We start from the raw sequence: 288,358 nt of genomic DNA on the forward strand, positions 1-288,358 counted from the left end.
AAGTCACCTTTGAGAGTCGCTCTAGTACTAGGAGAGAAACTTCAGGGATCTGATAAAACAACTGCTGCTGTACGAGAAATCAGCAGACTGTAGTTAGAGCTTCTTAGGACTCTTAAGCCATCTCTTCCTTCTACTGCTCCTTTCCCCCCCACCCCGCTCCTTCTTTCTCTCCTCTCTTTTCCCCACAATTCAAACAAGAACATAAAATATCCATCGCTTGCTACAGAAATCAGTGACTGATAAAAATTTGAAATTTTACGAATGAGAGACCCAAAGTTTAATGAAACATAGTGAAGTATCCGAATGATGGAGAGGTAGGTCCCCGTCAAGTAATAGGATTGCCGGTTTTTCTGTCAATGTGTACTGAATGTTTTACAGGAAAATATATTTGCGTTGAGCCAAGTGAGCGTTTGCAAAGTTTTACGGAAATGGAAGGCTATCAAATATTGTGCTCGCTGATTCCCCCATTGGAATGTCCCAAGAATAAATTAGAATTTAAGTATGCACATTTCTATGAATGGGAATATGTTAATTTGGACCTGTATATATATGACGTGAAAACATATATGTGTAAACACACATTGGAAACGGGTTGAGTTTTAGTTTTGTTAGGAAACCCTGAACGATCTTGAAAGTTTTGTTCTGGCACATTTAATGCTTAGTTTTAAGTAGGAATCTTAGCGGAAAACAACATTGCTTCAGAAGAGCCAAATTTTCCAAAGGTAGTGACCTCGAATATCTGCTGATGGCTTCTAGTATGCTTTATGTATCTTGGATGCATTTACGTGTGCCTTCAACGCTTGTCTCCGCCCTTTGAAGGCACAGGATAAAAAGAATGTATCTTCGGAACAAGTACTTTGCCTTGTCTTTAGCCAGTGAAAAATTGCAGCCACCAGGAGCGGCTTAGTGTGTCTCCCCTACAGAGTTGCTTGTTGTGCTCCCTTGCTACACTTCAGCTCGCTACGGAGGGTAAAAACTCTCCTCGTTTGCCGCTGGGGTGCCTCCAGAGACAGACGTATGAATTTCTTGTCTTCAGGCAAACTGCAGAAGACAAAAAAAGGCGAAAAGCAGCCAAAGCTCTACCTCCCTCTACTCCCCACCCCCTACCGAAAGCTAAGGACAAAGTTGTGAAACACAATGCCCATGTGCTCCTGCCTGGCAGCAGGTTTTCCCTTTCTAGACAGGTGGTGTCGGTGCCCAGAGGGGCTTCCTCTTGCTTTCCAGGCAGCGGTTAGGGAACAGAGGTGTAAGCCAGGATTTCGCCTGGCTGCAAGCAGAACAGCTCTGCTGGGTGCGGGGGCGGCAAGGGGCGGCTGAGGCTGAGGTAGTGAGCTCCTGGCGCTCTCACGCGCACTTGCGTGCTTGGAATATGGGGAAGGGAGAGAGAGGACACACCAAAAACATATGCTCCAAGGGGATGGGGTGGAACAGTGTGTGTGTGTAGTGTGATAATGCAGCAGCACAATCTTGGAGGATTAAGGTGTTATTGGTAAGTGTGCAAAGGTTTTCGTGAAGGTGGGAACTCTTTTTGGTATCCATCAGGTTGTAGAGGAGCGAGATAGTACTTGCTTGGTAATAGTAACGAGGTTTGTGTAGGTCGACGAGGAGGTGCGGTGCAATGTGCGTGGGGGCTCTTTGTATTGGGATCTAGGCTCAACTTTGTATGAGCTGTGGGTGCTCCAGGAATGTGCAGAGGTGGAGATTCACATTTTTCCTCTTTTTCTTTTGCTTCCTCTTTCTCCCCTCTCCCCTCCTTATGGATTGTTCGTGCCTGCGTGTGTGTGACTCTAAGTTCTTGTCATTCTCCCTCTGAACGTTCTGATACTAAAACAGTTCTTTCAGTATGTCTAGAGAAAACTTGACAAAGCTAAGTTAAGTCTTCTAGTGGGACCCGCTCTCAGATCCAAGACAAATTGGGAATAGTGAAATTAACATGAAATTAAATATCATCGCAGTGGACTGCGAATTCCAAGAAACTGTGATGGAAGGGTAACTTGGAAGAGGTCTTGAAAAGTAGGGTCCCGTGTCCTGCCCAGAGATGAGTATATAATCAACATATTCACACATAGATCTCAAATGTAGACTCTGTCTCTTCGGGTCCTACTGGGTTTACGTTTGCATTGTAGAGCTTAGTGTTTCACGAGTGGCCCCCTACTCAGCATATTTTCTTGCTGTGGTTTCCCCTAACTCCCAGTTTCCCTCTTTCTCCGAATTAAATATGATGGTATAGAGCCAAAGCACCTTTGTGAAAATGTGTGTGTGTGGGGGCGACAGAAGACTGGGAAAGCCATCGAAGCTCTGAACCTAGAGCGCCCAGTGGCGAGAAGGGTTTCCAGTTGCCTTTGGGAGATTGAAAAAGACACAAGGCACTCTGCGTGCACAGACAGTTAGTTAATGGAAACCTTATAAATCGGCTTAAAGTGCACCCAGGACTGGGGGAGGGATCAAAGAGGAAAAGAAGGGAGGACAAAAAGGGAGGGGGGGTGGGGGGGGATGTAAGTGAAGAAGGGACCTATACTCATGATCTTTTGGTGAGTCTCATCCTTGATGTTTTGAAAATGGGGTTTGATTGAGTTTTTCTATTGTTCTTGATTTTGAAATAAATAAATAAAAGAAAATCACTTGGCCAGGGAAACCTGATCTCACCGCTCCCCAGCCTGGCCCTGGAAGCGGAGGAATTGCACAGCTCCCCTTGGCAGGCCCGTCGGGCGGCTGCTGTCCCCCTTCTCCTCCTCCCCCCTCCCGTCAGCCCGGGCACTGCTACTACGGCGATCGCCACCTCATGCAGAAGGAATGTCGAAAAGTATGCGCAAGTTTCCAAAAGGAGACCTCCTTCACTGCTGGAGGAGCATATATCAGCCCGTGGCAGCCGTCCACCTTCTCAGGCGTTTCGTAACTGAGTAAACTGAGAGTTGGGAACAGCCCTCTATTAAGTAGCAGACCAGGGAGAGTTCTTCCCACTTGGAGCCGGCAAGCCGTCCCAGACAGACCCTCGTCCTGGAAGCTCTAGAAACCGCGGGGCACTCATTTCTTCTCCTCCCAGCTCCGGCTGCCGCTCCTCCTCCTCCTCCTCCTCACACTCCTCCGCCTCCTCCTTTTTGCTCCGCAGTCGCTGCTACTGCTGAATCTGCGGAGAGCTGCTCCACCACCAGGTGCCACCGGAGCTCAACCTCTTGCTTCTGCCTGCTCTCACATCCCAACTCCAGGGCATCCACGGAGCCCTCAACAGCTAGAGCATCTCTTGTACATCAGCATAGAAGACCCTGCTGCTCTTGCTGCTGCCAGCACAGGTCTGTTTATCTCCATTCCTCTCATCCCTCTTCCCATCAGCCCCACTTTTTTTCTCCCCTTTGCGGCTTCCAGTCCCGGAGCAATTTCCTCGGTGAAACAAATGGTTAGAGTGCGCGCACGCCTTTGAACTTTAGGGTGAGATTGTGGAATTTGTAGGGCTGTATTCCGATATGAAATATTGAATCGATTTTTTTTAATTTTGAGGGAAAGAATAATATATAATGTACATATATATATATATATATATATTTGTTGTTGCAAGATCTGTTATCTGGCTGTGTGTGCGCGCGCGTGCTTGATTAGGGACACTATCCCCCATATTTTAAATAATAATTAAAAAAAAACCCTAGAGGGGAGTATTTTCAAGAGTAATTAAGAGTAGTGAGTGGTCTTAGTCCTGAGACATTCATAGTATGCTTCCGAGTGATTTGGATTTCAGCCTCGAAATTTTATCACCAGACTAAACTGTTCCCGAGAATTTGTGCGTAGTCGAAAAAGACAGTGGTGGAGAGAAAACTTTCACAAAGTAGAGTGATACTTTAGAAGTGAGGCTCTATTATCTACCACTTCTCATCCATCCGCAGTTCAAGAAATGGTGTGAAGTTCACTAAAGGAGTAAACCCCACCTGCTTTTCAGAAGATAGTTAAGATTGTGGATTCAGTATAACAGTAGGTATTCAGCTTGAGAGGGAAATGTTTTCCACATTGTCTGGAGAAAGGAATTTCCTTTAGTTTTCCTATCCCTGTTTCTCTGGAGAAAATTGTGAAAGGTATGTGTCGTTGGTTCCTCCTTGGCTTTTTCACAGGAGCGGACCTCATAGTTCTGTGAAAACCCTATTAAAGAGATTTCCACTTCAGCCTTTCTGCCAGCTGTAATACAGCTGGCAGAAAAAGAAGGGGGATAAGATCTTTCTGGGAGTCAGCCCTACTCCTAGGCTCCTAGTTAGGATCTTCTGGAGAAAAGGGCAGGTGAGGCTGTGTATAAGTGCTGGAGGGAACCTCCTCTTTGAGGGAGTTGGATCTGTTCGAGTTGACGCCAGAATTAAAGAATTTGCTCCTAGATGGGGGGCGGGGGAGAAGGAAGAGGGGAAAGATCTTTCTCCCTCTGCTTCTCTCTCTTCCCTGTTCCTTCCGCCCCCAACAGACACCATTCCTATTAATTTTCATTCATGAAAGCATAGTTGTGAGACATTGACTATCCTTTGTAGTCGACTAGAGACGTTTTATTTAAAAAGGCTGAATGAAGGGTTGCTAGGCAGCCAAGCAAATGTTTTGGCTCGGTTTTTTTTTTAAGGTTTTATTTTTGGAAAGATGTATACGGAATGCCAAGAAGGCAGTGACTAGACTATATATTTGTGCGCGCGTTACTTCAGATATCCCAGGCGGAATGATTCCTAGTGCTTCGAAAAAGTAGCCAATAGAGGGCGAGCTAAGGCAAGGGAAAAGATTTGACGACCACCTTTTCAAAAATTGTAATCTTCACAAACTGCATAATGATTTTAGGAGTTCCACTTATACGTTGTTGTTTTTCTTCGAACCCAGCAACCAAAGGAGTTAAAGAACATTATAACAACTAAAAGCCACATGATAGATTGGGTGAGGGGAGAAAAAGAAAGGCTAGGTTTGTATTTTGTGATTTTCACATACTGAGGCAAAGTTGAGAAACGACAGTATCATTACATAAAATAATCGTTTTATTATTTTCTTGACTTTAGAAAAAAGGAGCGTCTAGGAATTTTATATTTATCAGGTCTTTTAAATAGTATAGGAAGGCTAGAGGATACTCTTCAACCAACACACACATAACAAAAACCCACCAAGTTAAGGAAAACATTCTTAGGGGATATGCCAATAATTTGAAAAGATATTGTTAGATCTTGTCAACTTATTTTCTTAATTAAAGAGAGCTTGATTTTTAGTTCCTTTTCTGGATTACAAACTAGTGTTCCCTAAAATAAGAGTCTCTCCGGAAACCACTCAAGGAGAAAAAACCTTTGCGGTGTTTCCTGGATAGAAGTTCCTTTGAATTTCCTATGGGATTGTCCTTTAAGTCTTTCAATAATTTCTGTACTGTATCATCTTCTCCCTCCCTCCCTCCCTCCCTCCTTCTATCTTTCCCTCTTTCTCTATTTCTCTTCTTCTTCTTTTCTCCTCTTCTTCTCTTTTTCTTTTCTTCTTCTCTTTTTTTGTTCTTCTCTCCTCCTCCTCCTCCTCCTTCCCCCCCCCCCCCCCCACTGGCACTTTCCCAATCACATAAATTACTGGGGAATTTTTATTTGAAGTAGACCTCATTGTGTTTCCCTTAAAAATCAGTGTAGCTTTCTTCACTTGATAGCGTAAATTAGAAGAGATAATTTCTCTATTTGACCATAGCTAAATTAGACTCCGTTAATGAAGTCTTTAAATGAAGACTTTAAATGAAGAGTTAAAGCTAACCAATTGTTGCTGATAACTAGAACTGCAAAAATTTTATTTTGAGGAAAAAAAGGATCTCTGGAAAACAGGCAAGATCTTTGCCTTTCCAATTGCTTGGCCTTGTCTTCTTTTTAGAGCTATTTTCCTCTCAGCTTGTATAAACGAATGATCAGATGTGAAAACAACACTGCTGGAGGAATGTGTCAAGTTTCAAGCTTTGCCTTACATTCTTCTGTATAATCTATTTCAGGCCTTAAAGAGTCACAGATTTGCAAGCACAACAAATAAGTGGGGGAGTAGATTTTTTAAAATTACATTTTCCAAATTATCCTAAAATCACTAAAGTACAGTTAAACTAGGAACTAGAAGCTGACTAGAATCCCCAGATGGAAGATACATTTAGCTGATGGAGGGATAAAATGACCTCTGAATTAGCCATCATACTGCAGGATGAAGTCATGCATAGTCTTCCAAGGTCTTTAACCCGGGGCTAATAAGTAGGATGAATCTTCAGGAAAACAGGACGGGCTTTAACTTGAATTATTCCTCAGTACCAAGATTAACCGCTTGTCTGATGAACTCGATTTCCATTGCTTAGGTCACAATGAGTGCATTCTTTATTTGCTGGACTAGACCACAGTGCTAGATTCATGCATAGAGATAGATGTGTTTTTGTGTTAAATTGACTTCCAAGTCTGGCAGTTTTAACCTGCCCCCTTAGGAGGTGCGTGTTTCGGAGGAGGAGGAGGTGGGGAAAGGAGGAAAGTAGAGATGTTCAGGGCTACAGCAAACCCAGAGGTCTGAGGAGATCCTCAGCCTTTTGATATGTACTAATACTTTTCACTTTCTCCAACGCAGATCCATTCATGTGGTTGTGACTGGAGAGGGCCACCATGAAGATTCGGCTACATTCAGCATTTGCTGCTATATGTGCAGCCTTCCTCTTATCTTCGATAGAGGCAGAAGGTAATGACCCCCTTTGTTGCTTGTCTTCTTTTTATTTCTTGAAATGGTGATTCAGAATTTGAGAAAGGGGAAAAAAAGAATCGATCCATATCTTGTCGTATTTGCTTGCTCTTCGTTCCTGGTGTGTTTGCTTTTTTCTATTGTGACTTCTGTCCTTAAGACAAACGTCTCTCTTTTCTTAAGGTTTATTTCCCTGCTATCCAGGGCCGGCCAGCTCCTTTGTCTTGCTTGTTTAACTTTGCACCCTCCTTTGTGGGTTTCTCGCTCGCTCGTGTCTCTCTGGTGTGCTGTCCACACCACCTTTCCACTACAGCCTCCTCCGAAGGAATGGACCCATTGCGCTAGTGCCCAGATGAAGCTGTTATTCTTCTCCTGGCTCCTCGGCCCGACTTTGCAGCTAGCTCTCAAGGAGAAGGCGCCTGTGCAAACACGAAGCCTCCGATTAATAATCAGGCGCCCCAGAGCGCTGGCACTAGCTCTCGCGCGACTGTTAATTACCTGGCTGAGTGCTGCGAACTCAGTCACATTACACAATAAAATACTCCAACAGAGCCTGGCTCCATGTGTCTGTGTGTTTTGCTGAGAGTCGAGTGCTTCGGCTGGCCAGTCCTGGAGAGTGAGTCACGGATGCAAAGGCCACAGGGGAGAGTGGGGGTGGAGAGGAAGGGGATGCCAAGCTCGGGGCTCTAGCTGCAAGTCTTCCAAAGCCAGCCCCGCAGGGGAGCTCCCTAGCTGCTGTGCCCAGGGGCTTCCCCTGCTCTGAAACACGTGGGTCTCTGCCCCGGGGAGGAGCCTCAGGCTCTCCGGGATAACCCAGCCTCAGTCTAGCCAAGGCAGTTCGCCGGCAGCTTTAGGGCACTTTATACTACGCGTCAGGATCCGCCTCCAGCTTCAGTCTCAGCTGGTGAGGGTGGCTCAAGTGTTGGTTCGGAATCGAGGCGAAATGAAGGGATCTAACGTCTCTTTCATTTCCCAGTTGGGGAACGCAAGCACTTGAACAGAAAGGAGAGGATAGAGTCCTGTTGATTTGATTAAATCACTAGACGCAGCCTTTTCTGTTCCTGCCCTTCAGGAGAGCCTAGGTTTTCTCCCTGCCCAACAGGTTTTCTGTTTCAATTTTCTGTGCACCCAATGTCTATATTTGCACCAGGAAGCCAACTTTGCTGAAGGTACGGGGAGGGGAAGAGGAGAGAAGAGGGTGAGAAATCATTAGTATCTTTAAAACCCAAGTCTTCATTATGGAATTTACTCTAGGAGGTTCCCCATTCTTCCCAAACTCTTGGAAAAATGAATGGGACTTGATGGGTAGCCTTGAAGAACAAATTCCAGTCTTTGATTGAGTTTCACAAGGTAGGACTCAGGTGGGTAAATTCTGCAGACCGAAAAAACTCGTCCAAGTGTCTTGTCATTTGAAAACTTCTTTTAATGAGTTTGCCAGAACATTAGAATTTTAGACTGAAAAGGGACCTTAAGGGATTATCTAAATTTTATTTTGATTTGCGTGCCTCAACCTATTAAATTGATGTCATCACAAGAAAACAAAATAACCAGCTAACACAGAAAAATGAATTTCAGGTTTTTTTTTTTTTTTTTGTCCTACTTAATCCTTTCTCCCTCTTGTGCTCCCTTCTTAGTAAAACTGAAATTTGACTAGATCTGTGAAATGAGGAGAGTTGGATTAGATGATCCCTAAAGTCTCTTTTAGTTCTTATGAGTTCTCCTTTTATGTATATGCCACCCAGGTGACACAAGGAAAATGGTGGATGCAACATAAGGAATATGTTTGAAGTTATTGTTATATCTGTAGGGAGTCTTTAAATGAAATAGGGAGAAAACCAATTTCTGACCTTGTTTCTTGAGAATGTAACAAGGAAGACGACTTAAAAAGTTGCCTTAGAAGTGGCTAAATGAAAATTTATTATTTATGCTACATATATTACATTCTTAAGCTAAACAAACAGAAGAGAGGTCATCTAACAGTATGTGGCACTATTTTGTATAACCAAATGCAGTCATTCAACATCTTTGCAAATTAGGTATTATTTAACAGAATTCTGCATAGTCCAGAGCCATATGATACTCTAGTAATTTAGGGTTCCCTAACTCCAAAAGCATACTAAGAATGTGTGGAAGAATCTAATGAATTTAGGCCAATGACTCGATTTAACACCAAATGACCTCCCTTCCATTTACTACCTACTAACCTTTGATTAAGAAGCCACCTATGGAACCTCCATTTCTTTATCTGTAAAATGAAAGTTAAACTAGATGACTTGATACCTAGGTAGGTACCTCTAATGTTTTCATCTTTTAAGTGAAGATTTTTTTTCCATAGTCAAAAGTGATTGAATGAAAGAAGAACACTTTGGCATATTAAACATTGGAGCAATATTAGAGGATGTGTTGGAGTTGTCTTAGGTTAGAATTCATGGGAAATTAAAGCCCTTTCTAACACTTTAGATCTCCTTGATAACCATGCAGTTGAGAAAATTTTCAGTTCTTATTTCAAAGATTTGGATATAAAAGAAAGTTATGGAAACAGTTATTCATTCTCCAGAATCTTTTATATGAGTTATTTTTTTAACTTTTAAAATTTTTTCAGAAGTGATGGAAATCTCTTAGATCCTATTTTGTGAATATTTTAGTGAATTCAGGTGAGTTCATGATGACTGTTTTGCACAGTAGTCTTTTGAATTATTTTTTAGTTGAACTTGTCAGGACAACAGAGAGAATCGTAAGGGATAGATAAAAATGAGTATGAGCAAATAGAGTATGAGTAGGAAAATTATTATAGATGTTTGTAGCAGGAAGTCAAGGATTTAACTATTATTTCTTGAAATCTCTCTTAAATATCTTTACATAATTCATTGAAGGAGCTAATGGATTATCACAAGTGTTGAGTATTAGAAAAAATGGAGAATTCTTAGGAAAATAGATTGGGAATAATGTAAAGAACATAATCAGAATTGGATGAGATGATGGGTGGTCTGTAAAGAGTAGCTAACTTTGCTACTCATTTTCTTCAAAATTCTCTTTATACCAACTATCTCTAATAGTTAAAGAATTTGCCATATCTTTGTCTTCACTGGGAGAAAGGGCATTTCATCCTACTAATTGTTTCTCAGTTACATCTTTTCTATCTTTGGTGTTTTGGGCAGGGCTAATTTGTTGTTGGAATTGTCATTCTTCATTTTGGGGTGCTGTTATGGGTGGTGAAGTAGATAGAGTGCCAGGCTTGGAATTAAGAATTAGGAAGATTTATTTTCCTCAGTTCAAATTTGGCCTCATACTACTACCTATTAGTTATGTGATCCTGGGCAAATCACTTAACCCAACCTGCTTGCCTCAGTTTCCTCATATGTAAAACGAATTGGAAAAGGATATGGCAAACCACTCCTAGTATCTCTGCCAAGAAATGAGTTCACAAGAGTTTGAAATGACTCAACAACAATAACAGTCATAATTGTACTCTTAGATAGCTCAGAAATAATAGGATGCTCCAAGATGTTTAGTCAGGAAACATTTTTTTAGGCAATGGAGTGGATTGGTGTCTGTCAGGATGTTAGTTGGGCACTTTTCATTAGAATATAAGCTCAATATGAACTAGCTATTATTTAAGGAGATAGTGGTTTTTGCTTTTTATTTGTATCATCAGATCTTAGCAGTGGTCCTTGCACACACTAAACTCAAAATAAATGCTTGTTGATTGATTACTTAAATTTCAGGCTTAAATTTACTTCTACCTTCTACTGTGTTATCATAATCTTGGGATTAAAATGGGACTAAAATATCTCATTCACTCATCATTGCTTTTATCCATTCTCTTTCTATGTGTGTTCCATCTGTGTCTACTTATGGGTATGTTTTATTTCTGTTATCATCATTGATCTTCATTGTTGGATTGTTGTCCACACTTCATTTTTTTCTGTCCACTTGATTTTCCCATTTATATAGAAGTTTCTCTTTTCTTCAAATATTCTTCTAGGACACATTTTAGACTTCAAGTATTCCATAGAAATGAAAGTTTGATTTATTACTTTTCATTTTAATGGACCACTTGTATTTCAGTTTACCCTTATGATAGTACTTTCTTTGAATTACATGGAGTGACTTTTGCATTTCTAGTATACATTTTGCTATTTAGATAGGAATTTTAAAGCTCATTGGTCAGTTTTTTTCCTGAGGATATTATTTCCTTGTTACTTGAGATCTCCAGGAGAATTAAATTGATCTAGAAGTTGAGATGAATTAAATATTGCTGTAATTAAAATGTTATTTTAATCATTGACTACTTTATAATATTCTTCTTTGATAATTCATTGGCTTTTCTCTTGTCAGTGTAGATAGTCTATACAGTAATGTAGAATTCAAACTATCAGTGCCCATTCTGTGTGATGCTAACCAATATCTTCTCATATACTATTGAACAATGTAGAAGGCATTTCTGTTTTACAGTACAGGGCTGACTGGCTCATTCTCTTGCTTAACAAACTTAAGTATGCCCCTATGATCATTTATATCAAATACATACTCCTCTGGAATTTAAAGTTATTTGCAACTTGGCTCCAAGCTACTTTTCTGGTCTTATTATAGATTATTTCTCTTTGTGTAATCTACAATTCAGCCAAACTGACTTGAAAACTATTTCTCAACTGTGATATTTCATCTGATGTCATCATCTTTTGTGTAGATTTTCAACATGCCTGGACTTAATGTCTCACCTCACCTTTGCTTCATGAAATCCCTCCTTTCCTTCAATGTTCAACTCAAAGCCATTTCTTATTTCATGTACCTATCCCGATGTTCTTCAGCTGCTAATATTTCTCCACTCTTGCCATTGTTACCTTGAATCTGATTTGCATGCATTTTGTAATACTTCTATACTAATGTTATAATAATATCATTTCCTCTCTTCCTCTCATTCCCATTTGTCATGTAGCATAAACTACTTGAGTGCAAAAATTTCATTTTTGTCTTTGTAGCCCTAGAACCTAGCATAAGGCCTAACACAAAATTGGAACCTAATAAAATATTTATTGATTAATTCATCAAATAACTATCTTAATTTCCTTGTTTAATGATCAGTTATTTAGGAAGAACAAAGCTGATATGCATTTTACATAAGCCTTTGACTATCTAATCTCTAACATCAAAATTTAGAATCGGAAGGAACCTTAGAGATATCTCTCTTCCTTTCACATATCAGAAAATGAAGTCGTAGAGATTAAGAAACTGGCCCAACATCATACAAACTAGTATTTGGAAAAATCAGGATTAGATCATAGGTTTTTTGTTCAATAATTCATTGTTTATCATGCAGTTTCCTAGATTGAATTAGACATGAGGTCAATTTAACAATGAAGTGAACAAAGTTATACTGATTGGGAACATAGAAACAAAATAACTGGTTTGTTAGATTAATGTTTTTAATTTTTGATTAATTATTTTGCTGCCTTATTTATCTAGCCTAAATTTATTTCTTAGTTTAATATTTCATTGACCTTTAAATGGAAAATACAGCAAATTTTAAATGAGTATTTGTTGAATATAATTCTTATAATAAAAAATATCTATACATATTCAACATTTTCAGGAATATGTTGAAATGCAAATAATGATTTTTTTTCCCTTTGTGTATAATAATGGATTGGAAAGAATTTCATCATTGAGATAATGCCCCTTTCAGTTTTGTTGCCATGGAAATGAAAAGAAGTTTCCCCCCAAAAAATTAAGGAAAAAAATTCTCATACAATACTAATACTGAAGTAGTGTTTCAGCTTCCTCTAGCCCTCCACCTCCTTTTTAGTTTGTTAACATAACTATGATGTTTCTAGCCCTGACTAGAAATTCTCCTTTTCCTTTTTTGGATACATCTTATTCAAAACTAGTATGCTGGACATCTCCTTTTTCTATAGATTTAGGATTCCTTTGATCTTTGTGGTAGCCAAGATAGAAGAAATATTTATACTTTTACCTTTTCTTTTTCTCTTGGCAAATATTCAGTCAGACACAATAGTGGCCAAGTATTGTTGACCATAAGTATGACTTTTATTATGATGGAGTTGGTTAAATGAGAAATGCAAATTCAAATACAAACTCATTTGAATTTTCTGGAACAACACTTCATGACTGAATTGAAAATATTTGTTTACCAACAATGTAATTAGACATAATTTAAATTAATTTATGAATCCTTTAATATAAATATCAGTTTAAATACAATGAAAGGATGTATGTTTTGTTACATAAAACAATCATATCTAAAACTATGAAAAATAATGGTTTCTAAAGTTATTGTTTGAACAAAGTATTTTTCAGCAAGGGCAGTATATCTTAGATGATAGTACTGGAAGTCTGGAAGGCATTACTTTGAATCCTGACTCTGACACTGATTGTGTAACCCTGTTCAAGAGACTTAACTATTATGTTCCTCAGACAACTCTCCAATAATCAACTAAGTTACAGAGAATTGCAATTGTTTTTAAATCATTTAGGCTACCTAATTTGTTGGTAATAATAAAGCTCTGAATTTCTAAAAAAGAAGTCTTAGATACTATAAATAGTTTATTACATAAAATTAGTATAAACTTCATTCATATTTCAGAATATGTTCTGTACTAGAATAATTGATCAGTGAGTGAAATGCCTAGTAGTTTAAACAATGATATTAGAGAATTTTATTTTCATTAATTCTTAACATTCAAATCAGTAAATGGATATTTAATTACTGTCAATTCCCTGTACTTCTCCTTTTTCAGCTCATAACTATAATTCTTTTATGTTAAGTAGTTTTGGATGAAAATTAGAGATGGCTTGCAAATTAGATAATTAATATTTCCTGGAATTCCAGCACTGATAGGTTTGTTTGGTTTTTAACCTTCTTATGAGAATAAGTGTGGTGTAGGAGAGAGTAGAGCCTAAAAACTGCTTGTGATACAGGTTAGGTAAGTCATTTAATTTTTTCAGTGTTCTAACCTACACTCTAAGCTCATAAATTGCACAGAAAGTGCCAAGCACTGGCAGAGTTCCCTATATCTAGTAGGTCTAGTTCCTATCTCTCATTCTTTTAGAGAAAATGACATGGTAGCTGTTATTTTCTTATGGGTATATCTCATAAGAGTTTCATAATGTTAAACTTTTACTCTTCTTCAACTTGACTTGTCATTCTCACATGCCAACACCAACAATTTTTTAAACCTGAAACATAAGTTGATGACAATATATAATCAATGCCAGGTCTAGATGATTATGAACGAATAAAAAGTTCTTGGCAGAAAAGGGGATTCACTGTGTCCATCCTTCTTGTCTCATACTTTTCATTGGGGGTTACCATATCTGAATTTTTATGAACAAGTTAAAAGCCTTTGAAATGTTAAAGACTTTTCCCTACAGTCATTTTTTTTTCAAGTTGATCTGGAATCTCGTCATTTGGATATCAAGTTGGGCTGCTGCCCTTCAGCACTTTTACCCTAATGTCTCTGCTGCATCAGGTCAATTTTCTTCCAAGGTTGGTGGTACTGTTTTTCCATGTACTGATTTTTTTCAAAGCATGCTCAGGCCAATTCTGTCTGCCTTTGCATTAAATTTGTCCTGAGCCATTGCTATTGGAACAATATTTTATAATGATATTCTTAATGTGTGTATACTGTACTATTAACATCTGTTGCATGCTCATAGAACTAAATGATGATCAACTATTTTGTTTTAGCAATTTCATTACAGTAAATAGAATGTTGAATTATTAAACTTTGCATGTAGATTAATAGTCTAATCTCACTGCCTGTGTATGGATAGTAGGAAAAATAACATTCATTCCAGCACTAGTATATCAAAATAAATGTAAAATTTATTTTATCCTGGAGTTGGAAGGGAGAGTTCATTAAAAGAAGTGTCTGCTTAATTCGTTCTATTTTCATTAAGCCATGTTATTAATATTGCATAAAACCTAACAGCAATTAAATTAAATGATTTATGTCTTAAAGCCACTATTGTATTTCAATTGACCTCTATTTACATCTAAAAATGATGATCATCGTACATGGAAAAAATAAACAAGACCTCATTCACAAGGAATGTGAGGTTTTCAGTCAGCTTGGAGCATAGACAGACTGAGCATAGTATGACTGAAATCCACTTGACTTTGAGGACGTGTTCAAAGAGTCATATTTAATATACTTACCATGCACTGACAGTGAGTCAGTAAATATACTGCATGATGAGGCATGAACATTTTAGAGAGAATATCATTATAAAATATTTCTGGAACGTCTTTGTGTAATGACCATTGTACATGGAGGCTTTTGTTCATTGTAGGACACTAAAAACAAGTCAACATTTCATTTACACATGCATGATGCTGCAAAATGGTGTATGTAAACTTTTTCTTTCTGTACTTTTTGGTTATTCCTGTCATCAACTCCTACAAGTTTTTTTATTTGCAATCATTTGTTCAGATCACTGATGGCTTCTTTACTGTTTTCTTTAAATTCTGTAAATAAATGTCCTTAAATATACATTGATGTTGTCTTTTCATGATTAACCAATGTTTTGTAAAGGTCCATACTGGCATTTTAAGCTAAAATGCCACATCTAGTATGGGGTACACCTGCTGCAAAGTGGAAATAATAGTGTTTACACCATGGAAATCATACTGAAAGTTGGTGTACACTGGTAGAATATTTGTGTTATGAATGTTTGTATCATAATGTTGACATGATTATAAATTATGCTAAAATTGGAAATCCTTTATTTTGGAATTAAAAAACTGCAAATAAATGAGTATTCCTATACATTTCAAATACATATTTCCTTATGAAATATAGCATTACTAAACAAATATTTGATAATTCCCAAGATTCTTCTGTAGTAACAAAATTAATTCTGTCATCTCTGCCATGGTTTCAGATTTCTTGAAACACAAACAATAAAAATAAAATAATGCAGAGAGGCAATTAAAAAAAAAACCAATCAATTATTTTATCCCTTTTGGAAGAAGAGTATTGTATTAGCATTCTAAATTATCTTCTGGTATTGTAAGCAGGTTGTGATTTGGCATGCTTGTTCCAGTTGCACTCAGCATGTATCAAAAGTCCCTTAATTGTTACGTGAAATGTTTGCATATGTGGTTATTATCTGTGACTTCATTGTACATGTATTCAATTATGTTTTCCATCATGCTTGAACTTGCTGGTCATTCTTGAATGACTTAGCAACTCAAGAAACATATGTTCTGTGCTGTCTTCTGTGATATGTATACTCTCTGATGTTTTGTCATATTTTGTCAGCTTTTATTTTATTCTTTTCCAACAAGATATGTTCATATTTGTTGGAAACAAATTTATGCAAAGACAATCTTAGTAAGCTTTGCTGAACACAATTTTCATTAACATTTTAATTTTCTGACATTCAAAATTAACTAATACCCAATTTCTTTTCCAGTTGAACCACCTTCAGACTTGAATTTTAAAATTATAGATGAAAATACTGTTCACATGTCATGGGCAAGACCAATTGATCCCATAGTGGGTTACAGAGTAACAGTGGATCCTACAACTGGTAAGTTACAGAGATAATAATAGTATATTATGAAATCTCAGGGCAAGAAAAACTTTATAGATCACGTAATCCAACCACCATTTTTTCAAGATTTTGAAACTAAGGCTCAGAAAAGTTCAGTAAATTGGATAAAGTTATATAAGTAATGAAGGGTAGAGAAAGAAGTAGCTAGCACTTAGATCTCCTGATTTCTCAGTCAGCATTTGAAGTTCCAGCATTCCTTGAGCCTGTAGTTTTTTTTTTCTTTTTTAGACACAGCTTATCTTATTGAAAACTGATATATAGGAGTGTGTGTGTGTGTGTGTGTGTGTGTGTGTGTGTGTGTGTGCTGATTGTTATATTGGAGCAATACTAATAGTCTTTAATTGCTTTTTAAATATTCAAACTTTTTGACGTTCTTCATTTATTATCCAATCCTTTAGCAATTTAAAGGCTGAAGGCAGCTAGGTGCTACAGTACGTAGAATGTTGGACTTGGAATCAGAAAGATTTGTATTTGAATCCTGTTTCAGACATGTAGCTGTGGTTCTCTGGGCAAATATGTTAATTTACCTCAGTTTCTTCATCTGTAAAATAGGGATAATAATAGCAGTTACCTCACAGGGTTGTTCTGATAACTTGGAGAACACATGTAAAATACTTTGCAAAACTTAAAATTTGCTAAGAAAAACAGAAAGAAACTTGAATTGTAATACCCTGTACCTCCAGAACCTAGGAATCATTATTACACAATGATGGCAGTGACTGTTACAGTACCAAAAAATGAGGAGCATTATGTTTCTGTAGGTCGATTTGGGTATAGTGTTGATTGGAGGCAATGAAATAGCCATGGTGATCTTTATAGACTTTATATTGAGATTTTTTTAAAGGAAAAAAAATCCATCCTTCTTAATTATTTTTTAAAAAAATTGTTTGTAGGGTTAATGACATCACTTAAGTATAGAGGATTATTTTTAGTTGCTCCATTTTTATATCCAAAAACAATTGGGAAAGTATCCACTTCCATTGACATTGGCTGGTTGATAGGGATATTGATGGCTTGAGTGAGTGTGTTAAAGGCTGGGGTAAAAAAGCATTTATCATATAAACTGTGTTTGTGTATTTTTATGGTCTTAAAAATACCAAGAGATTAAAATAACATTTTATGAAGAAATTTAGGAAATATTCTTTCTTCTTATCAGATTTATGAACTTGAAAGGAAATGGAGTGTCATTTTTTTCTGTCCTTTTTGTTTTCCTTCTATCCCATCTCAATCCTTTCCCTGACCAAATTTTCCCTTTCCCACCAATAGCCCAGTCACAAAAATGCAGTTGAAGTTACCCAATTCATTCATACCAAAGTATTACTGCCATTGGAAAGGAGAACATTTTAGTTTCCAAGAGAGGTTGGAAACATTTGACACTGTGTACTGCCAGATTTTGACTCTAGATGGTAGACTCCTGGCATGATAGTACCACATTTCAGTTTTCTCTGCTCTTTGGGGAAAACATGAAGTAAAATAATTGATAAAAAGTGTAATAAAATACTTTGAAAATGGGGGGTTTTATACTTTGTAATTATAGTGAGAATCATCAAATGAATTGCAAGGACCTCACAAGTATATATGTTGGACAAACTATATTTGCATTTAGAGAGTGAGAAGAGCCAATTGCTCTTCACATAAGAGTTTTATCTTTTGATACTTGAATATGACCACGGATTCCATTTTCCTTATTTTCCTTTATTATATATTTCAGTTTTGAAATAAGTTCTTTCACTTGATTTGATATCTGATATGAAAATTATTTTATAACCACCAATATTTAAAAATAAATTGCACCAAAAGAACAATTATATGTAGGGGAGGTCAGTACTCAGAATCAGGAAAAGTTGGGTTCGTCCTACTTCTGACACATACTGGTTATGTGACTCTGGAAAGATCATTTGTGTATCCCCTCAATGTTTGAGGCAACTCTAAGAATGTAAATTACATAGATGTTGCTAATCTCTGTTGGTAGAAAGAGTTTCTTCATGGCAAACTCTGCATATCAATGAAATCATAGATTACCATAAATTTAGAGCTGAAAGGGATACTAGAGATTGTCTCATCTAACTTCATGTGATAGATGAGGCACCTAGAGAGGTTTGTGACATAGTAAATGTCTAAGAAGGATTTCAAGCCAAGTCTTCTTGATTTCAATTCCTTATCTACAATGCCATGTTGCCTCTCATCACTATCTCTTGTTCCTCCTCTCCCCCTTCATCCCCAAAGAAGAGCTATGTTTTTTCCAATTAGACCTTTAATTATTATAATATTTAAGTTTCTGGATGTTGAATGTGAGCATAGCTAAGTAACTATGTTGAATATCTTCATGTAATTAGAAGTTTTAATTTTGAAAGACAAATAGAAACCACCTTTGGATGCCTGAAAAATTATGTTTCAGATTTTGTTTAAATTTAACAAGGGATTTTATTTTTCTGTTTATTTGCTGGACATAGTTTGATATATATGGATATAAATATTTATGTTGAAATTGAGGATTTTTACTTCTAACCTGTTTTTTTTTCAGATGGGCCTACTAAAGAATTTACTCTTTCTGCTAGTACTACCGAAACTTTATTGTCAGACCTTATACCTGAGATAGAATATGTTGTGACAATAACTTCTTATGATGAAGTGGAAGAAAGTGTACCAGTTATAGGCCAATTGACAAGTAAGTATTTGACTTGACAGTTTTTACCCTATGTTTTCCTTTTATTTTGATAAAACTATCCAGGTCTTTTCTTTTTCGTCTTATAATTACAGTGGTGAATTTATTACTTACTTTGTAGAATTAATGAAGGAGGATTTTTTTTCAATTCAAAGACCTTGTGTAGTAGCTAATATTCACAAACTGACAGATTTAGATTTATGAATAAGCATATGGCTGTAAATTTCATGTTATAATAATCAATAAGAATAATTCCCCTTGGCAATCAAATGTGGATCTTGTAGAGATTGTACAAAATGAAATCTAGCTTTATTGTATAGATAACTCGGACAAAATTTTCAAAAAAAGGAAAATGATAGGTATTTGGCTTCAAGTTTATGGTTGGGCAGGTTTCCCAAAATGACAGCCATTTGGAAATGGGGCTTTGTGAGTGGGGAATACAATACTAAACAGAATAATAATTAAATGATTGAATGAATAAAGAAGTAGACACTACATTTCTTAATCAGCAGTGTAGTTAGAAATCCTATGTCCCCAAGTGAAAATTTTAAAAGGGACATCTTTTATTCAAATTTTCCAGCCTCTGTATAAATCAGTGTATTTGGGTAGTAATGGTATATATGGAGACTGTAAAAAGAGGCAACCCACAAAGGCTGGTTTTCTTGCATGACCACACTTTTCTCTCCTTTGTTTTTGCAATGTCTCATGCTGTCCAGAATCTCATGAAGAATTAATTCTTAATAAAATGAACTATAGTTGCCTACTATAAGTTTTAAATGTTGAACTGAGGTGAATGTATTTCATTGTTCAGTGGGTCTTTATAAAGATCTTGGATAACATTTCATCAATCCCATTTGATACATAAAAACCTAGTTAACTTTGAATTGTGCCTTGGTCTCCATGTTCTTAAGAGATTGCTTAGTTAGATGATGTAGTACAATGGTACCAAGGCTCCTACAGTCACATATTGATTTAGAAAACTACAACATTAGTATTATTAATGTTGTATTGTATTTTGATTTATTTTGTTAAACATTTGCTCATTACACTTTAATCTTATTCTACTTTTAGGAGTTTTAATGGCAAAGGGTCCTGAATTTGAAACTTCTAGTATAATTTATATGGAGGCAGCTAGGTGGTGCAGTGGTTAGAGTTTTGGACTTGAAGTTAGGAAGAGCAGCACTCAAATCCAACCTCAGACATTTTTGACCTGTGTGACCATAAGCAAATCATTTAGCCCTATGTTTACCTTAATCCACTGGAGAAGGAACTAGCAAACTACTCCACCCTACAGATGGTATGGTCTACAGAGTCACAAAGAGTTGGACATGACTCATTAGCAGCAACAACAACAGCAGCAACAATAACAATAGTCTAATGTAGTGTTCTTCTCTAAAATATAAAGTTCTCTGGGAGCAGGTTGCTTGGGGGTTTCTGGGAGCAGCCTTAGTTTCAGCTCAAAGTAATAATCACCCCATATGCAGCCCCGAGTTAAAGTCCAGATCCTTTATTGTTTCCTTCAAAATCACCCAGTTAGCTTTCTTAGAGGCCTATCTCACTCCTTGGTTCCAAGAGCTCTTCCTGCAAGACCTTTGTCTCTTCAGCTTCAGCCTCCAGCCAGCACAAAGGTGGAAAATGGAATGAATCTGACTCTGCCTCCGAGAGTGGGCTTGTGGTCTTCCTCTTTAGTGGGCTTGAGAGCTCCTCCTTATATATGCTCTCTTTAAAGGTGTGAATCTTGTGGAACTCTAATAAGTACTAAGTATATCTAGAGAATTGTTAAGTACCCTGACTTAGCACCTTGTAAGAATTCTAACAGTCTAATATATAGAGGGCTGGTTTCAGAGTCAGGAAGCCCTGGATTCCAGTTCTATATCATGTCACATACCAGCTGTAGGAATTTGGACAAATTAATTAACCTTTCAGCGGCCCAGAAAACACTTTAAGATTTGAAAACTGTCTATCTGAATCAGTAGAAGGTAGCATACACATCAGAAATTCCCTTTACAGACAAAAATCACAACCTCCCCCATATGTATGTCTATCATATACATATACATATATATACACAATAATTATATATAAACATCATATAGAACATGTGATATTTAAATTTTATTATGATCAAATGAGTATTGTACAAGATGTTCCCAAAATCTTAGGGCAGTTTGAATTATTAAAGGTTAAAATTGCCCCAAGACTTTTGGGACAATCTATATAGGTAAATATGCGTCATTCTATCAGGAATACACACATACACAGACATACATGTGTATGTATAATTAATTCATTCACAATTTATAACCACAATGTCTGATAATGCTGCCATTGTTGAAAACATTAGCCTACTTAGTTCTTACTATCTGGATATACACCTTAAGTTGGAGAAATACTGCTACTTCATTGCCATTAAGTCCTTGTGAATGCAAGTCTGTTATTCTTTTTGGTAACTGTGCTTTTCTTGGTATGCTTTGATTCAGTTCAAACAGGTGGTCCAGGAAAGCAAGGGGAGAAGAAACCAGGACAAAGTGAGATACAAAGTGAGTTGTTGCTAATCCTTTTGCTTGATTAGGTAGCAATAATGAATTAAGCATGTATGGAGTTTTCCTAATTCCTCTCACTATTGAATATTACTTGACTTTATATAATGTAAATTATTCAATTAGCCCAAAGAATTTGTTATCATTAATTCAGAAACTTTAATCAAATTATAGTGTTCTGACTTTTTTAATCCTTCCCTCCCATTTTACTCCTAATTTTAACAATACAAGGTCTCTTCCCTAAACATGTTTTGTTTTGATGCTGAGTTTTCTCATATCAGCCTTAATTTTTTTCAATATCAGCAGACAGATTTTTAATTCATTAGTGGCATCTTTTGGATGTTAATAGTAAGTGAAAAAGTAAACTCCTAGAAGGACTTGATTTTTGTCTCAAGATAAGGCAAGTTGAAAAATCTCATGTAAATGTTTGGAGAATTAAAAAAAAAACTTAGGTATATTTAAAAGTAAGCTATATGAATGAAGAAATGAATATATAAGGAGTAGGAAATTGGAGCAGCTAAAATAAAAGCAAAATTTCTTTTCTTCCAAATATATGCATGTACCCAAGCTCTTTTTTTGATATTTCCAGCATTACTATTTTTAAAGCTGTTCTTAATTTCAGATTTGGCCTCCTTTCTACCAAGTTGGTACATTTGTAATCAAATCGAAAAAATTTTATTTCAGTTCAGGTTTTGGCATTATTAGTCTCCTTGTATTAAGGAGTATTGTATTAAATCTCCTCACTTAATGGGTAAACCAAAATAGAGGGGATTCTTCGATTGCTAATTTTGTCACCCTATAAAAGTTGAATTTATGAACCAGGATGTTAATAAAAATCTTATAAAAACAAAGGTCTTTTTATCTGGAGATTTTCTCCTTACAGATCCCTGTTTATCATTCTTTCTGAGGTCTATTAATCCCAATTGAAATTTAGAGGGAATGCAGTTACTATAGTAATATTTTCCCTAAGTCAATATTTTATCTAAATCAAAGCATTACATTAATCACTGTATTTCTCATAGTTTTAAATGTCAGTCAAATCTTTTGCAAATATACACATAAACACTATTCCCACCATCCCCTTTTCCTCAACCTAGACATAAATTTAGTCTTTGAAACTTTCCAATATGCCTTCCCTCTTCTTACTCATAAACTCTATTTTCTACTCCCCATCTCAGTGAACTAAGAATATAGAAGCATCTGAAGAGATATATTCAGTGCTTTCTTACAAAAGCCAATTCTCATCAAATTCAAACAGAATCGAATAAGGAAAGAGTGAAAATATTTCATTGTTATCCAGTGAATTATTTTTGATAAGTCTGTTGCCTAATTGCCTTTAGACTAGCTTTGAGTCCTTCTGTTTTAGAGATTTTTAGGATCATTTTATTGCATTTTAACAATAATAAAGGAGAGAAATTTGACTATTCACATTTTTAAATTAATATTATTTATTTCTCCTTGATACTCTGAAAATATCATCCATTAGAAATTCATTAAAAGGGTATATAAGTTACCTAGTATAAGTGAATTGAAAATTGAAATGATAAGATCCTTGATATTTGGGTATAATTTATTAAGGTATAATACACATATAAAGTGATTTTTTTTAAAGCAACCTTATGCTTAGCAGATACCAAGGAAAGGGCTAAGATAATTAAGACTTAGTTTATCCTCTTAAGCTTTCAATTTCGTCAATAACTTTATTATAAAAATGAGAGAACTATTAATACTATATAAAATATTAAATTGCATTTGTTAAGATGACCAAAATTTAGCTTGCAACTTTAATTTTTCCCTTGCCCTTCCTTTTTCTTTCTTCCCATGAATTTTCATCATGATGCTGAAAATGCTTTGTTCTTGATGGATTTCTACTATATATTCCTAGTGTGAGAACACAATTGTATATGGACATATCCCCTATATAACCTATGCATACTACTTCCAAAAATGAAAGAGTTTAAGTACAAAAATTTTTAAACTGACTTGTGTTAGGGTCTATGTACTACTGGTAGTTGGATTTATAAAAGTATTTTAAAAAGCGACACCTTCTATGTATTTCAGAATGCTCTCTCAGTGCCTGGACAGATTTAGTTTTCCTAGTCGATGGCTCATGGAGTGTGGGGAGAAATAATTTCAAATACATCTTAGACTTCATTGCTGCCCTTGTATCTGCTTTTGACATTGGGGAAGGAAAGACAAGAGTTGGTGTTGTCCAATACAGTTCTGATACCAGGACAGAATTTAACTTAAATCAGTATTACCAAAGGAAAGATCTTCTTGCTGCTATTAAAAAAATACCATACAAAGGTGGAAATACAATGACAGGTATGATTAAGAATTTATTTTAATTTTTAATTTTAATTTTTTAAAAGTCTAGGGCTTTTTTTGGGGGGGGGGAGGTGCTGGAGAAATTGAATATATTCAGGAGAAAGTAACCAGAGTAGTGAAGGGAATCAAAACATGTGCTATGAGGATTGGCTGATGAAAATGGGGTTGGTTAGCCTTTAGAAGAGATGACTTAAGGAGAAGGTAGGAACTGACTTAAGGTATATGAAGGTCTGTCACAGGGAAGTGAAATTAGGCTTTATTCTTCTTGGTCCCAGAAAGAAGTAGGTGTAAATGAGTAGAAGTTATAGAAAAGGAGATTTTAGCTTTATATATATATATTTCTTAACAATTAGGGCTGTCCCAAAATGGAATGGGATGTCTTGGGTAATATTAAGTATCTTGTTTCTGGAATTTTTGTCGCAGCAGCTAAACAACTCTCTATAGGAAATAAATGCAAAAGAGATTTGAGCAGAAGTTGGACAGATAATTTTATACTTTCTAACTCAATCTTTGATTTTTTAAAAAAAGCCAATAATATATTGTCCATTTACTTATATGACAAAGGGATTAAATTCATAATGATTTCTTTGTCCTAAAAATATTCCTAAAATATATCAAGTCATATGTTTCTTTCCACTTTAGGAGATGCTATTGATTATTTAATTAAAAATACTTTTACGGAATCAGCTGGAGCAAGGGCTGGCTTCCCTAAAGTAGCAATTATTATCACGGATGGAAAATCTCAGGATGAAGTGGAAATTCCAGCAAGAGAACTTCGGAATATTGGTGTTGAAGTTTTCTCATTGGGTAAGTTGTATTGTTCCTTGATATCAGTTTATTAGTATGTTAATCAATGGAATGTGGATGAAAATTAAGGCTTTTTACAGGAAGAATTGCTATTCAAAGAGTAGAGTGCATTTTCTTATAATGAGTAAGAGATTTTGAAATAGAAATTGAACTTTCCCACTCCTCTCCTATGCTTAATATACAAAACAATTATGATTTAATGCTCATTTTCTATTATAGACTTTGACTTTTTAATGGTCACTAGTTTTAATATTTGTAATATTACTAAAGGTAATCATTATACATTTTTCTTGTTTCATATATAATACATGAAGAATACAAGAATTCAATTAAGATGTATCTTAATTTATGCCCTAAAGAGATTTAGAGAGGTGGTCTTGTCTTTATAGAAAAAATGATGTAACAGTTAGGATGAAAGTTAAGCCTGTTTTACCAATATTCTTTTTTTGGTTATTGATTGAGTATATTACACAAAGCTATGTTGTTATTGTTGTTGTTTTTTTGGTTCACCAACAAATATTTTATTCAGCAAGTATTAGTTACTCAGCACTGTGTAACAAACTTTGGAAGATATCTGGAATGACCAAGCCATGGTCCAAGCTGTGAAGGAGCCATAAAATACATTGGTAATGTGAATACTTATAAAATGATTATGAAACAAAGCCTTTTCTACTTTGGATCTGAGCAATATGGAAATACATGTCTCTAGTGCACACAACTCACACAAGATAGGGCCATTTAGCTTTTTCATGGACTCCTGTCTTCATTTCCATTTGTCTCTCTTTTTCTCTCTCTCTTTAAGGTATCAAAGCTGCAGATGCAAAAGAACTCAGACAAATTGCATCCCCACCTTCACTTAAACATGTTTTCAATGTGGCTAACTTTGATGCAATTGTAGATATTCAGAATGAAATAATTTCTCAGGTGTGCTCAGGTGTTGATGAACAGTTGGGTGAATTGGTCAGTGGAGAAGAAGGTGAGTTGATGAGAACTTTGTGAAAACACCTTAATTTCTTATTTGCTTTGTTTTTTGATTTTTAAAGATATAGACAGGGCTGACAGCTTGTTTTTGTTGGGGAAGCAAATGAGATGGGAATCTGAACACACTAGGGGAAGCTTCTTCCACCAATGCAAAATGGTTTGTAATTTGTAGTAGAGAATTACCTGCGTCATCAAGAGGTTAAGGATATATGTTTTGTACACTACATACTATATATATATATATATATATATATATATATATACTATAGTATACTATGACTATATTATATTAACCAACCCATTACCTAAAGATTTAGATATAAAATGGCAGCACAGTAAATTTAATTAACACAATATCCTTAACTCAGTCCTTTTGGACAAATTTTGAATTACTCTTTCCTTCTAGAGTCTTTTTCTTACTTGGCATTTGTATTCACAGATTACTATGGATAGTATATGTATTTCAAAGGAAATAATTTATTCTTAATAGTTGTTATTTATAAAACATTTCATATATATTATTTTTTTGATCTTTAAAATAATCCTCTGATGTTGGTATTTGTATGTATTATTATTATCACCATTATACAAATGGAGAACTTGAGGTGCCAAGAGCTGAATTGACTTTCCCAAATATAGTTGTAAGTTTAAGCCTAGAACGGTTCCCAGGTCATCTTTGTGCTTCCTCCAGTCTAATATTGTCAGATGAGACATATATATATATATATATATATATATATATATGTATGAATATTATTTTTATAGATCTTAAAGGAAAAGAACTTTCCAATTACAATACTCCCCCGTACTTTTTCAAATATTAGAGGATTTTTAGAGTCTCTGAAAGATAAGTGAATTTCACATATATATATATCTGGGAATTTTCCTTATTTAAAAAACTTCTTTCAATTCATGTCTTCTAATGCATGGAAGAAAGACAAGGCACTTGAAAGGATGTTAAAATATCTGACTGTCAACCTTTTGTGCAGTCTTGATAATTTTCCCTGAAAGTTTTTTTCCTCATCTTCTGCATTCAAATGGAATTCTAAAGCACATTCTAAATAGATGAGTACCAATCTCAAAAACTCCTTTATTACTGAAATTGCAAGTTTTTGGCTTTCTTTTGGCAAATTTTTATGGGCTTTAGTTCTGTCATTTAGAATCTTGCCTTATAACTTCATTTGTCAAGATTTTAAAATTCTTATTTCATTGTAAATGAAATAATTAGTCTACTTCTGCTTCCCACCTCTTGTAATTTAGAATAATAAAATTATTGTATTTGGTAGTTGGAAAGAACCTTAGTTTATTTAGTCTGGTCTCCTTATTTGTTCCCATTGTCCATTCGTTTTCTTTTTTCCCCCGCCTTTCCAGCTTTCCCCTTTCCCTCTGTTTCTCTTCCTCTTACCCGCCTTATCTTCTTCCACTCTCTGCAGCTCTGCCCCCCTTCTCCTTTTCTTCACCTTTTTTCTTCTTTCACTCTTCTCCTCTCCTTCTTAATCCCTTAATTCTTCTGCTTAAATCCTCCACTTTATCTTTGGACTGCTTTGACTTTATGTTTGGTTTATTCAGAGACTTACAGCTTAGTCTTCTTGAATACAATTTCATCCTTTCCTCTCAGATCACTCATTTTCATTAATAAATTCTTTTTTCTCTTAGGTTTCACGTTTTTGCTTTTAGGTTTTCCTATTTTTTCTTGGCTCTATCCTGACACACTGTTGTTATTGCTGCCTAAATACTCTTACAATTGTAAGATACAGTCTTACAATATGCTTTGTCCCCTTTTCACTTTTCTCATACTTTTCACTTCTTTTACATATAATATGTACTAGCTTTACTTTAGTAACAAATTAGAGTTATGTAATGTTCTTAGATTTCCTGTAGTTTGTCTTATAGGGCCAGGATGAAGCAGAATTATCCCAAGGGTTTGGTTACATAGAAAAGCAGAATACAGGGGATTTATCTTGACATACATAAAATACGTTGTTACTATTATGTAGTATATATATTTCTGGGATTAAAAATTTATTAATCTTTTTTCATAGATGCATAGATTTTAAATATTATTTAGTCCATGTTGAGTTTGTGAACATTTAATTTCAATTTTTTTCAGTTTGATATTAGTGGAGGTGAAATTATTTATACTCTATTTGGAAGAGCATTACATTACAACTGAGAATAGATTAAAAAAACCTGAGTCTCTTTTTGGGTGTGTATGTTATTTTTACCATATTATTAAAAGGGGGGAAGATTCTTTTCATGAAAGCATGCTTTCATTATCATATTAAAAATTAAAATAGTTAAAGTATTCTTTACACAATTTAAAACAACATAATTTGTGTTTATTTTCTCCTAGTCCATTAGAGGATTAGGACTAGTATCAATTTCTATTGGATTAGGAATTACACTATTTGGTTCTTTTCTTGGTAGTTCCTTGTCTTTAGCATTGACTTCTTATAGTCATGATAACCATTTAAATTAATAACTAACATAATGATTTATCATATTTTAATTTGATATATCAAAAAAGAGCTACCTACATCAGTTACCTTTGGTTGATTCAGGAATCATCCTATATGAATCTATTAATGTACAAGTTGTCTTCTCCATTAAAATGTAAGCTTTTGAGGGCAAGGGCTATTTTTGTCTGATTTTCTATCTCCAATACTTAGCATGGTATTTGGTGCATACTTTGTGTTTAGTAAATGTTTATTAATTCATGTTATACATTAGTAAGTGTTATATGGAACTGTATGGAACCTGAAATTGATGACTCCACTTTGGGAGGATTAGTATATTAGATGTGTCAGGTGTGTGCATGTATGCCATGCTAAATTTTCTCCCCAAAGCAAACCTCCTTTCCTTTCAACAGAATTGGGTCTTTTAAATTAGACAGGAAGATTTTAGTTATTAACTTTTCTTGATGTATCGATCTTTAATTTGATAAAGACAAAAACACAGGTATTCTAATTTGATTTATAGTGATTTGTATCTTATTAGAGTGCATGTTCCTTGAAGAAAGGAAAAGTTTCATCAGTCTTTGTCCAAAAGCCAAAAAAAAGGTTATTTTATTTTTGTATTCCTAACACTTACCAAAAGACTTGTACTTAATCATTGCTTATTGAAAACTTGAGTCAAAAAGATCTATTATAGAATATAGTAAAGTTTATTTGAATAATTGTATCACTCTGTTTTAACTCTTGTTTTGTCTCAAATTTTCAGTTGTCGAATCTCCTTCAAATCTGATTGCCACTGATGTATCATCAAAATATGTTAAGCTCAGTTGGGATCCATCTCCTAGTCCTATAACAGGCTATAAAGTACTTCTCACACCAATGATACCAGGAAGTAAGCAACAAGCTTTAAGTGTGGGTCCTCAGACTACCTCTCTGAATGTAAGAGACCTTTCTGCAGATACAGAATACCAGATTAGTGTCTATGCAATGAAAGGACTGACATCCAGTGAACCCATTTCAATAATGGAAAAGACCCAGCCAATGAAAGTTCAAGTGGGTAAGTAATTCGATTTGTACTGCTTGAAAATTTATCAAGTAGTTTGCTTTAATTTTCCACACATTATTTTTTTTCCAAACATGTTTAATGGATATCACTTGACTTTAAATCCCTTTTTCAAATATGTCCTTCCTCTACTCTTCAGAACACCATCCCTTATAAAACTTTTTTTTTTCAGAGGGAGAAAAACACACTTTATAAAAGCTAATCAACACATTAATCAAATTTGATGATATATGCAATATTCCATAGCCATAATTATTTACGTTGGTAAAGAAATTAGGTGCAATTTCTCTTTTATTCCTTAAAACTAAATTTAATTAGTATAATTACACAATATTCAGAGTTTTTCTGTTGCTGTTGTTGTTCTTTCCACTTACATTAGTAATAGTTATCCACAAGTTAATTTGTCAAGTAAAAGAGGAGTGACAGATGATTTTTTAAAACCACATTGGCAACCAGGAGTATAGATTCATTGTGAAACTTGAATTAATTGGAATTTTTTTTTCTTACAGAATGCTCCCGTGGTGTGGATATAAAAGCTGATATTGTGTTTTTAGTTGATGGCTCCTATAGCATTGGAATTGCCAACTTTGTTAAAGTTAGAGCCTTTTTGGAAGTCCTTGTGAAAAGCTTTGAAATTTCACCCAACAGGGTACAGATCAGTCTTGTCCAATATAGCCGGGATCCCCATACTGAGTTTACTTTGAAAAAATTTACCAGAGTTGAAGACATTATTGATGCTATCAACACATTTCCCTACCGAGGTGGATCTACAAATACTGGCAAAGCCATGACTTATGTGAGAGAAAAAATATTTGTGGCTAGTAAAGGATCTCGGAGCAATGTGCCAAAGGTCATGATTCTTATTACTGATGGGAAATCATCAGATGCCTTTAGAGACCCTGCTATAAAACTCAGGAATTCAGATGTTGAGATTTTTGCAGTTGGTGTCAAGGATGCAGTTCGTTCTGAATTGGAAGCTATTGCCTCCCCACCTCCTGAAACTCATGTGTTCACAGTAGAAGATTTTGATGCCTTCCAGAGGATATCATTTGAACTTACTCAGTCTATCTGCCTTAGAATTGAACAAGAACTGAAAGTTATAAAGAAAAAGTGTAAGCCATTCTTGTGATATAGAAAAAGTATTATTCATATATAGTTTTTTTGGTGTTTTCATACCATAAATTGGGATTTCTTTAGTGCAAAGGGACTTCCTTACCTTTTAAAAAAGAATATTAATAATTCTATTATTTAACTCTAATTTCTGACTCCCTTATGAAGGGGAAATTTTTATTTTCTGTCATAGGAAATTTGTCCTTATAAGAAAGATGCTTTTATGCTTATAGAGATAATATAATGGACAAATAATGAACTTTGGAGTCAGTGGACCTGAGTTCAAGCCCTATCTCTATCACTTAACTACTTATAGAACTTTGGGCAAGTCACTTAATAATATAGCTAGATGATATTGCATTGAATATTTGCCTTAGGGTAAGGAAAATCTGAATTCACATACTGACTAAGATATTTACTACTTTTGTGACTGGGAAAATAATTTAAATTTTCTCAGTCTCAATTCATCACATGTAAACTGAGGTTGTATTTGGTGGACTCTAAGGTTCCTTACAACTCTAAAACTATAATATTAAGATTAAGATATTAATTGATTGATTAATTAATTAAGGCCATGGCTATCTCTGGTGAGAAATGGGTCCATGTTAGTCTTCCTAGAACAATGATTTCTTTATGTCAGTGCCAGGTTCAGCTTAATATTTTGTTGCCTTTAGCCAAATGCTTTTTTTTTATTCCTTCCTGTTTAGAACCCTTCACTGGCACCTAATTGCCTTCTGAACAAAATTTAGATTTCTGTATTGCATTCAACATCTAGTCCTAATCTACCTCTCCAGTTTTATCTTCTACATTACAGATTATCTTTTCCACCTTAATGCCTTCTTAATGTTTATCTCTTTGTTTTGTTTTTGTTTTTTGCTTTTGTACCTAGTTTATACTTTCTTCCATATGGAATTCTTTTCTCTTCTCTGCCTGTCCAAATTTTACCTTGAATTAGGTCAAGTCTTTCTCTCACCACCATGTCTTTGGAGATAATTTTCTTTCACAAACTTCTATGGCATCTATCTATCTATCAGTCTATCCATGCATCCATCTATCCATCTATCTATCTATCTATCTATCTAGATCTTAAATTATTGGATTTTTTTTACTCAGAAATAATTCCATGGCTAATACTTTTACAAAAACAAATATTTATTCAATTTAAATGAACACCCTCTGTCCTAGGTAAATTTTATCTAACATTCTCAAATATATAAGAACTAAGGTAGAAAATGTTTTTCAAGTTCTTTCTAAGCTTGCTGACATTTACATTTTGTGGTAAGGATGTGTTCCCCTCCTTAACTACCCTTTGTTAAATACTCAAAAGAAATAGCCAAATTCAATTTTAATTTGGTATAAAAAGATCATAATCTTCTATTGTAATTATCCAAGCCACAATTTCAATCAGACTCCCATATCCTCTTAATTTTTCCTCTACTTCTCTAGCTTTCTTCAAATTTCAACAAAAATCCCACTTCTCTCCTTTCCTTTCCCTTCCTCTCTTTTTTTGGAGAGACAATTAGGCTTAAGTAACTTGCAACTAGTCATGCAACTAGTTAGTTTCTGAAGCATGATTTTAACTCAGGTGCTCTTGACTTTATGCCAGTGTTCTATCCATTGTGCCACTTAACCTGCCTTCCCATTTTTTTTTTCTAGAAGCCTTTCCTCATCCCACTTTATCCTTCTCAAGATACCTCCTGCATATACTGTGTTTATACATAGACTTTTTTTGGGAGGGCTTGTTGTCTCCTTAATTAAATTGTAATATTCTTGAGAGTAGCAACTTTTTTTTTCTTTCTTTGTATTCTTGCTACTTAGCACACTGCCTGCCCCACAGAGATTGTTTAATAAATTGTTATTGAAGATTTCTTAGGTAGGAGCTAGACTCTGGGCTCTTCTGCAATCATAGGATCATAGATTTAGAACTATAAGGGATCTTAGAGGCCATTATGTACTAGCCCTCATTTTATAGATGAGGAAACTGAGTCCCAGAAGGGTTCTACAGTGTTTGACCTGGGATTCAAACTCAGGTTTTTCTGATTTCCAGCTCAGTGCTCTAGCCATCCTACCATAATGCCTTTTGATTCAAGGATCATTTGTGAGTATTGAATGTTGGTCATGTAATATAATGGTAACTACTTTTCAATTATACACAGCATTAAGAAATATGAAAAAATTCAGACAATGCAGTGCACCAATGTTCTACAGGTTCTGTTCATTAAAAATAATTCCTTCCTTTCTTTCTTTTTCAAATAGCTTATGTGCCTCCCAGGAATATGAAATTTTCTGATTTGACTTCAAACAGTTTCAAAGTGAACTGGTCTCCAGCAGGAGAGCATGTTTTTACATATCACATTACATACAAGGAAGCTGCTGATGGTGAAGCTCTCACTGTTGTAGAGCCTGCTTCTAGTACCAGTGTTGTCCTAGACCATTTAAAGCCAGAAACATTGTACTTGGTCAATGTAACAGCAGAATATGAGGATGGTTTCAGTGATCCCTTAACTGGAGAAGAAACAACTTTGGAAGGTATATTGCAGTTTTGCTAACATTTTTTTCTTTTAAAGAATACAGTTTATAATATTGCTTTAGCTTATTAGGTATATTGGCAACATATTATCTTCTGCCTCTTCCAGAATTTTGTACTTGCAATCAGTTTCTGTGAACTTTAACAATGTCTAAATTTCAATATCTTAAAGTATATGAATATGTAGTTCATAAATTCAAAGAAGAGGAGGAAAATATATAAAAACACATTTACTTGAATGTCTTAGTTTATGATTAGGTTAAATAATTATTGAATTAACTTATGAAATGCTGCACTAGAAGTTTTTTTCTGCACCTTATTTCAATAATAGCTACATTTTCATATCTTTTTGTAGTTGCTTTAACATTCTCCATTACTCCAATGATAGAGCTGTTATAAAGCATAAATCTTGCATATTGATTATTTGCACAAGAATCCAGATGTTGAATGCATTTAACTCTATTCAGCAAAGTTTTAAGTGGATGAAGAAAGGGTAGGAGAAGGAAGATACTTGTTAGGGATAGAGGTTCCTGGTAGCTCAGCTTCTATTTTATGATTTCTTTAAGAAATCTTTACAAATGTGAAAACTAGCTAGGTGCAGATGCACTTGATTTTAACTTGATTATAACTATCCGTATAGAAGCAAAAGTAAAAATTGCAGGAGTTAGGGAATGAACCTTGAAGAATGGCTATACTCAAATAAGGATAACTAGCTATATTTAAAAGATACTCTTCATTAATGAATTTTCCTCTGCTGGAAAACAAAACTGTGATATGTCCTATTGGCCTATTTTGTTGCATCAAATCTGTATTCATAGTGAAGAAGAGGAAGTGAAGGGTTAGTTCTAGGAACAGTACAGGTTAGATGAGATGGCCTTTGAGGTACCTTCCAACTTGGAAATTCTATGATTCTAAGACATACAAGGAATTTGCAAATATGTACAGAGTCACAGTGAATATAACAGCTATTCTTCATTTCTGTTGAGAGCTAGAAGAAGAGGAAACAGACTAAGACAAGAGTATGAAGAATTTAGAGTCTTTATAGAGAAGAATTTGCTGATAATATTTTTAGATACTGGAAGTTTTTGCTTGTGGAAGCCTGTGAAATCCCTTTCTCTGGTCAGCTTTAAAAATAAAATTGATTTGCATCATTGGAATGATTTAGATATATTTTTGCCAAATTATTGAAGAAACAGCTACTTAAGATAGGTCTGTTCCTAGCTTAGGATTTTATGACTGTGATTTAAAGATTCCTTTTAACTTTTAGTATCAATAATTAGACACATATCTTTGATAACCTCTTTTGACTTGGGTAATATAAAAGATGGAGTATGGACTTTAATTGTATGAAGTGCTGTTTTCTTCTAAGGCTGTGATCTTTGCTTATGCCTAGATAAGCCCCAAACCTTGACAGTTGTACTTTGTCTTATAAATGGAAAGCAGTCCTAAAACATAACTTTATTATAGTGTAGGATAGTAGAGGATAGATATAGATAGCATATATTGTAGTATAGGTATGGTATGATATGATATGGTATGATATAATGTAGTATAGCATAGCTTATTATTATTATCCAGAAACATTATGATTTTATAAGAGTAAAGAACTCTCAGTTATGGAAATTCTCTTTCCTCATGCACATTGGTACTCCCACTGTAAATTGTACTCTTGAGTTGTCTGGAGTTACTGATTAGTTAAGTGACTTGCCCATAGCCACATAACTATGTGTTAGAGATGTGTCTTGAGCCCAGATTTTCCTCACTCTACTATGTATCCATTATACCAAATTGCTGCCAATTTGCTAGTGAAGCAAAGTCTTTTCCTTGTTCCTAAGAGGCAGAAAGCAAAACAGTAAAATTCTATTTCTAATTATGTAGCTATAATGAAGTCTGGGAGTCAAACTCCACCCCATCAAATATATAAAATTGTGATTATCTTCCTCTCATCCTGAGTAATTGAGTTTCTCCTGGCTACCAGAACTAAATCACATAAAGTAGTTGAAAACTATCATAAAAGCTTTTTTCAGCCCTTCAACCTCCATTCCTCTAAGGAACTCCTATACAATGATGTATTCTATTCTAAATAGCTTCAAATCTTTATTTAAAATTTATTAAATTCACAGTGACTGTGTGCTACTAGTAGCTTATTTTAATAGGTCTATAAGACAGAGAAGACAATGGCCTTTACCTTCCATTTACTGTCAAATGTTTTTCAGATCAATGAGCACTCAGAAGAAATTAAGTTAGGAGTTAAGTAGGAGTGAAAAAGTCACATGGCTTTTGAAATGGACTCATCTAACTCAATGTGGTCATTTACAGATGATGAAATTGAGGGAAAGAGTAGAGATATACTGTAATTGGGTACATTGTAACTTGTATTTATGGTCCATAATCCTCATTTATTTATCTAATGAGTATTTGATATAATTTCTCTGTTCCAGTGCTGATAATAAAATGATTTTTTCCCCTTGAGCAAAAATTTTGAAATGTTTTCTTTCTTTCAGTGAAAGGTATACCACGCAACTTAAAAGTGACAGATGAAACTACTGATAGCTTTAAAATTACATGGACTCAAGCCCCAGGGAAAGTTTTAAGATATCGAATTGTGTACAGATCACTTCCAAGTGGAGCAAGACAAGAAGTCACGGTTCCAGCAAACGAACGAAGAAAGACACTTGAGAACTTGACCCCAGATACAAAATATGAAGTGTCTGTTATCCCTGAGTACTTTTCTGGACCTGGGTTCCCACTGATTGGAAATGCAGCTACTGAAGAAGGTAAGTCAAGTTCAGATAGCCGCTGCTAATACAAAATGAAACAGTCTTGTGGCTATCATCCAACTGATTTAATATCCAACATCTATTAAAAAAGAAAATGAAATAGCACTTCTGTCCTGTTTATATTCTTTTAAACTTTACATTCTTAGACTACTTTTCTACTTTCACTTTCATGTGTCTGCTGAACCTGAAATATCAAGACCAAATGTTCCTTTATGAATTTCTATGATCATATATACTTGCATCTTAACACATGGAAATGGTGAAGGAGGATTATTCAAGTTTTTTCCTCTCAGTAAGCTGTATGACTCACTTGAAACAGATCCTACTTAATAGGCTATATATATATTTAAAAGAGGATTTATTTTTAAGGGCTACTTGTAGAAAGGCTTCCAGTATTGAGAGATCTAATGTTTGATGTACATAGAAACAGGGGTAAGGATTTTATGAAGCATTGGGTGAGAGATGATTGTTAGGCTATAATTCTAGCAATCTGTTAACTATGCTGGTCTATAATTCAGGCAGCTGAATTGAATGTACATAGTTTGTAACTTGATAACTAAAGTGGCAATAGTGAAATAGGTACTTTATAGATTACTGATTGGTTCAACAAAAACTGAACTCATCTCAATAATTGATACAACGTTTTTGTATTCTTCCTTTTTCTAGAATGAAATGATCTGGAATGCTTTATACTTTTTCAAGGGTGCCAAAGAGTTGTAATCCATCCAATTTTTTTTATTCTTCCTTTTTTTTTCTGGAATGAAATGAGCTGAAATGCTTTGAAAGTATTGAATTGCCACAGAGATCCCTGATGAATTAATGTCCACTCTATTAGAAAATTTCTAAGCTAATGGGAATGTAAGAACTATTGTCATTTAATAGCTATTTGATTCAATTTTTTCATCTGTACAATGGGTAGAATAATAATATCTATTTCTTAGGGTTATTGTTAGGCTCAATTAAGATAATAATTGTGAAGAGCTTAACACAGTTCTTGGTACATTATAGGCACACTAAAATTAGCTATTACTATTATGATGGTTATTGCATAATTTTCATTATGTGATATGTGATATGATTATAGGCTAATTCAAAATCATCTGGTGGTCCTCATCTATCAATGTTCATAGCAATAAAAATTTTTTTCCACTGATGATTTCATAGAAAAATCAAAATCCAATTTGGGATGACAAATCAACTTACATATTTTTTGTATATCTTTAATCTAATTTTTGACAATTCATTGTGATTGAAACAAGAACCTTTGGCATGTATAAATATAGAAAAAGGATTCATTACTTTTATTGATATACTTTAACTTTGACACATAGGATTACATTTGTCATTTCTGTGACACTGTTGGCTAATTGGCATTCTTTGCTGTATGTACCATAAGTTCAACTAAGTATGAAAATTTGTCTAAAACTATGTATGCAAATTTGATTTAACACACAAATAATTTAAAAGAGTTTGTCCTGAGCCACTTCTATTTAATAATGTGTTTTCGTTTTTTCTTTATTTCATAAAGTTCGAGGAAATCCAAGAGATTTAAGAGTTTCTGACCCTACAACATCATCTATGAAGTTATTTTGGAGTGCAGCACCAGGAAAAGTCAAACAATACCTTGTAACATATACTCCACTGGCAGGAGGTGAAACTCAAGAGGCAACCTTGAGGGGTGATACAACCAGCACCCAACTGAAGGGCTTAGAGCCAGGTACAAGATACTCCTTGTCAGTGACTGCGTTGTATGCTTCTGGAGCTGGAGATGCCCTTTCTGGAGAAGGAACAACCCTGGAAGGTAATTAATTTTTTTCCCTTTATGAGAGGCATTTAAAATATTTTTGACTTTGAGTCCTGAAACTTAAATTTCCTGGAATCTATATCCCTCTATATCAAAATATTTATGTTGAAAAGCAACTTTCTATTCAGATATACATTTTAGTCAAGGAGAATAGTAGTAGCTAACTACTTACTAAGTTGTATTAAACCTAGTAAGCTAGCACTTGCTATGTTCCAGGTACTGTACTAAGTACTTTACAATTATTATCTCATTTTCTTCTCTAAATAGCTCTGGAAGGTAGCTGCTATTAGTTTTTCATTATGAGAAAATAGAGGTTAAGTGACTTGCTAACTTACAGTTAGCAAATATCTGAAGTTGGATTTAAACTCAGATTATCCTAATTTACAGCATGATATTTGATTTACTCTTCTGTTTGAGATGTTAACTGTTTTTAAAAGCAAGATAATTCAGAAAAGGCAAATATACTTGGAGATCATTTTTATTATGAGAGAAAGTTTGAGAAGAAAAATGTATTCATTGAAGACAAATAAACTGTTGAAGAAAATGAGATCCCTTAGTTATCTAGTCAATTTTTTTAAATTAAAAATTTTTTTTTACAGATGAGGAAACTGAGGTTTAGGGAGATTTTTTTCATTCTTTGTATCTGTGTGCCAGTGCCTATGTGACAAATACGACAGTATTTGTCACATAATAGCATAGAATACATATTTAATAACTGATTAACTGATTTCTGGAATTAGAGCTGGGTATTCAGATTTCTAGTCAAGTGATTTTTTCATTATTCCGTGCAAACAATGATCATAAAAGTTTTTAAAATTATTGGAAAATTTTTCACAATATATGGTTGGATTTCTATGCTTGTCTTCTTTGGAAAAAACCTAATTGGTTTGTGCTAAAACTGTAAGCTCTGATAGAGGAAATTATCACCCAAAAAGCAAGTTGTTAGAACTGCTACCACTTTCTTCTGGTGATATTACAGTGTTATTGAAAATACAAGTTAGAGTTTCTAGTTCCTTAACAGTGGAATGAAAAAGGATAGTGTGCTTAATATGATCAGTTTTTGAAGAATTTTTCACAGTGCTCTAGACCCGTTTTCCAAAGTAAGGCCATCAAAGAACCTTTGGTGGGGAAAGGGAGATTTGGTTTGTTTTCCAAATAATGTGTGTTCAAGTGGTAGGAAATGAGAAGATGAGATAAAATCCAACCTCTTCCTTGTATAGTCAGTTATAGCTTTGTCTTTAACATAGCCACCCCACTCCCTTGAGTTCTTCTCTACTCTGTCCTTTCTTATCACTGACTTTTTGGGAATGTGCTGGGCTGGTGTTATAACACATCAACTTTGAACCCCACTGTAGCAAGGGAAAGCAAAATTTACCTTGGCATCCTCCCACCCATGTTTTCCTCTTACCTTTACCTTCTTGTTGTAGCAGGCATACCTTAGTGACAGACTGTGCTTTGCAGTAATAGCTGATGATTAAGCCCCCAACACATTTTTTAGTTAGTGAGAAAGAGGGAGCTGCTTGGGATGAGCAGTCATGAGAATGGGTTGTGATGATTATGTATCATTCTTCTTAAACAAAACCTCCTTCCAAACTTCTCTGTTTCTGTTTGAGGCTATCACTATCCTTGCATTCACAGAACAACTTTAAGTATTATTAAGATTAACCTTAATATTATTCTTGATTCTGCACTCTTCCTTATTCCAGTTATATAACTGGTTGCCAAAGTTTGTACAACACTCTCTCTCACAATTATTTTCTTTCATCCATTCACAAAATTCCACCATTCTAGTTCAGTCCCTCCTTATCTTTCACCTGGACTATTGAATAGTCTTCTAATTTGCCACTCTGTCTCAAGTATCTTTATTCCAATCCATTTTCTACTTAGCTTTTATAGGGATTTTTCCCAAGCTAGAATCTCTTTATGTTACTTCCTTGCTCAATAAACATCAATGGCTCCCTATTGACTCTGAAATTAAGATATTATTTCATCTTTATCCCATTCAGTTTTTTTTAACTTTATGTTGTTTTGAAACATATATATTAGTATAGTAGCATTTATGTATAATTTATAAGTGAATAGATATTGGGGTTACATGTTAATTATTTTTTTATTGATGGGGATGTATTTTCTAGAAAATTTGGAAACCACTGTCCTAGACAAATGTAAGAGATTCTTAATTATTATATATCTTGGCCAGTCATGACATCTAACAAACATCTGTGTAACCTTGAAAAAATCATTTTATTTCTCTGGATCTCAGTTTCCTCATTTGTAAAATGAAAAAGTTGGACAAGATGACCTCTGAATTCTCTTCTACTTCTAGATTTATGAATATACAAACTAAATATACAGTACAAGATGGTTTAGAATTAAATGTTTGTTCATTTTACCTAAGACAGAGAGGTCTTCAAGAAGTGATTGTAACATTTTAAAGGTATACTTTTTTGTTGACAATTGCCTCCTACTTCCATCTAACTGTGAAAATCACTGTGCATAATGGTTACAGCCTTGCAAAACCTGAGTTCAAGCCTTGTCTCTGATACATACTAGCTATATATAGCCATAGACAAATCAGTTGATCTCAGCATACCAGAGATTGTCCAAGATTTATCAATGGAGGAAATTTCCATACTAGAAGTTCTCCATACAGATGAAATTATAGTCCAGACCTCTCCTTTTCCGATTTCAAAAATAGAAGTGATTCAAATTAAATCTAAAATGTAACTCTTGTTAATATCTAGAGTAAATATCTAGAATATTACATGACTTCATGAAGTTGACAAGATTGTCAGAGATGAAACCATCAAGAATTAAATATTCAATAATACTCGGAAAATTCTAGTTAAAGATAGGGATAAAAAGAAAAGAGATATAGCTGTTTTTTCCAATATCCCAAGAAATCAGATTTGAAATTGATACAGAATCCTTTTTGTTTGGATTGGCATAACTCAAGCTAATTTAAAAATTCTATTATCATGATTGTGGAGATACTTTCTTAGATTCATATAGTTTGATTAAACTTATTTTTTATATGGGCCAAGCCCTGTACTGGGGATACAAAGGCAGAAATGAAATGTGCCTGCCAGGGAGCTTACACATTACTAGAGTGCAATTTTTAGCCTTTCAAAAAATAATGATTATAAAGGTGGTTTGTAACATAGAGTGGAAATGAATTGTTGACTCAAACTATCTTTTTAAGGATATAGCCATGGTGGTGAAGAACACTTAGAAGTGTTCCTGTGATTTCTGAATGCATATTTTAAAAGGTAGAAAATCTTTAAGGTAAATGAACTAAAATTGGCCCAGGCCACAGTGACCCCATCAAAACATTAAAAGCATGCAAACTCTACATCTGCAACAACATATGGTATTTTATGGGGATTTGCCTTTTTCCTTGTGATTTATTGCCTTTCCCTTTGTCCCCATACTTTCCACTGACTTTCTGTATATTTAATCACGTGCAACAATTTGCAGGGAGTACACGTTTAACCTTTATTCTTTTTAGAATGATTATGAGCTTCATTTTGAGTTGTGAAATGTCACCTCCATAATGTCTTGAAAAGCAAAACAATTACACTTCTAAAAGACTTTTTATTTCCCATAGTTGAAAAAAAAATGGCTATCTTCTTAGTCAGAAGGTCTTTTAAATAACTGCATGATCTCAGGAGCAACATTTTTGCATAGCCCAACTAACTGCTCTAGATTTAATCACTTTCTGCAAAGGCTCTTGTAAACCTAGACATGGCTTATACTTTTCTTACTTCAGAAGATTCCAGACAATAATGTGGCTATCCTTTCAAGTAATGAAATTGTGTAACTTCATTCATAAGAGAAGACACTATGATTAAGAACCACTGGGGAAGCTTCCTATAGAAAGTAGGATTTTACTTGAGACTTAAAAGAAACCAGGGAAGTCAGTAGTCAGAGCGTGTGTGTGTGTATATACATACATACATACTCACATGATTATACACCTATGTGTGTGTGTGTGTATATATATATATATATATATATACATATATATATAGCATATATATGTATACAGATATGTATATATATATATACAGCCATACATATATAGCATATATATGTATACAGATATGTATATATGTGCATGTATGTATATTTACACATATCCTTTTAAAAAAATACTTCTCTAAAGAGAGAGACAATAACATAAATCAAGTAAGTATTTACACCATACAATGGCCAGGAGGAAACATTTGCAAAGTGACTTTAAAGAATAATAAATTTATATGCCTGAGACTGTGAGGAATATGTGTAATTCACAACTAGTCTTTCACATAGGAAAAGGAAAGCATTAGTAAATATTTGTTGAATTGAATTAATACATAAACTTATTAGAATTAAATTTTGAGCTCTCAAAACTTGGGAGGAAAAAAGAATTTCAATTAAAAATCTCTGTTTTACCCTCTTGAATTATATATGGTAAAACTTGACAAATATGTGAAAACCTAGTTGTAACTAATTAAAATGAGAAGTTTTTTTTTAAACTTCTGGTTATTCCATTTAGTTTTATTATATTAGTTTAGCCAAACTCACATACCATATATGAGAAATAGGATATGATGATAAATACAGCAAATGGAAAGCCCACAGAAAGAGAAACATTGAGCTCTTTTTGAGAGCTACTGTTTTTCTAATCTGTTTTCTCTTGGGAGAGGAGGTGGTAAGAACAGAGCTGGCAAGAATCTTGCTTTGACTCAGAGGCATAAAATCAGATGGCAAGAATATAATAGACGTTGGTAGTTTTATAGATTAGTTGAAGTTCACAAAGGTTTTTATTTAAAGAGATAAATGAAACTTTCATTCTTTGCTATAGACAGTATAATATTTTTCCTAGGATTTTTTATTTTTATTTTTTGAAATGTGAACATATATCAGGTGATTGTCTTGTAGCTTCTAAGGATTTATTAGCACTTGCATTGCTGGCTTCAGTGTATTAGAATGACAAAAGCAGAGTTCATTACCATTTCAGATACTAACTCTAGAGGAATTTAACCACAAAGCATTCATATTGGTTTTGCAGACATAGATTTTAAAAAGTGGAACAGCCTATTCTAATGAACAAAACACTGTTGCACATTGAAATGAATTATAAATCTTCATAGAATCTAGGGCTGGCACTATTGTTGGTGCTTAGGCAGAAAGTAACCTGTTTTTACATTTAAATAAACACAATAACCACTTTTTTTTTGTTCCAAGAAATTAATCCAATTTAATGAAACTTCCAATTTGGGATAACATAGATGTATGCATATTTTAAAGAGTGCTGATTTTCACCAGGGAAAGAAGTAGCTTTGCATAATTTCTTCTCTGCTCCCCTTCTGTTGTCAAAGCAACATTAAAATGTTCTAGAAATGAATGGCCTCCTACAGTTCAAATTGAGCTAACTCAATTGACATTTCATTACAATGAAGTTTTTAGCATGTCACGGGAACTCTGCATCATGTTGAATTACATACTGCTTCTCTGAGTTAGACTAAAACAAGGACTCAGTGTTTTTTAAAAGATTTAGTGTTGTCTCATATTTTTAAAGTTATATGTTTGTAATATTCCAATTCTGGCATTTCTAAGGAAATTTGGATATTTATCAAATGATAATTGATAATTTCTCTTCTATGGACTAATATCATCCAAAAAAATTAGAAAAATTAGAGAGAAAATTAGAAAATTAGAAACTTTAAACAAAATTCTCCCTTCCTTAATAGTAAATGGTAACTTTAATGTCAGTTATATCTAGGATAGGGTGATTAGAATTTTACTCTTAGCTGTCAACATTTAGAGTGTGCCAGTTAAATTTTCTTAAGTTGCATTTTCCCCCCAGAGCTGCTACACTCAAGCTATATTCCTGTTATGTAGCCTCCATGTTCAATTTTCTGGTTAAAATTTTAATTGTCATGGAGATTTTTTTTTAAAAGTATGACTGTGTCTTGTCTGTCATATATTTGCTTGCCTATATGTTTAATATGGGTAACATCAGAGTTTGATCTTTGAAACAAAGATTTCAATTCAGCAGATGTTAATCAAGTCCATTCCAACATAAGTTTCTTTAGGAATAGATCTTCAGTTACTTCTGAAGTGGAAAGTTGGAGGCTTCGAGAACTGCATTCTAGCAGAAAGAACAAATTAGTTTTGGAGAGGGCTTACTTTAACATCTATTGGTGAAAGTGGTACTTGAAATTCAATGAAAGCTACTTGGAAATGTATATAAGGTACAATAGATTTCATTGCCTCAACTACCTGTGTTTTCATTGGTGTGGATATTCTTTGCACTGGAACAGATGGCAATGGCCTTAGACCAGTTACTGTGGCCAAAATAATTGAGCCAATCTTGGATCATAAGATCATAAGACTTAAGAACCATAAAGGGACCTCTCCCAATTCTTCCCTCCCCCAACTAACTTTGCAGTTGAGGAAACAGAAGGGTCATAAATATATAGCAGGGTTAGGATTTATATTATGCTTTAGCTAGGTTAGTCCTTGGAGGATAGACCCAGACCTTTCGAGTTTGCTAAAATTTGCCACAAATTAGGTTCCACTTTCAAAGCCTTTTAGAACCTAGAATCACCTCCATTCCATGATGAAGTACTAACATAACAATTTAGTGGAAGAGGAGAAAAAACATTTGTTCAAGTCTGACTGACGTTTAAATTGCCTTCATGGGTTAATCCAGATAGTATTGATAACTGCACTAGAAAGATCAAATGATACTTGGGCCCAGGGTGCCATCCTCTGGATGGCTGACCTCTCCTACTATAGTCCTTATACTCCTCATAGAAAATTAGAATTTATTAAATACCTCTTGTTTGCCAAGTGCAGTGTTAAGCTCTGAGGATACAAAGAAAGACAAAAAACAATCCCTGCTCTCAAGGAGTTCAGAGTTTAATGGAGAAGACAGCAAGCCCATACTTTTGTGCAAAGAAGATATCTACTCACTCATCTACCCACCTATCTATCTATTTTTCTGTTTGTCTATTTATCTGTTACCTATCTACTTATTTATCATCTATCAATCATCTCCCTCTCTCTAATACAGATAGATTATATTTATATAATTTATCTGATAAATTGGGCATAATCCCAGAGGGAAGGCATTAAGATTGAATAGGACTTGGAAAGACTTATTATATAAGGTGGGACTTTAGTTGAGACTTGATGGAAGCCAGGGAAGCTAGGAAATGAGATGAGGAAGGAATGAGTTCCAGTCATGGAAGACAGCCAATGAAAATCCTCAGAGTTTTAACAGCAAAGAGGCCAGGGTTACTCGATCACAGATTATGTGGAAGTAAGTGTAAGAAGACTGAAAAGGTCGGGAGGGGCGATATTATGTAGAATTTTAAAAACCAAAGGAAGGATTTATATTTGATCTTAGAGGTAATAGATACACTGGACGAGGGGGTGAAAGGGTCAGATTTGTGTTTGAGGAAGATCAGTTTGACAGTTATGGAGTTTGAATGGTGTGGGCACCACAAGGGACCTATCCCTTTTCCGGGTCATCATACTTATTGCTTCCTGCCTGCTAATTTTTCCCAGGAGTTGCCTGGTATATTGTTATTGTTGTTGATTTATTTCAGTTTTTTGGGCAAAGATACTGGAGAGGTTTGCCATTTCCTCCTCTAGATAATTTTTTAAAATGAGGAAACCCAGACAAACAGAGTTAATATGGCTCAGGGTCACATAGCCAGTAAGTGTTCAAGGCCAGGTCTGCTTAATATGTCTGCATAATAAAGATCCTTCCCCTTTCCTGGTTTTCCATATCCTATCCCACAGCAGTCTTCTTTCTGGGGGTTATTCAAAATGACTGGGACCAATCAGAGGGACTTTTTTTGTACCTTTGACTTTTCCCTTCACCTCCTTCTGGAGGTTTGCTCAGCACAATTTCATTGCTTTCAGTGGTAGACTCATCACCTACTTCCCCTCTCTTTTGTGCCTAGCCTGCCAACTTTGCCCTAGCTGCCAGACTTACTAGTTATAGCTCTTCTTGAACTCTGCAATAATTTGGTTTTTAGACTGTGTAACGGAAAGGGTTATGATATATAGGAAAGTTACTTAAATGTGATATTAATTGTTTGGCTTGGTATATGGAAAAAAGTGATGTAGAAATTAAACACTTGGAGACATTCAGAGCAGTAAAAAACCACCTGTCTAAATTACCCTGTAGAGCACCCAGCACAGTGATACAAACACTTAATAAATAGTTTTTGATGATATTTTATGCACATTGGAAAATCAGGTAAAGTTTTCCAGCATCAACATTTCTAAAGATGTATCAGATTTTGGCAAGCATGAAATAGTGAGAAAGTTGGGTCATTATTCTTTATCCTTGGTCTCTTTCCTGCAGGAGAGTAAATAGACTCTTTGTTGTAAAGCATAAATTCTCTGAGTTGGAAGGAGCCTCAGTCCATCTAGGCTAACTCATATCAGAATGAGAATCCCTAGTACACTTGCCATCATATACCTTTTACTTGAAGATCTTTCGTGATAGGCAGCTCACTACCTCTGAGGCAATACATTTTGCTTTTGGACAGCTTAGTTAAAAAGGTTTTTCCTTACATCAATCCCAGATCAGCCTTGTTATGCTTCCTTCCAGTTGTGTTCTGTTACTAAAGAGAACAAGTTGAATCCCTTTTCTATATGAGAGTCCTTCACATATTTGAAGATGACATTCTACTTCTTAGGTAGGCACACCTCTGAAGATGAGGTAAAGAAAAACTACAAACTTTATTGTCAGAAAGCTACATTTCAGAGGGAAAAGGAACATAAGCACAGGCATATAATGCAGGATATCAAAATAAACAGCTTGATTGTATACTATCTTAAAATCGTCATATTCATGAAGAACTTCAAAATTGTGTTTATTTGCAACTGTGCCCAGATTATTTTGGAATCTTGGTGAAGCAGAGAAAAAGATTACCGTTAGGATGCCAATCTGTAGTTGGAAAGGGAAGAAAGAGCAGAGATAAAATCTCATAGTAGGCATAAGGCCCTTGCTGAGGTAGATCTTGGAAGAAGCCAGTAGTGATAGGATACAAGCTTCTCTGTGGACTGTCTTCTGTTTTCTCATCTTTCTCATCACCTAAGAATGACAAAATAAAATCATAAACTTAGACCTGGAAAGGACCTATGGTCTAGTATAACTGATACCTATTGCAGATGAGGTAACAAATGAATGCCTATCCTGGGAGTTATGGAAAGGCTAAAAGAAAGCTTAGAAAACATTTGAGTAGTAGGCATTTTTTTGGGGAAGGGGAAAGGGGAGAATCCAGACCAAACAAGACTCCCTTATATACTTCCTTTGTTTTTGGATGACATATTTGTGTCAATGATGCCAAGTTCTGGAACGCTACTACATGAAGTTAGTGATCTCTCAAAAGAGTTTGAGGTGTGTATCCACAAATGGGTGAAGAATATAACTCATATGCAGATGAATGGAGAGACTCTGTTAAGTTATTTCAATCATGTCTAAATCTCTGTGACCCCATATGGAGTGTTCTTGGCAAAGATACTGGAATGGTTTAAGTCTAAGTGACTTGCCTAGAGTTACATAACTAGTTAATATTTGAGGCTAGATTTGAACTCAGGTCCTCCAGACCTGGCACTTTATCCACTGTGCCACCTACATGCTCAGATAGATTCTAGAGCTTGTGTATCAATGCATGAATCTTTGACAAGCATTGTAGATAGATGATATTGGTCCCAGAATAAAACAGGAGGAAGAAGGTGTGATAGATTACTTTTCGAAAACTGTGTAATACTTTTAATGACCTCTTTCTGAAACAAAAATCTATCTTTCTAGAATTAATGTTCTTCTGGTGAAACTGTATAATAATAAATCATAACCTCAAATTAGAGAGATAGGAAGAAAAGAGAAGAGAAAATAGGTAAAGCCTTGAAGTGCACTCCACAGACAGTGAATGTCACATAATTAAAGAAAAAAATATTAGGAGTTGTCACAAAGATAGGTAGAAAAAAGGAGAGTGCAGTAACATGGAAACCTGGAGAGGAGAGCATCCAGATAGAGACAGTTAACAGTGTCAAAGTTTGCAAGTATGATCCAGAATGATGAAGATTAAGAAGAGGCCATTCCTCTCATTTTACTCATGATAACATTTTTCCAGAAAGATTGTAACTACCTGACTTCATATAGCTAGATGAGGGCTAGCTCAATGGACTTTAAATATCATGTTTCCATTTCTCCATTTCTTTATTTTTTCATATAATTTAGGTTGTAAAAACAGGAAATATTGGACTCCATGGGGGATATTAGTGTTTACTAAGAATCAGATTTTTTTAGAAAAAGTACACTGGTATGGTAATATACCCACCATGAAATGATTAGGTTGAAGAAGAAACTGAAATGGCTTTGGAAAGGGGCAAAAGTCATCAGTGAGAATTGCTTCACAAATGTAGGTGCTCAGTATTTATAAATTAGAAGTCACTAAATTTTGTTGTTTGTTTATTTTTAACCTTGATGAGGTTCCTATTAACTTAATCAATTTTTCTTTGAGTGACTGTAATAAGGAGAAAGACTGGAAGGAAAAAAATCCTTAAAATGGATTATGTATTATTTTTTTCTAACTTAACAAATACTGTTTCAGTAAGTCATAACTGAATTTTAGAACTGATGTTCATCAACAGTTTGATGAAACTTTTCATTTTTAGTCTATTCCTTGATGAAGGAGGGATTTGAAGGATTATATTTTAAAAAAGAACTTTCTATTATCTTTTCTTTTTAAAATTAGTGACTATTAAACATTCATTTATTTTATAAAGATCTTTCATTAGTTTTATTTTGGTTTTTGCTTTTTGACAGGAACTTTGATTTCATCAGTGTAGGGAATTCCTGGGACAGAATTTCCTTTCCCAAGCTGGGCTAGCACATTCTCTACTACTTGGTCTTAAAAAGTTGGCCTAGATAAGTAAGGAATTAAGTGACTTGCCCAGGATCACATAGCCAGAATGTGGTAGATACTAGATTTGAATATGTCTTCTTGACTCAGAGGCAACATTTTAAAATGAACTAAGAATAGTAAATGAAAAAAAAACCTGAGAAAAATTCCCTTACTTGGCTAGTAAATGTCTAGACCCATTTTTCAGTGAGTTCAGCTCTTTTTTTGAGATTGTATTTTCTTTACAATCTCCCTCCTGGCCACCTACTTGTTCTCAAAATGAAATCATTAGACTATGTTTGTGACACTGAAGTCTGTTGTCATGGGAATGAGTATTATGTCACAAACAGCAAATAGGAATGAAAATAGTTTGAGAGGCAAATCTTTGAAGGAAAATAAGTACAAGTTTTAAGTTTGGAAGTACTAATGTCTTTTGTTCCCCATTCCCAAACCATCCCAGAATTAAATGTGAAAACAAAACAAAACAAAACAACAAAACAGCACAACATTGGAAGCAACTTCAGTTTCAAAGTCATGGTTTTTGTGTTTCACTAATATTTCTGAGTTGATTTTTAGTAGAGGTAGGATGGGGAGGGAGGTTCTAGGGAGAGAATATCTTTGGGAACAATTCCTTACTGTGTCTTATGGACACAAGACATTAATTCAGCAATAATGGAGGAAGTATTTTCTGTAACATAAATAACTCTAAAAGGAATTATAAAATGGTGGATAAGCAAAATATGTGCATATTATTCACATATTTGTGCATAACATTCCCCCTCTCCCCAAAGTAGAATATAAGCTCCTTGAAGACAAAGACTATTTTATTTTTGTCTCAGAATTTAAACATTTAATAAATTTTGTTGAATGGAATTGAACTGAATGGAGTTCAGATGACTTGGAACAACTTTGCCTTGCCATAATTCAGAAAACCCTCCCATTCTCTAATGTTACTCAAAGATCTCAGGACAATGGTTTAATAGTTTTGTCTATCAATTGCTTTGCTGTTTGGGTTTGAAATTTGTCTAGAATCTACATTAAACACAAATTGGAATTCTTGACTTTATGGGCAGTTTGTAATCTTTCCAGAAGTAAATAGCAATTTAGCAGATGAATGGAGATAGAAGATTAGAGAGGTGAAAGTTGAAAGATGTCAAAGAGAGGGATGATTGGGGAAGTGGCAGTGAAGCTAATTTTGGGGGCAACAGATAGGCAATAGATTCACTCAAGTTTTTGGGTTGAGGCTGAATCACCACTTCTGGTATATGTTGTTGAGGAGATTCTATGTAAAGATAACAAATTACATGGTCACAGAGGCCCTGCTGACTCAGACTCAGAGATACTATGATTCTGTGCTTCTGTATCCATAATACTGCACATATCAAATCCAGAATTCTATTGTCTGAATAACATTTAGTGCAAAGATGTTCTTATTACACTGTCCTTCTATTTTGTTCCATTCAAAGAAGACATATGACTTGTGGTCATTTTTATACTTTAAAACACAAGCAGCTATCCTTTCCCCATCTTATATGAAACAGTCATAAACTTAGAAAAAAATAAATTACGATGATTTTGGAAATGCTTTTCTGATTGTTGTGAAATGCATGTTTAATCTTCTTCCTTCCTGCCATCCCCACCCCCAAGTACAGATAAGATATTCTGTCAGCTGCTTACCTCTTTTACAACTTCCCACTCGGACTTGAGGTTTCAGAAAAAAAATCTTTTCATTGAATATATATATATATATATATATATATATATATATATGTATATTTTGGTTAAGTGTGATTTTTCTTTCTTTTAATGTTAGCTTTTTCTGTTCAAGTTCTGGAAATTTATTGCATATAACTGCAAAGCATGCATTATTCCCCCCCCCCCCCCTGTTTTTATGGCCATGATAGTTGAAATTCTTACAGTGGCTTTTTGTATCACTTGCTTGAACACCCAGCAATTGCTAAAAATTATGCTGGGAAAGCAGATAGTTTTATATTGATGTCATATTGTGGCAGAAATTCTATTTGAAGTAGCCAATATAAAGTGACTTGTATATTTATATTACATTAAAATATGGAAAGAGTAGCTGTTTTATTGGAAGAAAGCTGTGACTCCTATTAAGTTTGGGTTTTCTTATTTTTCCATTTGGATTATATTCATGTTTTTTTTTTTTTTATTAAACGAAAAGGTTTGAATTTAGGAGCAGAAATTTTCAGTTGTTTTCTTCCCCCTGTTCTAGAGTATATCCCCTTTTAATAACTAATAATTTTTCAGTGTTATAGAAGAATGAGTGTTTTTTCTAGTTTCATTGAAAGGTTACCCTTTCATATTTATAACTCTATAAAAGCTAACAACAAGGAATGGATATTTGGAACTAGTTTTATCATTGGAATGAGGTCATGTTTTAGAGTTTTAGTGAACCACACATTAGAACTAGGGATTTGTTTAAATTAGGTTGGTAGAAAGCACAGAGCAGTGGAAAAAACCCTGGGCTTTGTATGAATGAAGAGACTCTGGGGGCTCAGTTCCTGAACTTTCTGCCATTACATAACTGTGAGATGGTCAATAAGTTCATTGTGAATTACCCTACCCTTTCATTAAAAGAGGAAGGGTGGGCTACGTGATCTGGATTATTGTTTCCAGTTTTAAACAAATGTTAAAAAAAATAGAATTATAGAAATGAACATTTGAGGACAATGGTCCATGCCTCAAGATAACTGAGGCATAAAAGGGGATAAAGTTCTTGGGAAAATCTTGAAGACCTAAGTTAAGAATGTATTTTTTTTTTTTTTTAGAAAAAATAGAAGAGAGGTATCATGATGATATTTGAGCCAATAGAAAAGAAATTGGAGCTGCACTATTCTATTTAGGGCAATGAACAATTATGTAATACCTTATATTATACTTGGCAGTAAGGATAAAACTATATAAAAAGGATAAAATATAAAATATTAAAAAGGCCATCTAGTCCAATTTCCTCATCTTACAAGTGAGGAAACTGAGTCTGAGAGAGGATAAGTGACTAAACTGAGAGCATATGAGGTAGCAAGTTTCATAGATTTAGAGTTGAAAGGGAAATCAAAATTCACCTAATCTAATTCCCTAATTTTACAGATGATGAAAGAGAGTATATGTGAGGTATATGGGAGATAAAATTGGAAAGATCGACTGAGGAAGGGCCCTTTGTGACTGCTCAAGATTATCATTTATTTAAAGTCATGTTAACAAATATTTAAGTGTCTCCAATGGGTCAGGCATTGTTCGAAGAACTGAGAATGCAAAAAAAAAAAAAAAAGCAAAGAAACAGTCCCTGCTTTAAGAAGGTCACAGTGTAGTGGGGGAGACAACATGAAAACAAGTGTGTACAAACAAGATATATGCAGGATAAATTGGGGTAACCTCAAAGAAACTAACACTAAGGGGGACTGGGAAAGGCTTGTACAAAGTGGGATTTGAGATGTAATCTAAAAGAAGCCAGGGAATCTAGAAGTCAGAGATGAGGAAGGAGAAAGTTTCAAGAATGGGGGATAGTCAAATGAAAATGCATGGAACTGAGAAAGAGTATATCTTGTATGACAAACAGTAAAGAGGCCAAATTTTTAGTTAGGCTTATCAGCTGATCAGGCTTTTAAAAATGATTAATTATATAATTTGAATAATAGAAAGAAAGGGGAATTTTTTTTTGAAAAAGAATCTTTTACATTTATGTTAGAAAAACTTGGTTTGAAATGATGGCAGTGGATATGAATAAGAAAGGATGGATATGAGAAACATTGTTAAAGAAGAAGTGGCAGGAGCAGATGACTTATTTGATATGGGGAACAAGAAAGAGGAAAGAATCAAAAGATGATTTTTGAAGTTTCTAACCTGGCAGAATGAGAATAAAGTTGCTTTTGGTAGAAACAGGAGGAGTTCATTGTTGGTAGTTTATGATTTCAATTTTAGATAGATTTTGATGTACTGGAAGGAATTCTGAACTTCAAAGATAAATCTGGTATAATTGATGATTTCATCAAGTGTTGGGTATTCTTGGTTTGGAAACTCACTCCACTGATTCAGATGCAACCTGTCTATGACTTAATAGATAAGTCTTAGGGAGTTATGTGCTGATGGAGTGCCTAGGAGTCATCCAGTGAGTAAGGATCAGAGAAGAAATTTGAAGTCAAGTCTTTCTGAGATCAAGCTCAACATACTATTCTCTATGAGTTGAATATAAATTTGAAAAAAAAAAAGAGGGAGCACATTTGGGTTAGATGCTTATATGCATGGTACATATTCTTTCACTGATTCCTTTTTTTTTTTTTTTTTTAAATTTTCTTCTATAGAACGAGGTTCTGCTCGAGACTTGATTACTAAAGACATCACTGACACTTCTATTGGAGCATACTGGACATCTGCTCCAGGGATGGTTCGTGGTTACAGAGTTACATGGAGATCACTTTATGATGATATTGAGGCTGGAGAGAAGAATGTTCCTGGAGATGAAATTCACACTGTGATAGAAAATCTACAGCCAGAGACCAAATATAAGATTTCAATATTTGCCACCTACACCAGTGGGGAGGGGAATCCTTTGAATGGAGAAGCTACAACCGAACGTAGGTGACATTTTACATTGTAAGCTTTGGATTATAATCAGTATATATTAGTAGATGTTCAAAAGTGTGAATATGTATAGGTAATTCTCCATTCTACATATATTTGCTTTACATTAAAACTTAAGAGTTAGTGGTAGGAAGCATAGAAAGGATCATAGATTTGGAGTTTTAAGGTACTTTAAAGGTCAGTGGGTCCAACCTTCCTTCTCATTTTGCATGTGAGGAAACTAGAACTTGTCTAAGGCAAGATTTTTAAATTAAGTTCAATTGATTCCAAGTCCAGTCCTCCATTTGCTAAGAGATGCTGTTTATTTCAGGTAAATTTAGTACCTATAAGTACTGAAAGAGGAAGGACCAAAGATCCAAAAAATATTATTCCCTTACTTGCAAAGAAGGGAAAGTAAACTCATAAAACCTCTTCCCATTACTTACTTTTAGTCTAGTTAATAGTTATATTCTTGTTAAAGTAGCTTTCTCTTCAACCTCCCTTAAGTATTTTAATGCTCTTTTAAAAGTAAACATTATACATTCTTTATTCTAGGTTCAATGCCACATCTTTGGACTTGTAGAAGTGTTGGGGAAGAAGGGGAAATGTTATGAAGTTAAGGAGGTCCAACTTTTTAACATAAAAAAGTTGCTTCCTTAACCCAATCACATGACTCATTGTTCCCCATTTTTCTGAGAAATATTATACTTTCTAAAGCTGAGGCAGGGAGTTCTGAGTGCGATAACAACGTTTTGAATGATTATTAAATAATTATCAAGGACAATTAATTAGGTTGACTCCAAACAATACTTGATTGATCTTGTGCTCAAGTTACTGGAATTGTTTCTAGCCTGGGATTTCTGTATCTTCCCTCTGTAAGGTTTTAGGGGAGGGGAATTGAACAATTGTTAGTGAGAGGGCATGCATCTTTATGATGTTTTATTAGAAAGAAAAGGTTGAATTGGTCAGTGGCCATTCTTTCAAGTCTAGAGGGGAATTGAGGTATGCAGTGACTGACGTTACTGATTTTTTTCCCCCTTTCAAAAAATTTTTTTTTTTCAGAGAAAAATCTCAAGGGCTGAACCAAAAATTGAGTTAGTGTAAATTAACATTCTCAGACAAAGAAATCTGGTCTTGGCTTTTGTCAAACATAACCAGATTCTCTATAGTTCTATGTAATTTAGCAGAGAATTAAATATTTCAGAAAAATGTATTGACATGATTGGTTTCCATGGTAAATTTAATATTGTATATGCAAAGTATTGGCTGATGTTTAAGGATGTGTATTTTGACTAGATTTTGGCGGAAGTTTAGTTGATGTAAAATTAAGTAATGTGTACTAAGTTAAGATAACATGTGAGTGAACATTACAATTAATTTCTTTGATCATTTAAAGCATTCCTCTATTTAAAAAAAAATTAAAAATGTAGAAGTTTAAAGATTGACAAATATTGCATATGCCAAAAATCATGTACTATTATGATATCTCCTTGAAGATGTTTATCTTCTGATAAATTATTATGAATGGAAATCTTGATTAAACATGTGCTAGTACCAAAAATATGCGGGATGCTAGAAATCTTAAATTGCCTCTATCATTAGCAGCTGAATCTTAGTGCTTTCTCTATATATACTTTGACAGATTGATTTTATTGCTAGTGAATTTGCCTCCTCTGGACAAAGCAGAACCTGAATAGTATGGAACTCCTTTGTAGGCTGAGGGTCAACTACTTTAAAAGTTGAAGTTAGAGAACTAGGTGAAGGTAAAGTGAAAGGGAAAAGAAATTAATTTGTTCTACTAGCCATCTCTAAGTTTTTAAAATTTTTGAACTTTGGCTGTGAAAGATAAAACAATTCAGAAAATATTGTTGAAAAGTTGTGATAGGTAAGGGGCAGCAGGGTGTCTAGGACATTTATATTTGTAGCACAGATGGGGCTTACAAGATATTTGATTTCAAAGGTATAAAAAGTTTCATACTTATTTCTCTGCGTCTAGTAGGGAATATTTTGTTGAGTGATTTCAAAATAACTTTCAGCTAAGCAACCCTGAAAATATTGCAAGATCCAGGAATATGGTGGGATTCTTTTATGATTCTGAATTGGAATTGTGCACAAGATGTCACTAGATGAAGAACTAATGGGTGGGTGTGTATTTATGTGTATATGTACAATATGTCTATGTACACATACATGTGCATATGTGTGGATGTGGATGCATATATATGTGTATATATACACATTTTCCTAGTTTAATCATATTACTACCTGGAGACATCCCCTGGAGGAGACAAGTCGGTAACATGAGGTGGAAGGGAGGGGGAAAAAAGAGGGTGTTGCAGCAGTTCATAGCACAACTCATTCATATTACTTTTGTGGTATGTATAGGGGTGGGGTGGGGTGGAGAGGTGAGCCAAATTTGTTGGCTTTCCAAAAGCCTGGGGGTTAGTTAATAATTATTAGCATGAGATGTATAGAAATTTGCAAAAGTTTCCTTCTGTTATTTTTTGTAGTTTATTATAAAGAAAGGAAATAATTAAGAAGCTTGCAAGGTTTCACAGTATGAAGCATGAAATGCAAAAGTCTGGTTTGAACATATTTAGATTTTTAAGTATTTGCACAGCCTGGGAATCTTAGCACTGGTGTCAGGGGAGTGGTAACAGATTTTTGGAGCACTGGTTGCTATTCATGACAGCACCCAAGGATTTTTTGTGTGATCATATTACCTTTTTTTGAACTTTGAAGATCAGTGAAATTAAACTGGGCATCTTGTGTAAGAGAAAGAGATTTGATATTCTGAAGAAATTTTTTTTCTTTTTGTATTGCACCACATGTGTATATGAGGGTGAGTTGTGACAATGTGCTAAATTTGAAGTTAGGATACTTGGATTCAAATTCCTTCCTATGCTTACTACTTGGGTTAACTTAAGTGATTCATTTAATCATTCTGGGCTTTATTATCTTATTTATAAAATGAAGGCATTTTGTTGTTGGGGTTTTGGATACCTTTCAAAGTCTAAATAGGGGATTTTTAACCCTGAGTCCATAGATTTCCAAGGGATGGATCATTTATATATTTCAGGGGATCTTTGAACTAATGTGAAAAAAAAAATCTTAATTTTTTAAACCTTTATCTGAAATCTGACATTTCCTGCTATTATGAATTAAAGCAACATTTTTGTTGTTTTAGCAACAACCACAATAAACCCTCGGAATTCTTCTGAGAAGAAGTCTGTAAATTTCATCATACTGTCAAAGTTCTCTAAGTCATAAAAAGGTTAAGAACTCTTGCTCAAAGTATATGACCTATGATTAAGCCTCTCCTAGTACAGCTCCAGACACACTATATTTTAACCCACCTTTATGGTAGTTGATAATACTCAGAATCCTGAATCAGTGGTCATCTCAATAAATATTGACATCAACTTTTTTCAAGAACTCAAGCAAGCCATATAAATTTTTTTTTAATGGGAAAACTTTTAGTTAGTTTCTTTTCACTAAAACTAGCTCATTTTCACCTAATAATATGTAATAATAGAAAACTGTGAGTTGGGTTATTCTGAATACATTTTAGATGAAGACATCCTAGATTTGTTATTTATATATTATTTGTAATATATATATTTATTTTATTATACTATAATATATATTGTTATATATAATTTTTATATTTATTATAATATATATTATTCTATTTTCTTCATATACATCATTACTGGACATAGTAAGGGGGTATCACTTCACTGAATATCCAAGTTTAAGATTTAGTATTGATTTTTAAAAGATTAATATTTAATGGCAATTTTTTATTTTTTTTATTTTTATTTTTTTTAGTTTTTTGGCCCTCCACGATCCCTTAATACAAAGGCCTTTAACCCAAGATCTGTGAACTTGTTTAAAAAACATTTTGGTAATAGTATATCACTATAGTTAGCTAATTTTATAATTCTATACATTTCATTTCATGCATTTTTGCAAAATTGTCTCTTTCCCTTCCCCCTTCCCCCTTCTCCTTCTCCTTTTCCCTTTCCTCCCCTTCCCTCCCTCTCTTCCCCTTCCCTTCCTTTCCTTTCCTTTCCTCCCCTCCCCTCCCTCTCCTCCCCTCTTCTCCCTTTCTTTCCCTCCCTCCCCCTTCCTTCCTTCCCTTTCTTTTCTCTTCCCTTCCCTTTCCTTTCCTTTCCTTTCCTTTCCTTTCCTTCCCTTCCCTTCCCTTCCCTACCCTTCTCTTCTCTACCCTTCTCTTTCTTCTCCTTTTTCTTTCTCTACTCTTCTCTTCCTTTCCTTACCCTTCCTTCCATCCCTTTTTCCTCCTTACTTCCCATACCTCTTCTCTCTCAAATAGTGAGGGGAAATTCTCAATCATTTTCCTTAGGAGCTTACAGTCTATTCCTACATAAACTGATTCTAACCTTTTGAGGTATCTAATCCCCGAATAAATAAAATAAAATGCTAACAGTATTGGCTGAATATAAACATCACACTGGCATAGTAAAGAAGTTACTTGATCTGTTTAGATATTTAATTGCCCTTTCATTAAACAAAAATCACTTATATATCAGAGAAAGGTAATTTTTGTCAGTGATGTTTATTTTACTTTGAGCAAACACTTCCCATATGAAGGATCCTTACAGGCTTAATTTTTACAAATCCAATTTTAAAACTACTGAGACATTTTGTAATGGCTTATCTCTTTATATCCCTCTACTTTACATTTTCTAGGGAGAGAACTCAAGAAATTTCATTAATAACCTTCATTCAGGATGAAGTAATTTTCTTGTTCTCCTTGCAATGGCCCCTGTCAAAATTCCCTTGCGAGCAAACAGCTGCAAAATTCCTCAATCCATTTGGTTTTAAGGAAATTCTTTACAGATGGGAGTAGGATAAAATTTCTAAAACCTTGTCCCATGAAAAGCATGTTTTCTTTTCTAAATTTTCTAACACTCAACTAGGAAATCCCTAAGATCTAGTGTTCTCCTTTTCAGGGGAGGGGCAAGAAAGGTCTCTTAGGATCCTTTATTATTCCCACTTAAAAGTAGATTACAACTATGAACTATGAAACACCATGATTCTTGACATTTGTATAGAGTTTTAAGATTTGGAAAACATTCTACAAAGATTGTCTCATTGGAACTTCACAAGAACCCTGTGAGGTGACTACTAAAGTATTATTATTATCTCCATTTTATAGATGAGAAAATTAAGGTCCAGAGAAGTTGTGACTTGCTAATAAGTCAAACAGTTAGCAAATGTCAAAGTGTAGGATTTGATTTCAAATCCTAATCTGCTAGGCTATTCTGTCTTTCTTAGAATATTTAAATATCAGAGAACAAACAATTACTCTTTGCTTAAATCATATTTTATTACTCTGTGACTCGATTTATTTTTTATTGACATGTATTTTAATCTGGTTTTGCATTCCACAGTGTCTCAAAATGCTAGGACTCTGAGGGTTGATGATGAGACTGAAACAACAATGAGAGTCACATGGCAACCAGCACCTGGAAAAGTTGTGCACTATCGTGTTGTGTATCGGCCTCGTGGAGGAGGAAGACAAATGGTGGCCAAAGTGCCACCCACAGTCACATCAACTGTGTTAAAACGACTTCAACCTCAAACTACATATGATATTACAGTGCTTCCAATTTACAAATCAGGAGAAGGAAAGCACAGGCAAGGATCAGGAACCACATGTATGTATAATTTTAAAGATGCTTTTTTAAGCTCTTGGAATCCTAGAAATCCAGAGATTTCTAGGACCTAAGAGACTTACTAGTTTAATCCATATCTAAATAAAAATCTCTATAGTAGGTGTATACATGTATACAATAGGTGGTCTTTCAGCCCTTGCTTAGAACCTATCTTAGATAGAATCAGCCATGTTCTAGGGTCCATTCTATTTTTGGATAACTGTTAGAAGATTTTTCCTTATATTAGTTCTAAATCTGCTTTTCTTTTTCTTTCTTTCTTTCTTTCTTTTTTCTTTTTGCAGTTCCCATTAGATTGTGGGTTCTGAATTCTGAAGTCAAGAACAAGTCTTTTAAATACTTCAGAGGCTACTAGTGTACCCACCCTATCCATCCTTTTCCCTTCCAAAAAGCTTTCTTTCTTCCAGAGTAAATACTGACAGTGGCTTGAAATCATCCTCCACAGAATAATTCAAAGTCCTGAATCATTCTAGTTGTTCTCTTTTGCATGTTATTTATCTTATCTATATTTTTCCTAAATGGTTATACCCAGTCTGACCAGGATGAGATATAATGTGACTATTATAATGTAGGCACTCTACCTCTCATGAGGTAGTCCAAGATTTCATTATCTATTCTGACTATATCCATTGTTAACTCATATTAAACTTATGGTTTATTGAAACTGATGAGGGAAGAAAATGCAATTTAATTTGGTATATGAGCATTTATAAGAAATGTTGGCTCCGATTTTCTTATCTCTCATCCTAACACTTTAATTTTTCTTTTTCCTCCTTTGGTGGTTATTTTTCTTCTCCCTGACCCCTAAGAATAAGCATCCTTTTTTTCCTTTCTCTCTCTACACTCTTTCCCGCGGTGATTTTATGTTATTCCTTGGCCTCAGTCATTGCTTCTATGCAGATCACATTAAAATGTCTACCTCCAATTTCAGCTGTTCTTCTGAACCCCAGTTCCAAATGCCTAACTACTTATTAGATATCTATTCCTAGATGTCTTCCTGACATCTTGAATCCAACATGTTTAAAGCTGAGCTTATCATCTTCCCTTCAAAATCAGCATCCCTTCCTGACTTTTTTTGGGACTCAAATTCCTAATAACCCACACTTGAATTTGAGAATTTTCCTTTGATTCTCCTCTGTTCACCTTGTTCAATCTCCAGTCATTTGCCAAATGCAGTTGATTTTATGTCTGAAGTATTTCTTAATCTATCTTTTTCTTTCTTCTTATACAACACATTGAAAGTCTCATTGCTTTTAACCTCCTTAGTTGTAATGGTTTCCTCAACTATTCTCCCTGATTGATGACATCTTCAAATCTGAATGGAGTGCTACATTCATTAAAATAAAAATAATAGATCACTGTACTTCTGGTGTTTTCCCCTCTCCAATTTATCCTTTACATTGCTGAGAAAGTAATCATTCTAGGATTCAGTTCAGGTCTGATTATATGCCACTTTAGAGGCAACATGGCATGATGGGTACATTGCTGGATCTAGATATAGAAAAGTCTGGATTTGGTTCCTGACATTTGATTACTGTGTGACTATAAACAAATCACAACCTTTCTTGTTCTCATTTCCTCTTGTTTTGAATGAGGGAACTGGATTAGATGGCTTCTAAGGTCCTTTCCAGCTCTAAATATAAGATCTTGGGAAAAAAAAACACATTTTAAAAGTGATTACTCATTTTATGGGGGGGGGTTGAAACACAGTTCAGAGTTCTTGGTCTCACATTCAAAACCTTCCATAATCTGCCTCCAGCATATCTTTCTGGTCTCATTTCTTCTCCATGGACTCTATTACAGCCAAATTGAACTGAGCTATTTCTTGATCTCAGCCCATCTTCTATTTCTGCACTGCTTTTCAGGCCATCATTAATGCCTGGAATGAATTTATTCCACATTTCTGTCTTCTTCTAAGCTTTTTCTTCCTTCAAAGACTAGTGTAAATGCCACCTGTTTTGTGAAGCCTTTTCCTGGTCCTTCACTTAGAAACCTAGAAATGATTTATCTTCTTCAAAATCTCTTATTCCTTCTGTGGTATTTCTAGGTATTTATTCTATTCCAATTTATAGTTCTTTTCTATTTCAACTTACAATTATTGATTTGACTATCTTATCTAGCAATTTGCTGCTAGATTGTAAATTCCTTGAAAGCAGGGACTATTTTATATTTTGTCTTTATATCTCTAATGGTTGGGACAGTGCCTAGAACATAGCAGGCATTTTAGTAAATGCTTATTAAATTGAATGGAATGGAAATGAAAGGAAGGAGATTGAGTTCCTTAAAGGCAAAGACTTTTCATTTGTGTTTTTGAATCCCTAGCACTGAGCATAGTAACTGGCCCATAGCTTAATAGATACTTGTTGATTGATTTTTTCATCCTTCTGTTTCCATGCTATGAGTCAGTATGGCATAGTGGATAAAGAACTGACTTCTCATACCATACCTGGATTCAAATCCTAACTGTGTGATGTTGGGCAAGTCACTCAGTCTCTACATACTCTAGACAGCTGTCTGCCTATATAAAGGATGAGCTGACTTGCTTTGGTAGAGAGAATTTCTTCCCTTGGGAGTTTACTATACCAATGAAATTCCAGATCCATTTTCTGTCCCTACTGCTTAACATAAGGTATCTGCCCATAGCAGGTACATAATGTGTATTTATTGAATACAGCTGAGTTGAGTTCAGTACTGCTGTTGACCAAGGTTTAGTATCCATTAAAAATTTGTATTTCAGATAATAATTATTCTTATTTTTTTTCTCTTTTCAGTATCCAAATTCAAATCACCCAGGAACCTCAAAACATCTGACTCAACCATGTCAAGCTTCCGAGTCACTTGGGAGCCAGCCCCAGGAGAAGTAAAAGGCTACAAGGTCACTTTCCATCCTACAGGAGATGATCAGAGGCTTGGGGAATTAGTTGTTGGTCCCTATGACAATACTGTTGTTTTGGAGGAACTTAGGTATAAAATAATTTTATTCTTTTTTTGTTGCTATTTTAAACAACTTATTGAAATCAGTGAGATCTAAATTGGAAGACATTTTTGGTTTTCACTATATTCTCCAGGGAAGGGGTTTATAAAAACTGTTAGATAATGAAGATGGAAGCTACTTTCCTAAGGCATGGTGTGGCTTCAGTTGGATTTCTGTGAACAATTCATACAAGTAATTTTGGAAATTATCAAGCCCAAGAGGCTTTCAGTAATTTTTTGTTACATTTTACAACTTAGTAGGAGTGGCTTCTTTCATCAGCAATAACCATGCTTCTAGTCTGAAGTATTTATTTTGCCAACCGTAGTCCCTACTCAGGGTGTTGTCATCATGTGATAGAAAACCTTCCCCAAATGTGGAGATTACTATTCCTTCTGAAAATGCCCAGAAGAGTCATTCTGAAATCCCAAGTGAGAGTTTTCTTCCAATTTGAGACATGAGAGAAGGCAAGAGTGTGTTTTGAGCCGGTGGGGTAGAATGGGGAAGGGTGGATTGATTAAAAAGCCTTGCTCCAGGCTTTGCAATGGAAAACAAGGAGGTTTAAGAATGAATGGAGGGTGACCATTTATTATAATGAGGATAATAAGCTATTGTGCTCTTGATGACTTTATTTATACTTGATCTGTTACTAGCCCATGCTACTTCTCCTGGTGTAGGAAAGAGACGTTGATATTTGAAATAGGATGGATTCAAGCCTTACCTCTGACTCTGTCCACAGATGAATTACTTAATCTCTAAGTGCCCCTAAGGAGTTCATTAGTTTTCTAAGTTTCAGAATTGCTGAAGATCATCACTGATAAAGAGAGAGAGAGTTTCCGCACTTGGAATTCCTTTCATCAAGGAACTCATAAATATGCTCTAAAACTACAACAAATATTATAGTTTATCTTAGCATTCAATGCTTATTTGTTTATTCAAGAATTCTTTAAAAGTTTCTTCATTTGTATAATAATATGAAAATTTGAACAAATACTTCTCTGATTTTAAAGATCTTCATAGAGTAAGAAAGTCATTCTTCTTGTTTTAAAGCATATTATTTAATAAAAGTTATCAAGTTGTGAGCCAAATTCTCCTATTATTATTAGTGCTGAGGCAATTGAAGTTAAGTGGTTTGCCCAGAGTCACAAAGATAAAAAATGTTAAGTGCCTGAGATTAGATTTGAACTCCCATGCTCCGGACTTCAGGGCTGATGCTCTATCCTCTGCACCACCTAGCTGCCCAATTCTTCTGCTATTATGCTCAATCTAAAAGCCAGTGTTCCTCAGAGATTCTGGGTAGCTGCCCAGACAATGTAGTTAACCCAAGAGGGAAACAGAGAAGGAATTTGTGGGTGTGTGGCTATCTCTGATGTTCTTTGAGGCATGATTTCTGGTTGCCTTATATACCTGCTTACACCTGAATTTTCAGGTAATTGCTCAGGGCAGAGTTGTTAGGTGGTATCTGGCAATTTCCCATTGTATTATAAGGTAAACACGAGAATGCAAAGGTGAATTTTCATCCTAATCTCCATATTTTCACATGCTTACCATCTCAAAGGGGAAGATCTCAATGACTCTTAATAAAATGGAAAATAAAGAATAAAGTTCTTTATTTGGATAGTTAAAACAATTCCTTTTTAGCTAACCTATATATCTATATCTCCAATTTTTAATATTGCAGGGCAGGCACAACCTATAAAGTAAATGTTTTTGGAATGTTTGATGGAGGAGAAAGTTCACCACTAATTGGACAGGAAATGACAACTCTTTCAGATACAACTGTCATGCCAATTTTATCTTCAGGTGAGCAGCTTATGAAAATTTAAATTAATTTAGATGTTTTAAATTTAGGGAGTTTGTCTAATTGCTTTATGGAAAAAAATTTTAAAATAATATTTAAAACTAAATGTTGACATTTTCAACAAAAGTTTAAAGAACTATAGGTTTATTTACGTACTATATAAATGTATAACTATGTATTTGTTCCAGTCCAGATGACTAGTCCTTTTGAAAAAAATGAGATAACATTAATTGCTTTGAAATTCTTTAAATGGTATATATATATATATATATATTACCTATTATCATGTAGGTAGAGTACTTGGCAAACTCCAATATACTCTATACATGTCAGTTGTTTCTCTTGTTATTATCAGAAGTCTAATTTGGCATTCACTTTATTGAAACCAAAATTACTTTTTGTCTCTGAAGCCTTCATCATCATCATTATTATATTCTACTATGTAGTACTTCACTACAAATATATCATTATATAGCATGATATTTTTTATTAAGCTAATAGAGCTAATGCAAATGTATCATTTCTGTGATCCCCTCTCCTCTTCCCATTTCTGAAATATGCTTTTGTAAAGATGTATGGAAAATGTCAGGCTTAGTTTTTTACAAGATAGTCGTAGCTGCCAGAATTTATTTAGTAGTTGAGATGGGAAAAAAATGAATGTATTTTAAATGTAGGATCTCAGGCTATCAAATCTTAGGATCTGGAGAGATTTACTTAATGTGTTTGTCACCCTGTGTCAGGGTCATTAGCAAGATAACACTAGTTAAGAAGATGAGAAATGAGAATTTTGTAGGTCACATAGATGTGCAGAAATCTTTGATTTTTTTTTTGTGTGGCTATTATCATATTCATTCCATCAATATTATACATAAAGCAATAAAACATTATGAATAGAGGATAGATCTTGAAGAGAAGAAGCTCTGGATTCAAATCCTTCTACTTGACTTATTATAATTTCTGACTTTTAACCTTTTAGTGCTTCTGGCAAGGTTGTAATTTAAAGATGAAATGCCGTTCTGCATCACTGGAAGGAGTTTTTACACTGAATGCTCCCCATATCATTGAAATCATAGGACTAATCTTTTTTTCTCCTCCTCCATTACCCAAAATATATGTAAAACCAGTTTTATTGCTTTATACACAAAATTACATTTAAACAATTTCCCTGATCTGTGTTATGTTGAAAAAGATTGGATTTGTATTTTCTATGTATGAGGATCATGATTTTTAACCAACAGATACTTGGAATAATTAATTATTTATGATCCTTTAGTATTGGATTGCTTAGATAGAACCTTAATGGAATCACAGTATCTTTTAAGCATGATGGATATGATGGTTTTTCTCAATATAATTTCTTCCATATAAAGATTAGATGTAATCAGGGCAAGAAGCCAGAAAATAAACAATTGGTAACACAATTTCTAGAACAACAGAGGGCAGTTTTTAGATGACTAATATTAAACTTAATTAAGGAATTAAGTCTGTTTTATAGAAATGTTCTATTATTTAAATTATGATGATATTAACCAAATCATATTTTTGTTCCCTAGCTTGTGAACTGAGGAGATCTGAAATGATTCTCTTTCCATAGCATTCCAGCCTTGCATAAATGTTTGTGCTTGTGTTTGTACATCTCCTCACTTGTGTATTTGTTTGCATCCCTCCCAAACTATGTTCCTTCTTTTTCATTTTTTTAAATGTGCACATTCCTCTGCCATCTATATTTATCTAATTGCATTACAAAGTAAAGAACAGTGTTTACAGACTGGTAACTATGAAATGTTTGCATGGTAAATAAGATGAAATATTGGTATAGGACATTAATTGGGCATTTCTAGTTGAATGGGTTTGCATTTAAATAATCTTGTACTTGATGTTAATAATTACCTCCCAGTTTGGTGTAACAAATTTTTAAAAAAAGTTTTTTGTCTACAGAAGCAATTTCTAGCCCATGCATTTTCATCTGCCCATTCTGTACTTTTTAACTATTTTGTGGTGATATGACTGCAACCAACAATCAGATGTTATTCCAGAGAAATATCATCTTAAAGCTTTAGGTCATATTTGAATTTTTACAAAAGTTTTTAGTTTCCTCTAGTAAAATACTTTTAAAAATAAGACTAATTTTTTTTCAGGCTTGCAAGCCCATTCTCATTTATCTTGCTCATTTGATAAACCAAACATTAGAAGACTAATTTCTGTGTCTGAGGCTAAAGTGAAGAACTACAATTAAAAAAAAAAAGGAAAGATACTTAATTGACAGTGGAAGCTACAAGGACTTGAAATGGTCATTGAATGAATGACCAATTCTTATCAATATGACCTGAGATTCATGAATGGGATGGTGATGTGTGTTTCATGGGTATATTTTCAGTGATATCCTAATATCTGCTAATGCCATAGTGGTTAAAGTAGAGAAATCATAGAGCAAACAAGTGTTAGTAGAGGGAGGAGAAATAGAAATACAGGAAAATTAAACACTACTTAATGTTTTTCTTATTCACGTGTGCCTTTTGATTATTGCTGTATCAGGCATGGAGTGTTTCACCAGAGCAGAAGCTGACATCGTGCTACTGGTAGATGGTTCTTGGAGTATTGGTCGGGCTAATTTTAAAACTGTCAGGAGTTTTATTTCACGTATTGTTGAAGTCTTCGAGATTGGCCCCAAAAGAGTACAAATTGGTAGGCTCCGCTAATATTAAAGAGTTTTAAACATTTGTTTCTATGCTCTTTTCAATAAACTAATGATAATTGCATTATTTAAGCCCTTGCTCAGTATAGTGGGGATCCCAGAACAGAATGGCAGTTAAATGCTCATAAAGACAGAAAAAGCCTATTGGAGGCAGTGGCCAACCTACCATACAAGGGAGGCAATACACTGACAGGTAAATTCTGAACTTTTGTTATTCTTTAAGCCTTTTTTTTTTTTAAAGATATATTTATGTAATAATCATTATATATCTTTTTCAAATTACATCAGGGATGGCTTTGAATTTTATTTGGCAAAATAACTTTAGGCCACAGGCTGGCATGAGACCCAGAGCTCGCAAAATTGGTGTTCTCATAACTGATGGGAAATCACAGGATGATGTAGAAGCACCTTCAAAGAGACTAAAGGATGGAGGAGTGGAACTTTTTGCTATTGGTGAGTACCAGAAAGAATGGTAGCAACCCAATGCTCTTAAAATTTCAAGGATGTATGATTTTGTGAGTGTAATGACTGGGCTAGCTTTCTGGAGGATCTCTGGATGGGCCTTGGTCTTTAGGTGGAGAGAGGGCCACCATGAGGCTGGTCAAAAATGTAGTCTCCTGTCTGGAGTCTGGAGCCTGGAGCCTTCTCAGTGTCTGTGTTTGAGACTTAAAGTTCCCAGCCCTCTCAGCCCTTAAATACTTCAGTATGATTACATCATTACAACAACTAAGCATGTGCCAACTGTCCATTACATCACCATCACATTAAGTATATGTTTAACTAGAGAACCATTATCTCTTCAATCACACTGAATTGGTGCTTAACTATAAGCACTCTGCTGTCCTTGATTCAAGTATACCTTTTCAGAGTTCCTGCCCTCTACATGTGAGCAAAGCTAATCCATCTACTGACATAATGAAGCCCTTTTATATATCTGACTAGATGATCTTTGCAGGTCACTGTAATCAAAAACATTCATGACTTGGTGATAATTTTTTGGTGAGGAATTTCTCTGAACTTTTGGTCCATCTTGGGCTTGTATTTGAAGTCTTTACAACTTAGTAGGACCTGAAAGAGTCTGTGTTTTGCTGGCATAATCTTTATACAACATTGAAATATTGCGGGAAAGGAGAAAGGGAAGGGAGAAAAAACCAGTTATATATAGGACTTGCAATGTGCCAGACATTGAATTAAGTGCTTTATAAGTATTATTTTATTTGATCCTCATAACATGCTGTTATTCCTATTTCACAATTGGAAACTGAGGCAAAAAGAAGGTAAATGCTTTCCCAAGGACCATGTACATAGTAAGTGTCTGAGGCCACATTCAATCATATCTTTCTGACTCCAAGTCCAGTTCACTGTGTCACAAACCTGTCTCTACTTATTGGAGTAGATCTTTTTGATGTACGTGGAAATACAATTTTTTTTTGGCTTTAAAAGCACATAGACATAAAGATAACAGTTTGCCAGTGTTTAGCATATATTAGTCTCCCAGATAGAATGGACGCTCCTTGATTGGCATTCTATTCCATTTTACTTTTGGTTTTGTGTCTTCAGTGTTTATCTCATTTGAGTTCCTGAAATACAGCAAATGCTCAATAAATGCTGGTTGAGACATAAGGCAGGAGACATGATTTTAGATCTTTATATACACAATCAACTTTGTCCATTAACCAATTTGAACTTTTCAATTTGTTCAATTTATCTTCTGATGAAACAGAAAAATTTTTACATCATTAAAAAGGACAACAGTACTATAAATATTAGGCATTACCAAAATTTGGAAAATATCCTGTTGAGATTTCCTTCCTCATTTCTTCTCTCCCTTCTCCTCCCAATTCCAGTAATCAAATTACCACTTGATTTCTGGAAAGGGCAAAATCTCAAGTTAATTAATTTCCTCATGGCTTAGTTTAAAATCTCTTTGATTATATCTATTTATCTTTGTTCCTTAACCCATCTCCACCCCTTCCCCCAACAATATGCACAGTCTTTCCCATTAAAAAGTAAACTCTTTGAGGGCAGGGACTATTTTACTTTTTGTAATTGTATTTTCAGTGCTCAGCACAGTTCCTCATGCATAGAAAACACTAAATGCTTTTTAATTCATTAATTTTTCCATCATTCATTCATTTTATTCATTCATTTAATGACTTTAGTTAGTTATTGATTTGTCTAAGGCATTACTTTTTGTTCTTAGAAGCACTTAAATTTTAGAATATTTTCCTTCTTTCAAGTTCTTTTGATATCTTATTATGATTCATAGTATTATAGTTATTAGACAGTCTTTTTAAAATAAAATCACATACACATATATTTGTGTTGTCATGCATTGGAACATTGGAATATTGCTTCTAATATATTTTGTTAAATTATATGTTAAACTTTATTAAACACTTTTTTCTGATTAATGTTGCTAATTTGTATTTTTTTTAATAAAGGTATTAAAAATGCAGATGAGACTGAATTAAAGATGATTGCAACTGACCCAGATGATACTCATGCCTACAATGTGGCTGACTTTGACTCACTTTCTAGGATTGTGGATGACCTCACTGTTAACTTGTGCAATAGTGTCAAAGGTCCAGGTATGCTATTATTATAACTACCACCTTATTCATCATTAATCAACTTTCAATGTTCTTTTTTTGACTTAACTGATTATAATTTTAATTAAAATTTATTTCCATGCCTGTGCTTCTTCAAATTTTCTATGAATTTCTTTAATACCTAATGAGTGATTCTTTTCCTTCCAAAGTACTTGTTCACTGGCAATTACCATTTTGAAGAGATAATTTTTTTTTTTTACTTCACACTTTCACTTTAGGTATTCTCAGTATACTTTACCCTTATTCTTTTAGTTTGGTTAGGAATAAATCTCTTTCCTGGATTAGAGCCTGAAGATTGTATCACACTAATTATTACATAGACATATATAAATAGCCAAATATTCTTAACTTTATTCTCATTTCACCTCCATTCCTGAGACCAATAAGCTGTTTTCCATAATTGAATAATGTCAATAAATATTTCAATACTTTAGAAATTTGCAACTTTACTGACAATGGTATTCCCATCAATGCTCTAGATCTTGACCATTTTATAACTTTCTCAATCACCTTGGAGTTTCCATGGACTAAAAAATTATGACCTCATATCTAATGTGGTCATAAGCTTCTATGAACTTATCTAGGCTAGTCTTGGACAATATAACGTAGCAAATTGTTAGGACTATACCTATAGTATTTCTTGGAAGAAACTGGCAGAGCTTGTGTCTTGCTGCTCTAGCCTTTGAGAATGTAAGATGACCACTATTATTCTGAAACATCAGGATAGGACTTTAGTGGAGTCAGTTAATAAAAGGATTAAAATCATGATTATTTTGGAGTTTAGAATAATTCCTTTTTGAATATTATAGAAAATTGTAAGGATTATTCTTTATATGTTTTTATTAGTCATGTGGAAATTGGAATGAGAGGCCAGCAAGGACACCAGTGAACATGATTCAGCTACCTTGGATTTTAGGAATATATTTTTATGAATTTTTCTTTTCCAGTTTCTGACCAATCCTTTAAAAACTTTCTTTTGGGATTTAGCCAACTGATTATACTTTTTTTTTTTTCTGGAGAAATAGGCCATCTGTATAGTTAGCATTTGCAAGTTTCTAGTTCTCAATTTTAGTTCAGAAATTTGTAGTTTTATTCCCTTGGAGAGAACTTAGAATAGATGAAAGCATCTTTTATCTATTTTCTTTTCCGTTTTATCAACCATAAAATCATTGTATTTATGCCAGTTTCCCAGACCATAAAACTGCTTGATAATTTTGTAGACTTGATTATTATCCAAGTATAATAAAGGTTAAAGAATTAAAAATGAAATTTTTTTGTTTTATCAAGTTTTGGCTTGCAAACAACTCAAAAGATAATGGTTGCATTATATTTTGAACTTACTAGATTAATTTCTTTATTTTCAAACTTTAATTTGGGTGTTTTTTCATCTTTCCATGTTCTCTCCCTACCACTGAATAGTATTTTATTTTTTCCAATTACATGTAAAGATAGTTTTCAACAATTATTTTTATAAGATTTTAGGTTCCAAATTCCTCCTCACAACCTTATCCCTCCCCCAAAAGGAATGCAATTTGACATAAATTATACATGTATAATAATACTAAACATATTTACACATTAGTCATGTGGTATAAAAAGAATCAGAACAAAAGGAAAAAATGAGAAAGAAAAGTGAAAATTATTTGCTTTGATGTGCATTCAGACTTCACATTCTTTCTCTGAATGTGGATAGCATTTTCCATCATGAGTCTTTTGGAGTTGTCCTAGATCATTATATATATGTATATATATCAACAGATCATTGCACAGTGTTGTTGTTACTGTGTACAGTGTTCTCCTTGTTCTGCTTACTTTACTCAATATGAGTCCATGCAATTCTTTCCAGGTTTTCCTGAAACCTGCCTGTTCACCATTTCTTATAGCACAAAAATACTCCATTACATTCATATACCACAACTTGTTCAGCCATTCCCCAATTCATGGCCGTCCCCTTAATTTCCAATTCTTAATATTATTGTAAATATTGTAAATATTATTGTAAACTTACAGAGACATATCCAGAGGATTTTAATTAAAAAAGTTCAAATTAAATTAAGAAACACTGTTAAAAATTCCAAATCCCATGGAATAAAATGAATAATTTTTAGAAAAACTGTCCCTAGATGAATCATCATAGTTTTATTTTCATAAAAGTTACTTAATATGTAAAAAGGGTTGCTTAGAATTCTTCTGATAACAAAAGTTTATACTTATATATAATACTTAGGATTGAAATGCTTTGTATTACTTATCTCATTTGATCCTTACAACTATGTGAGATGTATATAGTGTGATTTTCTTATAGCTAATAATATATGGGGGAGAAAACTCAACCCCAGAGAGACTAAGGGACTTACTAAGATTTAACAGTTAATTAGTGATAGTTAAGGATGTGAATTTAGATCTTCTGAATCTGAGTGTGTTGCTTTTCCTATTCTATCACATTGCCTGGTAAATATTAGGATTTTTCATTCTAATTTTAATCTTTTTTTCATATTGATTAATTGATGAACTTTTTTTATATTTTATTTCCCTTGCATAGGAGACTTGGAAGCACCTTCCAATCTAGTTATATCTGAGAGAACCCATCGTTCCTTTAGAGTGAGCTGGACACCCCCATCGGACAGTATAGACAGATACAAGGTGGAATACTATCCAGTTTCTGGAGGGAAACGCCAAGAAGTGAGTAAATAATATTGTTTTCTCCCTCTGCCATCCCTTACTGTTTTCACAAGTTCCTCAATACAGATTTTATATATAGAATGTCAAATGAGGAGTCAGCATTCATTGTGAGAGGCTAAGATCAAGTGTCTGTTACAGCACATAGTATGCCTATGCTGCTTGAGTCTGTCTAATTATGCTCTTACTCTTGATTGTCATTAAAGTTGAAAAAATATTTGCTAAACTCTTGTGGTCCTTAAATATCATGGCATGATAGTGGTATGATATTTTTACTTTCTAAATAGATGGCATATTTATTCTTGCCATTACTCTCTGCTTCCTTGCTGACCTAATAATTTTTGAAACAACAAAAATTCTTCAAAATAAATTCCAAGTCTGGATAGCAGGGGTGATTAGGAGAACTCTATCTCAATTTAATGAATCTCTCCTGTCCATTGCCCTTGGTATTTTCTAATCTGAAAATTCTAGGAGAAATGAAAAAATGAGAATGTACCATTTGTGACTTTTATCATTGTTTATTTTACCCTTTCCACTTAGTTTTATGTGAGTCGCCTGGAAACTAGTACGGTGCTTAAGGATCTAAAGCCTGAAACAGAATATGTAGTTAATGTGTATTCTGTAGTGGAAGATGAAAATAGTGAACCCTTGAAGGGCACTGAAACAACCTGTAAGTATTCATGTTATTTGTCTATTTGGTTTTACATCTACTTATTGATCTCTCTAGAATAATCTTTGCTGTTATTTTATTTAATTAATTAATTAATTTATTTACTTTTTTGTCTTTTCCCTCCCACTGTGCCTGCTATATCCCCTTCCAGGGTCTTGGTGATTCTAGCCTTCACCCAATAGCAAGATTTTATATTTGTTAATTCTATCACCAACTTCCTTTCTCCAGAGAGTTATTTTATCAGGTCCAGAAAGCTTTTAGGCAAGGCTATACAAGGTTATATATAGTGAGGGTGAGGCAGAGATGGCAGTCTATTTTCAGTTCTTTTTTCCTTTTTGCCACACTATGCTGTTATTACTGACACAATTATCCACTCAGGTTCATACTCTTTTAAATCTAATTTTTCCCCTGTTATATATAAAAACAATTTTAAATATTTGTTTTTTTTTAATTTTTTGAGTTCCAAATTATCTCCCTCTCTTCTTCCCCTTCCCCACTCATTGAGAAGGTAAGTGGTTTGACGTAGCTTATATACATGTAGTCATGTAAAACATATTTGCAAGTTAGTCATATTATGAAATAAAATACAGATAAAATAACTCCAAGAAAACAAAGAAAATAAAGAAAAAGTATGCTTCAATATGTATTCAGATTTGATCAATTTTTTCTTTGGAGATGGATAGCATTTTTCATCATAAATCCTTCAGAATTGTTTTTGTATCACTGTATTGCTTATAATAGCTAAGTCATTCATAGTTGATCATCATGTAATATTGCTGTTACTGTATATAATAGTCTCTTGATTCTGTTCATTTTATATTGCATCAACTTACATTAGTCTTTCTGGGTTTTTCCAAGATTATTCTGCTCATCATTTCTTATAGCACAATAGTATTCTATTCATATACTATCACTTGTTCAGAATTCCCCAGTTAATGGACATCCCTAAGTTTCAAATTCATAGTCTTAATACAGATTTTAAATAGTTTACAAACATGCTTTTATATATATATATATATACATACATACACACATATATGTATATATATACATGAATATAAATACTTATACATATGAAATAGATTAAGAAATATAAGTTAATATAAGACTAGAATGAATGAAAGCAACTTGTTTGATGAATGATTTTATGTTTTGGTAGTGCCAGTCCCTGTTGTTTCCCTGAATATTTTTGATGTTGGACCAACTAACATGCGGGTGCAATGGCAGTCAGTTGGTGGAGCTACTGGTTACTTGTTGTCCTATGTAGCTGTCAATGCCACAGTGCCCACAAGTCCCAAAGAGGTAGGGGATGTTTGTTCTCTTGATAAGTTAAAAAAATTGCAATTTAAAATATATAATCCTTTGAATTTGTTGTTCATAGCATAGTTTAAAACTATTGAATGCATTGTGGAACTGCTTTTTAAATTAAATTGATAAACTCAATGATATGAAGAAAAGTGCTGTGAATTTCAGAGTTAAATTACCAGTTTTTTCTTGGCTATTTTCTTCTTTTTAACTTTCTGCTTGGACTTCAGATTACATTCTATCTTTATATCCATATGTGCATCATGTGTACATCTGTGTCCATTTCCACATCTACATCAGCATCTGTGTCTATTTATCTATATTTGTATTTATATTTATTTCTATGTCAATATAGATGCCTGTTGGACCATCAGTGACAGATATGCAGCTGGTTGATCTCATCCCCAATACTGAATATGCTGTAACTATCAAAGCAACATTGTATGATCTCACCAGTGATCCAGTCACTGCCCGGGAAGTAACTTGTAGGTGTTTATTCTCCCCCCACCCCTTCTTGATAATCATTATTTAAAAATTTCCATGATGTTCAAAGTTTCAGATTTTGTTTGATGATTCTGTGCTGTACCCATTCTATCAAAGCAGTGTCACCATTACACTTCCAGTTTCATAGTTTTATAATGTTGATTATTCTCAACTCCTCAATCTTTGTTGCCTCACTTAATCAATTAGTTGTCTAATCAAAGATAAATGCATCTTTACACCACATCTTTCATCCAATTCCTCTTTATTAATTAAACTATCATTATAGTTCAGCTCCTTATCATCTATTGCCTAGATTATTTCAACAGTCTCCTAACTGCCTCAGTTGTCTCTCTGCTTCATTACATCTTCCACACTACTGCCAAAGTAATTTTCTTTAGATGTAAATCTGACTGTGTGGCTTCTCTACTCAATAAATTTTCTATTGCTTCTAGAATCAAAAACAAACTCTTCTGTTTAGCTTTTAACTTAACTATTAAGCAAGAGTCTATGTGTACATAGCCTCAAGAAGGAGAAAATGAGATTGTAGAGTCATAAATTGGTTGAGAAATGAAGGAGAATTGAGTAGGACTGACCACCACAGAGTAGACAAATGTGGTATGAGCTCTATCAGAGAACTGGCTGAGCCAGTTGACTTAAGGAAGCTGACAGACACTAAACTGGGAGGTTTGGAGAAAGATAAACACATGAAAGCATGGGGTAAGGAAGAGAGATGCAGAGACAGAAATTTTGGAAGAAGGACAGGGAAACAAACAATAAGGATAAACAAAGGGAGACAAATATTGGGAAACAGGAGGGGAAGGATATGTTTATATTACAGAGAATAAAATAGACCTTTTTGGATAATTTTTTTTCCTATGGTGTTCTGAAAGTATAGGGTTGGTATATTTTGCCTGATATATTAAGACTAATTTATGGTTTGTTTTTCCCATGTTGGCTACTATAGATTTCTTGGATGCTTACTGGGTGCTTAACATTTTGGCCCATTCTCACTTTCCATTCTCTTAAAAGTCAGTAGAAAAATAGCATTCTTATGGAATCAGGAGTGTTTTCATTTCTGCTGGACTAGATGTCAGTATCTGATAAAGGAATATAAATTTAAGATAAAAAGAAGAGAGATAGATGTGTCAGCAAAAAGCTTCCTATTTAAATAATAAAGCCAAATCACACGAAGAAAAGCTAAAAATAAATCAAAAGTGAAAGCGACAATTTTGACAATTTGGATTACACTTTTAGATGATATAAAAAAATGACCCACAGAAGGTAGAGTCTGGTAATTCTGTTTGATTTCAAAGCCAGTTTTTTTCCCCCCTGGGTACTGTGATGATCCTGTGTATACTTATTCATCCTTTATTGTAAATTGTAGAGAAGGTACTGATTGCTTTGGTAGATGCAATCCCCTCTGATGGGAGTGTCTTATGCCAATATGACTCATAAATAGATATACCTAGCTGCATATGTTAATATAGGGGCATCTATAAATGCATAGTCTTTTCAAGTTTTTTCTTAAATTATTTAGTGAAAATTTAATAATGAATAAATAATAAATAAAATTTCATAGTATTATAAGGTATGTAAAGAACTATAAAGAAATTGTTTCCTTTGATCCTTACACTAGCTAGGTGAGATAGGCAACATAAATATTAAAACTCCCATTTTGTAGATGAGAAAACAAAGAGAAAAGTGAAAGAGCTGGTAAACATTGGAAACTGGATTTAACTCTAAATACAGCCATTTTATTCACTGCCATATCGAATCTCAGTATTCCAAACAAAATCTATGATCATATCTGAACTTAATGTCTTGTATTTCTGCAGTACCTTTACCTCGTCCTAGAGGGTTGAAACTCACAGATGTTACCCATAGCAGTATGAATGTCATCTGGGATCCTGCTCCTGGCAAAGTACGAAAATATATTGTCAGGTATAAAACAGAGGAAGATGATGATGTAAAAGAGGTAGGTTAGAAATGAAGAAAGTTTTGAAAATTGTTGCTCTTTTTAGCAATTGATTAAATAAATGTTGTGCTAAGATAGCTTTTGGACACTTACTATTCATTATAAGATAGTATTGAAAATATGGATCACAAACTCCTGTTAGAAGTGGCTAATTTTTTTCTTTTGTGTTGTGGATAGGGTTATATTAATGAAACATATTTTGAAAATATGTATTAAGTGCTGTTGACATAATTATAATTCTTATTTTAAAGGAGAACACAAGCAACCCATCACTTTATTATTGCCTATTTTAGAGTTCTTCAATAACCCCTATAAGCCTCTTCATCAGTTTCTCCTCTAAGCATATACTTATTGTCTTTGGAACAAAAATTCTTAGTTATATCACTGGTCTAGCGTCTTGTATGAATTTCAAAGCTTCAGTGTTAGCCACGAGAAACTTCTGGGAATCCAAGTGGCTAGAAAAAATTGTAGGTATCTTTGCTTAGTGATACCTATTAGAGTCAAAATAGCAATTTAAGCATTCATAGAGAGAGTGAAGTGATGCCTCTTTACATTAGATATACTATCTGACTACCATAAGTATCACATAGAAGGAGACTTGGTTTGAGAACCAGAAAATAATATTCTTTTGACTGACATTAGCTAGTTGTGTGACATTGGTTAAGCCACTTATTTTCTTTATATTTCATCTTTGTCCTTCATAAAATGAGGACAAGTCCTAACTTATACAAAAGGCTTGCTATGAAGGTCAAACAAAATACTATATATAAAAGCACTCTAAAAAAAATAGAACAAAATTATAAGCAAGATATATTTTTTTGTAAATGAAAAATTATTAATTGGCTTACATTTAGAAGGGATTCATGATTCACAAGGATTGTACAACTTTGTGATGATATCATCCTCTGAAGTCAAATCAAGTTGACAAACATATATTAGCTACTTACTATGTACAGAGTACTGTACTAAGTTCAGGGGATACAGAGAAAGTCAAAATGTATCCTCAAGGAGTACACAATCTAATGAATGAGACAACATAACAACAACTATATACAAATGATATCAGTAAGACTATTTCAGAGGGAAGACTCTAAGATTAAAAGTGACTGGAAAAGACTTCTTAGGAAAGGTAATATTTTAGCTGAGATCTGAGGAAAACCAGAGAAATCAGGAGGCAAAGATGATGATGAGGGGAATTCTGAATATAGGAGAAAGCCAATACAAATGTCTACAATAGGGAGATAGACTGTCTTGCATGAGAAATTATAAGGAGACTGGATTGTAAAGTGGGGAAGAATTAAGATGTAAGTGTTTAAAGAGCTTACCACCTTATTTATCACTTTGTCAACTTTTAATGCTTTTTCTGCTTTAACTGAGGGTGATTTCAAAGAAAATTTGCCTCAGGTCTGATCATTGTTAATCTTTTCTGATATCATAATACCATTATTCTAATATGTCCTGGGACAATTATATGATTAGAACCAAAATTCTTTAAAGAAAATCTATTCCTATTTTTATTATAGGTGGAAGTAGATAGATCAAGGACAAAGACCTCTCTTGGTGATCTGATTTCACAAACACTCTATGAAGTCAATGTTGTAGCAGTGTATGATGAAGGAGAATCTCCTCCAGTGACTGCTCAAGCAACTACACGTAAGATGAGATATTTTATTTCCTTTTAGACAATTGGGAAAAGAGTGCATGAATAATTCATATAAATAAAATATGTGAAAGCAATATTAAGTTGAATATATGTGACAGCTATTTCATATAGCTATTTTTCTCCTAGTTATTTTGAAAAATTTTTTAAACCTTAAAATTTCAATATAAAACTATGAATACTGACTGAATGATTCATGTTTAATCGTTATTACTAATCTATGTAGTTTAGTAATTATTTATTTAGTAATTAGTAATTAAGAGTAGGTAGGCGTGCAGCAGATAGAGCTCTGGAGTCAGGAAGAGTTATCTTTCTGTGTTCAAATTTGGCCTCAGACACTTATTAAATATGTGATCCTGGGCAAGTCACTTAACCCTGTTTACCTCATTTGTAAAATGAGTGGGGAAGGAAATGGCAAACCACTCCAGCATCAATGCCAAGAAATACCCACATGGGGTTTGGATATAACTGAAATGAATGAACAGCAAAAATTAGTAATTAACTAATGTTATCTGTGGCTAACAGCCCATGGCTGAAATATTAGGAACCAGTTCTGAGCACTAAATTTTAGGAATAGCATTGATAAGCTGGAGAGGAAAATAACTAAGATGGTGAAAGATCATGTCACGTGGGTCATTTGAAGAAACTGGAGAAGTTTAACTTAACAAAGAGATGATACTTGCTAAGGACAGGATAGTAGTTTTTTACATATTTGAAAAGCTATCAGTATGTGGAATAGATTTGTTCTTCTTGGTTATATAGAAGAAAATAAGGAGCAAAGGTGTAGAAATTACAAAGAGGAAAATTTAGACTTGGTTTAAAGAAATAATTCATATCAGTGAATGATGTTGAAAAGCAGAATAGGCTGCTTTGTAAGATTGTAAGCTCCTTCCTGGTCTTCTTCAGAGAAAGGGTGAATAACCAATTATAAGGTATGTTGTAGAGGTGACTCTTGTTTGATATGGATTGGACAGATTGGTTTTTTTTTTTAAACCCTTCTAATTTTGAGATTAAAAAAAAATTTGTGATGATAAGAACATGTTGATGTGGTTGCAATCTACCTTTAGTGGATGAAGTATCACCCTGAAAGATCATAAAGATTCATTAAAGTATTGAAATACTGTGGGGAAAATATGATTTTAAAATATCATAATAATTTAGAGACTTAATAGCAATTAATTGCTTTTGTAATTGTATTTGTTACAGTGTTGTTCTTTATTTTGATCAAACAGAAGGTTTAGTGGTCCTTTCTTTATCTCAATGGAATTTTTTTATTTGAATTATTAGAGACTTTTTTTTGGTGGTTTTAGACATTGTGTAATTTTCATTTGTTGCTAAGTTAGAGAGGTTGATGGAAAATTAAAAGAAAGTTCAAGGAATCTTCCAAATGTCCATAATTATTTTAACAGGAGTCTTACTATGGTAGCTAATAAAATGTAGTTGCTGTTAGTTGAGCTCTCAGCTGTCTTTATACCTCCTAGCTTTGTTATCTGTAACCTAATTTATATGCAGCATATTTTATTTAACTTTTTGTTTAAAGTTAGATATCAATTAAAAAACTTAATTGCGCATTCAAATTTCACTATTGTTTATATAACATCCTTTCTCTATGCAAATTTCTGGATAAAATATGTGTTGAATTTTGGTATTGGGAACAGTATAACAGTCTACTCATTGGTAGATCAAATTGAGTTAAGTTCAGTTTTCTTTTCTAAAAACAAGATGTTCTGTGGTTGTGATGTATGCATTCATTATCTCAGCTGATATTTATATAACTTTTTAAAATTTAAAAACAATATTTACACAGTTGAGTCTTGCAATGAACCTCTGAGGTAGGTGCTACAGATATTACCCCTTTTTCACATGAAAAAGTCTCAAAGAGGTGAAATAATTTGCCAATAGACACATGCTAATAAGTGTTGTAGGCAGAATTCTAGCTTAGTTTTTTTTTTTTTTTTTGCCTCCAATTCAATCTAATATCTATTATGCCAATAGGCTTTCTTATTATGTAGCCTTCATTTTAAAGTAGTGAAACAATTTTTGTTTACATTTTGGAATCGGAAGCATGATTTCTGAAGACCATGAGCAAAACTCCTATCCTTTATATTATCATCTTAAAAAATTAAATGTGTGATATATGTTCATGTCTTTTTCATTAAGCAAAATAAGAACATAATATAGAATAATAAAACATTATTAGATTTGATCATTCTAAATTATGATGGGGCTGAGAAGAATTTTATTAAATTGTTGCATTAAAAGTTCATTGTGATGGTTGACAGATATACATATATGTACAAAAAATCACATGGCTTAGTTATGCATAGGTTTGTTTTATGGATAGTTCAAATGAAGGATCATTCGGTGATATCCATTGGAAATTTAAAAAATTATGTCGTGTTTAGTCTGAGGAATAGGAAATTATATTCATGGTTTCATTGACATAGGGAATTCCTGGATGAAGAAACTCCCTCTGCCAATTCATGTTGGCACCTCTCAATGATTTATAATCTTGAGAGTTGCCTAGATCCCCAAGAGTTGAAGTGACTTGCCAAAGTCACACAATCAAATATATGTCAGAGGTGAAACTTTTCCTAACTCTGAGGGTAGTTTTCCATTTACTAGACCAAATTATTTCTTAAACTGCAGGCCATATTAAAAAATACCCTGGTCTCTTCTTCCAATAGGTCCTGTTCCTGCGCCAATTAATCTGAGGCTTACAGAAGTTACACCAGATAGTTTCAGAGGAACATGGGATCATGGAGCTTCAGATGTATCTCTCTATAGAGTGACATGGTCACCTTATGGAGCCACAGAAAAAATGGAGGTAGGACTGACTGGTATTTCTTATTTTGCCTTGTTTTGAAAGGTAACATAATAACTCTTGTCAGCCTAATGTTTTCCCTAACTATGGGGATTTGAGAACTATTGCATGAGAGACATGAGTCTGGCCAAATATTTTCAAGAACCTGTCATTGCGTATATGGTTCACTAATTTTAACATTATGACTGAGTTTATTTTTGTTTTTTCTTTTCTCTTAAGACTATTTTAAATGGTGATGAAAATACTCTGGTTTTTGAAAATCTGAACCCAAACACTCTCTATGAAGTTTCAGTTACTGCCATTTATCCTGATGAATCAGAAAGCGATGACCTTACCAGCAGTGAGAGGACATGTAAGCTTGAGTTTTTTTTTTTTTTAATGGGATTTGGTTTCATATTCTTCATTGTTAGAGTTCAAGATACATATGTAATATTGTCCAAATACTTTTTTTCTCTCTAGTGCCTGCAATACCTGTAACAACTCTAGGTAAGAATTTGAATTTCTATAATTTCCATCATTTAAAAAATCAAAATGACAACAGAATCATTTATTTAAGTCAATCTTCCTTTATTTTAATATCAATTGGCTTTGAATGGGGGCTCTTCTTAATGGGTTACTCTTGGAAAGAGTGAAGTTTATTAATGAATTACTTGTTATTCCCTAATTACACTTACTTGTTGATAGGAAACCAAGCCAAATTTCAATCTACAGTAAAAGCTTCCACTGATTTCTCTCTCTCTCTCTCTCTCTCTCTCTCTCTTTCTCTCTCTCTTTCTTTCTCTCTCTCTCTCTCTCTTTCTCTCTTTCTCTCTCTCTCTCTGTGTATACATATGTACATGTAGAGGTGCAGAAAGTGGGATGAGAGAGTGCACATATTTTTTATGGGAGGATTAGATTGTGCTTTTGAATAATCTGCTTTGGGCATTAATGACTTTGTTTTCAGCTCCAAAAAGTGGTCCACGAAATCTTCAGGTATATAATGCAACATCCAAAAGTTTGACTGTTAAGTGGGATCCTGCAAGTGGCCGTGTGCAGAAATACAGAATCACTTACCAGCCTTCCACAGGGGATGGGCCCGAACAAACGGTAATTAACTTGACAAGGACTTTCATTTGGACCATTTTATCTTCCTTCTTTGCACTGAAATTTATGAGTTACAATCCTTGCCCAGATGTTTGAACTATTTTGCTTAGTAAATTGTCTTGTATAATGAAATCATTAGATGTTTTCATGACAGTTATAGTTTTCTTCCATGATGTCAGCTAGAAATTAGAAGACAAACCTCAACATATCCAAATTATCCAAAGCAATATCTTTTAGATCTATTACCTATGAATCTATTTAAATATTTTAAAATTTATTTTAGCATTTGGAATCTTTTTTTTTCTTTTTAAAATAAAAATAGGGAGTTGAACTCAATGATTTCTGAGGTTTCTTCTAGCTCAAGAGATAAAATCTTATAATTCTATGTTTTCAGTATGTAAAGTACATGGATTTTCAAGTCTCACAATTACTGATCTCTATGTGAAGTACAGTTCATTTTATGTATCCCATTTGTTTCTCTGTTATTTCAAGAGTTGTATTCTCATCAGCATTCTAAAATATGGTGAACAATCCTATGATTATTTTATAAGTCACATTTGTACAGTATTTTAGGGCTTACAATTTCAACCCTTTGAGTTAGATATTTTAAGTATTAATTTTCTTATTTTACATATGGAGAAACTGAGGCTCACAGAGATTAAATTAGTTGGTCCATATCAAAATCTAGTATGTGACAGATCTCAGATTTTAGCTCTTATCATCTAAGTGCAGTACTTTTTCTACTTAAATATTTTAAAGATTTTATGTATTGATCATATTCTTTCAGGCTTTTTTTGGTGATGTAAACTGGAATTAAGATATAAATTTATATGGTCAGAGACTTAGGAACCTTTTATATTATCAACTTCAATCTCCTCATTTTGTAGATGAGAATCTTGAGACCCAGGAAAAAGTGACTTGGCTAAATTCATTCATTTCAGTGCCTGAGCAAGGACGAAAAATTCAGATTTTTTTGATTCTAAGTTTGGTACTCCAAGTTTGTTTTTATTCCCTTCTTATCATAAAATTACACTTTCATTCTCTTGTCCATCCTCTATTCACTTAGGGGCTATATATTCAACAATTATATTGGACTTTGCCTTCAGATGTTATATTTGGATAAAATCTGGCAAACTAAATTTCTTTTAAGGTGTCATTAATAGTGACTTATTTAGGGATATGTGTGCTTCAATTATTTGGTTACTTAAAGGCATAGATTTTTGACAGGTAGTTCTTCTATTGGCCAATAGGGGAAGTACTTTTGATTAGGCAAATTTTCTAGGATTTACCAAATTGGATTTATTAGAAAGAAATCTATCTTGCCTGCTCATCAAACTACCTTTATTCCTTGATATTATATTTTCAGTTTTTTGTAACTATGTATTTTTAAATATGTCATGTAATTACAGTGACAGTTTTCTCTGATAACATCAAAAATATGATTGATTGAAATGTGACGTTAATTTCTTTTCTGTTAAAAATGGTTATAATGTTTCATTGAGAGACTTATCTGAAATTTAAAATACTCCAATGGATGAGTACTAAGTTAAAAACATCTGGCCTGGAAATAAAACATCCAGATGTCCAAATGCTTACTCATTGTGGGCAGCTCTCCATTTTCATGAGACGTTAATTAGCATGGCATAAACATGTGAATTCAGTAGATGTTAACAAAATGGACAAATTTTCTTTCAACAGCAAGATAACTAGAGGGCCTTGAGCAATGAATAAAAAGCTAAGCTCCATAATTAGAGGAAATTGAAAGACTTCATACCACAAGACTGGTATCATGAAATTCACTATGAACCTTTTTCTAGATGTGGCCTGGCAAGTGTTAGTCACTTGGTTTACTTGGTGAAGGTTGTCGGTGTGGCTGTTTTTTTTCCCCTAATTTTTTTTTTTGGAAATGCCAAGGAATTTTAAGGTTGCCTATGATGGTCTACTGGAAGAACTCTGGGCATGGAGTCAGGAAGTCATTTTCCTGAGTTCAGATCTGACCTCAGACACTTACTAGATGTATGATCCTGGGCAAGTCACTTTGCCTCATTTTCCTCATCTGTGAAATGAATGGGAGCAGGAAATGGAAAAATACTCCATTATCTTTGCCAAGAAAACTCTAAATGGGGTCATGAGAAGTAAGACATGACTGAAAAATGATTGAACCAGTAACAAACAAAAAAGAAAGGATTTTAATTCTTTTGCTTAATTATTTTTGTATGTTCTGAATTACATTTAAAAAAGATAAAACATAAGAATGAGGCCAGTCCTCAATGGTCTAATATTTCTAAGATCATTTCATTCTCATGAATGTTGAAATTGGGTGGCAGCTTAATTATGAAAATATACCTTGAGAGACTTGGTAGTTAGCCCTGAATTATGTTTTGTCCTAGAGAAAATGAGATCCCTTTTTCAGGTCATAGTTTCAAGATTGATACCCTTTCCATGTTTTGAGATCTATGTTGTACATTTTAAATAAGATTTGTTGCTAAAATATGACAAGAATAAGATTTTAACCCTCTATCTCTGTTTGATTCAAGACCACAATAGGAGGAAGGCAAAATAGTGTGGTTCTACAAAAGTTGAAACCAGATACCCCATACTCAATTACAGTCTCATCTCTATATTCTGATGGTGAAGGAGGAAGGATGACTGGCCGAGGCAAGACCAGTAAGTGAGCCCAATTATCCTATTGTTTTTTCACTGATCTTTCTTTGGAATAAAATCACATTTTTATATCAGATAGTGCTTGACTGACTTAAATCCTTATAACACTGATTCAGTAAGGGATGATCTTTCTATTTTAAAATTTTAATTCCAAAATTATACTTACTAAAGAGAAATATTGTTGAATTGAATAAAACATTTCTTTCATTGATTGGTTTAGTATGAACTTGTGATTTTATTAGTGTGGGGGAACTCCTGGTATAGAAACTCTGCCCACTAATGCAGATCATTAATTCTTCTTTCATTTATAGTCTTACTGAAGTTGGTAATCGAAAACACAAACAACTTGCCTTAAATCACAGAATTTTGTCAGAGAAAATATTTTAAATCAGTCCTTCTTAACTCTGAAGGTGGGGTCTCTAACCATGATACCATGTTCTCCCCCCTTTTTTTAGTTAGTTTTTTTTAAAGATTAAAACTAAAACAACAACAAAGATTTCTGGTTAAAAGCACTTTGTTGGGAGAAATAGTATTTCAAGGTAGTGTGGAAAGGAATCACTGACTCTAAGTTACCAAAGACTTGTGATTAATGTGCCTTATTGATAGAGCAAAAAGGAAACATACTAAATTGTGATTTATACATCTTTCAGAACCTCTCAATACCGTGAAGAACCTAAGAGTCTATGATCCTTCTACCAGTACACTGAATGTTCGATGGGATCATGCTGAGGGCAATCCTCGTCAGTATAAAGTTTTCTATGCACCAACTGCAGGTGGTCCGGAAGAATTGGTATTATTCTTTTGAATCTTATTAGATTTCACAGAAATCACTTAAAACTGAGCTAAAAAATGCTCAGTGTATTAAATGAAAATGAATAGATAGTTTCTGACTCACTTAATAGATTCTGACAAAGGAATATGTAGGTGGAGAGGGGAGAACAGTTAATGGTATAGAGTTAGGTTATAGGCAATTATGACCCTCCTGCTCTGTTCTCCAGGAAATAACAAGATTCTTAAATGTGTTCCCTTTCACAGTGTCCTGACACTATCATATAATGATGTAGTGGTGGATTTCTGGGTCTTGAATTATCAGAGAAGAAAATGTGTTCTATCCTTTCAATAATATTTAGGTCCCAGCTTCTTAAACTGTAGTTTGCAGCCTCATTTGGGATCTCATAACTGAATGTAAGAATTGCAAAATATAATTTATTGTCAGTAAATGTTGAATTTGTATACATATTTTATATACCTACATACTTGAAGCCACGTAAAAATATCTTGAGTGAAAAGGAGTTGTAAATGGAAAAAGTTTAAAAAGCCTGGATCTAGGTCATAGGATTTAGAGCTGGAAACAAATTTCTAGTGAGTCCAATCCTATCATTTTACAGAGGAACAAACCAAGTTCCATAGACATAAAAATATTTCCCCAGTTACACAAGTTACAGTAAGGGGGAAGACCAAAGTTCAAATTCAAGTTCTTAAACTTTGTTGTGAGGATCAAATGAGATGAATATTTTTAAAGCATTTAGCACAGTGCCTGGCAGAGGATAAGTACTACATAAATGTTGATGATTAGAATTATCCCCATCCCACCTTTCCTCTTCTTTATAATGTTAATATTACCTTTCATCTCCTTCTCTGATTTTAGAATAACCTGAGCATCAAGTATCTGACACATTACCTGGTTTTGTTTTAGTTTTGTTCTGTGTGTGTGTGTGTGTGTGTGTGTGTGTGTGTGTGTGTTATATAGAATCCTTAAAGGTCATTTAGTCCAACTCTCTCATTTTTACAAATGAGTAACATGATGCCCAGAATTAGGTGATCACATAGATAATAAGTAGAATACACTTAGGCTGAGATGAAGCTTAATTCATTTAATAAGATTTTCAAGTTAAATTCTTTATAGATAGGATTGTATAGATTTCCCTATTAGTAAAGCTGAATGCCTTATGTTTCTTTTAAATTATTAGGTAACAACTCCAGGGAACACAAATTATGTGATTCTGAGGAATCTGCAACCTGACACACCTTATACAGTTACAGTAGTTCCAGTTTATACTGAAGGGGATGGTGGACGAACTTCAGACACTGGAAGAACATGTAAGCTTTTAAAAAATGTACTGAAATAGTGCTTTTTTAAAGGCAATACCCATCTTCTTGGAATAACAATTTGAGCACTGATAGATTACTGGCAATTTGACATATTGAGTTTTTGCTTTCTGCCTTTGAAATATATGCTAATAAGTGTTTTATAGTGGATACTTATGAAAACATTGTAAATGGTTGAAATCTGTCTAAATTTTCATTTGATTCTGGTTTTCTGATGAGCCATTTCTTGGCATTAATGTACCATTTCCTTCTCTTTTCCATAAAAGAAAACCAATTTTTATTGCTTTTTTTGTTTTTCCTTTTGCTGTCATAGTATTAAACTTTTATTGATATTTGTGTGCTTAAATTTCTCCACCTTTTTAGTACTTGGTATTGGTAAAAATGAGACTACAATTCTGAAATGACACAAAAAATCTTTGGCAGAAGTTTGAAGTTATTAGGTAATAGCTGCACTTTTGAGTTTTCTTTCAATGGAAAATGTTTCTATTTTTATTTGTTGAAATTAGCAGGGTCAATTAAAAATTGACTATTTCTTGACTCTCTAAGCTTTGCTTTCTCTAAGCCTTTCCTTCACAGTGTGTGATACCTAGTAGGTACTCAATAAATTTTTGCTGAGTGAATGAGTGAATGTTGGAAACTAGCTTAATGATAATTCTCAGTAATCTAAAGCTGTGAACATTCCTTTTCTTGTGGTCTTTTAAAAAAATAATAATAGGGATATAATTACAGGTGTTGATATTGCATTTGAATTCCCCTTCTGCCTTCTATTTTTTGTTTAACAAACATCTGGATTATTTTGCCAGGGTATTTTATTTTACTGTTAAGAAAAAAAAAATCATCTCTTGCTCATATTCATTACCCTGTTCCTCTTTGAGACAGTATTCCCAAATAAATGAGTTAAGTTGGCTCAGTTTAGGGGAAAGTTGGACCTAAGGGTTTTAAACTTGATTCAGTACTTAGGAACTCTGAAATTGAAGGAGAGCAATATTTTATCCTATTGTGGTTTGTGAGCCCTGGCAGTCTTCTAATGCAGACTTGTCATGTGTAAACAGAATTAAGAAATATGGTCCCATTTTCCTTTGCCTAGTGGTAAGAGGCCTGGCAAGAAATGTCCAAGTATACAATCCTACGCCAAATACCCTTGATGTTCGCTGGGAACCTGCACCCGGACCTGTCCAGCAGTACCGTATTGTGTATTCTCCCCAGACTGGCACAAGGCCTTCAGAATCTGTAAGTAATTTTGTCTTTTGAAAACTCAGCAAGAGATTTCTGTGGACCACGTTGCACCTCCTGCCATAAAGACTGGCCAGTAACAATAAACCAATTGTGAGCATGGCATTGCCTGCAGTGGAAACATCATTTCCAGATGAGTGTAGTCATGTGGTCTTATATGAGACTCAGAGTGAATAGACCACAAGCATGCTAAACTACATGGAGGGATCTTTTGTTGTATTTCTAATGAATTGGGACAGGTGTAGTCAATATATGGAATATTAAGGAAGGGCAGTCACTGGAAAATATGAGTTAGTTATCAAATGCAAATCTTATATGATTTAAGGAGCTTAAATAGACCGTTTGAAATACTGATGAAGCAAGCTAATGTGTATATGACTTGTGAATTACTTATTCATTCTTCAAGTGTTCTTTTTATTTATATAACTAGAAATATACCATCAGAAGCTGACAACCTTTCTCTTGACTAGAAAGCTATTTGATTTAATTTATAGTCACTGTACTTTTCAGTTGTGCTTTGGCAAATATGTTCATTTAATACTCATGTAAGTTTTAAATTTGTGTCCATATGGTACTGGGGCACTTAATTGAAAGTCAAATGGGAAAATAATTAACCTAGCTGGCAAGGCATGACAAATGAGTCCATGATGAATGACATTCATTCAGTGAAGGGTGAATAAAGGAAGCTTTGTTTTCTATAAGTTAAAGTTTTCCAACTGTTTAGCTTTGCTCTCTCCCTTATATATTGTAAACATGCTGTGGACAGCTCTTGCCCCTATCAGGGATATAGTACTAAATGTGAACATTCTCACTTGTTAATCTTTAATTAAAAAACCCCAATCCCAAACTAAACCAATAGAAACAACAAAATTTACCCACTAAGTAATATTATTGGAAAGTCTTGATTATTAACATACAATGGGATACAATTGAAGCTACTTAGTCAGTGGCAAGTATGTACTTAACATTTTTTGGAAGGTGATGTTCCCAAGAACAAATTTAATGTAATAGTATGAAAATAGCAGGCCAATAACAGAAAGTGCAGTTAGCACTTAACTGATTTGGGCTAAAGTCCTTTGTTATAGGTATTATGATGAGTTGAGAAACATGACTTGGTAAGCACTTGGGTTGTCATCAGATTAACTCTTGGCATTGTTTCTCCTTCAGATTGTAGTACCAGGAAATACCCGCACAGTGCAGTTGGAGCGCCTGACTCCAGATACACCCTATTCTGTGAACATCGTGGCTGTGTATTCAGATGGCGAGGGAAATCCCAGCCCTGCTCAGGGCCAAACATGTGAGAAAAAGTCCTTTTGGATCTCAGTTTCCATGTACCTAAGTGTAGCATTTCTTAGAGAGATGGAGTTATCTTTTTTTTTCCAAGCAGTTGTCAAGTAGATTTCCTACACTGGTTTTGCTAAAATGTTTTCAATGTCTGATGTCTGTGCTGAATATAATTGGCACTGATTTTTACATTGCTGCCACTTGGGGCTTAAAGCTAGAAGGCCTTCTCTTTGAGGAAGTTTTCCTTTATTACTTCTCATTTTCCACTTCTTAGTTCTTTTTCCCTTTGGCCTTTATACATAATAATTCTTCCTCTTTAAACAAGAACCTTAAAAAAATCTAAGAGTTTTGTAATGCATTGGTCTCCTGAATAGGAGGTCAATGGCATTGGAGTTAGAAGATTTAGATTCAAATTCCAAATCCAACATTTATAAGTTTTGTTAGTTTCTATGAACTTTAGGGATTTATTATTATACATACAATACAATGATATAATAATTATAGGATGCAGTATAATATATAAATTATAACATATAATTTATATTATATAAAATATTTCATTATTAAATTATTTCTGGATAATATAATACCTACACTGTTACCTTCACAGTTTAGATTGTGAGGAAAGTGTATAGTAAGTCTTAAAATCCTTTAAATATATTACAACAATGACAACAAAAATTCTTGTTTTTTTCTAGGTTATAAATCTTAGTGAGGCTATAGTGACAAAATATTCTCTGCATTAATATTGATGACAACCTTTGATATGTAGCAATTTATAACTTTTATCAATTTATAATGACACTGGTTCACAGAAAGTCATGTTAAGTTCATATAGTTCTAATTTCTCATTTTAGTGATGAGAAAACTGAGGCTCAGAGGACTTGTCCAAGGTCATGGTACCAGTAAGGAGTAGACCCAGGTCTGAAACTCAGGTCTCTTAACCCTTGAGTCATCATTTCTTCTACTGTACAATGCTATCTGTGATTCACACACAGAAATGCATTTTTGTCATCAACAAGCTGGAAGGCCAATGAAGAGGTTATTGAAATAGTATAGATTAGAAGACTGAATCCCTAAAGTGGGAGAGTAGCAATATGAGTAGGGACTGAGAAATATTATTGAAACAGAAATGAAAAAATTCAGCAAGTGATTGAAAAAGGTTGAGGTAAGGGAGAGTGAGGAATTCTATATAACAATCAAGCTGGGAATCTGACAGATTAGGGAATTGTGGATATTCATTAGAGGGCAGGATTTTTGAGGAAATAAGATAATAAATATAATCAATGTATTAAGATATAATTGGTCACTTAGTATCTTCCAGGTATTTGTGGAACACAAAGCCAGAGATGACATAGTTCATGCTTTCTAGAAGCTTATATTGGTAGATACAAAATACATAAAACACAAACAAAAGGTAATTTCAAGAGGATGGGGAAATGCTTAGTAGCTAAAGAGATCAGGAAGAGCTTTACACAGAAGAATGTCTTTGAGCTTTTGAAATAACTTAAGGATTTTGGAAGATGAAGGTAAAAGAGGGAATGGCTTTCAGGAATGGGAGACGGAGCAAAGCCAAAAAATGAGAAATAGGCTGTCACATGTGAAGAAATGCAAGAAGGAAAATTTGACTGAATTGTAGAGTATATGGGGGGAATACTGTGAAACAAGGCTGGAAAGATAGGAGCTAGGCAGTCAATGCCTTTAATTAACATGCATATAAGTTTGTACTTGATCCTAGAGACAAGAGGGATTTATTGTAGTTTATTGAGTTGGAGATAAGCATAGAAAATAATTTAAGAACATCATAATTTAAGGGCATCAAGCTCTTGGTGGAGGATAAGTTGGAGTGGGGAGAGATTTGAAGCAATCTAATCAGTAACTAATCAGGAGGTTATTGCAATAGTATAGGTCAGAGACTATAGCCCTAAACTGTGATTGTTGACATATGAATAGAGATGTGAGTGATATTGTAGAGGCAGAAATGAGAAGATTTAACAACTGATTGGATAAAGTAGAGATGAGTGAGAGTGAGGAATTTTATATATGATGTGAGGCACCGGCTTGTAGTAACTTCAAGGGAAACTGGAGACATTCAGAAGAAGACAGTTTTAAAGGAAAGATATAATGGATTTTATTTTGGATATGTTGAGTTTGAGATGCCTATGAGATACCAATGCAAAATATACCTAATAGGCAGTTGGCAATCCCAACCTGGAGCTCAGGAAAGAGATTATATAGATTTTAAAGCCATCTGGGAAATGGTAACTAAACCCATTTGAACTAATGTAATCATTAAAAGGGAGAATACATGGAAAGGAGAAGGTACAGGACAGAGTGTTAGATACTTAAACAGTTAGGATGCATGTAATAATATAGATAATAATCTAGCAAAGAAGACTGAGAAGGAATTAAAAAAAACATGAAAACCCAAGAAAGAAAAGTGTCTAGTCAAATATTCTGTCATTAAAATGCCACTTGTGAGTAGAGATTGTTTTGTTCTTTATACTTGTATCCCCAGGGCTTACCAAAGGCCTGGCACATAATAGGTGTTTAATAAATGCTATTGATTGATTAAGAGAAGATGATAGTCAATAGTGTCTAATACATTGGAGAGGTTAAGGGTGAAGGCTAAAAAAGGCAATTAAAATGATTAATACTTGGGAGAGAGATGAGTGATGAGATTGAAAGCCACATGTAAGAGCCTGAGAAATGAGGGGGAAGAGAGGAAGTAGAGACAAAAAGTTCAGACAACTTTTATTTACTTTAAGCAATCTATTAAAACTTTACATTAGATAACTGTCTTTCTCTGATGTTATAGCTAGATACTCAGTCTTGAGGAATTTCCAAGCTGAGTAAAATATTTCAAATGATAAACTGGAACTAATCTTTTTAAACTTTATTATTTAGTGCCACGAGGTGGGCCAAGAAACATGAAAGTCTTTGGAGAGACAACCAATAGCCTTTCTGTAACATGGGATCATGCTGATGGACCTGTTCAACACTACAGGATCATTTATTCTCCTACTGTTGGTGATCCAATTGATGAATATGTAAGTTTTCCTAGTATTTTGTGAACTATGTAAAAATCCTTTTAATACTTCAGTTATTTTCAACAAGCATTTATTAGTTCAGAGAAAGAATATCTTTTCCCAGGTTAAAATATAGCATGTATTTTTAAAATCTATTTTTGCATTTGTCTTTTAGACCACAGTACCTGGAAGAAGAAATAATGTCATATTACAACCCCTGCAAACAGATACTCCATATAAAATTACCATTGTTGCTGTTTATGATGATGGGGATGGTGGACATTTGGTAGGAAATGGACGAACTGGTAAATTTCTTTTTCTTTCATTTTTTAAAATAATAATCTGATTGTTTTTGTGTTGATATAAAATAAGAATCTTTAATTAGAAAAAAAGATATTGACCTTAATTGATTAAAAATGTTAGATTATCTTTTTCATGGTAGAAAAAAGGATTTCTTAATAGCCTTCATGAAAACCTATAGAAATTTGAATACTTGTATCTTGGTTTTGTTGGTTTCATTTCTTGTGTGCAAGAACAATGTAATTTGCTCATAATGTTGTTTTTGTGACATCATTGTCTCAATATCTAATTAGTTGATTATTTTAGTTATTTTAGTAAACCACTTATCAATTTAATGAAGCCTCAAATATTTGCACATATAAAAATGAATCAAAATGGCCCTTTGCCTCATAATTCTATCTTTGCTCAATACCACTGTTACTGAACCTATTAATCTTAAAATGAGTCAATAGTTAAAAACTCTTAAGACAATTAATACAAATTGGAGGTATATGGGATTCAACTTAAATGTGTATTACCAGAAGCTCCTGTGTTTTGAATTCTGTTGTATTCTATAAGAACTGATAAAGTGACATGACTTCAAAGACCAGCTATTTGTGCTTCCCCAAATCCTATTCATTTTTTCCTAAATAATATTGACAAAGAGTAGAATTTTCCTTGATTTAAATGGAATAGAATGTAAATTCTGATGAAACATTAAACTTATTCAATTGGGTACTGTTTCTGTTTTTTATCTTTGCATTCCCAGTGCCTAGTACTATGCATGGCTTGGAGTAGGTACTTAACAAGTTCTTCAAGTTGGAAGAGTACTAGTTGCTCATTCTGCAAAAAAAGGGCTAAATTGAAATGCAATCCATCCCAGTAATTTCAGAGATATGTGAGTGTGTAAGTTTATCTATAAAGGATTGTGAAAAGTAAAATGAGAATTACATTTTATTTTATGTGGAGGAGGATTTTAAAAAATCATATTTCTCTTGGAATCTTTGATTTCTAAGGATGTTTTAGGGAAAATGGAAGTTTTTACAGTTTGAGTTTCCACCCATGCAATGAAAACCATCAAAGATTATATTTTTTATTGTAAAAGTCAATTCATTCTATTCCCTTTTTTGAGAAAAACTGTACTGATCATTGAACCCTGTTCCCCTCTTCCCCTGTCATAGCTGATATGCCATTAAGATATCATTTCATTAAACAAGCATTGAGAAGTAGATCTTCTTTAAGCATGAGTCCAGACTAGTGATAGAATATTATGTATAGTGACATGAACACAATAAGGGGAGTTTAATTTAATTTAATCAATCTTCTTAATTTTGATGTATGATCTTGGGTAGGTCATAACCCTCTGAGAATTTGGTTTGCCCTCTGTAATATGAGAGGTATTGGTAGCTTGCTACAAGGAAAATGGTTCTGGCTACATGTGATATTGATGGATATACATCATATCAAAATTATAAATATGTGCACTAGAAAAATAACGTGATTCATATTTCACTGATATTGTTAGTAATCTTTTTTTTTTCATGTATGGGATGGTAGTGATGGAACCAATGTTTTTTTAGTCTGTACTTTTCATTAAATGCTTATCATGTATAAAAAACCATGCACAGCACCAAGGAAAATGTGTAGGTGAATAAGATATATTTTATGCCCTGAAAAAGATTATAATGCAATTGAGATGACATGTGGATATTAAAGGCATGTCTAACACGACAAATGAGTGTGTGATAAGTCCTAGTCAATGAATCAGACAGGAAGTATGATAAAAGTTTAGAAGCAAGGTAGGTCAGTATTTATTGAGATTATTAGAGAAATCCTCATTTAGGTGGTAAGACTTACAGGATAGATAAATTTCAGTGAGACAAATATAGTAATAGAGTAGACAGTTAAGAAAGGAGTAATATTGCCTTAAACAAAAGTACCATTGCAAGTACCATTTCCCTTAGATATGGAGAGGGAAGAGGACTCAGTAACCATTTTTATGTGGAGTTGAGATCCAGACAGATGGAGTTGAGACCCAGAACACCATATTTGAATGTGTTCCAGAACTGGGACTATGTGAAATTAAATCCATACCCATGGGAAGATTAAACACAAAAAAATCTGTCTTGCTAGAATGTTTTGGTCCTCAGTATAGTTACAAAAATTCAGTCTTTAGTTATAGAATCATAGACTTAAGAGGTGGAAGGAAAATTTAGTCCAAATGGTAGCTAAATGAGAATCTCTAACATATCTTATAAGTGATCACCCAGCATTTTCTTGGATATCTCCAGTGAGGAGGAAAGCATTATCTTCAGAGTTAGGCTTTTCCATTTTTGGCTAGATCTCATTGTAAGCAAACTTTTCCTTGTATTTATCTGAATCTTCATCTTTGCAACTTTCTCTGAATTATGTCTTATTCTGTTGGACCTGTTTCCCAAGAAGGAACCTGGAAAGGAGAAGACTTTGTGTGGAGAAAACTTGATAGCTGTCTTTAAGTATTTTAAAGATAGATTAAATTCGCTTTACCTGACCAGAGAGGACAGACCCAGGAGCAATGTCTGGAAAATATTTGGAGGCAGATTTTGGCATTACATAAAGACTTCTTTTCTAACAATTAATTGGATCTGTCTAAGGATGGGAGGGGCTATTCCATTAGTTTCCCAGAAGAAGACATTTTTAAATGCAGGTTTGATTATCATGTGGAGCTGGTGTTGAAAGGATATTCCTGGTGCTGACCAATTGGATTAAATGCCTGTAGTTCTAGCATCTTCTGATTCTCTGATGAGATAATCTCGAAAGTCCTTTTTATTAACAATTCTAAAATGTATTTAATGTCATAAATGACTTATAAGTTTCTTTCTTATGATTCTTTGCCATAAAATTCCAGTTGTAGAAACCAACAAATCAACAAGCTTGTATTAAGCAACTTCTATGTACGGGGCATTTTTCTGAGACACTGGAGATTAAAAAAAAGTCATATTAGTACGTTATACCTTTAAGGAACTTACATTCTATTTGGAGAATAATATATACACATTTACTTATAAGCATAATATATATGAAATAAACACAAGGTAAGAGGTGACACTTGAACTCAACTTTGAAGGAAATTAGAGATTCCACGAGGTAGAAAGAAAGAGGTCATAAATTCTAGAGAAGGATAATAGCTTATGCAAAACCATAGTCATGGCAGGTGTATGGATGCCATGTACATGGAGCAACAAGTAGGATTGTGGCAGAAATGTGAAATGCATGCAAAGCTGTAATTTTAATAATAAGACCAAAGTGGTGAATTGGAAGCATAATATGAAGGACTCTAATTGCCACACTGAAGATGTATTTTATCTTAGTGTCAATATGTAGCACTTGGAGCTTACTGAACAAGGAAATAATAGGTCAGAGATCTGCTTTAGGGGTATCATTTTGAAAATTGTATGGAGAATGAATTGAATAGAAAAAAATGACTTAATTTAGACAGCTCTATTAGAAGGCTGTAGCACTAGTCTAAATGAGAAATAGTAAATGCCTGAGTATGAGGGATATTTAAAAGCTATTCAATAAGAGTTGACTTTAGAAAAGAGGGGACAGGGAGTGAGAAAGAGTGAAGAACTGAAGATGACTCCAAGGTTGTGCATTGGAAGGAGGGTTGTTCAATTTACAGAAGAATTAAGAAAAGGATAAGGTTTGGGAGGAAAGGATAAAAAAAGTTATTTTAGATTTGTTGACCATGCCTTTTAGGAGATCTATTTTGAATATCCTCTGAGGAGCTGATAGTGCTGAACTGGTGCTCTGAAGAGAGACTACAGCTAGATATATAGATCTTGAAGTCATCTATAGAAAGATAATAAACTCTTGGTAATTAATGATATGAGAGAGAGAGAGAGAGAGAGAGAGAGAGACAGAGAGAGAGACAGAGAGACAGAGAGAGACAGAGAGAGAGACAGAGATAGTTAGAGAGACATAGATACAGATACCGACAGACACAGACAAGCAGAGTGCCATGGCCAGGACAAAGTGTGGGAATGGCTAGACAAATAGGAAGAGAACCATGAGATAAAAATATTATCAATAAACATGAAGAGAGGAGGCAGAATCTTTGATGAAAGTGCATTCTATAGAGTTAAATGATACAGAGAAGTCAAGAAGAATTACAATTGAGAGAAGTCCAATAAATCTGACAATTATATTATTGTTAACTTTGGAAAGAAGAGTTTCTGTTAAGTGATGAAGTCAGAAGCTAGATTACAAGAGGTTGAGAAGTAAAGGGAGAGAGGAAGGGGAGATAATCAACATGGACAGCTATTCCCCCTTTTATTTTAGGAGCTTGATTGTGGAAAAGAGAGATATATAAAATTATGATTTGATGGGGTAAATTTGTAGGTTAAAAAATTTTTAAGGACAAAGGAAGACCTGGACATGTTCCTAGGCAACAGGGAAGAAACCAGTAAATAGAGAGAAAGAAAATAAGAAGGCAATGTAATCAAAGATATAATTAGAAAGGTAGGATTTGGCAATAAAGGTTACCTCTTTATCAGAGACTAATGGAGGAGAAAAGAGTAGGGTAGTGATTTTTAAAATACAGAATAGGGGAAAAGAGGGAGCTCAAGGAGAATGGCTTCTGTTTTCCCAGTTAATTATGAAGAGATTCTTTTCTGAAAGGAAGGTAGAGAGACAATGGTTTAAAGGTCTTGAAGAGAAAAGAAAAGATTTCCTCTGTAGTGAATGCATTAGGAAATCAATCAGAAAGATTAAAAATTTGAGAACCTTTCCTAACTGTAGAACAAACTCTGAAAATCAGTGTTCCTTATTACTTTCTTTGTGATTTTGAAAAATGCATTTGTGTTCTACTACTGTGTTCTTTCTCCTTAATTTACCAAATTCAAAAAAGGGGGGGGATGCCAACTTCCTTTAATGGTTATGAAAGACAGACAGTATTTTTTACTATTATTTGCTAATGAAATGCTAATGATATTGTAATAAATTATGATCTATGTTATTTATTTTCAGTTGGACTACTTCCTCCTCAGAACATACATATCACTGATGAATGGTATACCAGATTCAGGGTTTCCTGGGATCCTTCACCCTCTCCGGTTCTTGGTTATAAAATTGTATATAAACCAGTAGGTAAGAAAATCTTAGGATAATCATGAAGAGTGCATTATGTCTACTTATGTAAGAGTTATATAGAGGGAGTCAGGTAGACCTTTTTCTTCAATGTTTAAAAGTTCAGGTTGCTAGATAGCTTTTCAAGGTCCTAGCTGAAGATCCTATCTTTTCTAACTGTGTGCAAATGAGTCTTTTTTTTTTTTAAGGTTAAACATGTATAGTCCTTTAAAGTATATTTCCATATTTGTCATGTTGTGCAAGAAAAGAGGTTCTTTTTATCTAAATATATCAAGCCTATTGTACATAAGAATTTAATTTAGCTATTATAAGTATAGTGTGGGGATGATAGAAATTTTACTGTAATCAAACATTATTTAAATGATTTAAAGCATTCATAAAATCAAAAATTTAGAATTAGAAGGGATCTCAGAATTCATTTAGTCAATTCTCTGTCTCTCTGCCTTTTTTCCTCTCTCTCTCTCCATATATATGTATACACACATTTATATTATTTTTCTAGTTACCTGTAAAACAATTTTTTTACATTACATTTTTTTTTTGACTTCCAGATTCTGTCCTTCCCTCCCTCCCTCCCTCTGCAACCTCCTCTCATTGAGAAGGCACTTGTGAAGTTATGAAAAACATTTTCATAAAAATCATGTTGTGAAAGAAAATATCATCTCCAACTTCTCCCAAACTTTAAGAAAAATAATGCATTTTTAAAAAATGCATGCTTCAATTGGTATTCAGACATAATTAGTTTTTTTTCTGGGTATGTTTAGCATTTTTCGTCATTCAGAGTAGTTTTGGATCATTGCACTGTTGAGAATAGTAAAGTCATCTACAAGTAATATCCCACATTATTATTACTTTCTACATAGTACTTTTCATTTTCATGAGCTAGTGCAAGACTTCCCACATTTTTAAGAGCATCTTGCTCACCATTTCCCATAGAACAATAGTATTTCATCATAATCACGCATCAGTTTATTCAGTAGTTTCCCAGTTGATGGACATCTCCTCAATTTCCAAATCTTAACCTAAAGAAAAAAGAACTGCTCTAGATATTTCTGTACATATGGGTCCTTTTCCTTTTTGAAAAATCTCTTTTGGGATTCATGCCTAGTGGTGGCATTGTAAGGTCAAAGGATATGTATGATTTAAAGCCCTTTGGGTATAGTCCATATCTTTTGTTCCTTTATCAATTGGGGAATGGCTGTAATTTTTTAAAAATTTGACTCACTTTCCAATGTATTTGAAAAAAGAGGCCTTCATCAGAGAAACTTGCTTCAAAATTCTTTTGACAATTACTATTGCTAACTTTATCCCCCCTTCCCCATTCATTTTATTTTCTCTCTCCTTTCACTCTAACCTTCCTCAAGAGTGTTTTACTTCTTGCCACTCCCTCCCCCAATGTGCCCTCTCTTCTATCACCCTCCCCCTTCTTGTACTTTCCCCTCTCCTACTTTCTTGTAGGGTAAGATAGTCTCTATAAGTCATATTTGTAGAGGGCTGAAACTATTGAATTCAATGCACTGAGGTCAGGACTGCCGAGCACTTGAGGCTAACTACTGATTGGACAATACTCTATGGGCATATGTTTGGAAAATGGTCCTTTCCACTATCCATACTGGCTCAATGATTGGTGTATAGAGGATTGTAGGAGGGAATAGGGGGTGAAGTAAGACGAGCCAATGACACACTCTCGGTGGTGACGAGGAAGAAGGCAGTTGCGGAGGATCTCCTTCCATCCTGTTCAATCCTGCGTCTGGGGACCGAGAATAAAAATTGAGGACTTTTGCTTATCCTGACTCTGGCTGATTCTGGGGTGTCCTAGGTGCTAGCGTGGTCATTACACATATTCACCTTCTTCATTTTGAACAGGAGGAAAATGAGGCTCAGGAAGGTTATGTGACTTCCTTATAGTCACACAGATAGTATCAAGAGGCAGGATTAGTCCATCCAGCTTAAGGTTCATTTCTGGATCATTCATACTGGCAATGTTTCTGGCAGTCTTTCTGTCAACATTTTATTTTTATCATTACTTTATGTAATGTTGTTTAAGTGGTTTATGGAAATATTTTCTTATTTCTACACTTTTATATATTTTTTATAAGCTTGTAAATTGTGTTGAGTCAATGTGGTGTAGTGGAGAGTGTCATGGATTTAGGAATCAATTGTCAGGCTTTTGGTCAAGCACTTATTATGCTAACCTGTTTCTGACATTTATTAGCTGTGTACACTTGAGAAGGACAGTGAGGTGGTGCAATGAATAGAACATCAGGACTCAGTAAAACCTGAAATTAAATTTGACCTCAGACCCTTACTAGACCTCGGGCAAATCACATAATTCTATTCACTTCAGTTTCTTCATTTATAAAATGAACTAATCACTCTATTATTTTTGCCAAGAATATCACAAATGGGGTCTTGGAGAGTTGGACTGCACTGAACAGCAAGTCAGTAAGAATCATCTTCCTGAGGTCAAATCTGACTTCAGACACTAGCTGTGTGACTCTGAACAAATCATTTAACTCTGCCTCAGTTTCCTTATTTATAAAATAAGCTGGAGAAGAAATGGCAAACCACTCCAGTATCTTTGCCAAGAAAGACAACTGAATAACAAGAACTTGGGCAAAGTTATAACCTTTATGTGCCTCAGGGAACTTCCTAGGACTTACCAACTATTTCATTAATGGGTTGCAATCAGCAGTTTGGATAAAGTTCCCCACACTGAGTATCCCTTGCAGTGAATCATGAAAATCACAGATTCTTTGTCAGTCCATATCTGTGGTAGCTGAACAGTGTTAAAGAGGAAACATTTTCCATCAAATTGTTTAGTACTACCCCACCAATAATGATATGGCCCAGAAAGAGATCAAAGAGTTATGGAGAGCAAGAAATTAAAGAAATAGGAATGGAGGGAGGGGGAAGGAATGAGAAAGGAAGAGATAAGAAAAGAAAGTTTTTTTTTTTCTTTTTAAAATAACTGAAAAAAATTTGGCTGCTATCAGTATATAATTGCCTTATATTAAATTCTGTTCTATGTCCAATGATATTATGATGAAGTTATTGTATAATTGATGATTTGCAGTATTTTTATAAAATATAATAAGGACTTTATTAAAGTTCAGGAAAACTCTGACCCTACTTATGTTCTATTAACTATGTACTTTTGTGATCTTCCTTCAAGGTTCTAATGAACCCATGGAAGTATTTGTTGGGGAAGTGACATCATACACTCTACACAATCTGAACCCTAGTACCACGTATGATGTGAATGTTTATGCTCAGTATGATTCTGGTCTGAGCATACCACTGACTGATCAAGGCACCACATGTAAGTCAAAGATATTTTTATGGTTGTAAGGGGAAAATATATTTAAACCATATGGAGTCAAAGTGTTTTAATTTTCTTGCTCTTTTTTATTCATTCTATTTTTTCCATTCATCAGTTTCCTAGGCAACCATACTTTCCCTGTTTGTGTCCATAGTCAGGCTTTTTGGGTAGAGTTAAGCAAAAACAGGGTGGTTCCAGCAGTCTTGGTGCTGTTTTATTTATTTATTTATTTTTAAAATAATTATAACTTTTTATTGATAGAATCTATGGCAGGGTAATTATTTTACAACATCATTCCTTGCACTCACTTCTTTCCCCCTCCCTCCCTCCATCCCCTTCCCCAGATGGCAAGCAGTCCTATACATATTAAATATGTCACAGTATATCCTAGATACAATATATGTGTGCAGGACCGAACAGTTCTCTTGTTGCACAGGAAGAATTGGATTCAGAAGGTAAAAATAAGCCTGGAAGAAAAACAAAAATGCAAACGGTTTACATTCATTTCCTTGGCGCTGTTTTAAGCTAGTGAAGATTTTAAGTTAATAAATCTTTAAGATTTCACTAAGACTTTTGGGACACATTGTATGTCTATATGTAACTATAGTCATTTAACTGAGGATGTAAAACTTATGAGTAACTGACAGGAATGTTTCTTCTTTTACCTCTCTTGTATTCCCCTGCATCTAGTTAAGTGCTTGGCATTTAGTAGTACTTAATAAATGCTAATTGATTTGAAGAGGATTTCACTATGTTAACCAACAGTGGTTTTTTGTTCTGGTATAATCAGATTTTTTTGTTCTGGTATAATCAGATTTTAGTTTGCATTTTCTTAATGAAATATCTGTTTCCTTCCAATTTTCATAGTATACCTAAATGTGACTGATCTGACAACTTACCAAGTAGGATGGAATACCTTTTGTGTTAAATGGGCTGCTCACCGGGCTGCCACCTCATACAGACTGAAGTTAAATCCAGCAGATGGTAAGTGTTGATTTTGTTTTTTAACTTGATGGTGAACAAGTTTATGTATTAGTTGCAGTCTATGTTTCTTCTAAGTATGTGCAATTTTGTGAAATGAAGCATATAGAAGTCAGTTTGATTTAAATTTATTTTCTGAAGACATTTTTTCCCTTTATTGGCTTCTATAGGAACAAGAGGGCAAGAAATCACAGTGCGTGGATCAGAGACCAGCCACTGTTTTAAGGACCTTTCACCAGATACTGATTATGGGGTCACTGTCTTTGTTCAAACACCAAATCTTGAGGGTCCTGGTGTTTCTGTCAAAGAACATACAAGTAAGTATATTAACTCTTAAAAATATGGCTGCAAAGAATATAAAACCATGCTGAAACTTTCTGAACATTTTCCTGAGCATAAAACTTATGATTAAAATGTCATTGAATCTAAAAATAGTAGGAATTTTAAAGATCATTGAGACAAACATGATAATTTTATAGATGAGGAAACTGAAACCTGGGGGAGATAAGAGGGGGAGTTATGTGACTTACCTAAAAGCATCTGAGGTAGAATTTGTAGCCACATTCTTTAACTCCATTCCATCATACTGCTCCCATATGTTTCTGATTTTAGAGTAGAAGGCACTTGAGATATTATCTGATCCAAGGATTCTTAATCTAGGGTCTGTCAGTTTTTTTTTTTTAAGTATTTTGAGGCTGCATTTTTAACATAATTGATTTTCTTTGTAGTCCTGTATATTTTATTTTATGCATTTCAAAACATTATTCTGACAAGGGACCCATAGATTTCATTAGATTGCCAGGGATCTATAATAAAAAAAAATTAACTCGATATAGTCAAATGTCATTTTTCAGAGGAGGAACCTGAGGACCAGGTTGGAGAAGGGTACTCAGGTAGTAGGTAACAAACTTAGACTCAGATGCAGTGCTTCCTTTCTCTTCATTTTTCTCTTGAATTGCAGTTATAATATTTGTCCATTTGCAAAGCATGCAGACTGAAAATAGAAAAAAAAGATCTGTGCAAATCCAACTTAAGATAGGTCTATAATTACTCATTGGATATTTGCTGACTAGTCTCAGGATTACAGAGTAGAATGTCATTCATATAGGGAATGGGTATGAGATGATGAAGTAATGTGTATTGCTATCTTTATTCACTCTGGGAAATGGGCTTTAAATGTGGTTTTACCTCTTAGATCCAGTGCTAAGGGGTGGAAGAGGGATTGCTAAAGAAAAAAAGAGAAGAACAAGTCAGTGGGGAATTTGGAATAAAGGGAACTCTATATACATATATCTGTGAATTTATGTCTCTTGGAAAGCAAATTCCTAAAGTTTTTCATTTATACTGGACATTTACCTTCTATTAACTAATTTGTAATTTAAGAACCTTAAAGTGCTTCTAAGAATTTCTTGTTAATGAAATGAAACAGACCACATAGATAATAATGTAATTGTTATTATTATTATCATTTTAGCGGTTAAGCCAACAGAAGCCCCAACAGAGCCTCCAACACCTCCTCCTCCTCCTACAATCCCACCAGCTCGAGATGGTAAGTAGTATTCATTTCCTTAATTTCTCCCATTTGCTGAATAACTTTGATTTGAAAAAAAAGTCTATAATCAAGAGAAAAAATATAAAATCAGTATTTGAAAAATTCTTGATTTTAGACTTTCCTTCTTAAATTGATACCTTAAACTTATAATAAACTTGTAAATAAGGCATCATTCTTTTGATCCTTCTTTCTTGAGTTCAAAGCCCAGAAGTCTTATAGTCATCTTGATCATCTTTAGCATCAATAGCCCTGTAATTTATCTGTATCAGAGAAATCAAATTTCTCTAATTACTTATTTCCGGTTCTCTGTGAAATTAGGCATTAAATGCCACAAGTCATAGACTATTAAACTTCAGTTTATGTTTTTAGACACAATACCTAAATTCCCATTGGTGCTTTTCAAATACCCTAAATCTCCTTCATTTAGATGCATTGGAATATATTGTTCCAACAATATGTTAGCATGAATGGGTACTGTGAACTTATTTTGGCTGTAGCTACAACCTGAATCCCAAATATTTGACATCTGGAATTCTCTGGCTTTGGATCTGAGAACTATTCTGGATTCAGTCCACTTTAACAAAGCTTAAAATCATTTCCATTCATCACATGTTGAAGCACAATTGTCACTTTCATTGAAATTGGAAAAAAAGATTTATTGAATCTTCTAAATTGCTTTCTAGTGAGATAGTTCCTTAAGTTCTTGATTAAATTAACTTTAAATGAATTAGCCATTAAACAATATTCCAATAGATCCACTGCTCTATTATCTTCCATGAAAACATTCCACAGAGATTGGTCTTTAATGGCCTCATCTAGCTTAGAGGGACCTGCAGTGTTACAGCAATGGGAAACATCCATACTTCAGAGATATGTGATTTCTTCCATGTGGGGATTTCTTACATTGGTGGAGGATCTTTCTTCCTGCTCTAGTAGATGGCGAATTCTGGGGGCCCAGAATTTCTAATATCTGTTAGACCACCCTTTAGCAAAGTCTATCTATACAAGTCTATTGTTGGGTCTCTTCTTGAAACTTTTCCAATCTGGCAAGATTTACCAGAGATTGTAGTTCTCTGGCATAGCCTTTGACAGCTTGAACTCTTCTTCATCCACAATGAAACATTGTTGTAGGGAGGAAGATAACCATTAGAGTTCTGTTTTTTTTCAAAATTATTTTAGGGTTAAAAATTTAGTCAAAGTTTAGGATTATGTTATCTAAGAATTTAGTGGAATGAGTATGCTTTCTTTTTCAAGATGAGCCAGATTCCTCCATGATATAAACTTCTTTTAAGATTTTAAATTAATTTTATGCATTTCAAAATATTTGGTTTTTGTATTTTATGAAAATTTTCTATTATCTAAATCTAGAGATGCAAGAATAAACATATTGTTTTTCTGCTCTTTTTTGATCCATTTGCATAATCAAGAGAAAATAATGTCAATTCAAAATTTTCAAAATTTTTGATTTTATAAATACTTTAAACAAGATGGACCGAACTTCAAGGCACTTAAGTTCCCTTCATCTGATTTCTCCCTCTTATCTAAATCCAACCTTGTGCCTTAAAACTTTTATGAGGAAGGAGAGCTTATTTACATAACACACATGTATTGTGTGTGTGTGTGTGTGTGTGTGTGTGTGTGGTGTGTGTATGTGTGTATTAGAGTTATTCCAGGGAGATATTTGATAGTATATGAATGACAACATGTAGCTAATTAAGATGAAGTATTTGATTTTGAATTATGTAATTTTATTTTGATGAAAAATTCCATTAGATCTGAGGGTTGCTTTTGTTTTTTAGTATGCAAAGGTGCCAAGGCAGATATTGTATTCTTGACTGATGCCTCTTGGAGTATTGGTGATGATAATTTTAACAAAGTTGTGAAATTTATCTTCAATACTGTGGGAGCTTTTGATCAAATCAGTCCTGCTGGAATTCAGGTAAGTAATTCTACAGTTATTTGCGATTTTCTTTAAATGAATTCCCATACCTTAATATGTCACAGTCATCTTGTATTAAACTGTATATTCTACTATTAAGAAAATAGCTTTCTATGATATACTGTATTTTGACTTTATTATCTGCCTTGGCCTGCTCTCACACATAGAATTTGAATGATTCTGTTTGGCTTTTGGAGAAGTGATGAGACCCCAGTCTCATTTCCTTTTTAGAGTTCTTAAGTCTAACATGTATAATATTAAAGATATTGAAAGGTTTTTCATGAGAATCATTACTCTACCATCTAGTGTAAGGATTGAATCTCTGGAACTCAATTAACATCTTTAGTCATAATTGATTCAGGAGTTCATTTCAGATAATCATTGAAGGATTTGCTTTATTTGTTTAATTGAAAACTTCCAGTTATTTTGCTTTGGTAAGTCCTTAATATAATAATTTATTAGTATAGATATGAACTATTCTATAATTATATTTAAGTAACAATGAAAATGTATAAATTTCTTATATCCTAAAGAATTGATAGAGTGAAGATCCTTTTCTGTAGAGCAAGAAAGATTTTAAAGAATTCATTGTTTTTCTTCATTCTTTCCTCCTTACCTCCCTATTCTCTATTCATTTCTTTTAAAATTTTGGCAGTCTTTTTTTCTTCACTTGGTTACTAAGGGTAATTATAAAAATAGGGGCATTTGATAAAAGCCACAAACACTTTCAGAAACAAATTCATGACCAAATTAATTTTTTTAGAGAATTTTTAGAGAATAGAGAATAGGGTCCAGCCCTAAATCTTACGCCTTGCTTACTTGAGTCAAATTCCTAGGATGCTAGCTTCTCCTTCAATATTAGAATCAGAATCATTGGAACAAAAATTATTTAAGTTTGATAACTTTCTAGACTTCCTTGACCTTTGAACTCCCAATTTAGATTCTAAAGCCCTGACCTAGCTTAGTTCCTTTAGTTCAGTGATATTTCACATCTGACCCCTAATCACCTATCCTCTTTCACTTGTTGCTACCTCTGTAATGGTACTGACCTGGTATCTGTCCCTGTCATCTATCCCTACACATTCCAAATCACATGGATGTATTTTCTTGGATCTGTAAAGGAGAAGAGGACATACAAATCAAATAACATAGTGACCCCAAATAAAAATGTTAGCTTTATCATCTTCTATGACAAATAGCAAATTTTGGACTGAAATCCCTAGAACAGTCTCCAAGGCCTATACTTGCTCTTAGTCAACTTGGAAGCTTCATGATGATGGCATAGTGGACTTTTGGTCTTATGACCATATTACTATTTAATCCTTTAGGTAGCTAATTTATTTTCCCAACTGACTGAGAATAAATAAAGATGTAAATATAATATCTCCATTACTTAAAAGAATCATAATAATTTGATCTGACATACACATGTATTAGTCTCTTATTTCATAGTAAACTTTTTTAAAGTAAATTTTAGTAAAACATAGTAAAATTTTCACAGTAAATATATAATCTTATGAGAAGCTATCAAATGTTTCCAAATATATTAAAATATCAAAAGTGGAAATGATAATAGTTGTAATCATAATTTTGTGTGGTAATTGTAGGTCAGATTTGTTCAACTTGTTCTTAGAATAAGGCTTCTTAAAGGTTGCATGTAAGGAAAAAAAAATCAATCAATGTTCAGTATGGCCATACTTAGAATTACAGTTTTGTCATTGTGATGGAAAGATAATTGAGCAGATTGTCCACTGGAGTTGGAAATTAGGGCATTTGAATTCAAATCATTTCTCATTTCTAAGTTATGACTTTGAGCAAATCCCTTGACATCAAAGGATTTTAATGTTTTTCATCTACAAAGTGAAGGAGGGCAATAATTGATAACACTTACTTCTACGAACTTAAAAAAGAGGGTATATATGTTTACACATATATATGTATGTATGTGTGTATATAAATGTATACATGGATGAATATATATGTATACATTCACATACATGTATGAAAACACATATATGCATGAATATATTCTCACTGAAGGTTACTGTGCAGGAACAAAATATTAATACCATCTTATTAGACATAAGAATTAATGACATTATTATTACAATTCAACAACTCAAAAAGCATTAAGTGGCAGGCATTATATTAAGCTCTGGGAATACAGTTGCAATTAAAAGAAAGAAAGTTCCTGTCCTCAAGTAGCTTACATTTGTATGGTGAAAGATAATACATAAAAAGGAGATAAAAAGAGAATCTGTGGGGAATGAAGATAGCCATAGAGTTGGGGTGGTAGACAAAATCCTATGGAGAGTCAGGTATGAAGTTTTGAGAAGAAAGAAGGCAAGGCTGGCCTGAGCATCTCTTAAAATGGAGGTTATGGAAAGAACCATAGGGACTATGGGAGGGAGAGACTACAGGGCTAGAGAGAACTTCTAAGGTGAGAAATATTTTGGAGGTGGAGTGAACTTTCAAAGTGAAGGAATTTCTATGGCATGGAAATGAAAATCTCGTCAGGCATATAGTCTAGAGAGGGAAAAAGAATTCCATTCTGTGAAGAATTTAGATTTAGAGCTGGATAGAACCTTGGAAGTTCTAGAATCTGTGAGATGGATGAGATTCTAGGCTTCATTAATTTGAATCTTTTCATTTTATAAAAAGGAAAACTGAGGCCTTGAGAGATGAAGTGTCTTGTCTAAGGTTGTCACATAGTGACAGAGCTGAATTTTAAACTCAGATCTTCTGACTCCAGATCCAGAGCTCTTGTTGTCTGTGCAGTCCTGACTTAGCAAGTGTTAGAATTTAGAAAGCACAACTGGCAAAATGATATTTCATTTGTTGCATATTGTCAATAGAATAATTATTGCTAATATTATTTGAAGATACAAAAAAGAAGAAAGTAAGACTCACATGAAATCATACTTTCTTTCAGGTTTCATTTGTCCAATACAGTGATGAGGTAAAATCTGAGTTCAAATTGAATACCTATGCTGACAAGGCTCAAGCTCTCGGAGCTCTTCAAAATATTCGTTACAGAGGTGGAAATACAAGGACAGGTACTTTTGGCTCAGCCACATTACTTTTTAATGACAATATTAAAACAGCAAACTGATTCTAACTTTTCCTGCATTTATCTCTATATTCTCCTCATTATTGAATTATTTTTATAGCTGTACAATTGTATTTTTTGGGGGAGGGGGAGAATTGAGGAGGAGAAGATCTGGTTATTGATATTTATTTTATGTTAAAATTTTCAGGCAAAGCCTTGACATTTATCAAGGAGAAGGTTTTGACTTGGGAAAGTGGTATGAGAAAAGCTGTCCCTAAGGTTCTTGTAGTAGTCACAGATGGTCGGTCACAGGACGAGGTCAAGAAGGCTGCTTTGGTCATACAACAGTCCGGTAAGTAGATGCGATCATCTTTGTATTTTTTCTCTCCTTTTAATCTTTTAAAAAAATATTTGAATCATTTGAGAACATACAATTATAAAAAAGGACTTAAATATATATGTTTTACTTTGAGAGGCAATATGGAATAGTGGATCAAAGGCCTACTCTGTAAATAAAAGGACTTGGGTCATATGCAGATTGTTTCTATGACCATGGACAAACCATTTGACTGCTCAGTGTTCCAGTACATTCTCTAAGATAGGGTTTCTTAACATTTGTGTGTGTGTGTGTGTGTGTGTGTGTGTGTGAGTGTGTGTGATGCAAGTCTAGTGAAACTTATCAACCTGTTCTTAGAGTAATGTTTTTAAATGGTTGAAGGAAATGCCAAATTAAAAAATAATTTCAATTTCTTTTGAGGAAGTGTCCCCACAAAGAGTTCCATTGACCTCCTACTTGATTCTCTAGTCACTGGATCATAGCTTTTTTATGACATGATACCTTAGATAGATTGGTGAAGTCTTTGAACCCCTTTTCAGAATGATGTTTTTAAACACAATAAATATATGGATTCATAAAGTCAATCAATATTAAAATAGAACTATCAAAATGTTAAAACAAATAAGTTCATGAATACCAGGTTAAGAATTATATGATCCAGAGAAATTTGTGATTTGCTTCAGTGGAAGAAGTTTCTATACTGAGTGCCTCACACTGATAAAATAATGGCTCCAGAATTGTAAAATAGTTCCATTTTTCACATTTCACCCTACTTTCTTATTGCTACTTTAGTGCTTCATCTATATGGATCTTTTTCTCACTGATGTTATTACTTGGTCCTTCCATGTCTTAGCAAATGATTTCATAAATTAGTACAATTAAAATAAACAAAGTAACAAATCTAAAGTAGCATCTAATGACCAGTCTTCTGGTGGTCACCTTCTTGAACCAGAGTTACTTTGGTTCTAGCTAAGAGGGTGATTCTTCTACAGATTCAGTCTACGTTTTTTTTTTTTTTTTTTTTTTTTTTTTTTAATTTGTTAGCTTTTGTCAGAATTTGTTCTCTACTGGCTTGGCCTTTGGGAACAAACCCAAATTCTACTCTGTGCCTTCATGCAGCATATAATAGGCCTCCAGGGGAAAATGAACATATATTTATTTTGGCTAGTGTTTAGTTGTTGATACTTTTTTTTGCCAATATTATTCATAAATGATAAAATATATTCCTTGCATGTAGTGCTCTATCAAAGAGGAATCCTACATTTTTTTTTGTAGTGGGTGAAAAGTCACAAAAAAAATAATGTTCTGATTGTCCTACAAGGACCTTTCTTTCACAAAAAAGTAACTTGATAAAGAGAGAATTTAGAAGGTCTTAGCATATATGTGTCATTTACTTCTTTGCAGCTGTAGAGTGAATTGACGCAATTCACTTGAAGATACTTTGTTAAGAATTAATGATGAGGTCCCAAGGAAGGTAATATTGGGGCAGATCATGAAAATCAGATGTAAACTGCTGAGCATTCCTATCCTGATGCCCTCATATTTCATGCTGCAACGCTATATTAGAGATGTTCTAGGATTTTAACTAAAAAAAAAAATTAGGAAAGACTTTTAGTAGACTCACTTTTCACTGAATGATGTAGTTAAAATGAACTTTTGTGTATCATGGCACCAGTGTGGCAGATTTTAAAAGTGATATATCATTTAAAATTTAAAATCTACACACATGAATAACTTTTGCTAGAATTTGATTTAGCATCAGATATTACCTCTGTTATCCTAAGAATGTGATTCAAACTTTTTTTTTATTAGTGAACTTCCTTCTCATATCATCTTTTAGTATTTACTGAAGCTGGTGACTATACTTTGGAAACATTTTTATTTCTTTCAGATGAATATAATTTTATTATTTGTCATAAATTATTCCACTACTTATTTGTTTGGCTCTTTCACATGTGGCTGTTTCCTGATGTGAAATTCATTCTTTTTTTTCTTTTGGTTGAAAGCCATTTCTTTTCTCTCTTTTTTTCTTTCTTACAAAGAACTAACTCTTGTTTTCTGAGTCATAACATGTGCTAGATTTTATATAAAATACTAATTCCTTTTGCAATCATTGCAAACCCTATATTCAAAAGTATGTATCTACCTACATTATATTGAGCTTTTTTTTTTTTTTTGGCTAGGCATTTGAAGTTATGTGATTTGTCCAGAGTTACAGCTAGTAAATGTTAAGTCTCTGAGGTCATATTTGAACTCAGGCCTTCCTGATTCCAGGCTTGGTGCTGTAAGCACTGCACCATCTAGCTGCCCCCTAAGCAGTTTATTTATTTATTTTTTTGATAAAAAAAATCTCCTAAGTTAAATGTTATCTTCTAGGTTCAGGAAATTTATTGAATGAAATATTGGAAAATAGATGATAGCAATGTATGGCACATTTTACTTTTAAAAAGTTTATTTCAAATTTAGTGACTCATTGAATATCAAGATGGCATTTTTTTCATCAGTGAGGCTTTTTAACTACAATTGTTAACTCACCTAAATCTTAATGTAATGAATCTATTCCTTTTGCAGGTTTCAGTGTTTTTGTAGTTGGTGTAGCTGATGTAGATTATAATGAACTTGCAAACATTGCCAGCAAACCAAGTGAACGCCATGTTTTTATTGTGGATGACTTTGAATCTTTTGAGAAGATTGAAGATAACCTAATAACTTTTGTTTGTGAAACTGCCACTTCAAGTAAGTAATAGTTAATGTGTATAATAATATACAAGTACAATAATATTTTTCAGAAGTACAGTGGTTTTTATTTTATATAAAAAGTCCTGATATTATTTGCAATCTCAAAGTAAATAAGTAGATTTTTAAAAGATGTATGTTTTCCTTATTTCCATGAATCATTGTTTATCTAATTGAGGTCCTGATAAATATGTGTTTGTAAAAAGGTCATTTTCAACTTTGAAAATGAAATCATTTTTTAATGGAAAAAATCAAACGGGTCTCTTCTCTCTCATCAGAGATAAATATGCATTGATTTTGTAGTTTTATTTTCATTTTAAGAGAGAATAATTGATATACAGCTGCACTTATGAATCCAAAGACAATGGGAACATTGTCATTGATATTTACTTTTTATGATTAAGATTTTAAAAATGTTTTTAAAATTTAAGATATCCTTAAGAACCAAAACTCTGCTTGTTTCAAAACTGCTTCATTGTATTGAGTTCTCAGTAAGTTAAATCTTTATATATCTTCATCAGATCTTAGGTCACTGGGATCTGAAGAAACTTATCTCAGCAAATTGCTTTTTGGTCTTCCTTCCTTCCTTCCTTCCTTCCTTCCTTCCTTCCTTCCTTCCCTTTTTTACTTTCCTTCCTTCCTTCCCTCCCTCCTTCCCTCCCTCCATTCCTTCCTTCCTTCCTTCCTTCCTTCCTTCCTTCCTTCCTTCCTTCCTTCCTTCCTTCCTTCCACCCTTCCTTCCTTCCACATCAGACGATATGGAAATAACTGACTATGGGTAAGGTCTCATAGCCTCAGAAGTGAACTTGATGAAGAGTACTGTTGAAGTCACAGCCTCCAACCCCCCATAGAATACAGATTCTTATGCACATCTCTCTAGAATCTGTTTAAAATAGCCTAAAACAGATTATTTTGAGGAGGGAGGGGGAGGGAAATCTTGGTTCTTCTAATCTATATTCCATAGACCTAAAAAACTTTTCTGGAAGAGTTATTATTTATTCTATTTAAAGAAATTTCCTGAAGACAAGGGCTGATGTAGGCCTTTCTGATCCCTGGATCTGATCCTAGCACTGCTAAATACTACCTATTTGAACATGGCAGGTCACATTCTTTTTTGGGCCTTTCTTTGGTTTCTGAAATGAGGTTTCTGGACTAGATGACTTCAGAAGGTTCTGTTTTAGGCTTCTATGCCCTGTGATATTTAAAAATATTTTTAAATAAAAAATAATATATTTAAATGACAGTCAAATAAGACGTTAGGAAAATATTTTCCAATATCAGAATTTCTTTACAAGGATGAAGAAATCCATAAGATATGAATAGGTTAAATTGTTGACATCTAACTACTATTTTGACAAGTGTGTGGCAAATTTCTAATGTATAACATTAACTGATGTAGAATTTCTATGTGAATATATACTTATTTTCCCATATATATGTTTAATAGTAATTAAGGATATTCTAATTCATTTCAGGTTGCCCTCTTATTTATTTAGATGGATACACTTCACCAGGTAAGAACTTATTTTTTGGCTTGAATGAATTTTTTTATAAAATTTAAAGTCATGATGAAAATTTGTCAAAATAGGTAAATTCTTTCATTATGCTCCTAACCTCTGTGCTTTCAATTCTTATATGATTTTTGTCCATAGTTTCATATAAATCTTTTGTAGAAATTCTGCTCCCAAATGTGGACACCTTCTTTTGTCATTTCAGTATTTAGGCATTCAACTATAAGAATTGATAGTATATTTCTATATGTTATAGTAATTGTTTTTCTTATCTATCATCAAGGTTTCAAGATGCTGGAGGCTTATAATTTAACAGAGAAGAACTTTGCTACTGTACCGGGAGTATCCCTGGAGTCTGGGTCTTTCCCCAGCTATACAGCCTATAAATTACAAAAGAATGCCTTTGTGAATCAGCCTACAGTGTAAGTTTGGTTGTGATGGATTTTTGTGGGGTAAGAGGTCAGGGTGGAAGACTCCAGTAAAAGCAGGGTTTCTTCATGTGTCTTAGAAATGAAGGCCTCAAATTAAAAACCATCTACTCCTTCCTGAGACTTACACAACCTTGGCCTATGGCTAACTTAAGTCTGAGTTGCAGAGAGCTTGTGCAAGTTTGTTATGGTTTGTCTTCTTCCTGTGTAGGTGACCTTGTGTCCCAACTGAGAGTTTGCAGAGGGTCTTTTCCATTTTGATTACTGTACTTATGATTTTGGCTTCAATTCTGAGCCTCTTTATCTTTCAGCTTCAGTTTCAGCTCACCCTCAAAGCTCAGGCCCTCTTCTTTACCATTCAGTTTGTGATCCTGTAAAATTTAAGACCAGTTAGTGTGAGGGTCAGCCCTTCTTTATTTAGGCTGAATAGGTTAGATGAGGAAAGACAATTATACCAGCAAGAGTAGTTTTATCATCATCATGGCATACTAGGCTTCATTAATTTTTTCCAGACTCTTACATGAAACCATTTTTTCTTTTTAGTATCTTAGCTTTCCAAAGGAATACGAGTTGTGGTAGCCTAAGTCTTCCATGGACTGACAGGCTATGGTTAGTTTCTGGTGGACACAACTGTAGCAATTTGTTAGTTAGCCCTGGATTTTGTTATTTTACTTGGTGAAAGTTTACACCAGGCTAATATGATCAGCAGAAATCTATGTTTCCTATTTGTTAAAATAAAAAGGTTTTCATGTTGAAAAAAATGCATGCTTGGCACCCTAAGAAGAGGAAAGAACAAGTAGAATTTTGGAATCTAGGTAGAAAACGAAAGATGAAATTTAAAACTCACTAGGAAGGCTGATGATAGATTTAGAAAGTTTTAGTAGTATCATTATGTCTCAGTGGTTCCATATTCCTCTTTTTATCATAGAGATAAATGTCTTAACTTGCTAGACTGATCAAAATCAAAAGAAAGTCATTTTACTTTTTCAGACATCAGTTTCCTCATTTTTAAAATGAAAGGATTGGTTTAATAGTTAATTTAATAATTGTTAAAGTCCAAGGTCACTTGCCTAAGTTTATATAGTTAGTGACTGTCTGAGGCAGGAATCTAAGTGCTCTCTTCTATCCGTGACACTATATTGCCTCTGAAGTCCTTGATCTGGAGTTGAATATAAGAAGACCTCAAAAACAACAATTATGTTAGCACTTCATTATAATGTCATTTTCTGTATATCAGCATTCATATACGGTTGTTTGTTCTGAGTGTCAGCCAAATTAGTCCAGTTATTATTATTTTTCCTTCCTTACCCTCCTATGTCAATACAATTTCTCCCTCCCTCCTTCCTTCCTTCCTTCCTTCCTTCCTTCCTTCCTTGCTTCCTTCCTTCTTCCTTGCTTCCTTCCTTCCTTCTTTCCTTCCTTCCTTCCTTCCTTCCTCCCTTCCTCCCTCCCTTCCTTCCTCCCTCCCTTTTCTTCTCTTTCCCTTTCCTCCCCTTTCTTTTCCTTCCCTCTCCTTCCTTCCTTCCTTCCTCCCTTCCTCCCTCCCTTCCTTCCTCCCTTCCCCTTTTTTTTTCTCTTCCCTTCTCTTCTCTTTCCTTCCTTTCCCTTTCTTTCCTTTATCTGTTTAGTAAGAGATGCTTTGTTGTTTATTTAACAGAGAGCTACATCCAGATGGCTTACCCCCATCATACACGATTATCCTGTTATTCCGACTTCTTCCAGAAAGCCCCAGTGATCCATTTGCAATTTGGCAAATAACAGACAGAGATTATAAGCCTCAAGTTGGAGTGGTTGCAGACCGTAAGGAAGATTTTGCTTAATGATAAAACTCATGATTTGAGTTTTAAGTTGCTCATGACAATTTACTTTTTAATTTTTCAACTAATTTCATTTGGTACCTAATTTCAAATTTAAAAGTTTGAAAATCTAGAGTATCAAGAACATTTCAAACTAATGCAGCATTTGAATTGTGTCCTGCAATTATGATTTTATTAAATATCTCACTAACAAAAGCATTCCTATTTACCTGTTTGATTGATTTAATGATGAGCAATATACCTTTTAACACTAATTTTGTATTGACTACAGCTTCCAGCAAGACATTGTCATTCTTTAACAAAGATGTAAGGGGTGAGATTCAGACAGTAACTTTTGACACAGATGAAGTGAAGACGCTGTTTTATGGAAGTTTTCACAAGGTAAATATCTAAATGTTATTTGGAAGTTTTCACAAGGTAAATATCTAAATGCTATTTTGTAGAAGAGAATGTGACTTACAAATGTACCTTATTTCTTTTTGTGAAATTTCATGGATACTCATGTTGGGTTGGCAGAACTATAACTATATCTAAATCTGGAGCAGGTATTTCTTTTCCTTGGATTATTGACCTTTAAAATTTTTTGAAAGCAGAGTAGTCTGCTTTTTTTCCTTCCTATTTATGGAGAAATGGTCAATGTGAAACATAGACTGAACATTTTTCAGTCAATACAAAGAAACATAAACAAAAATAAAGACAATCTAAAAGTTTTGAATAAGAATTGTTCACCTACCATAAACGTTTATTCTTTCAGCTGTGTTAGTGCTCAGTTTATATGATAGTAGAACTGATAGCCACCCAGAAGTATTTTGTCTAACATTCTGAGGAATCTTACTTCTTGTTTGGTAGTCAGAATTAGCAATCTAAAGTTTTTCTACATAGCCACAGAATAGAGGAGAAAATTTTTAAAGTTTGTATGGTATAGACATAAAATTAGTGAAAAATGAAGTACATGGAATTTGAAATGTTTTAAAACTAAAAATAAAAAATGAATAAGGAATTTGTCATTTTTAATGATGCTTATGTACACTCTAAAGTAAATGGGAATACCTCTGGTTTCACTAGCTATGTAACATTCCTTAAGTGTGGTGTACAGAATGATCCTCATCTATAAAGTATTTGCTATTTCTAGTCAAATGTGATTCCAAAGTGATAACTGAAGTACCTTCCTCTAGTGCTTTGGGCACTTCTTACTCCTCTTCTCCCAAAAGGGAATCTTGGGTTTTGGGTTTGTTTTTTTTTTTTTTTTTTGGTTTTGTTTGTTTGTTTCCTAGAGTGAATCTCTGTTTCTCTGTCTTTGTTTCTGTTTCAATGTCTGTGTCTGTCTGTCTCTTTCACATATGCACACACACTTCTGTCTTTCTCTTGAATCAGATTATTGATCCCCTTCAGTGATATTTAAAGAATCTTCTGTATATAATAATGACTCATTAACTAGGACCTAAAATCATATTAAGAAGGAAAAATCTATGAATATGAGCATCTATACTAGAACCTTCTGCTTTTCTACCTATTTATCAATTTACTAATTCTCATAGTAAAGTTCAGTCTTGCTAATGCCTCACCAGAGAAATACATTTTATTGTGTCATTTGCTGTTGGATTTAGCAGAGCTGCCCTTGTTGAAAGATGTTGAATCTGGCAAATTTCATTAAAAAAAAAATTGGCACTTGTATGTGTCCATTAAACTTATATTTGTGTATCTTGCTGAGATGGATTTTTATAAACTATGTTTTTCTAATCACACTTAATCCGGACTTTGATGAGATTGTAATCTTCTTATAATTGAGTCTTGGGACTCTAGAAGTAGGGCTGTTTCATAGTTTGTGATTTCTATGGAATAACAATTTTTATGTTATGTCTACATGTTTTATTTCATTTTAGATCATAAAGACAACATTAGTGTTATTTCAGAGAGGTCTATGGTAACAAAAACTAAATGGTGGAATATCAAACTTGGTCATTTTTTTTGTGTTTGTGTTCAGAAGTTACAAAAAGGGCATACAATGATTTTTAAATGAAAATATAGCAATATGACTAAATACACAATTCTGTTTTCATCAGTGGTTAATTTGAAAGATTAAAGCACATTTTTGAACATTAGTTTGAGAAAACTTTGTATGCTTGTAACAACCTGGATGTTATCCATGACATAGGGTTGTCGTGTGGAAAGTTCTTTGGAAATCTTGAAAAATTGTTAAAATGTTAGTTATTATTATCAGAAACAGATAAAATATAAAAAGATCCTGAAAATCACTGGAATAATTGGTCACTCCATGTTTGGGAATGCCACTCTAAACCTGGCTATCAATGCTTTTGCATTCTTGAACTAGTTATTCACCTTTCCAACAATTTAAGTAGTTTAGTTCTGTTTCTTTGGATATAAAACAGAGTTTACATTTCAGAAGTTTGGGAAATTTGAAAAAAATAATTCTGTACAATAAAAAGAATAGATGTAAGAAATAAATCATGGAATTATCCAAGGTTTTTAGAGATAACAGATAATAAGCAAGTTCTATTTTTCAAATATGTTTTAATATTTCGATGGACAAGGTAATATGATAGATTTGTTAATAAGAAACACTATAAGAGAGCTGGTATAAATATTTTTGTACATATAGGCCCTTTTCCTTTTTTTAAAATTCTTTTGGGATTCATGTCTAGTAATGGTATTGTTAAGTCAAAGGCTATGTGTGATTTTATAACCCTTTGGGCAAAGTTCATATCTTTTGATCATTTATCAATTGGGGCATTGTTGAATTGCATTTTTAAGAAATATAATCATGTATCTAGAACTAGAAGTTTCCCATTAGTTACAGCAGCTTCTTGGCTTATCATTTATAATCTGTATTAACTACAGCACATTGGAGAGCATTTGGTTCTCTCTTTTTATGATGAGGAAATTGAAGATCACTCAGTCATTCAGTCAGTCACATAGGTAGGAATCATCAAAGTTGGGATTTGAATTCTGAAATTCTGACAGGTGGTTCAATTTTCTTTTCCCTGAACCACGGGGCTAATTTAATGTGGGACATTACAGGGTTTAAATATCACTCTTGCATCCCGATCCAGTTGAGAACTAGGCTGATTTATGGAAGAAAGAGACTCAGGATATTTGTATTCTACTCTTAGTTCTTTTACTATTTATGTCACTAAGTCACTTCCATTCCCTGGGCTTCAGTTTTCTCATTTGGAAAGGGAGAGCAGTGAAGTCAATGGTGCCTTATATCCCCTCATCAAGAACATTCCTTGAGTATCAGTACAGCACACTTTTGCTGTAAGACATAACAATAAGACAAATAATGTGGCAAAAGTCATTTCATCAGTAAATGTATTTTTCTCTTCAGGTTCATATTGTAGTAACTTCAAAAAGTGTTAAGATTTACATAGACTGCTATGAAATTGTAGAGAAGGATATCAAGGAAGCTGGTAACATCACAACTGATGGTTATGAAATTCTTGGAAAGCTTATTAAAGGTGAAAGGAAATCAGCTGCGGTAAGTAGCATGTTTCCATTTCATGTGGTTTTATGATATTTTAATGTTGAAACTGGTTTTTTTAAAGTTACTTGGTAAAAACACATTAGAAAGAATTTTCCATGAACAAATGTGCTGTGTATAAAACAGTGATTTACTCAGTTGTGATATACCAAGATCTTTAAGTACTGCAGCAAAGAAAAAACTCCAAAATGCCCATTAGCTTGTGCTCTGACTTTATGTTAAAATGCCCCAATTAATTGAAATTATTATTCTATTGCCTTGTTCACAATAGATAATCTTAGATAATAAAATATTATGTAACATTGTTTCATTTCATATAATTATGCCTTTAATATTATGGGGAAATATTTTAAAACATTTGCTAGACACTAACATAGCCACACAAAAACTCACTTATCTCTTAAAATATAATCATTTTTACTGAAATTTTACTCCCAGAAAAAAGATTTTGTTGAGTTCATTAATATGTACCACCTATGTATGAATTATTAATTTTCATGTGGATTGTAGATTTTTCTATTTTCTTATAAACCAGTATTAGTATTATATTATTTTAAAAAGATGACCTTGAAGTCTTGAAGCAGACTGATCTCATTAAATTCATTGTTTCTTCTAGAGAATATGTATATTGCTTTAAAAATACCCTTAGACGCAACTGTTTTTTTGAATTAGTGTTACAAAGAATATGAACAGTTTTAAGAAGAATTGAATAATATAGAATTTTGTTGTTATATCATGATATGAAAAGTCAGCATGCTATAGTCGATAAGAAAGCTGCCTCAAAGTCAGAAAGGTTCAAGTCCTGTCTCTGACACATATACTGGCTGTGTAGTCCTGGGCAAATCATTGAAGTGAGACCACTGTTCTAAGCAATTCTTTTATACTCTAAGTTTCCTAGAAGGTACTGACTTACTTTTGTAGAGGGGATTACCTCACCTGGGAGTTCCCTATAAAAAACATCACAGCTTTAGTTTTTACCTATCTTGAAATTGTTGAGATTTTAAATCACAGTGTTAAAAGTATAACTTGAACTTTTTAAAAATGAGAATATGTCCAATCAAAACTATATATTTAAAGAGAATTTTTTTGGAAGAATTTTAATGGAATGTCTTCCTATGTGAAGATGGGATGTTCATGTAATGCATAATCTTTGTAGTAGCCAGGATGATATTAATAGAAAGATCTCAGCCTGTATTAAGGAAGAATCTTGCAATTCTGTTTGTTCAGTTAGATAATCTGTAATACACTGACTATTAAAACCCCTTTTCACATCTTGAGAAACATTTGTCTTTGGCTACAAACCAGGATCAGGAGCCGGAGTTCATCAGGAACATTTGGCTTGACTTTCTCCCTCTTCTGAAGTATGGGTATTTATTTATTTTAAGAAACTGGAGGGAATTTCCTCCCCCACCCCCCTGAGAAAACAGGAGCACATTACTTATGAAGTAGAACACTTGTAAGCGTTCATGCAAAAAGCTGGCAAAGTCTCAATTTTGGCTCTGAGGAGACATTGAAATCTAAAAAATTTGCAGTCTCCAGTGAATAACAACAACAAAAAATACTTAATGGATGTGGTTGTTTTGCAGTTCCAAATCCAGAATTTTGACATAGTATGCAGCCCAGTGTGGACTAGTAGAGACAGATGCTGTGACATCCCTTCAAGGGTAAGTAGTTCTGAACTGGATGATGTTAAAAATCTTACCAGTAAATCCTGTTGACAGTGAAAAATTGTATTGGGAAAGTAACACTCAACAGCTGTTATCAGCAAATAGGAAATTCAGGAATATGCAAAGGCTTGTGCCTTTATCAGTTATCTTGGTTCATGCCCATGTTTGATGTGACCCTCCCTTTCTAGCTGAGAGTGCACAAGTCCGCATTTGGAAATTCTCAAGAAACATTGCAGTGGATTAATTAGAAAAGCCTCTCAATCCCTAGATTTCCAGGAATGCTAAATGTTTCTTTCACTTCTAAAATGCTGGTATGCAGTTGTTAGATAAATTACCTTCTAATTAGGCCTCTATTACTTTTAAATAACAAAATGACCACATTTCAGCTTGAAGAAAGAACTCATATTTATGCAAGTGACTGTTATAATGGTCAGAGTATTGAATAGCATATTCAAGCAGAAAGACTGGAGGAGTTAGAGGATCTGATTTCAAATCCTGTCTGATATTAACTATCTGTGTGATTTTGCATGACAAATTAATTAACTTCTTGGAGCCTTAGTTTCCTCATCAGCAAAAGGAGACATTTGGGAATGCAAAACTGAGTATAAAATCATAAGATGGTTTCCATCTGAGCTAGGCAGAGAACACAGCTAGAGCAACTAGGTGGTACAGTGCTTAGAGCACTAGACTTTGAATCAGAAAGACTCCTCTTCATGAGTTCAAAATTGGCTCCAGTTACTTATGAACTTTGGGCCATTGAGCAAGTCACTTAACCTTGTTTGCCTCAATTCCTCATCTGTAAAATGAGCTAGAGAAGGAAATGGCAGGCAATTTCGTTATCTTTGTCAAGAAAACTCTGATGGGGTCATGAAGAGTTGGACATAACTGAAATGGCTCAACAGCAAAACAAAGAACATTGGGTCAGATAAAATTACACTAAATTTCTAGTGATTTTGAATTTTTTTTAAGAAGTGTTATTTTTGTCTTATAAGGTTTATTAAAGAAAGCGATAAAACTCCAGAAAAAAATTTCATTTGAGTTTCATACATGAGTTCTTATGATCATTTAGCATAATAATTAGATCTTTGTCATTCAAAGTTGGAGAACAGACTCTCTTGTTTGTATAAGTTATGGAGGGAGGGGTTAATGTGGTTTATTTTTTTGTAATGGCTAAATACTGTTCTCCATAATCCAGAGAGATGAAGCAAAATGCCCAGCTTTTCCAAATTCTTGCACATGTACTCAGGACAGTGTTGGACCTCCTGGACCACCTGGACCAGCGGTAAGGCAATATAAATAAGCATTTATATAATTTTTTTAAAATTATAGATATGAATTTTCTCTTGAAAAATTGAGGTCATTAAAACACAGGCTACTCTCCTTCCTGATTCTGCTCAGGTTACTTTAAAAAAAAAATAACATTTTTTTGATTAATAAGCATTTTTTTCTCCTTCCTAATTTCCATCCTTCCCTCTTTTGTCTTTCCCTTTCCCTTCAAAAATAAAACACCACCACCAACACCTTGTAACAAGATATGTATATTAAAGCAAATCAGTTTCTCAAGTAGACCCTGTCCAAAAATGGGTGTTTTATTTATTCTGTTTCTTTAGTCCTTTACTTCTCTGTCAGGAGGTGGATCTCATTCTTCATTGGTGATCCTTTGGAATCATTGTTGGATATGACAGTGATTAGCATTTTTAAGTTTTTCAAGGCTCCCAGATCAGTAGCACCTATCTTTTGGTATTAGATTCATTGTAGTGAAGGATAACTAGATGAAAAATAATTTGATTCTGGAATTTGAATTTATCTTCCCAACAACTTCCCATTCAATCCAGAACATACTCAAATGCTTAGACTTAAAAAAATGTAAATTTGTTTCCCCCTGATCATTGTAATGCCTTCAAAGATTCTTCAGAATGTTTCAACAAATTCACTGTTATAGATGTTATAGGGTTAAAGTAGAGAGACTGAGCTGTGTCCAGAATCACTTTAAATCACTTTGTAAACCAGGAGATTCTTCACATTTTTGGTGTCTTGGCTCCCTTTGACATTCTGGTGAAGCCTATAGACCCTTTGTCATAATGATTTTTTAAAAATGCATAAAATAAAAATACACAGCATCATAAAAGAAACCAATTTTGTTCAAAATTAAATATCTATCTAGATGTGTGTGTGTGTGTGTGTGTGTATGTGTGTGTATAAAATTCATAGAGCCTGGTTTGAGAACTCATGCTATAGAATATAAAGTTTCAAAGTATAGCAATGTAGTGATATAACCCAAAGAATAGAGAATCTAAACTCTTATTACCTATGTGATCTTGAGTAATCCACTTAGCTTCAGGACTTAGTTTCCTTATCTGTAAAATGAAAGAGTAGGACTTAATGACCTCAAGTTCTCTTCCAACTCTAAATATATGGCATTGTGGTACCAGTAGTTAACAAGCATTTATTAAGCACTTATTGAATGAATTGAATGAATACACACACACACACACACACACACATACACACACACACACACACACACACACAGAGAGAGAGAGAGAGAGAGAGAGAGAGAGAGAGAGAGAGAGATTTTATAAAAAGAGGGCCTAGAAGTGTTTGTGTGTAAATGTGTGGGGAGGGCAAGGAGAGAGTAAGAAAAACTTCTCTCAGAAAGTGGAATTTGAGTTGAATTTTGAATGAGTCCAGGCAAGGCAAGACAGGCAGAGGTGAGGAGGAGAGAGATCAGTTTAGGGCTGGTGGACAAATGTCATATAAACCTCATGGAATTATATAGTCCCTGTATTTTGGAACAATAAGATTGTGACCAGATCTATACATGGGAAGAGAACTGATAAAAACATACAAATGATGCAATATGCAAGTTGGAGCTTAATGAACATTAATATCACAGTAGCATCTTTTTGGGGAGTGCAGAGGTTAACCATGCACAAGACATTTTACACATATATCTAGGCATAACTTCAGTGTAATAAAGATTAGCATGTCACAAGTCATTGAAACATGTCAGGATGGTTGCATGTATGTATCAATTATACATATTAATTATAATCTAAAAACTTTAAAAGATTACAAGTTAAAGATAAAATTTCACATTTAGAGTAAGGTATTCTGTGAAAGGCAACACAATATAATGAGAACATTAGATTGCCATGTTAAGACATGATTTTAAATTCTAATTCTGATGTTACTGTCTGTATAATTTCATCCATTGCATCTTTTTCTCATTAATATAGGGGATTGGATTAGATGTTGTCCATGTTCTCAATTCTATTTATGATTTTATAAGTATCTTAGGTTCTTTTTTTCCCCTGCTTCCCTTTTCAGAATGGGTTATTAAATTCCTTTTTGTCATCCAACATTCATGTAACCAATGATATAGATCTTTATGGTTAGTGTGATTTTTAATTTGATCTTATGACAAGGTATGGCAAAGAGTTGCTCTAGAATGAGTAGGTGTGAATGTGTCACAATTACATTGTTGGAGAAAATACCTACATCATTGAGATCACATGACAATTAGAACATTGGAGATCATTGTTGATTGTTTTTATTTTTTTAGTCTATAATGAGATAATAATGTATTTTAGACCTTTATAATTCATTGCCTCTGCATTTTGGCAGTCTATGGATTCTTATTGTTGGAGCTGCACCTACTCTGTATTACTTAGAGGTTAAATCAGGTTAATCTTTTATTAAAAGATTTAACTGCCCAATTCGTTATTGGCTAATAGAATTTCAAAACAGTACATTATATTTTTCTGTCTTTTACTCACTATTTGCTTTTATCCAACAATTTTAAATCAGTTTTGAAACTCTATTAACAGTATATGAATGGCAAACTGTAAAACTAAGATGTGCAACATGGGACAATATTTATTTCCTTGATTTCTGTGTCTTAAAATGTTTTCTTTGTGTCCTTTTTGGCCAAGAATGATGAAGTTTTAGACTTCCCTAAAGTAACAGCTTCTTTAATGTTTTTCAAATAAGTATCATTACATTTGTCTTTATCTAGACACAGAAGCAATAAAACAATATATAATATACTTTATATATATTTTAGGGTGGTCCTGGTGCTAAAGGCCCCAGAGGAGAGAGAGGAATCAATGGAGCAATTGTAAGTATTTATCTAAATTCTACTTAATTTTTTTTTATCTTTTCTAATTTTCTAGTTTTAAATGCCATCACTGTGATGTATGACTTTGGACAAGATGCGACAACAAAATTGCCAATTATATTTTTCTTATGAGGATGTTGCAATGATGACATAGTCCATCCTTAAAAATGTTTTTAAAAGCACAAAACTTGACATGGGGAACTTAGAAGTTCATATTAGTTGTTTATTTTCAACAGAAATGATGATGAAGAGGAGGGAGGGAACTTACACTATTTGAATGAATTCTGAGGAGAGGAGGCAGGATACAGTATATGATAAGGATTAGTACTTTCAGTAAAAGTCACTTTGCAACCAGTGGTTGTTAACTTTATCCACTAAGTTATTGGATATAACCTGCAGCATTCATTTAAGGCAAGAATTGGCATCATTTTAATGGGAAAAAGCCACTAAGAAATGTTTTTGGAATGTCTTTGAAAAGTCAAGTTATGTTATATACATGTGATAGTTGATATGAGAAATCCTCAGGGACCTCATCTCAAATGCCTTATACATTTAAAAATAATTTCATTTAATTAATACCAATCAACACAACATAGTAAAAGCTAGAATATTATTTAATGTCTTCAGAAAGTTTATATATGCAAACGCGAATAGGAATTGGAGGAAGACTCAAGAGCTGCTGTTAGTTTTATTTTTATTCATTAAATATTCAATTAGCATCCAGAGTTATCATTTTAGAAAGTAGAGACCTAATCCTGAAAGAGATAAGTACAAAATGGGAAAGAATTAATTTAACAAGAAGACAATGGAAGTATGGCAGCATCAGATCTAAAGATGGGATAGGGAAGACTGATTAAGTAATTGTAATAATTTAATTAAAGAAGAATGGCAGCCAGGCAGTCCAGAGGATGGACTGCTGGGCCTAGAGGCAGGAAGATTCATTTTATAGAATTCAATTTTGACCTCAAACACTTACAAGCTATGTGACTGTGGGCAAGGCAAACATTGTTTACCTCAATTCCTCATTTATAAAATGAGCTGGAGAAGGAAATGGAAAACTACTCTAGAATCTTTGCCAAGAAACTTTAGCTAGGGTCGAAGAGTTGGACATGACTGCAAAGCCTGAATAACAACAAGAAATAAGGAAGTCCAAGAGGCGATACACTGGGATTTCCATAATTTTTATGGTGAAGATTCAAGAAGTAGGAAATATGAGAGCCCTAAACATTAGCTCTTTTGGCCTCCAGTGCTAGGGGATCATTGTTCATAATGTCCAGTGAGATTTACTTCTAATGATATTTTATGAGATTAATCAACACATATATAAAGAAGCAATATATTTATTTTAGCACAATGGGTTCTAGATTTCTACCAAAAGAGCTTACAAAGTCTAGCTAAGATCAGCTTCTTCTTCTTCTTCTTCTTCTTCTTCTTCTTCTTCTTCTTCTTCTCCTCCTCCTCCTTCTCCTCCTCCTTCTCCTCCTTCTCCTCCTTCTCCTCCTTCTCTTCCTTCTCCTCCTCTTTCTCCTTCTTCTCCTTCTCCTCTTCCTTCTCCTCCTCTTCTTCTTCTTTTCCTCCTCCTTCTCCTCCTCTTCTTCTTTTCCTCCTCCTTCTCTTCCTCCTCTTCTTCTTTTCCTCCTCCTTCTCTTCATCCTCTGTAGTTTTGTAGAAAATACAGCCTTAATGAATATTTAATGGTTTATTGTTTAATGAATATTTATAAGGAGAAATAAGAATAAACCTTAAGAAATCAACCCTTGTCAATACAAGATCATTTCATATTTGATACACTGTTTCTCTTCCTTATTCCGCTTCTATTAAAGTTGTTTTTTTTATGGAAACCAAATAAGTTTACTGTAGCATCAGCTATATTTTCTTTGTAAACAAAAAAAGAAGGCATGAATGATGAAAGTAATGGAGTATCATCATCAGTAAAAGACTTGAAGAATTGATGCAAACTTCCAAGGTTTTATTTCAAAACTGATTTGATCAATGTTTTTTGAGTTATAAAAACAAGTTTCTGACAAATATAGATTTTGACTTCAATGACCAATGTAACAGCCATTGATGTTTTGTTTTTTTCTTTGTTTATTTAAGGGGCCCCCAGGTCCTCGTGGTGATTCAGGTCCCCCTGGTCCCCAGGGTCCTCCAGGTCCTCAGGGACCCAATGGACTCTCAATTCCAGGAGAACAAGTAAGTAAACTTATCATATTTTGTGAACCTATTGAATTTAACATATTAAAATATTTAGCCAGAACATTTTCCACGATCTTCTGAAATTCAACTTTTCTTTTTTAAGACTTTAACATATTTAGTCTGTGAATTGACTTCCCAATATGGCCAGCACTTTAGATTTATAAATAATGTGCATCTTTATTTTAAAATAATCCTGTCTAAGTACAATTATTGACAATTATTTGATCAGTTGTAAATCATGGACACATTTCTTAGTTACCTGAATTTCTGTAGACTTCTTACAACCTGTATTAGGTATTACATCTCTTTCAACTCCATGAAAGTTCAAATCAGTTTATCTATAATTCTTGTTTTCTGGTTGAATATACAATTATAAAATGCATCTTTATTATGTTAAAGGTAAAACTAAAGTTAGAAAAAAGCTTCTACATTCTATGACTCATATTTTCATTTCATAGGTAACTTTTATTCTCCATGTCAGGCAAAATAGATCTAGTCGAAAAGAACTGTAAAATTTAGATTTTAATTTTCATTGGAAATGTCAAAGCATAGAGATTGTATAATCTTTATGCACATAGGTTAAAAGGCTAACTTTGAAATCAGACAAACAAAAGCATGCTCCCTATACATTATGGTACTATAACAATATAGATACTCTTAGTAGTACCTCAAGCAATTCCATAAGCCTAGAAGTTGAAATTGTGGAACTATTTCACAATAAGAGTTTAGCCAGTGGGAGATTTTACCCTTTCCCATCCTTCTCTCCATCCCCCAGTAAAGCAAAGTACATTTAGGAGTTTAATTGTTGTAAAATAATTATGCATTATTCTTATGTCTAATGGATTGGAATATGAAAGTATAAAGCATGATATATATTTAAAAATAAAATTTGAAGCAAAGCTGTACCTGGAGGTTTATTTGCTATTGTAATAAATTCAGTTATTTCATACCAATAAGACTGAATATATATTTGTACTCCAGATGTTTTCAAATACATAACCCCAAATGACTTCTAGACCTTATGATTAAGTCAAAATTTTTAACCCATTCTTCTTATAGTTCTATTATTCTACCATAGTATCAAATGAAAGAAATATAACAAAAATGGATTTTTCTGCAAATTTCAGTTTTATAAAAATGATTTATGTTGAATTAGTTTTGTTTCTTATTCCATAAAAGACTTGCCACAATATTATTATTATTTGAAAGTCTTTTATTTACTTTAATAATGATAACATCACTGGAAGAATATAATGCAATAAATGTGGTTTATACTTTTAATTCATTATTCTCAAAAATGCCCTCAGATGCCTGTTTCATTATGCCTATAGTGGATTTGTGAAATAGCAGGAATTTCATAAATGAAGACTATTCTGCCTTCTTATTTCATTTGGTTTTATAAATTGGCTAAGAACTTCTATCTTATTGGTAATTACAGGGTCGACAAGGAGTGAAAGGTGATGCAGGAGAGCCAGGACTTCCAGGCCGATCAGTAAGTTCCTTGTTGCAATGTAAATCAAGTAATATCTGAATGTTTAGTTCTCTGGGTCTCTAAAAGACTAAAATCTGGCTATTTGTTCTTCATAATTTCTTCCCCTTGCAATCAACAAGAATTTATTGATCAATTAAAATGGGTCCAGAATTCTGGTGGATTCTGGTTTCTAATTTTTTTACCAAAGGGCTGCCAAATCTCTTAAAAATATTTAGAACATTTACAAATGTTCATCTATAATGAAAAATACAAGAATGGTTTCCTTGTTTCACTTATATTGTTCATTTTTTGTAGGGATCACCAGGTTTACCTGGTCCACCAGGTCCCATGGGACCCCCAGGAGATAGAGTAAGTTTCCTTTTTGTTGTTATATAACTCCAAAATACTGTCTATTAATTAAGACTTGCTACAACTTAATTTGTTCACAAAAAGTGTTGTCTCATTATTTAGTAAATTTAAAGCCCAACAATTGGGAAATAACCCAGCTCTGTACTATCTGAGGGTCTGTGGTTGGTGAGATTGTATAGAGAGCCATTAGGATTTTTAGGTTTAGTAGTTTGGTTTATTATAGAAGAAAAGGGACTCTGGGCAAGTTATTTCAGATGACTAATAGAAGATATCTTTCTCTTAAGAATAAAATTAAGTGCATTAAATTTTTTGTTAGGTGCTGGGGATAAAAGGACAAAAGAATGAAACAGTCTCTGTTCTTAGCTTACAGTTTAATGGGAAGACAACTTGTTTGAATTTAAATATATAAAGCCAAAGTAGTTAGTGGGGGAGGATAGTAGCAATTATTGGGGGAAGGATTAGTAAAAGCTTCATGTAGAAGGCAGTATTTGAATTGCATCTTGAAGAAAAGAATTTTATGTAGCATAAGTAAGAAGAGAATGCATTCTAAGAGTAGAAGAATGACCAGTGCATTTCTCCAGTGCAAAGACAAAGAAATGGGAGGTAGGAACTTTGTAGAGAAGAAAAAAGAAATTGGTTTTACCATTAAGTGTAGGGAGGGCAGTGTAGTGAGAGATACAACATGGCAGCAAAACAGTCCAGAACTGTGAAGTATGCCACTTAATGTGATAAACAGTGTGCTTAAATTCATTAAAGGTAGTCACTTCCATGATTCTATTGCACATAATTGTCAGTTTCTTCCCAATGAAAAAGCATTAGGCTAGTTAATACAAAATGGTCAAAATTTTGTCCATAGTCCTTACTTGCATATTTTGTTTCTGGTAGCAGAGAAATGAAGAAAGGGCAATGAAAAAACATATTCAGTGAATGTGCTATTGAAGGAAAGCAATTGCTTTTGGCTAGCAGCAAATTAGATTGAGAAAATAGATTGGATGCCTGGATTGTAGAGCTATCTAGAAAGGATCTCAGAAGCTATTTAATTCAACCTCTGAATGTTACAAATGAATAGATTGAGACTTAAAAGTTAAACAATTTGATCAGGATAACAACCTGGCTCTTCCTGACTTACAAGTTCAAATATATGGATAATTTTTTTATTAAAGCTTTTTATTTTTCAAAACATATGCATGGACAATTCTTCAACATTAGCCCTTGCAAAACCCTATCTTCCAATTTTCCTCCCCTTTCCCCATGTCCTCCCCTCCAATATATGTTAAACATGGTAGAAATATGTTAAATCCAATATATGCATACATATTTATGCATTTATCATGCCATAGAAGTAAAAGAGAGAAGCAAAATAAAATGCAAGCAAACAACAACAAAAATGAATGAAAATACTATGTTGTGAACCATATTCGGTTCCCACAGTCCTCTCTCTGGGTGTATTTGACTCTCTTCATCACTAAACAATTGGAACTTCTTTGAATCATCTCATTGTTGAAGAGAGACATGTTCTATATGAATAATTTTTTTAAAATGTGTTAGGCAGTTATAGAATTCAGAGTAAATCTGATGGCATGATGGGCTCTACAAATCAAAAGTAAGGCAATAAATTTAACTTCTATGTCTATACTATGTGAAGGTGACTGATGATCTGGCTATATTTATTGTTATATAACTCCAAAATACTGTCTATTAATTAAGACTTGCTACAACTTAATTTGTTCACAAAAAGTGTTGTCTCATTATTTAGTAAATTTAAAGCCCATAGGAGGAGTGTCTGTGTGTGTGTTTCCATATCTCATATGGAAACACACACACAGACACTCCTCAGTACTGTTAGTAGGAGCATTTTTAGAAATGAAAGCTAGCCAGAGATAGAATTATCATACAAAACAACTATAGCCAATATAATCTGTAGCCCTTCCACAGTCATCAAAAGCATTCTTCTTGAAACCTGATTCATTATTCTTGTTCACAGGTAGCAAACTTAAGAGGACAATTATGTGGCAGGAAGGAAAAAATCCATGGTAGTAATCTCAAAATATAAAATTTTGGTTGATAATAGAAGAGATGCAAAATGAAAGATGCTATGACCCAATCTGTTCAAGCTATTTTTCCACATTTTTCTTTCTCAGAAGAAACCCGGGGGTGGAGGGGGAACGACATTTATGTTACATCAAATGATTAAAATGTGGTGTGTTTTTCCATTTGGTGTATATGTGTTATCAGAAATCTTTTCAGAGGAAACTGATGTTTTGTAAATAGATTTAACTTGATTTCTCTAAAGTAGATGATTGTTTGGGTATAACTTTTAAGCCTAATTTTTTAAAAAGTAGATTAATTAATTTCCAATTATAAAATCCACATGCTAATAAAAAAATAGATATTTGGGTTGATGGATCCCAGGTGAACCAGGATGAATTTCAAAATTTTTATTCCTAATTTTCTGTAGAAATTGAGAAGGAAATCTCTTTTGGTAAAATATGCAAGACTTTAAATGACCCGATTTAGAAATACTCAGCCAGATTTCAGGGGACTGTAGTTGGGAGCAGTTGCTAACTGTGCAGTAGGATGACTCATTCAAGACCAAGGTCATCTGGCAGCATAAGGAGGAAAAAAAATCTGTGTCCACTCAAGAATAGAAGAGAGACTGTGCAGAGACATGACCTGGCTCTCATAGTTGATTCTTTATTTTTGAGTCAACTCATTGAGATTACAAATCATGATATTTAGAGTTAGATTAGGAAACATGGACCAATAAAAAAGTAGCTGCTTATTATAGGGATTTCCTCTCTTGGTGGTGAGGACAATTCACTAGCTTTTCCATCCCATTGCTTTTGTGGATAAAAATTCACACAAGTGAAGGAAACAGTTCTGTTGATACATTGTCCTGTAGTTAGAGCAAATAGAGGAAAATACTTTTCTCACAAAGTTATTATGTCAGTTATGGTGAGGGTGTCAGTTTCTTTCCCTTTGTTTTAATTCTTTAATGTTTATTCCTCCCATTCTCCTACTCCCCTTCCCATCCCACTGACCTCATTTCCCTTATGTTGTGGTTGTTAATGGTAGCACATTAGTTCACTTTTTCCTTAAAAGGATATTAAGATGTTCTTTTAAACTTGGTTGAATCCGGGGACTAAGTGCTCAGATTGTAGATGTCATTTCCTCATTGCATAAGTATAAAAAAGGCTATGAAAACCTGAGGGAAGAGGAATGGGAAAGGATCTCTCTTAAAGAGCTATGTTATGTCTCGGCAATATCCTCTATTCTTGAGTGGCTCCAGATTTCTTTTAGCTGATGGATTGCTATGAATAATAGGTAATACAAGTGAGGTGACTTGTTCAGTTGAAGCTAACTCCAGGTGTCTTCTATATCTCTTCTTAGGATTAAATAAATTTCTTTTTGTTAACTATTGAATGACCTATAAGCACCTCATTTGATTGTATTAATGAACTTAAACTGTCAGAAGACTGAATTTAGTCAGACTCAGTCCACAGCACTAGTTACTATCTGTGTATTGATTTGTGAAAAGGGCTATTCTTGCCTATGTCAGAACAATACAGAAGAGAAATGAATGATTTTTTAAAAAAGGAAATGGCCTCATTGATAGTTGTAGTATGATTGGAACACTTGAGGTGTGTTTATTATTCAAAAGAAAATATTCCTTAATGAGCACAGATGATATGATTTATATTTTATAATGTATACAAATTACTTGGAAAGCATGCCTGTGTCTCTTGTGATCATAATTAAAAGGCAGACACATGCACAAAGTACCTATTTCTAAAACTATCTTAATCTTTGCCATAGCATCATCTCCCCTGTTTCTTGTTTTCATAATTACATTAACTTGTAATTATTTTAATTTTTAAAATAGGGCTTTACAGGAAAAGATGGTGCAATGGGACCCAGAGGCCCTCCTGGACCACCGGTAAGTAAGATGATATGAGGCAAATGACTTTGTGCAATATTTTGAGAACTTCTAATGAAATTCATTTCTCCTGGATAGCATGGCACAAACCAATATTAGGTTGTTTAAAAAAGGTCAGACTTAGGTAAAAATTGCCTATGAAAATGGTCTATTAAAATAACTAACATAAGATTCATACTTTAAAATATCCATAGAAAATTCAACTTTTAGAAAAAGATATTTAAATATTTTTTGTTATTGTATAACATCTAATATTTAGGTTTAGGATTTGAAATGGAAAGAGAAGCCAAAATTTTGGTCAATGTCCTTTTAATGTTTAATTATATTTTTCATATAAAATAAACTTGAACGTATTAGATATATTTATTATTTTACTAGAACAATGACTTTCAAAAATCCTTATTTGATTTTATAAGCTATGTTCTATGCAAATGATATTTGTCTGGAGAAGATGTTTACTTCCTATTAATATTTATGGGAATTGAATTCAACACAAATAAACTATAACTTTCAGGAAAGAAAATGCACAAAACTTTTGCTTTAGAAATCCTATGGTTTACTCTTTTTTCTACTTTGAATAAATCACAAGTAAGTCAACCTGGAATGAGAAGAATCTTTCTAGAGAAGGAAAGATAGTTGGGTATTAGCTCTAAAAATATGAAAATATTAAAAATTATACTAAGTAAATTTTAATTTGTAGATCATTGCATCATAAATTTAGAGCTAGAAGGTACCTAAAGGCCATTTGCCCAATTTTTTTTTTTTTGTGCTTTAATGTCATCTAATGAAGAGATTTAGATGTATAGTGATCCTGCATTCTTTATAAACTCATATTTACAAAATTGATGAAGTAGGACATTTATTTGCTTTGTATAATGTAAAACCTGTAATTTAGAGAAATTGAAGGCTGAAAATACCTCATGTGTTACATGGCTGCACCTACTGATAATGATCTATATTGTAGCCCATTTATGGTAAGCATAGTCAATTGAAATCAAAAGAAAAGAAAATTTCTGGTTGAAATGAGTGTGAAGTCTGTGTATTATCAGGCATAGGGAAAAATTCCATAGTTTCGATATGATTAAGAATGAATTAAATAGGGAAATCTGGGAATCGGGAAAATGTGGCAAAGAGAAAAAATTAGTTACAAGATATGGATTACCTCTAACTGCTAAACAGTTTAGTACTGAAGCCCTATAATAGTATCCAATATATTTTAAAAATTGTTTTAAATCTTTTCTTTACTAGAACTTTTCAACCCTGTGCATTAGAAGTTTATTTTTTTTAACCCATAAGAATAGGTACTATTTTTTAATGGAAATCAATGGAGGAAGGAAAGAACTTAGTTTGAAGAAATTCATTTTATGGCCGAATTGTCTAGAAATACTCTCTTCTACAAACCAAGGGAACATGTAGCTATTTAAAACAATTTCATTTCAAAGCAAGACAAACAAGACCAGAAAGCATGAAATCATCTTGTGTTTTTTGTATTACCCTACAGTATTATTTTATTTCTGCTCTCTATATAGTTATGCACTATGTACCTTAAAAGCTTTTAAAGTCACAATCTATTAGTTTACATAAAACTGTTTTTTTGTCCATCATAATATTCCATTTTCTCCCTTCTATTTTAGGGCAGCCCAGGATCTCCAGGAGTCACAGGTCCAAGTGGAAAACCAGGAAAACCTGGAGATCATGGAAGACCAGTAAGACAATGGCCCAAATTCCAGAATCAATCCATTATGAATTCAGACAATAAGGATTATTGGCCAGGCTTTGAAATATTTATCTATCTCTGCTTCATTGTATAAAACACATGTTTAAATCCACAGACTTAATTTGCAACAGTTTCATTTCTAAAGTATCTCTGTGAATGGTTACACATATCCTCAGATGGAAATTGTGGTCTTTGGTTTTCATTAAAAGGAGAGTGGGTTTTTTTTTTGTGTGTGCCAAGACACATATTTCTCCACTGTATAAACACCAAGAGCTAGCTCAGCAGAATGAGTTTTTTTTTTTTTTATTTAAGATCGTATGCTGCTGTAGCATTTTAAAGTTATAAGTTTAACTCATTTCGAGGGCTATATATAGTCAGTAATTTTTATCATAAGGTTGGAATTTGTTTTCCTATTTCAGAAATACTCTGGAAGACTACTGCCACAAGGAAGATAATTTACATACTTTCATCTATTAATTCACTTTCATACAATGTCATTCATTGGACAAAATGTTGACTTCTTCTAGCTTCCACCTAATTTCTTCTTCCAGGCTAGCCATTTGCTTTGACTGACTAATTGGATATTTCCCTCCATGTTTTAGAATACATATCTTCAGACTTAATCTTGAGGTTCACATGGGATCTGCCAAGTTCAGTATTATATATAAGGGAACTGATTCTTTTCAACACACTTATTAACACTATCATCCAGTCTGAAAATATGGTATCTACATAGCATGCAGATTCATACAACCAACAGAATTACCATACCTAAACTAAAGAATCAGGGAACCTTAATACTCATTCAGCTAAATTATCGCCTGCTTAAATCAATTACTTATTAAACCATCTTACCATACAAGTTTCAGTATTATTTAGTATTATTTAAGTATTGTTATTATGAAACTTGCTCAGTGTTAGATTACTTTAAAGTGCAATAGTCTATAATCCTGATAAAGTTATGCTTGATATTTCCCATCCTTATATAAGATTAAATTTGTATAATAATAATAATGGAAAGATTGCTGAAAAAGTTAGCAGACAGTATTTAAACTCAACAGATCGTGCAAGACATTAATCATTGTAGTCAAAAGCCCATTAAGTCTTTCTACTTAATTCACAAATTTTATCCACTTTTCTTATGCTTTAGAGAGAATGATTTTGTACAACTTATTATTGGACCTAGAACATTAAGGGAAAGATTTACTGCTTAACACAAGTTTATAGTGGCTTGTGAGCATAAAAATTACTTTTTAAAAATTCAAAATAATTTAAAAAAACTTAAAAAGATTCAAATATTGGAGGTGGTCCTAATCCTAGATTATTCACAGAACTGGAGGAGTTCTTAGAGATAATTTAGTCCAACTCTCTCATTTTAAAAATAAAGAAATTCAGGTAAAATGATTTGCCCAAGGTGCAAGTAGGATTTGAACCCAGGGCTTCTGATCCAGTGCTCTTCCTGCTATACCACGTAGCTTTGCCCTGTATAAGACTTAATGATTTTACAAAAACCTAGTGCTTTAGAGAAGGGAGGAAAGAGTGGGCTTTTCAGGTTTGAGGAGCAGAGCCTCTCCTAGAGAAATCATATACTATTTCTCATTTTTTCCCCCATCTTTCCAGGAATCAAGTAGGGTGAGTGAGGAGGGAGACATAATTAGGATAGGCTAGAGCAGAGGAAATTAGAAGATATTGATTCTTGGTTCTTTTATCTTCCCTTCCTTCTCCTATTTCATCATTTGTAATGGTCCCCACTATTCTCAATGTGAGTCAAGACCCAATTCAGTGTAAAATCATCATAGACTTCTGATTGCAATACTGTTAACTGTGGCAGAAGAAGGGTGTACAGGATAGAATTCAAATATATTTATTTCATTTAAAAGATTGAATTTCCTTTTTTGGTATCATTCCTGAGATCCGCCCTGGGTATCCATCTTTACTGATAATTACCAAGGAGGAAAAACTCTTGGTTCCCCACACTAAGGTAATCAGAGTGACAAAGTGATTCAGAGACATAGTAGCAGGATTGGACAAGAAATATATGTGAGCATTGTAACAATGCCAGCAATTGAGGAGTTTCTTTCTAAAAACAAGGATATTCAATGTGGAGCCATCATGGCATGGGTGGCAGAAATACTTTTTCCTCTTCTGGTGGACAAGATATTTTCTCTCTGAAGAGACTTTGACATAGTGATCTATGCCTTCATCAAACCAAGTTGTATGACTGGAGTGTGCTTCCTTGGTACTACAGTCCTAGGGAAAGAAAGGAACCACAGGTTTTCAAAATCCTATTTGATCAATTCAAAAATCCAATTAGTAGCATTTCTTTCAACAATTCCATGCTTGATTTTGAGCAGTTCTTGCTCTCAGTCAGAATCTGAGCATAAACACTGTCATTCCCAACAACCACTTTCTGAGAATTTTATTTCTAGCAATAATTGTTGGTGCCCTGGAGCTAAAGTCTTCAAGAGCAGAAACCAGAACTTTTTAGGATGGTATAAAATCCTTAGCCAATTCCTACAGCAACTCATATAGGGTCATGCACCTAGAGAAAAATTAAATGCATTTTGATAGATAAATGTGTATTTTATTGATAAATAGATAAATGAGTTTTATTGTCCTGCTTTTTGTCCACAAAAGTGTTATTCCTTGCCTACTGAGCGTTGAATTGTCTTTTTAGTAGTGTGTGTGAATGACCCACCTTCTCATAATAATTTCTCTTTATAACTAAGATATGCATGACAGATGATTGAATTAGAAATATCTATAATTATGGAAGAGCACCAAAGATAACTGGACCTTACAGGGGTCCAAACCTATGGTTTTTGCCTTTTGGTGTACTAACCAGTTATAGGATTGCATGATCATAGACTGAAAGCAGAAATAGATATGAAAGATCATCTAGTCCAATCCTCTCATTTCCTGGTTGAGGACCTTAAGAGACAGAGATGAAATGACTTATCTAAGATTATGCTCAAGGAATAAAAAACAAGACAGGATTTGAACCCAGGTTCTCTACCTCTACAGTTGGGCCTTTTCCCATTGAAATGGAATAGAAGAATATCCTTCATTAAAATGTCTTTACACACATATTATATGTGTGTATAAATAGTGTATGATAGGAAATGATCATAAGATTATAGCTTTTACTTCTGCTCATGAAATTCTTGAAAACAGTTATAAGAAGATGGGGAATTATTTGAAAATTTGAAAAGGAAAAGTAAGACTACATATCCTAATGACAAAAGCCCAAAATTTGAGCCATGCTGCTTACATTTAGAAGCAATTATGAAAGTTGTAAAAGGATGATATGATCTGCTATGTAAGTTGTAGATTATTTAAGATCAGATCTAGTCTTTTCCATTCCATCAAATTTTTTTTATTCTCAAGATTCTTTAAAATAATGTAAAATCATCATCATTGCTAATATTTATATAGTACTTTATGGTTTGCAAAGCACTTTGCATATGTTTACTTCACTTGATCCTAACACCAACCTTATGAAATAGGTATGATTATCATCTCTTTTTTTCAGATGAGGAAACTGAAATGTGGAGAGGTTAAATGATTTGTATAGATAGTAAATATTTGAGCTAGGTTTTGAATTGATGTCTTCCTCCCTCTGAAGATCAACAATGCCACCATTTATTACAGTTAGGCTGTTATGGTGCTAAGAATTCTAGCCTTGCAGTCAGAAGAATTCACTTTCAGTCTTCACTAAAGCTTTGTAACTGACTGTAGGCAAGTTGTTTGCTCTCTCTGACCCTATTTTCTTATTTTGGAATAATAATTATTAATAGCAATATTAGGATAAAATACACTATCTAAACCATAAAGTGCTATATGAAAGGGAAGTTTGACATAGTGAAGAAAGAAGAAGGCAGCCTCACAATCAGAAAACTTTGAGGTTAAATCCTACCACTCACTAGTATTGGTTATTAGATCAAGTTACCTCCAGTGCCCCTGACAATGATTTAAGGCTATCTGCCAAATAGGTAGAGGAAGTTCCCCCAACTGAAGTTTCTTATACTAATAAAATGTAATAGTTAAAATTTAAAAAATACCTTAAAATTTTCAAATAGTTTTATAAAGATTATCTCACTTGATCCTTACAATGAATCTGTGAGGTTGGTGCTATTAAACATCCTCATTTTACAGATGGGGAAACTGAGGCTGGGAGTTGCACAAGGTCCCACAACAAGTAAATTTCTGAAGCAGGATTATGAGCTCAAGTTTTCTTGACCCCAAATACTGCTCTCTATCTACTGTACAATTGGCTGCCACAGTTCTTAAATAAAATAAAAAGTGTTATATAAATGTGAGTAGTTGTTATTAAAATGAAATAACATTAAACATCATTTGCTTTAGGGCCCATCTGGATTGAAAGGAGAGAAAGGTGACAGAGTAAGTATTATTTAAAATTTTATTTATACTTATTTAATGCAATAAACATTAGAGTTCTGAAAACATAAAAACACTAAGCTAAAGATCTCACTGTTTTCATTATTAAGGGAGACATTGCTTCCCAAAACATGATGCGTGCAGTTGCAAGACAAGTCTGTGAACAACTGATCAATGGTATGTGAGTGAATGTCCAGTGGGTGGGGAAGGCAGACAGGAATAAAAATTTAATTTCTCTTGTCCTTTCTTCTTTAGAGGAAAAAAAACTCCCATGATTTTTTTTAATGACAAGACCTTCTTTCCATTATAGGCCAGATGAGTAGGTTTAACCAAATACTGAACCAGATTCCAAATGATTATCATTCAAACCGCAACCAGCCTGGACCCCCTGGCCCACCAGGACCACCAGGAAGTGCTGGAGCAAGAGGAGAACCTGGACCTGGAGGAAGCCCAGGGTTCCCAGGCACTCCAGGGTTGCAGGGACCACCAGGGGATCGAGGTGGGTGATGAATGCCTTTCTGCTAATTAACTAGGATAAAGAAAGAATGAAATAGCAACACTGAATATCTAAAGGGTTGGAAAGGATTAAACTATGGCATGTTTTGGAAGTCCTGGCAAAGCTACTTTTGCTGAAAATCCTATATCTTAAGGCAAGGCTTTAGGTCATACAGCTATATGTTAGACAATAGGAGACTGTTTTCAGGTTAGCTCAATCAAAGGCAAGTGCTTTCCTGAAAACAATTCTTGTTAACCAGACTGACTCTTGGCAAACTCATGTAGGAAGCATGACTTTGTTAATTGGTGTGTGACCATGAGTAGCTCAAGTGACCTCGGGCAGCATTTTAGCTTTAAAAATGCAAGTTCTTCCAATTCAGGACTTGGTGTTGTCCTTGCATTTTTGTTTAAATTGGATTTAATGGTAGATAAATATAATTTTTAAAAAAGGAAACGTCTGATTTCAGATGTTTTAAAGTAATTACATGGATGCTAACTTTTTGTTTTGTTAAGATGACAGTTATCGTCTTCTATAAAAATTAGATTTTTGTGTCACTAAGGTTATTTTGGCATTGATTTATTATATGAGTATTCTGGAATCATTTTTTTTTGAAGGGGAAGGGGAGTGAGTGGATAATAAATTTTGATTTCTTTCATGAAAGTAATATTATACACAAATTTCAATTCCTGTTTTATACATTTGACATGTTTGTTTCATTCAAAATATTTTCCCTGACTCATAGCCAGCTTTGGTCCTTGGATGTGGGTCTGGGATTACATACAAATGGCCCAGAAAGAATTTGGCCCAAATGTTGAACTTCTGTGAAAAATTAGATTTTTTTTTCACAAAGGAAATGAACTATTTGAACCAAATATTATCAGCTAAGATAGAAAATATTAATTAATTTATTTTCCCCTCTTCCATCTCATCCTCAATCTCTTTTCATCATTTAGGACTGCCAGGAGAAAAGGGGGAAAGAGGCATTGGATCACAAGGACCCCGAGGTTTGCCTGGACCACCAGGTAGGTTTGCTGTTTCTTGAGCTTATGAAAGTAACAAGAGAAGTTCTCAGATCATAGAGTTATTCAGTTCCTTTAGCGTTGAACATGGGACTATATATACTTTGTTATATTTTGCTTAAAGAACTATTTATGTGGCTAGTGTAAAGTTAGTTTGTGCGTGTATATGTGTGTATGTGTGTGTGTGTGTGTGTATGTGTGTGTGTATGTGTGTGTGTGTGTGTGTGTAGGGACAGAGCAGAGAGAGGGAGAGAGAGAGAGAGAGAGAGATAAAGAGCCATCTTAAGGGAAGCTTAATTATATGAAATGAAATGGATAAAAGTTTATAAAGAATCTAATATGTGCAAGGCACTGTGCTTTAGTATACTCTGTAAAATGAGTTGGAAAAAGAAGTGGCAAACAATTCTAATATCTTTGTCAAGAAAACTCCAAATGGGATCACAAAGAGTTGAACATGACTGAAACTATTGAACTAACCTGTCTCAAGACTTAGTGTTGATAGTGCACAATCTGGTATTCCTAGAGAAAATGTACTCTCAAATGCTTGTGCTATCACATTGTTTCATTCACTGGTTCTTCATCAATATCTTGGATGGAATGATTAGTTGTCCTAATGTTTCTACCTTCAGTTGTCTAAGTTAAACACAGTTTTTAAATTATAGCATCAATGAGAAGTTTAAAACAAATCAGAGCCTCATTTGGTTAGAGCTTTATATTCCTGTTCACCGTAGTACAATGTGGTCCAAAAATAACATTACCTCATCCATCCTGGAGCTGTTGAAAAGGAGAATTATGTACTCCTGAGTAGTCTTAATTACAATCCAATGTGGCTGTCTGATACAGTTGTTTCCCTTGAGATACTTATATCACAAATAGAAAAAGAATAAACTATAACATTCATTGATGTCTGTAGTATGGCCCTAATCTGACCAAATCAATTTTCTGTGAATAGAGCCCTTAAAAGACCATGTTCTGGGAAGCAGCTGCTGATGAGTCACTGGCAAGGAGGTCCCATCATATTTTTGGTTCACTCTGGTGGTTTCATATGGAAATATTTTCTTACCATATACTAGTGCATTGTCTAGACAGTAAAAGTGCCAGTTTTATTATCATTAGACTACAGAGACAGAGAGAAAGAAAAAGAAGAGAGAAGAGAGAGAGAAAAGAGAGAGAGAGATATTAATTTAAATCTCAAACTAGGTCCACAAGGAGAATCCAGAATGGGTCCACCAGGATCTACAGGCTCAAGAGGTCCCCCCGGTCCCCCTGGTCGTCCTGGAAATTCAGGTATCCGGGGTCCAATTGGTCCCCCTGGATACTGTGATTCATCCCAGTGTGCCAGCATTCCTTACAATGGTCAAGGATACCCAGGTATGTGGTTGCTATTTTAGGAATCTGCAATCAATTTAATGAGGTAACCTTCACAGAAATATTAGAATGTCAGGATATTTGAAGATAACTGGAGGACTGCTTCTATTAGCCATGTAGCTTGATTATAAAAAAGAAAAGTGTTTTTTTTTTTTTAAGTTTTTGGAGGAACAGGAATTTATTTTACTGTGAGGATTTAAGGGATCATTTTCTTCTTTTTCTATATCCCCTACCCTTCATTCTCTGATCACCAATGACATTGTAGTCATTCACAGTACAAGGGTGAAAATATCACAGCTAAGAATTTTTCTTTTCTTTTCTTCTTTTTCTATTGGTAGAAGAAGGGAGCATGCTTGTCATCTCCAATCATAGAATGTCAGGATTATTTATACAAAATTAGAACGTGGATTCAGAATTGTCAATAAAGTGTCTTATAACCTGATGCAGACAACTGAAATTAATTCATCATCCCACACCACCATCCATGAATAAAAACCAATTATATTAAAGGTCTTGAAGCTATTATTTTAAAAAAGTGACATAGATGGGAGTAAGGGGTTGGAGGATTGCCATTGAGTTCTGACCACAGGAGGCAATCATGCCTGGTTTGGGCAGGACAATTCTACTCAAAAGACATTAAAGATTGTGTGGTATTGTGAACTTTTCACTTGTTTGCCCTGAAAGCATCTCACAAGTAGTAAAAATGATACAGCTGTTGGATATCGTTTGCCACTACCAAATAGTGCATGACTAGATGAATATCTATATATCTATGTAATAAGTATATCCATCAAACTCCAAATAGTGATAAATCTCAAAAATGTATTTTTTACAGTACAATTTTGTACAGAAATTTAATTTGATAAGAATGAGAGAAAGTAATGTTCTGTGTGCATCATTTATTTCTGTTGCCAAAGAGCAACTCTGAAAAAAATTATATAGATATATAAATATACTTTAACCATTGTATATTTAGATGAATGAAAGTAGATATGTTAATTTGTTTTTGCACAGCAATTCAACTTTTAAAAACTATCATCTTTGACCTGTTTCAGGTTCCGGCTAACAAATTTTCTAAGTCGCCAGTGCTGCTTACAGTTTGAATACATGAAAATCCTGTTTCTGAGATGTTTGCGCACGTGCTTATTAGGAAATGAGTCTGTATGGAAATGTCATCACAGATATGGTTAATGAACCGCGTTGGCATCATAAAAAGGGGAGACTCTATATACTAACTCTTGAATGAGAAAAAAGGACAGTGGTGTCCACTTATTACTGTTACATTTCAATCATAATGTAGACAACAACTGCAGATGGTAGTTCAGACAAACACAACCAATTGAAGCCTCATTTCTGAAGGAGGCACATAAAACTACTAACCAGTGGAAGTAATGCCATTTCAAGGGGAAAAAAATATTTAACCTGGTCAAAGAGAAATGTCTTCTGTAAATAATAAACTAATTGTGGCTTGTAAATGATTTGTATGGGATCCTGTCACTAAAAACACTTACCATTTCTATAAAAAAGCTTTCTGCACCAAAGCCTGCTGCTTGCTATCTGCCAGAATAACACTGTAGGAAAACCTTTAGTCTCTGCTTGTTAGCAACATATCTGAGTCAGGGCATGTGCCTTCTTTTGTATATGTAATCTTGTTTGGGTCCTGTAATTGCCATCTTAAATACCAAATTTAAAAAAAAAATAACTATTTCTCTTCTGTTTTGCTGTAGTCGTTGGTGTTCCTTGACCACCAAGCTGTAGACAGCACCTGAAAATGAAGTGTACTGTATATTAATCCCTGGTTATAGCTAACTTGTACAGTTGTTTTTGACCTCAAGAGTTCAGTGTTTAGATGCCAATCAAACTTTCCCTAACATGGCCAAGTTATTCTTTGAACTGATGGTTTTGAAAACCATGAATAGCTATTTTGGTACCTACTGAAATACTTAGCCAGGTACTATTACGTTTACAATGCATTGGGCTCCAGGGCCATGGCCCTCCCCAGGTGTTTTGTGCAATGATTGTATTATAATCTGCTGGATCATAAAAATGACATCAACAAAAAGGTTTCTTGTTAAAGCCTTTTCATTACTTTTTATCACCCCCAAATTCTATGTGAAAATGGAAGGAATCAGAAAACTGTTAACTTATATATTTATGGTTCTGAAATTAAGACTGGATTAACATGGTGGAGGGAGGCTGTAGACCTGTTGCTGTGCATGTGACTTCCAAATCATGACTTAACTATAACGTTGAATCGGACAACTATTTTCAACCAGAGCCTTATGTGCCTGAAAGTGGACCCTATCTCCCTGAGCGTGAGCCCTTCATAGTACCAATGGAGCCAGAAACGACAGCAGATGAGTATGAGGACTATGGAGCTGATATGCCACCAGAAGGATACCCTCCTCAGATGCGTCAGAAAAGATCATTATCGAGGAATCTGAGGAAACTAAGACCATGAAATATGTCTTTCTTTTCTTGATGCAGGGGGAGAGTAGGGTGGGTATGGGTGGGGTGGGATCATGGGATTTTCATTTCAGTCATGTTCCCATTTGGGCTGACAGAATGTGCCCCTTTTCTGTGATATTTCCTTTTCAGCATTTCCAAATGATGAAACACCCCTGACTGTCCAGCACCATGCTTTGGCAGGTTGTGTCATAGGCGGGATGGGATCTATAGAAATAGGTTTACTTTTGAAATGCCTGTAAAATACTTTGCTTTGCAGATACTGGTTTGAAATTGATGTTTAGCTAACCCAGTGCAGCAATGAAAATGAAAAAAAAATTTCCAAGTTTGTAGCTGCTAAGTAGTTTGTGAGGGCAGTCATAATTTTAGCAGTAGTCCTTTTCTGAGGACTTTTCCCCTTTCAAATGCTTATCCACAATTTAGTCACTTCACAATTTATGATACTGCCCTAATTAAAAACACAAAACAAAAAGCCACTCCATTGCCATTATTTATCTTATTTTTCTCTCTTTAGTTATATTTTAGGGCATATACTGCTCTTATACATCTTCTTTACCAACCACAAACCTTAAGCAATGTAGCTGAAACCATTGTATCAACTTGGTGCAGTTTTATAATGCCTTAAATCTCCTTGATTTAGACACATTAACATTTATGCCAAATTGCAGACAATCCTGCAGAGATGGAATTGCATGTTTGTGTTGTATATTTAGTATGGATTTTTTTTCAGAATATAATGTTTCCTACTTATCAAAAGCAGTTGGAAAATGTTTGCAAGACTATGGAAATAGAATTGCTGCTTTTATATTTTAACTGCAAATTGTGAATTTCACTGCCTTATATTATTTATTTCTGAAACAAAAGAGGCATTTTTCAATAAAACTACTGAAAATTTGACATGGTCTGTTAATTCTTGGATGGGATCTTTTGACTCTTCATAATGTTACTGCCACAAATAGATTGGAATCCTTGGAAACAGCTAAAAATTCCTTTATACTCCTCTTACATTTTAAGTAAATATTTTTAGAGCTTTTATGCTATAGCTCAGCCAAAGCCAAAGCCAGCTATGAAAACCAAGCCAAAGAAAATGAAACAAACAAACAAACAAAAAAACACCCAAAGATTCCAAAGGCTTTATTAGGAATGTAAATGAAGTGTGGGCTATTTGAGAAAATATCTGGTAGCCTAGGTTACTCCTAAACAAGTAGGAGTAGGTTACTCCTCAAACAACCCACCTAATTCTTATGTAATCACTAACCTATGCTATTCAGTGAATAAAACATTTTGTATGCTTACTACAGATTTTTAGATCTGGAGACAACACTATCCTCTGAACTTATATGTCAGTCTGGTTAGACTTTTGATGGTTGTATCCCTTTATATTAGTTTCTGATTGTCAGGGCACTTTGATATTGAGTTCCTTCATTAGGAAGGGTGAAAGAGATGGTCAAATTTCTATTAGGTTGGCTCAGAAGGATCCCAGGGACTGGACTGGTTTGCTGTTTTCTTCTCCAGCCCATTTTACAAACCAGGAAACTGTGGGAAACAGGATTGGATGAGTTGACTAGGGTCATTTACAAATAAGGAAACTGAGGGAAACAGGTTTGAGTGAGTTGACTAGTTGACAGATAGTAAGTTTTTAAGGGAACATTTGAACTCATTGAGATGAGTCTTCTTAACTCTAGGCTGAGCATTCTATCCACTCTGCCACCAAAGCATAATGGCTAATGAACATGGAAAGAGGCTTCATCTATTCAGGAGATGCCCCGAAAGAAACTTTGTTATTATTAATATTATTATTTTTAGCATTAAACAAAGTTCTTGATCAGAGTCCCATAAAAGCAAACATTTGACAGAATGGTTTAGACTATGACAGTCAGGCGTTACCATAAGGTTCTCTGCCGAACTAATGCTTTGCTGAGAGAGGTAGTGATGGAAATTGTTGTCTGTTATCAGAGTGACAGTCTCTCCTATTGATTGTAACAAAAGTTTTCTCAACTAGAATAAACAAAAAGTCTCAACTGATAAATACCTACCATGAAACTGCTACCTATATCTATAAACCAATGCAGATGTGAAGTATTTTTAAGTTAGCTTTCTAATACACACACGTCTGTACATACCTCCAGCGGCAGCATAGGGTAATGCATCCTGCATTCATATTCTAGTTCTGTATCAGCAGGGTAAGTCACTCACCCTCTCAGTATCCCAGACAACTCTCTTAGATTATAAGCTGCGTAGCAGTACTGGTCATCATTAATAGAGGAACGTTATTTATGGGAAGTTTTCTACAGCAATGAAATTACTGGCTTAGACACATTATTCATATTTCTGTGTCTCTGTCTCTGTCTCTCTTGTCTCTCTGTCTTTCTCTCTGCCTCACTGTGTGTCTCTCTGTTTTGTTTCTGTCTCTGTCTTCACATAATGCAAATATATATGCACACGTGCACATACCATAGTCCTCTTAATGTAATTGCTCCTGTAAAGTTTCTTCATGTTTCTCAAATGAGCACGTACAAAATGATTCTGTAGAATTAGAACCTTTGAATTGCAACTACAAAGGTAATTTGTCACTGATGTTTACTTGTGTCTTTTCCCCATGAACTTTTTTTCATTATAAGCATCTTGTTGGCTCCCACCAGTCTCTCCAGCCATTTTTATTTTCTCTGTTCTCAACATTTCTCAATTCTTTCCCACTTTTCAAAAAAGTAAAACCCTGTCATTTATAGTAAAACATTTTAAGGTAGATATTAGAAATAATTCCTTCTGGAAACTATAAGACATGGTAAATAAGTAAATCACTTTATCTGTGATCATTCAATTCAATTCTGCTTAGAAATTGGGAAATGAACAAGAGAGATTCTTTAGATCCTTTCCAACCCTATAAGTCAATGATCTGTAAATAATTAGGCTTGGATATTTGGGAAACTATTTTTTTTTTTTTTTGTAGAAGATGATCAGATCTTTCATTGCATTGTGGTGACATCAATTCTGTGAACAAGATTCAAATTTCTTGCACAAATTTGAATCTTGTTCTTTATTCTGTAGGACTGATAGACACTACTTAAAATGCAATAAAAATGAAGCCTTGCAATAATAGTAATTAATTAATAATAATAGCAACAACCATCATCTATATATTATTTTTAGGCTTATACATTTATATACATTTGATCCATTCATCAAATCTGCAAAATGGGAGTTGCTAGAGGTTGGATGTTATAGATTAGAGGTTAAGTGACTTAAATTTAAGTGTTTGGGATGAAATTTTAACCCCATCCATTAACCAACAGGAAATTATGAAACACCCATTTTGTGTCAGGTACAATACTTGGCACTGGGAATACAAAGACAAAAGTGAAACAGTCTCTACCCTCAGGGATTTTACATTCTGTGGGGAGAAATAATAAGTGCATTTTGTAAGAGATATAAAATATACAAAGTAAATGTAAAATCATTCTGATGAATTAAGACAGATGATTAAGAAAAATCTTATGTAGGATAGTGATACTGATTTTAAACTTTGAAGAAAAGTAGGAATTCTAAGAGGAAATATAAAAGAGGAATGTATTCTAGACATCGGGGTTATAGCCTGGGCAAGGGCACAGGAATGAGAGATGAAATGTTCTGTATGACAAACACTAAGAAACTCAATTTGGCTGGATCAAATATATTGTATAATGTAATGTAATGTATAATGAACCTAGAAAAGTAGGTTGGACACATAAAACTCCAATTTCAATGCCTTGTCCAACATCATAATAACTGAAAGGGAAGATACCTTTTACAGTTGAATAAAAAACTGTCAAAAAAAGACAATTGTCTGACATTACTTCCTGTTTAAATATCTTTTTTTTTTTTTTGGCAAGGCAATTGGAGTTGAGTGACTTGCCTAGGATCATACAAAGCTAGGAAGTGTTAAATGCCTGAGGCCTCATTTGAACTCATCTTCTCCTAACTCCAGGACTTCTGCTGTAGCCACTGTATCATTTAGCTTCCTCTCACAGTGTTTCCTGTTATATTCCAAGCATGTGCTTCTATTTTGTCTGTCTTCTCTCCTATCCCCTGATTTTCCCAATGTACTTTGTTTCCTGAGGAAGTGACAAAAGGGTTCCATTAAAAAAAGTCACATCCTCAGAATACCTTATGAATGCTACTCTCCTTAGTCAGAGCAGCAGAAGCCTCAAGATGGTCATGTTCCTTTATTCCATGTATTTTAGACTTAACTCAAATCCTATTTTCCCAGTTCCTAGTACCCTCACTCCCATACTCCCTTCTCTTTATTTTGTGTTTATTCTACATTCTTTACATGTTGTCTCCTTTGATGGTTTCAATTTTGTCTTTTAATCCCCATTGTCCAGCACTGTGTCTAAGAGACACAGAATAATAACAATGTTTATAGGTAGTATTGAAAGACTGCTTTAGGGTTTACCAAAAAATTTATCACATTTTATACTCATAACTTGGGAAATGGGTGCTATTATTACTCCCATTTTACAGATGAGGAAACTAAGAGAGAGCATAAGTGATTTGTTCAGGTTCACATATATAGTAAATGTCTGAGGCTGGATTTGATCTTGTGCCTTTACCACTAGCTCACTTAGCTGCTCAAGAATGTTAATAAATGTTTCTTGATTGATTAATTTAGGTAGTTTTGATTTTGTGGTGAATGCTTAAGATTAACAAAAATAATCAGGATAAGGATGAGCACTGGATCTGTGATTTTATGTGTGTAAGGAACTCCTAAATAAGCAAACTATCTGGTAATGTAAGGTTGCTCCCTCTCTTAATTTATTGGTTTAGAGAGTTACCTGGAAGAGCCCTGAGAGGTTGTGACTTGTCCAGGATCACATAATTAGTATTCATCGAAGCACATTTATATAATGCTTTAAGGCTTTCAAAGTATTTTCAATCAGTTGGTAAACTTTTATTAATTAACCACTATGTGCTAGGCACTGTGCTTAGTGCTAGGAATACAAATAAAGAAAAGATAGTCCCTGTCCTTAAGAAGCTTGCAATTTAATGAAAAATGACAACCCACAAAGGAAAGTTGAAAGGGGGATGGAAGAAGAGAGGTACTGGCAGCCAGATATGACGAGAAGTTCAAAGGAGTATAGCCAAGTGGTAAATGAAAATAACTGGCTTGGGTGTCCTGCTTAAATGGAGGTTCTGGTGGGAGCTTTCCTGCAATTAGATGGGTCCCTGGGACAAAGGGTAGTGCTTCAGCAGATGTAATCTTAAAAGATGAAGAGGTCCCTGGGAGTCCAAAAGAATTCTGTGAAGTGTGAGCTAATGTAATTCAATGAATGTGATTCCTTATTATAGCACATTGTCTCATGAAGTACCCGAGAGAGCAAAATGCCATAATGGATAGGTCAATGAACTTAGAATCAGAAAGACCAATTCTGCCTCAGATACTTACTGTGTAACCTGGTCAAAGAACTTTGCCTCTCTGTGCCTTAGTTTCCCCATCTGTAAAATGAAAGGGTTAGATTGATTCTTGAAGATGCTTTTCCGTTCTACCTTTATGATAATATGATAATAAAAGTTGTTATACAAAGAGCTGCATGAGGAGGATCATAATACAGTCATAAGAAAGCTTTATTTTCCTAAAAAAAAAACCACACACTTATACTGTTGTATAATCTTGATAGGTATAGATGGTATAGCAGATAAGAATGCTGAATCTGGTATTAGGAAGATCTAAGTTAAAATTCTATTTTAGACACTTAGCTATGTGAACCTGGGCAAATGATTTAACCCTTGTCTACCTCAGTCTCCTCATCTGTAAAATGGGGGGAAATAATTGCATTTCCAGGGTTGTTGCCATAATAAAATACAAAGTATATCACAAACCATAAAATGATATATAAGGACTAGTTATTATTATTTTTCCTTTCAGTTTATTACTCAGGCCAACCTATTTACTTATCAAGGTACTTTCTAGCTATATATTTTTTCATACAGATGACATAAATGATAAGTATTCATTACAGATAGATAACATTATTTTTCTAATAGTTAAACATCTTCTCTCCCCATCATCCTCTTGCTACCCCAACACTTGTTTTTCAAAGGACCAATGTAATTTAATTCTTGGCAGCTTGATAGAGTCACCAAACTAGGCCATTACATGTCTATTGATTAAATTAGACCTGAACTTTCAGCTCATGTAATGTGTAAATATTTCAGATTTTCTGATAAACAAATAAAATTCCAGACTAAAAACCACTTCAGTTCATTTAGGGCTCAAGAATCGTCATAACCAAAACTAATGCAGTCTGGCAGTCATTCTGACCACCGAAAATATTCCACTCTTGACTAACAGATTTGAATGAATGAGAAATAATAACACATGTTAACCAGGAGTCAAAGCACTCTTTGATATATTGTGGGGTATGGCTACTAGAGACTCGGTTGCCAGGATTCAGGAGTTTCAAATGAATCTTTTTGGGGCTTTTGGTTCATATGAGCAACCAACCATAACTACTGAGTTTCATGTACTTTCCATGTGAAATCAGAAATCTCTTCCTGGAACTTGTGAAAAGGTTTTTGAAACTGGGGCCATGTCTCCATTGAATCTGTGGCCATTGATATTTACATGTTAATTCTCCAGTTGATCCTCTCCAGTCAAATCTTGCCATCCAGGACAGAAGCAGAGCTTAATAATAAAACTATTTTTCTTCCCTGTTATGAAAGAGCATTTATTTTGTACCTACTATGTGCCAGGTACTTTACAAACATTAGCTCACTTTCTTGTGCCACAGTTCTTTTTTATTGTCCTGACTCAGTTTCCCTAAATTGTCCTGTTTCCATTTCTCTGAATTGTTCTGCCTCAGTTCCTAATTGTTCTGGTCAATCCTGCAAAATCACCCCTCCCTCCTAATTATGATGATCCAGATAAGGAGAAAGACTTTCTATCTTAGACAACATCAGAATGTCAGGTGCCTCTTCCTATTCTGTAATCCCAATTTATCAGAATGCCTTCCCCCACCCTGTCAGAACTGGATTGATAGTCCCATGTTCTGGCTCTCAGTGATTTGACTCTGCCCCTGCCTCAGTCTACCCCTGTAGCTGAGCCATGTATATATATGTCATTGAGAACTCACATTGGTGCTGGATTCTGGAGATGATAGTCTCATTCAGCCCTGGGACCAAACCATGGATCCATCTGGTCCTGGTAAATCTCTCCCTTTCAAATACAATATTAAAAACTCTCTAATCTCTATCTTGCCTCAGTTTCTCTGGCATTACAACTTGAAACTTACAACAATTCTGGGAGGTAGATACTATCATTAGTCCCATTTTATAGTTGAGGAAGCAGAGATAAATAAATATAAACAGCTGCTTGCCTAGAGCCACACAAGTAAATTTCTAAGGCTGGATTTGAAGCCAGGTCTTCCGGACACTAGTCTCAAAACACTATGAATTGTACCATTTAGATGCCCACAAAGAGTTAAAATTAATTTCATTCTTCTTTGTGAAATGTAACCATGAACTTTCCAAAGTTCCTTTGTGAAGTCATTAAGATAGTCTTACTCCATCCCCTATACTTGTTCAGAGTAGTAGTATTTTAGAAAAGATCAAATTGGATAAGACTAAAGGTTTGATTGTGTAGTAATTCCAAGTGAGGGACTCTTTCTACCAATAAAGTTTCACAGCTGTACTATAGTCCACAGTCTTAGAGTTGCCTGAGACATTGACAAGATCATGCATCCAGGACATAGAAGAGACAGCATTCAAACTAAAATCTTTCTAAATTTCTGAGCAGTCCTTTAGTTGATCTAGGGTCTATGAGCCTATAAAATCTATAATGTTTCTTTTTTGCCTCTGCTTATTCCATTATTTTATTTTCATGTCCTATTGCTATAGCTAGCTTTTCTAGTACTATGTTAAATAATGATGATCCTTGCTTTTGTTTTCAGTAATTTTCAATTGTGATTGACTCTTTATAATGACATTTACGATTTTCTTGGCAAAGATTTTTTTTTTTTTTTGGCACTTAGTGTATGTTTATTGGTCAACTGACAATTTATTTATTTTTATTTAGTAGCCTTTTATTTATAGGTTATATGTATGGGTAACTTTACAGCATTGACAATTGCCAAGCCTCTTTGTCCGATTTTTCCCCTCTTACCCCCCACCCCCTCCCCCAGATGGCAGGATGACCAGTAGATGTTAAATATATTAAAATAGAAATTAGATACACAATAAGTTTTCATGACCAAAGTGTTATTTTGCTGTACAAATAGAATCAGACTCTGAAATATTGTACAATTAGCTTGTGAAGGAAATCAAAAATGCAGGTGGGCAAAAATATAGGGATTGGGAATTCAATGTAATGGTTTTTAGTCATCTCCCAGAGTTCTTTCGCTGAGCGTAGCTGGTTCAGTTCATTACTGCTCCATTGGAAATGATTTCTTGGCAAAGATATTAGAGTGGTTTGTCATTTCCTTTTCTAGTTCACTTTACATATTAGGAAACTAAGGCAAACTTGTACAAAGTCTCATATCTAGTAAGTGTCTAAAATTTGATTTAAGTTCAGGTTTTCCTGACTCCAGCCTCAGAGTTCTATCTATCATGCCATCTCCTAGTTCAAGCTTTACTCTCTGGTCTTAGTGAAAGGAAGTTTATCTATACTACATACAGTGGTGACTCTTGTTTTTCTTAGATAATATCTCTATATCAAGGAAATCTTTTCCCCTCTAATTTTATTTCTTCCTCTGATATATTTAGTGGTTTTTTTCCCCTTTAATATAGATGAGTTGTATTTTCTCAAAAACTTTTCTGAATTTGTTGATATATATGTAACCATATAATTTTGATAATTTCTGTTAAGGTAGTTTATTATAATTATGTTTTTCAACATAGTAAACAAACTGTATTTGTGGTATATATCTTATCTGATCATAAATACATTATTTTGAGTGTACATATATGAAGCCTTTTAGTTAATATCTTTATGTCTTTAGAGATATTGCATAGTTTTCTTTGTTTTTTTTTCTTTCTCTGGTTTAGGTATTGATGCAATATTTGCATCAATTGGTAGAGTCCTTTTTATATTTTTACAAATAGTTTATCTTTTATTAGAATCTTCTATTATGGCTGATAGAACTTTTTTTTTTAAACAAATCCATCTTATTCTCAGTATGTTTTTTTTAAAAGTTCAGTCATAGTTTGTTCAATTTTCCCCCTAAGTCTGAATTTGTTAAATTCTCTAGCTCTTGTGCTGTTTATATGGATGTTTTATTAAAATTTTTAGTTTAATTAGTACATGATTGAATAAAGTAGTTTCTGATAATTTCTGTAGTTTCCTCTTCATTTTTTTTCTGTCTTTTCAGTTTTCATTTCTGATACTGGCAAGTTGCTTTTGCTTCTTTTTTACTCAGACACAAACTCAGAAGAAGACAATGGCTTAATAACAGCTACAAACAAAGCCTGAAAGGGAAAAAGTAGAGCAGACACAAGATAAACAGGAATTCCTGGAAGAGCTAAAGCATAAAATAAAAATAGAGCAAAAAATTAATTTAAAAAGAAAGGAAAACTAAGAAAATTATGAAAAGATAATTAATATTTTGGTAAAAAAAAGGCACAAAATACTGTAGAAAAAAACTCCTTAAAAATCACAATTGCCATGTGTTCTTGGGCTACTCAGTTAAGTTCTATTGTTTTGTAAGGAAAAAAATCAGAATTGGCCAAATGATAAAAAAGTTATAAAGCCTCACTGAAGAAAACAACTCCTTATCATTACAATTGGTCAAGTGAAAACTAATATGTCATTATCCAAGTCATCAAGAAGCTTTAAAACAAAGTCAGAAGATTGAAAAAATGAGGGGGGGGGGAGATCTATCCACTGTCATGCTGATTCTATTTTATAATAAATATAAAATTATTTAAATTTAATAAAAACAAATATAACATACCAAATGAGGTGAACAGGCATAAAACCCTTTAATATATTTTGCTAAACAGCTAAATGAAATAAAACCTAATCCTAAAATAACAACAATCACAAAACTATCACCTTAGATTCTCCTGGTCTTGCTAAAGTTCCAATATATTTTACTTTATTTTCCTTCTGCTTTATGTTTGGTTATGCCATTCTCCTGGTCTCTTCTGCTGATCTCACTTGTATTACTTGTCTAAGTAAGAAATATATAGAAAGGAGTATTTCTAAGCAATGCATGTTATCCTTTCAAAAATTAACTGTGTATTGGGACAGAAAAAACCTCACAAACAAATGCAAACTTCTTTTATTGACCAAATGCAAAAAAATACATTTAAGAAAATGCCTTTATAGAAAGTATTTTATATTAATTAGAGATTTTATAACAATCTAAAATTGCTGTCAGAAGAAAAAAAATCACAGAAAAAATTTACCAAAGAAAATAACAATAATGAACAATAAAACAAATGAAAACTTTTGAGAGGCAACCAGATGAGTCCTGAAGAGGAAAATTATATTCCTAAACATTCTCACAAACTAAAAAAGAATTGAGCATGCACATAAAGAAACTAGGGGAAAAAATTAAACATAACAATAGAAATTCTTTTTTGTTTTGTTTTTTTAGTTGTTAGTATCATATTTGATTTTAAGAATTTCTGTTTGTGTTTTGAGCTACTCTGTTATCATAATAAAATTTTATGGTCAGGCTCTTTTTTTTATTGTTTGTTCAGTTTTAAAGCCTACTTCTTGACTTTGGATTTTTTGTCAGAGTTTGGCTCTGTTTATCTCTAGGTGGAAAGATTGGCTTCAACTTTTATCTTTTATGTTCGCCTTTCACAACTCTATCTGGGATGCATAGGTTTTTGGTGCTGCAAATGTGGTGTGGTTCATGGAGAGGACTGATTACTACCCTCTTGGTTTGTGCTTTGGTACTTATGTATGTGGGACCCTTGTTTCCTCATAACTGTGACTTTTATTTTTGCCCTGGGACTTCACCTTGGACTGTTATTTAGAACTGCATAATGACTGACAGAGCTGCCAAATGTCACCCAATCCTGTTGCAAGGGCCAATACAAGGTTCTTCTGGGATCTATTTCTGATCAGATATTCAATCTTACCATTTCTGTATACTATTACTACCCTGTAGCTCATATCCACTTTGGGGGATGATACTCAACTTCTGGAAGAGGGGAGACTTAGGAGGGAGATAATCCTTACACATTCTACCACTATTATATAGTTTGCTTTTATCTCAAATATGTTGAAGACCATCATTTTTGGATTTGGGGCAATGTAAGTGAAAGATGAACTTTTCAAAAGTGTTACTCTCCAAAGAGAACTTTAGAAATAGATATAATTTACCAAAAACTATCAAAAATATAGATTTTAAGGGGAAATATCTCTATAACAAATGTATAGGTAGATTGATCATGAAACATAGATAAAGCATTTAATAAGTGTCTATTATGTACCATGGTCTGAACTAAGTGTTGCAAGGCCCTCTAGGATCTCAGATTCTAATGGAACACAATAAAGAGAAAGTAAAAAAAAAATGGGAGAGAGACAGAAAAAGAGACACAGAAAGAGGTAGAAAGAGAGAGAGAAAGATGGAGACAGAGACAGAAAGACAACAGCTGAATTATCTGACAATTTAATAATCCTGTCCAAAAAAGGAAATAAGGCAAATATAGCATGTCCTGTTCTTCAGTAAGTGATACCAGCTTCATGATCACCTCTAATTCATGCATGCTCTAGTAATTGAAGTCACATTCAATGACCTATAAAATAATATTTCCAGGGGAGCTAGGCTGTGCAGCAGATAGAGCGCTGGGCCTAGAGTCAGGAAGACTCATTTTCATGAGTTCAAATCTGTTCTTACACAATTATTAGCTGTGTGACCATAGGTAAGTCACTTAATCCTGTTTGCCTCAGTTCCTTTTATGTAAAATCTTGTGGAAGAAATGGAAAACTATTCTAGTATCTCTGCCAAGAAAATTGTTGAAAAAGACAACAACAAAAAATCAATTCCACTTTTTTTCTTCCTTTGAAAACTACCCCCCAATATTATATTAATTTTCCCATCTTGACCAATCCTGCTTAGACTTCTGCATTCCCCTATATTTTGTAACTCTTTGGTCTGACTCTACCCTGGTATTTAGAATCACAACTTGGACCATGCCTTTATTTCCCCAGGCATTTTCTTTTTCTTTCTTTCTTTCTTTTTTTTTACATGACCAAACCGTTATTTTGCTGTACAAAAAGAATCAGACTCTGAAATATTGTACAATTAGCCAGTGAAGGAAATCAAAAATGCAGGTGGGCATAAATACAGGGATTGGGAATTCAATGTAATGGTTTTTAGTCATCTTCCAGAGTTCTTTCTCTGGGTGTGGCTGGTTCAGTTCATTACTGCTCCATTGGAAATGATTTGGTTGATCTCATTGTTGAGGATGGCCAGGTCCATCAGAACTGGTCATCATATAGTATTGTTATTGAAGTATATAATGATCTCCTGGTCCTGCTCATTTCACTCAGCATCAATTTGTGTAAGTCTCTCCAGGCCTTTCTGAAATCATCCTGTTGGTCATTTCTTACAGAACAATAATATTCCATAATATTCATGTACCACAATTTATTCAGCCATTCTCCAACTGATGGGCATCCACTCAGTTTCCAGTTTCTAGCCACTACAAAGTCCCCAGGCATTTTCTTTCTCCTTTGTACCCTCTTAATCTAAGATAGTGATTTACCGCCCTTAATTACTAGTATAGCTCTCAATAAAGATCAATAAAGACCAAATTGAAAGTTTATATAATTTCAACATGTAGATGAGAAAACATTTTTTGAGGCTTTAAGGCTGAATGTTGATCTATAAAACAAAATGCTTTTAAAAATCATATACATAAATAAATATTAACTTGCATTCTCTGCACTTGTCAACCAATAATATTTCTATAAAGATATTGCCTGCTATAGAAAATCATCTACAAAAATGTTCCTATTCCTATATCGTATTTTGATCAAGAAGATTTTTGATTTGTACTATTCTCATAAATAGGCCATTAAACCATTTTCATAAAGATACTTTGTTTTTAATGATACTCACAAATAGTGAAAAATAGAAATAAAATCTAAAAAAAATGCTAAAACCTAAAAAATGCATAATCAAAATTATGCTAAAATCCACAAATACATTGTGTTAATTCCCATTTCTGGAAGCAATATAGAAAAGACAGCATCTAAGTTGTAATGTCTTGCTTCTGTTTGTTTTATAAAACCCTTCACATCTGGCTTCAACTTATCTTTACAGATTTATTTGCATATTATTTTCCTTTATGCCCTCTATGTTCTATACAAACTGGTTTACTTACTGCACCCTACAACACAACATTCCATTTCTTAACTCTGTTTTTTGGGCTGAAACTGAGCAGATGCACTGAGGTCCGATGCACTTAAGGGTAATTACCAATTGGACAATACTCTATTAGCATTTGCTTGGAAAATGGCCCACCCCACCATTCTGTGTGGGCTTGATCTGTTGATATATTGGGAAATGAGGACGTGGAAAAAGGGAGTGGAGTAAGAAAGCCACAGTGACTCCTGGCCGGATTCATGTTGCCATCTCTCTCACTTCCTATCGCCATTCTGTTCATGTCCACAAAGAATAACGATCAAGGACTTTTGCTTATCTTGACTCCTGCTGATTCTAAAGTATCCTGGTTGCTAACATGGTCATCACACATCGTCATCATTATTTGAAGGGTATGCTCTTTTCTTTTTCAACTCTTAGAATCCTTGGTGTTTTCCAAGGCCAAATTCAACAGGAAGTTTAACTAGTTCAAGTTCCTCAGTTGCTAATGCTACTACTGCCCCCACTACTAAAATTGCTTAGTATATATTTTAATTTAACAGTCTGAATATATAGTTATTTCCCACAAAAAATGTAAGCTACTTGAGGGCCCTCTTGTTTTATTCTTTTTTTCTTTTTATCTTCAACAGTCAACACAGTGTCCCAGAATGTAGAAGGCATTTAATCATAAGTGTTGAACTAAATTGATTTTCTATCCCTTTAGAAATTTTTTCTTCTTTAAGGTTATCTCAAAAATTAGTCCTGGCTAATTATATTGAGCACAAATTTCATACACACACACACACACACACACACACACACACACACATTTCTGATCCAGTCATTTTTTCTAATTCAATCCTGTTGAGTTTTATTGATATTTTCTTCATATTGTATAGAGAGTATTGAGGATGTCCAGTCCAAATATGATGCCTCCACTGTCAAAAACACTCTTATATCTGCTCTATTTCATATTTGTTTGCTTCTCTCTTTCCAGTTCTACTTAGAATGTTCTTGGGATGATATGGGTCAGCTGGTTCTTGAGTCAAACTCCCAGCAGGCTTCTTGTTAAATCTCCTGCTTTCTGCTACTTTAAGAGGTGATAGAGGTCAATTTTCTGACATCTTATTCCGTAATACATTTTTAAGTGAGTTTATATTCTAAACTGTTGTTGCCCTTGGTGGTCATATCTTCCCTTTTTTCAAGGATATTAAATGTCTTCTGGTTTAGGTGTCTTCTGGTTTCTTTCAATATCCCTGTGAGGATGAATATTTGGGATCATCTGATATGGGTTAAAAAAAACCTGTGCTGAACTTGGAGCTAAGGAACCTAGATTTGAATCTTTCTTATATCAATTACCATTTATGATACTATCATGAATAAAAAAATTAAGTCTCTTCTGAATTGATTTCTTCACCTATAAGATGACAGTAACAATGCTTTCAAGTTAACTACTTCTTAGAACTATTGTGAGGAAAGAGCCTTGTGAACTCAAATATAAAATCATTAGTTAAGTTAAACATACATAAGAAATGGCCAAAGTCAGTGTGTTTTACTTTTGTCCATTTTCCATTTTTAAAAGTCCACAGCATAACTATAGCCACATACAATTCTGGGTAGAAGCTTTTCCCTGCAGGACTGAGAGGGCTCTGGAGGTATCAAGGCACTTGTTAAAAGAGATCATACCTCACCTAACCCTACCTTTTTCTCCTCCTCAGAATAATGATTTTAACATCTGCCCCTTGGGAGAAGCATCAGACTCTCAGGGAGAGACATTCAGAGCAGAAGTGCCTCTTTCAATATCAAATCTTTCCCAAACTAAGGAAAAGCCTGGCCATTACTTGGAGGACCCCAACCAGGTTTTTGACGGGTCCAACGGTCAAATGCCCTCCTTGATCTTTCCTGGGGAGATGTTAATATTAAACAATCTGCCCCAGGTATATGGAGGAAGCTGTAGAAGCCAGTTTTTGGCCCTCAATTTTCTCCCCTCCAGCTGCTAGAAATGGCTGTTCCAGTCTTTAAGGATAGGGGTCAAACTGCAGCAGATGAGAGAGACTGCAGAATTAAAGCGAGACATGAAGAACAGTCCCTACTCTTGGCTGCTGACATTTCTGGGAACCATAGAGGTTTGTGCTTTAGGTGTCATGGAAACTGTCTGAGGAGACTCCCCAATCCTTGCCCTGAGAGGCACTGGAGGATTGATTTTCTACAGGGGATGAGCTGCCTCTCCCCCCAATACCCTGTCCACCAGCAGGAATTTGAGGCTTGGTCAAAATCCCCCTTGCTCCACCACAACAGCGGGACCCTGGCTATTTCCACTTGTGGCTGGTAAGACCATTGAATTTCTTTTTACTATGGGGACTTCTTTCTTGCTCTGGCACTCTGACCTCATTTGACCCTCCCCCCATTAATGGGGATTGCATGGAAACTTAAGAATTGTTTGGAGACTTTTCCTCTGCCTTGACCTGTTATTTAAATACTCATTTCTTATTAGTCCCTCCTATCCTGCTCCCTTATTGGGGCATGATGTAATGGTGAAATTGGGGACCCAATTTTCTCTTCTTAGACCTCCAGATGGTCTTTATGTGCTGCTCCCAAAGCCCTAAAAGAGATCATACCTCACCTAATTCTGCCTAGCTCCATGCAAAGCTGAAAATAGTCCAGCTTTTACTCCTGTGAAAACTCTGGAGAAAGAAGGGTAAATTTGTCCATGTCCTTCTTTCTCTCCATATAATCTCCTTCCTTCCTTTCTCACCATGAGAACTTTACTCCTAGCATTTTCTCTCCCGGCTTTTCTTGATGTCATTCTATGGCCCCCATTATTCATAATTGTGAGGCTGTTGTTTCTCAAATGAAAGGAAACAGGCTTACAGATCAGTTGCCCATGTTGCTGATTGTTTGCCTCTGATCTTGGCAATTTTAATTCCCCAATTCCTGACTCTTGCATTCCCTCAGATAGCTCCCAGACAAGTAAATTCTGAAAAAGGTCTGCACATGTTCCCCTTGCAGGGGAATCAAACTGCTTTTGGTTTTGTTAACACCTGTACTAATTGGGTAAAAACTTTCCCTTATAAGGTTCTAGGGAGAGATCATAATCACTGAAGGGCACATGTGCTGCCCATTGCACCTACTCCTTTGAGGAAACAAAAGTAACAATTTGGGAAAAACGTTCTTTGGTATCTATCCTAGGAAAGCTGTTTGGATGAGAGGCATTTATGATAGCCTTATTTCCCTCCCCACCACCAGCCTTCCTCTGGGTGGGTTTCTGGTTTCTGGTTCCTGTCCCTAGTAACTTCCATATTAATTACACTTTTATTTAGTCTTTTTATTTTGCTCATATTTAGTCCTTGTATTTTTAATATACTTGTGAGAGTTGCTTCTTCAAGACTCTGAGTCATGAAATTCCAACCATTTGGTCAACCTGAAATCATCTGAGATCTGATTCTGACATTTAGTACTGGATCCTTCTCCTGCTGCCTACAACTCACTCATCTCCCCTCTTCATTCTGGACCCCAGTGGGTAGGGCCAGCTATATGCCCCTTGTCAGCTTGAAGCAACTACAGAAGATGAGACCTTCATCCTATTACCCCAAATGAATTTGGGGGGACTATTTAAGGGAGGGGGAAATGATGTAAATTGTGTCTCCTTTAACCTTTGGAGGGCCCTGAAACTGTATCCCCTTTAATCTGTGGGGGAAAGGTGGTTCGGGGTCTTAAGCCCTCCTCTAGAAGGGGCATACCTTTCTGTCCATTAGGGCAACACCCAGATAAATAATCTCATTCAATTTTGAATTGAATTGAATTGAATTGCTCAGATTCATCTGGAGTTGGCCTCTGGCTCAGGGCCAAAGATCAAAGCAACCCTAATATATCTAGCACTGTATGCCCAGACATTTTTAAAGAAGTCCTAATAGGATTTTGCCCACTGATGAAGATATTTTCTTCTCAGTGCAAACCCATCTTTACAATAATCCTGAAAGGACCTTGCCCACTAAGAAAGCTTGTCTTCTTAGGGTAAATGAGTCCCCTTTTGCCACACAGACTTTGGGTTTGAGAATTCTTTCACAAAGAATTTATAACATCAGACAGAGGGGATTTCTTACCCTTAATCCTCCTACCTCATCATTTTGAACTAGGAGTTACTACCTCAAGTCATCATAAGCAAACTTCATCCCAGTCATTTTCTTCTTGCATGTACATCTTCTCATTTTTTAAAATCTCATGCGGTAGTAATGGAATATAGCTTCTAGGGGAGATAGCAGTAAGGTGGTCCCCCTGATCGTGTGGTGCTTCTATTTTAACAATCTATCAATGATTCTAAAGTCTTCTGGCTTTAGAATCAGTAAACCCAAATTCTCCCCCCCCACACACTCCTTCCACCTTAGAGTGCTATTGATCTAACAATCTGTCCATCAATGATTGTAGAAATCTTCTGGCCTAGGAATATAATAATATTTTTTCCTTTAGACTTAAAGGAAAATATATTAGTGATGCTGAGACTCTCTAACCTTAGAGTGCTATTGTTTTTACAATCCTTCTGTCAATGATTCTAAAGTCTTCTGGCCTTAGGACGCTCCTAGATCTGTTGGTCAGTGATAGCCAAATTCCTGAGCCCACTCCTCAATTATACCTCTAGGCCATAAAATTAGCATATCAATGACATGAAGAACTGGATAAATGGGTCTCCTTCCTCTTGGTCCTTTGCTAAATTCTTTTGGAATTTAGCCACCTTCAATTGGCATTATGATTGCACTTTGCCTCTTGACTTGGATAGAGTTCAAGCCTGAAAATTTTTTGAGACACCTCAGGACACTGGTCTGCAACTCCCCAGTCTTTTGATGTCCCTTCTGAAGCTCATCACTAGCAACAGTATTTTTGGAAAAGATATGTCAAATGACTCTTATTGTTCTACTTAGTATGCCTGTGATTTCCAAGATAGAAAGACATTATGAAGACAGTTTGTTGTTGCTGTTTGTACTTTGTTGTCAAGAGCACTATGGACAGCAGGAGGGGGAAATCTTGATTTACAAGTGAATTGGATTTAAGTGAGTCAGAGGTGTCCAAAGTCATCAGTCTCTCTCTCTCTCTCTCTCTCTCTCTCTCTCTCTCTCTCCTAGAGTTATAGGAATCCAGTGGCAAGGCATAAATCAGGATGGCTTCCAATGACCCCAAATACAGTAGAGAGCCTAGCTTTTTAAAGTTAAGGTCTTTCCTACACAGTAAGTAATTAAAAATTAGGTGAAATGGAGGCAAAGATGGCCAAGTTTGACCACTAAAAAAGCCATCTAGGAAGGAAACACATCAGTTTCTTGATGTGATGAGCAATTGCTCAAACAATTGCTATTTATACTCACTTTGAGCCTTCAAAACCCAGACTATAAGCTTGTGAGGCTTGAGCTGAGGCCTGTTCTTGACCAGTTAATGAGAGCCAGAGTGATTTGGGTTGAAAGACTTAGTCAAGTATTTCTATTTGAATCCCAATGGGCTTTATCAAAGCCTGGCTTACTAGAACTCTATTTTGGAAAATAATAAATGAAAACTACAGGAGACAAAAAAGTTTAGTGTCCCAATTTTTCAGGAAAAAAGCCCACTGAAGGAATAGAGAAAAATAAAGACTCTAGCTCCCAGATATTTGGAAGATATCTTGGGGAAGTTTAAAAGATCACAATTTATATTCCTTTGGAAAGAGCACTCACATGTAAGAGTATGATGAGTAAAAGAGTAGTAGAGGAGGAGGGAGGAAGAAAAGAAGGAAGGAAAAAATAGCAGCATTGCCTAAATGAAACTGGTCAATTGGGTTCCCTGGGGGCAACAACTACTAATCACAGATTCATTTCTAAGTAAAGACATCACTTTTCTGATTGGTTCTCTTCAAGGACAAAGGATGAGCCACAGATAGAGTTAGTAAGTAGAAAAGGAATCCATAGATCCTCATCATTAATAATTTAATTTCAAGATCCATGAACAATAAGATTACGGAGATAATGAAAGCACTTTTAGAATAATCTGAAAATAGGAAATATCCTTCCACGATGCATGAGATTTTTTAAAATAAAAAAAAAGGATCATAGAATGACAATGCTAGAAAAAAATCTCAGAGAACATCTAATCTGATCCCTTAATTTTTTTCAATGAAATCTTAATTGGTTAAGTGAATGTTAAAGATCACATTGAGCAAGAAAGAGACTTAACTTGTCTCATTTGCAACTTTCTCATCTTTAAAAAAAAAAAAAAAAAAAAAGCTAATAGCAGCACCTACTTCACCGAGTTGTTGTGAGAATCGAATTAAATAAAACCTATACAGCATTTTGCAAACCTTAAAGAGATCTATAAATGTTAGTTATTGGGAAATCAGTCAGTCATACATCAATCAACAAGATTTTAAACAAATAGACCAGTTCTCTTAAAGGACTAAGCTACATCAATTGACACAATATATTTGCATATATTAGAGATAGTAGGATAAAATTTTTATTTTATAGAAAAATTATAATGTCAATTTGTAGTTATTTGTATTTAAAATAAATTTGCACACATAGAAGAAAGAAAAATTATGAGTAATTCCTGAAAAGTTACTTTTAAATTATTTTAAAATTTAGTGTCAATTAAAACAATTAAAATATCTGGTGCTTCTGTATCTGTGTCAGGTTTTATGTTAAGTTTTGAGGATCCAGGGAAAAAAAGACAAAAGACAATCTCTGCTCTCAAGAAAGTCACCTCTAAGGGGGATTTAAATCCATGATAAAGATGATTTGTATTATAAATTTCTCTAAAGTTTGGCTCTTGGAAAAATAACATTGTTTTGGAAGAGTGAGGGTCAAAAAGACAATAGTGAATCTACTTTTAGATGTACAACAATTGAAAAAAGGATATTCTCTTAAAAGTGGTCACTGATTAAGAGACAAAAATTGAATGAGATTCCAGAAGAGCATTATTTATATTGCAAAACATAAAGTAAACCCTGATAACTTATTGAATTAGGGAAGAGAAAATTTCCTGTGAAATTAATGCTTTGATTATATATTCAACATTTGATTGTTTGGCAGAGGCTGAGACACTTGTTGGCTATAGAATGGGTGCTTGTGTGTGTGTGTGTGTGTGTGTGTGTGTGTGTGTATCTTTTGTTCTATCTGTACCCCCATGTTGAGGCCTACTTCGAATAGCATTTAATTTGTCTCATTATCTTAAAAAATGCTACAATAAATATAGAGAAAGAAATCTATTTTCATGATCCAAAATGGGAAGGAGATTGTCATCAAGGTAAAAATTTCACTACAAACTTTAATCTAAGATCATAAGTTTCCCTTATTTAAGTGTTACACATCACATTTCTTCAACTTATGATGTAGATTTGCTTTGAGGTCCACTATTATGTAGCAGCTGTGTTTATACAGATGAGAGTGTTCTAAGCCAAATTATCTCCTGCCTTGTACTGCTTAATGTCACTTTCTTCATATTTCCCATTTCAAGGTCTGAATTATTCCTTCCAGTTTTTCCTATACCCTCTATCCCTACAGCATTTGTTTTTACCTTATTGGTAATGTTTTGACATTAAAACCACTACTAAACTTTGTCATTTTTCTTTTAGTTTTTCAGTTGAAGCAGAAAGAAAGTGGCAGATTTATAGACAAAAGATAGACCAAGGAGCTATGATTTCATGAAGGTAAAAAAAAAAAAAAACTTCTATTATGAAAACTTTTCCAGTCTAAAGAGTTCAAAACCCTTAATAACCTAGTAAATGAGTTCTATGAAGCACATAAAGATTAAATAATTTGTTCAAGGTCATACCATTAATATCAAAGGTAGGATCTTCCTGGCTCTAAGTACAGCTATATACCCAAAGTAAGAAGAAGCACAGGAAGATAGGAGTTTTGCCTCATCAGTTTATAATCTAAGAGTCTTGCTCTTTTTTCCTCAAGAGAGTATTCTTTTTTCTCCTCTGCAGAGTGCCAGCCAATCAAAAGGTCGGATCACTTATGTAACTCTTAAGCTGCCATATATAGCATCCCTTGGCTATTTACTTTTCTTATTTCTTCTCCCTTTTGAAACAAGGATGAATATTTTTAGGAAGCACTCTGGTCAAAGGGCCTGAGCTATATCTGGGATCTATCAAGGGGATAGCAGAAGATATGCATACCATTCTCTAAAGGCTCAAAAGGTTCTATCATCTCCATTCCCTTCCATTTTTGAAAATTTCTTCTAAGTTTTGCTTCTGGTTTTCAATACTTTGACTCTATGCCTGAGCTGCCTGATTACCTGATTTTTTTTACCCTGAAAGCACTATTTGTTCCATGACCATCTCATTCTAGAACATCTCTGTGCTACCTTCTCCCATTAATAAGTTCCTCCAAGATTTCCATTTCAGGAAATTCCTTTTCTGGTTTTGTTTCTGATTTTTCTGATTTCAACACCATGGTCTGACATGGATGCCTCCTGCCCACTTTTCAGATCCTTTTAGTGTATTATCTTCCCTCATTAGATTGTAAACTGCTTGAAAACAGGGATTATCATTCCTTTTTCTTGTCTTTGTATTCTAACACAATGCCTAGCAAATACTATATACTTAATAATGTTTATGACCATGGTTTGCTTTACTTTGCATTGCTTTCCTTTCAATTTAATTTCCCTTAATTCTGCCTTTTCATCTAATATTCTTTCTGCTATCTGGTACCCACTGAAATTTAGCTTTTTTACTGAAGACAGATCTCTTGGCATTCTCTGTAATATTAGCTCTCCCCTCTCTTCCTTAATAAATAGGACTACGCCTTGCTTAAATTTGATTTCATGAAATCCAGATCCTTTTTTGCTATCATCTGTTAACTTCTAGATCATATCTCCCTACAGTATTTGAATCAGTCTTATTCTGTGCTTCACTTCTTCCTCCTTTAACACATCAGTTTCTCAGCCCTTCAACCTATTCAACTCCCATGTCCTTTGACTCAAATCTACCTCACTGTCTCAAGTGCATATTTTAGACATTATGCAGTTCCCATTCAACTTACAGATTTGTAGTTATAGAGTTGCAAAGGACTTTAATGGCTTTCATCTGACAGATAAAGAACCTGAGATACAGAGAAGTTTACACTTGCTCAAGTTTTCACAAGTCATGTCCGAGGGAATATTTGAACCCAAATCCCCTGACTTCAGAGTTAATACATTTTCCATCCTGCCATGCTTCCCCCTACCTAAATGAGTCCAAAGTTCCATAAAATTCATAGTCATGGTTCTGACTGCATACTGTCACACCCATATCCTATAAGAATATATATGTATATTTTTCCTTATTAAAGAGAACTCTCAATAAGAAAATTTCATCTACCAATTAAAATTAGCAGTTATTCTACAATCCACAGTTACCAAGAGCTACATGAGACACTGAGAGATTAAATTATCTCCTCCAAAAATATAACCAGCATGTTTCAGAGGCAAGATTTGAAGGCAAGTCTTCTGCATCTAACATAATATATATATATACATATGAATATGTGTCCATTCATATTTAAATTTATATAGGGTTCCCTCCAAAATAAGTTTTACCAGTTGAAAACTATGCTAAGACTTTTGAGATACTTTATCAGTAGTCCACTTTATCTGTATTTCCTGAAAAAATAATTCCTTCTACAACATACACAATTGATCATCTAATCTCTACATTTATTTACAATATCCTCATTTTCAATTATGAGCCTTTATATTTTCTATATGCCTTTTTAAGAAAGCTATTCTTATTTTCCATTATCTCTTACTCCTTAAGGCCTATACCAATGAATTCAATCTTTGCTAATAGTTTCTCCTGCCTTTCTTTCTATTCTCTAGCAGAATATATGCTACACAATTTAACCTTTAGTTATTTATTATCTCTTCTTGCTCCCTAATGGTTTTATATATACTAATCTTATTTATCCAGAAGATAAATCACTTCTTAAAAGGGGGTCAGTTGATACACACACACACACACACACACACACACACACACACACACATCATTATGTGTCTACTATGTTCTAGATACTGGGTTAGCACTAACAATAAAAAGAAAAGCAAAAACAGTTCTGTCCTCAAGGAGCTAATGTTCTTATGGGGGAGACAACATAAAAAGAAGATATGGGTAGGGCAAATTGCAATCAACAGAGAAAAGGCAATAGCATTAAGAAAAGGGATGTAATCATGTCACCTCCTTTTCTACCATCCACTTCCTCTTTTGCCCCTCTGAAGCAAAATGGTTTGAGGATCAACAAATATTTGATAAAGACCAAGTTAAGATTGAAGTATTTACCAAAAGTTTAAATCACATTCCACAAAATTAATGGAATTTCCCAATACTTGTCTTACTTTACTTACTGCTCTGCCCATCCCTTAATGGTGACACTTACTAATTTGACTAGATCCGTCATCAGTCCTCCCACTCATTCTTTTACTTGTTTTCATTTAAGACTTATTTTTTTAAAAAAGAACATTTTTGTTTAGTCTTTTTCTCTTGTCAACATGTGCCTGGGAGGAACATGGAAAAGAGAATCAGTTATAATCTATTGCTCACAGATGCCAAGAGAAGACACACATATACACACACACTGCCAAACCCACAATCTAGACTACCAAAACAAAATGTGGATTTGTTCCTCATGAGCAACTACCATATAAGTGTAATATACCTTGAAGATGCTCATGATAAACTGAAGGGAACAGGGAGAAAGAAGCCAAGCACATTTTTCCAAAATCTGTCATTTGCCAGTCTTACCACAATATTGGCTTCTGTAGAGACAGACACTGAACACAGGGGAGATTGTGATTCCAAATAGAGTAAGATGATTTTTTTTCCTTCAATATACTGCTGTCAGTTTGTGATAACAGAGATCCTGGAACACTAAACAAGCTCAGTTATTGCTATAAGTAGCAAAAACAAACAATTTTATCTAGAAAATCTTTTTTCCCTCCCTTCCCTAAGGACTAGCCATTGGCACAGAATATGCTGCACAACCATCAAAATGAGCTTTTATACTAGAATATTCAAGAAATTATATCAACAGTGTCTCTCATATAAGGTTAAAAGTCATCTAATTTAATCTCCTTGGTTAGTCAATCAGTAAACAATTACTAAGCACCTAGTATGTGTCAGGAACTGTGCTAAGCACTAGAAATACAGAGGAAGAAAGGCAAATAGATAGAGATGGGGGGAGTGAGGGAGAGACAGAGACAGAGAAAGATAGACACACACAGAGAGATAGAGACACAGAAAGACACACAGAGACAGGGTTGGGGGAAGAGGGGAGGGAGGGGCGCAGAGAAAGACAGAGACAGACAGACAGGCAGAGGCAGAGGCAGAGATAGAGAGGTGAGAGGGAGAGAGACACACACAGAAATAGAGAGAAAGAGAGAGAGACAACAGCTGAAAGACAGAAAGACAGAGATGGGGGGAAAGAGACAGATATTGAGACACAGAGACACGGAGACAGAGACAGACAAACAGAAAGAGAGGTGGGAGAGAAGGAAAGACACACAGAGACAGACAGAGACACAAAGAGGGAGACAAGACAGAGACAAAGAGACAGAGATAGACACACAGAGAGACACACAGAGAGACAAGGAGATAGACAAAATTACACAAACACACAGAGAGACAGATACAGAGAGAAACATACACACAGAGAGACAGAGAGACAAAGAGAGAGACGGATATAAAAAGAGAAAGGAGGGAGGAAAGAAGGGTGGCAGGAAAGAGAGAGAGAGAGAGAGAGAGAGAGAGAGAGAGAGAGAGAGAGAGAGAGAGAATCCCTGCTTACAAGAGCTCACAAGTAAACAATTATATATATTCAAGTTATACAATTATAGCAAATAGTGAATAACTAACTGAGAGAAGACATAATTGAAAGCAGTTGGGAAAGACTTCCTGAAGGAAGTGGAATTTTAGTTCAAGCATCAAGGAAATCAGGAAGTAGACATGAGGGGGAAAAGTCTTGTTTACAGAGGGAAGGAGAAGGGGATGAAATAAGCTTTTATATAGTACCTACTATGTGCCAGACACTGTGCTAAGAACTTTACAAAATATTGTCTCATTTGATCCTCACAACAAACTTGGGCGGTAGGTACTATTATTATTCCTTTTTACACTTGCGATAACTAAGGAAAGAGAGGTTAAGTGACTTACCCAGCATCATGTAACTATTAAGTGAAGCATTCTATCCACTGCACCATCTAGTTTTTCTTAGATGGAATAGTAAGGATGTCCAAGTCACTGGATCAAAGAGTACATGTTAAAGAGTAAGGTGAAAAAAAAAAAAGATTATAAAGGAAGAGAAAGCTAATTCTCTTAGAATTGTTATGCTTAAAGTATAAGAGTTGCCTAGGTCACGGAAAAGTTAAGTGACTTACCTAGATTCTCATAGAAAGGATGTCAAAAACTAAACTTCACTCCAGATCTTATATCTAAAGGGAACCAAAACCCCAATGTGTAGTAGTAGTAAGTATTATACAAGTAATGGGCACTACATACAGGATTTGAACCCCGGTTCTTTGATTGGAGTCAGATTTGTCAAATACTACTTTCTAGAATACATTTTTCAGACAAAATTTAGGTTGTTAAATCACAAGGTTGAACATGAACATGAGATAATTCATTTGGTCATATTTTAGCAGTTTTTTTTTTTTTGAAAAAAAAATCATTACAAATGAAAATCGGGGGAAATTCTGGATAATTTTTTTTTAAATTCCAAGAAGAACCACAAAATCAGTAGTTTCTTACCCAGGCCCTATCCTCCAACTAACAATTGACGATGAAAACACCACGATCAAGGGAATCACAAACAAAGGGAGTCCATAGAGGGATGAAACTAAATACTAAATCCTATAAAGAAACAATATTCCCTATGCAATGTCTGGTGGGAGCATATTTTCTTTTACTTAGAAAACTTCCTCTTGCAAAATCCCCAAAGGTTGTGAGGCAAAATTAGGCCATCTGCCTTTGCATGTTTTGATAAGTTTTTTTTTTTTTTTTTTTTTTGTATAGACTGCCTTGTCAGAGAGCAGCTTCATTAAAAATAAATAAATAGACCACTGCTCTAGGAACTGAAGGAAGTATTTGCTAGCTCTATTTTCATGAGAATGTTTTATCCCCTATGATTGAAGAGAACCTTGTAGTTTCAAACTAAGAGAAAATGACCTATCTTCATCAAACAGTTCAACAAAATTTCCCCAAATTGAAAATCTCACTGGAGATTTTAGAAATTGATGGTCTGTTATGATTAAATAACATAGGGGACTTGATAAATATGTTTATAATAATGTGGATATATGTATATGCATATATGTGTACATTATATATCTTTATTCTTTAGAAATTCTTTAAGATTCATAGAATAATAGAACATTTAGTGAAATGATTTGCCCAAGAGCATTTGGTATACATCAGAGCAGGAATTCTAAATCAGGGACACTGGTGCCAAAGTTCAGAGCAACTGTAGCCAGTTGCCATTTATACCATTCTACCTTGATGCTTATTAGTAATATAAATACATTATTTTCCCAGTAAATAGTAAGCTCTGTGAAAGAACACAGTAATGTTCTTATTTTTTTTTAACTCCACAACTTAAAATGCAATAGACCCAATTAACATTCATTTAATAAATATGAGCATATATAACCTTAATAGCAAAGGTCATTCCATAAAAACAAAAAATAAAAGAGAAACAGATTTTAATTTATTATTTATTTATTTTTCGCATCTTTTCTTTTTAAATTGTGAATTCCAAATTCTCTCCCTCTTTTTCACTCTTCTCCTACCCACTGTGAATGCAAACAACATATCAATTATACATTTGAATTCATGAAAACATATTCCCATATTAGCCATATTTCCTCCCAAAATGCAAGCAAACTAAAGAAAGTGAGAGTTGTACTTAGAGTTCATCAGTTCTCTCTCTAGAGGTGGATAGCATTTTTTCCATCATGAGTACTTTAGACTTGTCTTTGGTTATTGAATTGATCCGAGTAGCCAAGTCTTTCACAGCTGATTTTCATTACAACATTGCTATTACTGTGTACAGTGATCTCCTAGTTCCACTCACTTCACTTTGGACCAATTCATGTATGTCTTACCACGTTTTTCTGAAATGACTCCCTCATCATTTCTTACAGAACAATAGCATGTACCACAAGTTATTTAACCATCCCCCATTTGACGAGCATTTCTAATTAATTGCCCCCACAAGAAGAGTTGCTGTAAATATTTTTAAATAGGGGTCCTTTTTATGTTTTTGGGTTATAGACCCAGTAATGGTCTCTAAGTTTTCTATTTCATTTAATATCCATTTTTCTCCCTGGGAAAAAACTCAGCTTTGCTGGGTGTTTTATTTTTGTAATCTTAGCTCTTTTGTTTTTGGAAGATCATATTCCAAGTCCTCTGCTCTTTTAATGGGGAAATTACTAAATCTTGTGCAGGCCTCACTGTAATTTTACAATATTTGAACTGAAGTATTTGAATACTGCTTAAAGTCTTTTTTTTTGACCTGAGAACTCTGGAATTAGGTCACACTATATGTGATAGTTTGCATCCTGGGATCTCTTTCAGGAAATGATGAGTAGATTCTTTCAATTTCTATTTTGCCTTCTGAATATAAATTATTGAATTAATTTTCTTGGTAATATCTTGAATATGATGTCTCAGCTCTTTCTTTGATCATAGATTTTTCAGTATATTAATAATTCTTAAGTTACCTATCCCCAATATATTTTTCAGGTCACTTGTTTTATTTTTATTTTTTTTACAATCAAGTATTTCATTTCCCCCCCCCCCCATTTTATCATCCTTTTAATTTTATTTTATTGTTTCTTGATGAAGTCATTAGCTTCTGTTTGCCCAATTCTATTTTTTTCCCCCTGAGTCAATTGGGGTTAAGTGACTTTCCCAGGATTACACACAAATCTGAGGCCAAATTTGAATTCAGGTCCTCCTGACTTCAGGACTAGTGCTCTATCCACTGTGTCACCTAGCTGCCCCTCCAATTCTAGTTTTTAAGGAATTATTTTCTTCAGCGAGCTTTTGTGCCTGTTTTTCCATTAGGCTTATTCTGCTTGTTAAGTTCTTTTCTTCAGGCAATTGTTGTGCTTCTTTCACCTTTAGGTAAATTATATTTTGGGGGGTATTGCTTTCTTCAATATTTTTGTACCTCTTTTATTAAGCTGTTAATTATCTCTTCGTAATTTTCTTTTCATCACTCTCCTTTCTTTCCCCAATTTTTCCTCTACCACTCACTTCTTTTTTTAACTGTTTCAAAAATCCTGTTGAGTTTAAGTTCAATTAGCATTTTTCTTTGAGTATTTGTAATTGCTTTTGCAACTTTAATGAGTTTATGTCTTTGTATTTCCTGCCACTGTAGTAGTTTTTTATGCCAAGTTTTTTTTTTTTTTATCATTTTTTCCATTCCATATATTGACTTTAAACTTCATATTAGTTGAGCTCTGCTTAGTTTGGAGTAGAGAGATATTGTCCCAAGTTTCAGACTTTCTCATACTGCTATTTTCCGAGCAAGTTCTGAAGATCTGAAGATTTTTGGTGCTTCCAAGATAGTGTAATCCTGGGAAAGATGTGGTCACTACTCTTGTGGTTTGAGCTCAGGTCATTTACCCAGTAAGGATCCCTGTCCTCTTCCAGTCAAAAATATAGCATTCTTCTTGGCCTTAGAACTAGTACCAAGGCCCCTGCTCCCTTATGCCTAATTACCTTTTCTCCTTATTGTCCTGGAATTGCAATCTAGAACTGCATATGGCCAATGGCTTTGCCATTCAGCACCAAGCAAAGAATCCCCTGCAATCTCTTTTTCATCAGTTGTTTTAACTGTCTTAACATCTCTGGGCTGTGAACTTCCAAGGGTGTTGCTGCTGCCCCATGTCTACACTCTAAACAGGCTTCTGCCCCAGTGTTATAGACCCTTTCTAAGTATTCTTAGACCAGAAAAATATCTCATCTTGACCTTTGTTGACTTTCCCACTCTAAAATTTTATTTGAAGCATTATTTTAAAGTTGTTTGGAGGGGAATATTGAGAAAGTTCAGCAGCATTGCTGCCTGTAATCTGTCATCCTGACTGCCTCTCAAAAGAGAACATATGATGAAGTTTTTACAGGTATAAAAAGGTTCTATATTTTTGAACCAAACAAAGGTCAGAGACAACTATAAAAGCCAAAATATAGGATGCAGGAAAAACTTCTGCACAAACAAAATCAGTGTAGCTAAGAAAGAAAGTGGTAGAATGAGCGGGAAAAATCTTTGTATCAAATTTCTCTGATAAAGATTTGATCTCCAGTACCAAAACAATGAAGACATATATGTATGTGTGACAGATATATAGATTCCCATTCCTAAAAAAGATAGAGTTCAAAGGATATGAACAATTCTTAAAAGAATTGCAAACTATTAAAAACTATATTAAAGAATATTCCAAATTATAATGCAAGAAATGTAAATCAAAACAACTTTGAGGTTTTACTTCACACCTTGAAAATTGGTAAAGATGACAAAAGATGTGAAAATTAAATGTTGAAAAGACTGTGGGAAGTTAGTTGCATTAATATATTGTTAGTAAAGCTCTATTTTGGGAAGAAATTTCAAATTATGCAAAGAAGCAAATGAAATATCTATACCAATTGAAGTTTTCCATTACCATGTTTATAATCAAAGGAAACCATTAACAAAAAGAAATTGATCATAAATATCAAAGTTGTTAAAGTGACAGTTTTGTTGTAGTAAAAAAGTTGAAAAAAAGTAGATGGTGGTTTAGGCAACTGTTAGCCAAAAAAGGTTAAAGAAATTTTAAAATAGTTAAACAAATGGTTAAACATGAATATAATGGAATTTAATGTTCTGTAAGAAACTGTGTATGAATACAGAGAAGCATGGAAACATGAACTGATGCAGAGTAAAACAATCAGAGGCAAAAAAAGCAATATACATAATGACTAAAACAATTTAAATTAACCACAAAAAAGTGAATGTTGCAGCATTACAGGGTGCAAGCATTGCTTAAAAGAGAGATACAAGCGGACATAATAAATTTCTTTTCTATTCTTTGCTTTCTCCACCAAAACCTTCTTCCCTTCCTATGGTTCATTATGTGTTTCATGTCAGTAAATAAACATTTATTAAGCATTGCTGTGTGCCAGGCCCTGTGCTAGAAAGTTGTGATATATCTAAAAAAGCAAAAACATATTCAAAGAGTTCACAGTCCAATGTATACTAGTCTCATTTAAGCAATAGAATAGTTCATTTCTCAAGGGAAAGGAAGAATTTCACTTGTTTCTCCATTATTTCTGAACACCACCTTACATCACAGTTTATCTCTCCACTTGTATCCTTGATCTTGGGGCCTGGCTCCATTAATTATCCCCTTTCTTTAGAATCTTTGGTCTCTCCTCTAGTGACTCCTTCCCCTTCTACTTTTAAACTTGTAGGAATCTCACATATCCTGAAAAGAAAATAAAGAAATCTTCACTTGACCCTGCTGATCCCTCATGCTGCCATCTGATTTTAATCCCCCTTTTCAAGGTCAAATTTCTAGAATAGGCTACACTCTGTATTGTTTTAGAGAATATTAAGCATAACACAGTATACTTGCACAGATAAGGGATAGAGTTGGTGCCAGAGTTTCTTGGGAGAGAGACTTATGGTTCCAGACAAGATTCAGGAGAGATATTTAGAAAGAGAAGTGAGCTTCTTAAAATATCACTTATTTCAAGTTTGCCTCCCTAAGATGCTGCTGGAATGGATATCTTTAGGTGAGATTAGGCCTTTTGTCCTGATTTTAGCTGAGATTTTATCTTGTTTCTAGCTAAAGAGCTTGTTTTCTTTAGTGTATTCTTTGGAATACTCTCATTTATATAATTTCTTCTTGCTGTTTGTTTGGAAAAGGGATGGAAGGTGAAGTGAAGAAGAAAAAAAAAAAAACCAAGGATTTATTAAACACCTACCATGTGCATAAGCACATAAGCAATTAAGCATTTAATAAATATGATTTAATTTGTTAATGGATTTACTCTATATATAACTGTCTTTTGTATAACTAATATTGGATGGAAATGAGCTAAGTAGCTGGTAAGTGTAAGCTAAGTTTTCTTTCATTTTTGTTGTTGTTCAGCTATTTCAGTCATGTATGACTCTGAGAATTAGCTTCCCTTTTAAGGGAAATCACAGAAGGAAGCATCTTACATCTTAAATTCTTAAATATTGTATCCTTAGCCCACAAACATGGGAAAACAGGGCAGGGGGCAGGCGTTGGGGAAGAAGGTAGAAGGAAAGAGAGAGATAGAGACAGAGATCGACAAAGAGAGAGAGAAAAAGAGAGAGAGAGAGAGAGAGAGAGAGAGAGAGAGAGAGCGAGCAACCAATTATCTAAGTGTTTATTTAGACAACTCATCTTGGTATATATATCTTACATGTGAATCCATCTATTTTGCAATAGATGAGTCAATCAAAGATAATTTAAGTAGGGAGAGGACACGTACAACTAAGAAGAGATTAATTGAGGAAGTGTATTGATTTACTAAGAATATTTCAAAGGAAGCATCCTTCCATAAAACAAACTAGGGACCCTAGAAAGTGAAAGAAATTATATTCCAAGGTGGGAGGTGAGAGATGGCAAATCACATTTTGCTAAACAGCAAGTAGACTAGTTTGGCTGGAGAGTAGAACATATGAAAGACAGTAAGATGAAATAAGTCTGGAAAAGTAGGTTGGAACCAGATTGTAGAGGGCTTTGAATGCCAGGTTCTAAATGTAAGCCTTGAACTCTCTTCCAAGCTCCTGTTCCACATTTTCAACAGCTTGCTTTATGTTTCAATTTGGATGTCCTGCCATCACCTCAACTTCGACCTAAATCCAAGACTACAACAGATTTTAAAAGGCATAAAGAGCCTTGAAAAACAACTAATCAACCCCACCCCCCTCATTTTACATAAGAAGACTCTAGGATATAGAAAGGGAAAGTGACATGCCATAGGTCATATTAGTTGCAGAGTTGAGGGTTCTGACTCCCACTACAACTTCTTTCATCTAAATTCTGTCTCCAAAACTACTTTTCCTTCTTTATTATATCCTACTCTCTTTTACAAATTTTTATCAGAGGCCAGAATTGCTGGATTACTATTCTTCCCTCAAGACATTCCATCTTTGTTCAAGATGTCATTTATGTCTAAGATGGCCTCCAGCCTCACCTCCGCCTCTTGAAATCTCCAAATTTCTTCAAAACTTAGCTCAAGCACTATCTACCACTCAAGGTCTTTAAAGCTCTTTTTAGCTGCTAGTTTCTTTCCACCAAAATTACTTTTTATTTATTTTATATAGATTTTAAATTTTGTACATGCATATATGTTTTCTTTTTCTTTTTTTAAAAATTTTAATAACCTTTTATTTACAGGTTATAAGTATGGGTAATTTTACAGCATTGACAATTGCCAAACCTCTTGTTCCAATTTTTCCCCTCCTTCCCTTCACCTCCTCCCCCAGATGGCAGGCTGACCAGTAGATGTTAAATATATTAAAATATAAATTAGATACATATTAAGTATACATGACCAAATCGTTATTTTGCTGTACAAAAAGAATCGGACTCTGAAATTGCATATATGTTTTCACTCTAATAGAAACTCTCTGTGAGCAGAAAATTTTTTATTTTTTTTCCTTTGTATCCCCAGCACTCAATACAGAATTTAGAACATAATAGGTCCTTTTAAATGTAGATTAATTTATCATCTTTCTCTATTTTCTCTCCCTCCCCACCAAAAAGGTCTCCTCTGTTTTGGTTCTCAATTTTTATTACTACTACTAATAATAATTCAATAATAGGTTCAAAATCTTCAAGTTAACTTCTTCTCTTCCTCATTCATTTCCTTTATTCTTTATCAAATCAAGTCATCACAGCCTATCAATTTTATCTTTAAAATCTCTCTGACATTCATATCTTTTCTATGCTGGTATTTGACTTCAAGTTTTTATCACTTCATACATGGCTTATTGTGATAGCCTTCAACCCATCTCAACTCCTCATTAAGCACTTAATGCCATATAAATCTTAAAACACCTCTTTGGTGACTCATTTTCCAGTTTAAAACCCTTCATTGGATACATAAAGGATCAACCCAAAACTAAGATGCCTCTAGTATTGTACCTCTCTGGATGTGGGTCAGAGAGAGGCAAAAATAGATATTGCTAGCATCTCCTCCTACCTACTCTTCTACAAGGAATATTTAATTTCTCCCAGGAGAAGCAAGAGGTTCAGGCCACTTTGCTTTTCTCAGACAGAAGGTTTACTAGATAAGAATTATATCTGATCCCTTATATATTATTAGTTTACAAGATACAATTTTGGGGGATCAAACTAAACTCCTCATTGCTCTTTATTAATGAGGAAGGAGAGAATTTTATTTCCAAAACTTAATTCCTTTTCCACCAAATACCAATTTAATGATGAATATTTATAGCAAGTTATAAAGAAACCCATTTATAAAAGTTTGTAGAAAACAGAAATTAAAGAAAAGAAATATTATATTTATATGAAAATACATAGCAAAAAATGTAGTTTGAAGAACCTCTCCTTCAGGAGCAAAATACTTCCCTTAAATAACTTGAAAAGAAGTTGGCATCATAGATCTTTTCTTTCAAAACAGGAAGCCAAAAAACCCTATAATTTTTCTTTTCCCATACTTTGACCAACTCTGCCTTACCATTCCCTAAGATGTGGGACACTGATCTCTACTAATTAGAAAAGGGTCCCATATTAATGGGCTTTGGCATTCAGGTGATATTCCTTCCCTGAGCCAAAACTTTTTTCAATTCCTTGAAAAGATCAGCTGAAGATAAGTCCTGAGTCTGTAACTATACAATATAAACACACACACACACACACACACACATTTCTCCATCATACCCAGCAATCAAATGAACGAAAAGTTAGCTAGTTGCAACAATACTACTAATAGGACTATATATAAAATGCAATTTAATGATAAGCACTAGGATATACAAAGAATAATTAACAGATATTGCAATAGCATGAACATAGCAAAAAACATACTCAATAGCAAAATAAGAAGCAAACATACTTAAGCATTCAATAATTCATAAGTCCAGAAATAAATGCAATTACTTGCAAAGTATATTTCACATGGGTAATCTTTAGTATTGTCACCAAAGTGTGTGTATGTATGTATAATGACATCTTCAAGTTTACCTGCAGCATTATAACTTAGCCCAATAGCTGGTTTAATAAACCTAGTTCTGTCACTGACTGATCTCTTTGCTTCTATATCAATGTTAGTAGTTGGAATGGGCTGCCCTTCAAAATCTTTATAGATTTATTTGTCTACACTTGGATTGGCAGCCATGTCAAATTTGCTATTAGAATACCACTGTTCTAGATTAAATCTGTATTCTAGTAGCATCTGTAACAGTTTTGGACAGAAAGAAATTGCCTATGTATTCAATATGCCTTCCTGTAATAATATCCATCTCCTTCACTGAATGCATCATTTTCAGTGCCCATATGTGGATCAGAAAATCTTTTGCCCAGATACTAGGCAGTCTCTTTTCCTCAGCTTTTGCTTAGGTGAGTATTCATCAGCTTTCTCTATGGACTTATTTTAAAAAAGTCCTACCTCTCCTATGGATAAGGAAAGTAGAAGAATGGTCTTGTGAAGAGGTAAATTGTCTAGTCTCAGTAACATTTTGTTACATTCCATTATCAGCCAATTTATTAATCCCTTAAATGTCAAGGCTAATTAAAAAACTTTTGTCTCCTTGTTAAAGGTCTTATTGCTCTGTTTTGGCATCAAAAATCATTTGCTTCTGTCACAGATCTTCTGAAGTTAAGCTAAGGTTAATTGTTAGGTGTTCCTCAATTTATCTTCTCATAGAAAGAATAGACTCCTTTGCCAATCCCTTTCTCTATTAAAAAAATCATAGATTCATAGAGTGAGAAAGAACCTTAGAAATTCTCTGCTTCAACTGACCAACCTATTTTTTTCTTCAATATAGTCTAACATTTTACTAATGAGAACCACTGCTTTCCAAAATTAAATAGCCTGATAGTTCTGGGCTATAAGAATGAATCCTCTATCACAGGCTTTTAAGTGACATTTCCTGACCATTGCTGTTCTTTGTGGGTCCCTGGTTTCTTCAAAATTGATTGCATTCAACAAACATTCATAGGTTTCAAGGTAATTCTCCAGCCCACAGAATGAAGCTGTTCATAAAGTTCCCTGGAAATCAGAAGCATTCAGCCTATAATTTTTGGATGTGGTCTTGAGTTGAGTCCCAGGACTTTAAACTAAGGGTCTGACCATGTCTGCAAAAGAAATGTGCTGAAAAGGGAAAAACTGAAATAAGATACCCATGGACATAACTAAACTGTTATTTCTTCCTCATTCATATGGGGGCCAGTGAGAGAAATACTAAGCTTGTCCAAACCAGAGAAAGTTTACTTTTAAAATTTGGAAAGGAATTTTACATCTGGCTGAAGAAGAGAAAAGGACTCCATTAAAAAGACTTAATAGAAAAAAATGAAGGCCTTTTTTGTTATTGTATAAAGTAAGGTAGTCTATAAAGTAGGTTAAACAAACCCCTAAACTATCATTTCCTGGAAATCCCAAAAAGTTCATGACAAACCAAATTAAGTTCCAAATGTATTTCAGAAAGTATTTCTAGCATCTTAACAACCCAAAATCTGCCTAGGGAACATGAGTAAGGTCAACTGGGCTAAGCCACCAAATCAACAAATAGAATTAGTTTTAATCATAAAGGAAATTCTAAAAATATTAATTCTCTAAGAAATTCAATTTAGAAAATTTGTTTTAAGCAGTTACTGTTTGTTAGGCATTGTGTCACCTACTGGGAGAAGAAAATGAGGAGAAATAAGGTCAGCTTTCAAAGAGTTCAAAATTAAGTAGGTACAACGTGTACACATATTAGTACATTTTTGTACTAATTTGACAACAAATTTGACAACAAAGGAAAAGAGAATAAAAATCATTCCACTTCCACTAGAATGGCCAGTAATATATGGACATGGGAGCAGAGAAAGCACATGGAGATGACCCAGTAATGGAGATTATGAAAATGCAAATGATAGAAGAACAATTAAAAAGGTAGAAGGACAAAGTCAGTGTAGAAACCTATCACTTCTTTTCTCCTAATCAAAACTGGTAAAGTAATCCTGGGGAGCCTGTATACCAAATCTAAAATTTATGGTCTTAAGGATCATAGATAATCTGATTTAAATGATAAAATGTTTCTTTGAGGTGCTAAAGGAGAAGGTAGTTCATTTTATTTGCTAATATGAAGTTCAAATCTATTAGATAGATAGGACACATACACATAAGTACATTTAACAAATTTGAAAAGAAAAATACATCTTGGAACTCTTAATTATTGGGTCATAACTATACAAAGGGGAAAAAGAATTCACACTAGATATTATGGTCTTCAAAAATGGAAAAAATGGGTGGTGGTAGAATTATGGGCCAGTACACAATTGAAGATTTAGTTTAAGGCAGGAATTCTAACCCCAAATCCACAAACTTTTAAAAATTGATAATTGTACTTCAACATAATTGGATCTTGATAAATTTATTAATTACATCCATAGTAATCCACTAGTTATGAATAAGAACAACATATACATATATTTATTTCTTCAGTGGCAGTGATCATGTCTTCTACTTGGATTCAGATCCTTTCTTTAACTCATACTGGTTGTATGACCCTGTGAAAATTGCTTAAAGTCCCCCTTGGAACTATGGGAGCCCCAAGATGACTTTTCAAGGATCTAATTTGTAGAATAGGGAAGGATTTTCATTGCTAATGGAATTTCCTTACCAGGAACTTCCTATATTGATGAAATCACAGGTTTAGGCAAACACACACACACACACACACACACACACACACATATATATATATATATATATATATATATATATATATAATTGAATATATATTCCCATATATATATATGGGAAATGCCCAAAGATGATGTTTTTGATTATACCCACATAAAATATTCAACATAATAACTTATACCTAAGGTTTATTGGAATGAAGTGCAATTGTACTTATTAATTTGTTAAAATCAATTCTATCAACTAATAAAACAGAAGAGTTGAACTACATTGTGGTTCTATTGTTCTTAATCAGGTTACTTGATATATGATTTAGAGGAGGTAGGATGGAAGAAGATTGAATCTTTGCCCAGACATCTTTTGCAAATAATGATGCCTTGCTGACAGGCATCACTGTGGTTTAATGCAAGAGGCAGTATGTTGGTTTGTAGAAAGAGTGTGAAACTATAAATCATAAGAGACCTGGATTTGAATTTGATTTCTGACCTTTACTGGTATGTGACCCTGGACAAATCACTTAATAGTTTTAAGACTCAGTTTCCTCATCTGTAAAATGGGGATAGTGAGGCTCAAAAAAGAAAATGTACATAAAATGTTTCACAAATTTTGTTTTTTACTAACAGACTTTGAGGGAAAGAAAATCTAATTACAAAGGGATGTGACACAAATTAACTCATTTTAAATTAAGTTATATAAGCATTCTACATTTTAGATTTAGTGGTCTATAAATCTCTTTCTGAATAATCCAAATTTTACTTCAGAGTATTAGGCTGTTTTTGACAGAGAGGGGGGAATGACTACATAATTAGAGATATGGCCCCAAGGGGCTCTCATATTTACATACCCTTTAATCCAGCAGTGCTACTACTGGGTCTGTACCTCAAGGAAAAGAGAGAAAAGGACCTACATATGCAAACATGTAGCATGTTTGCTACTCTTTTTGTGTAGCAAAGAATTAGAAAATGAAAAGATGCCCATCCATTGGGAAATGGCTTAATAAAATGGAATATTATTGTTTTATAAAAATGATGAACAAGCTGATTTTACAAAGGCTTGGAAAGATTTGCACAAATTGATGCTGAGTGGAATAAGCAGAACTAGGAATACATTGTATGCCATAACTTCAAGATTGTGCAATGCTCAACTATAAAAGACTTGGTTCTTCTCAGCAGTTCAGTGATCCAAGGCAATCCCAATAAGCTTTGGATGGAAAATGCCATCTACATCCAAAGAGAGAACTATGGACACTGAATGTAAATCAGCACACATAGTATTTTCACTTTTTTCCTTTTTCTTCTGTTTTGTTTTTAACTCTCATGATTTTTTTTCATTTTGTTTTGATTTTTGTCTCCCAACAGGATTCATAAGGAAATGTTTTAAAATAATGAATGTATATGTATAACCAGAAAAAATAAATTAAAAAAAGAAAACTGAAAAACAACCACAAAAACCCTGAAAGCTAACAAATGATCTCATTTTTATATGGATAAGCCACTATAGAAGCTAATTATATATGTTATATATGTTGCTTATATGTGGTTAATTATTTATAGCTAATTATCTATGGCTAATTTTATAATAATAACTAGTGACCATGTAATATTTACCTTTATTTCTTATCTTATGAAGCTCATCTAACTAGCCAAAAATTACTAGGTAAACATCCTAGAGCTTCAGATTCAAACTTCCCTGTCTCTCTAAAACTTCTGATATGTGATCGCTGTACATTTCCATTCTTGGTTTGTTTCAGTGTTTTGGTTTGAATTGGTGGCACAGTAGACAGAGTACAGGAGTTAGAGTTAGGAAGACCTGAGCTCAAAACCTGCATTGGACAATTACTAGCTTTGTAACTTTGGCCAAGTCACTGAACTATGCTATGTCTCAGTTTCTTTATCTATAAAACAGGGGTGATAATGGCACCTATGTTTCAGGTTTATTGTGAGAATCAAATGTATATGTATATATATATATATATATACATGTATATATATGAATATATACATATACGTATATATCTATATAGTCGGATACAGAGATAGATAGTCGGACACAAAGAGAAAGAGAGAGAACAATTTGCAAAACTTTATATGCTCAGTAAATGTTAGCTATAATTGTCATGATTATCATCATCATCATTTATTATTATTATTGTTATATCATGTGGGCAGTTAGGTGGCATTGTGGATAGAGTGCTGAGAAGCCAGGAAGATCATCTTCCTGAGTTCAAATCTGGCCTCAGACATTTATTAGCTACATTACCCTGGGCAAATTATTTAATCCTGTTGGCTTCAGTTACCTCATTTGTAAAATGAATAAGAGAAGGAAATGGTAAAGCACTACAGTGCCTTTACCAAGAAAATTCCAAATGTGTCAGACACAAATGAAAAAGGACTGAACAATAATTGTCATGTAATAGTCTGGTGAAGCCTATGGACTTTTTCTCAGAATAATGTTCTTAAATACCTAAAACGAAATACATAGAATTATCCAAAAAAAATCAATTATATTGAAATACAGTTCTCAAAAACAAATTAAGTAAATTAATGTACCACAATGTTAAGAACCCATAAAAAGGGAAATATCAAAAAGAACACTGGCTCTGGAATCAAGGGAACCAAAGTCAAATATGATAAGTAATCTGACAATAGTTTAGGATTATTTCCATTTACATAACATTGTGCAATCCAGAACATCTCCGTATACCTCAGCTTTCTTATTTGTAAAATGAGAAACTTGGCTAGATGACCTCTGGGGTTCCCCCTAGCTCTAGATTTATGATTTTATAATCCTAATTTAAAAACTCAAATAATTTAAAATTGAGATAATTCTGAAGGCAAGCATCCTGAAATTTACTTTTGCATTATTTGTGAAGAAAGATTTTTTTTTTGACAAAGTATCAAGTCAATCAATGGGGGCAATAAAATGGTGAAGATGTTTAATGAGGCCAGTTTTAAGCATTCTCAATCATTATACAAGAAATAATTTGCTATGAACATGTGATATTTAATTTTTAAAAATCTTTTTATCAAAGAGGGTTATCAAAGCACTGCTATTTGAAAGTTTTCTGTTATGGCATTTCAAATTATTCTAGGTAATCGTGTGATAAAATATTTTTTTTCAAAATTTCTATAACATATTTTTAACTAAATTGGACTGGCTTTCCTACTATTTTGTCTAAAGAAGTAACAATCTATTATATGTATATTCTTGATTCTTGTTTTTCTCATCTTTGGTTATAAAAACACAGGCTTTTCCCTATTGAAAAAAGAGTGCTTCACAGTTTACAAAGATGCTGTCCAAACAAGAAACTTGTAAAATAAATGGTGCAAGTATCATTTTCTCCCTATTATAGATGAGAAATTAAGACAGAAAATTTATGGTTATGTAACAAAGTTTATATATCAAGATTGGGACTCCAGTTATCTTCAGACTCTTAGGCTTTTTATCAGTACAGATCATGACATTATTTTATAAGAAATAGGATATCCAACCTGGTATTTCAGGGTCAGGAATTAATATCATAAATGGAAAGGATGTGGGAAGCATCATTGAATTCAATTTATTTTTTCTTCAGTGGTTCATTGATTCCCCAAAATGACAGTTCAGATACTGGTAGATGCCAGAATGCTATTAAAATATATCTAACCTTCTGGGACAAAGTCCTCAGTCATCACACATTTATAGATTCTGAATGTCTAAAAAAAGTTCTTTAACACAAGTGGAAAGGTCAATGCAGGTGTCTCAGCGTAAATCTCTTGGGTGTTAGGTCCTACTTGTATAGCTAACAAAAGTGCTTAAGTACAACTAGTTGAACCAAAATCAACTAGACATAAGTTCCCTTCTTTAATAATATTTTATTTTATCCCAATTATGTATAAAATAATTTTTAATATTCTTATTTAAAATTTTGAGTTTTAAATTTTCTCTCTCCCTTCCTTTCTACTAATCATCTCCCCTTTCTGAGATGATAATTTGATGTGATATACATGTGCAATCTTGTAAAATATATTTTCATATTAGTCACATTGTGAAATAAAACACAGACCAAAAAAATGTAAAAAAAAAAAAAAGTAAAAGCTAGTAGACTTTGAACTGCATGCATAGGCCATCAGCTCTTTTTTAGGAAATAGCATTATGAATCCTGTGGAATTGTCTTGGATCATCAATTGCATTGCTAAAAATAGCTAAGTTATTAATAATTAATCATCATACAATATTGCAATTACTTCATGCATTGCTCTGGTTTGCTCACTTCACTTTGTATCAGTTCATTTAAGTTTTTTTCAAGATTTTATGAAATCATTTTGTTCATCATTTCTTATAGAAATTCCATTACTATCATATGCCTGAATTTCTTCAGTTATTCCAAAGTTGATGGACATCCTCTCAATTTCCAATTGTTTGTTACTACAAAAAAACTTCTATAATTATTTTTGTACAATTTGTATAATTATTTTGCACATTTTCATTTATTTTTAATCTCTTTTTAATACAGACCTAGCTGTGGCATTACTAGATCAAATGGTATTCACAGTTAAATATTCATTTGGACATAATTCCAAATTACTCTTCATAATGGTTGGACCAGTTTATAACATCATCAACAAAGCATTACACCTAATTTTCCTACACTTCCTTCTGCATTTGTTATTTTCCTTTTCTGTCTGATAGGTGTAAGGTAGTACAACAGAGTTGTTGTAATTTGCCTTTCTCAAATCAATAGTGATTCAAAGCATTTTTCATAGAGCAACAGATATCTTGATTTCTTCATCTGAAAACTTCCTGTTCATATCCTTTGACTGTTTATCAACTGAGGAATGATTTGTATTCTTATAAATTTGACCCAGTTCTTTGTTTTTTTGAAAAATGAGGCCTTTATCAGAAACATTATAAAAATCTTTTTTTCTTAGCTTTCTGTTTTCTTTCTAATCTTGGTTGCATTGATTTTTCTTGTGTAAAAACCTTTTAATACAATAATTTTACATCTTGTAATGCTCTCTATATCTTATTTAATAATAAATTCTTCTTTTATTTATAGATCTGACAGGTAAACTATTTCATACTCAGGGGAGCTTATGGTATCATCTTGCATGTCTAAATCATGTACCCATTTCAACTCCATGACTAGTTTCTGCCACGTTGTTTTCCAGTTTTCCTAGTAGATTTTGTCATATAGTGAATTCGTGTCTCCAAAGCTTGGGTCTTTGGGTTTATCAAACATCACAAATTCCTTTTGATTTACACTTGCTTAAAATACAACAAAAACAGCTTTTTTATTATTTGGAGACAGACTCTTTTCTAGAGAGAAGTACAGATAAAAAGAAAAAATCCAATAAGGTTTAATGTGGAAAAATCCTTTTATCATTTGGTCTAATTACAATGGAGCAGGGATAAAAGAGAAGAGACATAATCACTGTGTCTCATAGGAAAGTAAACATATATCCAGGCAAATAGCAAATTCTGTGAAGGCAAAGTGTTTTTAAGTGGGTTGATGAGCCATGCAAGGTTCCAATTGCTTGTAGTTTACATCCAGTTTGGATTACTAAAACACTTCCTTGCCATTGGCTGACTGCTAACATATCTGCCCAAAAGAGAGAAGAAGTTCTCAGAGATTTCCCCTGTCAAACAAGGCCTCTGCATCCCAAAATATTTCAGTTACTTCTTCTAGCTGGGAAAAACTTTACTATTAATTCCCTTGCCAACAAGGTAATGTATTTGAAAGGTCTTAAGGGAATGGGGACCTGAAGAGGAGTACCAGGTGAAAACAGAAAACAGGATGTTGTATGCCCCAGACATGACATCTCTTATAACAATGGTGCAGAAGAATTCCCCCTTTAGTGAGTTCCTTCTGCTTCCCTACAGCAAAATGTTCCAGATGCAAACAAATAATGAGTTCTGGAGGAGTGTCTTGCCTAGGAGAACTGGAAAGACAGCAGATAAGCCTATTGCGTCAAGTTTCTTTATTCATGCAGTTATAAAGCTAAAAATTGTCATTGTGGTAATTATATGTTAATTGGTTTAATTTGAGGTACAGTATGTTTCAAACTTCATGTTACAATACATATGTAAACAAACTTTGATGATGCTGACTCAATTTATCATGACTTTTGTGGTGTGGGGCTCACAAAAGGATTTTGTGAGAAAATTTCCCTGCCCTGATCACCAGTGAAAATTCTCTGCTATGAGGCTGATAGGTGGCACAGTGGATAGAGCACCAGCCCTGAAGTCAGGAGGACCTGAGTTCAAATGTGATCTCAGACACTTAATGCTTCCTAGTTGTATGACCCTGGGCAAGTCACTTAACCCCAATTGCCTCAGCAAAAAAAAGAAAAATAAAAAAAGAAAATTCTCCACTACACAATTCCAACTATCCAATTGATGGGCAACTTTAATAAGCAGTATTAAAATGATAAAGGATTCTAGATATCTTATCTCATTTTAATGAATTCTATAGAAGAAAGGCTTGAATTAAGGATTATATGTCAAACAAAAAGAAGATAGTCTCCTGATTGTTATTATTGAAGTTCTTCAATAAAGATCAAAATGTGTACTCCATCATCAAATGCAGAGTTTTACAAAGTTACAGAGTAGGAAGCAACATCAGTGTCCATTTAGCCCAACACATTAGTGATTAAGAATCCTTCCTGCAACATATTTAATATATGGTCATATGAAGGCAAACGTTCTACACCCCAGGTAGATCATTCCATTGTTGGAAAATAATAATCAAAAGTAAATTTTCCCTGATATGAAGTCCAAATATTCATCTTTACAACTTTCATCCACTACTTTAACTTCTGGCTTTTGGGACCAAACAAAGCAAGTTTTATTCTTTTTCTATATAAAACACTCCACAGTTAAAGTTAGCTATTATTTCTACTCATTCCCTCTCCCAAGTTTCTCTTTAGATTAAACAGCACTAATTTCTAGTTCCTTCCAGGGGTCCTCAAACTTTTTAAATAGGGGGGCCAGTTCACTGTCCCTCAGACTGTTGGAAGGCCGGAGTATAGTAAAAACAAAAACTTTGTTTTGTGGGCCTTTAAATAAAGAAACTTCATAGCTCTAGGTGAAGGGGATAATTGTTCTCAGGTGCTGCATCTGGCCTGCGGCTGTAGTTTGAGGACCCCTGCAAACTTCTTCATGTGGGATGAAGTAGAAGAGCTTGACCATCTTTATTGCCCTCTTTGTATCAATTCTAGTTATCAATTTCTTTCTTAAAATGTAGCCTCTAGAAATCATAATATTTTAGATGTGATTTAAAGCAAATAAAGAAAAAATATTATTCAATGAACTATTAGTATTCCATTTCATCATCTGTAAAATATGAGAATTAATTAGGTTGTATCTAAGGTCCTTCTAGCTCTCACACTCTATCATTCTGTTGAATGAATTAATGTTCATAATATTTAATTTCTGCTTCAGTTCATTGCTGTGAAACAAAAGAATCCATCAAATTTTAGGAATAGGACTAAACTTTAGGAATGCAAAGTTTTTAATCCCCAGAATTTAGTACTTATAGATGCAATGAGTACTTATTAAGCACATAGTATGTACCCAGACACTGTGCTGAATTTTGAAGATATAAAGACAAAAATGAACAGTTCTTGTCCTCAAAGAGCTTACATTCTAGAAGAGGATTATGCATGTATGATTATTTAAACTGCATCAAAATAAATATTAAGCAGTTTTGAAGGAAGTACACTAGAAGATGGAGGGATTAGGAAAGAAAGATTTTCTTACAGAAGATGATACTTGAGCTGACTATTAGAAGAGGTAAAAAAGCAAAAAAAATGTTATGGAGGTAGAAAGTATGAAATTTGAAAACCAATTGAATGTGTAGGCTCCGTTAAAGTGAAGAATCAAATCATTATATACGTCAACAACAATATTATATGATGATCAATTCTGATGGACCTGGCCATCTTCAGCAATGAGATGAACCAAATCAGTTCTAATGGAGCAGTAATGAACTGAACCAGCTATACCCAGTGAAAGAACTCTGGGAGATGATTAAGAACCATTTCATCAAATTCCCAATCCCTATATTTTTGCCCACCTGCATTTTTGATTTCCTTCACAGACTATACAATATTTCGGAGTCTGATTCTTTTGTACAGCAAAATAATGGTTTGGACATGTATACTTATTTTGTTTTTAATTTATACTCTAATATATTTAACATGTATTGGTCATCCTGCCATCTAGGGGAGGGGTGGAAGGAAGGAGGGGGAAAATTGGAACAAAAGATTTGGCAATTGTCAATGCTGTAAAATTACCCATCCATATAACTTGTAAATAAAAAGCTATTAAAATAAAAAAAAGTGAAGAATCAAAGCTAGACACCTGGAAGAATGAATGATAATGTTCTAGATGGGAACAGGGAAGTTCATAAATGAAGAAAAGATAACAAACTATTTTGGACATATTGAGTTTGAAATGACTATCAAAATCCACTCCAATAGATGGTTTCTGAAATGAGATTGGAACTCCAGACAGATTAGAATTGGATATATAGATCAATGATTAGAGAGATGATAATTAAATCCATAAGAGGTAATGAGTTCATCAAATAAAAGTAAAAAGTCATTTGTGTATTTTTAAGTGGTAGACCTGAGACTTGAACCCAGGTCCCCTGACATCAAATCCACTATATATTTTTTTCTTAAATCTTTTTATTTACAAAATATATGAATGGGTAATTTTTCAACATTGACCCTTGCAAAACTTTCTGTTCCAATTTTTCCCCTCCTTTCCCCCACTCCCTCTCCTAGATGGCAGGTAGTCCAATACATGCTAAATATGTCAAAATACATGTTAAATCCAATATATGTATACATATTTATACAGTTGTCTTGCTGCACAAAAAATTTGGATCTAGAAAAAAAAAACCTGAGAAGAAAAACAAAATGAAAGCTAACATCAACAGAAAGCATGAAAATGCTATGTTGTGATCCATACTCAGGTCCCGTAGGCCTCTCTCTGAGTGTACATGGCTTTCTTCATCAACGAACAGTCAGAACTGGTTTGAATCATCTCATTGTTGATGAGAGCCATGTCCATCAGAATTGATTATCGTATAGTCTTATTGTTCCATATATGATGATCTCCTGATTCTGCTCATTTTACTTAGCATCAGTTCATGTAAGTCTCCCCAGGCCTCTCTGAAATCACCCTGTTGGTTGTTTCTTACAGAACAATAATATTCCATAACATTCATATATCATAATTTATTCATTCTCCACTTGATGGGCATCCATTCAGTTTCCAGTTTCTACTCACTACAAAAAGGTTGCCACAAACATTTTTCCACATTCCCTTCCCTCCTTTAAGATCTTTTTGGGTTATAAGCTCAGTAGAAACACTGCTGGGTCAAAGGGTATGCACACTTTGATAATTTTTTGAGCACAGTTCCAAATTGCTCTTTAGAATGGTCGGATCTGTTCAGAGTTCCATCAACAATGTATCAGTGTCCCAGTTTTCTCACATCCCCTCCCACATTAGTCATTATCTTTTCCTGTTATCTTAGCCAATCTGACAGGTGTGTAGTTAGTGGTATCTCAGAGTTGTCTTAATGGGCATATCTCTGATCAATAGTGATTTTGGAGCACCTTTTCATATGACTAGAAATAGTTTCAATTTCTTCTGAAAATTGTCTGTTCATATCCTTTGACCATTTATAAATTGAAGAATGGCTTGAATTCTTATAAATTTGACTCAATTCTCTATATATTTTAGAAATGAGGCCTTTATCAGAACCTTTGAATATAAAAATGTTTTCCCAGCTTATTGCTTCCTTTCTAATCTTGTCTGCATTAGTTTTGTTTGTACAAAACCTTTTAAACTTAATATAATCAAAATTATCTATTTTGTGATCAATGATGAACTCTAGCTCTTCTTTAGTCACAAATTTCTTCCTTCACCACAGATCTATATCTAGATTATATGTTTAGATCATGAACCCATTTTGATCTTATTTTGGTATATGATGTTGGTGTGGGTCAATGTCTAGTTTCTGTCATACTAGTTTCCAATTTTCCCAGAAGTTTTTGTCAAATAGCGAGCTCTTATCCCAAAAGCAGGGTCTTTGAGTTTGTCAAACACTAGATTAGTATAATCACTGACTATTTTGTCCTGTAAACCTAACCTATTCCACTGTTCAACTACTCTGTTTCTAAGCCAGTACCAAATGGTTTTGATGACCACGGCTTTATAATATAATTTTAGATCTGGTATAGCAAGGCCACCTTCATTTGCTTTTTTTTTTTTTATTAATTCCCTTGATATTCTTGATCTTTTGTTCTTCCAGATGATTTTTCCCCCCTAGGTCAGTAAAATAGTTTCTTGGGAGGTTGATTGGTAGAATACTAAATACATAGATTAGTAGTACTGTCATCTTTATTATATTCATTTGACCTATCCAAGAGCATATGACATTCTTCCAATTGTTTAGATCTGACTTTATTTGTGTGGAAAGTTTTTTGTAGTTTTGGTTATAAAGTTCCTAACTTTCCCTTGGCAGAGAGATTCCCAAATATTTTATATTAATGACAGTTATTTTAAATGGAATTTCTCTCTGTATCCCTTGCTGTTGGATTTTGTTAGTGATGTATAAAAATTCTGATGATTTATGTGGAATTATTTTGTATGCTGCAACTTTGCTAAAGTTGTGGATTATTTCTAATAATTTTTTAGTTGATTATCTAGGGTTTTCTAAGCATACCATTATATCATCTGCAAAGAGTGATAATTTGGTTTCCTCATTACCTACTCTAATTCCTTTAATTTCTTTTTCTTCTTTTATTGCCAAAGCTAGCATTTCTATTACAATATTGAACAGTAATGGTGATAGTGGGCAACCTTGTTTCACCCCTGATCTTATTGGGAATGGTTCCAGTTTATCTCTATTACATATGATGCTCACTGATGGTTTTAAATAGATGCTACTAATTATTTTAAGGAAAAGTCCGTCCATTTATTCCTACACTCTCTAGTGTTTTTAATAGGAATAGATGTATTTTATCAAATGCTTTTTCTGAATCTATTGAGATAATCATATGGTTTTCATTAATTTGGTTATTGATATAGTCAATTATACTAATAGTTTTCCTAATATTGAACCAGACCTACATCCTGGTATAAATTCTACTTGGTCATGGTGTATTATCCTGGGGATGATTTTCTGTTAACTTTTTGCTAATATTTCATTTAAGATTTTTGCATCAATATTCATTAGGGAAATTGATCTATAATTTTCTTTCTCTATTTTTGTCCTACCTAGTTTAGGTATCAGTACCATGTCTGTGTCATAAAAGGAATTTGGTAGGACTCCTTTGTTCCCTATTTTTTCAAATAGCTTACATAGTATTGGAGTTAATTGTTCTTAAATGTTTGGTAGATTCACATGCAAATTCATCAGGTCTTGGGGATTTTTTCTTAGGGAGTTGATTAATAGCTTGTTCTATTTCTTTTTCTAAAATGGGACTATTTAAGTTATTTACTTCCTCTGTTAATCTGGGCAATCTATATTTTTATAGGTATTCCTCCATTTCACTTAGGTTATCAATTTTAGTGGCATTAAGTTTATTGGCAAAGTAACTCCTAATTATTGCTCTAATTTCCTCTTCATTGGTGGAAAGTTCTCCCTTTTCATTTTTGAAATTAACAATTTGATTTTTCCTCTTTCCTTTTTCTAATCAAATTAACTAAAGGTTTATCTATTTTGTTGTTTTTTTCATAAAATCAACTTTTAGGTTTATTTATTAATTCAATAGTTTTTTTTTACTTTCAGTTTCATTAATCTCTCCTTTTATTTTTAGAATTTCCAGTTTAGTATCTGATTAGGGGTTTTAATTTTTTTTTCTTTTTTGAGCTTTTTTAGTTGAAAGTCCAATTCACTGATCCTCACTTTCTCTGTTTTTTGCAAGTAAGCATTTAGAGATATAAAATTTCCCCTTTTTTTACCACTTTGACTGTATCCCACAAATTTTGATATGTTATCTGATTATTGTCATTCTCTTGGGTGAAATTATTAATTGTATCTATGATTTTCTGTTTCACCCATTCATTCTTTAGGATGAAATTATTTAGTTTCCAATTACTTTTTGTTCTATTTTCTCCTGGCCTTATATTGCAAGTGATTTTTATTACATTATAATCTGGAAAAATGCACTTACTATTTCTGCCTTTCTGCTTTTGATTTTTGACATTTTTATGCCCTAACACATATTCAATTTTTGTACAAGTTCCATGAACAGCTGAGAAAAAAGTAAACTCCTTTCTGTCTCCATTTAATTTTCTCCAAAGATCTATCATTCCTAACTTTTCTAACATTTTATTTACCTCCTTAACTTCTTTCTTATTTATTTTGTGGTTTGATTTATCTAGTTCTGAGAGAGGAAGGTAGAGATGCACCACTAGTATAGTTTTGCTGTCTATTTCTTCTTGCTTCTCTTTTAACTTCTCTAGGAATTTCCATGCTATACCACTTGGTACATATATGTTTAGTACTGATATTGCTTTGTGATCTATAGTACCCTTTGGTAAGATATAGTTTTCTTCCTTATTTCTTTTAATTAGATCTATCTTTGCTTTTACTTGATCTGAGATGAAGATTGCTACCCCTGCTTTTTTTTTTTTCTTTATCTGACGCATAATATATTCTGCTCCAGCTCTTTACCTTCACTCTCTTTGTATCACTATGCTTTAAATGTGTTTCTTGTAAACAATATATTATAGAATTCTGGCTTTTAATTCAGTCTGCTATCTCCTTCTATTTTATGGGGAAGTTCCTCCCATTCCCATTCACTGTTAAAATAACTAATTCTGTATTTCCTGCCATCTTATTTATCCTAGGTTATGCTTTTCTCTTTCCTATTCCCTTTCCCTCCTCCCCAGTATTTTGCTTTTGATGACTGCCTCCCTTAAACAGTCTTCCCCTTTAGAGCCCCTTTCCCTTTCTTTTCCCACTTTCCCTGCTACTTCTCTATATAATGAGACAAGTTTTTTTTTTTTGATATCAAATATGTCTGATATTCTCTCTTAGAGTCAAAATGGATGAGAGTAAGATTCACACAATGCTCACCCCCCTCCATTTTTCTCAATTATAATAGATTTTCTTTGCCTCTTTATGAGATGTAATTTCCCTTATTTTACCTCCTTTTCCCTCTTGTTCCAGTTTGATCCCCTTTCTACCTCTAGTCTCTTTTTCATATTATCATAATAAAATCAAATTATACCTGCATTCTCTAAGTATACACAAACAGAAATATAATTCTCAAGAGTTCTTTCCTTTTTACCTTTTTATGCTTCTCTTGAGTTCTGTGTTTGGAGATCAAATTTTTTGTTTACTTCTCGTCTTTTAAATAGAAATAGTGAAATTTACCTACCTCATTGAATGTTCATCTTCTTCCCTGAAAGATAATGCTCATTTTAGCTGGATAATTTATTCTTGGCTGTAATCCCAGTTCCTTTACTTTTTGGAATATTAGATTCCAGGCCCTTCAGTTCCTTAAGGTGGAAGCTACTAGGTCCTGGTGACTCTCATTGTGGCTCCCTGGTATTTAAATTGTTTCTTTCTGGCTCCTTGCAATATCTTTTCCTTAGTACCATAGTTCTGCAATTTAGCCATGATATTTCTTGGGTATTTAATTTTGGGATCTCTTTCAAAATGTGATCAGTGGATACTTTCAATGGCTATTTTACCTTCTGATTCTAAAATATCAGGGCAATTTTCTTTTATGATTTCCTATAAGATAATGTCAAGGTTCTTTTTTTTTCATCATGGGATTCAAAAAACCCAACAATCCTTAGATTTTTCTCTCCTAGATCTATTTTCCAGATCAGTTGTTTTTCCTAGGAGATATTTCATATTTTCTTCTATTTTTTCATTTTTTTGTTTTTGTTTGACTGATTTTTGAAGTCTTACTGAGTCATTCACTTCCAATTGTTCAATTCTAATTTTTAGTGTATTATTTTCTTCGGTTACATTTTTAAACTCCTTTTGCAACTGTCCAATTAAATTCTTTTTCCATTTTTTCCAATTTCTTCTTGCAATGATCTCATTTCATTTCCCCATTTTTCTTCTAATTTTTCTTCTATCTTTTAAGATCCTTTATGCAATCTTCAAAGAAAGACTTGTGGAATGGGGACTAGCTCATGTCTTTCTTTGGGGCTTCTTCTAGAGTTGTTCTGCCTTTAGGAACCTCAGGATTTGAGGTCTGTTCTTCTCTCTCCCTAAAAGCTGTCTACGGTGAGAGTTCTTTTTTATTTTTTATTCATTTTTTATTAAGGCTTGAGGTCTGGTCAATGCAAATGAGGGACAGCTGCTTTAATTTGCCCTGGAGCAGTTCTGCTGATTGATTTCTGGTTCTGGTAATGGTGGCTAGGTTCAGGCAGTCTTCCAGGGTTGGTTTACAATTTGCCTTTAGTAGAAAATCTACCAAATCTCCTGCTTGCAACCAGGACAGAGTAGGCTAACAGGCTCACAGAAGGTTTCTAGGTGTGTGGAACTGCAACACTCTGACTCACTGCCCCAGCTCCTTGTCCTGTTTCCCTGTGCAGTGGTCTTGGTTCCTCAGACAATCCCCCTGCCCAATTGAAACAGATTTGTTCTGAAGTTCTTTCAAGGTATCTTCTTCTAGAAATGTGTTGTACTCCAAATATTTGTGGATTTTTTTTTTTACTTCAAAAGCAATTTAGAGACTTAATCTGCTGTTGGTTTGAGAGAAGGTTAGAGGAGGTTACAGACAGTTATGTCTGTTCTGTCATTTTGGCTTCGCCCCTCACTATATTTTTCATTGCTCCATACTGTCAAGTCTTAGAGTCTTTCAGTTGATGTCTTTCTTTGTCATTTGTTTTGGGGGTATATATAGTGTTTGGGGAGGATTAACACTAATCCTGTGTTGAGGGCTCACTGAACCTCTTTCAGGGCTGATCATTCACCTTTGATAATCATTTTTCACATAACTCTCACCTTTGGTGACAAGAAGCTATACCATGTACAACAGACATACCCTGGTAAAACTATTTTTTGCAGATTATTTAAACAAGGTTGAGGGTAACTAACAGACCTCAAATCTCAAGCATGTGAAGACTTCTCATATAATAAGCAGAGGAAAATGCTTTGTTCCAATGGCTATGAAGGCAATTGAAGCAAATGCTATGGAACCCTTAGAGCTTGGTCAGATATTCAAAATGCCAAGCTCATAAACTGCATCCCAGGCCATTGACAGTCATCCTAATATTTGTCTTAGCACTAGACTTTGATGATTCTAGAAGAGCAAGTAAAGCAGACAAATCTGTGCTACTCTAGCTCACTTCAATACATTCATAAGTCAAAACATCACTGATGGTGTCATTGGTCCTATTCAAAATGAAGGACAAACAACAATCTGATCTTTTATTTTCTGCCAGCAGTTACTTAAATTACTCTATCAGTGTTGAGCCTTCTTTTATTGATGTACACTTTCATCTTTATAATTCTTATCCTTACCTTTCTAAATCCTCCAACAGAGATTAGCTCAATGGCTGAAAATATTCTTCCACTTCTTTTAATAATCCACCAGGTAGTACTTGGCAGTAACATAGAAAATGATGAGTTCATCAAATACCTGCTATGTTGACAATCATAATTACTGATATGTAAAAATTTTAAATAAATTAAAATCTTCTTCAGGTGTCTAATTCTCTGAGTGGATGCAGAAAAAAAATTGTTGAGCTCATCAATTATTATTTGAGAATGATAGTATTCAGTTACCTGTAGTTGGAATAGCACCAGGTCATCACTAAGAACTAACCTTCTATATAATCAGAAATTACTGTCTGCATGTAAAATCTCACCAAAATTTATGTGATCAGTATTTCCAGAAAAGAAAAGAAATATATTTAACTAATATCTGTATGGTATTATATAGGAAAATTCATATAGAACTTTATTTAAAGTCCTTTATTTTTATAGAAATCATGATGGTGATAATGGTGATGATAAAAATAATGGCCCCCATTCATATAGTGCCTTACAGTTTTCAAATTTTTCCCCTTTTTTATGAAAAAAAAAGGAAATTGTTAAAAGACTTGCTCATTTTACAAGAAAATTTTGTAATAAGAATTTCAACCTAGGTCTTCAAACTATGGATACAGTGATTATTTAATATTCTTCTTGTTCTTGTTCTTGTTTTTTTTTGTTTTGTTTTGGCAAGGCAATTGAGGTTGAGTTGCCCAGGGTCACACAGCTAATGTGTCAAGTGTCTGAGACTAGATATGAACTCAGATCCTCTTGACTCCAGGACTCATGTTCTATCCACTTAATATTCTTCTTTTGAAGGGCTATATTATGCTTGTTTGATTCTCTAAAAAGGAAAGAGAACTGTATCAAAGGCAGCCTTCCATTTAGATTTTCACAATCTACATGAGAAACTGATCCTTCAAACCAATCCAAATACTTGATTCATACCTCAATTATTGAAGTATAAAATTTAGGCTATAAAACAGAAAATAAACTGTATCTCTAAATAGATGTATTTGTCAAATAACACGAAAAACACTTCAATAAGGTTTGTTTTTGTTGATTATGGGCTTAGGAAAATTCAGTTAAAAAGCTCAATAAAAATAATCAAGATTTGGAGAGTAAGTCAAAAAAAAAAAAGAAACAAAATGTACTGAGGTGCATTAAAGATAATATAACCATTTCAGAAAGAGTACTAAATACTATGAATAAAAGAACGAATCATTTCAGTGTCAGGACTGGAATAATGTCATAAGTGAGGAAGGAGGAAAGGAAACAAAAGGAGGGAAGGAGAGAGAGAAGGAAGAGACTTGGTTTTTCCTGAATGGATGGACAGAAGAATCTTTTATGACCCAATTTTTGTTTTTAATCAAATCAATTTTACCTCAGAATATCTTAAGTGAAGAATTTGATTTAATACTTCCACCCACATCCAAAACTTCTTTAAAATTACATCTCCTCAAAGCTACTCAAGCAAGTTGTTTCAAAAATTAGATATTAAATTTCCACAACCATCAGATTAAAAAATTCATATGCACAGGAAAGAAATGTTAAATTTTAAGCCTTCAAATGTACAGAAAAGAACTATTATATTGAGTGACTCTCTTAAATTCCAGGTTTCCTTTTGCCTATTAGCTATGATCATTCTGTCAATAAAGCCCTCTCTCTCAAAAATACAGTGAGCAAATTAAGTAACTTTCATTTTCTAATATAGCTGATCTCCTATATAACATATCAGGGAGAATAAATAGATTTGTGCTGAATAGAAGATAACAGACCTAGGACAACTAATTGTGAGCCAATTAGTCTAGTTCCAACTCTGCCCCTAATTTGTTGCATGACCTTGGGGTGACTTGGTGGTATTAAATTTAAATGAAAACCACTAGACCATGCATGAGACCTGTTAAACATAATGACTTAGAAAACTGCATATTAACATATTGTTAATATTTATGTTTTATCCTATTTTTATTTATTTGGTAAATATTTTCCAGTTATATTTTAATGTAGTTCAACTGCATCCAGGAATGTTGCTGGCCCACATACTGCTATGGGCCTTATGTTGGACACCTGTGATTCAGAGGATCTCAGAGTTGGTTTGTTTTTTCATATTGATTACAAAAGGTTCATTGTCGTTTTTAGAAGGAGGAAGAGTGAAATGAAAGGTGGAGAACATAAATGCTTATTAATAAAAAACAGTAAAAAGAACAATAAAATATTACTATGCTATAAGAAACAGTATGATCATTACAGAGAATTGAAAAACTTACATGATCTGTTATAGAGTGAGGTAAGTAGAACCAAGGAAACAAAATGAATAATGCAATCACAAAAACAATAAAGACTAAAATGACCAAAACCAAGAGAATGTTGGATATGGTAGCTATATATATATATATTGTTTGTTTTAAGGACAACTTTGAACAATTAAGTCATTTTGAGTATTATAAAAACCCAAAGTAACTATAAAGGACATATGAAGGAAGACACTATCTGCATCCAGAGAAAGAACTGATTAATAAAATTTTGTATAGAATAGAACTGATAAATAGAATTACATATAGAATTATTTTACACATACATATATACATATTTGTGTCTAATGGTAGCCAACTCTAGGGCTGGGGGGAGAAAAAAGGAGAAGACATTTTCATGAAAGCTTTATTATATATTTTAAAGCAATAGCAAGTTATACATAATAGATTTGCAGTTTCATGTACTATCTTTTTTTATTATGCTATGTGATAGAAATGCTTTTTAAATTTTTAATGAATTTCAGAAAATTAAAAAGAAGAAAAAAATTAAAGAAGTATTCAAAGATATCCCTTCCTCATTTCTTTGAAGATTTGAAAACTTTAAAAGTGTGGAACATTGTATATAGTATATATTATATAAATAAAATTATATATATTATATATTATATAAATAAAATTATATATATTGTATATTATATAAATAAAGATACTACTCAAGATATTGATTGGATCTGTGGTCTATTTTTCCTATTCCTCCCTTTAAATTGTTTTCCCTTAAAAATTATGATGAATGTGTCTCTGAAGTAGAGAAGGAGGATGGATACAGGGAGAAATTCTAGTAATATAAAAACAAGCTAAAAAATTTAATAAATACATTTAAAAAAAGTTACATTAAAATTGTCTGATTTGGAAGGAACCTAAACTATTGATTAAAACAATATCAACAGTATTTATTACACACCTACTACATTCAAAGAATTGTGGTAGGTACTAGGATATTGAAAAAAAAATGTCGAGACAATTAGGTGATGAAATGACTAGAGCATCAGCCCTGGAGTTAGGAGGACCTGAGTTCAAATTCAGCTTCAGATATTTGACACATTAGCTCTGTGACCCTGGAGAAGTCATTGATTCACCCCACCCCTACCCCCCCCCCACCAAAAAAAAGGGAAATAAAAAAGTGCTTCACTTTATAGAAGAAGAATTCAGGCCTGGAGAGGGGATATGGTAAACTGTTGGGATCTCAGCTTCCTCACCTATTAAAAAAAAGGGTGGGGAGGAAGAAGGAGGTTTTCTAAAGTTCCTTCTGGCTCTAAAGCTATCTATGTTTTAGAAGCCAGGCCATTAATCAGTTCTCTGTGCCCCAGAAAAAGATCTTTGATTTCATAATCAGCACCATGAAATAATAATGATAATCCAAATAACTTTACTTCTTAATCTTCCTCTTCCTAGGTCAACAAGTCCATTTGTTATCAATTTCCCTAAAGTCATGTATCCCTTTTAGAATAAATTACAAATATAAATCCTTTATGTTTAATTATATTTAGGCGTCCTTACTGTAAGGAAGAAAAATTATTGTAGTCTCTTGCAGTCAGCTTTCTTCAGGGATTCGTTTTTGCAAAGCTCTTAAAGCCAGACTCATTAAGAAAAAGAAATAGCACCCAAGTAGCTTTACTGGATACTAGCTAATGATTAAAAAGTCAGAGCTTAATCCATCAGGACTTGGGACAACTTCTGCATCAGGCCTCCAACTGAAACTTCTGGCTTCTCTCTAGCACATGCAACAGACTAGACTGTTCATAGTGAGTTTAATCTTTGAGACTGATTTTGTTCCCCAAGGGTAGATACAGATATAACACCCAGCCCATAGGACATGCTTAAAAAATGATCCTAGATTTATCAAATAGAAACAACCCTTTAAAAAAAAATTCATAGGCAAAATGAAGATCTTAGGAAATCTTAGGAAAAAAGAAAACAGGATAAAACAACAACAAAATTCTCCATCACCAGCACAAATGGCCTCAGCTTGCTCTTTCCCTTGCATAAATCATAAAGTATTCACTAAGTACTCCAGATACCAGCCTCTCTTCAAATTCTTGTCTTATAAAACAACTATTTTAATGAAATGCAGTCTTCTTCCACCAACTTGAGTTCTCCAAGTTATTTAAAACAAAAAAAGGACATTAAAATGGTATTAATAAAGATGCTGACAAATCCATGAGCACAAAGGCTAGAAAATGAGTTTGTAATGAAAGTGAGGGTAGCTGGTGCCCATTATTATAAATGAAGCACTGTAACTAGGAAGGTCTGTGCTTTTCTCCCATGCTGTTTAAATTAATCTGTAAAACCCTGTGCATGTGCAGTTTGTTCCACACACACCCTGAAATGAAATGCTAATGCAAACAACAACTTAATTCCATATGTCTGCTAATAGTTAGGAGCCCCAAATTCACTGAAGCAAGCAAGCTTCCTACTTTAGGCAGAAAAAGGTCTTCGAGATTAAGACAGGGTGTTAAGCAACCATAAAGCCTTGAAGATAGAAAAGCTTTATAACATTCAGTGCCATAAGCTTTTGAACACAAAATATTTTCCTGTTTCCAATTGCTCAGAGGCTAAAGACAAGAGACATTCACTGGAATGTATGTGGCAGTACCACACAGAATCTTCATGATGGTAAGTTTAACTCTGGCTTCCTTCTCTATCACATCCCCAAGCCTACATCTCAGAGAAAAGGCCTCTTAGAATATCTGAGAAACAAAGTAATGAAAAGAGGAATGAAGAGCAAATACAGGAACTACAAAGAAATGGCAAATTCCAAATTCTTCCAATCAATCAATGAGTATTCACTACATATCTAAGCATTTATTAAAATCCCAATAGGTGGTGAAGGGCATAGATGGGTAAGGAAGGATTCAGCCCTCATTGTTTGTTGTTTACCTAGCTCTAGTTGAGAAACTCCCCATTACTACCAGAGATACCCAGAACCTCTAATCTGACCTTAAAGCACTACTCTTTCCTCAATAGTCATTAGTAAAAATATGGCTACCTACATCATTTGGATGAGCAGCAAACCATCACTTTTTACTTTCTATTGTGATGCTGATCCATTTGGCCTTAGGGACTACTCTGCCATTACTCTCCAATAGCCATAAAAATCTACATTTTCCTATGCATTCAACTTTTATGATCTGCATTGGATTGAGTCTTTCTCATGGGTATACATACACACAAATACATATACAAATACATATTTACATATATTTAGATATATGTATATACATATCTATACATTTCTATATTATATACATATATCTCTCCATTTCACTATATATGACATTTTATATATATATATATATATATATATATATATATATATATATATATAAACATGTGATCTGTTATATGGAATGTGTGTATATACAGACAAATATATAGCCCTAATTTTTTAGAGTTTTTCTTAACATCAAATCTAAATTCACCTCTTTGAGCCTTCCACCCCATTATTCATAGTTTTGCCCTTTCTCACCAAACAAATTAGAATGAAACTAATCCTTCTTGATCCACATAACAGTCTTTCCAATATTTAAAGGCAATTATTATGTCCATCTTGAGTCTTATTTTCTTAATACTAAACATTTCCAGTTTCTTAAATGGACTTGAATGGCTCTTTGCTGCCCTCTAAACATACTGTAAACTTTTTAACCTGTCTAGAGGTTAGACATAGACATAGACATAGACATAGATATAGACAGCTATGACTGTTCTTGTCCCTTTGCCTGAAATGGCTTTGCCTATCAAATGGCATTTGTCTATCAAAGTCTGATGCCTCATTGTTGGAATTGTGAACAGATCCTACCATTATAAAAAGCAATGTGGAACTATTCCCAAAGGCCTATAAAACTATACTCTTTGACCTAGTAATATCACTAGTAGGTCTGTGGCCCAAAGGAGATTTTTAAAAAAATAATTTATATGTACAAAAATATTTATAGCTGCTCTTTATGGTGCTAAATAATTAGTAACTGAGGGATTTTCATTAGCTGGGGAATGCTGGACAAGTTATGCTATGTGATTATGATGGAGAACGATTGTGCTATAAGAAATGAACTCAGAAAATCCTGGAAAGACTTAGATGAACTGATGCAAAATGACATGAGTAGAACCAGGAAAAAATTATGTACAATAACAGCAATAATATAAGATGATGAATTATGAATGATTTAGTTAATTTTAGCAATACAATGATCCAAAACAACTTTGAAGGACTTACGATGAAAAATACTATCCACCTTCAAAAAAGAACTGATGAAATCTGAATATAGACTGAAGCATATTTTTAAAACTTTGTTTTCTTATTTTTTATTTTGACTTATGTTTTCTTTACAACATAACTAATATGGAAATAAGTTTTGAATGACTTCATGTGCATAACCAAAAAAAAAAAGTCTGATGCCTTAGAACCTCACTCAATATTCAACATACCCTGCCCAGTGAAAAATAAACTCTCCCTTTGGAATATTCCCCTACTTTCCTCATCTCTAAAAGGGGGACAATAATGCTCATATTGTGGGGTTATTGTGAGGAAAACATTTTGCACACTTCAATGTGATTATTAAGGGTGAGTTGTGCATGATTATTGTACAGTACAGCTGCTGGTAGAAGTGTTGCTGTTTTGGACCAAGGGAGGATTAAGGTTAGAAAGAACCTCAGAGTAACTCCCTCATTTTCCAAATGAGGAAACTGAGACTCAAGGAAGTTAAGTTATTTATCTAATATAATACAGGAGTGTGATCCTAAAGACAGCCCTCTTCCCACTGTATCATATAGTAATCTTTGTAGCCTATCTTCATCAGGATCCAAAGTATTCCTTTCCAGGTAGGCAGGTACAATTCCATATAGATGACCATAATTTCCTATAAAGAGTCCATTCTTTCTGTGTGTTTTTAGCAGACTTGTTATCTGGTCCATAGCTAGACCCATGGCATTTTCTTACTTGCTGCTAAAAAAAAAATAAAAATGTTTCTCCTCCCTGCCCCCAATTACTTTTATCTTATAATGAGGTATTTAAACTTATTTGACAACTCCTAGTTGAGAGCAGAGGTTTTAGTGACTAATTTCCAAGTATCCCCCTTTTCAGGGCTCCCTAGGGATCTTGGAAGACATCATAGCCTCAGGCAGCTGACACAATATAGCCACACTGTCATCTTCTTTCCCGGATGCCCTTTTGATAACTTACATTCTTTCCCCATTCCTCCTCCACAAGCAGTGAAGCTCCTTCAGTATTTTCCTAATCATACTTAGTACACAAAATGGACGATCTTCAATGAGGATCTTTTCCTACCAAAGAACTACAGTTCCGTAATACCTAGATGAATTTGGGAGTTATTCACTTCCATATATAATTATGCAAGGATCATAGAATTCATTGAGCTTGTATGTTTCAGTTTTTTAGTTATTTCTGTATTGAATAATCTGCTTTCTATATTCCAAAACAAAAATGAACTAGAAACATACACATACACCAGCACCACCACCACCACCACCACTGTGTTATTGATATGCTAGTGAAGATATTTATGGCCCAATATGTGTGTATGCATATACACATATATTCATATGCACACAAATGTGCAGATACACATATATGCATATGCACACATATATGCATATATATATATACAATTCAGTATATGTGTAAGTAGATTTTTATCCTTTGTTTTCAAAGAGAATTAAAATGACACCACTATGTTAGAATCAAATTAGTGTGTCCAACTGTGACTGATCCAATATGAGCTTTAAATGCTCTGCCAAGGTCAGACACAATTGGTCTCTATGAATATTTGGGGTGGATTCTCTAACTTTGCCATCTTGAGTTTCTTCTGAGCTAATTCAACTCTGATTTCTCACAGAGCATAACACTTTCTCTAAAAAAGGCATACCCTTTTAGGCAGTCCTGTGCCAGTGTCTTCCATATCATGTGATCAATTCTAAAATTCTTAAAAGAGTCCTTGAGTGTCCTTGTCTTGCTTTTTCTGACTACCTTGTGAGGGCTAATCCACATATATATGATTTTACTTAACTGAAATTTGGCCAGATATTTTGGGTCACAGATAATTAAGAGTAAAGATGAGAGAAAGAGAGGAAGAGAGAGAAATAAGACAGATATTTTATATTTGTGTGTGAATGTATATGTATTTATAGATACATAAAGATATAGAGTTAGACATTTAGATGATATGGCTATAGATGGGTTCCTCCTCTGTGAATTTTTTTGGACTTGGCTTTAAGTTGTAGGAAATGTTCATGATAATTTACCTAACTTGCCTCACCTCAAACCCATCTGAAAATGACAACCCATTGAAATTAATTCAGGTTTAGATATTCTTCCACTCTGCATTCTAATAGACCTAGGTTAAAAAAACAAACGGTGCTGAAACAGTAAATAAGAAGTAAGGAAGGCTGAAATAAGGATTAAAATTACAAAAACTACTGCCAGAAATTTCCTGAATGAGCATAAAGTCCTTCCCTTTCTCTCTGAATGTAATGTGAAGAAAAAAGCTCCTTGTAAAAGCTATGGCTCTGATAGTAAATGGCACGGGCCACAGAAAGTAGTGCTGAATGGTTTCAAGTTGGAAGTACTCAGTACAGAGCTGAGTCCATGTTTGGGATCACCTGCTTCTACTCAACTTCTCTCACTCACTGGCCCAATCTGCAACCCATCTGTTTCCATATGGCTCTCAATCACTCCTGGCTTCTGCTGCAGGTATAAGCTTGACTTCAGGGAAATGTAAATGGAGGAGGCCAGATGTGCCAATGTTTTACCAAAAATTGCTTTTGTGTTTTAATATAATCACAAGGCATGCATGCTCTTTTAGATTTAAAATATGGATGTTATGCCAAATGTTCCAGATTGCATCATATATAAACTGTAAAACTACATAGAAAACCCCCGTTCTTAAAATGCACATATACAATTTTGTTGCACCTCATTACCATGGATCCTTTCCTTCCTTTCCAACTAATCCAGAAAATCATTTGACCTATTGAAATGATTTAGTAATGAATTACCATTGTAGTGTAGTGTTTATTATCTTTGTCACATATCCTGTACTGAAATAGCATATCAATTCAATTTGATACCCCTCTGTAATTTTCAAACACAGATTTTCTGAACCCAAGTCCCATGCTATAGAGTGAAGATTATACACATAGTCTGACTAATGAAAAAACAGACATTTTTCTTCCTGGTGTCTCCCACAACCATTTTGGCTTTTAGATCACTGAGTCATGGTTTATGCCCCTCTCTCAGGAAGAAAGAGGAAAAGGTCAAAATTGGCTTTCTGAGTTTAGTTATCATGATTTAAAAAAATTATGTACAGTAAAGAAAACCCCTCTCTTTTTTTTTTTCTCCCCTCTAACTTCCCAATGAAGAGCACAGTTTTGCACCATAGGAAGGTCTCTTCCATTGAATCATCATTTTCTTCTACCATTATAAAAAGAAGTGGGTAATGTTTATAGAGCTGGCCTTTATGTGAAGACTGTCCCCCAGCTCGCACAGATCAGACAGATCAGACAGCTTCACAAACAGACAAGAGAAGAAACCTCTTTGGAAGAGCAAGGTTGGCTTCCAAGCTTGTCTGTCACCCCAGGGGCAGAGGGAGGGGAAAGGAGTGGTCTGGAAAACTGATGCAGAACAGAGGTAACCAAGCCAAGAGAGAGTTTGGCATAGCATCAAGGAAATCAAGGAGATAAAGAAAAAATTCCCAAAACAATTCTTCACAATGCACATGGCATCCAGGCAAGTCCCTTACAACAAAGTAACTGTAGGATGCTTGCTAGGTCAGTGGTGCTTAAAATTTTAGTGAAGCTAGTATAATGTCTGGGCTCCTATTGGAAAGAACAGAAATCACATACTCTGCAACACACACACACACACACACACACACACACACATACACACACACACACACACACGCCTTAAATTTCAATGTCAGAGAGTAAAAATTCATTCTTTGTTAGAGAATGCAACTTCTTTAAGAACCAAAAGTTCATTAATTTTCAATTTGGCATTTGTACATCTATTTGGAAGGGTCAAATAATCTACTAGCAAAAGCATCTGCATATTTATTATAAACCTGTAACCACACTTCTGAACTACTTCCATTTGAGCACTTGGCTCCTACAGCAAACTTCCTGGGAAGGGACAGGGACTAAAAGAAAAATGTCTTTTAAGATTATGCTAACCTGTTTGTATAAATTTTAAGTACTGCTCTTTCTTCAAGAGATTGTGGTGTTGTTGCTAGCAGCAATGCTCTGTAGATATAAAGGGTTTCTAGTGGTCCCCACTTGATCAAAAAAGTTCTTCCCTAGCTTTTTACTTTTTCTCTGCTTTCTCTGCCACTGGCAAACTGTCAGCTTGGAATCTATTTCCACTGATTGGATCATTTCAGAAGTAATTTGACCTGGAGGTCAAATCATGACTGAATGATAAAAGTTATCACAAGATTCTGAAACACAGAAAGGTCACCAATTCTGTCTTGAGAGTATTGTGCTTTTATAGAAAAGAAGATGCCAGAACCTTCATTATAAATAGTGGTGTCTAAGATTTGCCAAACTTTATTTTTCCATATCATTTTAATTCCCTTCTTTTTATCTCTTATCAGTTCACAATGTGAAAAAATAACTTGATTTTGTGTAAGTGTGCCCACGGATGCACATTGGAATTTCAGAATGCAAATTAGCCCTTGCGTGACCCTACCCACTCCCCCAAAAATTTAATTTAATTTGGATATTCAGTTCTCTGGACACAGAAAATGACAATAATATAGGAGGAAAAACTGAATTCATTATCTATATTTATATTTTTAAGGAAACTCAGATTTTGAGAGTCATTGAAATATTTGAAGGAAAAAAGGCCCAGAATAAATTATAAAGTCAGCATGCACTGGGGAAAAAAATCCCTTTTCTTCAACATAAATTTTATAAAAGATAAGTATCTTCTAAAACTCCAATTATCAGGATGTTCAAACCAAAGACAAATGGAGTATCCATTTCTTTTTTAATTGTCATTTCTCCACATCTAAGGAGAGAAGAATATCATCATAATGAAATGTACTACACCTTTTGTATGTGGATATTTTAGTTGTAGAGAGAGTTAGAAAAATGATGTTGGTGTTAAGAAAAACCAGCAAAAAGTACCATGAGAAGAAATGCAACTTCTCAAATAAAATGTTGAAAGAGATATAGACTATTCTAACGATCAGATAGAGAATTGTTCTCTCAGATGAATGTACTGAGAGGATCTGTTTGAAGACAGAACAGTGACTGAGCCAAGACTACAGGGCATTGTGATCCATCACTTTATTTGTATGTGGATGCTTTTAGAATTTTAAAGTTTATAACTTAGATAGTTATAAGTCAACTGTTTGGAAACAGTGGAAAACATATATAGACTGCTGCACTCAAGGTAAAAAATGAGACACTAATCATCAGGAGTCTTTAATTTGATGAATTAGGCAGAAAATAGGAAAAAGTGAATAAAAGTAGAGTAAAAAAAAGAAAGAAATAGAGGACAAAAGACAGAACACAATAAGAAAAGCTGCTTAAAGAAAGCACAATAGAGAAGCTGTCAGGATTGAGGCTGATGAGAGTTCTGATTAAAGCCTGAGAGGTTCTTTAATCTATCAGAATACTCAGTAGAATTGCATCTAATTAATGCTCCTATGTGAAGAGCTATCTAGACTTTTTGCTCCTAGCATTATCTAGAGGAGGAAGCTGTTGAGGAGTGGCTTGTGGCTCTCTATTATAGTCTCTGGCTTAAGAGGAGAAAATAGAGAAAGAAAGACATTTTGCATCTGCTTTGCAGTAAGAAATTTGGTCTCCTAAAACAGAAGCTTCTCCAATTAGGAGAGATGGCTAGGGAAAGGATGTATTGTCCTAATCCTGTTTTTAACATGAGAGAGAAAAAGTCCTGAGAGTAGATCTGAGGAGCTTGGCAGTGCTCTGACATAATGGAAGTGTTTGTACTGAAAGAGTATAACACTTTCTCAACATACTGTCAAAGATGGCTGTATACTAAAAGAATTACAAGAGCAGCAAAGAAGCTGGTTTTCCCAACAGGAGAGCTATGAGGATTATTGATCAGATAGCAGGTAAGAAGTTTTGCTCTGTAATAAGTAGTTAAAATTATTTTCTAGACACTTCTTTTTTTTTTTTTTTTATTTAATAGCCTTTAATTTACAGGATATATACATGGGTAACTTTACAGCATTAACAATTGCCAAACCTCTTCTAGACACTTCTAAACTAAACCCTTTATCTACCTTGACACTGTTGCTGTCCCCTCTCCCCCATCCCGATCAAGTTTTTTATCTGGGAAGAAAACCAGGTTTAAAGGAATAATAGGAGCAGCCTCAGAGACAAAAATATAATAAAACATGTAAACTGAGGGAGAAATTCTGGAAAAAAAAGGGATAATCCTGTTTTCTTGTCCTGAAGACATTTTTTCATCATCATCATCTTCTTCATTATCATCATTGTTATTATTAACTCATATTTCTATAATTATTTCAGATTGACCATATGTTTCTTCATTTGCAAAATAAGGGATCTGAATTTGCCTGAGTCTGGTAGAATTATCTATCAAAGCAACAAACTCAGGATAGTCACAAGTCAACTCCTGACCATGTCACAATTCTAAATAAGGGTGTACTATCAATCAATCTATCTACTAAATGACAAGTAGTTATTAAGCACCATTTAGTTATACTATAGGCAGTGTACTAGGTGCTGGGAATATAATACAAAGGATAAAACAATCCTCTAAATATGTTTCTATTCTGCCAGGTGAAAAATAGGTATGGCAAATACAAAATAACATAAGATACTGTTCCTGACTTCAGAGACTTAACAATCAGGAGGTCTAAGGCTTATAAAGTATCCATAGTAACTTTAGCACCAATATGGTGAGGCTCAGGAGTGAGTGGCCAGAAGGCAAATTGAACTGTTCCAAAATAGAATAAATTAAGGCTTCTACAATGACCAGAAGTGGGATCAGGTTCTAATGTGAAGGGCTGCTGCACTTCTATCACAGAGAAAATAGAAAGACAGGGAGAAAGGAAGGAAGGAAAGAAGGAAGGAAGGAATTGAAGAAAGAAAATAAGGAAGGAAGGAAAGAAGAAAGGAAGGGAAGAAGGAAGGAAGGAAAAGGCATGAAGGAAGGACATGAAGGAAAAAACTAAGAAAGAAGGAAAAAAGGGAAAGAGGGAGGGAAGAAAAGAGGGAAAAAGGTGGAAAAGCAATCTCTCTATCCCTGCACCCAAGATTTTTTTCTATCCTTTTGGCCAAATTCGTGATCTTGTCAATATAAGAAGTCAGTGAAGAACCCCCTTTAGCAATGTAGATAAGCATTTGATTGTCAATTTATAATCTTAGAGAGTTGCCTGGCATACCGAGAAGTTAACTGATTTGTCCAGCTACCACACTCAATATGTCAGAGACAGTACTGAATTCAGATCTTCTTGGAACCAAGACCAGCTCTCTATTTACTATGAGTATCCAACTTTCCTTGTCTTGAATGTTGTAACAGAGGGATGGGGACCTTGCTGACATGGGCACTTACAGGTGAGCAGAGTTCTTGAAATCAGTTCCAAGGCAGAGAAGGCAATTGTAGTTTGAAGCCACCAGAGAGACCCAAGGGAATAAGAACATTTGTGATACCACATGATGGGACCTGCCATGGGGTAGGAATGGAGAGGAGAGCCCATGACAAACTCCTCCAAGACTAAACTCAAAAAATAACAGTAAAAAGTAAAAAGGACCTGTGGCTTGGGGCACAATTTTATATAATTCAGAATTAGAACTTGATTATACTAATAGCTGCTAAAAATAAAATATGACTAAATAAATAAATATGAGCAAGCAGAAAAGAAAGAACCCAATCATATATGCCTATTATGGAATAGAGAAGATCAGAGTTTGTATTCATAGGAAGATGGATCTTTTTTAAAAACTATTTTTTCAATTAGAAACATTTAATGGTCCCAAGCACAGAAAAATTTTGTAGATAAACTTTAAAAGGACTTTAAAAATCAAATAAGAGATATCAAGGGAAAATTAGGGGAAAAAATGAGAGAAATCCAAGAAAATTATGAAAAGAAAGTCAACCAACTTGAAATAAAGAGTCAAAAACTTAAAGAAGAAAATAATTCCTTGAAAACTAGAATCAGGCAAAGGGAATAAAAAAAATTCAAAAGAATAAAGAAATAGAAGAAAATGTGAAATAGCTCATCAGGAAAACACTTCATCTAGAGAACAGACCAAAAAAATATAAAAATAAAAAGACTTCTTGAAAATTATTTTTTAAAATTAATTAAATTAATAAAAAGTTAAATTAAATTATTAAAAATATTCTTGATACAATATCAAAAGAAATTATCAAGGAAAATTGTGCTGAACAAGAAAGCAAAACAGAAAAAAAATCCACAGATTACTATCTGAAAGAGATCCTAGGAGGAAAATTTACAGGAATATCATAGCTAAATTTCAAAGCTATTAGGTCAAAGAGAAAATATAGGAAGCAACAAGGAAAAAACAATTTAAATATCATGATGCTACAAATAAGATTAAGCAAGATCTGGTAGTTAGTATGATGAAGGACTATAAGTCTTGGAATGCTATATTCCAAAAAGCAAAGGAATTAGAATTACCACTAAGTTACCCAGAAAAATTAAATATAATCCTGAATTGAAAAAAATGGTCACAACAAACTGAAAGAGTTTTACATATTTGTGATAGAGTAGAATTAAGGGGAAATTCAACATATAACATCCAGGAAAAACATAAACATCAAGGACCAATCATAAAGAACTCATTAAGGTCAAACTATTTACTTCTTATATAAAAAAAATTATCAGTTCCTTATGACTATCATTTTTGTGTGAAAAGTTTAAAAGAAAAGCTCAGCCTGAGCTGAGTTTTATGAGATTGCTCTAAAAATACATATAAAATTGTGTAGGGAGAGATAAAAAGGATAAACTATTTCAGATAAATGAGGCAAAAAAGGGAGACTAGGTATCTAAAAAAGTTAGTAGAATGAAGGGCAGTTAATGCTGAAATCTTACTCTCATTGGAAATTGGTTAAAGAGGGAAAGAATAAAAGTCTTCTAAATTCAGGGGGAAAATAAGAAGGCAAGGAAATAAGATAAGGAGAGAGGATAAGGAAGGACTTCATGAAGGGGGAGATAGGTTAAGGAATAGAAGAACATGATAATGGGTGGAAAGAAAGTAGAGGAGTCAGGAGAGAGAAGAACTGGGCGAAATGTAGAAGTAAAGCTGAAGAGTGTGCAGGAATAGAAACAGGTTGAGAAGGATAGAAAGGAAAAATAAGAAGGAAGACAATATACAATATGAATGGGATGAATTTACTCATAAAATGGAAACTGACAGCAGATTAAAATTTTTAATTAATATAAAAATATCTTGTTTTTAGGAAATGCTATAAAAAGAGATACATACAAATATAAAATAAAGGTAAGGAGTAGATTTAATATATTAAAAAATCAGGTGTAATAATCATGATTTTAGATAAAGTTAAATTTGAAATAAATCTAATCAAAAGGGAAAGACAGGGAAATCACATTGTGTAACTATATTATTCCATATAATTTCAGATCATTTAAAATAACTAGACATTATAAAATATCTAAGAATATATCTGCTATACAATATAGGAGTTATACAAATATAAACATAAAACACTTTTTATACAAATACAATTATATCTAAGTAATTGAAATAACATTTATTCTTCATAGGTAGGTAAAGCCAATATAATTTTTTGTTACCTAATCTATTGATGTAATGCCATTCCAATCAAATTATTTCAGAATTATCTGACTGTGTTAGAAAAAAAATAATAAAGTTCACTTACAAATATAATCTATAAAGAACTTCAAAGAAACCAGGTCAAGAAAAAAGGATGTGAAGGGAAAAGATGCAGTAGCATTAGACCTTAAACCATATTACAAGGTAAGAGTATTGCTGAAGTGTAAAATAGAGAATTTTGATTATTTGTAATTAAAACTTTCTGACATAAAGAAAACTTATGCAACCTAGAAAGAATGCAGAAAAATAAGGGGAAACTTCCACAGGCAATCTATCAGATAGAATGTGATTGAGTTGAAATATTGCTTCAGTCTAGGAAATTATGAGCTGATTGATTTAGAAAAGCATAAAAATGCTATCCACTTCCAGAGAAATAGATAAGTGAAAATAAGAATGGTCTTACATATATGTGTATGAGTGCATATGTATTTATATGTGTATGTTTATAGATATGTATGTGTCTATATGTAGATATGTGTATAGAAATGTGTTTATGTGCCCCTAATTGTAGCCTTTTTGAGGGGGTGAGAGGATGGGAAAAAAATAAAGTAAATAGTTCATAGCAGAGAACTAAAAAACCTACAAGGAAGCAAAAAAAAAAAAAAAAAAAAAAAAAAAAAAAAAGCTTGACAGCTTTGAAAATAATGAGTAACATTTATTATTTAGGTTTTGTTAAAATGGAAATCTATTGCTTTCTGTTGAATTTTATCTTTTTCTGCTGAGTACATGTCGATGATTTTTTTCTTTTCTAATTTTGTACTTAAATTTAAAATAAATTTTAAAACTCAAAAAAGGAAACATATGACAATGTGTATTCTTTCAATAAAATCTTACTCCAATGCATCATAATAGTTTAAAGATTATATTAGCTTGTCAAAGATGACACCAACAGATCACAAGCTCTGATAGGTTCTCTAAGTCTATCTGGAAAGTCTTTGAATAAGAGCCCAAACTATCTGTCATGAGAGGATTAATTCACCTAAGTTCTGAGGTGTTCATTATCAGAAAGAAGATTAGCCACTAGATGAAGAATTGTTTTGAATATAGCTGTTCTTGAAACTGTCTAAGCTATGGAGGGGATGAGATGTAAAGAGATGGAGATGACAGTATTCATTCACATTGATGAAATCCTGAACCCCTAAAAATATTAAAAGATGATAAATACCAAATGATGGATACAGGCAAAAAGTGCTATAGGAATATGAAAAAATAGAGATTATCTTAATATGAATGGTCAGAGAAGTCATAAAAAGAATATTGATATCAACCTTGAAGGACGGGTAGAGACATAAAGAAAAGGGGAGAGTAGTCCATGGATAGGGAGGGATATTGTGTGAGTAAAAGTGCAGAAACAGAAACACACGTGTGTTAATGAGTATACTGAGTACATGCTCTGCATGTAACGGAGGGTTCATTTAGAGGACTAGAGGAGATATAGTTGGAAAGGGATTAGAGACAGATTGCCAGTCAGTCAAAAAGCGTTTAAGCACTTGCTGTTTGTCAAACAAATTATTCCAAACCTTATCCTACAGGGAAAGAATAAAATCTTTTAGATTTTTGAAGAGAGTAATCACATGCATGATCAAAATGTTATTTCAATAACCATTTATTAAGCATCTACTAAGTGCTAGTCACTGTTGGGTTCTGAGATTACAAAGGCAAAACAAGCAGGAATTTGCCTTCTACTGGGGGAGACAATGTAAATACATATAAATATATTAAAAAATACACACACATATTTACACGTATGTATACATCTATATATACATACTAAATGAATGAAAAAGTACCCGTGAGCCAGGCACTACTTACTCTAAGTACTGCAGATACAAATATAAAAGTGAAATGGTCTTTTCCCTCAAGAAACTTAAATTATAATAAAAGGAGATACATATAGGAGAGTAATGGTCGGGAAATGGAGTTTTTGTTTAAGGAATCACAAAAAAGGTGAGTAGTGAAATAAACAGAGATCATCATTCTCTTACCACGAGAAAGATTCCATTTGTGAATAGCTGGTTGGATGGCATGTGAAATTTATCTGACACACACTAGAGATCATATGTTGGAAAAGTTTTTACTAACACATCAATCAAAGCTGCTTAGTGGAGATTAGGGAGGATATTGTTGCAAGTGGGAATGTTGATACAGTGGCAGAGTAGATAGAAAGATGCCCAGGGTGGATGGCTGAATAGAGGAGATGTAACCAAATAATACAAAGTAACTTGAGGAGAGAAAGCACTAATGGGGCCTGGGGATATGGAGGAAGTAGAGATCAAGAGATACTTCATGCAGGAAAGAATATTTAACTAACCTTTGAAAGAAACTGGGAATCCTTTAAGGCAGAGGTGAGGATGGAGTGCATTCTAGGCATGAGAGACATCCTGTTCAAAGGCATAAACACAAGAGACCAAGTATCATGTGAAAGTAACAATAAGACAACTGTTTTTGCTGTACTGTATGTGAAGGGGAGTAATGTATCTTGAGGCTAGAAAAGTAGGTTGAAAAATTGTGAAGATAGATAACTATTATCTTAGAGATAATAGCAGCCCACTGGAATTTATTCAGCAGGGTAATCACAGTCGTACCAATGCTTTAAAAATGTCATTTTTGGCAGCTGTATGGAGGATAGACTGGACAGCAGTAAGAGGCAGAGAGACAGATTAATAGTATTACAATAATTGAATTGACTCATGATGATGGTCTGTACAGGAAAAGTGGTTACATGGCCATATGGGTGAGCTGTTGTAAAGATAAAATTTACAAGATTTGATTACCAAACTATAAGATGGGGTGAGGGCAGGAACTGGCATCTTGTAATATACTAAATGCAACATTCATTCCTTCATTCATCCAATAACTTTAAACAAATATGATAACAGCATTGATGTAGTGCCTTAATGTTTGCAAAGCATATTACATGTCATCTCATTTGAGTATATGCAACACATTATGCTAAATATTTATAGAAATACAAAAATAATCCACTTCCTCTCTCCTTTCATAGAATTTACAATATTTATTTAACTTAAAATCATCCTAAAAGGATTGCTTCAGTACCTGGATAGTATGTTTTAAAAATCCTGTGGTTTAAAACAAATACAACTTGTAATGTCTGAGTGTGGTCTGGGAAGAGCACAATCTGGCCTTGATCTATATGCCTATGATAGGACAAACTAGCTTTGCCAGTGTGGCTCCCAGACCATTTCAACCCAACTAGCCTTCTTGCTGTTTTTTAAACATGACATTCCTTCTCTCATCTTGATGCCTTTCTACAAGGTATTCCTTTTATTCACCTTTGCTTCTTAGAATCCCTGCATGCCTTCACAGTTCAGCTCAAATACCACCTCTAACAAAAAGCCTTTTCTGATCCCCCAAGCCATTAGTGTCTTGTCACCAAAATTACCTTATGTATATTTGTTCTATGCATAGAGGTGGCAAGTCACTCCCTTTCTGGGCTTCCATTTGTTCATCAAAAATGAGTCAAACCCAAGACAGAAAAAAAAGGTCCAGGATACACCAAAATATTAGTAATCATATATTTAATAGTAATAGGAATAGGAAACTGTAGTTATTTGCCAAATGAGGAATTCCTAATAAACCTCTGAATTGAATGAAATGGAACATTATTGTGCAGTAAGAAATAACTAATATGAAGAATTTGAAGAAACATTGGAAAAGGTATATGAACAAATGCAAAATAGCATGCTAAAAACTACAACAAGATGTTCTATATTGAGGAAAAGGTCACTGAAAGGAATTCACTGAGAGCAAACACTTTGCTTTCCTATTAATAATCTATCATGCTCAGCCCAAAACTATATTAGTCTTCCCAATCCAAGGTCTGAGCAAGCAAAAGATTTATCCCATCATTTACACAGAGCCAACCAATAATTGATGGAGTGTGGTATGTAAAAGAAGATTGTATGAGTGATTTCCAAAGAAGGTCATTCATATTCTTGCAGCAACACTTCCTTCTCTCTTCCTCATTCTCAAGGTCAACCGATCAGGCTCTTTCACTACATTTTAAGTTCTTAGGATGCAGTGAGAAAGAGTTATTGTCTAGAATGAGGAAAGTAATAGTTCTATTGAACTTTTCCTAGATCAGGCTACTATGAAATATTGTTTTCGGATCTGGCCATATGTTTTAGGAAGGACATTGACAAGTCTTAAGTCCATTGAGAGGAGAAGAAACAGGATCGAGTGAGGACAAGAGATGATGGATATGGAGATTAGCTCAAAGAATTAGGGGAGGGGAAGAACATTTTACAAAAGAATATGGTAGCTTTCTTTAAGTATTTGAATTATTATGCTGACAAATAGTTAGATGTATTCTGTTTGCCCCTCTCCCCCTTGCCAAAGGCAAAATTGGTAGCAGTGGGTAGAAAAAAGGGAGTTGTCTAAAGATGACTGGGCTATATCAGGAGCTTGCTCCTACCCTTACCCCACTCCAAATGACTTATCTTTTCCAAGAACTTTTCAATCAAAGGCTCTGGGACTATTTCTCAAGAAGATTTAGAAAGAAGTTCTCTTCAGTTATTAATTGGACTAGATTATGTCTGAGGTTTCTTCAAAGTGAACAGAGATTATGTTTGTATTTCTTTATATTTACTTTTGTCCCTTTGTTGGTGTCTACTGAGAATTCAATAAGTATTTATTTAATAGAGATTTATATTTAGACTCCAAATTGTTTTAGAGATCACATGATTCAATTCCCATGTTTTACAGATGAGGAAACCAAGGTTCAAAATAGGTCAAATGACAACATAGAGGGGATTAATAGAAGAGCTGGAATTCAAACCCAGATCAGAAGACTCCAGATCCAATGTTTTAACCACTATATTGTAATAACTTTTTGATGAATAGAAATTACATTAAAGGCAAAAATAATTTTACTGTCATAATTTAAAATATTACTGATTTCATTTGTACAGGCATAGTATGGGCACTCTCTACAAGAGCAGAAATCATAATCCAATCCTCACCATCTCATCCTGTTCAACATGTTTTCTCATGAATCAGGAAGTGGACCAAATTTGAATTCAGAAGAATTTGATTACAAAGTTGTCTCTGTTATTTATGTCCCTTTCAACTCTAAATCTATACTGTATGAGGTTGAGATGATTTTCTTTTTTAACATTAGAAATAGAAAGGAATGAAGAGATATAAGAGATTATAAGAAGTAGTGGCTTGAATATAAAAGGATAAAGAGAATTTCTATATAAGATCTTATAGACGACAGCTAACAGCAACTACTATTTATATCAGGGCAAAGGCAATAAGATGCCAATTACAAAAACAACAATATTGAGAAAAATAGGAATAAGCATTTAGAGATAGAGCTCAAGAAGTAGGAGCTTGTGTAGCTCTCATACACAAATAAGGAATTTTCTGGGTTGTTTAATTATAATACAAAAGCAAGAGAACCAAGGAGCTAAATTTCAATAAGCATAAAGAGTAAGGAAAATGTTCTGGTGACTTGAAGAAAATGTTCCAGTGACCTGCAGAGATTACACTGTTTGTATTTCTGCCAATCCCACATAAAAAATATTTGTTCACAAAAGACAAATTTATTTCCCTACTATGGAGAAGGTAAAAGAACTAGAGAAATGTTTCTCTTTTCTCTGGCTTATCACAAAGAACAAAGTGTTACTTGCACAAATTCAAGAATGCTTTTACAGAGAAAACAAAGAGGAAAAAGAATCTAAGAGACTGAAGGAAATCCTAACTAGTGTCAGGGTGAGAAAACACAAACTACAGTAAGAGAAACCATGAAACTTTGACAATACAATAGACTCCAGGCTCTTCCCAAAAAGGTGGAGTAAGACAATGAGGAGGAAGCATAACATCAGGAAATGATGAGTTCACAAGTATAGCCAAGATCATGGAGTGCCATTGAGTACAGGTCAGAGAAAGAACAAATGAGTCATGGTGATTGATGATTTCTTGCTGAGGGATACAGCAACAGACCTGTATGTTAATCTGGCACGAACAGAGAGATATACTGTCTTCTTGGGTTTAATGTTTAGAATACAATGAAAAGTCTCCTGAGATTTGTCAAACCTGACAACCACCACCAGTTACAGTGATTCACAGGAGGACAAATATCATCAGAAGGAATCTAAGGACACTGAATTGAAGGCTTATTACAGTGGTTCTCAAAGTATGGTCTAGAGAATCCTGGGATCTCTGAAATACTTTTAGAGGGTCTACAAATTCAAAAATAGTTTTTATTTCCAATATAGTAAATGTCTATAAATATAATCCAGATAAACAAAAATGCTTTGGAGATATCCTCAATAATTTTTAATAGGATAAAGATACCGAAAACAAAAGTTTGAGAACCACTGGCTATGAAATCTTAGACAAGAAATAGGCCATAGTTATGCTTTCATCATTAATTCCTACCTGAAGAATAAGACTTCAGAAGAGATTTGCAAAGTGATCAAAAAGGTGCTCAGAGCATTGTAGATACATACTCCAAGAAAATCAAAGATAGCAAAAAAAAAAAAAATGGATGAAAAGCAGATGCTCATTGGTTAGGGAATTAGTTAACTGAATCATGGTATTGTAATACAAAGGGATAGTAATATACACTCAGTAATGATGAATGTATAGGATTCAATGAAGTATGGAAAGATATATGTGAACTGCAACAAAGTGAAACAACCATAAAAAACCCCACAATCACCGTAGAAATGTAAATGGGGGAGAAGGGAATCAAAACAACATAGAATAATTTTGTGTGACCTGATTAAAGTGCTTTTCTTCTTCATTTCCTCTAATTTATTTCAACATTTACCTCAAATTCTACCTTTTTCACAAACTACCTAATTAGTACTTTCCCCATTCCATCCCACCTCAAATGCTAATGTCTTCTCTCTAAAAATACCTCAAATTTACCCTGCATAAATAATACATGTACATAACTATTTGCATATTATCTCTCCAGAAAAGGAGCTATGTTTTTGTTGTTGTTGTTGTTGTTTGTTTTTTTATTTTCATTTTTTTTTTTTGTATCTTTAGGGCTTGGCATCAAACCTGATTAGACCCGGTTTATTTTCATTTATGTTTTATATTCTAGGAGTTCTTTTTTTTTATTTAATAGCCTTTTATTTACAGGTTATATGCATGGGTAATTTTACAGCATTAACAATTGCCAAACCTCTTGTTCCAATTTTTCACCTCTTACCCCCCCCCCCTTCCCCTAGATGGCAGGATGACTAGTAGATGTTAAATACATTAAAATATAAATTTATTCTAGGAGTTCTTAACATGAGGTCAGCAAACTACATAGGTAGATGGATAGATAGAAAGATAAATGATAGGCAGATACAATCATAGATATAAAGATATTTTTAGGGATGTGTTGATAACCATTTTGACATAATTGGTTTCCTTTGTGAGTCTATGTATTCTCAGAATAAAAATATTATTCTGAGAAGGATTTCATTGGCTTCACTAGACTTCCATGACAGAAAAGGAGTTCAAAAACGAAAAGGCTAAGAATCTTTGCTTTATGCCATATTTGTTTCCACCTCAAACTCCTTTGAATTTTTTCTTCATCTTCTTCTTTTGATTCCTCTCATCTCTTTCCATTGACATCAAATATTATTTCACCTACTTTCTCTTACTCCTTTCCTTATCTATATGTTTATTTGTAAAACATTCAGCAAGAGTCTTCTCCATGGGACTTATCCTCATCCTCTTGATCTTTTCCTTTCCTTAATTATTATAGATGGTCTACCTACTTCTAAATTCATGCTGGCTTTCCAAGAGAAGTCATAAATGGCACACAGAGAATAAATTGGTTTTTTTTAATGATGAAAGCATGGTGAGTATGGTTTTAAACATGTTGAATTTGAGATGATAGAAAAAATGTGTAGAGTTATAAGAAACAGAACTCAACTTCCAGATGAAGTCAGGGATAAAGATAAATATTTAAGTATTCATATAGTTGTAGAGGGCCACAGATAGTGGGGAAACTCTGGGTAAGGTTTAAGACTCTTCAGCCCAGAGGGAACTTACTGATAATGTCTGGTTCAACTCCTCATGTCCCTTAAGGACTCTTGGCCTTTCTGAGAATCCAGGGGGCAGTGACAACCTGTGTGGTAGTTGAAGCAGAGTGATACCAAGTGGCAAAGAGTCATCTACATACAATAGCAAGTTGTTTATGTGGTCCCACATGCACAGTATATAGTTAGCACATGTGCAGTGTTGCTATAGTTATATAAGGGTATTAGGGCATATAAGGCTGAGAGAATTTGGAATAAATGGATTCCATGTGCGACCATCCACATGAGCCCTGTCTCTTCATTCTCCTTCTAAGACCAAGAGCTTGGGCTGGTACTAAGATCCTCCAGAGAGCTAGTCTGGGCACAATATATAGTGACAAAAGCAGTAACAATGTAGCAAGTAAAATCTCTGAAAGGAAAAAAAAACATTAAAATGGCAAAGGAACAAAAAATTGATCATTATAGTATAGCCACATTTAAAACCTGGAGAAGCTGTAGACATAGCAAAGCAGATAGAGACAGTAATAAGGTAGAAGAAATCAAATAATTTATCATAGAGAAAAAAGCTCTAGAAAGAAAAAATATAGCCAGTACTATTGAATACTACTTATTGGTTAAAGAGAATAAATATTGACTGGTCATTAATGATACTGGAAAGAACAGTTTGGGGTGGGGAGGCAGGAGTCAAATTTCTGGGGATTAAGGAATAGTGAGAAAATGAAAGCATTAAGAATAGACTATACTTCTAAGTAGTTTGAAGAAAAAAATAGAAAAGTAGTTTTGCTGTAATAAATTTAGTGATCTGCCAGTTTTTTATCTGCTTGCTTTTGAAAGGAAAACTAGAATATATATTTGAAAACAGAAGGGTAAGAGATAATAAATTACATCATAAATCTCAGTGAAAAAAATCTGGTGAATTGTTTCACTAAAGAGGTTACATAGTGAATCACATGTTGTTTGAAGTATATTTGTTTAGATAGTGCTACATACAGCTTTGTAAGTCAGATCCTTGCATTTGGTAACCAAAAATATTTTTACCAAAATAAAATCTAAAAGTACATTTTCTACTTGATTTTAAGTTGTCCTATACGCTTTCATTTCTTGCTCACTTGTCCTATTGCCATTCATCCATTTAAAATCCCATCCTAGATTTACACCTGTGATCTTGCTTTTCTGTTCCTATTTGTATACTCTTGAATATTACTAGAGCTCACACAATGATGCTGCATGGTTCACTATAAATGTATGTTACCTAATTTCAGGTAGTCCTTCACTGTTGGCTTTGGGAATCTATTAATTATTGTATCATTGATTATCTATTCCCCACATCCTCTGATCCAAGATTTTTTTCATTTTTCCTCAAGCCATCTACACTACTCATTCCTTTATCTCTCTTCACCAAATGATCTCATTTTATAACACTCCAAGAAAATTGAAGCCACTGTCAGGAACATCCTTTTTTTCCTCAAAAATCTTGTATCATATCTCCTCACACATACCACCCCATTTCTACTTTTCTTTATTCCAATCTTTTAAAAAAAGATGACCTTTTTCCTTTTCAAGGTCAAACTATCTATCTGAAGTTTCAGATCTGGACCTGGAAAGGGCTACAGAGACCTTCTATTCCAACCCTCTTATTTTACAGGTAAGAAACTGAGGCTCAAGAAGTTAAAGTGACTTTCCCAAGGTCACACAGCAGAAATAGAAGTTATACCTAGTTCCACTGTTTCCAGAGATAAGTACTTTTTAATATGCCAAACTTACACATTTGATTCTGTTCTCTGTCATCTGTCCCAGGAAATGACTCCATTTTTTACTTCTCTCTCTCTCTCTCTCTCTCTCTCTCTCTCTCTCTCTCTCATCTTCCTCTCCTTGCTGCTTCCATTCCAGATTTTTCCCAATCTTACATTTTAACTTAACTCTGATATTCCACTTAAGTTATTTTCCTCAATCATTCCTCCATTTCATAGTCAAACTCCTGAGGGAAATTTTTAAAAAAGTGCTCTCTTCAAGAATATTAATCTCTTAATTGATAAATCCAATAATCTGTAATAAATGTATAATTTATAATTTTATGTTTATTTTATATTATATATTATAAAATATATTTTATATTTATATAATTTAAATAATATTTATAATAATAAATCTAATAGTCTTCATTGTGCTAGACCTTTTGCAGTGTTTGAAGCTACTGACCCCTGGTTACCTTATCTAACCTAGATTTTTGTGGCACAGTACTCTCTTCATTGTCCTAGGATGTACCTGACCATTCCTCAATCTGTTTTAGTGTATCATAATTAATATCCTACCACATTTTTGTATGTATGGATGTACCTTGTGTCCTGGACTCATTAATTTTCTTCCTTTCAGTAATCTCATCAATTTACAAAAGTTAAATTTTCATCTTTATTCAAATGACTCCAAAGTCTCTTTATATAACCACTATTTTCCTCTTGATCTCCAGTCAATTATAACCATCTGTCTATTGGACAGCTCCACTTGGATATCCCATATATATCTCAAATTCAACATAGTTAAAACAAAAATAAGTCCTTTCCTCCTCCACCTGATCCCCCTTAAAAAAAAATCCTTCATCCTAAATTCCTTGTGTCTGTCAAGGGCACCAATATCCTTTTAGTCACTCCTATTTGCAAGTCATCCTCAACTCTTGGAGTCATCCTCAACTCTTCACTCTATCATCATTAGTATCATTGTCATTACAAAGCACATTATATGATATTTCATTTGGCCTTCACAACTCGCTGAGGCAGATCCTACTATCATCCCCACTTTACAGATTAGGAAATTGAGAAAGGTTAAGTAATTTACCCAAGATCATAGTCAGTAAGTATATAAGTACTTATAAGTACATAAGTATATTTTAATTCAGGTCTATCCTAACTTCAATTCCAGTGTTCTATCCACTGCCTTAGACCCCATACCTAAATAATTTCCAGAGATTGATAATTTTACTTCATTAATATAATAATGTATACTACTGTATAAGTCTCATTCACTTTATTCACATAGCCTCCATACTGATTCAGGTGAGTTATCTCTTTTCTCCTAGACTATTTCAGCAGCTTTCCTGCTTCAAATGTTTTTCCTTTTTAATCAATCAAGCAGTTGCCAAATTGAAATCCCTAAATCTCAGTCTTATCATGCCTATTTCTTGCTTAAAAGAATTTCATCAGCTTCCTAGTACTTTTAAAATAAAAACACATACTCCTCTTTGTGGCATTTAAAGTCCTTCAAAAACTTATCCAACAAACTTTCATATTCCTTAGAGTATCCCTCCACCATGACCCCATGCACTCTACATTCCAGCTAAATTGAGCTACTTAATATTCCCTACATGTGTCATTCCTTCTCTTGTCTCTGCTTTTTTTCCCAGGCTGATTTCCATGCTTGGAATTCTCTTCATCCTTCCCTCTACTTCTTAATTCTTGTTCTTTTTAAGCCTCAATTAAAATAAGTACACAATTTTTTTTCATTGTTCCTAATATTCCACAGTTGTTAGGACTCTCCTCACACATACTCTCAAATTGCTTTATTACTTTTTATTTGCTTATGTATGAGCATGCTATCTCACACTATAAAATGTAAGCTCCCTGAGGGCAGGATTTGGTTCATTTTTTCCCTTTGTATCTTTAGAATCTAATATAGTATCTGGTATTTAGTAAACAATTAATAAGTGTTTGTAGAGTTGGATTGAATAGTGTCTGAACAATCTGATTTCAGGTTTTATTAATAAAGTCCATAGGAGTGCTAACCAGAGGTTAAACTTTAGAATAACCAACAAAATTAATCCTTTAAAAAACACCTCTGTGTAAATACATCTAAATCTATATTAACTACATGAAAGAAATCATAGTGTAATAAAGATCTGACCTTGAATCCTGGTGATAAGTTCAAGGCCTGCCTTTGACACACTCTGACTATGTGACTTAGAGCAAACTACTTATCTTTCAGTGTTTTAGGCTATAAATTTCAGAGAAATCTTATCTTGTATTAATAGAGGTAGTTTTCTTAAGAAACAGTTTCAATGAAATTTAATCCCTATCTATATATATCAATGTTGTCAAACTCAAATAGAGAGAGCACTAACCCATACATAACGATTCCTATAGGCTACATCTTTACTTAAAAGAACACATTATGTTTTAGATATTTTGATCAATTTTTAAAATATTTCCCAGATGACCTTAAAGAAAAAATGGCATTATTCTGTAGGGGAAAGAAATAGAAGCTTAATCAAGAGATATCAATGTATTTCCACAAAATTAATCTTAAAACTAAAATCAAGTTTATATCAGAAAACATAACTTGAATTTCCAAAACCCACATTTATGTTGATAAAATGAAAATCTTCTGACATCTAGCTCCAGAATTTTAACCTCTCCTTCAGACAAAGTGCTATGCTTTTACAGAATGATTAGCCAGGATAAATCACTGGGAAAACATCAAACTCTCAAGAAAGGATGATACATTCATAAGTAGTAATACCTGGGATTGGGATAATATCATATTCTATCACTTTTTTCTTAAGTGATTTTCATTTGGATATGACTTGTTAAACACCTGAATAACAAGCACATATAAATAATCCAAGTGCACATTGATGAATGCCCATCAATATGATTCTGAGAGGAGAAAGTGAAGAAAGAATAATAATAAGCTAGCAAACACCTCCATCAAGATTTGTTCAGTTTTTTGGTTTCCAGTTAGTCAGAATTAGCTTGAAAAGCCAGATATGTCCAAATTCTGCAAAAGGCAAGGAAACAGATGCACACTCAGAAAAAGAAAAAAAAAAAAGCTATTCTTACTATTTGTCTGCTAATTCCACAAACCCAAAGAATGTTGACAAGTCAATGAATTGAATTTTCCTAAGTAGGCTTTGCCTTTGTATGACCATATATGAATTAATATGTAGATGGATGGAATGGGGAAAGCTCATGTCATACAGATAATGAGCATAGATTCAGTGCTTCAATGGAGCTCTCCCTTGGATTACTTACTAATAGAAGAACATCACAAGAACTCATACAGGCTCGGTCTTCCTCTACTTTATTAATTCTTCACTTACATCCTAGAAATAGTCCATGATCATTCTTAATTTTTGTATGGTAAGGGTCCCCAAAAACATCTGAATAGTTTATATAGATTATCTTCCATCTCCATATAGAAAAAGATGTATCCAATATATATTAACAAATATTTTTAAAGTAACAGATTCTTGATGTAAGGAATTCAATGAAATAATAGATAGATATACATATATAATACACACACACATACAGAGAGAAAGAGGATTATCTATTAGAACTAGAAGAGACCGTACAAATCATTTTGTCCAATCCCCTTCATTTTATATGCAAGAAAATTGAGGCTCAGTGAAACATAGTAACTTCTAATGTCATACCATTAATAGTGACAGACCTAGGATTCAAACTTAGGTCTTCTAACTGCTAGCTTAGTCCTCTTACCAAAATACCATGCTTTCTTTAGCGTTTTTTTCTCCTGAAATAAATGCCTAATTGGGATTACTTTTTTGAAAAAACTCTACCATTGCTTATCTTTCCATGGGAAACTATTTGATGGATTTTTAACAAAATAATTTTTATTAATATTTTTTTTCTTTTTACATGGTCTCAATTTCTCCCAGTATATTTTCTTCCTACCTCTCTGAGAGAGTCATAAGTTATAACAAATGATTTCTTAAGTGGAAAAAAAAGTAGCAAGATCAATTAAAATGTCCAAAAAAATCTGATATAAAAAAAGATGGTGGAAATTGTATTCTTACATCTATTCTTTGGAACCAAGTCTGTTCTTTATAATTTAGAAGCATTAATTTCTTATTTGGCAGTTGTTTTTCTTTCCAAGTACATTGCTCTTATCATTGTGTATATTTCTTTCTCTGCTTTGCTTACTCCACCAAAATCCATCAATTCAACACATTTCTCTGTATTTATTGTAGTAATCTTTTATTGCAAAATGGTAATATTCTATTATACTATTTAGTATATACTAGTATAGTATAGTATACTATATGTATAATAATACTATAATATACTATTATATACAATTGTCATTTCTCATCAATGGACACCAACTTTTTCCTAACAAAAAAGGCTGCTATAGACTTATTGACTATTAAATTGCCTGAGATTACAAATATGTACATATACACACACCTGTCATCCACAAATTTATGGACACAAATGTGGATATCTTTGAAAATATTACTCTTTAAAGGGTTATCTTCTCACAAACCAACAAAACAGTCAAATCAAAATGCAAAAATTTAGTGTATACTCCAATCTACAACTGTTTTCTTTTATACTATTTAATGAGATAAGATATGTAGCTCAGCTACCTATTTTGAGTTACTAATACAATTGAATCTCAGCACTGAAGGAAAAGAACAACTCCTGTGTTAGGTTTTCCATCCTATATTGGGAGAAATGACAAATGACTTTGTCCATGGTGACATAAGATCGTAAATTTAAGACTGAAAGATATCTTTGATGCTACTTAGTTCAACATCCTCATTCTAAAGAGAAAGAGTTGAGACACACATAGGTTATAATGACTTATCCACAGTCACACAGCTAGCAGCATAGTAACTAAGTCAGGATTTAAGCTAAAATCTTCCTATTTCTGTTCACTATGCCATGCTCAACATGCTAGCTTTTTAATCTATGGTATATTTGATCCCTTTTGGAACAAGGTATATTCTATTGGGCTTTACTGAATTAAATTAACTCTGGCAATTAAAAATATATTCAATATTCAATAGAAGTGAATTAATATCTTGATGCTATTATTGAATAATTCAGTCAGACCTTTCATAGTGGACTATATTACAAAATCACTACCCATTCTTTCTTTTTCTCTCCCCAAATCTCTATGGACTTATTGAAAGAACATGAAATATGGATAAGACAATATGGAAAATAAAGATGACCACAGAGCAAAGTACTTGGATAGAAATGGTATTCATGCCAAAAGACTGCATGCTAATGGAATGAGACACTTGGGCTCTGGGTTATGTGTGCCAAGGACAAATTGATTCAAGCTGTCTTGGAAATGTGGATCTCTTGGAGCTTATTGTATAAATGGTGCTTCCTGGAAAAAAAAAAAAACCTCAAAGAAAATCACACATAACTGATAAAAGCTGATGGAACTTTAAATTGAGGGGAAAGAAATGATTGGGACTTCTCTTTGGCCTGAGAGAGCAGAATAGAGAAGAATGGGATCAGTTGAAAAGAGGCAGATTTGGACTTAATATCATGAAAAACTTTCTCTCAGTTAGAACTTACCAAATGTAAAATGGGCTGGACTGAGAGGTTGTATATTCTCCTTCATTGGAGATTTTTCTACAGAAAGTGGATGACCACTTGTTAAATTGTGATACTGAAGTTTCTGATTCAAGAATAGATTACATATACTCTAATATACATGTTTCTTTTTTCTTTTCTTTCTTTCTTTCTTTCTTTCTTTCTTTCTTTCTTTCTTTCTTTCTTTCTTTCTTTCTTTCTTTCTTTCTTTCTCTCTCTCTCTCTCTCTCTTTCTTTCTTTCTTTCTTTCTTTCTTTCTTTTCTTTTCTTTTCTTTTTTGCTGAGGCAATTGGGGTTAAATGACTTGCTTAGAGTCACACAGCTAGGAAGGTTTAAGTGTCTGAGACCAGATTTGAACGTAGGTCCTCCTGATTTCAGGGCTGGTGCTCTATCAACTGTGCCACCTAGCTGCCCCCACATGTATATTTCTTAAAATTTTTATATTTTATATGTACATATTATACACACATATGTAATCCAAATCTGTACTTCAATCTTTAGTGACTCATGATTTCATGGATGTAAGTGGATCATTCCTCTTATGATACAGGTGAAAATCTTTCATATCTCCTTATTCTATGTGATTCTTATCTATGTTCCACTATAAATCCTTCTAGTATCTTAGATGTAACACAAGATATACATTCTGTGGGTGCCAGTAAAGCTCTCTGTCATTTAAGTATCAAAAGATCATACTATTTGGAGGTGAAAATAACTCTGAAGCCCCCTAGTCCAATCTCTTGTTTTATATATGAGGAACCTGAGGTCCAGGAAGATTGACTAGTAAGGATAGACAGATATACATATAACACACACACACACATATATATATACATACTCTTGAACACAAATGTGTGTATATATATATGTATACATATGCATATGTATACATATATATATATATACATTCATATGTATCTATATGTGTGACATATTGGTTGATATATGCAATTGTTTGCAAAAAAGGAGAAGAAATTTATGTGATTATATGTATGTGTTAATGTAGATTTAGAAATGTTTATAAGTCAAAGAAATATAGAACATACAATGAGACAGTGAAACAAGCCAGTTTAATTGACGGGATATACTTAAAATATATAGTCAGGCAAGATGTTCAAAACAGGTCTGATCCACTTGAATTCTAAGAGCAATTAATTGGGAAAAGGGAATGGAGCACCATGAACAAATAAAGTCTGATAGGTATTTATGGTATTCTTTTCTTGATCAGCAATACCAGATACTGGGGAAAGGAGGAAGGAGTCTGGACTTGGAGGGTGATACTGGTTCAAAATAATGAAGTGAAAACAATAACTCCAGGGATATTGAATTCCCTACTGGCAGTAAATATACTTTGAGTCATTGTTGCTGGTCTTATTTTGAAAGGGAGATTTGGAATTTTAAACTTCTCCAGGGAATCTTGTTTTGGTTGGATTGGGAAATATTTGGGGTCATTACATGTGTGTGTATGCATTACACAAACACATACACACATCTATATATTACTTTCCAGGACTATTTAAACAGTTTGTCAAACTGGAATCTTAAACTCATCTCTACAAATGATCATTATAATCTGGTATCACACACAAATTAATTTCATTCTCCTCAAATACAGCCCTTGATGTCCAAGATAATCATCTCCCACCTCCACAAGCCTGCCTACTTGTCAACTTTTCTCCAAATGACTAAACCAATTTGTTTATTTTTATCTATCATTTCAGCATTCAAATGGTAGTTGATAACTAATTTCACCTTGGTATATTTTCATATAGCAAAAATTTAAATTTCCACTCATGGTTCAAAAAGATTTCCATTTCACCCAACATAAGTGGGTAATAAAAGCAAGGAATCTTGTGTATTACCTCTATCTTTCAATGATAGTGCTATTTAAAATAAAATGATGCATATTCTATGTTTGAGGGAAACTAAGTAGCTCAATTCTATCATCAGTCATTCAGATAGAATGTTGGGCCTGGAATTAGGAATTAGGAAAATCCAAGTTCAAATCCAGCTTCAAACGTCTACTAGCTGTGGGAACCTAAGAAAGTCAATTAATTCTGTTTTTCTCAGTTTCCTCATTTCCAGAATGAGTTGGAGAAAGAAAGAGAAAACCTGCCCATCATCTTTGCCAAGAAAACTCCATATTGGTGTCACAAAAAAACCAGACACAATTGAAAAATGATTGAATAACAAATTCTACGTTTGAATCATAAAATAGAATAGTAAAGCTAGAGGAGACATACAGCCCAACCCTTTTAATTTTTGTTAATTAACTGCGGCTCAAAATTTAAAGATTTTGGTACAAAGTCACATAGCAGAGGTGGGCCTAGAATGCCGATCTTCCACAAATTCAATACATTTCTTTTTACTCCGGATTTTGTCAACTAATTTGATTACTTCAGAAAAGAAACATACTCATAATTATAAAATTTCCACTGGTATATTTCTCCATGCTAAAGGAGTCATTTCAAATTGGAAGTGGGGGTAAGAGAAGTGGAGAAAGTCTGTTTAAAACATAACTTGAAAGTGAATACATTTTTAACCCACTTTCTAAAGGGCAAATGAAACCTCAGATATTCACAAAGCAAAAAAACTCAAAATACTTATTTTATTGCAACCTACCAAGTTTCTCCCATTAGGGAGGTCTGTGAGGATAGTCTCATATTTTCCAAAGTATGATATGGAACCTGGATATTGCTAGGAGAATCTGTGTGGTCCATTAAAGAGACTTTCTGGACCATGAAGAATCAAGATGAATAATTATTCATTAAGCAATACAAAATAGTGATTACTTATATCAATAAGAAAGAAATTCTATGTAAGTAGGTTTATCCCACAATTTTTCTTCAACAAGAAGAAAAGTTGTTCTGAAAGTCACTAGGTAATATGAATGCCTGTAGTAACCTCTGTATTGGCAGAATGCCCAATCCATTTCTCAATTCCTCAACAGATGTTTAGATCACACGTGAGTTGAAGGAAAATAGTAAAAAACCAAAGCAGGTCCAAACAGACTCTACCTAGTGTGGAATTATTTCATCTGCTTTATATCAGTTTCTAGGTTAGATGAATCACAAAAAGTTTGTATTTGATGTTTACTGAAGAATTTTAAGACTCTAAGCAAAGAGAGATATCTTAAATGAAGGGTGTTAGGTCCAAATGTTCCCCTCCTGATTTCCTCCCCAAATCACTTTATATCTTTTTTAAGAAAGTAAAAAAGTATGCCTCAATCAGAACTGAAAGTTCAACAGTTCTCTCTGTGGAGGTAGATAGCATTTTTCATTCTGAGTTGTTTGGAATCGTCTTGGATCATTGTCTCAAAGTAGCTAAGTATTTTACAATTGTTCATAGCTACAGCATTATCATTACTTTGTACATTGTTCTCCTGGTTCTGCTCTATTCACTTTAGTTCATATTAGACTTCCCAGATTTTTCTGAAACTCTCCTGCTTGTTCTTTCTCATAGCAAAATAATTTCCCAGCATAATTATATACCGCAAGTTTAACCATTCTCCAAATGATAATCATACCCTTGATTGAGCTGTTAGAATGTTTTTTAACACATAAATTTTTTTCTTTTTTTCTTTGATCTTTTTGAGATCCAGACCTAGCAGTGGTATTACTGTGTCAAAAGTTATGCACAGTTTGATAGCCCTTTGGACATAGTTCCAAACTACTCTCCAGGATGTTTGACCAGTTCCATGGACCAAAGCCATGCACAATGCATCAGTGTATCTAATTTCCCCCATCTAGCATTTGTCATTTTCAATTTCTTTCATGTTATCCAGTCTGATAGCTAAGATATATCTCAAGAGTTGTTTAATTTTGCATTTCTCTCATCAATAGTGACTTAGAGCATTTTTCATGTGATTATTGATAGCTTTGATTTCTTCTTCTGAAAAATGCATGTTCATATCCTTTGACCATTTTTCAACTGGAGAATGGTTCTTATCTTTATAAATCAATAATCCATTAAACACTCTCATAAGGCATCCCTTCAACTCCATCTTCTTTGGCATCATTTTAACTAACAAAAGAATACTTCTTATTGCTTGAATTGAAACAAGAGCATAGAAAAGCCCTTTCCATCCCCATCTAATTCCAGTTCATACAGGAAATTTTCCCAAACTGGTGACAGGACTTTCTATTATGAATAAGGTAGGCTTCATTGACTTATAAGTAGGCACTAACTGAGGCTATACATATATAGTTTATAGATTCTCACTGGAAAATGCTGTAGATATAGTTTAGCTAGATTTTACAAATTTGTTTGATATAGTATCTTCTGCTATTCTTATGGAAAGTCAAAAGATAGTTTATTTGATAATGCAGTTAGTTAGATCTATAATTGATAAAATGGATGAGCTCAAATACTTTATTCAAAAAGTTATTTGAAACCAACAGGTTTTGTTACAGAAGACAGAAGTCTAAAAAATACTTCCTATTTTTTTTTTTTTTTTGAGAGTGGGAGGGACCAAAACCATGTCTACTTCTGTCCAACTAGGATTGACTTTGGGAAGAAACTCCCTTTTAATCCAACTTTTTCTTCTTATTTTCCCTTTCTCTTCTTTCAGATGGGAAAAAAGTCTTAGAAGAAGACAGTCTATAGGTATTTACAGCTGCACAATAGTTCGTTTATATCTAGAGGCAGTGGTCTAGGTCAAAATGTGGTCCACAAATCCTGAGAGGTCATAAGGACCCTTTCATGATATACTCAAGGTCAAAAGTACTTCAATAATAATAATAATTTTATTTTTCTATTAAAATATTTCTCCCCTTTCTAACTACATATCAATTTAATAAATTTCTTTCATATACTTTAACCAGAGCAACATATCACAGCAGATGAATGCAGGAGCAAATAAGAGAATCCAGCTGTCTTCTGTTAAGTCAGACATTGAAGAGACTTGCAAAAATATATATAACAAAGCCTCCCTCATCATTTAATTTTTTTTTGTTTTATAAGATATAATATGTTACATTTAGTTAATATGTAATGTTAATGTTGTTATTTAGTTATTTTTAGTTGTTTCTGTCCCTTTGTGAGCCTTTTTGGGTATTTCTTGGCAAAGATATTAAAATGGTTTGACATCCCAGTTCATTTTACAGATTGAACAATTGAGGCAAAGAGGATTAAATGACTTGCACAGGGTCACACAGCTACTAAATGTCTGAGGCTAGATTTAAACTCAGGAAGGTGCGTCTTCCTGACTCCAGCATTCTATCTACTGTGCTATCCATCTGCCCCTAGTGGGTATATTATTTATTATATGACAAATATCAATACTTATAATCCTCATAAGCAAAAGTTCTTTGGGAACCTCAATAATTTTTAAGAATATAAAGATATTGTGAGACTAAAAAATTTGGAAACTGCTCATCTAGAGCAGTTGGATGAAGATCCATAACCATTCAGGTTATGGCCATTAACTGTGGGTTTTCTCCAAGGCTCTGATTGTCCTGGGCCATTTTTTTTACATTAGTATATATAGTTAGTATGGTATGTTGTGATATATAAAGGAGCAATATGGTATAGTATTGTGTGGTGTGGTATGACATGGCATAGTACAGTGGAGCAGAGAATAGTATTGCATACTATGGTATAAGTTTAGTAGAGTCTATAAAATTTTATTTGATGATTTCATCAGGTCCCATGAGTTCAATTACCTTCTCTTTGCTGATGATTCACAGATTTAAAGTGCACAATTTAGACTATGAATTACATTTCCCAGCATGCTTAGCTCACATCAAAAAAATTTCTGCTGAGATTTTTAACACTATCCCATGGGGATCAAATACCACATTACTATACATTCTTTTTGAGTTACTAAACTGGTAGATCATGGGAATAATGCAGATATATTTGCCTAAATTTTAATAAAATGTTGGATAAAATGTCTCATGGTATTTTTATGGATGGTGGAGACTTTGGGGTAATACATTTGGATGGATATGTAATTGATTAAATGACAGAATTCAAAGAGCAGTCATTAGAAGTTTGTTGATTTGGAAGGAAGTTAACAGAAAAAAAATTGAATGTGTTTAACATTTTTTATCACTTAAAAATTACTTTTTGTGACTTGGATAAAGGCATAGATGGCATTCTAATTTAATCTATAGATGACATTGAGTGATGGAGTTAGCTAACACACTGAATGACAAAGTCAGAAACCAAAGCTATTCTATTAGCTTGAAACAAACCTAATAAAGTGAATTTCAAACAGGCTAAGTTTACATCTTTTAGGTGGCTTTAAGTAGCTGACTTCAGTGACACAAGATTGTATGTATATGCATATATGGGAAATAATTAAACAGAAATTTAGATAGAAAATTAGGAAAAATATATGGAGATTTTATAGTGTGACAAGGCAACCAAAAAAGCTAATATAGTTGAACTGAAATAATCAGAATTTCCAGAAAAAAAATAGGCAATGATCCCATTATCCTCTGTCCTGCTTAAATAAACATGCTTCCATTTTCAAAATGGGGAGATTAACACTTTTTCTACCTAGTTATTTCACAAGGTCATTAGGTGTTTTATAAATAGTAGGGATCTACTTGAATTTAAAGTATTATTATAACAAAATTCTGACCTAAAAATTTTGAAATATTATTATATCATCAGATTTGAACAGAAAAAAAAAAAACATTGGATGTGAAAGGCAAGTACAAAATAAAAAAAGAGGTATTAAGAAAAATGGAATGATGGATACAAAGGAAAGATAAGACAAAGTAAGACAAAGACTGGAAACAGGGAGAGGAAATACCAGGAATCCAGAAGAAAAAGAAAAAAAAAGAGAAGAAAAAGGGGACTGAGATGCATTTTCAGATATAACCATTATATTGTTTTACTTTGCTTGACTATATATATTTATAACAAAAGAGTCATTGAACTGGATGGGGCAAGGAAAATGGATTAATAAGTTTTAAGAGATATAGGGAGAAAGAAAAAAGTTATATATTTTGTTCACTTAAATAAATTAATGTTAAATAGCTTCTAAATAAGTTTGGGTGGTTGCATTTGTGTTTAAAATAAAATTTTCATTAAAACATTTTAAAATTTTAAAAAGGGAAATACAGCTTAGAAGTAGAAAAGAGAAATAGCCTGTTGATGAGAGGCTGAGGGATCAAGTTGCTATAAATAGCAGTAAATCAAGTCACAATTATGTGGAAGGCACCTCACAAGGGTGATGGCTTTCCTCAATTTTAAACCATTCCCACGGCTTTCCCTAAAATACTGCAAAAAAATTGGAGGGTAAGATTCTTTTTCCTTATGAATTTATAGCAATTCTTGTAGCTTAAGAGACCATTATATTCCTAAACAACATCTTCAAATGATAGCTTGAATTCTAATGAAAATGATTTTGAAAAATTTTATTTATTAATTCTTAAATTCATTTTTACAAAACTTTGAGTTCCAATTCTTTCCTCCCTCTCTCCCTCCCATCCTCTCTTCCTAAAACAGTAAGCAATTTGATACAGGTTACATATGTACAATCATGTAAAAATATTTTCATATTAATCATATTATGAAAGAATAGAGTAAAAAGGAAAAAAAGCATGAATATATAGAGTGAAAATAGTATATTTTGATCTGTATAGAGTCCATCAGTTCTTTATTTGGATGTGGATAGCATTTTCTTTTCATCATGACCCCTTTACAGTTATCTTAGGCCATTGTATTGCTAAGAAGAGGTAAGTTTATTCATAGTTGATCATCACACAATGTTGCTGTTACTCTTTACAATTTTTTCCTCTTCCTGGTCATTTTCCTTTGTATCAGTTCATGTAAGTTTTTTCAGGTTTTTCTGAAATCACCTACTCATCACTTCTTATTGCACAATAGTATTCCATTGCATTCATATACCACATCTTGATGACATGGGTTGTCATTTTTGTTTTACAAGTTTGGCATTTTTGTTAGTGTACTTAATAGACACTCATTAATCATTAAAAAATTCCCTCATAACTAGACAATGATGGTACTTTTCTACTCCTTTTTTCCATATTTATCTTCCATGTTAATAGGTCATATATTTAGTATTATTAGAAAATTTAGAACCTTCTCTTTCCATTGCTTGATCTTGGACAATTTAACTAATTTTCCTAAATTTGTTTTCCCATTGGAAAAAGAGGAAAATAATTTCTGCCTTACTTATTTCACAGAATTGCTATGAAGATTAAATATGATAATATATGTGAACATGCTTTAAATATTACCACTCCTCAGTCCTCTACAATACCAGTTGAGCTACTGAAGAACCTTCAAATACTAATTATTAGTCAAGGCTGAGACACAGGTCTACAGTTATGTGATGCTTGTCTTATGTTTGTCTATTGCAATTTTGTGAAGTTTTATTTTAAATTATTTTTTAAATAATGTCTTTTCATTAGGGTAGCTTCTGGCCATCAATAAGAACCAGATCTCAAAAGCATTTTCTATATTAGTGTTTGAAATACTTGTCAATCTCATCATCTCACCATTTGGACATACTCTTTCTTAACAGAGCTTGAAAGAAAATTTTTTGTTTGTTTTTATGTGTCCCCCCCAAAAATGGACATAGTAAGAACTAAATAATTAATAGGATTATAGATTTAAAGCTGCAAAAGACTTTGGAATTTATCCAGTCCAATCTTCTGATTTTACAGAACAGTAAACTAAGGCTCAGAAATTTTAAGTGATTTCCAAAGATCACAGAGAACAACAAGATGGTGTAGTGGATGGAATGCTGGATGTGTTTTAGGAAGGCTCATCTTCTTGAGTCCAAATCTGGCCTCAGACATTTACTAACTCTGTAACTCAAGACAAATTATCTAACCCTGTTTGCCTTAGTTTCCTCATCTGTAAAATGTTTTAGAGAAGGAAATGACAAACCATTAGAGTGTCTTTGCCAAGACAACTCCAAATGAGGTCACAAAAAGTTGGACATGACTGAAAATAACTGAACAAAATGTTACACAAGCTGTCAGCGTCAAAGGAAGGATTTGAACTTAAATTCTCTGACTCCAGTGTTCTTTTCATTACATCAGAATGTCTCTCCAATGTCATTTAGGGGAAAAAAATCCTTCTTTTTAATTTATTGAGATATAACACTACAAGGAAAGAATGGATGAGAAAGCATTTGAAGAGTAACATCTTCCTGTGCTTGTCAGCAGCTATGAGCATACCAGCAGCTGGCAGGCCATTATGTTTACCAAGAAAAGGAACAGAAGGAGAGGATATTTGATTTCCACTGTTTTTTTAGGTCAGCATATTTAATCCAGAGTTGGAGTATAATTTTTTTAACCTTTCTTTTTTTAAAATATGGTTTGTTTCAAAAAGGACAAGGCTGGACATTTTATGAGAGTGACTATGTTACACTCAATTGAAAAAATCTGGTGAGTATGAGAATCTTTGAGGTCCCTTTTGACCCATGCCCTCAGCTTCTTTCTACACTCCTTTTCCTTACCAGCTTTTTCAACTTCCAAATAGATGTATTGTCCATTTTCTGCAACATCATGGTAAAGAAATAAATGCTGACAACTCAAACCCAAAAAAATTAATAGATTAGCTGACAGCAAATAGACCCTGTTGATTTTCCTAAAACATATAAGATTCTCCAAGTAATAGGACAAGCAACATAGTTTAGAGCAACTAGAGCCTGATTCAGGTGGTATTTTAAGGTTAAATGCCAGACATTTAATTGCCCAAGATGTACACTAATTTCTTTGGTATGTGATGCTTTGTCTTATTTCTCTATCCTTATGGAATTTATGCCAAATTAAGGAAAACAGTTCAGAGTCTTTACTAAACTAGATTTATAACTGGAAGAGACCTTAAAAGTTGAAAAGTCTCACCCTTTTATTTTACAACTGTGGCCCAAGCATGTCAAATGACTTCCCTAAGGGAAAACAGTAAGTGAAAGAGCTGTGATTTAAACCTAGTAGTTTTCTGACTCAAAACAGAATGGTCTCTCTTGTGAAACCATAGACAAATTATTCAAAGAGCAGATGTTATTCTCAAACTTGTTACATTTTTTAGAGATAGATCTAGTGCTTTAAAATATAAATAAGGAAGCATATCATGAATGTAATAAATCATTCAAAACCCCAGAAATAAGGGTGTAATGGTAAGAAAGCTGGATTTGAAGTCCTTGGAACGTGGGTTTGCAATCTGGTTTTGCATTAACTCTCTATGTCATCTTGGACTAATCAATTAATATTATTTTATCTCTGGTTTTTTAACTTTTTAGAGATTTTTTTAAAATTAGAGAGTTTACCTAAATACCCTAAGAAGGATCCTTTGGTGTTAGGTATATGAATATAAGTAAAGTTTTTGCACATTTATAAACAGTAAAGTGTTATATTTTCTTTGGATAAGAAATACTATACAGAGTACACAATCTCATTGATTTTACCTCTCTAACTGTGGAGCAAGTGAATTTATAAGGAAAATTCTTCCCTTTAAATATGTAAAAGAGAATTCCAGCATTCTAACATTTGGGCCACTAAGTATTACAGTATATAGAGGGCTAATTTAGAGTTTAAAAGTTTGTGTTTGTTCAATTGTATCCAATTCTTTGAGACCCTGTTTAGCAACAATACTGGAGTAGTTTTCATTTCCTTTTCCAACTTATTTTACAAAGGAGGAAAATCAAGGCAAACAGTGTTAAATTATTTGTTCAGGGTCATTTGTTTAGGGTCTATCTGAGGTCAGATTGGAACTCAGGTCTTCCTGACTCCAGATTTGGCATCCTATCCACTGTGCCACCCAACTGTCCATTGTAGGATGACAACTTCAAATCCAAACTCGGCTACTTATTAGCTGTGTAATCCTGGGCAAGTCATCAAACTTTTGTCTGCCTTAGTTTTCCATTATAGAATGAGGATAATAACAGCATCCACTTTCAAGAATTATTGTGAAAACCAAATAAGTTAATATTTGTAAAGGTCTTGGCAAAGTGCTTAGAACATAGTAGGTGCTTATACAATGTTGGTTTCCTTCTTTCCAGCAATTAAATAATTGGTTATTATTAATGTCCTCATTATTGTGTTATGTTCTCATAGGCTCAGAAGCATAAGATTTATCTTTGTTTTTCTAACTTTGGTTACAATCTATTCTGTGCCACTCCTGGAATTTTTTCACTAGCATAAAGGCTGTCATGAGATGTAGTTTGTGAATGTAATAAAATATGTTAAATCATCAAGCTAGTGAGATAGATGAACAGATAGAAAGAGCTTTTATTAAGTGCTTACTACAAATTGCAGGAGTTACATATTTGGCATATTGTATTCTAAGAGATACAAATACAAGCAAACTAGATGGCATCTATCCACAAGGAATTTATAGTCTAATGGGGTGACAACAGATAAAAGGAAGTTAGAAAGTTCAGAGGTATCTTTGAAAGGGTAAGGCAGTTGTAGAGAAGAGTTATAAGAAGACTGGTAAGTGAGTTAAATCAGGAGTAAAGTAAGCACAGATGGGGATTCTCAAGAAATAGTTATATGATCTTCAGGAGACTGCAGAGTAAATGAAGATAGATGAATAGTCAGCCTATGTGCTCTGTTAATATCTAACAATGAAATACGAAGGGATATAGAAGAAGATTCCTAACAATATAGGCAGATTCCCCCATGTAGACTTTCTGGAAAGAGATGAATAAGAGTAGCATAGGATGGACAGACATAAATGAGTTGTAGTATTCACTTTAGAGGAAATGCTTTCATTGATGAAGCCACAAAACCTAATTAAAGTACTATTCTTGAACATTCCTAGCTAGGCAGCTAGATGGTGCAGTGGATAAAGAACTTTTGGTTTTAATCAGGAAGTCCTGAATTTGAATCCTGCCTCAGATGCTTTCTGTCTGTATGATTCTAGCCAAGTCACATATCTTCTTCTGCCTAAATTTCCTTATATGTAAAACAGGGATAATTATAGCACCTAATGCCAAGGATAAAATGAAATAGCCTTATAAATGCTAGATATTGTTTACTCTTTCTCCTTTTTCCTCCTATTTCTTTGTTTTCTTCTTTTCTTCCTTCCCTTCCCTTCCTCCTCTTCATCTTCCTCCTCCTCCTCCTCCTTCTTCTTCTTCCTTCTCCTCCTTTTCCTCCTCTTCTTCTTTCTCCTCCTCCTTCTTTTCATTTTCTTCCTCCTCCTTCTCCTCTTTTCTTCTTCCTCTTTGTTCTCCTCATTCCTCTCCTCCTCCTGCTTATTTTCATTTTTTCCCCACTTACACATACTTTGTCTATAGAGCATATATTTCTTATGGGTAAGAATCATGTCTTCAACTTTTTTATTTTCATAGCATACTCCCCAGTGAGCACTAAGAAGTAAAGTAGACGCTATTCCCTGGGTAATCTGGCACACCTAGATTCAAGTCCTCTCTCTGATACATTTTGACTTTGTCTCTTTGGGCAAATCACTTGACCACTCAAGGCCCCAAAAGACTCTTGAAGAAAATGCTGAACATGAAATTTATATACATTGGTACTGGAAACTTCTTCATCTGGTAGTTAGTGATACTAATGAAATCACATTTATTTTCTAACCCTGTTCTAAAATCACCCCTAACCCATAAAGCCACTGGGATTGAATTTAAGAGATCCTTCTTGACATGATTTGACAATAACTACACATAAAGGGAGAAATTCAGGGTTTATTGGAGACATCTGCTAACTGCTCAATGGGAAAAAAGAAAGTCTTCCTACACCGTCATAAGCAGCCTACATATTGTAACTAGTCACCTCCATTTCTTGAGTTGGAAATGTATGAATTTAATGAGAATTGACAAAACATATCTGTAGCTATAAATAGCAATGTGATTTAACTGTCAGTAAATGTCACGAAATGAGTTCAGGGGAGGTTAAATAGACAATTAAAAGTTACCTTTAATGGGTTTCCAGCTAGGATCTAAAGGTGACATATTTCCAAGAAAGTAGAGAGACTCTTTGGGATTAGCAGAAATTGCTCTGAGCACAGACTCCTGGGGTTTGAAGGGTACTTGAAAGGTTATCTAATTCTCCCCTCCTCTATTTCAGACAAGCCTTATATTTTAAAACAAATCAAAAAACCTCATTTCCAACTAATTAGAATTGGGGCTAAAGTTCCCACTTTAACATTAATAATAATAATAATAATAATAATAAATAGGATAGAAACACCAAGATCTGTCTCAAATACTCTATTCCTTCTCATACCATAGTGAGAGTGTATTATAGTATATATTCTTTTTATTTATAGGTAAAGCTAGATGACTGTTGTTTTCAATTCAATTCAATAGATGACTCTGTGAGTGTGTTTATGAAGGGTAACATTCTAAATCATACTATGAAGTATGTTTTAACATAAATATTTAAAATAAAAAACATAAAGAATTTTAAAATAAAGAATAATTGGCTATCTTTCAAACTACTTTTTTTGTAAACAAAATAGTTTCCTTACACATCGGTGAGGTAAATCATATAAATACTCCCAATTATAATTATCTTCCCCTCATTACTGTTGTCATTATTGTTGTTGTTGTTGTTATTCATAGTGGTAGTAGCAGTAGTAGTGGTGGTATTGTTTTGAGGTCACACCTATGACTTCAATGATATAGGGAACTCCCCACTGAGGAAACTCTTTCTACTAATTCAGGTTGGTACTGAATTGGCACTTGTTGGCACTTGTTCTGCAACTTAGAATTTTAGAGAATTATCTGTGGGAGAGGTTATGATTTAAGATTATTCTAGATTTGGGGCTAGATGGGACCTTTAAGATTAATGAGTCACATCCCCTAATTGTATAGATAAAAAAATGAAAAACTATAAAAATTAAATTATTTTCTCAAACTCACATAGTTTTATGTGTCAGAAGAAAGAATTGAATCAAGGTCAACATGAGTTAAAGCCAACTCTGACTACTAACCAAAATAGAAATCTTTTCTGCTCTATCTTCACAAAATTTCTTGTATGATTATTCTCTTTCCTGTCACTTCTCACTTTGTTCAACCTTATTTCAGATCTTTATCACCTTTTGACTAGTACACTAAAACTTTTTGATTGTCTCCCAGCCTCTAATCCATCTTTCACATAGCTGCTAAAGAGATTTTTCTAAACTGTAGATCTGACCATATTAGACCCATTATCCTAAATCAATAGCCTCTGTTGGCTCCTCTTTTTCTCTAGGATCACATATAAAGTTTATCTGCTTGACATTTTAATCTCTTCATTTCTATAAGAAATGGCAAGCAGGATGCTCTCAGAAAAAACTGGAAAGACTTACATGAACTGAAGAAAAGTGAAATGAGTGAAATGAATCAGGAGAACATTGTGTACAGTAACAGCAATACTGCATGGTGATCAATTGTGAATGATTTAGCTATTCTCAGCAATACAATGATCCAAGATAATTCCTAAGGACTATTGGTGATAAATATTTTTTTACCTTCTGAGAAAAGACTGAAGGAGTCAGAATACAGATTGAAGCATAATTTTTCTTTACATTCTTTTTTTTTTTTTTGGTTTGTATTTTCTTTTACAACATGATTAACATGGAAATATGTTTGTGATGATTGTACATGTAGAACCTATATAAAGTTGATTGCTTTCTCAATGAGGAAGCAAAAAAGGAGAGAATTTGAAGTTCAACAAAAAGTGTTGAAGAATTTTATGTATAATTGGGGAAAAAGTTAAATCATGGGAAAATTTTTCTTTATTACCTATCGCTTTCTTACTTTTTTAGTTTTATGCTTCATTTCCTTTCATGAATTCTTCCCCATATTTGGAATACTGTTCCTTCTCTAATTTTCCCTAGTTTTCCTCAAGACTAAGTTAATGTCAACTTCTATAGAAGGACCTTCCTGATCTTCTCAATGGACAGTGTATTGCATATTGAAATTAATTTTTATCTATTCTGCACATACCATACATGTCTCATTATTTGTACATAGTCTACACTTTAGAATATGAGCATTTTGAGATTTTTATCTTTTCAAAAGTATCCTCAGTTCATAGTAGAGTATTTAGTTTATAGTAAGCAGTGATGTTGACTAGCTTATTGACCTCATAGGATTTGTATTCAGTCATAATTATTCTGAATATTAAATGCTTTTTATGATTCCATCATATCCCTGGGAAGTTTATTATGTAATTTCCCCATCTTTCTTAATTCATAATTTGTGTTAATCATTTAGAAAGCATTTTAATAAATATATTTCAAAAAGTTCTAGATCAACTATACTTTTTTTCACTTAATTAAGATCCACCTACCTTTCAACTTCTTATAATATAATTTTAGACTCTGCTACACCTAGATTGAACCTGTTAGCTATGGTTTCTTGATACTTAAAATTATACACACATATTTATCAAATTATATGTATATATTCACACACATATGTATGTTTATCTATCTATCTATCTATCTATCTATCTATCCATTCCCTCCCTACCATGCTTAGTTCTCATACTACTTGACGTAATCTCTTTTGATAGCTGAAGGTAAACTAATTTACATAATAGGTAGTCTTTCAGAATTTTTCTAAAGACCTTTACAGAGAAGATGCCTATTGCCTCAAGGCAAATAAGTGGAACATTGCATAGAGTACTGGGCCTGGAGTTAAGGAGCTTTCTATTCAAATCTGACCTCAGATACTTAACTAGCTGTGTTATTGAGCAAATCACACATAATGTTTTTCTATTTCAGTTTCCCCATCTGTAAAAATGGAGATAATAATAATAATGCCTTCCCTGATTTAATGCAAGGATCAAATAAGATAATATTCCTAAAATATTTTATAAACTTTAAAGTGCTACATACCTACTAACTATTTTTATTATTAAAAAAAAATATATATATATATTCCTAACTCCCAAAGCAATTCATTCCACTTTTGGAAAGTCTGAATTGTTAGGGAATTTTCTTTACTGAAAACTGAGCTTTGTTTCTCAGAAAAAAAACCTTCTTTCTCCTACTTTTGCTTTTTGGAGCCAAAAAGAGCAAATTGAATAGTTTTTCCACACAATAGTCCTTCATATGCTTGCAGAGAGTCTCCATATCTTTCCTAAATCTCTTCTCCAAGATCAATATGTCCACTTCTTTCAGTTAACTTTATGGTACATTCTGGAGGCTCTCCATTCTCTTGATAGCTTCCTTCTAAATGCTATTTGGTGTATTCATGTTCTTCCTAAATAGCATTATGGGGCATCCAGTAATACCAATTTTATCTTAGATTGTATTGAAAAACGTAGGGTTCAAGACTAGGGAACTGATATTTTCATGGAAAGATCACAATTAGGCCATTGTGGTCTACTTTAAATACTGCATTTAAAGAATTATATTTACAAAATGGAATATATTCAGGAAAAGATGACCAAGATGGTAAAGGAACCAGGTGATCCTTACTGGAAGACACGAGATTATTAACCAGTAGAAGGGAAGACTTAGGAGAAACCTTTCTTAATCACCAAATATAATGTTCTTTTCTCAATCTTCATCCTCTCTGTGATTGACTTTCTTTTCCCCTTAATAGTCTTTCTTTAGATTTTCATGACACTACTCTTTTTCAGTTTTGCTGCTGATTTTCTTAATCCTCCTTTTTGGGGATTATCTTCCATATATTACTCCAAAAGTTTTGGAGGCATTCTTTGACTACAAGTGCTGTCCACAGTCCTCTTCTTTATATATGTATATATGTGTACATATAACTACATACATAATACATATATTTATGCTATCAATCAAAAAGCATCTATTAAATACCTACCTTGTGCCAGATACTGTGCTAGTTGCTATAAAAAGGACAAAATTAAATCCTTGATCTGTGTTACACACATGTGCACACACACACACACACACACACAAGAGAAGAGGGCTACAGATACCACCAGTAACACTCCAAGATTATGAAATAGCAGATGTAAGATATCCACATTAATTAATCAATCAATCATCTATCATCAATCTCTATATCTATGTGTGCATGCATATACAATATACATGTTTATAAAACATATATACACTTAAATTGTATATATATAATACAAATATATATTATACATACATGTGTATCTTTATAAATGCACATATATGTATATATCAAGGATTCAATTATTATTGCTATTGACTCTTTGATTGATATCTACTGAATCCTAGTTTTTCTCCTGAGAGAATATCATCAATTTAACAAGTGTATTTCAGAATCTTGTTTAATGTTGTTGTTGTTGTCGTTATTCTTTGTTTTTGAAGATGACCAAAATGGCATGTTAGAATTGTTAGATTCTCTATGTTAGACTCGAGTTACAGTGTGTCCAACTATGGCTATTCAGACTAATACAAGCTCAGAATGCTCTGTCACACGTCAGATACAAATAGTCCGTATGAACATTTTGGGTAGCTTCTCTAATTTTGCATATTTTGCATTTCTTTTAGACTAATTCAATTCTGCTTTACTCATAAAGAACAGCACCTTCTCTGATAAGGGCATGCCATGCTGAGAGATCCTGTGCCAATGTCTTTCATGTCATACTATCAATTCTAAAGTTCTTAAGAGATACCTTGAGAGTGTTCTTGTATTGCTTTTTCTGATCACCTTATGAGCACTTGCCCTATGTGAATTTTCCATAAAATATTTTTTTGGGCAAGCATACATTTGCCATTAGAACAATGTGGCCAGCTCAGTGGAGTTGTGCTCTCTGCAGTAGAGTTGGAATGCTTGGCAGTTTAGGTTGAGAAAGTATCTCAATGTCTGGTATCTTATCCAGCCAGGTGATCTTCAGAATCTTCTTAAGACAATTCAAATGGAAGTGATTCAGTTTCCTGGCATGGTATTGGTATATTGTCCAAGTTTCACAGTCATACAACAACAAGGTCAGCCCAACAGCTCTTAGACCTTCAGTTTGATAGTCAGTCTAATACCTCTCCTCTCCTATACTTTCCTTTGAAACCTTCTAAATACTGAACTAGCTCTGGCAATGTATATGTTAATCTCATTATCAATGTGAATGTCCCTGGAAATATACTGTCAAGGTAAGTGAACACAACACAACATTCAAAACTTCATCATTTACTATAACTGATGGTTCCTTCTATGGATGGTGCGATGCTGTGTTTTCTTGGTGTTAATTGTTAGGCCAGAATTAGCATAAGCAGCAGAGAATTGATCCATACTTTGTTGTATATCTGTTTGGAGGCTGCATTGAGTGCACAATCATCTGCAAACCAAAAATCAGGCACCCAAATTCCTTCTGCTTTAGTTTTGGGTTGTAACTTTTTCAAGTTGAAGAATTTACCATCAGTGTGGTAGCTGACTTTGATTCCATGTTTCTGCACATTGAAAGTATTTGACAACATGGCTGAAAACATGGGCAAACACACAGCCTTTGTTCACTCAGTTGGTGATTGGGAAAACTTAAAAGCATTGTCCAGAACCTTGGCAAGTAAACCATCATGACATACTCTATTGATGACCTTATAAGCCCTAGCAGAGGTCCTCAAACTTTTCAAATAGGGGGTCAGTTCACTGTCCCTCAGACTGTTGCAGGGCTGGACTATAGTAAAAACAAAAACTTTTTTTGTGGGCCTTTAAATAAAGAAACTTCATAGCCTTGGGTGAGGGGGATAATCGTCCTCAGCTGCTGCATTTGGCCCGTGGCAGTAGTTTGAGGACCCCTGCAAGTATAAGAGTGTATCAAAGGCCTTGATCGTACGTATACAAATACAACATATACAAATATTGTATATAGACCTCTGCTCTACTCCTGAATTTCATCTGTCTTTTTACTGAGCCAAGAATCTGCAGATACTACCTTGCTTCTATTAACAAATGTTTACAAGCTTTGAGTGATCTTTGACTTCTCACTCTCCTTCTTCCCATTTATTCAAGCAATAATCAATTCTTCTTTAGTTTACTTCCATGGCACTTCTCATGTCTGTTCCCGTCTTTGAATACTCACAGCCAACCATGTAATTCAGTATCTCATCAATCTCTTTTCTGAACCATTAAAATTGCTTCCCAATAAAAAGAAGTCTGTGGTCTATATAGTGGCCAATAATAGTTCTAAAATGTAGGTTGGATCAAATCAATAAACTTAGTTATTCTTTGTCAAATACAATTCACCTCTAAACACTTTTTAAAAAATTAAGTTTTACAACATATTGCTGATCTACCGGCTCTCTTATAGGTTGTGCATGCATCATACTTTCTTTTCTGTCCATGTCTCTGTGCAAACTTCCCTCCATGCCTGAATTTACTTCTTTGGCTTGTTTATTCTCTAATTTTTTTTCAAAACTTTTCTTTAACACTATTTGCTATGTGACGTCTTTCTTGTTGGACACATTAATTTGACTCTTAACAGTGATATTATTTTGGTTCTCTTTTAGAACAATTTTGTATAAATTTATATGTATGTGTACATCTTGTTTTCTTCAATATGTCTCTTTAAATTAACTCTTTAAGGTTGGGGGTGATTTAATTTTTGCCCTTTTTTTATGGTGACCAGGACAGTGCCTGGTGCATAATAAGTATTTAATACATTCTTTTTAATTGATTAGTTGGAACATAGTAGCTGTCTTTCAAATATTTGAAGAATTGTAAATTGTAAATTATAAAAGAGGTATTAAAGTTGTTTTGCTTGGCCTTAAGATCAGAAATGGTAGTGTCAGACTGAAATTGTAGGGAAACAAATGTTAGGAAAAAATTCCTAATAGCCTTACCCTAAAGTGGATAACTGTCTCAGGAGGTAGTGAGATTCTGCCCTCCCCTTCCCCACCCCTCCCCCCAACCCCCTGTATGTGACCCCCTATTTAAAAAATTTGAGGACCCTTGCATAGTAACCAGAAAATATGGTCAACTTTCTGATAGTTTTTTTTTTTTTTTTTTTTTTACTTAGCTGGGTTTGTCTTTAGAGAATTGCCACAAGTTATCATTGGGGTATAATATTTTCATGTTGGTAGAATTTGCCCAGGCAGTGAAGTAGTGCTATAGATAGAGGAATGGGCCTGAAGACTATCTTCATGAGTTCAAATCCAGCCTCAAAATTAGCTGAATGACCTTTGACCCTTAAGGCAAGTTACTTAATCCCTTTTATTTCAGTTTCCTCATCCATAAAAACTTAGTAGGAGAAAGAAATGGCAAAGCATTCCAGTATCTTTGCCAAGAAAACCCCAAAAAGGGTCATGAAAAGTCAGACATGACTGAATAAGTAAAATAACAATAAGAATTTGCCAGATCTTGGATTCCCTTGGCACTCCTTTTGAGAAACCAGGATTACCTTCATGTCATAAAAGCTGGGGTGATTGTCAAAAATGGAAGACTTGAATTGGAAAAGGGAAACTTGATTTAAAGTAGTGTTCTGCGCCTTCTCTACTAGACAGACCTAGTGATTTCCACTTAGTCTAGAGCATCTGTCTTGAATACAAGGAAGGGTTCCTAACACTTCTGGTTGTGAGCATAGCATTGCCAATGTAAACTCATGCGCAATATTGGATCTGGAGCCAGGAGGGATACAAGAATGGGAAGAAGGTGTGAACTTCTCCTTTTTAGCCTAATGGCACATTAGGTTAAATGCTTAATGAGCTTGTATATTTATACTCTCCATTCATTGAATGGCAGCTGAGATCTTTAAGGCAAAAGGAAACTGCTTGTATCATGGACACATCTGGAGCTTATACACTGAAGCTGCTACACTACTAAAAAACTTTTTTTTTTACACTGTTTCCTTTCCACTTCCTTGCATCTGTAAATGAGTGTTCATACTCTGGCTATCTTTAGCCCCCAATAATTTCTTATTTCTCTACTAATGACTTCTTAACCAGTTGCTAAAATACACACACACACACACACACACACACACACACACACCTCATACCAGTCAGTGAAATAAGAAAAAAAAAAGAATCATGACCACAATTTAACCTCTATCTATAATGTGTGACTGATCATAAGATCATAGTTTTAAAGCTGAAAGGGACCTTGAAGATTATCTACTCAAAATCCTACATTTTACAGAAGAGAAACTAGGCTTAGAGAGGTTGTACTTAATTATCTGCATGGCTTCTCCTCTATCAGATTGTGAATTTTTTGAGAACAGGGATTGTCCTTTGTCATTCTTGTATCTCCTTATGCTTAGCATAGTGCTTTGCACATAGTAGGCATTTGATAAATGTTTATTGATTGACTGGTTATCCATAGTCATATAAGTACTCAATGGCAGTGATGAGATTTGAATCCAAAGTCTTTAACTTCTACTCTGGTCTCTTTTTATCATAACACAGGACAAAGAATAAAAAGTGGGGGAGCGATACAATTTTTGTCAATAAAAGTATGTAGCAGGAAATTTATTGTGGGGCAGCTATGTGTTGCAATGGATAGAATACTAGGCCTAGTATTCCTAGTTGTGTGGTCCTGGGCAAGTCACTTAACCTGTTTGCCTCAGTTTCCTCATACAAAAAAAGGGGTGGAGAAAGAAATGCCAAACCACTCTACTATCTATGCCAAAGAAAACTCCAAATGGAGTTAGGAAGTCAGACATAACTGAAATGACTTAGTAACAACAAACTGTGGTAGGATTACACAGATGGGAAGCCATATAATAGGGAAAGTTTGGAGAGGAAAGGGAGCAAAATGATGACTCCTCTTTTTAAAGACTCTTTTAAAGTGGCTAGAAGTCTCATTGAGGAATATTGTGCACCCACATACATATGTATGTATATACATACACACATAGTAGGTGGTACATTAAATAAAGTTCTTGCTCTGAAATCACCTGTGTGACTGATTGGAAGTCAGCCTTTCAGCCTCCCTTTTCTCATCTGTAAAATGGGGAGCATCAGTGTTGTGAAGATCAAATGAGGCAATATATGTAAATTGCTTTGTAAATCTTAAAGTGATATGCTAACTATTATTATATATGTATTATGTGTGTGTGTGTGCGTGTGTGTGTGTGTATAGGGCTTTGGGTAACAGATAGAAATCATCCTCTTTGATCCTTATTTAGGACATCTTAAAAAGTCTTTGCCAACTTCATGGGTAAAAAGTTCATTGTTTGACTCCCCTTTCTCTGCCTGTGTCTAGCTTCCATTTTGTGTGCTGGAAATTGTCTTTTGTTTATTTCAGATGAGTTTTATATTACTGCATCTAGCTCTCCTCCATATAATTACATAGCATAGGTAAGCATGATACATTAGTTTTAAGTATCAGGGAAAACGAGTAAGAATAGAGAGTAGAGAAAGGAAGTCAACAGAACACACAGTAACAAGGGTGGTGATAAGGACAGTCAATGGAAATATGGTGGTTGGTGACTTTATGACTCTCCAGATCAGGAAGACAGGGCAGTTTATCACTGCCAACCTCTTTGACTGAGGTGCTCTGGGACAAGGGCTGCCTGAAGGGGCCATCTGATTCTAATCAGATTCCATCTGAAGAACACCAGAGGTTATGTCTCTAAGAGCGGTGTTTCTCAGAGTTTTTCTGGATGGGAGCCATAGAAAGCAAATAAATTGGGAGTGCTGGTGCTGTTCCATGTGTCTGTCTTCCTGAAGATGGGGAATGCATCCACTCCTTTGAAACACTGCAGCTCTATTATCTTCTGCCTTACCAGAATTTTCCTCATATCCCAGTCACTATTCACACAGCCCAAAGTTTCTCTATAAAATATCTAGTACATGCCTGTGTATTGTAGATGAAAGATGTAGATGTAGTGTATTGTAGATGAAAGAGCACTGGCTCCAGAATTAAGGGAACTGGCTCTAAATCTCACCTCAAATATTTATTACCCTTACAACTTGAGGCAAATCAATTATTCATTGTTCTTGAATCCCAGGTTTCTCAATTGTAGAAGGAGGGATTTCCTCCTTCTGACAGCTTCTGAGATCCTTCTAGAACTATAGCTATGTGTTCTAGTATGTTAAAAGAGAAAGCAAACGACATGCATAGTTTCTGTAATGGTATACCCTTAGGGGAGGTTGTCATACCACTAGTGTGCTGGCACACTCACCATTGCTCTATACATTTTTCTGAAAGAGAACAGCTAAATCCTTTTCCATTAAGGCAGAGAAGAAAAGATGTGCTTTCATCCTTTAAGAAATGGATTAAAATATATTCTTTTTTTTTTTTAAAACAGATAATGTTTTACCCATGTGATGGTTATCTTACAAGTTGTGCTTGGAAATGTTTATTGTCACTTAAATCAAAAACAATTACCTCTAAATGCTCCTCTCTGTTGAGTTCTAAAGGTTAAAAAAAGTTGCTTTCTTTTAAAATTTCATTCGGGAAGTTTGTGTCCTTAGCCTCCTAAGTACTGCTGGGATTCCTGGATGGAAACGATTATTTTCTACCAAATATAAAGAATCAAAGTATATACTAAGCAATTTTTGTGGGCAAAGATTTAACAAGAGGTGTGAGAGATGAGAGAGAGACAGAAGAGAGAGGGAGGAGGAGGAGGAGGAGGAGGAGGAGGAGGAGGAAGAAGAGGAGGAAAGAGGAGAGGAGAGAGGGAGAAGGGAGAGAGAGTTTAGTATCTTGATCTTTCTCTACCTAAAAATAGGAGATTGGTAACTACTATGTAAATAATATTAATTAAAAACCAAGTAGTAAAGTTGTTTATGTTTTAGTCACATCCAACTCTTCATGACCCTTTTGGGCAAAGATCCTGAAATGGTTTGCCATTTATTTTTCCAGTTCATTTTATAGATGAGGTAATTGAAGCAAACAGGATTAAATGATTTGCTCAGAGTGACATTGCTAGTAAGTGTCTGAGGCCAGATTTGAACTCAGGAAGATTAGTCTTCTTGACTCCAAGTCTAACGCTCTATTTATTGTGCTTCCTATCTACCACTATATAGTGGCATTAAGAACTTCATTTTATACCAGTAGCTTCACAGTAACCTCTGTGAAGAGAAGATATTAGTAGGTTTTTAGATGTGGAACTCCTCAGAAGTTTTCGAGGCTTGATAAATGTGTGACTCTAAGTAATTCTATAAGAAAACAATGATGGAACTCTTGTACTAATAAAATCAAAGATAGGAATGTTAAATTCAAGATGTATGTCCCAGGTACCATATTAAGCACTAGTGATACAAAAACAAATATGAAAACAATTTGTGCTTTCAAAAATTTTACATTCTACTAGAGAGTGGGAGGATATAAGGCACACAAAAAAGCAACTAGAAACTATGAATGCTATATGTATAAAGTAACTTTGAAAGGTGTAGATGGTAAGAAGTTCTTAAAAATTAGAGATATGATCAGATCATGGAGGAACTAAAAATAATCCAAAGGTGGGTTTTGGCCAGTAGTAGAATGGAAGAGTTTAGGAGCTTAAATAAAAGATTTCAAGATTTTACATGTTGATACACCATCATAAAGAAATGTGATCAACTTTGATCCCACAATTTATGCTTTTAAATGAATGTTTTTTCCTTTAGAGATGACTCTTTGGAAGATGAGATCCCTTTTTTAAAAAGGCAGCCACCTAGAGAGACTTACATGAACTGATGCTGAATGAAATGAGCAAGACCAGGAGATCATTATATACTTCAACAACAATACTATATGATGATCAATTCTGATGGACCTGGCCATCTTCAGCAATGAGATGAACCAAATCAGTTCCAATAGAGCAATAATGAATTGAACCAGCTATACCCAGTGAAAGAACTCTGGGAGATGGCTAAGAACCATTACATAGAATTCCCAATCCCTATATTTTTGTCCACCTGCATTTATGATTTCCTTCACAGGCTAATTGTACACTATTTCAGAGTCCAATTCTTTTTGTACAGCAAAACAACTGTTTGGACATGTATACTTATTTTGTATTTAATTTATACTTTAACATATTTAATATGTATTGGTCAACCTGCCATCTGGGGGGGATGGGGGGAAGGAGGGCAAAAATTGGAACGAAAGGTTTGGCAATTGTCAATGCTGTAAAATTATGCATATAACTTGTAAATCCATTTCATAATGTCTTCCACAAAGAAAATGCTTTCAGTTTGGAGTACCATCATTGGAATTGCCATACTTTAATCCTTATTTATTTTGGATGAAAAGAGTCTGACAGGGGTAGTGCACCTTTATCTTTATTTCATTTTAAAAATATCTCTCAAATCTTTCACAGCCATGTTAGGTAAGTAAGGTACCATGAACTATTTTTGGCTAACCTCCTACCCTCTCTGACTCTATTTAAAAAGTGTGGCTATGAAATAATGAAAATAGTTTTGTAGCATAGCATTCAAATTGGCTCTTAAAGGCAATTCCAAAAAATCATTTGAGATTTATTGAAATAAGTACTTAACTTCCCAAGTGACTCTTTTGAAAGGTGACGCTTAATTGGAGGTAAAACTTCTGGCATGTTTTTTTTAAATGTATCATTATGTGATGGTCACACTTAACACGGGCAAAAATACTAGCAGCCCCTTAGGTGCCCAGAAAAAAGACAAAGCCCCTTGCTCCTGGAGATATTTATTTTCCAGTTGATAAGAAGAACCCTACTTAACTTTTTGGTTTGAAAGCTTAGAATTTAAATTGTAATTTTACTATAAGTTTTGTGATTCCTTGTTGTTGGTTGCTATTTTCCAGATTGAATTAAAGTACTAATCATTCACATCTTTACTTAATTCATAGGCTGGCAGGCTTATTTAGTAAGTTAAATGGATATTAAATCAAGGCAAAGCATTTTTAAAAATCTACTTTTGTGATACATCTTAATTCATTGATTTTTTTTTAATGGTACCTTCATCCTTGCTCACCTAATCAGTGACAAATTTTGAAACACCCTATCTCCTTTGAAAATCTTTTTCACCATGACATCTGTAGGAGCTGGATATGTTCCTTTCTTGCAAGGACTATGGTCTCTTTGCTTGGAAAATACTCTATTCCTTTTAATCTCCCAATGAAGCTATAAACTTCTCAATAGACACTTTATGCATATTTGGCAGTTAGCATTTGAAAAAGTGGAGTAGCCAGCAAAAATTGGAATTCAGTGTAACCCAGCTTTTGAGTGATTAAAAAAAATAATTCATGTACAGAATATTTTAGATGAGGCAATGTGGTCAAGTGAGTAGAGCATGTCTCTGGGAAGCTGGAAAAGTTACAATTTCTTCCCAGTAATAATACCATTGATTCTCTGTCTAGGGTTTCCCTACTGTTACTTTTATTGCTATGACTTCATATCACTTGGGAATAAATTAAAATGTTCACATGAATAATTTGAATTTGATAATATTTGGTATGATTGTTCACTTTTGTTAATGAAAGCAGATCTCTTTGAATTTATAGACAAGGAGAGTCCAACAAATGACTTCACAAGTGTGACAGTTTGCTGATTCAGTAGACTTCAGCGCTGAATGATTGAATAAGTTCTTAAATTCTCCATATCAGAATTCCCCCACTTATAATATATTGGAATGATGTAATTTGTTGGTGTTCTTGCTTTCTGCTGCTTCCCAATCAAAAATTACTTTGACTTTAGTTTGTATAAATAGTATATTTAGAGATCTGTGGACATGTTGTTTTTCACAATGTAAACTCTTTCAGAACAGAGATTGTCCCTTTTTTGTGTCTTTGTTATCACCATGTGTGTGTCTTCATGTAAGAGATGGTTGGTATGGTAGACAAAAGCACTGGATTTGGTGTCAGAGAATCTGACCTCACCTCTGATACCTGTGTAACTTTGGACAACTTAACTTATATCACTTAAGTAAAGTTTCTTGGATTTCCATTTTCTCATCTGTAAAATGAAGTGATTGGATTCTATAACCTTTAGGATTCCATCATTCTCTAAACATATGCTCATGTGACCAGACTCTTAATAAGTATTTGTTGAATTGAAGTATAGTAGTAATAATAACAACAACTAAATAGCTTACATTTGTATACTGCTTAAATGTTTTCAAATCAATCAGTATTTATTTCATAGATATTATCTCATTTGAGGTATAGCCCCATGAAGTAGATGCTACAAGAATTTTTCAAGTATTTCTTAGTCTGACTCTTTGTGATCCCATTTAGGGTTGGCTTGGCAAAGATAATGGAGTGGTTTTCTATTTCCTTCTCCAACTCATTTTACAGATGAAGAAACTGAGGTAAGTAGAGTGAAGTAACTTATCAAAGTTACATAGCTAATACATGTTTGAGGCTATATTTGAACTCAGGAACATGTGTCTTCCTGACCCAAAGTACTCTATTTCCTATAGCTACCCTATAGGTGAGTACAGGTGAGGAAATTGACATTGAAAGAAATGGTAACTTGCATGTCAGAAGCAGAGTATAAACTCTAATCAATGTCAAGTACTCTGTGCACTAAACCATCCATCTATCCATCTATCATCTCTCTCCGTTTCTGTCTGTCTATATCTCTCTTCATACACATAAAATAAACACATTATCTGTCTATCTGTTTGTCTATTATTCTATCTATCTATCTATCTATCTAATCTATCTTTCCTCTAAATGAACTATTCCATAAATAGTTTATAAGCAAAATCTTTGAAAACAACCACAAAAATCTTTGTTTTTTTCTCCGTACTAGATATAAACTTTGAAGAAACCCAGGAATATTTTCTAATCATCAATGTTGTCATGTTTTTGACATTTATAATGTAACCAGATCTTTCAGAATTGCTTTAGATTTTCTTTTGTTTTAAGATAATTCTAGAATAAACCAAAAGCCCTGAATTAGATTCATACATCCATGGGAACTAAGGATTTGGAAATAGAAATTAATATCTGCTTCATTATACATTATGAGAAACAACTAATGTCTTGGTGATACATGTCTACTTCAGGCAATATTAAACTTATTATTTCAGGGCCTTTTGCTTTTTGCCACAATGTTATATAACTGCATATCTGTCTATGTCCAAAGCTCTGTTCCCTAATCAGGATGTGGAGTTTCTGATTGCAGCATGCAGAATGGTCTGACCCTCTTCTCTGCATTCTGGGGCTTTTTGAAATGTTTCTTTAAGCATATCAAAAGAAAAGTGGTAGGTTATAGGTAAAGAATAGGTCATACTTTTTTTTTAAGCATCAATACAATCTTTATTTTAAAAATTCATAAAGTCAAAGAAACATAATTCTTCAACTTGTTTTTTGCTTTGCTTTTTCTGCTTATCAGGAAGTAAACCCTTTTCTGTCATCTGTAGACTAATAGAAATGAATTGAGTCCCTTGGATGGTATGTTAAATTAGTGTGAATTTTGGCTGTCATGCTTATAATTCTGTAGTTTCAGGGAAGGAGAGAAATTAATTAAAATGAACTTTCATGAAGAGCATGTCATTTTTATAGTAAACACATTGTATTCTTTAATAAATTCTGGAAAAAGTACATACTTCTGTATAAACATGATGGTTGGTTGTGTTCATGGAAGCTGTGAAAGGTTTATAGAGAAATAAGTTGTTTTGAACTAAAACTGGGAAGACAAAATAAAGTAGGTTGAAAACAAAGGAATTATGCATCCCTTGCTTCTTATGGGAACTTTCTCCTTTTACAACTTGTTTGGTTTAATTTAAATTGTTATTATCATTATTATTACCATTGAGAAGTCATATATTTTCAGTCACACTACTACACAGGCAAAATGTCTTGGCAGTATTTTTAGTTCATTTTTAAATTATAAAGGAGTTATTTCCCTCCTTGTGACATAAACATTTTGACTTGTTTCCATACCAACCAGTAAACTTTAAAGGCTCAGTTTTTTTGAGAGAGGAAAATAAGTTTGATGTATGTTCCATTTTATATTCTGCTTAAGTATTTAAATCAGTTTTTAATAAATGCTACACTAGTCAGTGAGAGAGGGCTCTTGTGGCCTTAACCTGAAAAAAAATTAGTTTAAGTCTAAAGGAAATAAGGCTGTAAAAAAAATGTTAATCAAAATGAAAAAAAAAAGACACAAGTAGAATTTTGCTCTTTACCTGGCATGCAGAATCAGATTACAAATACAAAAATGGTTTTATGGACTCCTGGGTCTTTTACTCTTATGTAGCCTATACCTACGAGGTGAAAAATGTCATTTATCACATAGGGTGCCATGAAAGTATCTATTTGGTCAGTGAGGTTGCCTGCATCTACTAAAACTAATGAGAAATGAAAAATTACAGTTGAATTAGAGATGTGTTGCTTCCAATATTTAGTTCTATGAAAAGTGGTAGAAATAATGCTTAGAGAACTAACTTTTAAGTCTGGAATATCTAGATTCAATTTTCATCTCTAACACCAACTGACTGTGTGGCCTTCAGCAAGTATCTGCATATCTCTAAGGCTTTAAGTTGCAGAATAAGGGAAGGAGGGTAATCTGCATAGTTACTTAAAAGATTTTCCTCATATCCATGAAATCATAACTGCAGTCAAAAAGTGTGGATGTACATTTTTGAGAGCATCTAGAGAAGAGTAACATGAATAGTAGAAGTCCTCAGGATGTTGTTTGAGAATCAAGTGAAGGTAATCAGATAGAAGAAATTTGATGAAAGAAGAGAAGATTCTGTGTGTGAGGATGTCTGTGAAAGACCCTGAAAAATAGGTGTCTTAAAATATTTGAAGGACTGGAACACAGAAGAAGGTAGTTGTTCTGTTTCATTTAAAAGGGAAGAACTAACAAAAGTGGATAGAAGTTTGAAAGAGACAAATTTAGACTTGATAGAAAGGAGAAAGAACTTCCCTAAAAATTATAATAATCTAAAATTAGAAGGGGTTGCCTCCAGAAGACCTCTTCATTAAGGGGAAATCTGTAAACCAAAGCTAGATGACCACTTGTTCAGTTATAGATTGGATTAGATAACAGATATCTAAGATACCTTTTGATTTCAAGATTTTATAATTCACTGAGTTGTTATCCTTCCTTAGGGAGGTTACCTATGTCCTTCTTTTAAAGTAGTCAGGGCTCTCAGTTGAGCTTATCTTTTCTAATGTTAGAAAGGTCTGGAGGACCTCAACTTGAATCTGGTTTAAGTAATGATCTGATCAGCCATGAATTCAGCATTTACTACATAGATTGCAAGATGGAATCCTAACTAAAAAGCAAGATAATTTTAAGGTGAAGCTGTCAAATATTTTGATCTTTTTTGATAATGACAAAAGAAGATGACTTAATTTTTTTTCCTCAGTCATGTCAGTTTATTTTCCAGTAGCCGATTAAATCAAACAAAGCTTGAAGACAACGATGACAAAATAGACAGAATATTTACCTGAAGAAAAATGAAGGACTTGGCACAGCCCCTTGTCTCTGCCTGTACAACAATCTTACACACCTGATTACCTACAAAGATAGCCCTTTAAGCTATAGATCTTTCTCTGTGAAAGTTTGGGTGTGGAGTGGGCGATTCCAAATAGGAGACTTAAATAAGGTGAATGTATGAAGGAAGATTATGTGGACTTGCATTTACATGTAAGGCCCTGGGGTGCCAGGAAACACCCTGTCTATTGCTAATGTTATGCAAATCCCACAAAGACTGAGCAATAATAACATTTTTGGGGCATGAATATGAGCCCTTGCCATCTGCAGCAAATGCTCTTCAATGTTCTTACCTGATATGATGTTTTAAGAGATGATATAATTTCCAGTATTGTTCATTCTATTTTCTTTTAAAGATAATAGAAAAATACACGCAAACATATAATCTCAGAAGTTAATGAATACAATGCCAATTTCTCTGTTTTGTAACATAACAAGTATTTCACAGTGTTGAATTGGATGTTTGAGTTTTTTTTTTTTCTTAAGGTGATAACATTTTCAGGTAATATCTTGAGCTGGTCAGTGTTTCATTATGGGGGAAGATACTAAAATGATTCTATCATTATTGGATCTGAGAATGGTCATCTAATTTAACTTCCTTTTACAGATGAGCTAAGACCAGACAGATGCAAAATTGCTACATAGATAGAAAGTAGAAAAGTCCAGATTCAAACCCAGGTTTTCTTTCTGCAAATCCACTATTCCTTTTTTTTTTTTTTTTTTTAAACTAAAACACACTGTTTCAATTGAAACAGAACATCTAGATTAAAGAATAATGCAGTATTCTTGAGTTAATTGACAAATTTGATATAAATGAATCAGTGGAACAGGGTAATATCTATTAAATTTTTTTGAAAAAATTCTGGCATCAAGAACATTGGGAATCTGTCACTGATAAAAATATGACCTGTCACAACAGCAATTATACTAGAGGACTAGCTTCATATCAATTGGACTCCTAGATATAATAGAAGCATATAAGCAAGTTTTGGAGGAGATATTGAATGTTCCACATCAGATCAGCTATTATAATAAAGGATAAGATCCATAAACATATAAGTAAGCTAGATTTAAAGGTAGTATTGTTCAATGAAAGACAAATCATGCACAAGAGAATGTGGGTGGTATTGGACAAGAGGAAATCAATCAACTATTCAGTAGAAAGGGTATTGGATGTCAGATAATCTGGGTTCAAATTTAGACTCTGCTGTCCACTTTATTTATAGTCTTGGGCAACTCACTTAATCTCTCTGGGTCTGTTTCCTTATCTATAAAATAGAATCTTCTAGCTTTGTATTGCTGAACTTTTGGCTACATTCCAAATTAAAGATGATTTTAAAAAAGTGATTTCTCTCTTAATTGATGTTTTCTCCTTATTAAGAAAGAGACTAAAACATAAGAAATAAAGAGTAAGGAGAAAAGAGGAGTTCCTTAATGATGAATAATTAATTTCTGAGGATGAATTTTTCAGGAATCCCTTTTATTTATCAATTTCTATGCTATCTGGAAGAGGGAGTGTTGTGAATATGGGAGCCACCTGCCAGTGGCTTCTGGAGGTCTAACTCAGACCTGTTTCTTCATGTGAGAGGATGATGATGATACAAAGAGACTGAAAGGCAGTTGCTATTCTCGGACCTCCCTACTGAGAGGCAGTTGGGTTGTCTGACCTCTCTCCTCTTCCCTCTGCCTCTAATTTATTTCATTCCCAGTCCACAAGCAACACTTGTGTCAGTAAAGACTGTTTTGCAACTCCTTCAGATGTTATGATTCACAGCTGTGGAGGCTCTTGGAGCATTGCCCTGCTTCTTTAACTAGGCATGGTCCTTAACAAGGGAGCTCATACTGAAATAGTAATATATATTAATGACACTAAGTTCTTTCAGGTAATAAAATAACAAGCTGATTGAGCTGAACCATAGGGAAATTTCATAAAGTTTATCAGGGCTTAGAAATAGTACAAATATGCTTCCTTTTGAGTAAAAGATAAGATGAAGCACTTTTATGATAAAAAATTTAAATTATAACCCACATATTAATTTAATCTGCAAAGTCTTTTATATACAGTATCTTGACAATACTCTCTAAGGTAAGTACTATTATTATGCCAATTTTACAGATAGGTAAGAGAGTTTAAGTGATTTACCTAGAGTTATAGAGTTAGTAAATATCTGAAGCAGTATTTGGACTCAAGTTTTCTTTCCTCCAAATCTACGATTCTTTCTACTAGTAACAATAGTAGTAATACTACTACTACTACTATCACTACCACTACTACCATCACCACCACCACTACCACTACTGAAGGAGTATAGCTAATAGGGAAATATAGTGCTGTTTTTTTTTGGGGGGGCTTCTGTTTTGGCAATCTGATTCTTTGGTCCTCCCCCCCTCCCCAATGTAGGAATGCTATTGTTCTGACAATCTGTTTCATTCTAAATAGACCACTCCTCACTGAGATAGCTTCTGGCCTCAGGATAATTCCACAGATCAAACTCCTGAGATAATAGTGAATAGACCATTCCTCAGTTGCTGTAAGATAGATAATATGTTGATAAGTGATAATCAAATTTGGGAGACCATTAATCAATTCATTGCTGACTGATAACCTGGTCAATAATAATCCGATCAAGGAGAACCAAATTCTGGAAACCACTCTTGAAACCTAGCTATGGGTTATAGAATTAGCATGTCAATGATAGAAAGCTGGATGAAGGAGTCTCCTCTCTCTCACAACTTTGCTAATTTCTTTTGGAATTAAGCCCACTTTGTAATGGCATTACAATTACAATGAACTTTGCCCCTTCACTAGGAAATGGATTGAAGCCTGCAAATTCTTTTGCAACATCTTAGGACACCAGTCTGTGACCTCAGACTTTTTGGAGTCCCCTTTGCAACCTCAACACTACTACTACCCCTCCACTACTACTACTATTACTTCATGACATTTATATAGCACTTAACTGTTAGTCACTACGCTAAGTGCTTTTAATTATTACTTCATTTTGGTCTTCTCAGTAATTCAACCATCTCTGTAAGATTTTGCAGTTGAGGAAACTGAGTTGAATAGGGATTGTGACTTGCCCAGGATCACAAAATTAGTAAATGTCTGCAACTGGATTTGAATTTGAGTCTTCTTGACTCCAATACTAGAACTCTATCTGCTATGTCACTTAGTAGCTTTATATTATGCTGAGATATGTCTTTCATGTGTATGGATATACCTTCTGCTAATTTCTCTGAGCTTTGGTTAGGTGGCCTTCATGAGATACAAATCTCATGAAATACATGAGATAAAAAAAAAAATCACTTTATAATCATCGATGTATTGATGATGAGTATCTCTATTTTTGGTGAGCTCTTTGAAAGATAGATATATTCCCTGTCTAGTCTGGCATATCCTAACAAAGCTTGTGTTCTGGGAAATAACCTTTAAGAAGCCTAGTTCACGTCCATACCACAATGAAACATCAGACAAGATTTTAATGTAATTTCTGAGGAGATGGTACTGGAATTATTAGGGTGGAGAACAGGAAATGGACAACCAAAACTCAATTTGTAAGACAGTGAGATCTATGTTATTAATTATTACACAGAAAATGTATTTCAGGTGGGAGTATACTACGTAGTGCTTCTAAGAATTCCATATAATACTGAATATTGTCAGGGAGATAAATAGAAATTTTGTTCTATAACCATAGTTTGTCTGTCAATGGAATGCCATGTGGTATTTGAGGAGGCCTCGGAAAAAGGAGATGAGGAAGCTGGAGAAATTCCAGAGAATGACAACTGAAGTTACAAAAGGAAATGGGGCATAGGGTGGGGATAAAATGAATTAGATACTTTAAGAGAATCATGTAATAGGACTCCAGTCTGGAAAGACAAAAGCTAAGGAGAAAGATGATAAAAGGGGTATTTATGAAAAATAAGAAGGGTAAAAATAGAGTGAAATGGACTTTTTCATCAAATCCCATTTTAGAAGAAGTACAGTGATACTTGTTGAAGCTTGATAGAATGGATAAAAAAATTCTTACATTATATAGTGAATATTAAACTCAAGAAATTCTTTACCTCAAGATGCAGTACAGGCATAAAAGATTAAATACTAAAGGAGATTAGAGAAATTCATGGGACAAAATGGTTAAGATAAGTCTCTTTTAAGCATATCATATAATGTATCATTTCACAAAACATCTGTTGGTGTCATAGTAAAAGATGAATTGTACAGATTATAGGTCTAACCCAGTATTCCAATTCTTTAAGTCCAATTAGTTGTTAGGGTTAGATCTAGTTGATGATGACTAGTAGTGAAAGTTCCTATCTATATCTTTAAAAAGTCTTACATGAAAGAAATTTAATAATGGCCATGTTTTGGAGTTCCTTGGATTCTACATGTTTTTCATAAATCTAAAAAAAAAATGATCCAAAAGTTTTAGTGCAGTTTTAAGTTATAATAGCTTAAATTTACACTAAGACTTCTGAGTTATCTTGTATTCTGTCCTCATCTGAATTACGGAATTTTTTATCTACACCACACATTCTAGCACTGAATTACACATGCTCTCTTGTAGGATTCATTGTGTTTTTGTGTGACTTAATCTCATCTACTCAACTAAAATATTAACCTCCTTTAGGAAAGGCACTTTGTCTTTTTTATTTTGTTGTGTTCCTGATAATGCTTGTCACACTATCAAATATGGCAAATGCTCAATAAATACTGGAATTATTAACTGATTATTTGCCTAATAGTTCCAGTTACCTGAATGATCTCTAATAACATTTAAGGTTAATACAACTCATGGTGCTCAATACTATTCCCATAAAACAAACAAACAAACAAAAACCCCCAATGCATTCAGGAATCCAACCAGAAATATAATTCCTAAAAGTTTTTTTTTTTTTTTTTTGGTAGGAAATGGGTTGGACCATACGATTTCTGAGGACTTTTAATTCTGAGATTCTTTAATTCAATGTTTTGTTTACTGAAAAGATAATGTAGCTCAAAGATTTGTTTCAAAGCAATTATCCTTAAACATTTCTTTTTAAGGAAACTGTTCTTTAGAAGAGCATTTTAAGTTGATTATTTTAGAAAAAGTCTAAATGAATAGAAACAGAACAACACTGGTTACTGCTGATCCAGGCCCACCCAGTGATTTATATTCAGAAACATACTTGAAATTCAGTACCATGAAATTGCATTCATTGAGAAATTACTAATTCAGGATTTGCAATTTAAATGATATAAATAATTCCTATTAATAAAAAAAAAGAATTCATTTTTCCTATAGAAATTTGAGGGTTTACCTCACAAGTCAAATGGAAAAATGCCAAATCAAGTTGTTTTTTCATGGACACAATCAATTAAAATCATCAATGAACCTTCAAATACTGATACCAGTAGTGAATTATTGTGTGTTAAAGGAGTTTGGACAGTTAAGTGGCACAAGGGCAGCTAGGTGGTATGGTGGATAGAGTGTCAGATCTGGAGTCAGGAAAACTCCTCTTGCTGAGTTCAAATCCAGTTTTAGATACTTACTAATTTGTGTGATGCTGGGCAAGTCAGTTAACTCTATTTGCCTCATTTTCCACCACTTCAGAAGCTTCTTGAGAAAACCCCAAAAGAGCTCATGAAAAGTCAGACTTTTCTGAAAAACCACCAAACAACAACAGCAAAGGACTTTGAATTCATGGTGCACTAATGAGTATGCTTGTAAATTTGTTCAAGAATCAGTGTCAAGAAGGTTTGATTAAGTGGTTCCTCCCAGGTTCTTCCTTTAATTACAGAGGGCATCCAGGCCAGTAATGTCTTCATACCTGTTACTTGGTTTTTCTCACCAGAAGACACTCCTATTGATGTGGTTAGTGCCAGTGCAGAGAGTTGAGGTGTGAGAATCCCCTTCTGATAGGTGCAGGTCTAATGTGAAATAATTCATAAACCCGAAATATTAGTGGCAAAAAAGGAAGTTTTATTGTTGGTCCTGCAGAAGCCAGCTTTGCCAGAAAGACTGACTTCCTCAGTGGCAAGGTCTTGGCAGAGAAATAAAGGTCCTAGCAGAGAAATACTGGCAAAGAAATAGAGGTTAGCACTGAGTAGAGAATGTCTTATCACAGCAGGCAGAGGTCCTGGTAGGCAGCTGTGCCAAGGGGAGAGGTCCCTTGGCATGACATAATTCCTACTTTGGAACTCTGCAAGTTATGAGTTTAAAATTGCCTTTTTTACAAGAGATCAATTGAATGAAATTCCTTCAATGTTGTCACTACCTCCAGGCCCAGATTTCCAGTCGAATGAGACCACTTAAGTTCAAGCTAAGTAGGAGTGGTGGACTAATTTTCAACTCAATAGAAGGCACAGCTAATCATCACCAAGATAACAGAATGAAGCCACTTAACTGTCCCAAAGGATGGGTCTCTGTCAGGAGAGTTTTTCAGAGTTCACCCTATGACTTCCCCCCAAAGTCAGAGAGGACAGTTTCAGGGTTCCCCCGGTCATTTCCCTCATTTCAAGCAGTCACCCCCAAATTCATTTGGGGAAAAGAGGCAAAGGCCTCTTTTTCTGTAACTGCTTCAAGCTGGCAAGGTTTGTAGAGTTGTCCCTAAGTTCACTTTGGGGTTCATGCCAGGAGGGGAGGTGTGAGATTTGAAAACAACAGCAGGGCATCTAAGAGGTGTTGTGTGTCCTAGTCAGTCGTCCCATGATCTCCAGACTGGAGGAATGGTGAAAATCCATAGCTTGAAGCCTAGAGAAAACAAATCTCAGGAGCAGATTAAAAGTAGGGTGTCATCCAGAGTTGAGATGGTGATGTTTGGGAATGGAGTCTTTTGCAAAAAATGCATCAGATCCTGTCTATGTCAACAAAGACCAGAAGCAATTTGAAATCTCTACAAAGGGGCATTGTCAATCTTCCCCTGGGTATGTGCCCCTTCTCTGAAACAGTTTTAGGAGAGGGAGAGGTTTAACAGCTCCCTCACGATTCACTTGGGCACAAATTGGACAGGCCTGGCAGACCTGTTTGATTGTGTCTCCCAGTTCGTGACCTGTTAGAATTCTTACAAGGTGCTAAGTCAGTGGAATTGATAGAGACAATGGTTGTTTAGCAGGGTGATTAACAGTTCTCTAGATGTATTTAGTACTTAATACAGTTCCACAAGATTCACACCTTTAAGAGAGAATAAAAGCTAGGAGCCTCAACCAAGATTGACTCTGGGAGATTCACTTGCAAGGATTTAGTCGAGGAGATTCACAAGCCAGAGAAGGCTGTCAGGCAGAACAAAGGAAGATAGAGAAGTGGTGGCAGATTGTCGTATGGAGAACACTGAAACCAAGATCCGGAAGGCTTCCAGAAAGCTAGCTGAGCCCCAAGTGAAGGAGATGAAATTTTGGAAGAGACAATAAAGAATTTGGGCTTTAACTCCTGGCTGCATTTGAGGTGATCATTACTTTGAGCTGAAACTAAGGCTGCTCCCAGAAGCCCCCCAAGAAACCTGCTCCCAGAGAGCATTATATTTTAGAGAAGAACATTACAGTGTCCAGTGAAAATGCATCTTATCAGGGATTGGAGAGCATTTCTTATAATTTTTCCTGTGTGTTTCATGGGAGAATTCTTTGCCAGCCACAGATCTTTCTCTCTTCATATAGTCACATGAGCATGCAAAATATGAAAAGCATATTAGGAAGCTGTATAGATGTTCACTCTCTTTCCCTTTCCCAGTAACAAAGCTCTGGTTAGGGCAACAAGTTCAGCCTTTTGGGCTTTACAGTTATGGATAATTTCTCCTCTTTGGGAGGTGTCAAGGAGCAGGTTGTCAGGATTAAGGGTGTGACATACCCAGAGAGTCAGGTCAGGTAGGAGACCCTGATCTCTATTAGGTCTCCCTCCAAGCTACTAATGTCCTGTGGCTTTTAAAATGCTCTGGACCCCGGGGGTTAAAAACTCTATTGGCTGTCCCAAGGTTAATTTTGAGGCCTCTGCAATTAAAAAGGTGGTAGCAGCCACTGCTCTGAAGCAGGATGGCCATCCTAGGGAAACCAAGTCCAGTTTTAAAATGTACAGGATAAACATGCTTTCAAGAAACTCCAGTTCCCTTAAGAAGTAGATGATCAGTCTAGGATGGGCATGGCCCTGCCTGTCAGGACTGTAGATTAAGATAAGAATACAGTTAAGCTTTCAAGATCTCCTAACTTTCTAATTAAAAGTTCTTGCATGAAAAATTTCTCTGGAGGTCTGAGAAGAGAAAATTGAGTCCCCAATTTCACCTTTAAATAGCACCCCACTGAGGGAACAGGAAACAAGCATTTAAATGACAGGTCACCAAACTGGCAAGGCAGAAAAGAGGTCTAAAGACAGCTCTTGGGTTCCCCTGCAATCCCCACTTTATGGAAGGAGGGGCAGGTGAGACCAGAGGTTCGGTGAAGGAGAAGCCCCTCCCACCTTACTGGCCATGAGGTGTTGGGCTATTGTTGTGGATCGAGGAGGAACTTGACCAAGCCCCAAACTCCTGCTGGAGGGCAGGGCATTGGGGGGGGGGGGTGCGGCTCGATTCCTGTAGGCTGTCCCTCCAGTGCTCCTCCTACTCGAACAAGGACTGGGGAGTCTCCTTTGACAGTTTCCATGACCCTAGAACACTAACCTCTGTGGTTCCTGGAAATAGCAGCCAAGAGTAGTGACTTTTCTCCAAATCTCACTTTAATTCTGTGGCCTCTCTCCTTGGCTACAACCTGATTCCTATCATTAGAGACTACAATAGCTGTTTTTAAGAGAGAAATTTGAGGGATCAAATCTGGCTTCTGCAGCTTTCTCTATATATTAACATTATCTCCCCAGGATAGATCAAGGAGGGCATTGGACTTGGACCCCTCAAAAGGCTGAATGGGGTCCCCAGAGCAATGGCCAGGTTTCTTCTCAGTCTGGGAGAGATTTGACATATCTCGAGGAAGAGAAAAAAAAAGCTGGAAGTCCCAGGATTTAATTCAGGGGAAATAGAGTTAAAGAGTTATTGCTGGACATAAGGTCCTGTTTTGAAAGAGATTTAGGACTGCATAGGGATGCAAAGGAAGCCCCCCGCTTGTCCCTAGAGGGACTGGAAGGAGGGAGTTTTGATTTTGTATCAGCAAATTTAAGTAGCAACCTACAATGCTGTTTTAATTTAAGCTTTCCAGTTTTGAGATCTTTCAGGCTGAATTTGTCTCTGCCTAAGGAAGGATTTTTAGAAATTGTAAGGCTTAAAAAGCCTCTGGGAGCAAGAAATGCAGTTCAAGGCATGTGGGAGGATCTGAGGGATCAGAGGTACTGAGGCACAGGTGAGTTTTATGTGGAGATGGGGCAAAGATTCGAGGTTCAGAGTTATCTTTTATTATCTGTCTGAGGCTTGGGAACTTCAATTCAGTTCAAAATTGGATGAGATTATTTAACTGGAAGTTTGAGCTACTCAATGTTGTCTATGCCCCAAGCCTAGATTTCCAACTGAAAAGAGATTATTTATCTTGGGAGTTTCCTTTATAGACAGAAGAGTCCTAAGAGGCTGGGAGAGTTTGAGACTCAAGAATTCACCCCAAAAAGGGGACAAAGTTTCAGGGCCCCCTCAAAGGTTAAAGGAGACACAATTTACATCAAGTAAACCCACTTCTCATTAGAATCATGAAATAAAGGATTTTTTTCTCACTCCAAAAGAGCATCGGTTGTAACACTACTCCTGAACTAGCTTGCATTCGGGAAGTAGTGGGCAGCAGCATCTCATCCCAGCCTGATACCTTTACTTTGCTGAGTTCCATAGAGTCTTTTGATAAGAAAAAGAAAATGAGAGAAAAAAAGAATCTTTACCCAACTGGCCAGTTTTAATTGAGTCCCCAAGGAGGCAGCTCCTACTTCTATTACAGAGGTTATTGTTTGTCTTTCATTCTTACAAGGGACTATGACATCAGGAAGGTGATACCAGGACATACAAGTGAATTGAATTTAAGTGATAGAGGGCCCTGCAAAGTTACCAGCCTTCTCTGGAGTCATTTAGGTTTTGTGATATCAATCAGGATGACTAGAGATGGCCCTCCTGTCAGATTGACTGACTGTTGGAGATATAAAAGACTTTAGGTAGTATCTTATCTTACCCTTTCTTTTTTTTAAAGAAGAGAAAAATCATATTTAAGTGAAAAGTTTTAAAGTGAAATTGAATGTTTTACCTGAAATGCTTCTTAGTTCAATGTTTCAGGCAATTTATAGGAATCATGAAATATCTCTTCCTTAATAAGGATTCTCCCTCAAAATTAATAATCAAAATCTGGTACAGCAACCATGATCACATTAATTCTAAAGTCCCCTCCAAATGATACACATTATGGATATATGTGGTATTTGGGAATATTAGACCCTCTGGGGTAAGGGTTTGCTCATTCACTTTTGGTGTTCATCCAAATCTCAATTTTGTGCAGCTCTGCCTCACTTTAATCCAATTTATGCATAAGTCAAGATGTAACATATGATCTCACTGATCTTATTCTAAAATGAAGGACAAACAACACAAAAACAGCTTAAGTAGATCTGCTCATCCTAAGTGACAGCCATCTTTTCCCAAAAGTTTGCCATAAGGCATGTATCCTATGTGTTAGAGATCTTTCCATTTTTCTCTCAATATCACAAAGACAGCAGAGAAACATTGGCTGCCCAACTGTCACACAAAGGATAAATATTGCAAAAAGTCTGAGAAGCAACATCAGATCCTGGCATTCTCAGTCTAACCACTGGCAGCAGGCACCTCTCTCTCTCTATCTTTCTTTGCACCCCATCCCAATCTTTTTGGAACTCTAAAAGATGTGCTATATGTGAAAAATTCCAATATTTTCTTCCTCATTTGTCATCATGTCAACCTGCTATCTCTAATTACTCTATTCATTTTTGATATGCCTTCCTAGACCTATTCCTTCAACTCAGATCTGTTCACAGAACCCAAATTAGCCAAGCAATTTCAAATGCTGTCAACTTAGTTATTGCTTTTTAAAGTTAGAATTAAATTAGACAAGCATACTACTTTATGAAGCATGCTTAAAAAATAAAATATAAAGAAGGGATCATCAACATTTCAATGTGAAATATCTTTTATGAAATAAGAATCTCAGTAATAACTGGAAATCCCAGCCTGATTTTCTGCTTTGAATTACACAAAGACATGCCAAAGTATTTAACTCTATTGGTTATCACAAATCATCAAAGAATCTGAATAATGATCTGGGATTGTAAATTTCATGCTGGAAAAAAAATAGTGTCAGAAGAGTTAAAGATCAGGATGAGCTAAAGCCTCTAGGAAAAGGTAAGGATGATGAAAAAAGGGGTGGGAGAGAGAAAGAACTAGATGGAATGATAATAACATGCAGCAAAGATAAGGTTGAGTTCAATAGTGTTTGGTAAAGTTTAATCTGAATTATTAATATTTTCACCATCATTTTCTTAAGTCTAGATCAGGGTTCCTCAAGCTATGGTCCATGGGCCAGATGCAGCAGCTGAGGATGTTTATCCCCTCACCGAGGGCTATGAAGTTTCTTTATTTAAAGGCTCACAAAACAAAGTTTTTGTTTTCTATAGTCCGGTCCTCCAACAGTCTGAGAGACAGTGAACTGGCCCCCTATTTAAAAGGTTTGAGGACCCCTGGTAGATTATCAACAAACAATAACTCAAATTCCAATTTGTAGCATTTGTTGATTTCCAAGGTATCAATGTTTAAACAGTGTATTTAACAATTGGATCTTTGAGCCAGTATGAAATGGCTAATGGGGAATTAAATAGGAAAATAAGAAGTGGCCCTTGATGAGATCAAATTACCAGGTCAAGATAATCTTCACCCTAAATTAGTGACAAAAATGAACTGCTGTGAAAAATCTCTAAAATGTCATGAATCAAAAGGAAGCAATGCCTCAGTTTTTGTGAAAGGAAAGAAAATGGATTTATCAAACTACTTCTGTCAAAATTCAGATTTATTAAAAGAATGATTAGAAGCAGAGATCAGAAAGAGTAAGCTTGACCTTAGCAATGGAGCACTGCTTTTCAGCAAATTTTGCTGAATTTTGCTATGAAAAATTATCAAGTGTTTGCATTGCTTTTCTGTATAAAGCCTGGAAGAACTTTATACAATAAAAAAGTGCTTTTAAAAGTGCATTCAGAAGAAGTGCATCCAATACTTTTAATTACCACCTAGGTAACTCATATTAGCTCTCTGGGTCTCTGTTTCTTGATCTATAAAGTGAGATTGTAGGATGGGATGACCTCGGAGCTCCTTTTCTCCTCTAAATCTATGATATCCATATGTTATATAACATTAAAATATTTTCCAATTCAAGGGTTGTTTTGATATAGGAATGAAATTTAGTGAAATCAACAACTAATGAGTTCATTTTCCCCTTCCTCTCATTTTAAATCTAGATTAAGATGGAGATTAAAATTGGACTGGGATTTTATTAGTATGAGAATACCCAGAAGAGGAAACTCCCTTTATCAATTATAGTTATCACCTTCTCTGCAAATTAGAATCTTAAAGAATTACCTTTTCGCAGCAATTCTTAAATGTGTGGTGTGTGTGTGTGTGTGTTGATGACTGCATTTCAATATAGTTGGTTATCTTTGTTAAAACATTGTTTTGAGAGATGGTCCATAGTTTTCATTACATTGTCTTCCTGGCATTGGGGTCTCCTACCTATCAACCATGAGGCATCTAGGTAATTCATAGAGATATCAGCCTTGGAGTGAGAAAGATTCATTTTCCCCGAGTTCCAATCCGGCATTAGTTACCTTCTAGTTGTATAATCCTGCGTAAATCACTTAGCCCTTTTGACTCAGTTTCCCTATCTGTAAAATGAGTTGGAGAAAGAAATAGTAAACCACTTCAGTATCTTTGCTAAGAAAACCCCAATTGGGGTTGCAGAGAGACACAACTGAAACAACAATTCTATCCAATATACCACACTTACTTCCCTTTTTGTTGTAAGTCATTGCTAAATGAGCAATCCTTTTTATCCCTTGTCCCCACTAAAATGTCTGATGACTAAGAATTGTACTTAGTTTGCTTGTTCAGTTCTAAAAAGAGGTGAATTTAAACATTCTTCTGCTAACTACTCTATTGACCCTAACTGCTTGAATAAAATTATTTCCACAGTAGAGGAAGGATCCAAATGTATATTGTTCATGACAGAAGAGTGGTTCTCTTAGACAAAATTTTCTAGAAAAGAAAATTGCACTTAGAAAAAATTCCTAACTTTTCCTGGAAAGAGCTGGAAATGTGTTGTTTATATCTGTGTGCCTCTTGAGAATGTACGGCTCAGCAAAGTTTGGATTGCTTCAAAAGCAGAATATAAAGAGGATTTTTAAGAGAGGAAAGAAGCACAATCACAGGATTTTTTATGTCATGAATATATTTCTATGATCAAGTGGTAACTTGAGTAAATGTTAAATAGCAATCAGAAAACGATTGCATTCATTGCTTGCCAGGTCACTTCTTCGATGTCACTGGCTAGGATACATCCTTTGAAAATTTCTCTTTCCTTAAATTAGTCTAGTCTAAACATATTGGTGAATAGCAATGCATCTGTGATCCAAATGTCAGTTTTTCCCACCAGCCTAGTAAAGTTTTATCTTGTAAGGAACACTTAGGAATTTGTATTCCAGTAAGACTGTTTTCATCTAAAAATGTTAACACTGTTTAAGACCGAAAAATTACCCTAAGTCTTAAAGGAGAGAGCAAAGGTTTTGGCTCCTTTAGGAAGTTTGCAGCCTCCCTGTGTGATGATGCTCCAATGAACAATTCTGAACTTATAAACTTGAAAATAAATATGTTAAAGCATTTATTATACTAATGATCTTTCCTTAGCTTTATTTATGAAAGGGTTTGAGGAAAAATGTCATTGTTTATTCTGAAAAATAAAATTGGCAGAATAGAATAACATTTTCAGAATTTAAATTTCATTTCTAATAAGAGATCAAATACTACAATAGAAAATAATTTATAGATGAGAGACAACATATCTGTCTCCAGATCATAGGACTGTAGACACTAAAAGCTGAAAAGAGACCTTAGATATCATATAGTCCAGCTCCCTCATTTTACAGATGAGGAAACTGAGGTCCAAAAAGGTTGTGACTTGCCCAAAGTAATATCAGTAGTGTGTGGTAAAATTACCATTCACCCAGGTGCTCTGAATCATTCAGCTGTATCAGTAGTTATGCTTCCACTTCATCAGTGTGATTTCAATAATGCCGCAATTCCCCAAATACATATAATCATTGCATTTCCAGCAGCTGGAGTTTGATTTGAATGTGATTAGCTTCATAAGGGAAAGCCCTATAATTTTCTTTATGGGGACTACTAGACTAAGAGTTTCCCTGAATACATGTAAGGGATCCACAGCAGTATGAAAAGACTAAGTGCTATGCCTGCAAACCAGTTAATGATGAATTTATTCAATATTAAAATATATTAAAAAATTCTCTTTTGGAAGTGATCAAACAGTAAAGAAAAAAAAAAGATTAGATATCAGAAAGATAAAAGAAAAGTTATTTAGTATCACAGATATAACACTGATAGTTTTAATGATTATGTTGTCCCCAAACCCCTCATTTTTAAAAATGATAAAGCAAGTTTGAAAAAGATTAAGTGATTTTCCTAAAATCACATAGTGATTAATTGACCAAGCTAGGATTCAAACTTGAATCTTCTATCTTCAAATCTAATGCCCTTTTCATGTGATAGCTAAACATTGGATGAATAATGTTTTCTACATGTATCACTTCTTATGGTAAATCATTTTATGAGTTTAATACTACATCACATGGGAATTCTTTTTATTCATCTTATCAAGCTTCAACAAGTATCACCTTAATTCTTCTAGTCTGGGATTTGATGAATAAGTCCATATTCATCCTATTCTTATCCTTCACAGCCTTTATAAATACCTCTTAACCATGTTTCTCCTTGGCTTTTCTTTTACCAGTTTAGAGTCCTAATTATTTTACATGATTCTCTTAAGACATCTAATCCCTTTTAATGCCACCCCACCTCTCATTTTCCTTTGTTATTTTAGTTCCTTTGTTAGTTCAGTTATTTTTGGAAATTGTTCATCTTCTTCATGTTATTTTTGAAAGATCTTCTCAAACATTCCAGGAGAAGTAAACATTCCATGATTTGATACAGGGATAGAACAGTACCTTTTAGGAAAGGTACCATGTATAGTTGAGAAAAGATATATTCCTTTCACTATTCTCTAATGTTCTATCATATCTAACTTTTCTAAAGTCCTATTCATTACCTTAGGTTTTGCCTTGTTTATTTTATGATTAGATTTATCTAGGTCAAAGAGAGGTAGATAAAAATTTCCTCATTGATGTAGTCTTATTGTCTATTTCTGTAGCTCATTTAACTTTTCCTTCAAAAGTTTAGATAGAATGGTACTCTGGGATGATGGTGGAGTAAATCAGGGATTTTCTGATTCTCCAATTTCTTTCAATGCCAGCACAGGGAGGCCAGAAGGTTAGCATGGAACTCGGAGGTGAAGGGGTGGTGTAGTTGTCCTCCTGGGGTAATCCTTAGATTGGATGGGACTGCCAGAGGCTGAAGTTTAGTCAGAGTGAGGTATTATTACCTCCAGGTTGAATCTCTGAATTGACAGGTAGGGCTTTGTTGGTAGGCTGAGTAGGCCTTAGGAAGTTTCACCTACCAAACTTTCACCCTGGGGTTGCTGAGGCTTTTATCGCATGACCTTTTGCATCATAAGTTTCATTTGGCTAAGTTGGGGATGATTGAAGAACCCTTGCTATTTCTGAAGGTTAGGCCTGGTAGTTCTTACAGAAGGTCCTGGGCTGTAGTTGTGGGCAAGGAGGAACAAGGATATGCTCAATGAGTATGATACATAGAGAGAATAAGAACATTCTCAAAACATTGTTTTTAGGGGCCTTCACTGTGGCTTATGGGAAGAGAGGAGCCTCTGAGGTTGAGCTCCAAAATGGAATTCAGAAAAAACAATACAAAGCAACAATACATTGAGGACCTGAGCCCTAGAGCAATATTACCTCCAATTTGGAATTAAAACCTGATTATAGTAAATGTGCTGCTAAAAAGAAAACAAACAAACAAATAAATAAAAATAAAAATGAGTAAGATACTGTAATGCTGGAGAACTAAGCAAAATAGAGATTAGAGAGTATTTAATAATTTATTAAATGGAGAGATATACTAGGACCAAATGGATCTTGGTCCCAGGGCTGGACTAGACTATCATGTCAAAGAATCCAGCACTAAGTATCAGAGAGCAAGCTTTTATATAGGATAACAACAACAATGACATAATGGGGGAGGTACCTGGATAGGGATAACCTAATGGGGGAGGCACCTAGGATGACACAATGGAGGGAGGTACTGGAAAGGTTACTGATATTCTAATGATGTCTAAAATGGATAAACCTTTATCCTGTCAAACATTAAGAAGGAATGACTATAACCTAAAGATATAAAACCTTTATCTCATCAACCATTTAAAAGGGAATGATTACTGGGGGTTTTGGGTTTTGGAGTTTTGGGGGCAGAGCAACTGAGGTAGACCTTTATCTCATCAAACATTAAGAGGGAAAGGTTATAATCTGAGGCAGAGTAACTAAATAGGACAATGGGGAAACTAGGTCAGGATATCAAAAGGGAACTGTGGCACAACAATACCAGTAGGTCAGAGTCAATATATCTATATAAAGGCAGACAGTCATTTAAGCTCTCCCAAATTCCTCTTCAAACAACTTTTTGAAAATGCCTCCAAATGAATTCCAGAGTGGCAGAACCAACAAAGGAATGGGGTAAAACAAATTTGTCACTTGCAGACAATTTAGAAAACAGATATAATTAGAAAATCTGTCTCACTGGGGTGAGAGTGGGACATTATACTGTTATGCCACAGTTCCCTTTTAATGTCCTGACCCAGTTTCTCTAATTGTCCTATTGAGTTACTCTGCCTCAGGTTATGACCTTTCCCTCTTAATGTTGATGAAATAAAGGTTTTTTATCTTTAGGCTATAATCATTCCTTTTTAAGGTTTGACAGGATAAAGGTCTATCCATTTTAGACATCATTAGAATATCAATAACCTCTCCAGTACCTCCCTCCATTATGTCATCCTAGGTGCCTCCCCCCATTAGATTACCTCCATCCAGGTACCTCCCCCATTATGTCATTGTTCTTGTTATCCTATAAAAAATCTTGCTGTCTAGTACTCAGTGCTGGATTCTTTGAGATGATAGTCTCATCCGGCCCTGGAACCACATGAATCCATTTAGTCCCAGTATATCTCTCCATTTAATAAACTATTAAATTGGTCTCTAATCTCTGTCTTGCTCAGTTTCTCCACCATTATAATACAACTTAAGTGGTGCCCTTGCATGTCAGTACCAGACTTTGGTGTGGTGTTCTCTTCTTTAAAATATAATGGTTCTCTCTGAGAAGGTTTCTCGGGGAGGTTTTCTGGAGGCAGCTTTAGTTTTGGTTCAGATCAATAATCATTTCAAATGCAGCCAGATGATACAATCCAAATGTTTATTTTCTCCTTACTTGGGCCCGGGGAGCTTTCTTAGAGGCCTATCTCTCTACTTGGTTCCAAGAGCTCTTGCAGCTTGTCCTTTGCCTCTGCTTTCTTCAGCCTCCAGCCAGCACACAGATGAAAGATGGAATGAATCTGACTCCGCCTCCGAGAGTGGGCTTGTGGGCTTCTGTATTTCCCAGAGTGCTCTCTGGCCCTAAGAGCTTGCTTATATGAGCTCTCTAAAGGTGTGAACACAAACATTGTTTCTATCAGTTCCACTTAGTACCTTGTTTCAAGTTCTGACCCATAACATCTCCTTGTAGGATCAAATAAATCATACTGAATCATGCTAAATTAGATAATTATTGTCTCTATCAATTCTAATGACTTAACAGTTTGTGAGGATTCCAACACTTTGGGAGTAACTAATCTGGCAGCAGTGACTTCAGGAACTCTAAGTTCATTGATGGTAAGGTGATCAGATGACTGGTTAGAAAAAATTATAGGGGAGCCTTTGCTGACATTGTATGAAGGACTCTTTGTCCTTCATTGTCCATTGTCCATAAACCCCTAGGTGTCACAGTCCCTGGGGTGAGAAGGAGCATGAGCACATTAAAACATGTGGCCAGAAGGGAACAGGGATCCTTTGCAGAGTTCCAGAGAAGAAAAGAGTATTTATGGTGACTTACATATTACACCACAGACTAGGAGAACATTGACCACACAACCTTAGATCATACCAACTTGGAAGAACTAAAAAATTAGACTCCAGAACCAGTTCTAAAAACATCAGCATGAAAAACCTGAAATTTTGTGCCTCAAAAACTGACAACAGTATTTCTTCTATCCTGGGAACAGAGCCCAACTTTAAAATAATGTTAAAATTCAATGGGGGAAGTTAGATGACCCACTGGATAGAGTGTTGGATCTGGAGTCAAGAAGACCCATCTTTCTGAGTTTAATTTTGGTCTTAGACATTAGCTGTATGATGCTGGGCAAATAACAATCTTGTTTGCCTCTGTTTTATCATCTGTAAAATGATCTGAAGAAGAAAATGGAAAACCCCTTCAGCATTTCTGCCAAGGAAACACCAAACAGTGCCATAGAGTCAAATACAATTGAAAAATTACTGGTCAACAACCAAAAGTTAAAAAAAAAAATTAGGCTAGAAAAATAAGTACCAACAAAAAGGCATCTGACAATGGACAGTTATTATGAGTAACAGGGAAAGTCAAAATAAACTCAGAAGAGGACAACAAAGTTAAAACAGCTACATGCAAAGCTTCAAAGAAAAAAAAATGTGAAAGGGTCTCAAACTCCTCTTTATATCCTCTTCCCAATCCTAGAAGAACTCAAAAAGAACTTCAAAAACCAGGTAAGAAAGGTTAAAAAAAAATTGGGAAAATAAATGAAAGTGATGCAAGAAAATCATGAAAAAGAGTCAACATCTTGGTAAAGAAGGCACACACACACACACACAAATAAGACCTTAAACAAATAGGCGAAATCATAAAAGAAGCATAAAAATTCATTTTAGAGGAAAAATAATCTTTAAAAAGCAAAATTGGTCAAATGGGAAAAAAAATTCCAAAAATTAATTGAAGAAAAGAATAAAAAAAATAGAATTAGCCAAAAGGGAAAAAAAGTCCAAAACTCATGGAAGAAAATAAATCCTTAATAATTAGAATTAGGAAAGTGGAAGCTAATGACTAATCAAAAGAATGTTAAAAACAAAACAGAAGAAAATGTGAATTATCTCATTAGAAAAACAATTTATCTGGAAAATAAATCTAGGAGAGATAATGTAAGAATTATTGGAGTACCTGAAAGCCATGACCAAGAAAAGAGCCTAGACATCATCTTTCAGGAAATTATCAAAGAAAACTTCTCTGATATTCTAGAACCAGAGGGTAAAAGAGAAATCGAAAGAATCCACTGATCCTCTCCTGAAAGAGCTCTCCAAATGAAGTGTTCCTGGAACATGACCCCCAAATCCCAGAGCTCCAAAGTCAAGAAGAAAATATTGCAAGCAGCCAGAAAGAAATTTCAAATATTGTGGAGGCAGAGTTAGATTTCACAAGATTTAAAAGCCTTTATATTAAAGATCAGAGACCTGGAAATTCTAGCATACAAAAGAAATAGAATTATAATTAAGAAGCACCTACCCAGCAAAACTGAGCATAATTCTTCTATGGGATAAATGAATGCTTATGAAATAAAGGATTTTCAAGCATTCTTAATAAAAAATACCAGAGCTGAATTAAAAATTTCACTTTCAAATACAAGACTCAGGAGAAGCAGAAAAAGCTATCTTCTCTGATAAGGACCTTATTTCTCAACTATGTTAAGAACTGAATAAAATTTATAATAATGAAAGTCACTTCCCAAATGGTAAATTTATAAAGAACATAAACAGGAAGTTTTCAGATCAAGAAATTTAAAGGATAATCATGTGGAAAAAATGCTATATATCACTATTCATTAGAAAAATGCAAATTAAAACACATTAAAACCACCTCACACCTATCAGATTGGTTAATAGTACAGAAAAGAAAAATGACAACTCTTGAAGGGGATTTGAGAAAATTGGGACATTAATGAATTGTTAGTTGAGCTGTGAGCTTATCCAACTATTTAAGTAAGCACATTGCAATATGTCCAAAGGGCTATAAAATCACTCATACTTTTTGATTCAGCAACATTACTAATAGATCTATATTCCAAAGAAACTTTAATGAAGGAAAATGACCTACAGGTACAAAAATAGTTATAGGAACTCTTTTGTGTGTATGTGTGGCAAACAATAGGAAATCAATAGGTTGTCCATCAATTGGGAAATGACTGAATAGGTTATGGGATATAGTTGTAATGGGATATTATTGTGACATAAGAAATGAAGAGCAGGATGTTTTCAAAAAAATCTGAAAAAAAACTTACAGGAACAGATGCAAAATGAAATGAGTAGAACCAGGAGAACATTGTATACAGTAATAGCAATATTTTATGATGACCAATTGCAGGATTTATGATGAACAAATGCTATCCATCTACAGAAAAAGAACTGGTGGAATCTGAATGCAGATTGAAGTATACCCCCTTCCCCCATCCTTTTCTTGCATTAATCTAATATATTTTTTCAAATTTTCCCTCTACTACTCTTATCTGATATAACATTTTGTTTTGTTCTTTTAAAAACATCTTTTGTTAGCTCTTCTAACAATTTTTTGCTGGGTTTGTGCCCAATCTTCATTTTTCCTTTTAAATTTCTTTATATATATATTTTAAGTCATTGTCTTCTTTCCAGCTTGTATCTTAAGCTTCCCTGCTACCAAATAAGTTTTTTTTTAATGGTCAAGTTATTTTTAATTGTTGGTTTATTTTTTTCAGTTTATTTTTTGACTTTGGGAATTATGTTGGAGTTGGGCTTTGCTCACATATGGGCGGGGGTGTTGTGTCTGGTATGATAGTTAGTTTAGGTTTCTGTGGCTAGGTCTGTGGGACCTTGGTTTTCTGTGCTTTCTGGGTGATGTGACTTGGGAGAGTTTTCATCATTATCCTCTTAGTCTGTATTATGGTCCTTACCCAGATAGGACCTCAGCTTCTTTATGATTTGTTGTAGAGGGTAATTACTCCTCTTCATCCTGGAATGGCAACTCAAAATCAGGTAATGTCAAAGGAGCTGCCAAGTGGCACCTGATCCTGTTCCCACTGTTAGCAAAGAGGGTATAACATCTTTGTGACCAGGTATTTGGTCTTCTTATCCTCCTGAGATGCTAGACACACTTTGTGCTGCCATTGCTATTGTTGCTGTTATCACACTGTGTTCTTGGTCAGCCCTTTACCCCAATGTTTGTAGACTTCCTTTTCTGTTCTCTTAAATTGTCTTGCCTTGGAAATTGAGGCCAGTATTATGAATTAAAAATTTATAATTATAAAATTTGGGGGGAGTTATACTTATCCTATTTGAGATTCAATTTGATATTTTTATAAAAGTTATTTAAAGTTTAGATTTGGAGAATTCAATAGAAATGCTCAATTCATTCCATCATCTTAGATCTGCTTTCACAACAATCCCTTTCAGTCTGATGTTTTTTTTTTAAATTAATAATAGCTTTTTATTTTCAAAATGCATGCAAAAATAGTTTTCAACATTCACCCTTGCTAAACCATGTGCTCCAAATTTTTCTCCCTTCCTTCCCCCACTCTGCTGCCCTAGATAGCAAGTAATCAAATGTGCAGTTTTTCTAAGCATATTTCCACAATTATCCTGTTGCATAAGAAAAATCAAATCAAAAAGAGGGAAAATGAGAAAGAAAAAAGCAAACAGACAATGACAAAAATGGTGAAAATATTATGTTGTGATATTAGTCTCTATGGTCCTTTTTCTGGAGACTGATGGCTTTCTGCTTCATAAGTCTATTAGAGCTGGCCTGAACCATTTCATTGTTGAAAACAGCCATGTCCATCAGAGTTGATCAGTACGTAGTCTTGTTATTGCTGTGTACAATATTCTCTTGGTTTTACTCACTTTACTTAGCATCAATTCATATAAGTCTCTCCTGGGGTCTTTCCGAAATCATCCTGCTAATCATTTTTTATAGGATCCGTTCCCCAACTGATGGACATCTAGTCATTTTCCAATTCCTTGCCACAATAAAAGGGGCGATTACAAACATTTTTGTAGATCTGTGTCCTTTTCCTTTTTTTATGATCTATTTGGGTTACAGACCTAGTAGAGGCACTGCTGGATCAAAGGGAATGCATAATTTGATAGCCCTTTGGATATAGTTCCAAAGTGCTCTCCAGAATAGTTAGATCAGTTTACAACTCCACCAACAATGTATTAGTATAATGTCCAGACTAGCTCTCTGGAGGGTTTCAAGATCAGTCAGAGTCGGGATCAGTCAAAGTCTTTAAGAGGAGAAGTGAAGGAGGCAGGCAAGCTTCCACACAGCTTGCCAAAGATGAATCCTGCACTATGGAATCCAGAGCCTGAATTCTTTCTCCTCTTCATCCTTCTGCAGAGAGACTCTAACCCTCTCCCTCAGCCCTCCAATCCTTACCTATGATTAACTCACCACCACACATTCAGCAAACACCAATGGTGAGGAGAGGCATCACATCACCATCTCATCTAAATATATGTATATAGAACCATTACCTCACATCAAATAGGTAATTAGCTTTAAGTGCTCTGCTGTCTGATTCAAGTATACCATTTCAGAGTTTCAGCCCTCTTCATATTAGTGTCCTGGTTTTCAAAAAAGATCCAAAAAGGATCTGCTGTGTCAGACATTGTGCTATGTGCTCAAGATACAAAGACAAAAATGAATTAGTCCATTCTCTTAAGAAAGTTACATTCCATTGAGGAAACCACTATGTACACATAGGGATTGTATGCAAAATTCTGGCATAGTTGGGGCAATTGGGAAAGGCTTTCTCAGGTATAAGGTCGGATGTGTTTTCAGCTTTGAATGAAATTAGGAATTCTAAGAGGTGGAAGTAGGAAAGGAGGGCATTCCAGGCATGGTGGGCACTTGTGTCAAAGTCATGGAGTTGGGACATTATTAGTGAGGAACATCAGGAGACCAGTTTGGTCAGAGTAGAGAAGACATGAATAGGAACAATGATATTGGTTTTTGTGGCTGTGAGGTGACAAAAGGAAATATTAAAAACAAACTTTGCCTAATTTTACATTACTCAAGGCTATCCTTTTTTCCTGTTCTGCAAACTTTCCTTTAATATAGTTTTGCACATGGTCTATCTCTGTCTGGAAGGTCTGTAGAGATGGTGAAAGGCAATTCATAACTGGCTGGTGATGCTACACAGTTGGGTGGAATCAGTTCTTCCCAACTAGGTCATATGACTGACTTTAACAACAGTTTATAATGCTCTCTCTAAAGAGACAGAAAAGCCTCAGGCCAAGCAACTTATAGGGAAAATGCAGGCATCAGTCCAGACTCAGTCACACGATAGGTGATTCACATGGAATGTTTTCTAACTAACACCTCAAATCTCAGGGTAATTCTAGAGCATAACCAGTTATACTCTGGGCCAATTCACCAAAGGAACTAATTTTTGCCAAATTGTCCCAAAATGCTCACCCAGGATAATGACAGGTGTTTCTGTTTCACTTCTTTGAAAATCTCTTGGCAAAGAGAGAATCTTGGCATGAAGAAATAACCTGTAGGGAGTTCCAAGTTGCAGCCATTCCTTTGGCTAATAAAAGTTCCTCCACCTCTGTCATTCCCTCCCTCCACCCTCTGCTTCCAGGAATTTCTTATTTTGAGAGGTCTCATGTTGGCTCATACAAATATTTGCACATTGAAGTCTGCCTGTAACTTTGAAGATTAACTAATTATGCTTTCTGTCTTTGCTTCTTAGCTCTCAATTCACATTGTATATCAGTCTCAGACTCTGGTTTCTGTCCTCCTTAGATTGATCCATAGTCCATATAACAATAACAGTAACAATAACAACAATGATAATAATACGTAGCATTTCTATAGTGCTTTGAAATTTGCAAAACACTTTACATATTTTTACTCATTTGATGTTCACAATAAGCCTATATACTATTAATGTTCCTCTTTCACAGATGGGGAAAATGAAGCTCTGAAAAGTTAAATTTCTTGCCCAGGATCACGCAGCTAGTCTGAAGAAAGATTTGAATTCAGGTCTTCTTGATTCCAGGTTGCCATTTCTTTGGGATTTAGATATATGTGACATTCTGTTGATCACATCACCATTTTGTCTCTATTCTACCAACTTTCTTACTTTCTTTGCTTGCCTATTTGGAATCTTTGATATCTGTCTGTTTCCTCCATTTCACATTCCATTTACTGGAAAATGCCATTTTTTTCCTGCCTCGATTAGTGTTCTTAACCTAGCGGTCCATATATTTGTATGTGTAATATTTTAATTATTGATTTTAGTTTAATAATTTTTAATCTAATAAATCTAATAATTTAAGTGATTTCTTTTGTAACCCTATGTATTTTATTTTATGCATTTAAAAATTCTATTCTGAAAAAGGGTCTGTAGACTGGCGAAGGAGATCATGACACAAAAATAGGTAAGAAATATTATCCTCAATTATTTTCTTGCCCCTTTAAGAAGTTGGTTTTTCTTTCCATGACATGCTTTTCATATCCTCATGCTCCTAAACCCATTTTTAGTAAACTCTAAAACTCCATGCATGGCAGCCCCATAAATTTGTCAAGGGCAAATGAGGGTCTAGAAAAAGTTCATTGCTAGGTTATAGAGAATTAGAGTTGATGGGGATTTCTAGAGGGCCATTTCCCTGCCTTGAGGCATGACTACACCCACAGTTATCTTATTTAAGAGTCCTCAGGTAAGGTAATTTCCAAATCCACCTCATTACTTTAATTCCTGTATCTCAATACTGCCTTTCCAGAAATTCTACCTTCTGTTTGAACTTGCATCTAGCCCCTTCTTCTCTTAATACCTATAGATCTCATGGGTTCATCTGCTTCAAGGTAAACTTGAAAGTCTAGTTTGTCATGAAATTTACATTGGTATGGAAATTTACCTACAGATAGATCTGAATTCAAAAGTGACCTTACTCCTGGCACTGCCTTCCAGAGATCTTTAGTCTGAATGTCCAATGGCAAGATTTTGTCTGAATTTTGTCTCAAGCCAACACTTTTAGAACTATAGTAGGAACTGGTTAATCTTTGAGAATTGACTTTTTTTGATGTTTGATCATCAATTTAAAACACTTAATTCTGAGGTAGTCCTTAAGGAAGTCAAAGAATACCTGGTCAACCTGAAAGATTCATGCTTTTGGCAAATGATATTTGGGATACAGATTCATTAATTATGTACAACTTTGTATGAAGCTTCTAGAATTGAAGCACTGGAAAATTTCTATCAGTAGAGACAGCTCTAGGGAAAATTCTGAATTAAGTGATACAATGTTCTTCTCTAAAATGTAATGTTCTCTGGGAGTAGGTTTCTTTTCAGTTCAATAATCACTTCAAATTCAGCCAGGAGTTAAAGTCCAAATCCTTTATTATCTCCTTCAAAGTCTTATCTCCTTCACTTGGGGCTTGGCTAGTTTTTCTTGAGGCCTTATGTAGTCTTGGTTCCAAGAACTTAAGTTGCCTTTCCTGACATCTCAGGAAGGGAGATGAAAACACCAAAGGAAATGGGAAATCAAATCAAATTAGCGGGTTTCTGAAAGGGCTCATTTGAAATAGGTATACATCCATCCATCAATATGGGATATATTACACATAATTACATAAATTACATAATCACATAGCAATATAACACAGGCTAGTAGCGATATAACAAATAACATTAATCAACATGAGTAATTATACATGTCCATAAGTCCTAGAAACAGTCCAAAAGGAATCTATTACCCATTAGTTCATGTGCCAGGAATCCAATAATTCTTTCAAATTTTGAAGTCCTGCAATAGTTTCATCAACAATTTTTTATCTTGGGAAATCCAAGGATTCCTGCAGATTTTGAAGTTCTTCAACAGTCTAATTATCAGCCATGCTCTTTCAGTGTCAGATTTTTTTTAGGTCTTCTCCTTTGTTTTGAGGTTTTTCTCTTTTTTCTGTCTCTCTCTGATGGATAAGGCGAATAGGATTCATTGGCATCCATCTGATTCCTTCTTTGTCTGTAGAAATACAAGCAAACCCTCTTCCCCAAGTAGTTAACCTATCTATTCCCTTCTGTTTACCACTTTCTAAATCTCTCTTCATCATCTGGCAATCACATTGGAGCTGTTTGCACTAGACACTGCCCTGTTGGTTTAAAAAGCCTGTATTCTCCCCAATTGTAATCCCTTTTTGCTATGATTGCTTTTCTGCTGATTGATCATGTAACCCCTTTCTGCCATCTGATTACTTTTTGGCTAATTGTTCACATCAGAATATTGAGCTTCTGAAGATGTAACCTCAGCTGCTATCATGCCCCACCTGTCTTTTATTTGATGTCTTGGAGCTGGGCCCCACCTCTCATTTCCTTGGGTCAATCTACAGTCTGAGGCCCAGTGGAAGCCCTTGTGGCATTTTGGACATAGGGTTTTAGGTCCTCTGTCACCCTGTCTTCTCATTCTATCTCTTTGCCTACACTGAACTCTTAGATGTCCAACTTTTCCACATTGAAAGGATCGACGATTTTCTCTAGAAGTCCCTTGTCAAGAGGGATCCTGTCTTCCCATGTTCATCAAAGTCTGGGTATAAAAAGCATTTGTACCCACTTTGGCACAGCATCTTATGATATTCTCTAAAAGAACATCTTTGTGTAGTACTCATAATTCTTCTGCAAACCTCATTGGCATTTTCCTTAGACAGTTATCTGATCATTATTCTTGTAGCTGAATTTTCTCCAATGGTTCTTGTGACAGCTGTTTGCAAATGTCCCACAAAATCTGCAAAGGGTTCATTAGGACCTTGCTCTATTTTTGTGAAGGCTTCTCCTCGATCTTTTCCTGGAAGGGTACCCCAAGCTTTTATAGCAGCAGTAGCAATTTGTTCATATACTCCTATGGGATAATTAATCTGTGCTGAATTCTCTGCATACTGATCTTCACCTGCTAGTTGGTCAAAGGTAATTTGTATATTAACTCCAGTTTGCTTATTGTGTTGGGCTTGAATCCTACATAATTCATGATACTCCAAAAGCTTTAACAAGTTTTGTCCAGGTTCTAAACATGTCCTTGCTAGGATTTCCAATCCCTGGGGGTTAAAATTTCATAAGCCAAACTCTCTAGTAATATTTTAACATAAGACAATGTAGGCCCATAAAGAGTGCAACCTTTTTTCAAATCCTTAATTTTTTCCAAATCAAAAGGAGTGTATCTTCTCCTTTATTGACCTGAAGAGTCAAGCTCTTCAATAACAGGGTATGCATGTATTAAATCAGATACATTCTGTCCTTCATTTTTTGTTTTAATCAGTGCTTTTTTAAATCTTGTCATAGGCTGCTTCATAGGAGGTGCTGATTGTGTTACTGCCTCTCTCCCTCCTCCTTCTCCCTATACCGATGAAGGGTTAATTGAGGGAAGTAGGTCAGGGGATGAGAAATATTCCTGCTGTGAAGTGCCACACTCAGAATTGTACTTAACTCCATTCTTATCTGATTCTTCATCCTTTTCACCTAGTTTATTTAGATCCTCCTCCTCCTGCTCTGTTTTCTTTTTCCTTATTCTAGTACTTATATTTTCTTAAAGCCTCTGTTATATTGCTATGTACTTATGTAATTTATGTATTTATGTGTAATATCTCCCATATTGATGGATTTATGTATACCTGTTTCAAATGAGCCCTTTTAGAAACCCGCTAATTTAATTTGATTTCTCATTTCCTTTGGTGTTTCATCTCCCTTCCTGAGATGTCAGGGAGGGTGTGATCACCATCTTGTATTGTATTAAATTGTCTGTATAAAGTGTATTTTTAGAAATTGAGTTTGTATTGGAATTGTAGTATTCACCTAATTGCTCTCCTACTAATTTCCACTCATTTGGATCCAATTTTTTTCCTTAGAAAAACAAGATGTGTACTGTACAGTTTTTAAAAGATCAATGATCTGCTCCCAAGTTACAATTAAACCTTGATTTTTTATCAGTCTGAGCAAGCTTTTGACACATTTTCCTTGAAGAGGAAAAGAAGGTTGTTTTCTAAACATCTGTCCCATTTTAGTTGAAATACTATTTTAGCCCTTTAACAAAGTTTCCTTGTTCTACTCATCCTAATTTCTGGGTCACAGATGAAGGTTCTTGGTCCCTGTTTGGGTGCCAAAATATAATGTTATTCTCCAAAATGTAATGTTCTCTGGGAGAAGCTTTCTTTTCAGTTCAATAATCACCTCAAATTCAGCCAGGAGTTAAAGTCCAAATCCTTTATTGTCTTCTTCAAAGCCTTATCTCCTTCACTTGGGGCTCGGCTAGTTTTTCTTGAGGTCTTATGTAGTCTTGGTTCTGAGAGCTTAAGTTGACTTCTCTGGCTTCTGAATCCCCTTGACTGAATCCTGGATGTGACTCCAAGAGCTTCTAGTGGTCTTGTCCTTTCTGGCCTTGACAGCTCCTCCTTATCTATCCCACACTGAGTATACACCAATCATTACATCACTAGGAAATCATTATTTGTTGCAGGATTAAATCAATGCTAAACTAGATTTAACCATTGTTTCCTCAATTCCACTTACTTAGCACCTTGTTTCAAGTTCTGGCCCATAACAAAGTGAAACTTGTTTCCCAGAACTATAATTATGGTACATTGACTGGAACATCATGAAAGGGTACTAAATTTAGAGGGTGCTAAAAATACTTGTAAGGGCAAGTAGGTGGTGCAGGGACAAGTAGGATAGAGCCTGGAGGTAGGAAGATCTGAGTTCAAATTCAATCTTAGACATCCTGTTCGTCTCAGTTCCTCATCTGTAAAATAGGAACAGATTGGAGAAGGAAATAGTAAATCACTCCAATAATTTTGCCAAGAGAACCCTATAGATAAAGTTCATGGGTTTATGTAAAATTGAACATGACTGAATTAGTGAACCACAATATAAGTACTTGCAGTCCTTTGACAGAAGAAACAACAAGGCATAGCATCTAATGATAAATTAAAAAATTAGAAAGCTAGCTGATGCTATACTTATTTCTTCTTTCTTTTTTTTGCTTCCTTCCCTTGGTTGTCCCACATCTGGTGATATTTTCCATGATCTGCCCCTGATCTCTTCTCCTTATGACCTTACATACCATTATTTTCATTCTCATAGCACAGCCTCATCATAAATGACTTCACTTTGTTCAATATTTTCTGAATAGAGGAGCCAATGTGCCTGTTGCAAAGCAAGTTCCATGGCACCTGCCCTAGACAGAATTTGTGCTGCCGCAAGGGTTGTGGATAGTTATGGTTCTGTTTTTTCTTTACCTTCATCACTGTACTAACATTTCCATAACCCTCTTTACACTCACTATCCTCTCAGCCTCTTTTTTGTCTAGTGACAAATTTAGAAATAATTCTAAAGTACATATGACTCACAATAGGAAGTAATATTTATATATTTTCTTAAAATAGTGATCAAATTCTTAAACTAAAGGAATGAAAATTTTCAATTCATTTTAAATATTAATCAACCAAAGGAAGCTCTGTTTGTTTATTTAACTTTTTGTCATGGATCATTTTTCTTTCTGAAATCATACTATATACGGGGTTGCCTATTTCTCTGGTTAATTCAATAGTCAGTGAACACTTAATGAGTGTTAGGCATTGTGTTAAGCACTGAGAAACAAAGAAAAACAGATGACCTTTTCTGTCAAGAAGTTTAGGATCATTGAATACACACAAAGAAAAAGTGAAAAGCAGAAGGAGGGGGGTACCATAGTCTAGGAATGGGCATATGATATTTATGGTGTTGCAAGCAAGCAAAGAAACTTAGGAAGAGGTAAAATTATCTGGAGAACTCTGGGCCATCTATAAAGGAAGACTTTTGTGAGAGTCTATTGCTCTACCTTCTAACCCTCCAATTAGAGGAGAGAAATAGCTAAGGGTGTTAATAAGTTATTGAGCATTAAAACTAAATCAGTCTTTATGATGCTTAATCTCCAAGAGATGAGTTGATTGAAGAGGAAACCTGATGTTCATAGAGTTGAATCAAGCAGAACAACTGATTAAAAACTGTAGAAGCTCACAGACAGTGGGGAAATTCTGGGTGAGGTTTAAGACCCTTCAGTCCAGAGGAAACCTGCTAACAATGTCTGTTTCTACCCCTCATTTCCCCTACAGGCTCTTGCCTTCCTGAGAAGTCAGGGGGCAGTGACAACCTGTGTTGTGATCAAAGCAGAGTAATAACAGGTGGCAAACTATATACAATAGCAAGTGTTATGTGATCCCATGTGGGTAGTATATACTTAGCACATGTCCAGTATTTTGTTACATAAAGTATGAGGGTATAAAAGGGCAAAAGACCTTGTAATAAATGCACTCCATTTTCCACCATCCTCGGGAGTCCTGCCTCATCACTTCTCCACTAGGAAAGATATTATGGACCAGAACTCTGAACTTGAAACAAAGGATGTTTACAAGGTACTAAATGGAATTGAGGAG

At 34.2% G+C, this 288,358-nt stretch overlaps 1 protein-coding gene across 4 annotated transcripts; it reads left to right on the forward strand.

Moving 5' to 3' along the window:
* The first annotated feature begins 2,768 nt into the window (after positions 1–2,768).
* On the forward strand, positions 2,769–144,283 carry COL12A1 (collagen type XII alpha 1 chain). 4 transcript variants are annotated; one of them, XM_031964618.1, is made up of 66 exons: positions 2,769–3,290; positions 6,565–6,672; positions 16,111–16,227; positions 18,776–18,919; positions 21,397–21,456; positions 23,518–23,781; positions 24,427–24,591; positions 25,394–25,567; positions 28,792–29,082; positions 29,598–30,200; positions 32,455–32,727; positions 35,230–35,502; positions 37,034–37,306; positions 52,548–52,820; positions 58,227–58,493; positions 61,280–61,472; positions 63,161–63,282; positions 65,816–65,965; positions 66,049–66,168; positions 66,264–66,428; positions 68,420–68,566; positions 71,130–71,269; positions 71,807–71,936; positions 73,096–73,238; positions 73,597–73,726; positions 75,560–75,699; positions 77,223–77,352; positions 80,047–80,186; positions 80,403–80,535; positions 80,643–80,669; positions 81,127–81,269; positions 83,804–83,933; positions 84,581–84,720; positions 85,901–86,030; positions 87,127–87,269; positions 88,440–88,569; positions 91,464–91,606; positions 91,761–91,890; positions 96,872–96,991; positions 100,167–100,313; positions 101,181–101,297; positions 101,465–101,611; positions 102,769–102,843; positions 104,646–104,785; positions 107,718–107,841; positions 108,043–108,186; positions 110,743–110,907; positions 112,383–112,421; positions 112,702–112,840; positions 114,504–114,646; positions 114,935–115,044; positions 118,010–118,159; positions 119,749–119,826; positions 121,025–121,111; positions 123,896–123,949; positions 126,047–126,142; positions 127,584–127,637; positions 127,932–127,985; positions 131,869–131,922; positions 133,557–133,628; positions 138,005–138,040; positions 138,148–138,214; positions 138,348–138,536; positions 139,487–139,555; positions 140,753–140,923; positions 143,197–143,381. In XM_031964618.1, the coding sequence occupies exons 2-66, from the start codon at positions 6,600–6,602 to the stop codon at positions 143,379–143,381; spliced, it is 9,375 nt and encodes a 3,124-aa protein (XP_031820478.1). In that variant the 5' UTR covers positions 2,769–3,290; positions 6,565–6,599. The 4 variants fall into 4 exon arrangements, with proteins under 4 accessions (XP_031820478.1, XP_031820481.1, XP_031820480.1 ...); XM_031964620.1 differs by lacking the exon at positions 2,769–3,290 and having other exon boundaries at positions 6,600–6,672; positions 141,976–144,283; XM_031964619.1 differs by lacking the exon at positions 2,769–3,290 and having other exon boundaries at positions 6,600–6,672; positions 143,197–144,283.
* Positions 144,284–288,358: the final 144,075 nt, after the last annotated feature.

The sequence above is a fragment of the Sarcophilus harrisii genome, chromosome 4 (genome assembly GCF_902635505.1).
Source record: "Sarcophilus harrisii chromosome 4, mSarHar1.11, whole genome shotgun sequence".
NCBI lineage: Eukaryota > Metazoa > Chordata > Mammalia > Dasyuromorphia > Dasyuridae > Sarcophilus > Sarcophilus harrisii.

Excerpts from the sequence above, each read along its gene's own strand:
- COL12A1 (XM_031964618.1), top strand. The coding sequence starts at position 6,600 with ATGAAGATTCGGCTACATTCAGCATTTGCTGCTATATGTGCAGCCTTC. Across the intron at positions 86,031-87,126 it reads TTCAGACACTGGAAGAACAT|TGGTAAGAGGCCTGGCAAGA; the intron begins GTAAGCTTTTAA and ends TCCTTTGCCTAG. Across the intron at positions 131,923-133,556 it reads GAGGCCCTCCTGGACCACCG|GGCAGCCCAGGATCTCCAGG; the intron begins GTAAGTAAGATG and ends CTTCTATTTTAG.